This window comes from Podarcis cretensis, assembly GCF_951804945.1.
Source record: "Podarcis cretensis genome assembly, chromosome: Z".
Taxonomy (NCBI): Eukaryota; Metazoa; Chordata; class Lepidosauria; order Squamata; family Lacertidae; genus Podarcis; species Podarcis cretensis.
Window position 1 is genome coordinate 17,275,555 of NC_137184.1, and position 271,542 is coordinate 17,547,096.

Below are 271,542 nucleotides of genomic sequence, written 5' to 3' on the forward strand. Positions count from 1 at the left end.
GATGGACTATATGGAACTGGCGGAAATCACTGGCAGAATCTGAGAACAGGGAGAAGAGTCGGTGGAAGAAGATTGGAAGAAATTTAAAGTTTATCTACAGAAACATTGTAAAATTAAGGAATGTTAGAAGGATGTTGGAATGAAGTAATGTGGTTTTAGCAGAAATGATATAAAGGATTAAGTAAAAATGGATTGTTAATTGGTGAAAGAACAGAATGTAAAATTATAGTATATTATATAAATCATTAGGATAAAAATAAAGATGGAAAGGATTTGCTGAAATATCTAATTGAATACAAAAAAGGGAGATGTGAGGAGATCAAGGAAATAAGCAAAAGAAAGAAAGTTATGTAAAGGATTGATTTGGTTTTTTTTAATTATCTGTCTCTTTTTTCGTGTGTTTTTTCTTTGTTCTTGTATTGTTCTGTATTTTTATTTTTATTTTTTTGTCTGTTTAAATATGTTCTTTATTTTTTCTTTTTGTAACCTTTAAAATCTCAATAAAAAACTATTGAAAAAAAAAGAGAGATTATTCTTATTCTTATTCCTAATTTAAATGCCACCCACCTGACTGGGTTGCCCCAGCCACTCTGGGTGGCTCCCAAGAGAAAATAGTAAAAAGAGAACAATCATATGACGGTGTAGCCAATATGGCTGGAAAGTAGAATGGTGTTCAACAAAAAAAATCTGGAAAGAAACAAGTTTGCAAAATTTATTCCATGCGCTAGACATTCTCTAAATCTAATTGGATGAACTGCAGTTGACTCCTGCATGGATACAGTGATATTTTTTTGCCACAATAAATGAGACTGAGATGACATGTAACAATATACATGCCTTTGATGGAAGAAAGACTGGATATAAACTAAATGGGGTTGGAGTTAAGATATTAAGCTTATGGTTGCCAGTTGTTGTGGTGGTGCAGGTTTTGCCTGACATTCAATGAGTAAAGTTTTTTTATGGCCTTATCTCTGTGCCAGGAAGAAGAGGCTTCACTCAGGGCTGCACTTGCTTTAATTCGGGCCTGGCTACAATCTTACGCTCGGGTTGTATATCCAGGCCTGGACCTGAATTGTTCCTTCCGCACGCTGACCACCTTGCAAGTAGGAAAGTGCTAAATAAGAGCCTCTGCTCCATTGTCCACAGTGTGGTTGACCCACAAGGTGGTGGCTGCTAAGTTATAGCCACCTCCTCCCCAAAGCTGATGCTCAATGCATCAGTGGAATAAATCTCTCCAAGCCTTGCGGGTCTCTTTGGAGATGGATGATCACAAACATCTACTTCCAGGCTCAGAAAACACAGCAGTTCTTCAGAGTGAATTGCTACCGTGAGCTTGGCATAAATAAATAAAGAGAGCTGAAGGAAGGTGGGAGATTTGTGGGTGGAAACACAGACGCAGTGATGCTTCTTAATGCTGGTTGTTCAAAGCCAAGGGAGGGCAGAGTGCTCTTACGCTCGAATTCTACTTGTGGGCTTCCCATAAGAGGCATCTGGGTGGCCACCATGAATGAGGATGCAGCACGAGATGGACCTTTGGCTCTCCTTATGTTCTTTCTCCATCATCAGAAGCAAAATGTCTCTGAATGCCAATTTGCCGGAAATCACAATTAGGGAGTGCCATATGCACTCAAGATCTGCTTGTGGGCTTTGCTTTGGGGCACCTGTGAGAAGAGGATGCAGGAGGAGATGGGCCTTTGGCTGGGCTCTTCTTAAATTCTGGATGCTGCCTTTTGTAGTTTCCATTGCTAGCTCCATTTCCTGCTCATGGCTTTCAAAGAGGCATCTGGTTGGCCACTGGTGAGATCAGGATGCTGGAATAGACTGGTTATTGGTCTGATCCAACAGGCTCCTTCTGATGTTCTTAGGCAGTATATAAGTGTGGGTGTGCTTGCACTACACACACACACATGCGTGCACATGCAGACACACAGCATCTTTGGCCTCGTGGTTTTCCTTGCTTCCTGTGAGTGAAGTCATCTGCAGGAAGTTACTTAGCAACCCTAGAAAAATGTTTTGAAAGTTCTAATTTTTCAGCACAGTCACCCCCAACCCACAAGTGCCCCCTCCTCACAAATGAAAGGGGAGAGAGAGAGAGAGAGAGAGAGAGAGAGAGAGAGGGAAGCTGGAGCAAGTTCCAGTAATCACCTTCTTGGCGAGCCAGAAGCTGGTGATCTCATGCAGCAGATCATTATTTTATGTGAATTGGGCTTTTTAGCTGTAAAGAGACAGCAGTTCTCTCTCCTTCCCTCCCCATTCCCCTCTTTTTTTAGCGGCAATTTGCTTATGGCTCCAAAAGGATAATTAAATGCGGTCTCCACACAAATAACTATGGCAACAAACGGGTAATTAGATTGTTTCCAGCACTTTGTAACGGAGATGGCAAAAGGAGATGTTTTGGATCAGCGCAAATTGCAGCGCATAGTTGCCATAGCACCACCTCCAGTTGCACACAGGCATTGAACCAAATGTCTGATTGTCTGAGTATTAATCCTTCTGAACCCTAAAGAAGGAGCTTAGCTTTCAGCCACTCAGTGCTTGGGTGTCTGCTTGTGAAGTGTGAGTTGCCTGTCTCTTTTTAGATTTTTAAAAAATTGTTCTTTAAATTTCTCCGAATACCTCCCAAAATTTCTAAATTGAGGGGGGTTGGATTAGATGACCCTCGGCATCCTTTCCAACTATACAATTCTGTGATGATTCTGCATTATGAAGCCCTGTGTATACACACCTAAACTTACAGCTATAGTAAAGGTAAACTGGACCATTAGGTCCAGTTGCGGATGACTCTGGGGTTGTGGCGCTCATCTCGCTTTACTGGCTGAGGGAGCCGACGTACAGATTCCAAGTCATGTGGCCAGCATGACTAAGCCGCTTCTGGCAAACCAGAGCAGTGCATGGAAACACCGTTTCCCTTCCCGCCAGAGTGGTACCTATTTATCTAATTGCATTCTGACGCGCTTTTGAACTGCTAGGTTGGCAGGAGCAGGGACCGAGCAACGGGAGCTCACCCCATTGTGGGGATTCGAACCGCCGACCTACTGATCGGCAAGTCCTAGGCTCTGTGGTTTAACCCACATACATCTGCAAAACACGTTCTTATCAAGCGATCCACAAATTAGAACAAACCTTTGAAACTGGTTTTTGGTTTTCTAGAGGTTTTGCAAAGGTATTAAAGTGGTGCTTTTAAGGGGCATGTGATGTGGATGGGTACATAATGCACAGGCCTCAGAATGGACAGGCTGCAACTAGCTGGCTGGCTTCTCCTCCTCTGGCTTCTCCTTCCAGCCATAATGTGATGCTGAAGTTACAGCAGGATGAACTTCTGCCTTGTTACTTTTTCCAAGCTGGTTGGGCTTGGCAAGGACTTCTCTGAGACTGGGTTCCTTTTGGGCTTGGGGTGATGGTGTTCCTATGAGCAGGTGTGTAAACAGCCACCCTTCTGGTCATCTGTATTTTTATTGTTTGCAGCGGAGCCATGTCAATGGTGAGACCTTGATATACTGTGTATCTGCTCTAATTTGTGGTGTTTATTCTGCAGCTTTCTATTGCCTTTATTGATGTATTATAGTGCTTTATTGTACCTTTGTAGTTGTGCTATTACAGCCTTCTTTTGTATTAATATTCTGTTAATGGCTTTGTAGGGCCTTTGGGCCAAGTAGTGGTGCATACACTACCCAACCATAGGAATAACTAGCTAAGCAGTTGCATCATTGATGTTTGCAGAATATATTCTTAGCACTGGTGTTCAGAGGTATGCGTGCATGCATACATGTGTGGACACACACACACACATCCCTGAAAAAACTCTATGTTTTATCAGCATAAGTCTGCCTACCCCTCCATGCTGTGACTTCAGGTAAATCAGGTAAATCCCTCCACGCATGACAGTGATGTGTGAATGCCAAAATTAGGGGTCGTAAGAAAGCATAGTTTCCCTTTCCACCCTGTATTAGTCACATGCAGAACTGTCTCCATTCTGCTGCAGTTCGACTTTAGCAAAGAAAGCTATGTTAATCATCTCACTGTCCACTGTGATGAAATTTCTTCATATATGCAATTAAACCAGGTGCCACATAACACTCCCTCTGCATTTATAAAAAAATTATTTATTTTAGTTCCACTTTTGGAACTCCCTGCCTATTGACCTCAGTTAGGTGCTTTCGTTATACTCTTTTTGGTGCCTGCTAAGAACATTTCTGTTAAGACAAAGCCTCTCCAGCTATGTAGAGTGTGGACATGTGTTTTAAACTGCTTGTAAGCTTATAATTGGTTTTATTTCTTTTTTTTTATTGGTATGTTTTGAATAGTTGTTTTTAACTGTTGGGTTGTTTTACTGGTACAGTGGTACCTCGGGTTATATACGCTTCAGGTTACAGACGCTGCAGGTTACAGACTCCGTTAACCCAAAAATAGTACCCCATTAGCTAAAGTGGTGCTTCAGGTTAAGAACAGTTTCAGGTTAAGAACGGACCTCCAGAATGAATTAAGTTCTTAACCCGAGGTACCACTGTAATGTGATTATTTGTAACAAAACCTTAAAGTGTTTTTACAAAATAGAATCACTCAAGTGGCATCTAAATCTTGTCAAACAAACAAACAAAGTTGTTCTACCCCCTTCCCAGTCACTAAAAAGCAAAGGGTGGGGGGATATTTTATTTTTGTTTGATTTATTTATTGCTTTGGCTCCAAGGAGCTCAAGGTGGCACACCCAGTTCTTTTCTGCTTTAATCTCCACAACAACCCAGTGAGGTAGGATAGGCTGAGAGGCAGTAATGGGGCCCCAAGGCCACACCCAGTGAGCTTCATTGCTGAATAGGGGAATCGAATCTTGGTCTTCCAGGTCTCAGCCCAACTTCCAAACGAATACACCATACTGGCTCTTTTTCTAATCAATTATGCCTCGTTTGCAGACCGAAAGCAAAAACAGTTGTGAATCCTGATTGTATTCATTGGATTGATTTCTATTCCAGACATGGGGGCAGCTAAGGGAACACCAGTGAGTTCTGCTCCTGTTTTCTATCTTTGTCAGAATCCTCTGACATTCATACCTGGGATTCTGTGAGAGTTTAGGAAATGGCCATAGCATTCAGCTTCCCAGCTTTGTGCACAGATTTCTGTGAATGTCCCTAGCATTCCTGGCTATGCAGACATGCTGGGAAGTTTGCTGAAATCACAGAAGCTGGAGTAGATCAGCAGCAGTTGGTTCGGGGCCCTGCCGACACAGTGACTACCAAGACCAGTACTCGAGGTTTTCGAAAGTTTGAAAATGGTGTGATGAGCTATGCAAAGTAGAGAGGTACGTGCAGATCTATTCAGCACACATGACTGAGGAAGCCCTGACTGGTTAAAGTTGGTTGAAGAGTGTTTTCAGTGTGTAGTGTGGCTGTGACCCAGGTACACACACCTAGCCCAGCAGAGGGGGTGCATGCTTGCCAGAGCAGCCACAGAAATGCCAGCCTTTTCTTTCTGCTGTGTTCCCCCAGCTTTTTCACTGCTTTCTTTCCTTCCAAAGTTTTGGAAGTTCTTCAGCTGGTAACGCTTAATGCTGACTGCTTCCAATTCCACCCCCCTCCGCACTCCGTTCCTGCTGACTGGAGGCGGGGGGAACCTTCCCAATACCATACAATGGCAGACGGGCCTCTGAGCCACGTGGATTGCCCTTAATCAGAACCAGCCTCCGTCTCTCCAGCTCCCAGTGCTTCCTTGACCTCTCCCTGACCTCCCTGCTCTTCAAACTGGGTTCAAAGAGGCAGTATTGAACCCTGACTCTGTTTTGCTCTCTCCAGGACTTCAGCCCTCATTTGCTAAAACTGACAACCTGGGAAAGCGGTGATTAATTTATAGCGTTGGGGGCGGGGCAGTTCCCCATGCTGCAAAAGGACCACATCTTTGGAAGAAGTGCCTGCGTGTCTGTCAGAGCTGCCTCTAGGTCCCAGCTCACAGAGGACCAACGCTAGGCTGTAGTAATGTACAAAAGTCTTTACTGAAGTTCAGTTTCCATTTCAAAGCCACAGCGTGCAGCCCTACGTCTTAAACCCTAGATCGGCGAAGTCCCGTCTGAGTCTCCTCCCCTATGACACCAGTTTAAGATCCTAGCCCTGCTCCACCTTTTACGCTGCTCTCTCCTCCTCTGGGTCCTCCTGCCCGCTGGGGCATTGCCCTTTCTGGACTCTTCCGACGCTGAGTCGCTTAGCTCCTCCCCCTCCCTCCGGCGGGCTTTAGGACCCGGTTCCCAATCCTCATTCTCTGCTGTCCCGCGCTCCTGTACATTTGAACTTGCCTCTCGCGCCAGCCCAGTGACCTTTCTCCTAACCGTTACACTACTTCGGTCACTGCTTCCCTCTTCCAGGACACTGGCCGGATCTGACCTCTCCTCCGTTGTCCGACTTTCTGATGGAGGCGTGGTCAGCCCTGCCTTATCTTCTCTCCCTGGTGGGGAATGCACTGGCCCCGATCCTTGGGACTCTTCCCCCCCACTCTTCTCTGGTGGGGAAGCTGGTCCTGATTTCCAGCTACTGCTCTGGGAGTCCCTGCTGCCCCCTTGCCCCTGGGGCATTCCCCTTGGGAACCCCCTACCCCTGGCCACTGGCGCCCCCTTCTGTGAATCTTCCGATTCGCTGGAGAGGCTCATGGAATCCCTCGGTCCACTGTCCTCTTCTCCTACGCTCCCCTCGGATTCTTCCCCTTCGCTCTCCATCTCCTCTCTTCCCTGTGCCTCTGCTCCTGAGCCCCTGACAGTGTCCATACCCTCCAAGTGTCCTGATTTTTCAAGGACAGTCCTGGAGTTATGAAAGCCATCCTGGCTTCTGATTTGATCTCAGAAGGTCCCTATTTTCCCAACCAGTGGTGCTGCCACCAAGCATGGGGAGGAGGGTGAGCTGGCGTTTATCCCTAAAGACGGCGGTAGTGGTGGCGGCTGCTGCAAAGGTGCATCCTGTTGGCTCTCCATGGCTGCCACTGCCAGCCTCTTCCCTTGGGCGACGAGGAGGAGAGGCTGTGGCTGCCAAGGTCACATGGCTTTGAGGGGCAGGCTGCCCTGGTTGGGAAGAAAGGGGGGAGCAGAGCTTAGGGAGTTTGGGTTTTCTCTCTCTTTTTTTTTTTTTAAAAAAAATGCTTTTGTATCTATGTCTAATCTTGCCCCTTTCTTTTTTTTATATGCAAAATTTTTAAATTTACTCATTTCATTTAGATTCTTTGATAGATTTTACATACATATGTAATAATATTGCAGATAATTTCCCACTTTCTTAGAAAGCACAAGGCAACACCGGACACTGTAGATGATTTAGCATGAATTACTTCTTTTTATCAACAGATCACAAAGCATCAACACAAACTATAAGATTCACCATGAGATATAAAGTTAGTTATGAGACAGTGGTTTATGCAGATTGCTGCCTCTTATCCAAGCATCTCTCAATATCATCAAGAACTTGGACAGCTGCCTTTGGGATTCGTGTTCCAGGGCCAAATATATTGGAAACACCAGAGTCATACAGGAAGTCATAATCCTGGGGAGGATGATGCCTCCACACATGACGAGAATGTCTGGACGGCCAAGGGCATGCAACTCTTTGAGGAGTTCAGGAACAAGCGTTTTGTGGCCAGCAGCCAACGTGCTCACACCCACGCAATGCACATCCGCATCTACTGACCGCTGGGCTACTTCACAGGGTGTTGACGGCATCTTCCAACTTGGGAATCTGTAAAATCATCCCAGTACAACCTATTCTGATAGTTACCTCTGGTGCGAACAGGAAATTGAAACAATAGGTAACCCCCCCTTTAAATCCATATCAACAAAAAGAAAAGAACTCATTTGAAACTCACCTACAGGTGGTACCTAACACCAAGAAAACTAGCGCTAATATGCCCAGGAACCTCACAAAAATGCTGGAGAGGGTGCACCTCCACAGGCACATACCTCCACATGTGGTGGGAGTGCCCCAAAATCCAACTATTCTGGACAACAGCCATATGAGAAATATGTAAAATAAGCAAGTCGGCGGTTCGAATCCCTGCGGCGGGGTGTGCTCCCGCTGCTCGGTCCCAGCGCCTGCCAACCTAGCAGTTCGAAAGCACCTCCGGGTGCAAGTAGATAAATAGGGACCGCTTACCAGCGGGAAGGTAAACGGCGTTTCCGTGTGCAGCTCTGGCTCGCCAGAGCAGCGATGTCACGCTGGCCACGTGACCCGGAAGTGTCTCCGGACAGCGCTGGCCCCTGGCCTCTTAAGTGAGATGGGCGCACAACCCCAGAGTCTGTCAAGACTGGCCTGTACGGGCAGGGGTACCTTTACCTTTTTTATTAGACATCACCCCAGAATTGGCCCTACTAAACATCTTCCAAGACAACAATGCCCATTTACACCACAAAGAACTCATAACCCACCTACTTTCAGCAGCCAGAAACACCATAACCAGACACTGGAGAGACCTGTCAGGAGTAAGCATGGACCAATGGTACCAAATAGTATGGGAAACAGCCCTACTAGAAAAATTAACCAATAAACTGAAACTGACACAGGGACAAACAGAAGAAGATGCCTTTACCCCGGTATGGCTCCCCTTTATCACATACACAGCCCAACAAGACAATGAAAATAATCCACCAACAACATACAAATCAATATGGCTAACCTGATCCAAACACCCACCCACCCCACTCACACACAAAAACAAAGATCACCACAGCCAATCACAAACAAGCAACCACACCCTGGGCCAACCCCAACCTCTCTCACCACCAAAGGAACACAAGTGAATAGCACAAGCAACGCTGACACCATATATTATTTTTGTATTTTATATTTTTGTACACAGCTTTGAAGACCTCAGGCTTTTAAGCAATTTATAAATTTGTAAAATCAATTTTGAAAAATCTTGCCCCTTTCTAAGATTTATTTACTGGTGCATGTTTTTCTTTTTGTACATTTACCATTGTATGACACTGTTGACTCATGTGAAGCTTGTGGTCTACTAAGATGCCCAAATCCTTTCCAGCTAATGCCCAGCTCCTGTAAGCAAGCCAGGTGTCCCCCATCTTATCTTCGTACAGCTGGTTCTTCCTGCCTAAGTGTAGAACCTGACATTTGTCCCTACTGAAATTCATTTTGTTAGTTTGGGCCCAGTTCTCCAATCTGTTATGGTAATCTAGAATCCCGTTTATGTCTTCAGCGGTATTGGCTGCTCCTCCTAGTTGGGAGCCATTTGCAAATCAGATGAATATACTGTACCTTCAATTCTTTCATTCAAGTTGTCCATAAGGATGCTGAGCAGCTACAGGCCCAGGACAGAACCTCGCAGCACTTCTATTGTCACTTTCCCCCAGAATGATGAGGAACCATTTAGTGAGCACTCCTTGGGTTTGGTCAGTCAACCAGCTACAAATTTACCTTACAGTTACCTCAATAAAGCCAATGTTTTACTAGTTTCTCCACAAGAAGAGGCAAACTTTGTCAAAAACGTTACTGAAATCAAGATACACTACATCCACAGCATTCCTTTGATCCACTGAGCTTGTAACTTTATGGGGGGGGGGGAAGAAATGAGATTCGTCCAGCTTAACTCGGCTTTGATAAAACCCTGCAGAGTTTTAGTCATCGCAGCATGCTTTTCTAAGTGCTCACAGACTGACTTTTTAAGTTTTCTAGGACCTGTCCTGGTATAAATGTCAAGCTCACAGGTTGGTATTCCCAGGTATTCTCCCCTACCCTTTTGAAGATTCATTTGAAGTAACTAGGTGTTCCCTTAGCACCTCTTTTTCTATCTTGGGCTGCAGCTCCCTCCTTGCATTGTTTATTTTGTTATCACCAGGTTGGGCACTACTTTCATTTTGGGCGAAGACAGAGGCAAAGTTCAGCAGTTCTGCCTTCTCTCTGCCACCCAATAGCATTTCTGCATCTTCTCCACACAGAGGACTCACCACTTGCTTGTTCTTCCTCTTGCTTCTAACGCAGCCATTATTTTTAATCTCTCTTGCAAGCTTCAGCTTCTTCTGAGCTTTGGCCCTCCTGACCTTCTCTCTGCAACTGTTGGCTACTCTTGTATACTCCTCCTTTGTGATTCCCACTTTCTTCCATTTCTTGCCACGTCCTTCTTAAATCTCATCTCATCTGTAAGCCCTTTATGCAACCACACCAGTTTCTTTAGAAGCTTCCCACTTTCTGTTGGCATTGTCTGTCTTTGTTTATTCAGTATTTCACATTTAAGAAACTCCCACCCATCTTGGACTCCATTCTCTTTGAGTATTTCTGACCATGGGTATTTCTGACGCAGGGGCATCTTACCCATAGAGGCTAGTGGCACGGGGCGCCAGGGCGCCAAGTTCTGGAGGGCACCAGGGAAGAGGCAGAGGGTGGATGCAGCACCTCCTGGCATCAGCTCGCCACCCTTGCCCGCCTCCGCCATGCCGCGCCGAAGTAGCGCTGCGCCCGGAGCCTCCGTCTGCCATGGTCACTGTGGCATGAAGTGTCCAGCTGAGCCGGGAGGCACCGCGTCCAGCCTCTGCCTCTTCCCTGCTGGAGGAGCTGCCCTCCAGCCACTGCCCGCCTCCTCCAGCCCCGCCGGCAGCACCGTCCTCCCTAAAAAACTCTGGGAAAGGGGGGGCGCCGCTGGAGGGAGCTTTGCACCACGGCACCGGATATGCTTAAGATGGCCCTGATCACACCCAGTAGCTCCTTAAGCTTTTTGAAATTGGCCCTCTTAAAGTCCAGAGTGCATGTCTCGCTACACTCAGCTTTCCCTTGACTCTGGCAGGGGAAAAACATATCTCTACAGGCTTCCTCCATGCCATGCAGAATTTTATAAAGTTTTATCATGTCACCTCTTACAGTATGCACCTTTTCTCTACAACTTTTCCTCATAGGGGATTTGCTGCTGGATCATTTTGGGGTATTGTTTTTTGGGTTTTGTGTTATGGAGGTATTTTGTCACTATTGGGAAAGTGGCAGTTTTCTGAGCATCATCAATTGTTTTCCTTCTGTGAAATAGGTACTTTGTAGTGTTTGTGGCATGGGACGTGGGTGGTGCTGTGGGTTAAACCACAGAGCCTAGGACTTGCCAATCAGAAGGTCGGTGGTTCGAATCCCCATGACGGGGTGAGCTCCCGTTGCTCGGTCCCTGCTCCTGCCAACCTAGCAGTTCGAAAGCACATCAAAGGGCAAATAGATAAATAGGTACCACTCCAGTTGGAAGGTAAACGGTGTTTCCGTGCGCTGCTCTGGTTCGCCAGAAGCAGCTTAGTCATGCTGGCCACATGACCTGGAAGCTGTACGCCGGCTCCCTCGGCCAATAAAGTGAGATGAGCGCTGCAACCCCAGAGTCGGTCACGACTGGACCTAATGGTCAGGGGTCCCTTTACCTTTTAGTGCTTGTAGCAGCTTCTGCGATTCCCAAATGTGTGCCCTTTCGGGCCCACATAAGCCCAAGATCCCTTCTATAAATCAGTTGCCCCTGCTCAACTTGGAACAGGCCAATGTGCCATAGCTGGAAGTATCTGAGGCCAGCAACAATAACCCTATTTCTTCTTCTGATTAATCGGTGGGTGGTAGGCCATGGGCGGCAGGACAAATATCCAAGGTTTGTGCAGCAAAGCTGTCACTGCTGGTTGCATTGGGTTTATCTGAAGAAGAAGAAAGGAATGGTAGCTAGTTCCTTTGTGATTTCCTGGCTTTTCAATTCCATCTCAAGGCTAGCTTTCATTCCAAGAGCTACCAGGCTGCCTTTCTGCCAAGTGGGTCATGTGATTTTGTTTCATTGTGTTCCCTCCTGAAGCGATCAGGAATTTGGAAGGTGTGTTTTGCTGGAGGCTTCAGAAGGAGACCTCTTGCGAGGTCAGGGACAGCTCTTCACAAGATTTGAAAGAAAACCTTGTCCTTCCATCCTCCCACTCACCTGCTCTAGCATCTCTCTTTTCTGATTAACTTGCTTTTTCCTAGAAACTGGTAGTGCTGATTTACCTCTCTCTGACCTCTTCCACACTCACCTTTGCTGTGCACTTTCTGGGAACAGGTCCGAGCTTTCCAATTTAGAGAAGTTTTTGTTCGTCCCGGTGCTCTCCCCAGGAAAACCTGTGGTTTGCCTCTGAATCAAAGCAAGCAATAATCTGTGGAAAACCTGGTTGCCAGTGGCTGCAATTCAGCGGTAAAACACAGGAGTGCCAGGACAAAAAAAACCACACAAAACCCTGCTCAGGCATAGACCTGTGCCTGGAAATGTAACACAAAACGAAGTGTGGATAAGCCCCCGCTCACTCCCTCAATCCATAAGAATATAAGGAGAACCTGATGGATCAGACCAGTGGCCCATCTCCTAATATTCAGCTTCGTGGGATGTCCACAAATTCTAGGATGATGAGGGATGGAGAAAGACGTTTCTCTGTCTGTTTTTTCCATTCCATGCATAATTTTATAATCTTCTGTTGTGTTGCCGCTTATTCACCTTTCCTCTAAACATTATTATTATTATTATTATTATTATTATTATTATTATTTATTAAATTTATATACTACTGATTATCATGAGGACCTATGGGCAGTTGGCAACATAGAACATAAGAATAAAATTTAATAGTAATGAAACAAAGCAATAAATGAGAAAATAAATAAACAAACTGAGCCTCAATAGTTGACGCTACAGCCTTCCTTCGTAGGGGAGTCTGAAGATTTATATGATCTGAAGGGAAACCATAGGGGAGTCCCTCCACCCCCATCATCATTTGGGTTGTCCCTTTCTGAATTCTCACCCCCCCAGGCACCCCACTCACACCCTCTCCTTTCCCGTTTCCTCACCCTCCCGAGCCCCAGCTAGGCGCTGTGGGTCTCATAATGACGAAACACCCCCCCCCAAAAAAAAAAACGTTTGTGACTGAAGAGTTCCCCTGGTCCAGCCTGCCACCTCTTCTCTCATCACCCTCTCCTGTGCTGGATCTGTGTGAGACTGAAATCTGTTTTTTAATAGAAAAAAGAAATACCCACAATGGCAGCCATTTGCTTTAGGCCTTCATTTTTCACTCCCTGCAAGGTCACGGGCCTGTATTGTCTCTGTCTAATGGGATGCTATTAAGGCCTGGCCCGTAATGTGCAAGCCACATCACATTCTGCCATGTGAGATCAAACCCCGGGCAAGTTTCCAATTTCCTCCTGTCCGCCTGCAGTGATCTTATCAAAACCTGAGTGATCTCTCTATAAAGAAATCAAACTGGAAGGCGTTCTGTGGCCGGCTTTCCTTCGAGGCAGATGGATGGAGGAGCACTGGGTGGCTGCTAACGGCCTCCTCTGTCCTCCCCCACCCAGATTTCACTTTCCCACTGGGAAAGGTCAAAATGGCGATTGCCACAGGGGGTGCTGGAGAGGCCACTGCTCACTCAGAAACATATGCTGCTTTCCACCCCTGGCTCCTCCATCACACCTATCCAAAGTTCCATCTCCATTCAAGCGCTGGCGAAGCTTTCACTGTTCAGCATTTCATTTCCTGGGGGAAAGCCCATGGTGGCCATTTTTACCATGGAAATGGGTCAACCTCACATCTGTTCATTGTGTGGTGAAGCCTGACCCTCCCTTAAAAGAAACAGGAACCCCAAAGAGGTTGTAAAAGATGCAGCCTCAGGACAGCCAGTGTGGTATTAGTGGTTAGAGAGCGGGACCAGGATCTGAGAGATCAGGGTCCAAAGTGACACCCATCGGGTGACCTTGGCCCAGTTACAATCTCTCAGCATAACCAGCCTCACAGGGCTGGTGTAAGGACAACAGGGAGAGAGAACCTCGTGTACCACCTTGAACTCCTTGGAAGAAAACTGTACTGTAAGAGTGTGTGTGTGTGTGTGTGTGTGTGTGTTGTAGCTCTACTCAGTAGAGCCCACAGAAGCCAATAGTTACGGCTAACTTCTGTTCATTTTGCACTGAGCAGAACTTGGAAACAACCTTATATAGTGGTACCTTGGGTTACAGATGCTTCAGGTTACAGACGCTTCAGGTTGCAGACTCCGCTAACCCAGAAATAGTACCTTGGGTTAAGAACTTTGCAAGCTGAAGTGGGGTTGATCAAGTGTGGGGAAAAGGATGGTTGGGAAAAGGGTAGGAGGAGTTTGGGCATGGAATGAGCTGGGGTGGCTGCTCCCAGTATTTGTTTTAGAACTGCACTGGAAAAGTTACTGCAAAAGAGACACTTCTGTAAAGGCATAGGGAAGTGTGGTGTAGTGGTTAGAGTGCCGGACTTGGGTTATTTTGAGGGGAAGGTTGTGCATCTAGAGGCAGACATCTGTGTAGAAAGGCTGTAGTTCAAAGGGTAGAACAGATGCTTTGGATGTAGAAGGTGCCAGGTCCATTCCCCAGTGGTATCTCCCACAGGGCTGGGAGAGACTCCCTGTCTGAGACCCTGGGGAGCCACTGCCAGTCAGCGTGGACATTACTGAGCTAAATGGACCAGTGATTGACTCAGTAGAAGGCAAGTTCCCATGTCCCTATTTAATATCTGTCCTTTGTTCCAAACCATGAAGACTGGAGTCCTTTATTTTGAGGGGAAGGGCTGTAGTTCAGTAGTAGGGCACCTCCAGCACATGCAGAATGTGCCAGGTTCAAACCCTGGCAACATCTCCTGGCAGTGCTGGGAATGTCCCCTGCCTGAAACCCTGGAAATACACTGCCAATCAGTGTTGAAAATACTGAGCTAGACGGACCAATTGCCTGACTCGGTATATGTGTAGTCAGACCAATCGCCTGACTCAGTATAAGGCAGCTTTTTATGTGTAGAAAAATAGTACAGGAGACACTAAGCAAAGGTTGTCTTTGCTTTCTGGAGTTCGTACACTTCTTTCAACAGGATTTCTAAAGTATTAGAAACTACTGAATTGTCCTAAATCTCCTTCATTAACTGGGGGAAAAAAGCTAGATGAGAGTTTCTTTTAGCTATCACTGGCTATTTTGCTGCTCTCATATCTACCGGGCAACATTTTTAACGTGGAAACAAAGCCTGATGTGAATTAAGTGTATCCGGTTTCTTTCATGTTGCCCTCTGGACAGTTGCAAATCTGGTTCTGATTTGGAGACTGCTTTGGTTGGAATAGAAGTTGTTTCGGGGGTCAATCCTGCCAGATCATTCACACAGATGATGTAATTTTCTGCACATTTTAACAAGTGCCGGCTGAAAATATCTCACACATTCCCCCCTCCCCCTGCCAATCATTCTCTATAAATTAATGAGAAAAGAAATTGTACTCAAAAATGATGGGTGTAAATCTTGGGCTATGGCATTGTTGCTGTAAGGACAAGTAAGATCACATGCAAACCCTATCCCTAACCCTCATCCACTTCAGTCTGTAGTACTGGCACTCTTACAGGTTCCATATAATCCTTTTTCCACTCTTGCAAGAAAGTAATTATTCAGTGTGACAGCATCTACACTTTGGAACTCCCTGCCTATTGATACGAGGCAGGCGCCTTCGCTGTACCATTTTCCATGCCTTCGAAAAACTTTTTGATTAGCAAAGCTGAACCACCCATGTCATTTTATTATGTACAGTTGATTTTCAGATCTCTTGGTTTCATTTATATTTTGATATAAATTTGAAGAATTTTATTTAAAAAATCAAAATACAGATAACACCCACACCCACACAGAGTACTTGGTAAGACTCCCCTGCTCAGCGCCTCAGCGTCCTGCCACTCACCACCTGGCCCAGGGGGCCTGATGGGCTCTATAAAGGACTGCTGCTGCCGCTGCTGCTGCTGGGCAGAGAGGGCTCCATTTTGTTTTGTTTTGTTTTTGTTTTTTTTGTTTAGATTGCTTTTATTTTTTACCTATGTCATTTTAAACTGTGATATTAATGCTGTATTCTTAGTTTTTGATTTTGATTTATGTGGAAATTGTGTGTATTTTTTTGATGTGGTTTATTTATTGTTTATGACTTTTGTAATTATGTAAATCTTGTTATGCTGTAAGCCACCTTGAGCATTGTTTTTTTAACTGTGGAAAGGCGGCATACAAATAAAAAATGATGATTATGATGATAATACGGTTGTGTCAAGTGCTGGTCTTACTCAGAGTAGACCTGTTGAAGTTAACAGACATGGCTAACTTGCACCCATTAATTTAAAGTACGGTCATACCTCGAGTTGACTCTGCTTCGGGTTGAGCGTGTTCGAGTTGCACTCCGCGGCAGCCTGGAAGTAATGGAGCACTTTACCTCCGGGTTTCGCCACTCGTGCATGTGCAGACACTCAAAATGACGTCACGCGCATGCACGGAAGTGGTGAAACACGACCCGCACATGCACCGTCGCGCCATCGCATCTTGCGTTCTGTTTGGGATGCGAACGGGGCTCCGGAATGGATCCCCGTTCGCATCCCGAGGTACCACTATAGATTTACTCTGAGTAAAAGTTAGTTGAATGCAACCTATTACTATTTTTAATAAATGTTTTATACTAATTTTCGTAAACCACTTAGAGATTTGTTTGATCAAGCAGTGTATACATCTTGCTAAATAATAATAATATAACATTTGCAGTGAATATTTTAGATCATTTTATGCAGAACACTTACATATTTATCTGTTGAATCAGGTGGTTTTATGTGTCTTGCTGATTAATAATAATAATAATAATGCCAGAATGCATTGAGACAAGTGAGCTCTATGCGAATGGAAGAATCACTGGCGCGATGTCTGTGATGTATCATCGCCTGTGCTCTCTTGAGCACCAGAATCTCCCCTTGACAGTTCTCAGCAGCTCCCAGGCATTTGCCTCCGTGTGAAATTTCAACATTTGGATTTGCATTTGGCTGCTCCTGCCAAAGTCTCCCAGTGGTTTAAGAATGGCTTGAAACTAAGCCACATATCACTCCATCCTTTTGCTCCCTCCCTCCCTGTGTATGTATATATAATATAGTTGCTGCCTCCTACCGTCGACAGGAGCTGCAGGATGGATTCATTTTGACGTGTGGCTTTGAATCCTGCTAGCTCCCATCTTAGCCAGCTGTTCCAGGATCCCCACTACCACCACTCTGTACTCTGTTACTGAACCAAACTGGAGTGGAGACTGGGTGGGGGAGGAGGAAGAGGAGGTTAGGATGGCAACAGCCTCATTCGCTGGCTCTTGTGCTGTGCTCTTCTGAATGGTCCAGAGTCTCATATTTCAAAAAGCTGATGGAGAAAGACTCCAGCCAAAACTACTTCTCAAGGGCGGGCTGGAATGGGCCTCACTCGTCTCCAGGGATCATTATTCATGTTTTTATTGGAAGTACAGAAGGAAAAGGTTTCTCTCTTCTTCTTCTTTTTTGGATGGGGAAGGGGTGTTGGTGGAGAGCGATCAGGCGATTGGGGTGGAGAGGGGAGTAGTTGGGCAGTGGAGGGCAAAGATGTCTGGGTAAGACGGATGGGGAGAATTTGTTCCAGAGGGGGTGTCAGATAGCGATGGGCAAATCTGTACATTTCAGTTTCTCAGTTTCTCATTTTTCCAATCTTAAGTTTTGTTCTCCACTTTCCCACATCAGTTTTCCATTTTTGAAAAAAAATAAAAAGCCTCCTGAACATTCGCTGGTGTTTTAGTGCAAATTTCCCCTCATCTGCACATTTTTTGGTACTATATTGCTTAATATACAGATTTTGTTGCTGTTGTTGCAAAGCATGATCTTTATATTTTCCTAATAATACATTGTTGGGTGTCATTGCAGGACTAAGATGACCCTTAGGGTCCTTTCCAAGTATACAATTAAACGTCCAAGATTTTCACTAACATAGGCATTTGTTATGCATGCTTTGCCTTAGCATATGCATTTTTGTACACGTAGTTTTGGCATTGCAAAATTCAGGGAAGTGCAAATTCTGAAGGAGGGCTGTTTTCAATTTGCATTGTGTTTTGGAAGGTGTAGATTTGGTAGACTTGTTTTTAAACACCAACTGAATAGAATGCATCAATCACCCCCAGCTTCAGGTGTGGCCTCAGAGTTGATTAGGGTTGCCATATTTCAAAAAGTGAAAATCCGGACACAAAAGTATTCAGAAGCATCGCTGTCTCTAACTGTGGAGGCAAAGCATACACGTCGTGGCTCCCTCCTCCTCCATGAATTTGTTGAAGTCTCTTTTAAAGCCAACCAAATTAGTGGCCATCATTATCTCCTGTGGGATCAAGTTCAAATACTTGCCCTGAATCTTTGAACATCCTGTTTCACTGGATGCTTCTTAGTCCCTTTTAAAGCCATCTAAGTTGGTGGTCATCGCTGCCTCCTCCATAGTTTGTCATACATATAGGACAATATCTTCCACAATCTCTTCTTTCTGTTGTTCAGCTGCTGTTCCTTTTAAGGGAGAGTTGGGCTCCACTTTCCCACTGCAGAGGAACTCCAGGCCATTTCCTCCATGAGCAGGGCTTGGATGGCACATTGGATCATGCAGACGCCAAGCAAAGGGGTACGAGAGTCTTCTTGGAAACATAAGGGATTTCAGCAGATTTCCCCCCACCCCACCCACATTCTGTTTTCCCTGCCTGAAGCCGTTTTAGCTCACGCACGATGCTCTGTCACAACAATGCTACCATCTTGCACGGATGGGTGCCTAATTGCAGCTCAGGAAAAAGAGAGAGAGAGAGAGAGAGATTGTGCAGAAGGACTCTCATTTGGGAGTTGGGATTTCAGGAGTAGGGATTCCTGAAGTGTTTTGGGGTTCACATCTGCCTGCAAAGTTACACTGGATCCCCAACAGTCCCTGGGCAGAACCTCAACTCTGTGTGGTTTTGGGAACCCACTGCCTCTCAGCCTGGCAGACCTCAAAAGATTGTTGTGATGACAACAAAATTGAAACCATCCCATGCATTGCTGATTGTTGTTGTTTAGTCGTTTAGTCGTGTCAGACTCTTCGTGACCCCATGGACCAGAGCACGCCAGGCACTCCTGTCTTCCACTGCCCCCCTCAGTTTGGTCAAACTCATGCTGGTAGCTTCGACAACACTGTCCAGCCATCTCGTCCTCTGTCGTCCCCTTCTCCATCTTTCCCAACATCAGGGTCTTCTCCAGGGAGTCTTCTCTTCTCATGAGGTGGCCAAAGTACTGGAGCCTCAGCTTCACAATCTGTCCTTCCAGTGAGCACTCAGGGCTGATTTCCTTCAGAATGGACAGATTTGATCTTCTTGCAGTCCATGGAACTCTCAAGAGCCTCCTCCAGCACCATAATTCAAAAGCATCAATTCTTCGGCGATCAGCCTTCTTTATGGTACAGCTCTCACTGGTAAAAAGAACATAGTAAAGAAGGATGGTGCCGCAGAAACTGGCCTGTCCTTCTGGCCTTGATACCCCTCACCCCCCCAATATATTTTTATTGGTGTTTTGTGCAAAGGATTGGGCAAATTCATAGAGGAGAAGGTTACCAATGGGTGCTGGCCACAATGGCTATGCTCTGCCTCCACAGTTGCTTCTGGATGCCAGCTGCTGGAAGCTGAAGGAGGGGAGAGCTGCTGCGGTGCTCAGGTCCTGCATGCTGGCTTCCCATTGGAGCATCTAGTTGGATGCTGGGACAACAAGGTGCTGGACCAGAAGAGCTCTAGGATGCAGGCTGTTCTGATGTTCTGATGTGCAAAATCAACAAACTGGTACAGAAGCAGTGAATAGGGAGAAACAGAGGTAGAAGTAAACTGTGTAGAATGAATTATTATACACATTTTGTTACAATCCAATCCAATTGACAACCACATTGCTGAGAGACATAAAGGCATCAGTTTTATCTCCTTTGCTCGATATGTAATCTCTCAACAGATGAGCGTGAGTAACCGGGGGTGTGATTGTATCACTTAATTTATTTACGTAATGGACAAAGGGAAGCCAGGTGCTACCAAGTCAATCACATTTAATATGCCCTTATCTGTATTGTGTTAAATACTCAGGGAGCGCTGTATCCCAAACCTTTTCCATCTATCCCCATTGGATAGACCCTTAGGGAGCTACAGTTCCCAGTTCTCTGTGAAGAGGGATTTATCGTTGAATTAGTCTGGAAACTGTAGCTCTGGGAGGGGAATAGAGGGGGGTCTCCTGACAATTCTCAGCAACTCTACACCAGCGTGGTGTAGTGGTTAAGAACGGTGGACTTGTAATCTGGTGAACGGGGTCTGCTTCCCTGCTCCTCCACATGCAGCTGCTGTGTGACCTTGGGCTGGTCAAACGTCTCTGAAGACCCTTGTCAGCCTGAGGGCAACATTCCTTTACGGGCAACCCTCCATGGGCCGCATGGTAGTGGTGGGCGGGACCAGAGGAAAATCTGGGCGGAGCAACAAATGTAAATGCTACGGCCTAGGACCCTCGTACCTACGGGACCACCTCTCCTGGTATGTCCCACAGAGGAATTTACGGTCTTCAAACAAATACATCTTGAAAGTCCCAGGCCACAGAGAGGTTAGGCTGGCGTCAACTAGAGCCAGGGCTTTTTCGGCTGTGGCTCTGATCTGGTGGAATGCTCTGTCACAAGAGACTAGGGCCCTGCAAGACAGAGCTGTTTCACCAGGCCTTTGGCCAAGGCACAGCCTGACTCCCTCCTTTGGCAATCTTCACAGAACTCCAGCCCAATGGTTGCCATCAATTTGATTTGAATTAATTTTATAATGAAATGATTTTAGAATGTTGTATTATTTTATTGTTGTTAGCTGCTCTGAGCCCGGCTTCGGCTGGGGAGGGCAGGATATAAATAAAATTTATTATTATTATTATTATTATTATTATTATTATTATTATTATTATTTATAGTAAGCTAGTTTCTGCACAATTTGACACACACCTCTCTCCATCCTCCATTCAGGCAAGCACAGGCTTGATCAGAGTTCAAGGGGACACAACCCAGGCAGGCAGAAATGCTCAAGCTGAGTATGGAGCAGGGTAAGGGAGGTTTGTGGCATGGAAAGGGGTAGTGGCCTGGGGAGAATCCCGAGCGCCAGGCAGAAAAGCTCAGCAGGGCTGCATTTGGCCCTCAGCCCTGATAATCTGCAGCCCTACATTTTCCCAAGGGGCAAAGTTGGTGGCTTTTAGGCCACCCTAAAGTGGGCAACTTCACCCTCCCCCCCTCTTCCGCCCACCTCAGCTGGCAGCTTCTCTCATCTGCCTGAGCTGTGTTCCACCTGCTCCCAGCTCGTTGCATAGGAAGCCGCTATTGATCACCAGTGTGGTTGATGGTTAATTAAATTGGACAGCTCTGCCATTCGGTGGTGAAGAGGAGGAGGGAAGGACCCGCTCCTTTTGCGTACATGTGTGCACAGCCAGGTCCTGCTGAGTTGGGCGTAATCCTTGCCAAGAGGAACCACTGTGAACAAGACTGGTTCCCTGCTGGAAACGGAGAGTTAGAATCAATCCCATCCTTCCCTCCCTTCGGTGGGGCAGGATGTTGTAAGCTCTGGCGGCGAGGAAGGCAGCCTCTGGCCTCCTGCCTGGACACATCACACGCTGGGATCCAAAGTCAAACTCTTTCTCATCTGCTCCTCTCTTTCTTGCACATCCAGCTCTCCTTCCTCCCTCCCACCTCTCTTTCTACCCCACAAACTTATTGATTGATAAAAATATTTTATATGTACTGTTAATTCATAATAAATGAATGAATGAATGCCAGGCCTGGCATCTTCCAAGACAACAATGCCCATTTAGACCACAAAGAACTCATAACCCACCTACTTTCAGCAGCCAGAAACACCATAACCAGACACTGGAGAGACCTGTCAGGAGTAAGCATGGACCAATGGTACCAAATAGTATGGGAAACAGCCCTACTAGAAAAATTAACCAATAGACTGAAACTGACACGGGGACAAACAGAAGAAGACGCCTTCACCCTGGGATGGCTCCCTTTTATCACATACACAGCCCAACAAGACAATGACAATAATCCACCAACAGCATACAAATCAATATGGCTAACCTCATCCAAAACACCCACCCACCCACCCCACTCACACATTAAAACAAAGATCACCACAGCCAATCGCAGACAAACAACCACACCCTGGGCCAACCCCAACCTCTCTCACCACCAAAGGAACACAAGTGAACAGCACAAGCGACACTGACACCAAACCCTACATACATTAAGCATAACAGAAACATCGCCACCCGACCCCCCACCCCCACCCATCTTCCCTCCCTCCACCCCCCCTTTTTTTTCTCCCTCCCCCTAATGTCTCAACAAATGAAACGGATTTGTAAAAATGTTACATGGAAAAAGTATGAGAGACATTACACTTACTTCTGTAAAACAAGAAAATCTTTAATAATAATAAAACGGAAAATGGAAAACAAGGAAGAACTGTGCAAAGAGATTGAAATGGCAGAGCGTGCTGGCAGCGGGAGGTGGAGGTCAGCCCCCCACAGAGTCCCCTAGGGTTGGCGCCCCTGCTATGCATTCATGATGTAATGCTTCAAAGTGAGGAATTCCCTTCTGTCTGCGATAGAACCGCTGACCGAGGGCTCAGAATGCTTGCTTGTTTTCTGCCTCTCAGCCACCTTCAGCCTGGTTAACATCTTGAGTGTCTATGCTCTCAGTTTGTGCTCTGACATACAAACTAAGGACCAGTTCTATGAGGAACTAGGCCAGGCTGCCAGGAGCGTCGCAGACTGTGAAGACCTATTTTTCTTGCTGAGATATTTCAATGCCAGAGTTGGGAACGAACATCAACCATGGGACAATGTGCTCTCCCACGTCCCAGGCTTTGTGCATTGCAGAGATGTCTGCAAACACGACATGAAGGCTGGCAGCAACAACCCCGCTGTGTGGGAATCCCTTGGAGACGACCGCAGTGCCTGGAGACACACAGTCAGGTTGTGTATCCATAGCGGCGACCAGAGAAGGAATGACAGCTGGGAGGAGCACAGAGAGAAGAAACACCATGGTGCACCTGTAACATCATCAACCTTCATCAACCCCAGATGCAACAAAACATGTCTCTCCTGTATTGGTCTCTACAACCACATCAGGTGCTATAACCTGCCAGCAGTTTGACTTCACCTCCAAAGGCACACTCCTCCATTGTCTCCCAAGACAAATGGATGCCACCAACAAGTGGCAATCCAGGTGTGTCCCCCCAAAAAACCCCCTTCTCTACCCACTTTCTCCATGCTTTGCTTTTTTAAAAAATAAACCTCTGTCATCACCGCATGGGACCAGCAGCAATTAGCCTTAAGAACCTGTGACCAATTTACTTATGGGATTACTTTACCCCATATTCACCCGCTTTTATCAGTGGTGTGGCACTGTTATGGGTGCCACATAATGCCCATTATGGAAGAAATCAATCTTATAGTGTGGCAGCATGTACACTTTGATGCCAATTGACATCAAGCTGGTGCTTTCATTGTACACTATTTGGCACCTGCTAAAACATGTTTTGGTTTAGGCAAAGCTACCCAGATGTTTAGAAACTTGTTGCAAGTTCCGATTGGTTTTTGCTTTATTCTTATTTTAACTTTTTGAAAGTTTAAAATTATTGTTGTTAATTCTTCTTAGTGATACTTTTATTGTTTTATCGTTTTTGTGAACCCTTTTGAGGGTTCCCCCCTCATTGTTATTATTTTTTTTACAATCAAGCAGTGTATGAATTTTATGAAAGAAAGAAATTACGGCGTAGACTTCTGGTGGGTGCCAGCTGGGCTTCTGTAAAATGCAAGGGACGCACCTAACACTTAACCAAGGAGTGGGCTCATGACAAGACCATCTCCTTGAGCCATTCCTGTTCAGTGTGTCCACACACTTGGTAGTTTTCCCAAAAGCCAGTTAAAGTGTGCTGTCTGCCAGTCTTTATCCCTCTCTGGATTATGAAATGTAACCTGCCTTCATCTCACCCCCCCCTCCACCCAGACGCTGTGGCTGCCACCACAGTATACCTGTACTGGACTTCCTGTACTTTGCATCTGAGCACCAACTCACTTCGAAGCCAGACTGCTCTTTGCCCGCTGACAATGCAATGCTGGACTTTCTCCTCCCAGCCACCCTCTCCCAGGGGGACCCTGGATGCTAATGCAATGCAAGGCAGAGAAGAGCAGCTTTGCTATGGCTTGTTGAAACACTTGGTTTTTTTTTTTGGAGAGTGGGACACATAAAATCCACAAGGCCTCCAGCCCAGCTGGAGTTTCACCTGGGACCAGGTACCCAGCTGGGACCAGGAAGAATGTAAGAAGAGCACTGTTGGATCAGATCAAAGGCCCATCTTGTCCAAAAACATCTGGAAGGTGGCCACATAGAAATGCTCTGATACCTTTTGCTTGGGGATTTAGGCTTGAAAAGGGGGTTCTTTCCCCTAAAAGGAGGACTGGACAAATTAATGGAAGAGAAGGCTTTTCTAACAACAGCAACAACAAAGTTGTTAGAAAAATTGGAAAAAAATTAGAAAAAAAAGAAAAAAGTTACAAAAACAATATCTCAGCTCATCCCCTCTAGGGAAGCTATTGATGGCTATTAGCCATGAGGTTCTGCCTCCATGGTTGGAGGCAGCAGTGCTTCTGAAACCCCATTGCTGGAAACCAAACAGGAGGACAGAACGTTCTTGTGCTTGAATACTGCTTGCAGGTGTCCCATTGGGGTGTCTGGCTGGCCAATGGGAAGACAGGATGCTGCACTAGATGGGCCACTGGCCTGCTCCAGCTGGCTTTCATTATGTTCAGCTATTGGCAGAGGAGCCCCCAATGGTAGTTCTGCCACCCTCAGAAGTTTGTAGATTTGTTGGGCGGTGATGGCCCAGGAGAGACATTCTTGTTAAGTATAATTGTTTAATTGCCCTGAAATGGAGAATGCCTGTATGTATATTGCTGAAGGTTTCACACTGGAAAATTTCATTGGAATTGTACACTAAAAAAATAGCTCTCGGTCTGCTGGCAGAATTATAGCAAAGAGGCAGCCAGACTGACCACTCTTGGGAGGGAATTTCCTCAATCTGAGAGCAGCCATCGAAAAAGTCCTCTCTCCTGTCACCACCAACCATGCTTCTGATGTTGATGGGACCTCCACCATCATCTCCTCCTCCTCCTCCTCCTCCTCCTCCTCCTCCTCCTCCTCCTCCTCCTCTTCTTCTTCTTCTTCTTCTTCTTCTTCTTCTTCTTCTTCTTCTTCTTCTTCTTCTTCTTCTTCTCCTCCTCCTCCTCCTCCTCCTCCTCTTCCTCCTCCTCCTCTTCATATAAGCCCTTTGAGCAGAACTACACTCTGCCCTTGGCTTTGGTCCCAAACACATTGTTTTGTGTCGGGGAGAAAACAACTGCCTTGCTCTTTTTATTTGTCTTCTTATATGTGGACAGCATTTTGTAGGGGTATTGTTTTAAATTATTTTGAAGAGCTGAGAAATCATATTGTTAGTGGTAGGAAAAGGCATTTGAGCAGCAGCAGCAGCAGCAGCACAGAAATCCCCATAAGAGCAAGCAGATTGTATTTAGTGAAACAAAGCAACAAAGATGTTGGAATTCATTTATATCTGCTTTTGTAGCTCTCCAAAAACTGAATTCTGGCAGGATCCCCAAAGCGACAGGGAGTTGTGTTTGTCTAACAGCCATGAACAGCACAGAGTGTATCCAAAACTTCCCTTTCACAAACTGGGTATTAAATAGGCCTGTTGAACTGATTCAATATTTGTGTTGATCCACTATCTGCCTTTTAACCAATTAATCTGATAAACTTTGCATATCACCAGATCTATGATACAGGCCAGGGGGCCTTTTTGAGTTACCAAGAGTAAGAAATCACTTTGCAAATTAAATAAGCAGAACCTAATGCTAATTGTTGGATGAAAATGTAATTTTAATGGTTTATTTTTGTTGTTGTTGTTTCCAATCACAGTTAGCATACCAGATGAGAGAAAGATTGAGTAACAGAAAGAGGAAGGAGGTGTCAAAGAGCAAAAAAGAGTGGGAGGATGTGTGTGTGAGAGAGATTGCACTATGCAATCTATGTAAGTAGGGTTGCCATATTTCAAAAAGTGAAAATCAAGTCAGAAAATGTGTTGAGCTTTTTAAAGTTTCTGCCCAGATCTCGGGGAGTGGGGGGTGGGAATGAAGCTACAGTGGTACCTTGGGTTAAGTAGTTAATTCGTTCCGGAGATCTGTTCTTAACCTGAAACTGTTCTTAACCTGAAGCACCACTTTAGCTAATGGGGCCTCCTGCTGCTGCCGCGCCACTGGAACATGATTTCTGTTCTCGTCCTGAAGCAAAGTTCTTAACATGAAGCACTATTTCTGGGTTAGCGGAGTCTGTAACCTGAAGCGTATGTAACCTGAGGTACCACTGTATTTTAAAGGGAAATTGCCAGTATTGTAGAGTTATAAATGTCATCTAGGTTCAGGAATCACAGCTAGCACTTTTTATTCGTGGAAAAGCCTTGTTGCACACCTGTCCTGCTAACACAGGTTGTCTGTGCTCCCTCAGCAGCGAGTGGAAGAGACACTTAAAAAATATAATTGTCCTTTAAATGTAATATAGATCATTCCTCCTAGTCTCTGTTGTCTGGTGCATAATTACTTTATGGTGCTATAAAATATATATTGCATTCCCTGGCAACACTTATAGCACAAAGTAAGGTTGCCAGTGCTTCTTGGGAGTCAGATGTGGAAGGATCATAGCTCAGTGGTAGAGCATCTGGTTTCGCACACAAGAAGTTCCAGGTTGAGTCCCCAGCAGCATCTCCAAGCAGGGCTGGAAATGTCTCTTGCCTGCAACTGTCTAGAGCAGCTGCCAGCCAGACTAGACGATGCTGAGATAGATGGAATCTAATGGTCTGATTCAGTAGGTTGCAGCTTCCTTCTTAAATCAGAACCACGAGGATGGGAATCTTACTTTCTTTCTTAGAGGAAGGGTGGAGCATCTGTTTTGCATAAGAAAGCCCCAGGTTCAATCCCCAAAGGCATCTGTGAGAGACTCCCCACCTTAAACCTTGGAGAGCCTCTGAAAGTCAGTGGGTAGACAACACAGAGATAGGTGGGCTAATGGTCTACTTCAATACAATGCCTCTTCCTATGTTCCTGTTTAAATCAAAACCACAACCTATTTATTTTTAGAGGAAGGGACATAGTTGGACAAATGGTCTGTATAAGACAGCTTGTACGATGAGCCTATGTAGCATTTCAAAGCAAGGTGGTGGTGGTGGGGTAGAATAAAATAATGCCTTGATGCAATGCAATTATTCAGCTAAATCTGTATTGAAATGTGTAAAGGGCTTTGGCTGTGCTAGTGATGGTGAAGTCTCTGGCCGTGATTGACCGAGCTGCCCTCATGTGACAGAAATATTGTGAGCTGACATTAACAATAAGTGCAATCTTCCTAATTTAAACATATATATCAATATAAGCAATCCTTGTGTCCAAACAAATATCCTAACGGAATTGACAATTGTAAGATACATTTCGTTTTACTATCGGTTTGAATGCCTGGACAGCTCATATTAATATAGATGTTTAATCATGATTGATGGATTGTCCTTATCCTTAATGTCAGCTGATAATATTTCTGCATTCAGACCATGGAGTAATGAAGGACGGGTGTTTATCCTTCCAACCATAAGGAATTTTGAGTTCATCGCCCATTGGTTCAATGTCCCCACATCTCAGGAACACAAATTAAAAGTGCGCAAAGATATGCAGATATTGAGGATTTTCCCCAAACACAGAGAATCTGTATATGATTTCTGACCAGAAAGAGCCACAGGATGTGCCCACATCATATGACAACCCCCCTCCCGGGAGGAATTATCAGCATTACATCGCTGGCGTCTAACTGGCCAATTCCTTCCTATACAAAAACCCCTCTTCTCTTGGTGGTGATCTGGGATACTTTTTTCCTGTCATCTTATTGACCCTCGTTCTAATTGGAGCTCCAAAGACACTCAGCAGCGCCAGGCCCCCCCAAGATGCATCTTCAGCAAAGAGAGTCATAAAGGCAGCCCTGGGATGGGAAAATCAATCCTTTAAAGTGGAAATCAATAGCTATAACTAATATTAATAGTGATTATCCTGTCTCTATTGCACTTTGCAGCTGGGAATGAATTGTTTTCAAGGATTTAGTGGTTGCTGAACTTTGCAATGCAACACAGAGCTGGAGATTTAGCACAGAGAGAAATCTGCTTCTGTCTGAAGCAGCATGGGGCACCAATTATAAGAATGTAAGAATAGCCTGCTGGATCAGGCCAAAGGGGACCCATCTAACTCAGCATTCTGTTTTCACAGTGGCCAAACCGATTGCCCACTGAGAAGCCCACATGCAGGACCTGAGTGCAACAGCAGCTCTTCCTACATGTGATTGCCCAGATTGTCCGGAGCTTTGGGCTGGGTTGTCATCAATATGCTGATGACACCCAGCTTTATCTGTTGATGGACGGCCACCCTGACTTGGCCCCGGACACACTGACCAGATGCTTGGAAGCTGTGGCTGGATGGCTGCGTGGGAGCCAGTTGAAGTTTAATCCTTCGAAGACAGAGATCCTCTGGCTGGGTCGGGATGACATGGGGTTGGGGGGCCAACTCCCATCTCTTGCGGGGGCTCAATTAGTGTCAGCGCCTTCTGTCAAGAGCCTGAATGTAACCTTTGATGCCTCCCTTTCCATGGAGATGCATGTTGCAGCCACAGCAAAGGTGGCATTTTTCCATCTCCGCTGTATTAAGCAGTTGGTCCCTTACCTTTGTCGCCCTGATCTGGTCACAGTGATCCATGCGATGGTCACCTCCAGGCTTGACTACTGTAATTCACTCTACGCGGGGCTGCCCTTGAAGCTGACCCAGAAACTCCAGAGGGTGCAGAATGCCACAGCAAGGCTCCTTACAGGGTCCTCGCCATGGGATCACATTCATCCAGTGTTTTACCAGCCGCATTGGCTCCTGGTGGAGTACAGGGTCAGGTTTAAGGTGCTGGTTTTGACCTTTAAAGCCCTATGCGGCCTAGGACCCACATACCTACGGGACCGCCTCTCTTGGTATGCCCTGCGGAGGACCTTAAGGTCCATAAATAACAACACTCTAGAGGTCCCGGGCCCTAAGGAAGTCAGATTAGCCTCAACCAGGGCCAGGGCCTTTTCAACACTGGCTCCAGCCTGGTCGAACGCTCTGTCTCATGAGACCAGGGCCCTGCGGGGTCTGATTTCTTTCCGCGGGGCCTGCGGAAAGAAGAGCTGTTCCACCTGGCCTTTGGTTTGGACTTAGTCTGACCCTTATGTTTCCCTTCCTTTATGTGATCTATGGGCTACTTTTAAAATGAGGTTGCATTTTAAATTGCATTTTAACTTATATTTTAAATTGTTTTGGTTTTTTTGTCATCCCCCCATTATGTTTTTACTGTAATTTTTACTGGTGTTAGCTGCCCTGAGCCTGGCTCTGGCCGGGGAGGGCGGAGTATAAATACAATTTATTATTATTATTATTATTATTATTATTATTATTATTATTATTATAACAGGTAGCTGCCCCAGAATGTGTCAGACCATTGCATCTATCTAGCTGAATATTGTCTACACTGACGGGCAGTAGCTCTCCAAGGCTTTGGAGAAAGAAGTTCCCAGATGCTACTGGGAACTGAACCTTCCAAAATATGTGCTCTGCCACTGAGCTACATCCCTTCCTCTAAAAATAAAGTAAGTCTTCATGATTTTGGTTTAAATAGGAGCAAGAACTGCCTTGTAAAAACAAACAAACAAAAAACTCCAGACCACACAGCTCAGTATTGTCTGTTCCTCAACCTCAGATGCCCTCCAGATGTTTTGAGACTACAATTCCCATCATCCCTGACCACTGGTCCTGCTAGCTAGGGATCATGGGAGTTGTAGGCCAAAAAACATATGGAGGGCCGAGGTTGAGGAAGCCTGGTCTACACTGAATGGCAGGACTTTCCATTGTTTCAGACAGGGAGTCTCTCTCATGCCCACCTGGAGATGCCATTGGGGATTGAAGCTGGAACCTTCTGCATGCAAAACAGATGCTCCAGTGCTGAGCCAGGACCATTTCCCCTTGATCAAACAAGTAGATTGATCAGGCCAAAGGTTAAGAAAATGAAGGTATTTAATTTCCCTTTGTTTGTTTATTGTTTGAGAGCAAGTTACTGGCCCAAGGTCCCCCAGTGAGTTTCATAGCTGAGGAGGGGATTCAAACTCTGGTCTCTCCCAGATCCTAGTCTAACCACTACACAACACTGTCTTGTAACATGCATTCTTGTTGTATGATTGCATTTGAAAGCCAGCTTACTGAATATTTTAAAAGAAGAGGCATGTAGGCAGTAGCCAGTGAAATCTGAGTGAGACGGGGTCCAGATCTTGTAGCATGGCCGTCTCACCACAGCAGTGCAGCACTGGACTCCAAGGCATCTCTCCCGGCCTGCCTTCAGCCAGCCAGCCAAGATGGTTCTTGCCTTTCCCTCCAGGTACTCCAAGCCTCATGCTAAAGACGCCGATTCATCCTCTGATATCATGCCAGTTACCCTGGCAGCCTTCCCCTCTGTGTCCTGTGGCCAGAGCCACCCCATTTGTTTCTTTAAATAGCTCTTCCTGTGTTTTGCCAGGTTAATGACTCCGGGTGGCTCCTCTGCCAGGGGTTTCCCTGATCACAGAAAAAAACACCTGGTTTGACCTGTATTGTATCACTTTGCCAAATCTAGCATCTAGTCCCCTCAAACTTTATGAGGAATATAGGAAGCCGCCTTATACTGAATCAGATCCTTGATCTAGCCAGATCAGCTTTGTCCACACTGACTGGCAGCAGCTCTCCAGGGTTTCAAGCAGGGGTCACTCCAAGCCCTACCTGGAGATGCCGTTGAAGACTGAGCCCGGAGCTCTCTTTGCGCAAAACAGGCACCCTTCCACAGAGCCACAGCTGTTCTGCACCTGAAGGAACCCAATGCCAGACAAATACAAATTTTATTGGGAAATTCTGGACTAGCAGATTGTAGAAGAGAGAATCAGCAATTTCTTCACGGGTCTGCCAGAGCTGGATATATATATTTTCCCCTTCACCGGGACTCTCTGTCCAATAGAAAACAGTGTGCCCAAATGATGGTCTCTGGTGGCAACCAGTTGCTGCAATGTAAATGGCACGCTGCCTTCCAGTACCAGACAGATTGCTCTCAGGCTTTCTTCTGAAATGGAATATAGTTGCAATCATCCATAGTGAGGGATTTTTTTCCATAGTGAGGGATTCAGAAGGAGAGAGAACTGTTGGCCACAAGCCTCCCAGCAGAATACAAAGGGACCTTCTTTTAAGCCGTCTGGGCTGGAACTGAAATTGCACACAGAGAAAGAAAGAGAGAACACTTTGCTAATCGGCTGACATCCCATCCCACCCCAGACTGGCCAGGGTTGCAGTGTTTATGGGGCTGAGTTCCAGGCTATTGTGGGCAGCCCTATGTCAAAACTAAGTTGTGGGCAACCCTATGTCCTCTGTGATATTCCTGCGGAGAAGCTGGTAAAATGTGGACTGTTAGGTGGATTTGTAGCTGGTTGACTGACCAAACTCAAAGAGTGCTCACTAATGGTTCCTTGTCATTCTGAGAAAAAGTTGCAAGTGGGGTGCCACAGGGTTCTGTTGTGGGCCTGTAGTTGTTCAACATCTTTATGGACAGCTTTGATGAAGTAAATGAGGGGATGCTCATTAAATTTGCAGTTGACACCAAACTGGGATGGGTATCCAATACCTCTGAAGATACAACTTCAAGATTACCACAACAGGAAGGAAAACTGGGCCCAAACTAACAAAATGAATTTCAATAGGGGCAAATGTCAGGTTCTATGCTTAGGCAGGAATAACCAGCTGTAGAAATATAAGATGGGGGACACCTGACTTGCCAGTTGTTGTTGTTGTTTAGTTGTTTAGTCATTTAGTTGTGTCTGACTCTTCGTGACCCCATGGACCAGAGCACGCCAGGCACTCCTGTCTTCCACTGCCTCCCACAGTTTGGTCAAACTCATGCTGGTAGCTTCGAGAACACTGTCCAACCATCTCATCTTCTGTCATCCCCTTCTCCTTGTGCCCTCCATCTTTCCCAACATCAGGGTCTTTCCCAGGGAGTCTTCTCTTCTCATGAGGTGGCCAAAGTATTGGCGCCTCAGCTTCAAGATCTGTCCTTCCAGTGAGCACTCAGGGCTGATTTCCTTCAGAATGGATAGGTTTGATCTTCTTGCAGTCCATGGGACTCTCAAGACTCTCCTCCAGCACCATAATTCAAAAGTATCAATTCTTCGGCGATCAGCCTTCTTTATGGTCCAGCTCTCACTTCCATACATCACCACTGGGAAAACCATAGCTTTAACTATACGGACCTTTGTTGGCAAGGTAATGTCTCTGCTTTTTAGGATGCTGTCTAGGACTTGCCAGTAGTACATGTGAAAAGGATCTGGAGGTCTTAGTGGACCACAAGCTTCACTTGAGTCAACAGTGTGATGCAGCAGCAAAAAAAGAGCTAATGCTATTCTGGGCTGCATCAAAGAAGTATTGTGTCCAGATCAAGGGAAGTCATAGTACCACTCTATTGTGACTTGGTCAGACCACACCTGGAGTCTTGTGTCCAGATCTGGGTGCCACAATTCAAGAAGGATATTGACAAGCTAGAACATGTACAGAGGAAGGTGAACAAGATGATCAAGGGTCTTGAAACCAAGCCTTATGAGGAACAGTTGAGGGAGCTGAGTGTATTTAGCCTGGAATGGAGGAGACTGAGAGGAGTTATGATAGCAATTTTCATATATCTAAAGTGCTGTCCCACGAAAAATGGAACAAGTTTGTTTTCTCTTGCTCTGGAGGGTAGGACCCAACCCAGTGGCTTCAAGCTATAAGAAAGTAGATTCTGACTAAATATCAGGAAAAACTTTCTGTTTGACAGTGGAACAGACTCGCTTGGAAGGTGGTGGGTTCTCCTTCCTTGCAGGTGTTTAAGCAGAGGTTGGGTGGCCATCTGGCATAGATGCTTTAGCTGTGATTCCTGCGTTGCAGGGGGTTGGACTAGATGACCCACAGGGTCCCTTCCAACTCTAAAATTCTATGAGTTTATGAAAACTGTTCCTCAAATTTCTCAAAAGTGTGTTCTCTGCCTGTGAGAAAAGCTCCAGGGTAAAAAAAAGAGTGTTCTTCAGAATCTTTTAATGGTGGAAAAATTGTCCAGGCTGAGGGAATTGGAAAGATGGAATCATAGAACTGTAGAGATGGAAAGGGACCCTAGGGCCATCTAGGCCAACCCCTTGCAATGCAGGAATTACAGCTAATTGTCCTAGATCTGCCAACTTTTTAACAGAATTGTGGCACCCTATTGGTTATTCAGGTAGTACCTGACTCTCCAAGTGCCGGAGGATTCTGGGCCTGCCTTGAATGTCTGATGTGGAACCCCCTGACCTTTTCCTCCTGGTCTAGGGAATCCAGTGTGAGTCTTGCAGTGCTTGACTCCTCTTGACAGAAAGAGGCATAATTGGCTCACCGAGCCTTCCCTAAATGTATTACAAAACACAGTGTATTAAGAATTTCACGGAGGTAAACAAGTGCATCTAATTTTCTCTGTCAATGGTTGGCAGCAATGCATTTTCCCCAATGATTGCTAAAAGTCAAGGCTCTCCACACCCCTCCCTGACCTATGATCAGTGTGGGCGCTGTGGATTTTTTTTTCCAGCCAGAGGCCAGCTTAATGGTTAACTTTGTTGCCCTCACTTTCTGACGTCTTGATATCTTTTGATTTTTACACAAACCTGGCCAAAGAAGCATGAATGCAGATGTTGATTGTGTGTGTGTGTGTGTGTGTGAGAGAGAGAGAGAGAGAGAGAGAGAGAGACAGAGAGAGAGAGAGAGAGAGAGAGAGAGAAGGGGGGACACACTGAGCAACTGGCCAGTGAGAAGGGCCAGGGAATAGGAATTAACTCTGGTCAGTGCAAGGGACAGTTGGGGAATATTCTCAATGAGGACTTGAGACTTGATTGCCATTTTCCCAGGTCCAAAAGACAAGACCATGGTGCTGCTGCAAAGCCAAGTCTATAAATACCTCTAATTAGACTGATAACACAAGCCCCACCCCCCTCCGACTTTACGCTGTAAATCTCCCTTGCCAATTAGGCTGAGAGGGCCATAAACGAGAATTTACGACCCAGCCACAAAGTAATCCCTGTCAGAAGCTTGGCTTGGTTGCCTTCCATGATAGAGTCACTTTTAAAAATTATTATCCTCATCACCATCTACACACCTTGTCCATCAGGAGGAGATTTAGGAAAGGCTGCCAAAAGGAACTTGGCAAACTTGGATTGGCTTGCAGCAGGATGTTGGAGGCAGTAGGGGAGATAAATCTGTGCATTAAGAACATGACAACCCCTGCTGGATCAGACCAAAGGCCCGTCTAGTCATACGAAACATCAGAAATAACCACTGATCTTAGAATGGACAAGCATGAAGGAAGCAATTTCAGAGTGAGGTGGCAGAGTGAAACGGCTTACAAGTATTGAAGGCATTCAATGCAATTTATTTGGATGTGAACAGAGGCAAAAGTTTGCAGATGTAAAGTCACTCCAAGTTGGTTTATTTCATAGCCTACCACTGCTGTTCTAGAGGGTCCCTGTGCTTATTCTGACTACATTATAGCTCTAATTTGAATGGTCCCTATCTGTGTTTCTGGCATTTCACTTTCCTCTGACCCCACTGCACACAACTCCCCTTCCACTGCCATGCATGTGTATACACACTCTCACTCACACCATGTACCGTATTTTTCGCTGTATAAGACGCACCAGACCATAAGACGCACCTAGTTTTTGGAGGAGGAAAACAAGAAAAAAAATATTCTGAATCCCAGAAACCAGAACAGCAAGAGGGATCACTGCGCAGCGAAAGCAGCAATCCCTATTGTTGTTCTGGCTTCTAGGATAGCTGTGCAGCCTGCATTCGCTCCATAAGATGCACACACATTCCCACTTACTTTTTAGGAGGGAAAAAGTGCGTCTTATAGAGCGAAAAATACAGTATATGGTAAAGTAAGACTCTAGATCAGCACAACTTGGGCTGAAATAACAAGTGTGTGATCATCTTAGGAGCCACAAGACTCTCTTGGTTTTGTTGTCCTTGTTTTGCTGTAAACAACCAGCAAGCAGAATTCTCCTCGGGACAGCCAATTCCAGTGGTGTAGCATCGGTTGCTGGCAGCCGGGGCAGACGGCCAAGCTCGCGCTGAGCAGTGGTGGCGGCGGCGAGGTGCAGACATCTTACTCATATGTAAGGATGTTGGAGAATTCTGATGAAAATGGAAACAGAAATGGGAATTATTGATGCTAACTTATTTGTCCCATGTTTGGAAAATCAATCCAGCAAATATGATTAGTAATTGATTTTATTTTCTCTCTCAGTTTGCAATGTGTTTCCTTTGCATTGAAATGAAAGGGGCAGAATACGGTAATGACAATGTAATTGATGCAACTTACATATGGTGTGTTAACTGTATAACTGAAAGACAGAATTCCCTCATAGGAACCTGCTAAGGTTTTTAGATCTTCGAGGGAGACCCTTCTCTCAGTCCCACCACCCTTAGAGGCACGCTTGGTGGGGTCATGAGAGAGGGTCTTTTCAGTGGTTGCTCCCACAACTTTAGAACTCCCTCCCTGGAGCGACCACACTGGTTCCCTCCTTTTCATCCTTCTGCTGGCAGGCGAAGGCTGTTTTATTCCTACCGGCCTTTGGGAACTGTTTTTGAAGGAAAGGGCTTTTAATGGTGCTGGGCTGTTTTAGGACCCGAATTTTAATAGATTTGCTTTTTATATTGTTTTAATTCTGTGAGAGTTTAATTACTTTTAATGATTGCCTTTTATATGCTTTTAGCTTTTTGTATTGATTTGTGTAAGCTGCCTTGAGTCCCATTCTAGAGAGAAAGGTGGAGAATAAACCAACCAACCAACTTAATGTAATGACAATGTAAATTACATAACTTACATAAGTTTTGTGATTTTGCCATAGCAGACAGCGAGGCCAATGATGCAGCTTTTGGTGGAAGATGAATTGTGGCAGAATGGAAACAGTGCTGCTTGTGTCACAAATGTGGTGGAATAGAAAACAACACCATCTTACATCATAAGTAATAAAATCTCGCCAGAAATCCAAAGAGGAAATTTTTAGGAATTCAATGATAAATGCAGATCTTGCTCTCAGTTTTGCCATTATGCTGCCTTTCCTTCTTCCAATGCCACACATGAATGAGAAGCATTTGGGAGATATGTGGAAGTCCCACAACACTGAGGACCTTTACAAAGCACTGTTGTCAGCCCAGCCCAAGTCATCTGGAAGACACTGACTTCACCTTTTGACTTCCTCACCTCCTAAACTCCGCACCCTGACCTGGCTGCCTTGGTAATATGATTTGTATAGATTGTTTGATTTCATCCTTGTATTCCCAGACAATTCATAATCTCCTGGGGAAGATGGGCAGATAATGGGCTTTCCCTGAGCAGACGTAGTCCCAAAGTGCAAGGGGAACTGGGATAAATTTATCCCTGAAAAAAATGTCTCATTTCAAGTTGTTCTCTATGAAGGACAACAGTAAATATCCTCCCAGCGTTCCCTAGATTTGGGAAATCTGGGAAATACTGGTACTTGATATTCAGGAAATTGCCCTTGGCTTCCAAAGAATTTGTGGAGGGAGTAAAATATTGATACAGTAATAGCTAACAGCAGGCATGCTGCAATTTATTAGTTTTGTAAGACAACTTTTTTCTCCTGAACTGAATTAACAACAATTAACTAGACACATGGGATCCACTTTCAGCTTGCCATTCTGCAGGTGCTACCCCCCCCCCTTTTAAAAATGTGCGTTCCTAGGTCTAATGACCACAAACCAGAAGGGAAATTCGGTGCTTTGTAACACAGCTCTCCCTGTTTGTTTACATGGGGAAATAACCAGCAAATTAACCACCTTCTTTCAACCTTCTCCAATAAGATTGTGTTTGTTTTTGCTGTCCTCTACTTCATCAAAGAAAAGGCTTCAGAAAAGCATTGTCATTTCTTCTCCAGTGTTTTCATGATTAGCTATTAGGACAAGCAGGCCTGCTTTGCAAGCTCTGAGCTGGCTCAATCAAATCTTAAGCACCCTTGCAAGCACTCCTCTCCTCCAAGAAAGCATAAATAGGACAGGCTCAATGTTTGCAAACATTTGGTGGGAAAGTAAGATAAATGTCGTGTGTGTGTATGTATTTGTAGGTCATGGGAAGAAGCCCATACCTATTTGCCATGTTCAGGTGCTGTTGGGTACAAATGTCCTCTTTGGAGGCACGGCACCCTCTGGAACAACTGGCACATCTGGAATATGTCAAGTGCCTCAACAGGCTACTGACACTACAGGTGGAATAAGCCTGCAAAGTGCCTTCTTCTTGGTCATGGTTCACCTCCTAGCAGGAGAGGCAGGGGTGGAAGAGGGCACCATTCCTCCCTTGCAGTGAAACTTGACCCCACAGTAGCTCACAAGGCTTGAACAGGTCTGGTGCAGTTGGGGAGGGGGAGCTTTCGAATGAGTGGCTTTTTATCTGCCATCCCTTAGGGAGCTTGAGCTCAGCAACCAATGAAATTATATCTGTTGTTTTAAGCAGTGGAGAAAACTTCCCCTGATCTTTATTGAGATTTATGGCTTCCCTCGAGCTTAATTGTCTCTGGGAGCTTTGGATGTTCTTAACGGGCAACGTAAGTGGTGCTAAGAAGGATGGTGAAGGCTCAAAAGGACTGGCCCTCCCCCATCTCCCTCTTGCTTAATCCAAGAGCCTGGCTTTAAACTTGGTGCTTGAAAAACTCAGTCTGGCAACCAAGCCCTATGAGGAACATTTGAGGGACATGGAAGGTGAAGCAAGCTTGTTTTTTGCTTCCCCAGAGGAGAGGACTCCAATGAATGGGTCCAAATGACAAGAAAGAAGATTTCAACTTAACATTAGAAAGAACTTTCTGACAGTAAGAGCCACTGGAGGATAGTGGACTCTCTGTGGAGGTTTTTAAGCAGAGATTGGATAGAGATCTGCCAGAGATCCTTTGACTGTAATTCCTGCATTGCTGGGGGGTGGGGGGTGGGACTAGATGACACTTGGGAATCCCACCCTACTCTACAATCCTAATTTTCCCCCCAATGAAAGTTGTTTGGAGACCCTTTGGACAATTAAAAGGTAATTACAGCCATACCTCGGGTTGAAGTTGCTTCAGGTTGAGTGCTTTCGGGTTGCACTCCATGGCGACCCGGAAGTAACAGAACATGTTACTTCCAGGTTTTGCCACTCACGCATGCGCAGACGGTCAAAATGACGTCACGTGGAAGCGGCGAATGATGACCCGCGCACGCGCAGATGCGAGTTGCGTTCGCTTCAGGATGCAAATGGGGCTCTGGAACGGATCCCGTTCGTATCCAGAGGTACCACTGTAATATGTTTGATCAGCCCGTCCAAGAACCAACCAACCAACCAACCAACCAACCAATTATTCTACAATGGCTTCCCAATGTTATGGCACTATTGACACCTGAAGGGGCACATTCATTCATTCATTCAGTCTGTCTGTCTGTCTGTCTGTCTGTCTGTCTGTCTGTCTGTCTGTCAGCATTCATTCATTCATTCATTCATTCATTCATTCATTCACTCACTGTATTTATATTGCACCTTTGTTCTCCAAATTACTTAAGGTAACACACATGGTTCTCAGCGTACCCACAACCACCCTGTGAGGTAGGTTAGGCCAAGAGGCAGTGATTGGCCCAAGGTCATCCAGTGAGCTTCATGATCAGGTGGGGATTTGAACCCTGGTCTCCCAGTTCTTAGTACAACACTCAAACCACTACATGACATTGGCTCTCCAACTAGTGCAGCAAATGTGGGGTGACACTGCCTCCCACTTGGCCTCAAACATTTGCAGTATAAGAAGTTCTCAGATTTCAGCAGGAAGGTATGGGGCATACCCCAGTTGCAAACAAAGCAGTCTGTCTGGTCTGAAACTTTTCCAGGCGCAATTAGTCTTTGGAAGAGGCATCACGTGTAACTGCCCTGATCCCATCACAAGCACAAATCATCATCATAAATGCGCAATAAAAAGGATGCCTGGAGGAGGTGCTATGGTCAATATCTCTCATTTCAGTTTCCCCATTGTTTAAAAAATGCTTTGGCTCTAACTGTGCCCGAGGTGCTAGAGAGGCAGAAGGTTTCCATCTGCCTCGGCCCTGAACTGCAATGACTCAGGCTCTGCTGGACGAAACAGCCTGGAGAAATATCTTCTCATCACCGTCGTTAAAGCAAATTGAATTTGTCCAGGAAAAAGCTACTAAATGCATTTTGCGGCAACCGGAGAAACAGACTCTTGTCTGCCCAGTTTTCCTTTGGGCTTGGAGGTGCGAAAGAAGGTTAGGGTCATGCTGGTCATTGCCTTACATTGCATTTGCATCCCCCCTTTAATGCAAAATAAAAACCCCAAATATATATTAAGAACACAAACTTAGGAAGCTTAAGAAAAATTATGAGTGGCAAAAACACGTCCTCTCATGTTGCAGAGGGTTGGACTAGATGACACTTGGGGTCCCATCCAGCTCTATCCTTCTATGATTCTATGACCTCAGAAGGTGGTGGACTCTCCTTCCTTGGATGTTTTAAAGCAGATATTGGATGACCATCTGCCACATACTCTTTAGCTGTGATTCCTGCATTGCAGGGAGTTGGACAACACACTAGATGATCCTTGGGAGTCCCTTTTAACTCCATGATTCTATGATTCTCTCACCTTTAGCTCTGCCAACATTTCCCCCACTGGAGCATGTGGGAACATTCCTTCGCTGCCAAGTGCCAAAATAGCTCTTGAGCTCCTGCAGCGTCTTTGCGGAGGACCCAGCGTGAGGCAACATGTTGCCGCAATTAACAAGCAGCTGGCGTTGGCAGTGGTCCTTGGTTTGCAGCTGCACCTCTGAGCCTGTTTTCCAATGTTGTTTTGACAAGACAGTTTTTTTGGGGGTGGTGGTGGTGGGGGGGATGGCATCGGGGAATTTCGCTGCCCCTGGGATTGCCCCGACTTGCACAAAACAATTCGCTCTAGCATTCAGGAGGCCAGGTGCAACGAGGGTTTCATAATTAAATCAAGCACCTTGTATTCAGGCCTCTGGAATTTGCAGGTTTGCCTTGTGGGGAAAGACAGTTAGGACCCAAAAAGGCTTTACCATGAGGGGCTAGGCTGGGCCTGCATAGCTTATGGCCCACTGGGCCAAACCTGACTGCCCTGTCAAGTATTCTCTCTCTCTATCTCTCTCACACAAACAAACTCACACATGTTCCACCAACAAAACCTCCAAAATTCTTAGGGTTGGGGTTAGCTATATGTGGCTAAGCTACAGTTCCGGTAGCCACATCCCAAAATGGATCTTGTGGAGTTAGAAAAAGCTTAAGAAAGGGCAGAGCTATTTTTCTAGAAAAAGAGGTGCCAGAACTCACCATGAACGCCTCCCTCATTCTCTTAGAATGACATTGGCGCCCACCTGAGTGGTGCCGGAACTGAGTTCTGGGGAGTTCCACCTGGGGGAAAAAGTCCTGGGAAAGGTCATCTCAAATGACTGAGCATCCCATTCTCAGAGTAGCCAAGTGGGTGCCCTAATGGGAAGCCCCAAAGGAGGACCCAAGTGGAACAACAGCCCTCCCCACTTGTGATTCCCAACAACAGTAATTCAGAGACAGGCTGCTTTCAGTGATGGAGGGAGTGTATTTATTTATTTAATAACAGGTAAAGGTAAAGGAAAAGGACCCCTGGATGGTTAAGTCCAGTCAAAGGCGACTATGGGGTTGTGGCGCTCATCTCACTTTTGGGCTGAGGGAGCCTGTGTTTGTCCACAGACAGCTTTCTTGGTCATGTGGCAAGCATGACTAAACTGCTTCTGGCAGAACATGACACTGTGATGGGTGCCAGAGCGCATGGAAATGCAGTTTACCTTCCCACCACAGTGGCACCTATATATCTGCTTGTACAGGTATGCTTTCAAATTGCTAGGTGGGCAGGAACTGGGACAGAGCAATGGGAGCCCACCCTGTCGCGGGGATTTGAACCGCCGACCTTCCGATCGGCAAACTCAAGAGGCTCAGCGCCACCCGTGTCACTAAATAACATTTATACACTGTTTGGTTGTAAAATAACAACAAGAACCTCGAAATGATTTACAAGGAGAATAAAACAATAATATTATCAGTAAAAATTGTTAAAAACAATGTTTTAAAACTTTTTTAAAAAAACCAACATCAATGAAATAAAAACAGATTAAAACACACAGCGCCATTCTACACATCTGGGTAGGTTTGCCTAAACAAAAATGTTTTTACAGGTGCTTGTAGGCGCTGCCACACTAAAATATTGTTTCTTTTTCAAATATGGAATGAGTATTATATGGCACCTGGAACAGTGCCAGTTCCACAGATCAATATCCTTCTGGAGTTGTGGTGCCCAGAACTGGACACAGGACTCCAGGTGGGATCTGACCAAGGCAGAATAGAGTTTTAATTTAGAAATTATAATGAGAGAGAGTGGTGAGGGGGAGAGAGAAGGAGGGGGATATAAAATATTTGGAAAACAGCAGCTTTGTATACTCTTGCTGAGATTGAATTTGTGGTTATAATCTCCCCAGTGCTTAGATATCCCAGTCAGTGGTGAATGAAAAGAATCTCCCACTCCCACAATCTCCCACTCCCACAGTTTCGTTTATTTCAGATGTACCCAAATCAACGTTGTGTGTGTGTGTGTGTGTATGTGTGGCGCAACCGCAAGCCAAGAAAATATGTTAGAAAATTGACTTCAAAAGTTCCTTTTCAGCTTCTTGTAACCCCCTTAGCCTTTTCTCTTTCTTTCATAAAGAAAAGTGAGCACCATCTGGCAATCCAGGAGGTATTTAACCTTAACTCTGGTTTAATGTCACATTGGGATAACTTGATTCTCTTTTGCCTGAGATCACCTGCCTTTAAGGAAGGCTTTGTTACCGAGAGTCAACCAGCCGATGCGACATTAGACCTTTAAAGGGGCAGGGAAAAAGATGGAAGGAAAATGACTTCGCTCAAGTCTGCCCCCCCACTCCCCCCCCCCGGTGCCCATGCATAGTGAGCCCTCCATTCCCAGCAACCAGAATCTTTATCTTGCATATTTACTCTGTAGGCTTTCTGATCTGCTGAGTGGGCTTATGTCTTCTCTCTGCAAACACCGACCACATCTTGTTGAGGACAGATTAAAAAGAAGGACTTATTCACACAGCACAAAGTTAAACTACGGAACTCCCTGCCACAGGAGGCAGTGATGGCCATCAACTTGGATGGCTTTGCAAGAGGATTGGACAAATTCATGGAGGAGGCGAGGGTTATGGGTAGCCACTAGCCATGATGGTGATGTCCTGCCTTCACAGTGGGAGGCAGCAACGCTTCTGAATGCTAGTTGGTAGAAGCCTCAATAAGGGAGAGGGTTCTTTTGCTTGAGTCTTGCTTGCGAGTTTGTCACATGCATCTAATTAGCCCTTGTGAGAACAGGATACAGTGGTACCTGGGGTTACAGACACTTCAGGTTACATATGCTTCAGGTTACAGACTCCGCTAACCCAGAAATAGTGCTTCAGGTTAAGAACTTTGCTTCAGGATGAGAACAGAAATTGTGCTCCGGCGGCGTGGCAGGAGGCCCCATTAGCTAAAGTGGTGCTTCAGGTTAAGAGCAGTTTCAGGTTAAGAATGGGCCTCTGGAACGAATTAAGTTCTTAACCTGAGGTACCACTGTACTGGGCTAGATGGGTCATTGGCCTGAGCCAGCAAAGCTCTTCTTATGGTCTGATGGTTAGTGCAAATAGAAAATAGGTATAAAAGGAGAATTCCCAGGATGCTAAGATCTAGGTTTGGGGCAAGTACGCTTTGGAGAACCCCAACAGAGGTTTAAAATCACAAAGTGTGGAAACATATGCTGTTAGACCTCTGAAATATGCCCTTTGGAGTGAATTCCAAGAGTTCCCTTTTTCCCTTAGCATAGAAAAAGACTCCACATTTGCTGAGTTAAAAATGCTTTACTTAAAAACTCTTCTACGGCCAGGTTTATGTGTTTTTTCCCCATACAACATTCAGAAAAATTGCACAGGCAGTTAAACTTGGCTTTGTTCCAAAGTGGTAAAGGAATTCAAAATTATTGGTAAAGGAATTCAAAAGTGGCTTGTGAGAGCCATGTAGTCCCAGCTGGAGCAACCAGCTTAGCCCTCCTAACATGTTGAGCTTCTCAGGTAGACTAAAGGTAGAAAAAAAGGCTACCTATTTCCTCCCAAGGTAAGGGGAAATGGGCATAGTTAAGCCTGGCAGATCAGCTTATTCTGTGGTATTAACTTGCTCATGTATTACTTAGACCAGGCATAGGCAAACCTGGCCCTCCAGGACCAGTGGTCAGGGATGATGGGAGTTGTAGTCCCAATACATCTGGGGGGCTGAGTTTGCCTATGCCTGACTTAGACTTAAGCATGTTGGTTATATGAGGCTGGTTAACCCACACTTATGATTAGATGGGCTATGGGCATGTTCCAGTAAGCTCATCTTAATTTCTTAATGAGCCAACATCTATACTAAGGAGAGATGAGTTCTGATTTGAATCTGTGATTTCTGTTCATTTATCACCCACCATGGGATGTCTGGGAAGCAGCAGGGGTTATTTGGTAGAGGAGAATACTTTGCATATGCTCAGAGGTGTGTTTGCCTCATATGAAGATGGGAGAAAAAGTTCTTGGAGAAAGACATGCTTTGGGAGTTAAATGCCCAAGTATTAAACAGGTGTTTAATTTAAGCTGAGCTTTGGGATTTCTCTTCACCCATTGTTTCTCCAATTGTTCTACAAGAAGGTGGCAAATGTCAGAGAGCTGTCTAACAGTTTCTCTCTTTTCCTCCCCCCTCCTTGTTTCCACAGGTCTCCCTTAAGCCACCAGCTCAGTGTAAGAGAACATCAGTATGTGTGTGGGAGGGTGGGGGGGGGTAGTTTTCTGCAGAATGAAAAGGTCAAGAAAGCTACCAAGGTGAGCTGTGTTCTCCACACTGAAGCCAGATGTCTGCAGCAGCTCAGAGTCTCTACACCACTTCAGAAAGTACAAGGATCACCTGGCAATAAAGAGCTACAGAGGAGAGGGCTAATAACTTACATTATGTAATGCATAATTTTAACCCACTCCTTTAAAAACAGCTGCACTGGCTCCATAATAATCTGCCTGCTGAATCCGGCTGATGATCCTCCTGTTCCAGTATCCTCTCCTGACAGTGGCTACCCAGTTGCCCCAAGTGGGGAGCCCACAAGCAGGACCTGTGGAACAGTATTGTCCAATTGTTGTTCCCCATTATCTGCCATTTAGAGGTAAACTGCCTCTGGGCATGGAGGTTCTGCTTTCACAATAGACCTCTGCAAGAAGAGCCCTACTGGATCAGACCAAAGGAGGTCCATTTGGTCCAGCATCCTGTTCACACAGTGGCCAACCAGATCCCCCAACGGGAAGCCTGCAAACAGGACCTGAGCACAAGGAGAGCACCTCACTTCTCCTGTAGCACCCAGCAACTGGTATTCAGAGGCATTGCTTCCTCCAGCCATGAAGGCAGAGCACAGCCATTGTGGCTAGCAGCCCTTGATAGCCCTCAACATGAATTGGTTTAATCTGCTTTCTAAGCAGTCCACTTTGGTGGCCACCATTGCCCTCTTCGGGAGTGAGTGCCACAGTTTGACTGTGCGCTGCTTGAAGAAGGACTTTCTTTTATCTGCCCTGAATCTTCCAACCTTCAACTTCATTGGACGTCCATGAGTTCTAGTGTAATTATGAGAGTGGGAGGAAAACTTATCCTCTGTCTTCTTTCTTTAGGTGGACAAGATGTGAGTTCTAGTGCTAGTGGATTCACACAAGGAACAAGATCCATCTCCTCCTTATAGCTGGACTCTACAGCTGAAGATTCCTGCTCTGGGGGCTGATGGGCTGGAGGCTTCTTCTCAGGAGTCTTGGCCTGCCCTTCTGGTCCAGGTGCCCTCTATCACACAATCTGAACATCGCTGGCACAGGACCTCCTCCTCTTTTTTCATATGCAAAGGAGAGCTTCACTGATGGGAGTTGCAACTCAGTTTGGCATCAGTTGCTCAGAACAGCAGGTGGTGGTTTAATTTCAAGGTGCAAGAAGACTTCAGGGAGAAGCATTGGATGGTAGCTTTGCCCTGCTTTTCAAGGAACTGTTTGCATGAGAGAGAGAGGGAGAGTAGAGACCCAAATGGCTTCATCTTTCAGCGCATCAGTGAAGAGAATCAGATTTGCGGAGGGGTGGGGAGCAGAGATATCAGCATCCATAGGAGAGAGGATGCATTTTCCTGTAATCCACGGGTGATGTTTGTGGCTCAAGGGCTGCATTCCGTTCCGGGCAGCTTTCCAAGGGCTGCATGCCAGTGGTGGGCGGGGCTAGCGGCAAAAGTGGGCGGAGCAACAAATGTGAATTTTTCACTTTGGTGTAGTAGGCTCTGTTCTCCATCCAAGTAACTAAGAGTCATACTCAGAGCTCAAGAACACACCTCGGCCAAGAAAAAAAAACCCCAGGAGGGGTAAGAACATAAGAACAGCTTGCTAGATCAGGCCAGTGGCTCATCTAGTGCAGGCAACATTGCGTTAGATACAGTGGTACCTCAGGTTACAGACACTTCAGGTTACATACGCTCCAGGTTACAGACTCTGCTAACCCAGAAATATTACCTCGGGTTAAGAACTTTCTTCAGGATGAGAACAGAAATCGCATGACGGCGGCACGGCAGCAGCGGGAGGCCCCATTAGCTAAAGTGGTGCTTCAGGTTAAGAACAGTTTCAGGTTAAGAACGGACCTCTGGAACAAATTAAGTACGTAACCAGAGGCACCACTGTACACCAGAAAGCGACTTCTTCTGTCCCTTTTTCATTCAGCTCTATGAGGACTAGAATCTTACTTTAATTTTAGGGGAAGGGCAGCAGCCATCATTGCATGGGTCCCAGGTTCAAAACCTAGCTGCATCAGATAGAGCTGTCCAATAATGTTAAGAGCTGCTGCCCGTTCGTGTTGGCAATGCTAGGCTGGATGGACACTTGGTACAAGGCAGCACCTCACGTTCTTCTGTCGACATGCAGCCACCTAGAGGGGTGGGATCCTGCATTGTGGAGAGGGGAGGGTTGAACTTGATGACCTTTGGGGTTCCTTTTAACTCTACAGTCCTATGATTCCAAGTACAGCATGAATAAATTAAATATTCTTTGGGCTGGGAATTACGGCAGTTTTCCAGGAACAAGTTGCATCAGACTTCTGCTGCTGGCAAACAGCAACTCCCTTCTCCTGACGGCATGGCTGGCTGATGCCCTCTGGCTGGGTTGTCCTGTCGCAACATCCGCTTCAAGAAAGCCCTCTTCAAGAAGCTTCTCCCAAGATCAGGTTGGCACATTGTACAAGGTTTCTGTAGCCAAGCTCAGGGGCATAGGAAGGGGGGGGGGCGGTCTGCCCCAGGTGCCGTCATGGAGGGGTGTGTGTGACAAATTATCAAGGAACAGTTACTGCCCTACTAGGGCGGTTCATAAAAAGCTTTTTCGAAAATGCCTGCTCCAAAGGTCTTATCTTACTACACTAGGGATTATATAGCTATATATGAAATTTCATGCATATCAGTTAATATCTTGACCCTCCTCCACGAAAATAGCTGTTTACTTGGCCGTTTTCCTATGTGGTGAAGGCTGAAATTTCAATTCAGTGGAGCAGGGTCAAGATATTAACTGGCATGTTTTTTGTTTTGGTAAACCACTTTGCAGGTTTTTTTTAAATAAATAAATATAAATAAAACAACACAAGCCAAAACACAATCCATCCTGCAGATTTAAGTATCCGTCCACAGTCACCTACTTGTTATCGGAGGCCCAGAATCTATATTCCTTTGTAAGAAAATATGAAATAAAGTAAAACCATATTTGCAGGCAAAAAATAAAATAAAAAATCAGTGGGGGGGGGGGGGAGTTGTTGACAAGAAATTTTCCATACCAGGTACCACCTGACCTTCCTACGCCTCTGACCATGCTGTTGTCTCCTGGAAGCTAACAGCCCTACCTGTGTTTAGCAGGACGGGAAGAAATAGCTTATGAAGGAATCGGTTCTATCACCATGGATAAACCTCTCCAAGTAGCTCTCCTGGGTAACAGCTTGTTGAGGAAGGGGAGTTGAGTGATCTGAAGTGTTTACTTTCCAGAGCATTAGCGGCAGGCTTGGGAGAGCTGGATTGTGGGAGATCATTGTTCTTTTATCATCAAAATTAAGTGTAGGGGAGAAATTAAGAACATAAAAGCCTGCTGCACCAGGTCAATGGCCCATCACCTGCTCTCATAGTGCTTTTTATAGCATGCCTGTGCAAGCAGGACCTGAGCGCAACAACAACAGCCTCCCTTCCTCCCTTCCTCTTGTTGAGAGGCATACTGCTTCCAACAGTGGAAATGGAACATAGGCATTGTGGATAATGGCCACCAGTCTTCCAGCATTCAGTTTCATTCAGTTCCACCAGCATATTCAAACAGTTGGACGATGCCTCTGTATTGAAACCTCCGCATCCAACCCCCATTTAATAACCTTCAGCAAAGGAGAGTTGAAACACAGCGAACCCTCCTTGGAGGTCTTCAAGCAGAGGTTGGCTGGTCATATGCCAGGGATTCTTTAGCTATGATTCTTGCATTGTGGGGGGTTGGACCAGATGATCCTTAGCATCCCTTTTCAGTCTATGTTTGGGGCTATATGAATACCTGTCACTCAGAGGCAATGGTGGTAGGGTGGTCACTTTCCTGTCCCCCTTGTGAATTTCCTGGAAGCGTCTGACTAGGAGAAGCAGAAGGCTGGACAAGAGTTAGACTCTTGGTCTGATCTAACACGTTCTCATGTTTTTGTTTTAAATCTGAATGCCATTTTATATTCATCCTACTTTTCTATATAAAAAGGCACCCAACAGTCCAATAAGGACATTCATCCAAGCATTTAAAACCTCAATAAGAAAGCGATGCAAGCAAATGCTCCTTTAGGAAAGGTGGAACCATCCCACTTAGTGGAGATCCAGCTGGCAGAGATCAAGACCCCCCCCCCCCCGAAAAAAAAGATCTCTTCCAAGAGCAGCAACAGGGCTGGCTATAGTGTTTGCCTCTCATCCCAGCCTAGGGATTCAATTTCAGGGCATGGGCTTTGCAAACCCCCCTGTTAAATTTTAACTCCTTTCACATGGGCTGCCGTGAACTTTGCCTGACATCCAGAGGCATGCGACCCTGCCGTGTTTCATCAAGTTGCACTCCTGATCTCTGCAAACAGAGGATGGTGCCCATGGCCTCAGTGCAGTTCTCCTGTGAGTGGCTGGATATTGTGGTGTCCCATGGGTTTCCATAGTTAATATATGCTTCCTCCTCCGCCACCAATTTAAGTTGGAAGTAACTGCACAATTAGAGTAACAGAATTGTAGAGTTGGAAGGGACCCCAAGGGTCATGTAGCGCAATACCTTGCAATGCAGGAATCTCAGCTAAAGAATTCCTGATAGATGGCCATCCAACCTCTGCTAAAAAACCTCCATGGAAGGACAGTCCACTACAAGGATGTCCATTCACTGTTGAACAGCTCTTATCCTCAGAAAGTAGTTCCTAACATTGAGTTGGATATTTGAAGATGCCTGCCATAGTATCTTCTTTTCCAACATACCCAGTTCCCTCCACTGTTCCTCATAATGCTTGGTTTTCAGATTCTTGGTCATCTTGGTCATCCTCCTCTGCCCATGTTTCAGCTTGTCAATAATCCTTCTTAACTGTGGTGCCCAGAATTGGACCAGGACTCCAGGTGTGGTCTGACCAAGGCAGAATAGAACTGTACTTTGACATCCCTTTATCTGGACACTATACTTCTGTTGATGCACCCTAGCTTTTTTGATGCTACATGACACAGCAATTAGGACAGAAAGGTTTGTGTTCCTAGGATAGCTCAGTCAGTAGAGCAGAAGACTCTTAATCTTAGGGTTGTGAGTTTGAGCCCCACATTGAGCAAAAAGATTCCTGCATTGCAAGGGGTTGGACTAGATGACCCTCGTGGTCACTTCCAACTCTACAATTCTATGAAGAGTGGAAAGAGCAAGAAGTAACCGCCCTCAGAAAGGGATAACTCTGCACAATGTGCCTCTGTATGAGTCGGTGTTCAGGGCATGCCTCCTGAGATGCTACATGACACAGCAATTAGAACCTCCTCTGAGGTAAAGGAATTCTGTAAAATCCCTTAATCAGGGTGATCTGAGTGGTGCCATCAATGGGGTGGAGATGTATGGCAAAATCCCACCCCCACACAGGTCTTGACTGGCAGGGAGGCCTGGGCAGCAACTAATGCAGAGAAACCACATGCAACCACCTTCAATGGCAAGGAATTCTCTTGTCCCCTGCACAGCATTCAAGTGGAACAGAATTACCCAGCTGAAACTGTTTGGAATAAGGCAAGCCCAGAGCATAGGCAGCTTCCCTATACCGAGTCAGAGCCTTGGTCAGTCTAGTTTGGGATTACCTACACTGACTGGCAGCAGCTCTCCAGTGCTTCATACAGGGAATCTTTCCTAGCTCTACCTGGAGATGCCATTGAGGGTGGAACTTAGGAGTTTCTGAGCTGCAGACCTTCCCCATGCAGCTAAAACGGTTCCCTGTAAAGCCAAGTATGATCAGTTTCAGAGATCAATTGATTCCTCCCCTCAAACCCCTCCCAGGTGTAAAGAAAATATATATTTTCCTGATCAATTTCTGTTTAAGGGTAAGAATAAGTTTTTAAGGGCCCCTCATCCCTTCCCCACTCAAAAACCTCGTTGTCTTAAACCTTTTCTTTTTATTAAAAAAATAAGTGTCAATTTATTGGAAATAAATTGTTTTGTTCAGAATTCTGAGAACCACAGACCTAATTAAGGCATTCTGAATAACATCTTCGTATCTGAAGAAGTGTGCATACACACGAAAGATTATACCCAGAACAAACTTGGTTGGTCTCTAAGGTGCTACTGGACAATTTATTTATTTATTTATTTATTTATTTATTTATTCCAAATAATATTTATTCAAGTTTTAAAAGGTTACAAAAAGGAACACAGAATAGAAAAACAAAACACATCCAAGAAAAAAAATAAAAATAAGAGAAATAAAAAAGCAAAAACAGCTAAAAAGAAAAAAATACAATCAAAAAACAACAAAAGAACAAGTTAAAACAATATAACTCCCTTTCTTAACTTATCTCCTTGACCTCCTCACACCTCCCCTCTTTGTATTCTAATTCAAATAGATATTTCAGCAAATCCTTCATCTTTATTTTTATCTTTATAACTTATCTTAATATACTGTAATTTTCCATTCTCATTCGCCTATTAACCATCCACTTTTACTTTATTTAATCTTATTTAATCTTATTTCTCCTTAAAACTTATATATCTGAAATTATTCTCTTAGGACGATTCTCCTAGGGTCACAAAGATTCCATTCCACGATTTTCCCATCTCTCATTAAAAGAAAAAAAAAATTTTTTTTAATATCACTTTAAATTCCCAATTTTTCTTTCACCATCTCCCCTCCCCAGTCTCGGCCCCTGCCAACAGTTCTCCAAAGGTCCATCAACCCGGAGATCTTTATTTATTTATTTCGACTGCATTCAGACCAACACGACTACCTACCTGAATCTTGAATAACATTTGTGAGCCTTTAGTGCATTCATCCTGTCAGATAGTACTTAACATACTGTGCACTCCATGATAATCATTCAAAGTAATTATCCTTTGGGCTTGCAAAAGCAATTTTTTGCCAACCCAGAACTGTATGATTGAAAAGGACACTATGAGGCATGGTCCTATGAGAAGCTCATTGTGGACATGATGGAATTGTTAGAAAGGCATTGCCATCCCACCTCAGAGGTTGTGAATGGGGGACAGTGGGGGGGGGGGTCTTCTTGTTGTCTTGGGCCCAAGATGTGGTATATTTGTTGAGTGTCAGGCTAAGACCTGGGACACCATGGTTCAGTTCCCCCAGTCAGCCATGAAGCTTTCACTGGGTGACCTTAGGCCAGTTGCTATATCCCTTGGCCTAACCTACTGTTGTGTGGAAAGCCACGGATAGCTTTGTTGTTGTTGTTTAGTCGTTTAGTCGTGTCCGACTCTTTGTGACCCCCTGGACCAGAGCACGCCAGGCACTCCTGTCTTCCACTGCCTCCCGCCGTTTGGTCAAACTCATGCTGGTAGCTTCGAGAACACTATCCAACCATCTCATCCCCTGTCGTCCCCTTCTCCTTGTGCCCTCCATCTTTCCCAACATCAGGGTCTTTCCCAGGTAGTCTTCTCTTCTCATGGATAGCTTTACTCTCCTCCAATCCTCTTTTCAAGACATCAATGGGCTTATCCACTCTTATCTTTTGCCCAGCTCTTTCCAGGAGCTGGTCCATGCCGTAAAGCTCTATGTCTGAGTGCTGCTTTTGTTTTTGCTCCTTTGCCTGCTTTCCCTGTGAAAACCTGCTCTTTAAAGCTGAAGCACAACAAATGGCAATTCGGGTTTTGTGTGGATTGCCCTTTGCTCCGATACAGCATTAAAGAGCAGGTTTTCGCTGTGTGAAGAAGCACTTCACGAATCTTCCAGCATTTAGCTTCATTAGATGTCCAGTGTTATGAAATTGAGAGAGACTTTTTTCTGTCCAATTTCTCCATTACATGCCTAATTTAATAAACTTCTATCATGTCACTTCTTAGACATAAGAACATGAGAAGAGTCCTGCTGGATCAAGCCAATGGGAATGTGTTGCAAAAATTAAGTATGCTTTGCTTTTCAGGGACAAAAAGAAAAGAAAAAGGAAAAAGGAAAAAAAGAAATGGGTCTGGATCACATGTTGACAACGCAGGAAAAACAAATAGTCTCCACTGATTCTGGAATAAATGTTGTGTATACATAGCCTCCAATCAGGTGAAAAGGCCAACTCTGAAGCAATATTGGGGGGGGGGGAAATTTCCTAATAGCTGTTCGACCATGGAATGGACTCCCTCGGAAAGTGGTGGACCTTCCTTCTCTGGAGGTTTTTCATGTTTGGGATTCTTTAATTGTGATTCCTGCATTGCAGTTGGTCGGACTAGATTCTATTATCTGTGCCTCGGAATTTTCATAATAGTAATTTGCTCATAAGCAGGGGAAATGGCCGCAAAGGACAAGGAGGAATTTTGCAGGCCCACCAAGCAGCGCTGAGAGCAGCGAACAGATGCAACTCATCACACTAATCAGCTTTTCCTTCCCAGAGAGGTTGCTCTATTGAGAAAGAGATGTGGGGAGGGATCACTCTGGTCTCTCATGGCAACCCTGAGATGGGGATGAGAGAGTAGTGATGGGGGTTGGGGTTGGGAGAGAAACTGGGCTTTGATTTAATTTTTCCCCATGTGCCTTTCACAGGACTCGAATGAGCAAACAAAAGCCCCCTGGGAAAAGGGGTTGCTCATTTTTCTATTCCCCCTACCAACTCCTTTTCTTTCTCATTTTTTAAAAGAAGAGGGGAAAAATAGGGTTAGAGCAAGATGGATGGTCCTCCTGGCCAATAGGAGGAAGAACTCAGCCATCCCGGCTGTTAGCCCATTAGAGGACATTGATGATGGATGGCCCTAAACGGGGATGATCACCAGCCTCAGAAAGATGCATTCTTTTGTCAGACTTAAATCTGCAGCCTGGATTTGTCCCCAAACTAAAGCTGGTTTTCCTCAGAGTAGGACAAATTCAAGGGCTGACTTAAATCCATTGATTTCAATGGGGCAGCTTTAAGTAGGGCTGACATCAGGTTGCATTCAAGCAAGTTTTACTCAAAGTAGACCCATTGGGATTAACAGGCTGAAATTACTACTGTTTGTGGATGTTTCAGTGTGTCCCTTCTGAACAGGACCAGCACTGAAGGCGACTCACTGGATGCAATGAATACTACTATATTTTTTATTTATATGCACTATTTGTATCATGCTTTTTATATTATTGTACTTGTTTTAAAGAAATAAGGCTTGCTTCCAATACATTTGTTGTTTAAACTGTTTTTTTTATTATCTTATGTGTAAATTGCCTTGAGACAGTGGTTTGAAAGACAATAAATTAATTGTAGCAACAACAACAACAACAGCAACAACAACACAACCCCTTGCATTCTAATTTTTTGTTTCTGGGGTATGCTAGCTTCCCTTCCCCCACTCAACCATTCTAGATATTATTTATTTTGCTTCCTTTCATTTAATTTACATCCCACTGTCTTTTCCAAGGAAATCAAGAGGACGTACGTTGTTTCCCCGCTCCTCTCATTTAATCCCCACAACAACCCTGTGATGTAGGTTAGGCTGAGAGGCAGTGACTGGCCCCCAAGGTCACAACCAGTGAGCTTCATGTGGCCCAGCTGCAGGGATTTGAACCCTGGTCTCTCTCAGGTCCTACGAGTCTGACACTCTACCCACTACACCACCCTGGATTTCCCAGTGGTTGATGTTTTGAGGATGATCTCAACTGTCCTTGTAATAGGGGAGACTGACCTCTTATGACTGCTGCGTCAAGTGCTTGGGACGCCGCTGAAATTTGCGCAACGAAACAGCATATAGGCATGCGCACTGTTGTTCAGGGCTGGATTTCCTCTTTCATTTTATTGAAAGAGAGGTTAGGCTGGCCTCAACTAGAGCCAGGGCTTTTTCGGCTGCGGCTCCAACCTGGTGGAACACTCTGTCACAAGAGACTAGGGCCCTGCGGGACTTGACATCTTTCCGCAGGGCCTGCAAGACAGAGCTGTTCCGCCAGGCCTTTGGTCAGGGCGCAGCCTGACTCCCTCCTTTGGCAAGCTTTACAAAACTTTAGTTTATGGTTGCCATCAATTTTGATTTTAATTAATTTTTATAATGTTTTTATAATGTTGCACTACTTCAGTGTTGTTAGCCGCCCTGAGCCCGGTTTCGGCTGGGGAGGGCGGGATATAAATAAAATTTATTATTATTATTATTATTATTATTATTATTATTATTATTATTGCATGTCACATTTTAAAAACTTACTAGTACTGTGATGTGTGTGTGTGTTTTGGGGGGTCAATCCTACAGCGCCTGCACCACCTCTGAACAGATTCACCCATATGGCTCTGAAACAGTGTTGGCCACTCCATTCCCCACTGAAAAGCTCCCCTCTGGATGAGGCTCCCTGATGAGCTGGGCACGCCTGGGGTTTTTTTTGGTGACGGGGGTGGGGTGGGGTCTCTATTCTCCTTCTTCCCCCATCAACCCGTTGACCTGCCTTTGACCTGTGAGTGCTTCTGTAATGGCATTGACTTCTATCCATAATGTAGCAGGGGCAAGAAGGAAGAAAAATGGTGGTGTGTGTGTGTGGAAATTAAAGAGGGAGGGCGCTGCTGTGTCCCCTGCCAAAGGGGGATTTGAACAGGCCCACCATCCTTAACAACTTGGGACCCACAATATTGCTTTACCCCATACATGCCTGCTTGACCTCTTCAATTGGCAGAACTGGCACTACTGGTGTCACATAAAACCTGTTCCACATTTGTAAGAAATAAGTCTGCACTCTTTTCACTTCCCACAAAGCACCTCAAAGTGATTTGCAATCTAATTGCATACAGTATTTGTTTTGGGGGTTTTTTGGGGGGGGGCAGTTTTGGTACTACTTAACTATAACCACCTCTAGAGACGGTATGCAAGAAAATCAATATAAGATGAACATAAAAAATGGGTTAAAATAATAAAGATTTGAATTAAGTTAAAATGCCTGCAGGGTGACCACGCTGGGTCTAGTGGGGCTTCCTCCCAGGTAAGCACGCGTGGCATTGCAGCCTTAATTGTTAAAGCAGATTGGACCTACTCATCTCCTACCTTATTACCTGGCATGTACTCATGATATCCTGCAGTGCCAGCTTATCACCATTCTATTTCCCCTCTGACAACAAGAGACTTCAAGTCTAGGGCCTACCCTACTTCTCACAATATTGGGATTCCCAATCTACTGAGAGCCAGTGTGGTGCAGTGGTTAAGAGCAGTAGACTCGTAATCTGGTGAACTGGGTTCGCGTCTCCGCTCCTCCACATGCAGCTGCTGGGTGACCTTGGGCTAGTCACACTTCTCTGAAGTCTCTCAGCCCCACTCACCTCACAGAGTGTTTGTTGTGGGGGAGGAAGGGAAAGGAGAATGTTAGCCGCTTTGAGACTCCTTCGGGTAGTGATAAAGCAGAATATTAAATCCAAACTCTTCTTCTACTGTGGCGATCACACAGGGTTCCCAGACGTTTCACCGTCTATTGATCCCTGTGCCACCACTTTATTTCTCGTTGCCATCACCCAGGCCCTATCTGGTACAATACTGAGTCCAGTCAGGGTTAAGTTGGAACATAACTTCTGTTTATTTATTGGCGCTGTGGGTAAAAGCCTCAGCGCCTAGGGCTTGCCGATCGAAAGGTCGGCGGTTCGAATCCCCGTGGCGGGGTGCGCTCCCGCTGCTCGGTCCCAGCGCCTGCCAACCTAGCAGTTCGAAAGCACCCCCGGGTGCAAGTAGATAAATAGGGACCGCTTACTAACGGGAAGGTAAACGGCGTTTCCGTGTGCGGCTCTGGCTCGCCAGAGCAGCAATGTCACGCTGGCCACGTGACCCGGAAGTGTCTCCGGACAGCGCTGGCCCCCGGCCTCTTGAGTGAGATGGGCGCACAACCCCAGAGTCTGTCAAGACTGGCCCGTACGGGTAGGGGTACCTTTACCTTTACCTAACAAGTGTGTGGTTTCATAAACGGTATCAGTCAATTACAATCATGGGGTGCCTATCAAGACCTACAACTTCCGCAACCTGCTCTCACTCACTAAACCACCTCTCAGATATTTACTTGTCTTCCTAGCTCCTAACTGTTCCTGACTCAGCTCATTTCGCTACACTAACTCAACCTACCCACAGACTCTATCCCAATTCACTCCCACTCCAACCAACCACCCAACTCCCAGCGAACAACTCCTTTGCCTCTCCCAGAACTGGTTTTATAGTCCCTCTGACTCCACCCCCCTGGGTTCTGATTCTGTTTAACTATTTCACCTCCAGCACTCTCATATGTTCACGTCACATCCACGAGCTCCATTTTCAAGTCGTCCCCCCCTCCCCAAAGTCATTAAGACTTTGGCCTTGATCAGTCCCTCCATCGTAAAAGACCCAATCTAAATTGAAAATCAAAACCATTTGGGACTGAGTAGAGGCTTGGAGCCACATCTAAACTTTTAAAATTCATCATTTCACCAGCTGAGACTTTGATAGCACAACCACCCTCCCCACTCCAAGAGAATCTCCAAAGCCAAATGATATTTTACATACAGTGTGAATGTGGTAAAAGATGTGGAACACAGTCAGCTCACAGGAACAGGCAGATGGAGGTGGTGGAAGAGAAAATTCACTGCTCTCTTTAAATAGATGCAGGCTTTCACAGCACCCAGACATGTTTTCCTGAAAACTGGGTGCGTTGTGATGAGACTTTGCTGGATTGCATCAAATCTGGTCATTACAAAAATCAGGAAACTCTCTTCTTTTGTTTTCCTTTGGTGTCCTCTGCTCTGGTGCACTATTGGCCACCAAGGATCTATCTCTTTCTCTCTTTCTCTCTCTTTCAGGAAGGTGATGGATGGTTGGTGAAGGACCCTGAGTGAGAAGCAAGGAAGGGAAGACCTCCCATCATGAGACACCTGGAAAAGAAAGGGAAGTCCCAGGTGAGAGGACTCTGTGCTTTCATTTCTCTTTCTCTCTCAGTTTTCATTTTTGTCCAGATTAGTTTCTTTTATTTTCTTGTATCATGAAAAAGCTTTAATAAAACCTTATTTTTAAAAAAGAAAGGAAATAAGCAAACAAGGAAAAGAGGCATAGTGACGGTTTATTTGTTAGTTGCTTATTGCATTTATATCCTACTTTTTCCTCCCAGGAGGTTAAGGTGGCATACACGATTCTCCCCTTCCTCATTCAATCCCCACAAGAAAAAGTCTCAGAGTGGCTCCACAATATGAAATTAATTTATTTCATAAAATTTATGCACCGCTTGATTGTAAAAACAAAAAGATTCAAAGCAATATATAAAAAGATAATAAAATTGTCAGTAAGAAGAACCAACAACAATACTTTTCATTGCTATTCTTAGCAGTCTCCTACTATTGATGGTTTTATTATAAACCTTTGTAATACTTCTGTTGTTGTTTTTAAAGTTTGCTACACACTGTTTAGAGATGCTTTATATTTTAAGTGGTGTAAAAATGATCTTAAATGAGTAAATAAAACTTTTCTCTCTCCTCTCTGCTGGAAAGGATATGATTTCAGACACAGGTGTGTGTGCATGTGTGTATGTCTGGGGTTCCTGTTTAGGGGGAGGGAAAAATTAATATCCCATTTTTATTATTATTAATGGCAAGCGTATCTTGAGAGACTGTCTATTAAGCCTCAGAAAGCAGGTATCTCAGAAAACCTCCACCTGCATTGATGCTGAAATTCAATCCAACTGCAGGACACTTGAATGTGTGTAGAATTTCTCTTCCTGAGAACTGTGGCTTTTGCTGTTTCTTTTTAATGCAAGTTTCTCTCTCTTAAAATGGAGAACGTGTGCATGAAAGTGTGCCTATGCATTGGGGGGGGGCAAAGTGTGGCGAAACTTCTGCAGCTCCTTGTCCCCTCCCATTAGCAGCTTAGCTCACAGGTAGCCCAGGTGGTACCCACCAGTTGTGGTTAGACCATGACACCATCCATGGTTGTTGGTTGAAATCAGAGCAGGTGTCTGGATTTTCTGTTCTGGCATCAGGGACTCAGGTTCCTTGCTCTACTTGTGTCAGGTGAGAAAGTCCAGTTACCTGTTTGTTCAAGAAGGGTTCTACTCTACAACATCCAGAGGGGCACAGGTTGCCTACCCTTAGGACCCAACCCTTAATATTATTGACATAGGTTGATGATAAAAATGTAACAAAAGTACCTAAGAAGAGCCTGCTGGATCAGGCCCAAGGGATCGATCTAATCCAGTGTCCTCACAGTGGCCAAAAAGATGCCCCAATGTGAAACCAGCAAGTAGAACCCAAGCATCAGAGTCCTCTCCTCTCCTGTGGTTTCCAGCAACTGATATTTAGAAGTTCTGCTGCCTCAAATTATAGAGGAAGAACACAGACATTATGGCCAGTAGCCCTCATTGGCCCTCTTCTCCTCCATGAATGTGTGTACTCCTCTTTTATAGCCATCTAGGTTGGTGGCCACCACTTGCCTCCTGAGGAAGGGAGTTCCATAGTTCAACTCTGTGCTGCATTTTACATGTCCTGCATCTTCTAGCATTCTACCGATTTCATTATTAAATAACGATTACAAAATATTTGCATTTGTTATGGCAAATAGAATGAAAAAAATCTTAAAAGAATTTATTCACCATGACCAAGCTGGATTCATTCCAGGCAGACAAATCAAAGATAATATTAGAAATGTATTGAACATTATAGAGTTATCTGGAAGTGAGAAATGAGAAAAAGCAGCATTAATGTTCATAGATGCAGAGAAAGCATTTGATAAATTTTCTTGGAGCTTCATTGAAAAAGGTGATGGAGGAGATGGGATTTGGAGAAAATTTTAATAGGGGAATGCAAGCTGTTTACTCAGATCAAAATGCAAAAATAAATCGGGTGATAACAGATAAATTTAGTATACAAAAAGAAACGAGAGTCAGAGAAAAACTTTTCTCTATCTACTTCCTCACCTTTTCTCCAAACTAAGAAGCCCCCCAATGCTGCAATCTTTCCTCATAGGGGAGTCACTTCAACCCCCCCCCATTCATTTGGGTTGCTCTTTTCTGAACGGATACAACCCTGATTTCCCATTTCCATTCTCTTTTGTGCTGGCCCTCGTCTCCTCTGCCTACTGTCTCCTGTCACAGAAAGCAAGAGAACTGTTTCCAGGGAACCTTCCAGGGAGGGGGTCAGAGTCAATCAACGTTTGCAAAATGAAAAAAGACAAGTAAGCGGCAGCATGATAGAGGTTAATAAAGCTATCCCCAGCATAGAGAGAGTGGATAGAGAAAAGTTTTCCTCCCTTTCTCAAAACACCTAGAACTTGGAAGATTCATGACGGATGAAAGAAAGCCTTCCTTCATAGTTAAAACTATGGAACTTGCTCCCACGGGAGGCAGTGATGGCCACCAACCTAGATGGCTTTAAAAGAGGATTGGACCAACTCATGGAGAAGGAAAGGGCTACTGATGGATGCTAGCTATGCTCTGCCTCCACTGTAAGTAGTACAGTGGCAATAATATGAATACCATTTGCTGGAAACTGCTGGAGGGGACCGTACTCTTATGCTCTGGTTTTGCTTGAGGGTTTCCCAGAGGCATCTGCACAGCCACTGTGAGAACAGGATACTGGACTAGATGGGCCTGGTCCAACACAGCTCTTGTTATGTTCTTATGCAAGAGCTGCTCTGGTAATGGGGTGTGCGTGTGCGTGAGTGAGTGCATGAGTATGCATCACTGCCAACTTTTGAAAATGCAACAGAGGACTTACTCCCCGCTCCCCCATCCTCTTCTGGAAATTCCTGCTCCTTGACCACAGTGTTTGACCCAGCCAAGTAAAGGAAGTACATGACAGGATCTTGAGCATAACCAGACAGGATATTTTCAGATTCATTTTATGTTCTTGAACATATGCTAAAACAAACAAACAAAAAAATTATTAATCTGGCAACATTTTAAGGCTAAAGCAGGCTAAAGCTGCCATGACTATCTCCATGGATCCAGCATCTGCTTAGCTTATTGGGAAATGGTACTACAGCTCTCACTAGGCCTATTTGTCCTGAACTATGTTTTGCAAGGCTCATCTTAATTTGATTGCAAAGGTGGTGACTTCTTCAGAGCTGGGCTTATTCTAGGTTTGGGGTTGTTGTTGTTGTTTCCCCCTCCCCCCCAGCTTATCTGAATGGCTGAGGAGGCTCGCATTTAATCAAGATTTCAACATGGAACACTGGGAAGAAATTGTCATGACTTATTGCAAAGAATTATGGGAAATCAGAAAGCTGGTGTAAACTATTTATCTCATTTATTTCAACCATTTGTATACTGTACTGCTTAGTTAAAGCAGACCAATTCTGCATTGCAAAGATGTCTGCAGACAAGACATGAAGGCTGGCAACATCAACCTGTAGAGAATCCCTTGCAGACAAACGAAAGGGTCTGGAGCAGGGGTCGGCAACCTTTTTCAGTTGTGGGCCGGTCCACAATCCCTCAGACCATGTGGTGGGCCGGACTATATTTTGAAAAAAAATAATGAACGAATTCCTATGCCCCACGAATAACCCAGAGATGCATTTTAAATAAAACCACACATTCTACTCATGTAAAAACACACTGATTCCTGGACCGTTAACGAGCCGGAATGAGAAGGTGATTGGGCTGCAACCGGCCCTCGGGCCTTAGATTGCCTACCCCTGGTCTGGAGCATGGGTCGGCAAACTAAGGCCCGCGGGCCGGATCAGGCCCAATTGCCTTCTAGATCCGGCCCGTGGATGGTCCGGGAATCGCCGTGTGGATCACAAGCGGTTGGATCACCAATGCGCACATTCTTTTCCTCTCACACATGGCGGCACTTTTCTCCTCAGCGATGGAACAATCTTGTCCTATATTGGGCGCTGTTGACAGTGGGAGTCAGCTTGCGGGTTGGCGGATGGCTCTGTCTCCTCCTCCACGGTGCCTCTCCATCCGTGGCTCCTCTGCCAGGGCTGCTGCTTCTGTCTTCTGCCGGCCAACGCAGCCTCTTACCCTGCCATGGCGCCTGGCTGAAGAAGCCCAACTGCAGGTATTGGTACGACAACTGGGACAGGTAAAGCGAAGCATCTTCAGGCCTCTTTGCGGGCGGGTGAAGATCATTCATTCCCCCCCCCCCAATATAGTCTGGCCCCCCACAAGGTCTGAAGGACAGTGGACCGGCTCCCTGCTGAAAACGTTTGCTGACCCCTGGTCAGTGGCGGAGCTTCATGCTCCAGCACTGGGGGGCAGAAAGCAGGTGGGGGCATGGCTGGTGCACACCCTGAGGGCGTGGTGCACTGCCTGTGGGGGCAGGGCACCCAGCACGGGTGGGGGGACAGCCGCGATGGCACCTCACTGGGATCATGCTGCCAGAGGCGGTGCACTCCCCCCGCACTCCTCTTCCTGTGCCAGTGCCCCTGGTCTGGAGGCAGACAGTCAGGTCATGTATCCATAGCAATGACGGGAGGAAAAATGACCACTGGGAGGAGCGCAAAGAGAAGAAGTGCCCTGGTGCATGTACAGCTGCACAACTGGATGCCTTCATCTGCCCCAGCTGTAACAGCTCTCCCACATCAGTCACTACAGCCACAGCCGGTGCTGCAACCTTTCAACAACTTGACCTCACCCCCAAAGGCACACGCCTCCTTCGTCTCCCAAGACGGATGCCAGCGAAGTCAAAGCAGACTCTTAAGTGGTGTGCAAGTGACAGTAAGGCTAAAAATGGCTTAAAACTATAAAGTAAGAGTTCACTTAAAAAGTCTGCTGGAATAAAGTTTTCAGTGAGTTCTGCAGGGAGGGAGGGCTACCATCCAAAGCTCCTGGCTCCTGGTGGGTATACATGGTGTAGCTGAGCCGTGGAGAAGGGAACTAACTCCTCTCAAGAGCTCCATGAAAAGGCAGGGATTAAAGGTATAACTTCCTAAGGTTATACAATAAACTTATAACTATTCAATACAAATGTATTTTGTAAATAAAGTTTATTAAACAGGTGCTGCTAAAAAAAAGATAACGAGCAGTGAATGGGGAACTGGGATCTCTCTAGATATTGTTCAAGATGGTAATAACTTTATTTTTTAATGTTTTTAAATGGTGATGAAGGACATCGGCAAGTTTCTTTACACTGTTTCTGTAAACTGCAGGTAGAAGTACTAACCACAGAGAAATTCAAGCAAAATGCTTTTAATGGGGATACTCTATAGACCACTGATATGGTGCCCTCCAAAGGATTTGGACTACAATTCCCATCAGTTGGAACTGATGGGACTTGTAGTCCAGAGCATCTGGACGGCACCATATTAGTGAAGAGGGATCTATAGAAAAAAAAAATGCTAGATAACTTGTTTAGGGAAGTTTTTAACGACTGATGTTTTAATGTATTTTTAATCTTCTGTTGGAAGCCGCCCAGAGTGGCTGGGGAAACCCAGCCAGATAGGTGGGGTAAATATAATAAATAATAATAATGATAATGATGATAATTTTATTATTATTATTATTATTATTATTATTATTATTATTATTAGATGCATTGCAACCATCCATGCAAATCTCCATGGGTTGCCTTTCAGCTGGATCTACTATCTTCTGTGCCTGTACATGGACAAATAATTTGGCATGGTCTCTCTTGAAGCAGAAGCACCTTGCATTTTCAGTGTGCCTGAATGCTTGGCCTTGGAACAGAAAAAACAACTCCTTGTAGGGGTTCTTCCCATGCATCTTCTCCAGAGGGACCCTGGGGCCAGGAGATGGCCTGGGCCAAAAGGCAGAAAGGTGGAGCAGATCCCCAGTGTGCCAGTGAGGGAGAAGATGTGATCCTGAAATTGTGCCTGTAAGTGGCTGCAGAGGCTTTTTTTGGGGACTGGGGTGTGGGCTTGAAGTTTCTGACCCACAACCAGAGAGGCTGAACCTGTGAGTTTAGCACTGAATGGGCTGTTAAATTTGCTTGAACTGAGGACTGTGTGAAGATCCCATGAACAAGGAAATTTGTCTAGCTGTGTGATTTACTTAAGAAGAAGAACTATTTTCTATTACTGGGGAATGATCAGGAGCTCACCAAGTTAGTGGCTAAATATCTCTATTTGGTTTTTTGTGGTGGAAATACACTGCAGACGCCTGATCTCCTTGGAGACCTAGAGATGTGATGATAGACTGCTCTGCCTCCTTTCTTTTAGCAAATGTTTTGTGCCACTGGGGAAGTGGTAATTCTGTATTGAGTTGTTTTGGATGTATGTATGTGATGCCAATAAAAGGCCTGATATATATATAAGATGAAGAACTGGGTGGAAAGCCCATACAGGCTATTGCAGAGGGGCTCATTTCTGTTCTTGGGACTGTGAACTGATTTGCAAAGAGATTCTTTTCTGCAAATTAGCAATGGTCCTGGAATGTTGTTAATTCCTGTCCCCCCCCCCCCCGTGTTTTTGATGGTGGGAACTGGGAAATGCATTTCATTAGAATCACTCGGTAATCTTTGTTCATTGGAAAGCTGTCTTTGAAATATAGACACTTTTTTTGGGAGGGGGATATATTTTTATTGATACTTACCCAAAGATTTACAAAAGTTCATACTCAATACAAAGTATCTTTTTATAATACACCAGGATAAAAGAAATATTTCTAAAATCTAATCCAAAAAAGAACAGGAGCAAAACAAAAAGGAAAAAGAAAGCAAAAGAAAAGAAAAGAAAAAAGAGAAAATAAAATGGAATAAGATAAAAACATGTTCCTCCATCCTTCACCTAAATATAGTATTAATCACTCTTTAACATCTAACTATTCTATTTTCTATAAGCCAATATTTTCCCATCTTTAAATCCAGATATTACACATTCATTTCATTTTCTCTTTCACGCAAAAAGTCCATAATTGTTTTTGAAATGTAGAATTGACTGCAGTGTGTACCCAGAAGGAGAGAGGCGACCAGGAGGATTCCTGAGAAATGAGAAATTGCTTGGTTGGGTTAAACAGTGTCACTGTTTTTGATTATGTGTTTTAATGCCTTTTCTAACTCTTCTGTTGTGGTTTTATTGAGAGGTTTATCACACATCTGAGGTCAGATGTGATTTTCTAGGGTGGATATTGTTACGTGTTTGCAGGGGCCAACGATCCCCTAAAATTCCTGGGTGCCAGCTTCCCCCCTTAATTTCTGAAATTACCAAATGTGCGGTTTGAAGTCAAGTCAGCCTGCTCAGGAGCTGAGCTTGAAGAGGTGCGGTCCAAGAATAAAGATAGCAGAGTCATTACCCTGACAAAAGGTGATACATTCAGCATCAGACAAGAAAGGGGGAAGCTGCCAGGATTACAGGGGGGGCATGATGTCACCACAGGAAAATGTGCCTTTTGCAGAAGGCATGTGAAATGGAGGTTGCCAGGGCGATGGGGCAGGGGATGCTGAAAGTGAAAGGGAAGGAGCTATATTCTGCAAAGACTGCTGGGAAGAAGATGGAGGAATAAGGCAATTCTCCATGTGGAAGAGGCAGCAAGCAAGACTGGCTGCTGGTTTGGACCTAAGCTAGCTGAAGCTATGAGAGGAGCAATGAGGGACAACCTTGGAGCATAATGTTCTGCACCCCCTCCATTGAAGGCTAAATGTTGTTGTTGTTTCAATTTATATACTGCCCTTTATCAAAAGATATCAATAATAAAAATGTAATAAAAAGCATACTGACGGACTGCATCAGTCATCATAGGTAGTGCTTTGTCCTGGATCATAGGCAAGTCAATCAGAAAATTGCAGGTTTTTGTAAAGCTCAACAATTTTGGGGATGTCCTGATTTTTACTTTTTGAAAAATATCAAAACCCTATCATAGTAACAGTCATCTCCTCCGCACTTTTACAGACCAAAGATTATTTAATAGCCACAAGCCTGGTAAAGAGGAATGTTTTTGTCTGGTGCCTGGCCCTAAAGACATGTAATGATGGCGCCAGGCAAGCCCCTCTAGGGAAAGCATTCCACAATTGTGGAGCCACTACAGAAAAGGTCTGTTATCTTGTTGCCATGCTCCAAACCTCTTTGGGCTGGAGGACATAGAGAAGGGCCTCAGATGGTTTATAGGTGTAAAATAAACCATTTTTCTTAAGGACGCTAGTCTCCACTGTGCCTTGATTTCCCAATGGAAACATAATCCCACATGGGCACCTAGAACCCTCTGGCTTCTATTGCTCAGCAAAGATTGGGGGTGGCATGTAGACTCTCCTCCATTCACTCTGATTGGCTCTAGCCAGCACAAAGGGTGAGAAGAGTCTGTGGCTAAATATCTCCCCCTTCATGCTAAGTGGGTGGCTATATTGGAAACAGGGACCATGCTGCAGAAATAGTAATGTGTCTTGGAACCCCAGCCCCTGACATCTATACCTCTATGTCCTCCTCACCAACCCAAGTTCTCAGGAGGCTCAGTCTGTAGCATTGATGCTCCCATTGAAGAAAAGGTGATCTCAGTTCATCTCTCTCTCTCTCTCTCTCTCTCTCTCTCTCTCTCTCTGTGTGTGTGTGTGTGTGTGTGGTGACAGGCAGAACTTGTTTTTTTTTTTAATATAGTGATGAAGCGCAAGGAAGGTTATCTGAGGAATCGTGACTCACAAACCTTTCTGCCGTGTGACTCCAATATGTTGACAAGCAATTGCAGGAGAGAATGAATTTACTTTGGTTACTAGGAAGGCTGCAGGAGGCGGAACATAGATGCAGTGAGCTTTGGGAAGGAAGCCCTGGCAACCACAAGGGTTGTATATAATGCCAGCCATTCCCAGAGTAGACCCGATGAAGTCAATAGGCATGATTACCATAGTGTCATTCCTTTCTGAGGAAGAACTGAGTGGAACTTAGTTGGATTCAAGCCCACTTTTCTACATCATGCTCAAATTTTGGGGGCAAAATGGTAGAATCATAGAAGCACATAACTGCAGGGTGGGGGAGTACTCTCAAGGCTCATCTAGTCCTCCCCCTTAAGATGCAGGAATCATGGCTGAAGAATCTCCTACAGATAGCCATCCAACCTCTGTTTATAAACCCTGAAGAAAGGAGAGACCTCCATCTCCTGAGCTTGTAGAATCATAGAACAATAGAGTTGCAGAGTTGGAAGGCCCCCTGCAATGTTAAAGAATCCCTGACCAACAGCCACCCAACCTCTGTTTCAAAACCTCCAAAGAAGGTGAGCTCTTCACCTTCCATGGTAGTCCAACCCATTGTCGAATGGCTCTTGGTTTCAGAAAGTTATTCCTAATGTTTAGTTGGAAACTTTTTTTCTTTTCATTTGAGTCCATTGGTTTGGGTCCTACCCTCCAAGCTGGCTCCATCTTCCATGCTATAGCTTTTCAGATATTTGAAGACATCTATAATACCACTTAGGGACGCAGGTGGCGCTGTGGGTTAAAGCCTCAGCGCCTAGGGCTTGCTGATCAAAAGGTCGGCGGTTCGAATCCCTGCGGCGGGGTGCGCTCCCGCTGCTCGGTCCCAGCGCCTGCCAACCTAGCAGTTCGAAAGCACCTCCGGGTGCAAGTAGATAAATAGGGACCACTTACCAGCGGGAAGGTAAACGGCGTTTCCGTGTGCGGCTCTGGCTCACCAGAGCAGCGATGTCACGCTGGCCACGTGACCCGGAAGTGTCTCCGGACAGCGCTGGCCCCTGGCCTCTTAAGTGAGATGGGCGCACAACCCCAGAGTCTGTCAAGACTGGCCCATACGGGCAGGGGTACCTTTACCTTTACCTTTATAATACCACTTCTCAGTCTTTTCTTCACCAAGCTAAATATCCCCAACTCCCTCAACCACTCCCATTTACAGACCCTCCACCATCTCAGTCTGCACATGTTCCAGTCAACTTCCTTCTTAAATCGTGGCATCCAGAACTGGAAACATGACTCCAGGTGTGGTCTGACCAGGGCACAATGGAGTGGTACTATGACTTCCCTTGATCTGGACACTAGACTTCTTTGATGCAGCCCAGAATAGCATTAGCTTTTTTTTTTTGCTGCTGCTGCTGCATCACACTGTTGACTCAAGTGAAGCTTGTGGTCCACTAAGACCTCCAGATCCTTTTCACATGTTCCTGCTGTCAAGGTGGGTGTCCCCCATCTTATATTTGTGCAACTGGTTATTCCTGCCTAAATGAAGAACCTAATATTTGTCCTTATTGAATAGAGAGTGTGAAGGTTCCCCAGGTTGCCATTCCCAGGCCCAAATGGAGAGAATAGTTTCCATGTGGCTTGATCAGTGGATTTACTGTCAGAAGAGCTAGCAAAGTAATTAATTACACTCCAGGTACAAGATCTACTACCGTCAAGTTAGAATGCTATTAATTATTATTAACTAGGATTTGTACAACACACACCTGGCATGCAAAGTGCTTCATGTGCTTTATATCAATGATGTGGTACTCAACACCTGTGAGCCACAGTAGTACCAGTGTTCAGAGTCAGGGAACAAAATATGGGAGTACGGCAAGGGTAAGCACAGACATGCGCCCCCCCCAGGCATTCAGGATCATCTGGCTGTCTACCAAGACTGGAGTGACTTTCTGGATGTTGGTGGGCTCCTAGTTCCTGTCAGCCCCAGCAGCCACCATGACCAGTGGTCAAGCATGTTAAGGAACAGGCGTCGTAAGTCCAGCAACGTTCAGAAGGCCCCAGGCTGCAAAAAGCTAGAATGGACAGAAACTTGGTCAGATCTCCTTGCCTGTGGAAAGGGTTTAGGCTAGAGTTCTCCGGGACAGGCAGCAGTGGCGTAGCGTGGGGGGTGCTGGGGGGCCAGCCACACCGGGCGCAACATCTGGGGGTTAGGGTTAGGAGTAGGGTTAAGGGCGCAAATCCACGGGTTAGGGGGCGCAAATCCACGGGTTAGGGGGCGCAAATTACTTGCCTTGCTCCAGGTGCTGACAACCCACGCTACGTCACTGACAGGCAGGGTTGCATTTAGGCAAATTTTAGACACTGAACTTTATTATTGCTATTTTATCATTACTAAAAGGATTACTGTTATTTCATTTTAGAAGTGATCTTTATACCATACTTTTTAAATTGTTCTGACCGTTGAAGTTTTTACTATGAAATTGATTCAGTATCTTAAAGGAAGTGATTCATATTGTTGTTAGTTGGCTTCCATTTGTCTTGGGAGACAATGGAAGAGTGTGCCTTCGGAGGTGAAGTCAAGCTGTTAGAGAGTTACTGTGCCTGCTGTGGCTGTAGAGACCGATACGGGACAGACATGTTTTATTGCAGCTGGGGCAGATGAAGGTGTTCGGTTTCACTGCTTCAGGTGCACTATGGCGTTTCTTATCTCTGCACTCCTCTCAGCAGTCATTCCTCCCCTGGTCACTGCTGTGGATACACAACCTGACTGTCTTTCTCCAGGTCCTTTGGCCATTCCCACATGGCAGGATTCATGTTGCCAGCATTCATGTCTCATTTGCAGACATCTTTATAATGCAGAGTTGGTCTGCCAACAAGCCTAGTGCCTGAGGCCAGCTCCCTGTAAAGCACCGTAATAAAAATAAAACAAGATTATTTCACAGTTAAAGACAGTTTAAAACAGCCATCAACCCATTAAAGCATTAAAACTGGTGCACTTTTCCCCACACCTCCAGATACACAACCAGCTTGTCTCATTCTTTGTGCAAGGGTTCCTCAGGCAGCACCTTGTTCAGGGCGATGTCTGGTTGGCTGGGGAGGTTGAACTGGGCCATAGCTGTCAACTTTTCCCTTTTTTTAAGGGATAAGGGAATTGATAGCTATGAACTGGGCCCTTCAGTAGAAAGTGGGCAAGCCCTTGTCCTCCTCCTCTTTGAGCTTGAAGAGGCCCTTCAGGCCCCAGGTGTCGAGCATGGGACACAGACTGTCAGCAAAGATGGACCTGTCCGTCTCCCTTTTCCAAGTCCCAGCCTCCACACCTGCAACAAAAGCCAAGACTGTTCTCAGTGTTGTGACTAATCTTCCTGGTGGGAACCTGCATTCAGATGGTACCTCTCTTGCTATACTTAGTTCCAATTTTGTTTTAATGAGCTCTTTTAATGCCTCACATTGTTCAGCAAATTGTTGTTGTTGTACAGCAAATTCCTTCCTCAAACTCCCTTCTCCCTCTCACAGGGGAGGCGCCGTGTTATCTCCAGCCTGTTCAAATCTCAGTTCAGTTGTCTCCTGCTTTTTTAAATGGTTTGTAAGATCTCCGTTTTTGCTTTGTGAAGGGCCCACGGACATCTCCTTATCTCCTCTACTAATTTGAGAGCTAGTAGCAAGTCAGAAATTCCTCTCACAGCCAGATTTTACAGGCTGCTAGCCAGCTCTCCAGGATTAAGCAGCTACCTTCAGTAGCAAAACAATGTTAGCCACCCTAGATGTCACTGAGGCATTAATGCAAATGGGTGTAAGTTGTCCACAACTTGCTTCCATAAAGCAGCATGCTCAAAACACAGGCCTGGTAGACCTCATCTTGGTATGGACATTAGCATCACATTCTCCAATACCCTTTTGGAGAGGTGAGCCATTGCCATAGCTTCCTTGCCAATACACTTGTCCAGCTCAGCATCAGTGAAAAGCTTGGTGGTTATGGTAGAGCCCAGGTAGACAAAACCATCCATTACTTCAAGCAGGTGGTCACCAGTGTTGATGCATGGAGTGCTGGCAACATCCTGATCCAAGATGTTGGTCTTTGCCAAGCTGATTGTGAGGCCAAATGGCTAATGACCTGGGCAAAATGGCTAATGACTGTAGAGCTTCCTTGGAGTGCACTGTCAAGTCTGTGTCATCTGCAAAAAACGTCTCTCAGATAAGGACCCATCACATTTTTATCTTGGCATGGAGACATGCCAGGTTCAACAGACCTTTATTGCTCCTTGAATGGAAGCACATACCATTTTCAGTCAGAGTGAAGGCATAGGTGAGCAACAGGAGAGAAGAATGTGCCAAAGAGAGTTGGGGCAAGAACACAGCCCTATTTCCCACCTCTCTTTATAGGGAAGGCATCTGAGGATGAGACTTCATATTGGATGGTGTAGCGCTTGTTTTTGTGGAAGGACACAATCATATTGTGGAGCTAAGGTGGGCACCCTATCTTACTGAACAGTGTGAAGAGTCTTTTTCAGCTGATGAGGTCAAAACCCTTGCCAGGTTTAAGAAGATGATGAACAACAGGCATCTCTGCTATCAGCATTTCTTCTGTAGTTGGTGCAGGGACAAAATCATGTTGACTGTTGACCTCTGAGCTCTAAAGCTGCATTGACAGAATAGACCCTGTCAGTGAGTGACCGTAATCTGTTGAGAATTACATGAGCAAAGGCTTTCCCTACAGTATGTAGCAGGGAGATTCCACAGTAGTTGTTACAGTCATGGCTGTCACTTGTGGCCCCTTCCAACTCTTGTGGAGATGTGTCATGAGGGAGGAATTGAGGCCAGCTTTCAGCACTTCAGTTAGGATTCCGTCCTGTCCTGGGGCTTTACCACATGCCTGAGAGTTGATGACATTCTTCAGCTCATCAAGGGAGGGAGGGGCTTCCAGCTCTTCCAAGAGAGGCAGTCTGGATGCTGTCAACCGCTGTGTCAACGACCATGTTTTCCCATCAGTACAGTTCTTGATAGTGCTCTGTCCATCACTTCATCTGCTTGCTGTGGTCTGTGGTGATCTTTCCAGACCAGATTTTTGGAGGTGGTGTTTTTCTGAGTGTTGGTCCAAAAGCTTTCTTTATGCCTGGACAATGGTACCTTGGGTTACAGATGCTTCAGGTTACAGACTCCACTAACCCAGAAATAGTACCTCGGTTAAGAACTTTGCTTCAGGATGAGAACAGAAATTGCGTGGCGGAGGCGCAGTGGCAGTGGGAGGCCCCATTAGCTAAAGTGGTGCTTCAGGTTAAGAACAGTTTCAGGTTAACAATGGACCTCCAGAAAGAATTAAGGTCTTAACCCGAGGTACCACTGTATACATTTTGTGCGCAACACAGGTGTGAGCAGTGAGTTGGATGCTCTGACACAGCTTTAGCAGGGTGCCAGCTCCTGGGGGCCGAGCCCTTTTGGGACCTCTCAATATTTTTGGGGTTGGGGCCAGCTCTCTCCCAATGTCCCAAAAGCATGGAGGTGAAGAGCTCCAGCGGCCACTTCCTTCTCCTCCCCGTGCCGCTGCACAGGGGAAGAACGGTTGAAGCAGCTTCCCACCTGGTGGCAGCGCCAGGAGAAGGCAATGAGCCACTGGTCATTGAAGCTGCGCAACCACCAAGTTTGGCTCTACCCCTGGCTCCTTCTGATGTCCTGCCATCACACACGCAATGTCCCTCCCTCCCCATCGCCCTTGTAAGCCAGCACCTCTGGCCAGTAGTCATTGACACATTGCCTGGCAATCTGCTGGGCACTAATCCTTTACTTTCTCAGTGCAGCAAGTGTCTTTTCACAGGGTGTTTGCTTGTAGTTCACAAGAGTCTCATGCTTTGCAGTGATAACAGGCTCCATGTCCTTCATGTCGGCCTCCAACCAGTCAAGGATCTGTTGTTCTCTTTTGCCAAAGAAGGACATGGCTGTGTTGAAGGCTGGCTCTTTGATGTGGTTCCCCCTTGTTTTGACAATATCTCTGAGGCAGTTCAGTAGAGCTTGTTCAATGGAATCAGAGAAGTACTCACAAATTTCAGGTATGACTGTTCTGGCAGTGTTGATTTGAGGCCGCACTTTCTGCTTTGTGCTATGGGCCCCCTGTGGCTGGATAAGGATTTTGTTCATCACCAGAGTGTGATCTGTGTAGCAATCAACACTGTGGTAGCTCCATGCAACATAAACGAAGTTCAGTGCCAATTCCCTGGTTACAATCAAGTCTAGCTGATGCCAGTGACCCTGGATGTCTCCAGGACATTCAGTGTTTTGTCTTGGTAGAGAAGATAATGTTCATGCCGCAGAGGCTGTGATACAAACACTGCTCAAGCAGCCTTTGTTCTTGTTCATGCTGCCAATACCAAAGTGACTTATGCAGTTGCCCCATTTGTGATGATCGCCCCCAACTCTGGCATTGAAATCTCCCAGCAGGAATAGGTGTTCATAGCCTGGGACCCTCTTGACAGCCTGGTCTAGTTCCTTGTAGAACTGGTCCTTGGTTTGTATGTCAGAGCACACAGTGGAAACATAGACACTCAATATGTTAACCAGATTGGAGGTGGTTGAGACGCAGGGGGAAAGCAAGCATTCTCAGTTAGCAGTTCTATCAAATACAGCAGGAAGTTCCTCACTGAGAAGCTATGAATACATAGGTCTTCTGGATGCCCTCCTTGCCAGAAGAGGATGTGGTCCTTTCTCCAAGGCAGCCATTCAAAGTGAGTCTGGTCTCCTGTAAAGTGACAATGTCAATGTTGAGTGTTTTCAGCTCATGGTCAATGATGGCCTTCTTCCTTGAGTTGCTGACCTGCAGCATGGACAACTAGGGCACATGGTCCTGACACTCTAGCTTTCTGGGCACAAGAGGGTTTGTTTCTTTTCTTCTTTTACCTGGTGCAGTGGTTTGGTCCACTTGTCAAGTGATACTGTAAGCTCTAAGCATTCATTGTAGCAGGTGGACGGTGGCGGATCAGCACCTTATTGACCGGGGGCTGCCTGGCTTAAAGTGGACAATAGCTGACCAGTGAGACATAATGATCTCTTCCACCAATTAAGGCAACCCATAGTGTTCATACCTTATGCCATTCAGGTTGAGATTATAATTCGTAACTGCTGCCTCCCCCACCATAGGTACTGCCCCTCCCCTAACACCCCATACACCCCCAAAAGTGGATCAGATAAATATTAGTAGCACCAGCAGCAGTAATACTAGTATTAATCTTTTGATTAGATTTTGTAACTACACAGCAGGTTAAAACAATCTAAAGATAGAATATCAAAAACAGAGTACAATTCTACAGTGTTGGGTAGGTCTCCAAATACATTTCTTAGGTGTCATAGGCTTTTGAGATGGCAATGTCTATCACTTTCCTCCTTTCAAAATGGGGCAAGCCAACCCTGCTGCATTATGTTCTTTTTCTGCTGAGCAGAGCCATAGATGGTGTTTGAGTCCCAAAGTCATGCCCTGAGTGTAACAGGCTCATTTTCTCCATGTCAGGAGTGGTTGCTATTCTTTAAACTGTGGGGAGCTTTCTAGGTCATATGTAATTCAGCCACAACCTGGGGTGTATGAGGGCAGGGGGAACACATCATGCTCCTTCTGGGGTAGTTTGTCCACCTTTGGACCCCACCCTGCACTCAGCTCTCACCTGTGGCTCCTAGAAGCTATTGGCATGTGACAGCAGCCACACCCTGGGAAATGAATTCAACTGGCCAGCTAAGCCAGGTGAGGGGAGCCGATGGGTCTCAAAATCTGAGCTAGGGACCTGTTTACCCCCTGCATGCAAAGATAGGGTCCAGTGGATTGAGGAGTTGAGACTGATTCGGTGTCTAATGATCAAGAAGATGGTTTCTGCATGTGCTGGAGAGGGAAGTGAGGGGCAGAAGGAGCTCCTCAATCTGGGAAGGTTGGAGGTTTAACCTAGAAGGAAAATTCTGGCCTTAAACCTCTGCTGCCTTGTGGCTATGCTCATTAGGGGCAAAGGCTTTGGGAGTAAATCCTGAGGAATAATCTCTATCCACTGCATTGTGGGACATCTTTGGGAGAGGAAAAGGCAAAGGAGTAAACCCTGGCACCTTGTATGCCTCCGTCCAGCAACTCCTGCGGCCAAGTTGGTGCCAAATGTATTGCTCCGCTTTGCTTTGGATTGAGAGGGGAGTCTTGTCATCTGATCAGCCCAGGACCTCTATGCACACTGTCCAGGCTTACACCCCAGAGAGGTCACTTCGATGCTGAAAATGCAGCAACAATAATGCGAGAAGCAGCAGTTACAGCCACAGCAGGCACTGTAACCTTCCAGCAGTTTGACTTCACCCCCAAAGGTGCACTCCTCCATTGTCTCATGGGACGGACAGATGCCAAACCAACCCTAATTCAGAGGATTAGAACCTTACTTCATTTTTAAGGCTTATCACTTGATGGTGGAGCCTTTGGACAACACAGAAAAGGTCCCAGGTCGAATTCCTGATGACATCTCCTGGTGGGGCTGAGGGAAGAGACAGTGGTGGAGAATTCCCCTCAGTGCCTGGGGCAGGTGCACATGTGCCAGGGCAAGCACAGCACACCATGGACACCAGGCATGCCGCTGGAGTGACCCTGGTTCTCTGGCTGGCTTGCTTTGAGGGGCACATTCATAGCGCCCTGCAAACCCAGAGTTGCTTTGTGAGACTCGCGGGGGTGGCACTGGGTTTGCAGGGAGCTGGGGTGTCCATCTTGGGCACCCTCCAGCTGGAGGGCAGCTGGGAGGGAAATGGTGGTTCAGGAACCCTGTGAGCCCAGCCCCAAGCTGCTTTTGCAAGCAGCGCTGGGCTCTTCGGGTACCTGGGCTGCTGCATCCTTCTCAGGCACCCTCTCAGCTGGAGGGTGGCTGAGAAGGAAGATGCCCTGTGACCCTCAAAAAAGAAAAAAGAAAAAAAAGCTGTGCCCAGGGCAGCCCCCAGCCCCCCCACTACACCTCTGGGAAAGACTCTCACCTTGAACCCTGGATAGCCATTGTTACTAGTCAGTGAAGACAGTACTGAGGTGGTTGATCAACGATTTGACTCTGTAGAAGGCAGCTTCCACCGTTTCTATCTATGGCAGCCCTTCATCCAGAACGATGAGGACTAGAATCTTAGGATAAGGGCCATATAGCTCTCAGTTGGTGGGCTTAAGCTTTGCATGCAGGATGAGGCAGCATCCTATGTCCCTAGCAGGGGTGACAACTTGAATAAAATATTGAGGTGGGTGTGTGGGAGGTAAGCCCCGCCACGCATAATCGATCACAGGACATGGCAGGCAACACACCATTTGACTCGCAATGCCCACCAACTTTGGGGTCCCATAAGCCCCTCAAGTATTTTATGTGGGGGACAAAGGGACCCTGGCTGTAGGAGTTGGTTCCTAAGGTCCCTAGGAAATCTCCCGCTCCGAAACTCCCCCTCCCTAAAATCCCAGCTGCGCGCGCCCTGAGACCCGGACAATGCCCCGTCGCTGCTAGACCTGTCGGCCGTCAGTTTACCCCTTGGCGGGGTCCCTTTTGCAATTTCAGCTGCGGGCGGTGGAAGGGGAGAAGCAGCAAAGCGAGTGAGCGAGTGAGTGAGACAGAAACAGAGCGGGGCACGCGCGGGCGCGCACACACACCCGAGTACTTTAGTTATATTGTTGGGTGAGTTTGCAACAACTCGCTCCGTCTCGGCTTCGCGCGGACCCCGTGGGAGCGGAATTTTGACTCGCCTCTCGCTGGGACTTTCTTGGCGGCGTTTTCCTATCCAGACCTAGAGACAGTCACATTCATCTTTTTTATTTTTCTTCCAAGTGTGGGGTGGAGTAGAGGAGGAGCAGGAAAGAGAGGGGCGAAAGGGGGGAGACCCCCCCAATCAACAAATCAATCTCCAAACAGCCAACCTTTGCACAAGTAATTCTTGCGGAGAGGGGGCAAAAAAAATCACTTAAATCTGCCTCCTAAAAAAACCCCCAAACCCTTCTTCCGGCTTTGATTTTTTTTTTGGTCCTGTGAGGTTTCTTCTTCTTTCTTTGCTCCCCTTCCTTTTTTAATTAAAAAGAAAAAAGAAATTCCTCCACCGATCGCTCTCCCACAAATCGCGTTTGGCATGAGTTAAACCAGAAACGATGGACACCAAGCATTTTCTTCCATTGGGTGAGTTTTATTGGCTGATTTTCCTCGGCTTCTAATTTTTTTTAAAAAAAAAAGAAAGCGGGGCGGCGTGGTGGTGGTGGGGAGCTGGAGAGGGGCCGCTTCGGGAAAAAAATGCAAAGCTATATTGTAATATCTCTATGTTGCCAGTGTTAAACACACACACACACACACACACACACACACACACACAATATTGAGTGTCGTGGAAAGGGATCTGGGAAATGGGGTGTGTTGTGGGGGAGGTAAAATGTCTTTATTACGCAGCCGATCTTTTGATCACAGAGAAGGTCCGAGCTCTCCGCTCTCTCTCTAGGGGGGAGGGGAAAGGGGGTGGCCAGGAGCGAAAACCCCTTTGATAACATTTCAAAGAAGCGGCCTTGTCAATTTCACAAGGCTCCCTCGTCGTTTTCACTCTCCCGGTGCAAATCATGGGGAAATCAGGGCAGGCCACGGCGATCTGTTGTGTTGCTTTTGTGTTGCATTTGATTTTTCTTTTAAATGCTTTTTAAAAAAAGTGATCTCTGCAAATTTGCATGGAGCGCCTTGGGACAGTCCAAGGAAGAGCCCATGCATTCCCACCCCCCAAAAAAAAACCCTACTGTTAATTGCTGGGGGGAGGGAATGGGTTTGTTGTTGTTGTTTGAGGGGAAGACACCGTTTCTGGGATCGGGACTGGCTGCGTTTCCTTTTTCGCCTTTGGAAGTTGGCAGTGGGTTGAGCGATTGAACGTGGGGCGGAGTGGAGGGGGAGGGAGAGAGATCCGAAAGAGGCTTTCAAAATCGAGAGGAAAAAGGCCTGATCTTGCAACTGTTGCAAAACTCCGGCGGTGATCCCACCACGGTGTGGGAAAGTTTCTCTTCAAAAGAAAAATAGCAGAAAAGTGATCCAGTTAACTTCCCAGTCCAGCTCTGCGTTTTGACTTTTGAGTTCTGAATAGAATAAGCAGCTCCTTGTGATTTTAGGGGGCGGGCTTTTTAAGCAGGAAAAACTGTATTGGTTAACAGTTTCTACTTCTGGATTTTAGGGGGATTTGTATTTTTTTTATCCCGCCCCCCTTGGGGAAGGCAAGTCCTGAATCCTAGCATCTTTCTGGAACTGGAGCTTTCTGGAGCTTTAAAGAACACACCTATTGCTCTTCCCTCACCCCCATAATATTTCTTCCCTCCTTTAATTTTTATTTCTCTTTAAATCTATTTTCAATGCATCTTCTCCTCCCAAAAATCTCTCCAAAAGCACAATGCATTTGGTAGAACTATTTACAAAGTCTGTGAGGGTTACAGCCAGCCTTGATCTAGGAGCCTGGTCTTGACAGAAATATTGGGTGATGAGGGGATTCCCCGACACCACTCCCACCCCCAGTCTTACACCTCCTTCTCCTCCTCCTTTCCTTTCCTTTCAAATTAATTTCCACCTGTGATTTTTTTCTTCTTCCTTATTTATGACAAGAGTTTCAATCACTTTTCAGCCCTGTTCTGACTTGCTAGTCTTTGCCACTGTCTGGATTTCTCCCTCTCTCTCTCCCCCCCCCCTCTCCTGGTTGATGCTCACGGCTGAACATGATAAAAGTTCTGAGAAGCAGGTTCAGTGTGGCCTCTTTCTGTGGTTTGCCTCATGATGTGCTGCACTTGGAGATAGCTGGGGTCGGGGGCTGCATTTGCACCCGTCTCTTAATAATCTCTTAACCACCAGGGTTGGTGCCACTGGAAAGGGCAAATTGATGGCTACTAGTCACAGTGCTATGCTCTGACTGACAGCAACACTTCTGAATACCAGTTGCTGTAAACTGCAGGAGGGGAGAGGGCGCCTGCTTTGGGGCTTCCCATTCAGGTACCTGGTTGGCCATGGTAAGAACAGGGTGTTGGACTAGATGGACCACTGACCTGAATGAGCAAGTTTGCCTTATGTTTTTTAGTGTTGCCTTGGGTTTGATTCCTTCCATTCACAAACTTTGTAGTGAACTAGTCCCAAAATTGTGCATTCGTGACAAAGGTTGTATTCATCATATCCCCCCCATGATCTGATCTTATTTTTATTCACTCTGCCCTGTTTCTTTGGTCCTTTGCATCTTTAATCGATTTGCAATGTGCCCTGAGATGGTAAGATGAAAGAGTGAGAGATGATAATGCCTAATAAATAAAGAATAAAATGTGTGAACTGTGTGGATAAAACCCTCCTTCTACAGCCTCCAAGGAATTTGCTTTCCTTTTGCATATAGAATGTCCAACGTTCAGTTGCCAATTGCATCTCCAGGTAGGTTCTGAGAAGGTCCCCTGACTGAAAAGGCAGAGACCCATTTCTACCACTCAGCACAGACAGCGTTGAGCTCAGTGGACCAATGGGCAAACTCAAGCATGAGGACTGGGCTATTAGTTTGGAGGAAGAGCATAACTCAGTGGCTGAGCACCTGCTTTGCATGCAGAATGTCCCAGGTTCAATCCTCACCTGCATTTCCAGGTAGGGCTGCAAATATCCCCTGCCTGAAACCCTGGAGAGCCGCTGTCAGTGTAGATTGTACTGAGCTAGAAAGTCCAGTAGTCTGATTCAGGATAAGGCAGCTCTCTACATTCCTGTTCAACTGAACCCTTTATCCAGAATGATGAGGACTAGAATAATTACTTTATTATTTTGGGAATTGTTGCTTTGCATGCAGAAGGGTCCCAGGTTCATTCTGTGACATCTCCAGGACAGGGGAGGTAGAGACCCTCTGCTTGAACTCCTGGCGAGCTGCTACCAGTCAGCTACCAGGGGTCTGACTCAGTAGAAAGTGGCTATGCTCACTGACAGTAGGGTTCACACACACACATATGAGCCCCCAAATGGTTCAGTTGGTTGGAGCTTGGTGTTGATCATGCCAGGGTTGCAGGTTTGATTCCTGTATGGGACAGCTGCATGTTCCTGCATTCCAGGGGGGTGGACTGGATGACCCTCAGGGTCCCTTCCCACTCTTCTATAATTCTGTGTTGAGATTTCTGCATTGCAGGGGGTTGAACTAGATGATCCTCAGGGTCTCTTCCAACTCTAAGATTCTTTGAACCTATGAAACAGCAAGCACAATATTCCCCTTTAGGTACCTGCAAATTTTTAGAATTTGATGCAGAGGGCTTGAGTCTATGAAAACTTATGTCATAATAAATGCATTGGTCTTGAAGGCAGGGAGTGAGGAACAGGAATCCTGGGAGGCTGAAGTGGCCCTCCAGCATGCTCTACGTGGCCCTCAGGGCATCCCCCAAGCCACATTCTCTTCCTAGACCACACCCCTCTCTTTTGTCTGGCTGCAGATGTGTTCTTGATCTGTGATGATGCCTTTTGCTTTGCCTGGACAGAGGATGGAGGAGGCGTGTGGGTGTTGAAACTAGTCTACTGCACAAAGATAAAATTCACATCTGCTCCTCTGCTCACCTTTTCCTCTAGCATTGCCCACAACTGGCTCATGGCCTCTGGAAGGTTGCTAAGAAAGTTGTGGAAGCAAACTTAAAAACCTTACCATCCAAAGGCAGAAGACTGTGGTCATTTCTCTGTCTGTATGGCCCCCTCAGACTGATTTCCCAACCACGCCCAATTACAGTGCTATCTTCTGGCTTTTATTTATTTTTTACTCCCAAGACTCCTAACTCCCAAGTTTTTGGAAGGCAACTGAGTCATGTGTTGTGAGTATGATGGAATAATTCTCTCTTTTGTGCTGCTACTGCGGTGTGTGTGTGTGTGTGTGTGTGTGTGTAGAAGAGGTGCCTCAAGATAACCCATGAAGAGCTCAAAAGGATGGCATCCATTCTTCCTGGATTTTTGGTATTCCTCCACCCTGAAAGTGAGAGTGTGGTTAAGGCACACAGTGAAACCCCATCTAGACTTCATTTTTTTGACTTGCTGTGAGTCAGGGTTTGCCTTCAGCCAAGCCATTGGGCATGGATGTGCCTCAAGTTTGTGGCTTTGCCTCCACAGTCTGCTTCTGAATACCAGTTGCTGGAAGCAGCAGGGCAGGAGAGTGTTATTGTGCTCAGGTTCTGCTTGAAGGCTTTGCATTGGAGCATCTGGTTGGCCAACCTCAGAACAAGATGCTGGACTGTGATGAGACCTCTTTAGCCTGATCCAGCAGCCGGTCTCTTAAGGAGACCGGCTCTGATAGCAGAACCATGCCCAAGGGTTTCCTGTCCAGCTACTGGAAAGGATATGTTGTTGCACTCAGGTCCTGATTGAGGGTTTCCCATTAGGGCATCCAGTTGGGTGCTGTGAGAATAAGATGCTGGACTAGATGGACTTGATCCTGCAAGCTCTTCTTATCATCTTATGACTAGATGGTCCAATGGTTTGATCCTGAAGTTGATCACCCTGCTTTACCAAGTGGCCTGAAGGTTGTCTATGGAGGGATGTGGACCTTGGGCTTTGCAAAATGAGAGGACTGTCCTTGTCCTCCTGAAAGCTGGTTTTGAACTAGGGACAAAGGTCTGGTTTCTGCACCACCAGCACCCCGCTCCCCATTTCTGCGTAGGCAATCTTGCAATTTCATAATGAAATGTTAAAATATTGTTTTCACAGGGGAGAATTGCCCTTGGGACTATTTTGTTCAAAACTCAGCAATTGCTAAGAAGAACTAGAAGAAAAAGGAAAAAAAAAAAGATTAAATCCCCCTTTATATGTCAACAGCATAGGTTAAACATGTTTCTTCATGTTTGCTTTGCTCTTCAAAACCAGATAGTGCTGCCTAGCCCTGCAGTGCTGGGGCCTCCAGTATCTTAGAAGCCACCTTTTGTGCCTTTGCATGTGTGACTGCAAGTTAGCAGCCCCCTCTCCACAGATACACACCTCTAAGCATTCTGGAAGGAACTGGGTTATATTGCCCCCCTCCCCCTAAAATGTTTACTGTGAGAACATCTCTGGCCAAACGTGTGGTCCAGGCCTTTCATAGTTAAACGTTTTCCTCTCTTTGTTGTAGTGCAAAATCTCATGGACACCCAGCAAAGCTGTATGTTGGAATATCCAGGGAGGGATAAAAAATATTTTATTTGTTTGTTAAAATTTATACACCACCACTTGATTGTAAAAAAAAAAAAAAGCAAAGCAAAACCTCAAAGCAGTTTTACAAAAAAAAGATAAAACAGTAAAATTATCAATATGAAAAGTTAACACAATAATTTAAAACATTCCAGAAGTTAAATTAGAACTCATATCAACTTTGTAAACATCTGGACAGACTTGTCTAAAGAATAATGCTTTTATTAGGCACTGAAGAGAGTACAGTGGTACCTTGTGTTACATACGCTTCAGGTTACAGACTCCGCTAACTTGGAAGTAGTACCTCGGGTTAAGAACTTTGCTTCAGGGTGAGAACAGAAATTGTGCGGTGGCAGCGGGAGGCCCCATTAGCTAAAGTGGTGCTTCAGGTTAAGAACGGACCTCCGGAAAGAATGATGTACGTAACCAGAGGTACCACTGTATAGTGAAGGAACTTGCTTGATCTCAATAGACAGGGAGTCCTATGGGGGGGGGGGGGATTGCCACCATCAGCCCTAAAGGAAATTCAGTCCAAAAGAAAGTCCTTCTTCATGCAGTGCAAACTATGAAATTTATTCCCACAGGAGGCAGAGATGGCCACAAACTTTGATGGCTTTAAAAGAGGATTTAGAGTCAAATTCACAGAGGAGAGGGCTATCTGCGGCTGCTAGCCACAATGGCTGTGCTCTGCCTCCGCAGTTGGAGCCAGCAATTATTCTGAATGCCGGTTGCTGGAAACCACAGGAGGGGAGAGGGCTGCTCTTGTGCTCAGGTCCTGCTTATGGGCTTCCTATAATGGGCATCTGGTTGGCCAATGTGAGAACAGGATGCTGGAGTAGGTGGGCCACTGGCCTGATTCAGCCGAGAGCTTCTTTACCGTTTCAGACACCATGTGCAATTCCTAATATTCAGGGATATCGGAGTGAATGGGTCCCAGAGTTTTGCATTGCTGGCTGGGAGCCCTGGGCAACCTTTCATACTTTTTATTCTTTAGCAAACTGCCTTTTATCAAGAGCTAAGAGGCAGTCCAGGATTTTAGGTATCTATTACTGTTGTTGTTCTTGGCAATGGGCAATGCCGTTTCCATGCCAGGTCTTGGAGAGAGAAAATCCCAAGTCAAAGCAGAATCAGCACATTGACATGGAGATGGGGATCTCTGCTCCATTGTGGTCAAACATCAAATTTCTGGGCCGCTGTAGGATTCTGCTTTGTGTGTGTATGTGTGTGAGGGACCAGAGGTGTTTTCTCTAATTATAACAACTACAGTGGTACATTTAGATGTGAACGGGATCTGTTCTGGAGCCCCGTTCACATCCAGAAGCGAACGCAACCCGGCGATTCGCCATTTCTGCACATGCGCGTGACGTCATTTTGAGCGTCTGCGCATGCACAAGCGGCGAAACCCGGAAGTAACACGCTCCATTACTTCTGGGTTGCCGCAGCATGCAACCCGAAAATACTTATCCAGAAGCTACTTCAACCCGAGGTATGACTGTACTACTACTATTACTACTACAATGCTTTTAAGTAAGGATGACATCAAGTATCTTTTGGGACTGATATGGGATCACTATCTCAAAGACGATGGCAAACTCCTTAGGGCAGTACCCAACTAGCGCATTCCACAGGTGCAAGCAGTTCCTCTCTTTTTTCTTTTAGTGCAGTTATATCCCACCATTTCCTCCAAGGAGCTCAAGGTGGGCTACTTGATTTTCTTCCTCCTCATTTAATCCCCACACCAACCCTGTGAGGTAGTTCAGGCTGAGAGACAGGGACTTGGACACACCTGGGGTGCTTCATGGCCAGATTGGAATGTAGCACCTTTTTCTCCCAGATTCTCATTTAATCCCCACAACAACTGCATGTGGCAAGTCACCCTGAGAGGCAGGAACTGACTCCCAAGTTTCATGGCTGAGTGCTGGATTTGAACCCATGTCTCTTAGGTCCAGCAATCTAACCACTACAGCATGCTGGCACTTTATGCAATATTACGGATACATTTTTAAAACATTGCTCAGCATATCAATAATATTTTTCTATTTTTAAAAGATACTCTTCTGCATTCCTCAGGAGAAGCTTGTGTTCTTTCTTTCCTTTCCTGTTCAAGGGACAGAAGGGGTTTGTGTGAGAACAGGGGTTGGGGGCCGTAGAAGAAGTGGTACCTTAAACATGATCAGAAGTACCGAGTTGTACTCAAAAATAAATAGACAACTCCAAAATAAAATCATATATAACAAAACCATGTCTCATGTTTTCATTTACACTGATCTCCTCTCCGATACCTTTACTTGATATTTCTTGCTGCTTTCTGCTTTCCTTACAGAATCTTTATAAAAAAATTAAATCTCTTAAATCCTATACCAATCTTTAACAATTTCATTTAATCCCTTCACCTCCCTCCCCCATTGTCCAGTATTTCCCTCCACCTGTGTGTGATCTTCTTTATTTACTATTATTTTTGTTACTGTTATTCACTTTATTTGTTATTCCATCCTTAATATATTATTATCCTATCTCCTTGCGCCTTTTAAACTTTTGCATATTAATTTTTAAGCTCCAGGACAGAGTTGATTTTCAATCATAAGGAGGGGTGATGCGGAGCATCTGTGACCGTCTGGATGTTGCCCATCATCCATCATCACGGTTTGGGGTTGCTGATGGTAGTTGGCCCACCAGCAACTGGAGAGTCACAGGCTCCCCTTCCTTTTATTTATTTCATAAAATTTATACACCACTTGATTGTAACTCCCCCCGCCAAATGAACCAATAAGAAAAAATAAACAGCAATAATGTAAGGCGTTGAAAAATTCACATAAGAATAGACTATAAACCGATTAAAACTCCACACCGACATTCTAAACATCTGGGGCAGCTTGTTTAAACGAAAATGTTTTTAGCAGGTGCTGAAAAAAGTGCAGTGAAGGCGCCTGCCAAGTAGCAGTGGGCAGGGAGCGCCAAAATGTTGGGGCTGCTAAACTAAAGGATTGAGTTCCTACAAATGCAGAACCAACAAAATTTTGGTGTCCTTTTAGGAACTGAAATGGATCAAATGCTGCTGTTGGCTTCCTTCAAAGGAGAAACGTGGCTTGGTTTTTTTTTTGGGGGGGGGCGGGTCTTCAAGCCCAGTCCACTTAACTACTTTTATGGCAGCTGAGGAAAGTTTTCTTTTGTCCATCTTCCCTGTTCTGTTTAGAGGTCAGGTTTTATTTCTGGGGAGTCTTGAATTTGGACCTCCTGTGAACTATGGTGACCCACCCCCCTTGGTCTTCATGGGACTGCAGACGGTCACCCCATCCCCCAAATGAAAGGGGCAGCCCTGATCTTGGGGGCCCATAAAGTGGGTAATGGCTTTCCCAGCTGTTTCTCTGCCCTTAAAAAAAAAAAAGGTTTATGGTGTTTCCCTCCCCACAATGGTGCTGCTTTTTCAGATGCTTTTATGGATGTGGGCGGGGGAGTGAGCAGGTTGATGGGGTGCAGGATGTGAAGAGAGGGAAAGAGCAAAATAACAGCCCCCTCCTACAGACTTCAAGGCATCTGCAGGGGTGTTTATCCAAGAGCCAGACTTGGGTTTGGGTGTGAAAGTCGGGTGACACATCATTGAGAAGATGACCAGAATGGAGTCACATTCAAAGCAGGGCTAGATTGAAGCAGGCTTTGCAGGTCAAGTCCAAAGATGTAGATGCTAGTCCACATTATTATTTTCTTTTTTAAAAATTGAGTCTTCCTCCATGTACATGTTCTGTTCCTGCAGGAAATTCCAGGCTGGTTTCCTGACTTAGGGGATGCTGAACAAATTTGGCTTTCTTGGCATTTCAACACAAGCCTGCATGATTTGCTCTTCCTCAAACAATAGGTGGAGTGAAATGTTGCTATCCTGCAAAATTTACACTTCTCCAGAGTTGTGATGCAGTTCTTTGGTTAGAAATAATGGAGAAAACTGTGCAGGTAGATACAGTGGTGCCCCGCAAGACGAATGCCTCGCAAGACGAAAAACCTGCTAGACGAAAGGGTTTTCCGTTTTTCGAGGCACTTCGCAAGACGAATTTCTCTATGGGCTTGCTTCGCAAGATGAAAACGTCTTGGGAGTCTTGCGATTTTTTTCGCTCCCCCCCTTTTTCTAAGCCGCTAATAGCCGCTTTGCCACTTTGCCGCTAATAGCCGCTAATAGCGCTAATCCGCTAAGCCGCTAATAGGGTTGCTTTGCAAGACGAAAAAACCGCAAGATGAAGAGACTTGTGGAACGGATTCTTTTCGTCTTGCGAGGCACCACTGTATGTGTGTGTTAGGGAAAGTAGTCAAAAGAATGTATTACATTAGGGGAAATCGCCTGCATATTTAATTGTACTTATTTATTGAATTCATGTATCACTTTTCTCTCTCACTCTGAGAAGCTCAACGTGGTTCTCCGCACTCTTTGTTTAATCCCCACAACAACTTTGTGAGTAGGCTAAGTTGGGAACTTGATAAATACAGTAGATAGATAGATAGAAATATAAAAGTCTGATGTCCAGATCAAGGGAAGTAAAAGTACCACTTTATTCTGCCTTGGACAGAACCCAGCTGGAGTCCTAGGCGCAGTTCTGGGCACAATAGTTTAAGAAGGAGATTGACAAACTGGAATTTGTGCAGAGGAAGGTGACCAAGATGATTAATAGTCTGGAAACCAAGCCTTATGAGGAACAGTTGAAGTAGCTGGGTATGTTTAGCCTGGAAAAGAGGAGACTGAGAGGAGATAGGATAGCCATCAAATATCTAAAAGGCTGTCACATGGAAGATGGAGCAAGATTGCTTTCTCCTGCTCCGGATGGTAAGACTCACCCAAACCAGTGGATTTAATTTTTTTTTTTATTATATAATATTTATTAAAAAATTTTAAAACAATAAAAAGCATACATAATAACATAGTCTTTTCCAATATCCACATTTCATTCTCATCCTAGGACTTCCTCACACCTCTTGTTCCTGCATTCTAAACTCATAAATTTTGCTGGCAAATTATTAAGATGATTCCATTCATATAATATAATTTCCCAAGATTAAATCTCAAATTTTGGAATTTAAAATCACTCTTTTAGAGATTTAATTATAAAATACTATTTAACCAAAATTTATCTTTTCTTCCAATTACACTTAAATTTGTATTCTTTATAACTAATTTGTTGAAGCCATATTATTACTAATCTTACATCTTTCTTAACATTCATACAATTTACAATATTTTTGTAGATAATCCTTAAATTTCTTCCAGTCCTCCTCCACCAGTTCTTCTCCCAGGTCTCGAATTCTGCCAGTCATCTCCGCCAGTTCCATATAGTCCATCAGTTGCATCTGCCATTCTTCCAGTGTGGGCAAATCTTGGGTTTTCCAGCATTTAGCGATAAGTATCCTTGCTGCTGTCGTAGCATACATAAAAAAGTTCGATCCTTCTTTTGCACACTCTGGCCGACAATGCCTAAGAGAAAGGCCTCTGGTTTCTTAGGGAAGGTATACTTAAATACCTTTTTCAACTCATTATATATCATTTCCCAGAAAACCTTCACCCTAGGGCAAGTCCACCAGAGGTGAAAGAAAGTTCCTTCAGCTTCTTTACACTTCCAACATTTATTGTCAGATAAATGGTATATCTTTGCAAGCTTGACTGGAGTCATGTACCACCTATATATCATTTTCATAATATTTTCTTTCAAGGCATTACATGCCGTAAATCTCAAACCTGTGGTCCATAACTTTTCCCAGTCAGCAAACATAATATTATACCCTATGTCCTGTGCCCATTTTATCATCGCTGATTTGACTGTTTCATCCTGTGTATTCCATTTTAACAGCAGGTTATACATTCTTGAAAGTATCTTAGAGCTGGGTTCTAACAGTTCAGTTTCTAACTTTGATTTTTCCACCTGGAATCCTATCTTTTTGTCCAACTTAAAAACTTCTTTAATCTGAGCATAATGTAACCAATCTCGCACTTTATCCTTTATTTTCTCCATATTCTGCAACCTCCAATTGTCTCCATCTTTTTCTATTATTTCCCAATATTTCGGCCATTTGGCCTCCATGTTGAGTCTTTTCGGGGCCTTAGCCTCCATTGGTGATAACCACCTTGGGGTCTTGTTTTCCAATAAATCTTTATATTTCGACCAGACATTAAACACTGCTTTTCTGACAACATGATTCTTGAAAGCCTTATGTATTTTAACCTTGTCATACCACAAATATGCATGCCAACCAAAAGCATTGTTAAATCCTTCCAAATCCAAAACATCAGTGTTTTCAAGAAGTAGCCTATCCTTCAACCAGCAGAAAGCTGCTGATTCATAGTACAACTTTAAGTCTGGCAGGGCAAAGCCCCCTCTTTCTTTAGCATCGGTTAATATCTTAAACTTGATTCTGGGCTTTTTGCCCTGCCAGACAAATTTAGAAATATCTCTCTGCCACCTCCCAAAACACTCCATTTTATCCACAATCTGCAAAGTTTGAAACAAAAACAGCATTTTTGGCAATACATTCATCTTAACAGCAGCAATACGTCCTGACAAGGAAAGTTTCAATCTTGACCAAACATCTAGATCCCTTTTGATTTCAGACCAACATTTTTCATAATTATCTTTATATAAGTTCCTGTTCTTCGCTGTTATGTTTACCCCTAGATATCTTACTTTTTTGACCACATTTAAATCTGTCTCTTTCTGAAACCTTTCTGATTCTAAAGAAGTCAAGTTTTTTTCTAGAACCTTGGTTTTTTGCTTATTAAGTTTAAATCCCGCCACTCGACCAAACTCATAAATCAGCTGCAGAACCCTTTTGGTACTAGGCTCTGGCTCCTGTAAGGTCAATACTAGGTCATCTGCAAATGCTTTAAGTTTATACTCTTTCGCTCCGACCTGAATACCTTCCACCAACCGGTCTCCTCTAATCATGTTCAAACCAGTGGATTTAAATTACAAGAATGGAGATTCCTTCTAAACCTTAGGAAGAACTTTATGACAGTAAGAACTCTTTTTTATTAATATTTTTTAAATTAAACTTTCAATTTTACTTCCCCAAAAGCATTTTGCAAATTTTAAAACATCCAACCACTTCCCCTCTTTTATTTCTATGGGTCATTTTATATATCATACATCCCTGCATATTTTACGATAACCATTTAAATAAATTTTCCACTTTTACATCCATCAAAAATTATGTACTCTGTTGCATTTATCTTAATCCTGTCTGCTTTTTCAGCTGTATACAGTTATTTTCCATATATTCAATACATGTTTTCCAGTCTTCTTTAAATGTACGTTCTTCTTGCTCTCTTATTCTATGTGTTAAATCTGCAGGTTGTTCATATTCCTGACAGTAAGAACTTTTTGGCAGGGGAAGGCAGTGGACTTCCCTTTGCTGGAGGTTTTTAAATAGGGATTTGAAAGCCATCAAGTCAGAGATTTTGTGGCTTTGATTCCTGCATTTCGAGGAGTTAGACTAAATGACTCTTCCAATTCTACAGTTATAAGATTCTGTAGACAGGCACATAAAACACTTTCGCTTTGCTGAAAAGGAAGATGAAATTATTTAAAAACATTAAGCCCCTTCCCCTTCTGCCTGGATTATCAAATTAAGGATATATGTGTGTGTGTTATGGGACGCGGGTGGCGCTGTGGGTAAAACCTCAGTGCCTAGGACTTGCCGATGGTATGGTCGGCGGTTCAAATCCCCATGGCGGGGTGAGCTCCAGTCATTCGGTCCCAGCTCCTGCCCACCTAGCAGTTCGAAAGCACTCTTAAGTGCAAGTAGATAAATAGGGACCGCTTTATAGTGGGAAGGTAAATGGCGTTTCCGTGTGCTGCGCTGGTGCAGGCTCACTAGAGCAGCTTTGTCACGTTGGCCACGTGACCTGGAAGTGTCTGCGGATGGCGCCGGCTCACGGCCTCTAGAGCGAGATGAGCATGCAACCCCAGAGTCGGACACGACTGGCCCGTACGGGCAGGGGTACCTATACCTTTACCTTTATGTGTGTGTTATATGTATATGTGCTAAATATGTACATATAACACACAAATTTTAGCTTTGGCAAAAAGGAGGAGACAATTATTTAAAAACAAAAGCCGTTCCTCAGCTCTTCCAATGGGTGCTAAGCTTGGCCTCTCCCGCATTTGCTGTGCGCCTGCTTCCAGTCTGGCTCGCAGACGGTCAAACAGTCCCCCAGAGTTATAAAGCAATTGTTTGGCTTCGTAGCAGAATAAGCCTGAAATGGTGCAGAAAGGAAGGAATGGAGCAAAAATTGGGGGAAGGCCAATTAGAGTGCAAGGAATGACATCTCTCTTTCTCTTCTATTCTGCTGGAGAAAACTTTGGAGCTGGGCCAGGGTTTTGCATTCTTTCTGCCTTCTCCCTCCTCCACCACCCCAAAAAGCACCACTGGATAAGGTGAATGTGTTGACACTTGCCATGTGGGCGAGGAGCTCAGAGCTGTTGACGCCTTTGCTTCCACCTTCCACACCGAGCTACATTTCCTTAGTTCTCTTTTATCACCAGGGTTCGTTGTCTGTCTCTCTCTTTCAGTCAATCATTTGCGTTGCTTACCCTTTGCAACTTTATTTCCTCCTCCACAGGGCTGGACACTGGGATCTGGGGGATCGGCTTGTGCAAGGGGGTGGGGGCAGAAAAGCAAGGCTGAAGTGGGGGCCCCTTGAGTGTGTGTTCTCTCTCTCTCTCTCTCTCTCTCTCTCTCTCTCTCTCTCTCATTGGTCATGTCAGTGCTGCATCCTAGCACTTTAGACAGCAGACTTTAGACCCTACCAGTTGCTGGAAACTGAAGTAGGGAAGAGTTGCTCATGTTTTCGGATCCTGCTTGCAGGGCATTTGGGTGGCTACTGTGAGGACAAGATGCTGAGTAGATGGGCCCTCTTAGGCCTGATCCAGCAAACAGATGTGAAATGTGGAGATTGTAAAAATGAGAAAGCAAAATGGACAGATTTTTGCATCCCTAGTCCAGAACAGGTATCATCAACCTTTTCAGACCAAGGACCCACTTTTTAATCAATTTCTTATTTTATTTTTTTACCATATATTTGCATGCTTGGCTTGGCCGATTTGGTTTGTAACCATGGTTCAAAATTAGCTGGGTACCAGTTTCATTTTGCATCTGAAGATTCTCTATTTGAGAGTACTGTACCTCAAAAAGTCTTTTTTTGGTGACTGACTGAGAATCAAGGTTCTGCTCCCCCAAGGCTTGATGAACTCTCCAGAGGTGCCTATTGCAACTGCTGCCGCCAGAGGTGCTTCTCCTCCCTCTGGTTGCTCAGGCTGCATAGTGGAGTATATTCCACTGCGGGACATGGGGCAGCTGCCATGACTCCACATTGGCGTCCTCTGCTGGTGACGTGGGCAGCACACTGAGGAAGTCCCAAACTGGTGGCAGGCGGCATGTGGAGAGGCTGCCCTGAGCAGGGGGGTTAGTGCCTGGCTCTTTTTATAAGGATTTGAAAAAATGAAGAAGCATACTGACATGGAAACATGTGGAATTGAATTTAAGACTGGAAGATTGAGAAACAGAAATGGGAAGGTTTTTGCATCCCTAGGCAAGAGTAACGTGGTGGGTTTGTATGTTGTGGTCAGGTGAAAAGTGATAATGTCTCCTATTTATCTCCATGATTTCCTAACTAATGATTTCCCCTTCGCTGTCAAAACTCTTCATTGTATAAGCTCCTCATGGGCAGGGAGCTCTTCCTCTTCTTCTTTTGCTCTGAAGCAACCTGTACATGGATTGGATTTTGCAAAAAAATATTATGTAGCTTTCCATGGGCAAAGCCTGTTCTTGCAAACTCTCATGTTTTTGCCATGCACTGAACTTGCAAAATACACTGCCCACTTTCACAGGTGAGGGACTGAAGCCTGGAGATAGCAATGGGCAGTGGAGGGGCTTGACCTGAATCTATGGTGATAAAGTTCTACAGCTTCTTCTTCTTTTGGCCAGGGCATAGCTGTCAATGTTTCCCTTTTTTAAAGGGAAATTCCCTTATTCCGAATAGGATTCCTCGCAAGAAGAGGGAAAAGTTGACAGCTATGGGCCAGGTGTATGTGTGCATGTGTCAGCATTGCCAGATTAATTATCAGAAAGCAAAAATATTCTCTTTTCAGTGTTCTGGATCCAGGGGGTTTAGAAGAAAAAATAAGTTTGGGCTTTATAAAGGAGCTTGGTTACAAGCCTTTAGATTTTTCCGACTTCTTCCAGCAAACACGAGGACTATCACCTTAACTTCTTCAAAAAAAACAAAAAAAAAACAAAAAAAAACACACAAAACAAAACAAAAAAAACACAAGGAACTGATGGGGTGAGGGCATGGGAGGCACATTTCTCTTGACCTTTCCACAGAACCAAAGTTGATGTCCTTCAACTTCCAAAAGCAGTATGAGCTCACCCTGTGGGCCCTCCCTATTGTTTGCAGATAAATGCCAGCTGTCTCCAAATACCAATTCTGAGGAAGGGGCCTGTTTTGAGAATGAGCCTGTGTCTTGTTAGTCCCAGCTATTATACGAGGTTTTCTCTCATTGAACTGCTGGAAGTCTATTTGAGGCGAGAAATTTAGAGCCGGCCTTTGGACAGTAAGTGCCAACCTAATGGGCCAATATATTAACATAACTATCTCCTTTCCAATGGAGCAAGAGCTATAAGATCCTCCAGCTGTTTCTATTTGCTATTTATTGGTATGCACTGAGAGATAGCTGGAGAGGGTTTATTGACTCACTATTTATGTTTCACCTGCTTTTGGATGAAAGTGAGGTCCTGAATCCTGTCTCTCTGCTCATATACACAACAGGACTGAAGCTGCAAGCTTCAGTTGGTAGGCATAGGAGCCAACTCAAAGGGGCTGTGGTAGCTTCGGCCCCCACAATAAAATATTTGAGGGCGCCTGGCCCCCACAAAGTTGATGGGCATTCCCATTCAATGGTGTGTGTGCACTGCATCATGTGATCGCTTATGCAGGGCGGAGCTTAGCTGGGCCTCCACAATATTTTATTCAAGTTGGCACCCCTGTTGGTAGGTGTCTGTTGACCTTATACTAGGGGAGGTTTAACCCCCATCTAGTGATGAAGGAGTCATTCCATTTTTCTTTTACATTTTTCATAATAAGCTAACTACCGTATTTTTCGCTCTATAGGATGCACTTTTTCCCCTCCAAAAATTAAGGGGAAATGTGTGTGCGTCCTATGGAGCAAATGCAGGCTCCTTGGCTTCAGCAATAGCAATGCGAAGCCTCCGAAGCACAGAGGGAGCGCTCACTCCACGCTCCGGAGGCTTCACGTTGCTTTCGCTGAAGCCTGGAGAGCGAGAGGGGTTGGTGCGCACCGACCTCTCTCGCTCTCCAGGCTTCAGGGATAGCCGCCTGAAGCCTTCGAAGCGCAGCGCGAGTTCCCGCTGGGCTCCGCAGGCTTCAGGTTCCTTTCGCTGAAGCCAGGAGAGTCTTGCTGTCCCGGCTTCAGTGAAAGGAACCCGAAGCCTGCGGAGCACAGTGGGAACTCACGCTGCGCTCCGAAGGCTTGAGGGATAGCCGCTGCGCTCCTCAGGCTTCGGGTTCCTTTTGCTGAAGCCGGGAGAGCAAGACTCTCCTGGCTTCAGCAGAGAGGGAGATCTGTGCATTGCCCCTTCAGCCAAGCGGGAGGAGAAATGGAAGGGGCTTCGTTTCTCCTGCCGCTTCGCTAAAGGGGCGCTGAGCAGAGAGGGGTAGATTTATTTTTTCTTGTTCTACCCCTCTAAAACAAGGTGTGTCCTATGGTCCGGTGCATCCTATAGAGCGAAAAATATGGTAATTTGCTTATGGCAAACCAAAATGCAGCTATCCTTTCGAAAAATCACTCTTCTCTGAATTTTGCTGTGGGGTTCTCGAAACCAACTGATACGTAGAAAAATGCATATATTAGGAGGAATTTAAATAATGCATTTAAATAAGCTTATGGATCATAGAATAATAGAATTGTAGAGTTGGAAGGTACCCCAGGGGTCATCTAGTCCAACCCCTTGCAATGCAGGAATCTCAGCAGGAGAATCCCTGACAGGTTGCCATTCAAACCCTTCTTAAAAACGTCCAGTGAAGGAGAGTCAAGCACCTTTTGAGGTAATCTCTTACTCTGTTGAACAATTTTTAGTGTCAGAAAGCTCTTCCTAATACTATTAAATACTATTTACTATATACCTAATACTATTTAATACTATTAAAATAAGGCTGCATTTTAAATTATATTTTAACCTGTATTTTAAATAGGTTTATTATTTTATTTTATTTTTTGATTATAATTTTACTGGTGTTAGCCGCCCTGAGTCCGGCTCTGGCCAGGGAGGGCGGGGTATAAATAAAAAATTATTATTATTATTATTATTATTATTATTATTATTATTATTATTTAGATGGAATCTCCTTTCAATGAACCATAGAACTATTCAGTAGAAAGGGACTCCAAGGGCCCCCTAGTCCAAGAATCCCTGACAGGTTGCCATCTGACCCCTGTTTAAAAGCCTCCAATGTAGGAGGAAGTAACGTTCCACTGTCAAACAGCTCTTGCTGTCAAAAAGTTCTTCCTAAGACCTAGTCAGGCTCCACTTAAACTTATGCTCCTCTGTTAAGTTCCATATTCAGCATCTTGGGATTGCAAAACAATATTTTATGATTTTATGTGTGTTGGAAGCCACCCATGTGGGCTGGTTATAAATAATAATTTTTTTATTATTATTAACCCCATAAGATTTGCAATGATATTCAGATAAGGCATCTCTTTTGCTGTCCTCCCATCCACTGCCACAATCCTGCTGTCAGTGTATACAGTATGGTACGGAATTCTAATATGGGAAGCTTATTATGGAGCCAATTGTTTAATTAAGATTGTTTTTGATTCTCTGGTTTGATTTGTCTGCTTTGGACAGATGCCCAATTCTGCTTTTGAATTACTGTGTCATCAACAGATTTATCTGTATAACTCAGCTTATGTGTGTTTTATAAAAGGCTTTGCTTCCTCCAGCTTGGAAGCTGAAAAAGTATCTTCTTCCCCATTTCACTTTACATGTTGACTGGTGTGCAAGGGGATTTTGGGGCCCTCAAAGCACATAAACACCATGTACCAGAGGTGCCAGGTTGCTCACAAGATTGAGGGGCCCCAGGATGCGTCACTTATGTGTGACGTCACACATGTCTCCTGACACAGCATAGGCCTCTGTGATGTTGCAGTCTCTGGAGGAGACAGAGCGCTCTCATGAAGTTGGGCACTGAAGCTGTGACATGCAATTACATGCACCCAACATGCACGGAGGGATGCAGGTGGCGCTGTGGGTTAAACCACAGAGCCTAGGACTTGCCAATCAGAAGGTCGGCGGTTCGAATCCCTGCAACGGGGTGAGCTCCTGTTGCTCAGTTCCAGCTCCTGCCAACCTAGCAGTTTGAAAGCATGTCAAAGTGCAAGTAGATAAATAGGTACCGCTCCAGCGGGAAGGTAAACGGTGTTTCTGTGCGCTGCTCTGGTTCGCCAGAAGCGGCTCAGTCATGCTGGCCACATGACCCAGAAGCTGTACGCCGGCTCCCTCGGCCAAAAAAGCGAGATGAGCACTGCAACCCCCGAGTCGGCCATGACTGGACCTAATGGTCAGGGGTCCCCTTTACCTTTAACATGCACAGAGCGCCCTCAACATTAAAGGGTTCTGGCCCCCTTCAAACAAATATTGAGGGGGCCAAAGGCACCTCGGTTCCCTAGATTCGGAACGCCTGTCATGTACTATTTATGTACACTGATGTGCCCTCATCACACGTGGCTTAGAGTTGGTGAGCCACAGGGCTTGTCTGGGGACTTCTAGGTGAACTCACTTTCAGGAAAAGGTTGCCTGCCTGCTGTTGCTTTCAAGGAGGAAACCAGTTCCTGAGAAACCCACATCTCTTGCCCATTTCTTTGCAGATTACTCATACTGCTCCTTTGCCAGCCATGCAGCAGAAAGTTTCTATTGCACTGGTGGCGAAATTAGTCTTCACTTCTGAGATACTGGAAGTTGTGTAGACCGCAGTCTCTGGCAGGATGGTGTTTGCTCTTTCTGCATATAAGATTCATATGTGCTGCCGGCTGGGTGCTACCTACAGAGAAGGACTGTGGGTCAGTGGTAGAGCACCTGCTTTGCATGCAGAAGGTTCCAAGTTCTTATTTCTTCAGAACCATGAAGACTAGGAACTTATTGTATTTTGCGGGGAAGAGCCACAGCTTAATGGCAGAGCGTCTGATTTGTATGCAGGAGGTCCCAGATTCAATCATCTAGCAGAGCTTGGAGGGCTGGTGCCAGTCAGTACAGACCCAACTATGTGTAAAACACCTTTTTTGTTCTTCCATCCCTCCTCTCTTGGAGGCAGTACACTTCTGGACAGCGGGTGTGGAAATTGTAGGTGGGAAGAGTCACTGTTACATTTGGGTCCTGCTTGTGGGCTCCCCATTGCGGCATTTGGTTGGCCACTATGAAAGGAGGGTGCTGGACTAGATAGATCTTTGGTCTGATCCAGCAGGACTCTTCATCTGGAGGTCTACTGTGAAAGCAGAACTTTCATGCCCAGGGGTAGTCTGGCTTTGAATTTCAGTTGCTGGAAATTGCAAGGTGGAAGTGCTGCTATTGCATCAGGTCCTGCTCAGGGGGTTTTATTGGGGCATCTGGACAGCTACCAGGAAGCTTGGGGTGCCTTTTTTTATCCCACCTGCATAATTTGATGGTTCAACCCGGGTGACCTGCCCAGGCCTTGTGCAATGCAAACGCTTCTAATATCAGCATGGCTTTGATGGGCAGGGTAAGTTTCTTCCCTCCAGCCTGTCTGTGTGCAGAGGCTTCCCCCTCCCTGATCCTTTGGCTGTGTGGAGTTCCTGGAAATGTCGCCTTCCCTTGCTCAATCCGCTTCTTAGCTGGAGCTGTGGGTTGGCTGACTTCTGGAGCACAGCTGTTCAGTTTTTGCTGGCATTATGCAGTGAGGGCTCTCCATCCTATTCCCGCTGACTATTTTCTTTTCTAAAAATCGTTCATATTTTATTTTATTTACTTATTTATTTATTACAATTTATATACCACTTATTTAAGAAAAACCATTCAAAGCAGTTTACAAACAATATAAAACAATAAAATTATCAGTAACAACAGACATTAGTGAAAACAACAAAGATGTATTATATCAGGCAAAAACGCTTTACAAAGAATGTGCATATTAGGAGAAATTGCTTTGCAAAAGTGTGTTTATTACACAAAATCATCTTGAAAAACAGCATCCTGAAAAGCATTGCTTGAATTTATTTATTTATTTATTTAATAAATGCAGGGCAGTCAGACCAGGATCAGTGTAATATGTTCAGAGTGTCTTGCCCCAGTGAACAACTTGGCAACTGAATTTTGCACTACTTGAACTTCCTGAACCTTCTTCAGAGGCAGCACCACATATAGCGTGTTATAGCAAACTAACCTAGAGGTTACCAGAGCATTGGCAACAGAAGTTAGGCTATCCCTGTCCAGATAAGGGCACAGCTGGGCCACCAGCCAAAGCTGATGGAAGGCACTCTGTGCCGCTGAGGCCACCTGAGCCTCAAATGTCAGCAATGGATCGTGGAGTACCCCCAAGCTGCATACCGGCTCCTTCAGAGGGAATGTAACCCCATCAAGAGCAGGCAGCCTCCCCGCCATTCAGTCTAGGGAACTGCCCACTAAGAGTGCCTCTGTGTTATCTGGATTGAGCTCCAGTTTGTTGGCTCTCATCCAGTCCATTACCAAGGCAAGACGACTGTCCGGCACATCCACTGCCTCACCTGCAGGTGCCAAGGAAAGGTAGAGTTGTGTGTCATCAGCATATTGCTGACAACGTTCTCCAAACCTCTGGAAAACCGCACTCAGTAGGTTCATGTAGATGTTAAAGAGCATCTAGGGGATAAAATCAAACCCTGGGAAACAGGGTTCAAAATTCCCAAGGTGCCAGGCACGTTTTGCAACTGGCACGGGTCCAATTGTGACCACATGGAGATCTCTGGATGCCAGGTTGGCAACTGACATCCCCATCTGCCTTGCCCCTCTAGCTTTCTTAAACAGGTGAGCAAAAGAGTTTACTCTAACCACTATACCGCACTGGCTTCCTAGATTACTTCTGCTATGGGGCAGCTAAATAAATCAAGTATGTAAATAAATATGGGGAAAGCAAAATGGCACTTAGAAAAGGATCTGAAATATTTTTCTTGAAGCTTGAATTTGTTTTATTTGACGTTTTAACATGTTGTAAAGCACTTTGAGATTTTTTCTTTCAAATATACAGAAATTTTTAATAATAATAATAATAATAATAATAATAATATCCATTGCCTAAATAATGATGTCTAGAAATTCTGTTGTGACAACATAAACGTAGTTTTAAAAGTGTCATTTTGTGACCAACCTATATATCTGGGAAACCCTACACTAAGAGCCCTGTGGGGCCAAAGCTCTCTAGAAACAACCACCCAAGTAGGACCAGAACCACTGCAAAGTAGTGCCACCCACTCCTAATTCAAATAGCCACTCCAGAAGGATCACTTGAACAATGATATTGAAAGCCGCTAAGAGGTCAAGGAGAATTAACAGTGACATATCCCCCGTGTCTCTGTTTTGACAGAGGGCAACTTCTGCTCTGAAAAGGGTACAGTAAAGGCACCTGCCTGCTACCAATAGGCAGGGAGTTCCACTGAAGGTGCTGCTCCACTAAAATATCAAGTTCTCACAAAAGCAGATTGGATATTATGTGCCACATGAAACAGTGCCAGTTCAGGGGTTGGCTGGCCACTTGAAACAGGTTGGTGGCTCTTATCCAAGCTACAGCTGTGGGTTCAACACCTCTGATTTAAACCCCTCACAAAAGAAGGGGTCAAGTCTTTCTACCCTTCTCTAGTAGAGACCATAACTTCCTGCTAATTTGTTCCTCTACTTTTTTCTCCTTCCTGCTTCCTATGAACTCCTTGATCCTTCCCATACATTGCAGGGACTTATCTGCTCATTAACAATTATCCTCCCTCTCTGAAAGGGATAATGACCATCTGTAAGTGCAGGGACCTCATTATAGCAGAGCTAATGAAGTCTTTAAGAGCCCGGCCTCCATGGGGGGGAGGGAGAGTGGGAAAAGGCGTCCTCTTGGACCACGTCCCATGGCTGCAGAGTTCCATGATCTAAACAGCAGAGCACAGGCAGATTCCAGTCCCTGTTTTGGGAGAGCAGAGGATGTCTTAAGCAGGATGTTCAGCTGGTCCTCCCCACCCCACCCAGTGAGTACCACTAGCTGCCATGATTTCAGAGAGTGAAATAGCTTTATTTAGGCAAGTAAAAGGCAACGTGATAGAAGTTTCGAAAAATATTCATGGCATGGAGAAAGCAGAGGGAGAAAAGTTTTCTCTCTCTTTCTTGTAACACTAGAACTCGTAGATGTCCAATGTTGGTAGATTCCAGACAGATAAAAGGAAGTGCTTCTTCATGCAGAGTTAAACTATGGAACTCCATCCCACAGGAGGCAGTGGGGACCACTAACCTAGATTGCTTTGAAAGAGGATTGGACAAATTCATGGCGGAGGAGAGGACTACTTGCCCTGATGGCTATGCTCTTGTCTCCACAGCCATAAGCAGCGATGCCTCTGAATACCAGTTGCTGGAAAACTGCAGGAGGGGAAAGGACTCTTGTGGTCGAATCCTGCTTGCAGTTTTCCAGTAAGGGCATCTCTATGGGCACCTTGAGAACCGGACGCTAGACCAGAAGTGTCACTGGCCTGATCTAGCTGCCTCTTCTTATGTTCTTATGCTCTTAGGTTAGTGTGTGTAGTCAACAGGTGAGGTGGTGTGTAATATTCTGTGCTTGAAATAATAAAAAAGCAAAAATCTTCTGGGCCTTGAAAAGCTAATTTCACAATGTATAGACGTTTTTCAGCCTGAGTACTGTGTTTCCTTCTGGGTAACCCACCAGGGGCCACATGGCAGTGGTGGGCAGGAACAGAGGCAACAGTAGGCAGAGCAATGGGTACCAGTTATTCAAACGTAGTGTAGACCAGCATCATCAGAGCTCAAGAACACACTGCAGTCAAAACACTCAAGGAAGGTGTAAAGCAGTGAGGGGTGTGGTATAAAAACAGGGGTGTGGCCTGGTTATGCCTGGGGAGCTACATTCAGCTCTGGACCTGAGATTGCCTACCCCAGGTGTATGTTACTGATACGTGAAAAGACATACTTTCCTATTTGCTATATTTGCCAGCTGCTGTACCAGCTGTAATCGGTTTGACAGCTGCAGCCATTCTTGGACTGGGATACCTGGTCATGCATTGGTTACATAAAGACTGGATTACTGCAGTGTGCTGATTGTGGGGCTTCACTTGACCTGGAAGCTGCAAGTTAGGGCAGAATGCTGCAATAGGATTGCTGATAGGCAATGCAACACTTGTGTTGAGAGATGGTTGCTGATTTCCTACTGAGTTCAATATATATATATAAAACCCTTAACAACTTGGGTCCAGTTTACCTGTGAGATTGCCTTACCCTGTATATGATCACATGACTGCTCCTATTGATGGAACTGGCACTGTTACAGGTGTCACATAATACCTGTTGCACGTTTATAAAGAATAAGTATTTTAGTGTGGCAGCACCTGCACTTTGGAACTCCCTGCCTATTGACACCAGACAGGCACAACGACTATGTTCTTTCCAATGTACCCTTCAACGTACGCTTTTCAGCACTTGCCTAATCAGATGTTTAGAAAGTTGATGTGAGTTTTAATCTGTTTTTAACCTATTGCCATTTTAACTTTTCAAAAATACTGTTGTAATTTTTTATGTTTCATCTTTTTTGTAAACCACTTTGAAGGTTTACAAAATTCTACAACCAAGTACAGTCACACCCATAGCTGTCAACCTTCCCTTTTTTTGCGGGAAATCCCCTTATTCCAGTGCCGCTTCCCGCTGCTTCCCGCTGCTATCTCGGATTGTTAGGTATCCCGTAGACTGTCCATGGGACTGCTGAGGCTGCTGATCCCTTATTTTCGAGGCTGCTGATCCCTTATTTTCAAATCTGAAAGTTGACAGCTATGGTCATACCTCGGACTGAAGTTGCTTCAGGTTGAGCGTTTTCAGGTTGCGCTCCACAGCGACCCAGAAGTAACAGAATGTGTTACTTCCAGGTTTTGCTGCTTGCGCATGCGCAGACGGTCAAAATGACTTCACGCGCATGCGCAGAAGCGACGAATCGCAACCTGCGCACATGCAGACGTGGGTTGCATTCGCTTCAGGATGCGAATGGGACTCCGGAACAGATCCCGTTCGTATCCAGCGGTACCACTGTAAATAAATCAGGAAATAAACAAAGATTCATCAGTTGCAATTTTCGCACTACGGTGTCTCAATACTAGGAAGTCGCCTTCCACAGAATTAGGCCATCGGGCCATCTAGAGTGAATCATATTTTCAGCTCTTACCTGTGCCCACCCAGGCTCTTCCTTGTCACCCAGAGTTCTTGAAATCGTAGAATTGTAGAGCTGGAAGGCACCCCAAGGGTTGTCTCGTCCAACCTCACATAAACAGGAATCACAGCGATAGCGCTCTGAAAATGGATTGAACCATGGAGGGAAAGAAATTGGGAGGTGGAAACTGCTCTGCTCCAAAAGAAGGCTACATTGGCATTAAGCAGCCTGTAAGCAAATAATGAATGAAAAGGGGCTCACCAAACCCTACTTTTTGTGGTACTGTCTTTTCTCGGCGCTCCTTAGGCTGAAAGCATCCTATGTTGTTTTTCCTTTGCAAAATCAATTGAGAGCTTTTCTGAAGTTCCGTCTCCCCATCCCTTGCTGCCACCGCCCCCTCCAGGGACCAGGAAATTAGGTCACAGCTCTTGCAGAAGAAAGGCAAAGATGGTGATAGGATACCTGTAATTAGTAAGGCACAACAGAGATTCCTGAAGGTGCCTGTTGCCTAAGCAGAGAGCAGGAACCTTGTTGATGACTCCATCTCCAGGAAGCCATAAATTCTTTGCCGCTGAGTACATTAGTGGAAAATGATTTGATGGTGTAGCGGCATATGAGTTCCTCTGCAGCAGGAGAAAATTAGCACCCCTGCCAGTATTGCTCCTTTTGAAATTATACAATACTATACTGTACTATACTATACTATACTATACTATACTATACTATACTATACTATACTATACTATACTATACTATACTATACTGGCCGCCTCAGGATACTTGAGAGTTGGGAAAGATTCAGGAAAGTACAACCAAAATGATCAAGGGGTAGAGTGATCATGGTCTGGGGTGAACAAACACTGATGGGAGAATGTGTTCTATTGTTGTATTTAAAGAAGCAAGTTTCCAGACCCTAAGGTTGTGAATATGGGTTTGAAAGCAGATAGGAAGCACTTGCTGCAATATCAGATAAGTGACTTGCCCATTCGGAAATGTTTGGGATTTTTTAGTTTAGAGAACAGGCGAGGAAGAGGTGACATAACATTAAGTTTATAAAGTTCTGCATGGCAAGGAGAAAGTGGACAGAGAATAGCTTGTCTCCGTCTCATAACACTGGATCTGGTGGTCATCCAGTGAAGCTGAATGGTGGCAGATTCAGGACAGATAAAATAAAGTTCTCCTTCATGCAGCACAAACTGTGGAACTCACTCCTGCAAAAGGCAGCGAGGTCCACCAGTTTGGAAGGCTTGAGGACTGGAGAAATTCGTGGAGGACAAGACCATAGGTGGCTACCAGGCATGGCAGCTCTGCCCTGCCTCCGTGGTCAGAGAAAGTAATGCTTCTGAATGCCAGTTGCTGGAAACTGAGGGAGCAGAGAGGGCTCTTGTGCTCAGGTCCTGTACCCTGGTTTCCCTCAAGCATCTGATTGACCACTGTGAGAACAGGAGGCAGGACTAGATGTGCCATTGGCCAGATCCAGCTGCTAGGCCCTTAAGTTTTTATATACTCTTCTGGAAACTGAAGCCGCACCTGAACTTTTGAGGCTCTCTTTCAGTGAGTCTCTTGCCTTCGGAGTTTCCCTACAGGTTTTCAAGAAGAAGAGCGCTAGTGGATCAGACCAATGGCCTCTCCAGTCCAGCATCTGGTTCTCACTGTGGCCACCCAGATGCTTATGAACATAAGAAAGAAAGAAAGAAAGAAAGAAAGAAAGGCAGTTGAGATTCTCATTCAGCCAAGTTCCTTGCGTAATACCACATTAGGCATTCCTGCAGAACCGCAACATACACATTGTGCTGAATCGCTGCTACTCTTACCAAGGTAGCACTGAGTCTCTTTCACCATTCCTGTCCAGGGTGAAGGGTCCTGGATGTGTGGCTGCATGTGAAAGAGATTTGCAGGTTTTGCTCCAGGTTAGGATCTCCCTGGGTGCCAGGCCAGAAAAAGGTGAGCTAAAGACATACAATGGTACCTCTGGTTGCGAACAGGATCCGTTCAGGAGCCCCGTTCGCAAACCGAAAGGAATGCAACCCGCCTCAGCGCACGCGTGGGCCGCGATTTGCTGCTTCTGCGCATGCACATGACATCATTTTGCACGCCTGCGCATGCGCAAGTGGTGAAACCCAGAAGTAACCCTTTCTGGTATTTCCGGGTCACCGCGGGACGCAACCTGAAAAGACGTAACCTGAAGCTAACATAACAAGAGGTATGACTGTACTGACATATCTGCCAGGGATTATTTAGCTGTGATATTTGCATTGCCGTGGGTTGGACTAGATTGCTTTTGGGTCCCTTCCAACTCTACAATTCTATGATTCTGTGATGAACCTCTAAGGAAACAACAGCTTTATCATCATCATCATCATCATCATCATCTTAAAAAATCAATTGTCGTGGAAAGGGGCAGGCAGAGTGGAAAGTATTTTAAATGACCTATAAATAGCCTGCAGTAGCAACTCTAGCCTCGCCACAACACATCAGAAATAGACAGCTTGTTGCTAAAGTCAGAGACATGCAATCTTAGTGGCATGGTTTGGGTGTGGACATAGGACTAAGAACTGGAGGGTGGTTGGGAATGGGAATCCCCAGGACAACCGGAATTATCACAAAGCTCTCTTGTCTGTTTATCAGGGCCTGAAAATATCTTTGCAGGCCTTAATTTTTTTTTTTTGTGGTGATGGGGAGGTGTCTTTCTGACTCCCACCCTGCTTTGTCAAAGCCATTCCACACATCCTCAGATGAGCAAAGCAGTGTTTGTTACCATCATCAAAACAGTGGCTGACATAGCGGCAGACCTGAGGTTTATTTATTTTATTTGTTTCTTACATTTATACTCCATCTTTTCCTTCAAGGTGCTGAAGGTGGCAGGTATGGTTCATTCTCTGCTCTCCATTTAGTCCTCACAAGAACCCTGTAAGTGGGGTCAGGCTGAAATGCTGCCGGATCGTCGCAAAACCAGTGTATGGTTTGCAAATTTGCAAACATGACAAATAAGTGAACAGAATTCTCTCACGTTAACTATAATAATAACCCATAAATCCTGATTAAAATATACTTTACTAATTTTACCCTCCATATTAGTATTTTTTCTAGTTGTTTACTGCACTTATTACTGCAGTGTGTTATACATAGGGCTGCCTCTGAAGGGTTTTGGAAACTTCAGCTAGTACAAAATTCGGCGGCCAGGTTGCTCACTGGAACAAGATGGTTTGAACATATTACACTGATCATGGCCCGACTGCTCTGGCTACCAATTAGTTTTTTTGCCCAGTTCAAAGTGCTGGTTTGACCTATAAAGCCTTAAAAGGCTCAGGACTGCAATACCTCAAGGACTGCCTTTCTCCAAATGAACCTACTCACACCCTGACATCACCATCTGAGGCCCTTCTTTGTGTGCCTCCTTCACAAGAGGTCCAGAGGGTGGCAACATGAAAAAGGGCCTTTTCTGCAGTGGCCCCCTGTTTGTGGAATGCTCTCCCCAGGGTGTTTTGCCTGGTGCCTTCATTATACACCTGTAGGCGCCAGGCAAAAAAGTTCCTCTTTAACCAGGCCTTGGTTGATTGACACCCAATGCCCTTTTAAATTGTCTTGGGGGCTCTTTTTCTTTTGATTGTGTGTTTCATGTTTTGTATGCTGTGTTTTTATGTTGTGAACTGCCCTGAGATCTACGGGTGTAGGTTGGTATACAAATTTAATAATAATAATAATAATAATAATAATAATAATAATAATAATAATAATGATGCACCTTTTTCTCCAAAAAGCTCAAGGTGGTATACATGGTTCTGCCTATACTCATTTAATACCCACAAGAACCCTGTGAAGTAGGTTGGACTGAGAGGCAGCAACTGGCTGAAGATCACCCAGCGAGCTTCATGTCTGAGTGGAGATTCAAACCCTGGTCTCTCCCAGGCCCAAATCCAACACTACTAACCTTCACACCACACTGCCCAGTGAGGTTTATGGATTTGAACCTGGGTCCCCCAGGCCTTAGACAGACTACAACGCCCGGCTTTAATTCATGGTTGGCTACAGGGCTCTCTCCACTGAAGTGGCGCTGTACGTCCTTGCCAGAGGTTATGGCCTTGCCATTGTCCACCCACCCAACCAGACACGTTCTGGGCTCCATTGACAAACAAGCTGTCACAGTTCACAAGGGAGTCACTTGTCTGGGAAGTTGCGCCGTTGCATTCCAAGGTGCTGAAGTGCTGAGGAACAAGCTGTCCAAAAACAGATAAATCTTTGAGCCCTGCTGATGTGTGTCACTGGGAGCAGAGCTAGAGAGATGATGCTGGGGTGGAGAATATCTCAAAGGAGAGGAGAGCCAGGATCCCAAGGGAAGAGGGTGGAGGAAAGGTCTTCCTAAATTTCCCCCTTGCAATGACTTTCTTTATGTCCTCCCTTGAAAAACGGGTGCTTTTATTTGACCTTCAGACAAAGAATCCCTTTGTAAACACACACGCCAGGTTTTATTTTGAGTCCTCAAGTCTAAAAGGTGATGTAATGCTCATTTAAGTTTCCTTGCCCCCATTTATTTACTTATTTTTAAAATAATACCAATATAGAGATGTTGTTTGAATTTGGGGACATATAATTGTGGCACACACGTATACACCAACTTTCGTTCTACTAGCACGGTGCCAAACTGGAAGTTTTGCTTTGCAGCGAATATTGACAGAGTCAGTGAAGTTTAACATTTTTGTGTGTGAACAGGGCGGGTTCCTCCTCAGGCAAAATTTCTCAGGGATTTCCAAGGAAGCACCACTTATTTATAATGCTGTTGTTGTTACTTTTATTTATATCCTGCCTTTTCTCTAGACCTGGACTCAAGTCGGACTGCACAAAACAACACAGATAAAATACAAAAAAAGCTAAAAATATAGAAAAGATCATTTTTAAAAAGTAAGTTCTTACAGAATTAAAACAACATAAAAAACAAATCTATTAAAATGCAGATAATGAAAACAGTGCAGCACTGTTAAAAAGTTCTTTCCTTAAAAAGCAGTCCGTTCACAAAGGACTGTCGGGACACAACAGCCCTGCCAAATGGCATGAAGCGCTGGAGCGCGATTTTGGCAGGATTGGGACAAGTGGGGCAGGGAATAGGGAAGAAATTAGATTCAGTTTGAATTTGATGGTGAATATATCAGAATTCCACTTTCTGAAACAAAATGCCAACCAAACAATCCAAGAACCAGAAAGCAGCTATCCTTCAAAATTTGGACGTTTCTGAATTTTGCAATGCTCTTCTCCAACGAATGTCTTTAAAATACATCTCTATAGAAAAGTGTGCATAAAAGTGTATATATTCATGAGGTTTATGATCTTGCAAACAAATATGGACGATCTCTTGTTGGTGGAAACACAGATTGTTTCATCCATCCTACTTCTCTTGCAAAATCCAGGCTGGTGTGTGTGTAAAATCTTACTTTCACAACAGCCTTGCAAGGCATGGATTATGTATTTCATAAAATTTATACACTGCTCAGTTAAAAAAAGAACCCCCTCAAAGCACTTTATGAACTGAGTAAAAAAACCCAACAACCCCAGAAAAGTATGCATTTGAAAACAACTATTTTAAATGTTACAAAATATTTAAGATCAGCATTAAACTAAAAACAAATAAAAACACGTCAGCATTCTACATACCTGGGTATATGTATAAACAAAAGTGGTTTTAGCAGTTATTGGAAAGAACACAGTCATGGTGCCTGTCTGATTTCAGTAGGCAGGGAGTTTTCACATTAAAAGATTGATTTCTCACATTATGTGACACCTATAACAGTGCAAATCAAATTTGATTCTGCAAATCAAAGTAATTGAGCGGGCACATATGGGAGTAAGGCAATCTCACTGGTAAACTGGGCTTTATTTACTAATGGTAACAATTTGAACTTGGCCCGGTAGCAAATTAGCAACCAGTGCAGATCTCTGAGCACAGCTGTTATATGCTGCCAGCGTCTAATTCCTATAAGCAATCGTGCTGCAGCATTCTGCACTAACTGCCGCTTCTGCACCAAGCACAAGGGAAGCCCCACAGAGAGCGCATTGCAGTAATCCAGCCTTGAAGTAACTAATATATAAACTACCAATGAAGGAGAGAAGCCAGGGTTGGGTTTTTTTTGCACCCAACTCTGTCCCCTCCCCTCCTTCTATTGAACTTGTTTGGGCAGGAATACTAACTCTGGTTTCTCGGTTATGCATCTGCCAGTTTCCCAATTTCCTGCAACTCAACAAGGAAGTGTTTCTCGTGTGTGTGTGTGTGTGTGTGTGTGTGTGTGTGTGTGTTAGAGAGGACCACCCAGCATCAGGCTACTTCTTTTGTTCCAGTCTTTTCCAACCGTCTAAATAAAGAAAATGTGCTGTAGGATTACTTCGTATTTTGGAGACGCTGCATCATTTTGGGAGGATGTTTTCTTTATTGCATTCCCCCCCCCGCCTGCAACTCCCTCCCCCCCAGAAAACCTTGCAATAAAAACAGACCAGCTTTTCGAAAAAGGAGTTAAAATCTGCTGAGTGGAGGCAAGAAGGGAAAAGATCTCTTCTTCTTCCTCTCTCTCTCTCTCTTTCTTCATTTGTTGTGTGGATTAGCCAAGAATCCTTCTTGAATTCCTAAGCAGGGAGGATCCTGTGAGGGCAGACAGAGCACACTTCCCAGTCTTCAGGAGTGTGTTCATTTGCAGCAGCTCAAGCCAAACAGTTGCTTAAGACATCTTGGGAGCAGCCTCTGCTATGAAGTGGGAAGGGCTGTAGCTCAGTGTCAGAGTACCTGCTTGGCATGCAGAAGGCCTCAGGTTCCATCCCTAGGTAGGGCTGGGAAAGAGTCCCCAGTAAAAAATTCTAGAGAGCCACTGCCAGTGAGTGCACTGAGCTAAATAGAGCTATGGCCTGACTTCCAACTAACGTAGCTTTCAAATTTAAGTCAGCCCTTTCTTCAAAACAATGAGGCCGAGAATCTTATTTTCTAGAAGTAGTTAAGCAGCAGAGCATCTTCTTTGCTTGCAAGTCTCAGGTTCAATCCCCAATGCTATGGTGATTGAACTAGGATTTGTTTCACCCGGGTCAAAGACCCAGTTTGGCACACACCCCATGTACATTTGCTTATGCACACACACAGGCTGAAACCCTGTAGCCACGACTCTGCCCATGGCATCTCCTGCTAGGGCTGGAAAAGAGACCTGGAGAGCCACTACCAGTCAGTGTGGGCAGTATTGAGCTAGATGGACCAAAGGTCCGACTCTGTATAAGGCAGCTTCTGATGTGGACCATGGGATCCCTTGAAATGCCCCACAGAATGTGGGGACTCCTGGGCTGTGTGCAGGAGCCTCTTGGCTTTACCACTGACTTGGCCCTCTTAAGTCATTTTCTCTCCTTTGGGACAAGCTCAGTGGAAAGTTTGTTTTGGCTGACTTTGGACCAGTATTTACACGGCCCAGCCAGCATTTACAAGGAAGATGGGAAATGGGCACAGTTCACACAGGGAATCATTTAGGGTGCAATGGGAAACATCCACTTTGCCCTGTAGGCTTTTAGCTTGGCAAAGTTTTTCACCTTTTGAATAAAAAAATAAATAAGAAAAGCTTACTAGATCACATTGGCCAATCAGATGCTAGTTGTAGGAAACCTTCAAGCAGGATTCAAGCACAAGAGCCTTCCTGTGTTTTCCAGCAACTGGGATTCATAAGCATTGCTGCCTCCAGCTGTGGATGCAGAGCAGAGCCATTGTGGATAGTAGCAGTGGAGGAGCATGACTCCATGCCACCCAGGGTGGGGTGTGCGTGTGCGCGCCTGTGCATGTACCCACGCAGGGGGCGGGGCAAGCGGCAGAGGACAAATGGAGCCCAACACACCTGCCCAAGCGGCATGGTTGTTGTGCCTTTCTCAAACCACCCTCCTCAGATCCTAGCCTTGCAAAGCTGCTCGGGGAGGGCAGTGTGGGAACATGGCAACTGTGGGTCTGAGCCACTCCCGGGCACTGGCAGGGCAGTCTTGGCAATGCAGGAGGCAGGTGGGATGTGTGGGCATCCTCCTGGCAACATCCGAGGGGCCCCTGTGTCAGTGGAGGCTAAGCAAACAGATGGGTCTCTTCTCAGTGCGCATTCTGCAGCAAGGCTGGTGGCATGGACTCCAGATAATGCTCTGATCTGGCTGCTGTCCTGCCCTGTCGCCTTTGGCAGAGGCTGGCTGGCCAGGGCAGAAGCAGCTGCCACTCAGCAGAGAACCAGGCAAGGCTAGCTTCTAATTTGTCTAATCAGTGGTACCTGATAGGAAATGGGCACAGCCAGTGCAGAGAATCATTCAGAGATGCAACAGGTAGCCTCTCCTTTGCCTCACGAGTTTTGGGCTCTTGGAAGATTTTAATATTGGAATGCATGCCACAACATACTAGGAGTCCTCTTCTCCTGGTTTGGGGATGGCTGCTCTACCAGTTGGACTGCAGCCTGGGCAACCGTCCCCACCCACTCTCCATTGTGGTGCTGACACCTGCCTCGTGGCTTTAAAGCTGGGGGGGGGGAGCACTCTGCTTCCCTGCTCTCAAAGCAGAGCCAGTGAGAGCTCAGCTTACTTAACCTTGCAAGGGACTAATTAATTCATTGGCAAAGTGCTCCCAGGGCAAAAGCACTAATTAATTGGCATTATTTATTAATGCACCAGTTAGGCCTTTGACCTTCAGGGCTTCTGTTTCTGTTTCCCTATATGGCTGGCAAAAGCACTTTCACAACAGCCCCAGTTTCGTGATGGTTGACTGCTGTGGCCACGGTCCATGGCGTGTTCCGCTTCAGCCTCACAACAAGCCTGTGAGGTAGGAAGCTGCCTTATCCCGAGTCAGACCCATTGGCCCTTTCCCTAAGATTCTAGCCCTCATTGTTCTGGATAAAGGGCTGGATTAAATAGGAACACCGTCAGCTGTCTTCTACCGAGTCAAACCATTGATCTACTAGCTCAGTTGTACCCACTCTAGCTGGCAGCAGCTCTCTTGAATTTCAGACAGGAGTGTTTTCCTCCAGCCGTACCTGGAGGTGCCACTGGGGACTAAACCTAGGACCTTCTGCATGCAAAACAGGTGCTTCACCACTGAGTCCCAGCCCCTGATCCTAAACATAAAGCAAGATTCTAGTCCTCATGCTTCTCAATAAAGAACTGCATTGAACTGTAACATAGGAAGCTGCCTCACATGAATCTGCCCATTGGTCCATCCAGCTCAGTTTTGTCTACACTGACTGGCAGCAGTGGCTCCCCAGGGTCCCTTTGGTATCAAGGTGTTGAGGGTGGCTTCCCCGTCTCTCCCTTGAAAAGCACATAGAGCTGAAGAAGGAGGCATTTGTGTGTTCCAAAGTTCAGATTAATTCTGTTCCAGGGTAAAAAAAAAACCCAGTATGGATGTTTACGGAGCCTTTTTCACTTTTCCCTGGGTCTCAGCCACGCTGGTTATCGACTGCAAAAGAAACTCTGGTGCTCCACTGCACAGACTCTCCAAACATTGCCACAGCAAGGCATCTGGCTGCACGACTTTCATTGGAGGGTGCAGAGAAGTAGGGGGCTTGGATGAGACTGATGGTGCACAGTGCTCCTCGGTCTCCTTCAAGCTAACATCATGGAGTGTTTGCTTTTTTGTGCAGGAGGTCACAAGTTCATTCCCCAGTAGCTTCCCCAGGTCGGGCTGGGAAAAGACTCATATCTGGTACCCTGAAGAACTGTAGTAGAATCATAGAATTGTACAGATGGAAGAGACTCTGAGGATCATCTAGTCCAGGCAGGGCCTTCTTACCCATTGGCCCTAGGGGTGAGGGGCACCTGGCTGCCAGGCTCTCAGGGGCACCAGCCTGAGAGTCCAGGGCTCAAGAGTTGAGTCCGAGGAAGAGCCCGCCCATCGGTCGGAGCGCCATGACGGGCTCTTCTGCGGGCAGCTCCTTGCCGCGAATTCAGGGGCAACTGAGCCAGTGAGACACTGAGGCAGCCAGCCAGCTCCGCCCTCTGCGCGCCTGGGACTGGGCAACGGGGGGGGGGGGGCGCCAGGCAGATCTTTGCACCCCGGCACCGCATATGCTTAAGATAGCCCTGAGTCCATGCCTGTGAGTCTAGTCCAGCCCTCTGTAATGCAGGAACATGCAGCTGTGCCATACAGGATTGAACCTGCAACCTTGGCATTCTCAGCACCAAACTCTAACCAACTGAGCTATCCTAAGTTGCTATTGCCAGTCAGTGTAGACAGACAAATAGTCTAGGATTTGGTATGAGGAAGTTTCCTAATATAAGTAAATAGCTCAGATAAATCAGTTGTGATTCTTGCATTTCAGGGGATTGGACCAGATGAACTTTCAGGTGCCTTCCAAGACTATGATTCTGTGATTTCATTGAATAATGTTTCACCATCTCTCCGAATTGCTGAGGGTGTGAGATATTGTAGATGTCGCACACCCAGGCCTGGGGTTTTCCTGAGCTTCTCTGGCAGATGGCTAGAAGCAATTGAGATTTGTTAATCTCCCCGCCCCCCCAACCATCTCTCCCACCCCCCACAAATCTGATCATGTAGTGGATTTGGCTCCAGTTGGTAGATGTCTCCCTTGTGGATGTCTGGTTGCCTCTTTCCTGAACCTCAGATGCTGATGAAGCTGCATTGACTTTCTATTTGCAAACAGCAAATTGCAGAGAAGTGGAGGGAGGGGTGCCCTTTTGAGCCTAGTGACCCAGGCTGAAAAAGGCTCATCCCAACTTCCTTCCTGCAGTGGATTCCTTCCTTCTGTTTTCACCACAAAGCTCTGGCTGCTTCCTTATGCTGAATCATGTGGGGGTGTGGGGGGAGTTGAGTAAAGAGGAGGGTGGGGAGGAAGCTGGATGCCGCACATGGCCCCCTCCTTGCCACATGACTGCAATGTGGTGACTGGAATCCCTGGGAAATGCTGATTCGACATTGACATTTCAGGCTCAGCCTCAGCCTCTTTTCATCTCTCCAGTGACATAACAACATAAGAAGAGCCTTCTGGATCAGGCCACTGGCCCACCCAGTCCAGCATCCTCTTCTCGCAGTGGCCAACCGAATGACCCTGTGGGAAACCCACAAGCAGGATCTGAGCACAAGAGCCCTCTCCCCTCCTGGGTTTTCTTGCAACTGGTATTTAGAAGCATTTGTGCCTTCAGCTGTGGCAGCAGAGCATCCTGGCTAGAAGCCTTCAATAACCCTCTCCTCTACAGTGGTACCTCAGGTTAAATACTTAATTCATTCTGGAGGTCTGTTCTTAACCTGAAACTGTTCTTAACCTGAAGCACCACTTTAGCTAATGGGGCCCCCCGCTGCCGCCGTGCCGCCAACACACGATTTCTGTTCTCATCCTGAAGCAAAGTTCTTCAGGTACTATTTCTGGGTTAGCAGAGTCTATAACCTGAAGCGTATGTAACCTGAAGCATATGTAACCCGAGGTACCACTGTATTTGTCTAATCCTCTATTAAAGCCATCCAAGTTGGTGGCCATCACTGCCTCCTGCAAAGCAAGACCCATAGTTTAACTCCGTGCTGTGCGATGACAGACTTCCTTTTATTTGTCCCGAGTCTTCCAAAATTCACCTTCACAGGATGTCCACCAGTTCTAGTGTTACACGTGTGTGTGTGTGTGTGTGTGTGTGTGTGAGAGAGAGAGAGAGAGAGAAAGCTTTTCCCTATCTGCTTTCTCCATGTCTTGCATGATTTTATGAACTTCTATCGTGTTGTCTCTTGTTCACCTTTTCTGTATGGAAGTAGGTGTTGAGCAGTTCTGCCATCTCTCTCACCCAATAGCATTTCTCCATCTTCTCCACACAGAGGACTTATACTTGCTTGCTCTTCCTCTTGCTTCGTACATAGCCAAAGAAACCTTTTTTATATTTGACCTCTCTTGCAAGCCTGAGTTCATTCTCCTCGCAACTGTTGGCTACTCCTGTATACTCTTCTTTTGTGATTTCCCATTTCTTATACAGTGGTACCTCTGGTTACAAACGCTTCAGGTAACGAGCTCTGCTAACCCGGAAGTAGTACCTCGAGTTACCAACTTTGCCCCAGGATGAGAACAGAAATTGTGGTGCGGCGGCAGTAGGAGGCCCCATTAGCAAAAGCCTCAGGATAAGAAAAGATTCAGTTTAAGAATGGACCTCCGGAGCGAATTAAGTTCAGAGCCAGAAGTACCATTGTACATGCCCTTAACTGCTTCTTATGAAGCCACTTCAGTGTTTCTTTAGATGCCTCCCACTTTCTTTCTTGTTGCAGTTGTCTGCACTTGTCCTTTCAGTATTTCTACTTTAAGAAACTCTCATCCACCTTGGCCTCCCTTCTCTTTGTGTTTTCTGACCGTGGGATTTTGCCTAGTAGCTCCTTAAGCTTTTTGAAATTGGCCCTCTTAAAACCCAGATGCGGAAAGCCTGTTTTCCCGACACTCCATTTCTTTTGTGTTGATCTAATGAGCCAGCTATTACAGTGCTTTAATTTTTCAACTGGCTTGAGCTTCTGGTGTTTCTCCGCCCCCCCTCTTCCAGAGCCCCCCTTCACCCTTCTTTTTCCAGCCTGTGCTACATTACAGTGGTACCTCGGGTTACAGATGCTTCAGGTTACAGGCTCCGCTAACCCATAAATAGTACCTCGGGTTAAGAACTTTGCTTCAGGATGAGAACAGAAATTGTGCGGCAGCGGCGCAGTGGTGGTGGGAGGCCCCATTAGCTAAAGTGGTGTCTCAGGTTAAGAACGAACCTCCAGAACGAATTAAGTTCTTAACCTGAGGTACCACTGTACTGCACTTCAGAGAGAAGAGGAGTTCTCTGCCTTACTATGCTTTGAGCACAGTGCTAACAGGCGAATGACCAGCAAGCAACGTCCAGAAAGGGGACAGAGGAGGGATTTCTCTTCTCCTCTCTGTGAGTTTCAATTTCCTTCTAACTAATCTTTGTGGTTAAGAGGAAGCAGCCCAGGTGGGCAATTCTGTGCCAATAAAGACCTGGAGATTTGGACATTGTGCTGGTATTTATTGTCCTGGTTGCTGAGTTGACATAATGTCAATAGGGAATAATCTGGGGGAGCAGCATTTTTGGAGAGAATTTGGCACCTCGAACATGTTGCTGAGGATTGCTAAAATCATAGCACTGTAGGGTTCGGAGGGACCCAAGGGTCATCTAGTCCAACCTCTTGAAGTGCAGGAATCACAGATAAAGAATCCCTGACATATGGCCAGCCAACCTCTGCTTAAAAGCTTCTGACAAAGGAGATATAATTGTGTTTATATTACCTGTTTATGATTATAGGAAGCTGCATTATACAGAGTCAGAAGATTGGTCAATCTAGCTCATATTATCAGCACTGACTGGCAGCATCACTCCAGGGGATATTTTCAGTCATACCCAGAGATTCCAGGGAATGAACTTGGAACCTTCTGCGTGCAAAGCAGATGTGTCACTAATGAGCTAGGGCCCCTCTCAGAAGCAGAGGGAGAGGCTTTGTGCCACGACACTATTGGTCCATCTAGCTCAGTATTGTCAACACTGAATGGAAGCAGTTCTCCAGGGTTTCTGGCATGGGATCACTTGAGATGCCAGTGGTAGAATCTGGAGCCTTTTGCCTGCAAAACAGATGCTCTACCACAGGGATGTGAATTCACCCAAAGAACTGAAAAAACCTGCCCTGTACTAAGTCAGGTCATTGCTTGTCTAACTCAGTGTTGTCTACACTGACTGGCAGCAGCTCTCCAGGGTTTCACCTCACAGGGCTACTTGGAGACATTGCTAGCAATTGAGTCTGGGACCTTCCACATGCAAAGCAAATGCCCTGTTCTGTTTTGCTTCAAAATATTCTGCCTTTGCTCAGACCCCACCTGGAATAATGAGTCCAGTTCTGGGCGCCACAATTTAAGAAGGATATTGACAAGTTGGAATGTATGCAGAGATGATTAAGGGTCTGGAAACCAAGCCTTATGAGAAACGGTTGAAGGAGTTGGATATGTTCACCTGCATAAGAAGAAACTGAGAGGGGATATGATAGCCATCTGAAGGGATTGCTGCTCCAGAAGGTGGTAGGAACTAATCCAGTAGATTCAAACGACATGGAAGGAGATTCTTACTAAACCCTAGGAACAGTTTTCTGACAAAAGAGCTGTTTGAAAGTGGAACAGAGACTCCTTTGGAAGGTGGTTTGCACTGCTTTTCATTGGAGGCTTTTAAGCAGATGTTGGATGGCCATATACCTAGGATTTTTAGCTGTAATTCCTGACTTGCAGGGGGTTGGAGAAGGGGGTCCCTTCCAACTCTACAGCTATATGATTCTCTGAAAAGGAAGGGGTGGAATCTTTCATATTTATATGTGCTGGGATTCCCATGCCCTCTCCCCATTCCACTGAGTGGCTGATCTGTTTATCCAAGCAAGCTGCTCCCCAAGCAGACCCACTTAAATGAATGTCCACAAGCAAGTCATGCCAGTTGATTTCAATGGGTCTGCTCTGAGTAGGACTGAACATTGGCAATGATCCCATGTGCTGAACCATGCACTCCCCCCATCTCTTATTGATGCATAGTGTATGAGGCAGGGGAGCAGTAGCATGGGGTTGGATAATTAAGGTTGAAACAGCCTGTACCAGGTGGTTCTCATTCATTACTAGATCTGGGTCAGCCACCAGAGAAGAAAAACTAATAAAATAGGGGAGCTTGAGAAACATTTCGGGCTTTAAAGTAGCTCGTGAACGAGAAGCAGGCAGAAGGTTGCCAATCAGAACTGAGTTTATAACGTGTGTTTTTCCTCTCTGTTTTCTCTATTTGCACCCCTGGCTAGGAGTGGAACAATTTCATTGGCATTTCAAGGCCCTGGTCACTTGGCGTTTCCTTCAAAGGGAGCTGTTTGCAAATTTCTAACCAAATCTGGGCATGTTGTAGAGTTGGAAGGCACCTCCAGGGGTTATCTAGCCTAACCCACTGCAGTGCAGCAATCTGTTTTCTGATTCTGGGCTAGAGGAGCAAGGGCAGCAGTTGCAGACCTCAGAAAACTCTGAGGTGGATGTGAAAAGTACAGTGTACAGAACAATTCCTGCCACTTGCTAGAGGAGGAAGAGGAGGAAGTCTAAATAAGAGACTTCTTATTGAGAGGGATAGAGGCAACAATGGGCAAAAGTAACAGGACGTTCTGGGAGATGTGCTGTCTTCCAGGTGCAAAGATTCACGATGTGAACAGAGAGGTTGCAAAAACTTACAAAGCCCACTGACCCCAACCCCTTCCTTCAAAATTCATGGGGGTTCCAAAAGATACTTTCAGACACAGCCTTTGTCATACAGCCAAGGACTATGAGACTCTGGGCAGGAAGCTGAAGGGCCTTGGGGCACTGTTGGTTTTTTATATCCCTCCTTCCTGCTGAAGGTCATGGCCCAGGAAGGAGGAAAATACTGGAAGTAAACCACTGGGTGTGCAGATGCTGTTTTCAGGAAAGGTTTGGCTTCCTGGGCCATAGTCTCTGCTTCCTTAAGGAAGGAATTCTGGCAAGAGATGGGCTGCATCTCACAGCGGTTAGCAAGAATGTGTTTGCTAAGAGTCTCATGAAGCTGATCAGAAGAGCTTTAAACTAGATCCTGAGGAGGAGGGAGACAACACTCCAGATGACAGCGGAACTCAGATCACAGGATTTTGTGGGGGTAATAACTTCATTGATGCACAGGAAACTGAGGCACCAGAATATGCTACATTGCTAGGAACTACAAGGAGGAAGCAGATGGAGGGTTTCAGTAGTCTCTATACTAATGTATAGAGTATGGGAAAGAAGCAAGAGGAATTGGAGCTCATAATACAGGATGGCAAATGTGACCTCATAGGCATTACTGAAACATGGCTGAATGAGATTCATTACTGGAATGTAGGAATTGAGGGGTATAACCTGTTCAAAATGAATAGACCAAACAGGAAGAGAGGGTGAATAGCATTATAGATAAAGGATGAGTACACTTGTGAACTTGTGTGGTGTAATGGTTAGAGTATTGGACTAGGACCTGGGAGAGCAGTGTTTGAATCCTCATTCAGCAATGAAGCTCACTGGGTGACTTTGCGCCAGTTGCCTACTCTTACCTAACCTACCTCACAGGGTGAAATGGGGAAGAGGAGAATCAGGTTCACCACCTTAAACTCATTGGAGGAAAAAGGTGGTATATAAATTTAATATATAAATATAAGAGATCCATGACCTGGAGCATGGAAGGCAGATTGAAAGTATATGGGTAAAAATTGTGGGAGAGAGAAACAATAGTGACCTTACTCTCTGTGTCTTCTATAGACCACCAAGTGGATAATGCATTCCTAGAGCAGATTACAATACATTCAAAAAGGAGAAATATTGAAAAGAGGTGTGGGAACTCCTAGCTACTTCAAATGAATTCAGATCTCCAGGGCCAGATGAGCTGCACCCAGGGGTACTAAAGGAGCTTGTGGATGTAATCTCAGTCTATAACCTTTGAGAATCCTTAGAGACTTCTTGGTGAGGTCACTGTGGACTGGAGGCAGGCAAGTTTTGTTCCTATCTTCAAAAGGGGGGGGGGGAGGAGACAAGAAAGGAGATTCCGATGAAACATCAGGAAGGACTTTCAGATGGCAAGAGCTGTTCAACAGTGGAACAGACTCCCACAAGAGGTGGTGGGCCCTCCTTCATTGGAGGTTTTTAAGCAGAGGTTGGATAGCCATCTGTCATGGATGCTTTAGTTGAGATTCCTGCATTGCAGGGGGTTGAACTAGATGATCTAGGCATCTGGATGTACAATGTGAAATCAGGATATGGATTTCCTTGAGCTCTGATCATGCTTCTTGCTTGCCTGGATGGGGGATGGAGACGGCTATGTGAGCAAAGACCACCCACATTTGCCTTTGGTCCCTGGCAAGCAACCCCTGGTGAGCTGCCCAGGAGTGAATGCAGCCCTAGGGCCAAGAAAACACTCCCTCCAACCCTAAGATACATAGGTTTATAATACAAATTTCCATGTGCTTGGAAGAGTTTGCTTTCAAGCAGAATTTCCCAAGACCGTCTTTCCAAACCCAGCGTCGACTCTTCCTCATCAGATCTGTTTCCACCCAAGCTGCGTGGCATCAGCCGGCATTCTCCTTAGACCGTGAATAAATTGATGTTGGATTTTGTAGCGTACGCAGCAAGGAAAGGATAATCTCATGTGTGATGGAGATGATGGGAGCCAAGTCTTTCAAGGTTGTAAACCAACCGTGCTTTTGTGAACTGTGTCAGCCCTGTCTTCGCATCTAAACAAAATCCTGGATTGACTATGCTTTTAAGGCTCAAGGACGGATCTAATGGAGAACATGGGCAGCTTGATAGGAACCAGCCTGGAAATCTATAAGTGGGAGGGTGGAAGTTAACTCATTAACCTAATTAGGAACATAGGAAGTTGCCTTGTATGATATCAGACCATTTGTCCATCTAGCTCAGTATTGTCTGCCTGGATTGGCAGGGTTTCAGAGGCTGAGCTGTGCCCTTCAAAATAAAGGTTCTAGTCCTCATCGTTGTAAATAAAAGCATGATTTAAATAAGGAGCTGTCATGCTGAGTCAGGGCATTGGTCCATCTAGCTCAGTGTTATCTGGCAGCAGCTCTCCAAGGGTTCGGACAGGGTTTTCTCCTAGCTCTATTGATGCAATTTTTCATATGGATATATCATTTTTTTAAAAAGCTCTGCCTGATTACTGGAGAGCACTTTTGGGGAAATACGGTGGTTCTGCATACAGCCCCCAGAGGAATCTGAATGGCTGGGGGCAAAGCATGACATTTATGGACACCCCCTCCAAAGTAATTTACAGGGTGACAACTCTACTTATCTGTTGATGCTTCTTTCCATGAGCTTTAGCTTGATGCCAGTTGCTCCCCCGACTTCTCTGCACCCTCAAATGAGAGTCATGCAGCCAGATGCCTTGCTGTGGCGATGTTTGGAGAGTCTGTGTAGTGGAGCGCTGGAGTTTCTTTTGCAGTCGATAACCAGCGTGGCTGAGACCCAGTTCTGTCGTGAGCAATGAAGAAGACAGCCTTTCCTCCTCAGTTATTTTTAATGTGTTCAGCATTCATGGGCTCTTCTAAATAATGACAATAGGAGAGGAAGAGGCTGCCATAAGAGAATAAGACAAGCCTGCTGGACCAGGCCAGTGGCCCATCTAGCCTAGTACACTGTTCTTACAGTGACTGTCCAGTTGGCCATTATAGGAAGCCCACAAGCCAGGATCAAAGCACAAGACCAGTCCCCAAACCTGTGGTTTTCAGTACTTGGAATTCAGAAGCATTATTGCTCCTCCTACTAACCTTTCCTCTAAACTAAACTGCTCTTAACTTTCTCCGATGTTTGAAAAACCGCCTTGCCTGGAACCTGCTGCAGAGGAGCCTCCTTCTGCAAGAGCTCACCACCATCTCAGGTCAAGGCAGGCAGCAACCTGGGAAAGAGTCATCTTTAGTGGTGGTGCCCCGGTTACTGATTTGCTTTCCCAAGAAAGGCCTGCTTGGCTCCTTCCTTGCTGAAGACTTCTGGGATTTCTATCACTGATAGCAGAGCTACTTAAGTAACATAGGCAGAGTCCAGAGAGAAAAGCAACAGATAATGAATGACTGAGGGAAACAGAACAAAAACAGCATATAAAGTGAGGCAACAGGAACAGATAGGTTTCTCTTTCTTAGGATAGGCCTCATTCACAGCAGAAACTGCAGGATCCCACCACCATCTCAGGTAAGGCTGAATACTACCAGGGAAACAGTTTCTTCACTGGTGGTGTGTCAGTAAGAGATTGCTCTCCCAAGAGAGGCCTGCTTGGCTTCTTCTTCACTTAAGACTTCTGGGGCTTATATCAGGGATGGCCAATCCAGAGTCCTCTGGTTGCGTGTTGCATGTGTGTTTGTGCATCTCTTCACAGCGTGAAAAAAGCACTAGATATGAATGGACAAATCTGTCAGGTTCACATCCTCATATTTCCAGACTTTAAGTACCACTCTCAATATTTCTGCTGCAATTTGCCATTTACCACTCAAAAATTTGGCAGTGTTTTGCCCACAGTGTTAGCAGAGCGCCCCTTTTCTCTAAACTCAAAAGTGCCAGACTCTGCATCCTTTTCCTCAAAGTTGCCCTTTTCAGACCCTTTCCCTAAGGTAAAGGTAAAGGGACCCCTGACCATTAGGTCCAGTCGTGACCGACTCTGGGGTTGCAGTGCTCATCTTGCTTTATTGGCCGAGGGAGCCGGCGTACAGCTTCTGGGTCATGTGGCCAGCATGACTAAGCTGCTTCTGGCGAACCAGAGTAGCGCACGGAAACGCCGTTTACCTTCCCACCTAGTTATCTACTTGCACTTTGACGTACTTTCGAACTGCTAGGTTGGCAGGAGCAGGGACCGAGGAACAGGAACTCACCCTGTCGCAGGGATTCGAACCGCCAACCTTCTGATCGGCAAGCCCTAGGCTCTGTGGTTTAACCCACAGCGCCACCCGCATCCCTTTCCCTACTTCCTTGTTATTCCTTTTAGAGGTGTGGTGACTTTTCACAGTATATAGTTATCCCGTAGATTTGTAGAAAGGTGTTCTAGAATCCTAGAATTGTAGTGCTGTGTAGTCCATTCTCCTGCAGTTTTATTCTCAGTTCCTTTTCCTGAGCTTCCTCCTGGTTAGGAAATCTCCTCTACGTCCTATTAAATTTTTTCTCCATTAATGTCTCAACTTCAGCTGTGCATTGCTCTGTCATTTTTATGAGAGCTTTGCAGTATTTATGCAAGGGGGGGGGGGATAAACTCTGTGGGCTGCTCTCGTGCGTTCAGGAGGCCCCCCTCCCCCACTTCCCATCCGTTTCCTCTTCTATCTCCTGTTTAATTTTTTATCTTCTTTTCCTCTCCTCCCCCACCCTAGATCGGGAAGGAAACTAGAAGCTTGGCTCTCTTGCCAGATGGCCTGAATGAAGTCTTTGCCTCTGTAATATTTCACCAGGAAGAAATTGCAGCCCATTAACTTGGATGGGTTTTGAAAGAGAATTGGAGAAGTTCGTGGGGTAAAAGGCTGTGTCGGTGGCTACTAGCCACAATGGCTGTGCTGTGTGTCCGTGGTCAGAGGCAGCGATTCTTCTGAATACCAGCTGCTGGAAACTGCAGGTGGGGGGAAGAGAGTGTTCTTGCATTCGGATCCTGCTATAGCAGGCTTCCCATAAACATCTGGCTGGCCACTGTGAGAATAGGATGCTGGATTAAATGGGCCTCTGGCCTGATCCAGGAGGGCTCTTCTTATGACGCCCATTGTAGTAAGCAGGTTTGAAACCTAATTCTGTGGGTACAGGAGTGTATCCCATTGAGCTGAATTAGTTGCATTCCTACCAATGATTAGCATGATTCTATGAATGAGTTTTGTTCCTAACAATGTGTTGTTCCTTTATGCCTGTGACAGCAACGTCAAATTCATTTGGTCCTAGAAGCAGCCCACCCTGATTTCCTGGAATTGCAAGTGGGAAGAATGTTCTTGGTGCCCCAGAAGCATCTGGTTGGCCGCTGGGAGGACAGGATTTTGGACTAGATGGGCCATTGGCCTGATCAAGCAGCGTTCTTCTGATGCTCTTGTTCCTCTTGGAAAGGGCTTTCCAGGTTTCAGCTTTCCCCACCTCTTTATTACTGTGACTTGTGAAATGGCACGTGCCAAAACTCCCTTTCTAACACTATTTTTAAAGGGAATATGTGGGTCAATTACCCTTTGTAGAATTAGGCAAGTAGTGTCAAAGACTGTGAATCTGTGGTTTGCAGGCAGAAAGTCTGGTGTCCAATCCATGGTATCTCCAGGCAGGACTGGGAACGTATTCCATCTGAAAACCAGAAGAGCTGCTGCCAGTCAGTGCCAGTAATACTGAGCTAAATAGTCCAATGATCTTGATGTGGCAGAGGACAGCTACCAGTGTTTCTAGTTAATTCTTTCCTCTGTTCAGAACTATGAGGACTGGAATCTTATGCCTGAAACCCTGGAGAGCCACTGCTGCTAGTCAGTGTATGCAATACTGAACTAAATAGACCCATGATCTGATTAAGCAGAAGGCTGCCTCCTAGATTCTATCCTTTTTCCAGATCAGTAGTTTCCAAAGTGGGAGGTACTCCCCCCTTGAGGACAGTGGGATTACATAGGGGTAATCTAAGAGGCAAGGGGTAGGCAGGGGGTCTTGGGAGGTCCTGCTAAATGACTTCCAACCAGATATTGGGAGGGTGTTATACCTTCACCAGGCAGACCCATCATTTTACTGAACAGTGAAGGCATCAATAAATGTGGCATCTAAGACTTTTGCTAAATGATTATCAGACTTTGAAAAGCTGGTACCACTGGATCAAGTCCATCAGTTTTGTTGAATTCATTCAGCTAAATAGTTTAATTGGATTTTGAACACATGTGCTATTTATTGATACTGTTTTGAATTTTGTTGTGTTACGATCTTAGGAGGTAGGTCCTGCAAATCTCTTTTCTGAATAATGTTTTTTGTAGGGTAGAGGGGGGCTGGGAATGAGTTTCTGGAGTCAAGGGAGGGGCGCGCGGTCCAAACAAGTTTTTTTTTTGGGGGGGGGGGCTGCTCTAGATGGAGACATGGTCTTGCAGCTCTTTCTCCACCAAGAAACTGTTCCTGATAACATCGTGCATCCATACAATGTTCTTCCCAGTGCAAGCCCAAACCCTTTCCAGATCTTTCAAGTTTCACATTTACCTCTATGTTCCCCCCGAAGGCACAGGGCAGAAAACAACCTTTCAGAAACAAGTCACAACTAGTGAAATGGCAAGTTTAGAAGATATCACATTACACTGTATTTTGCTTCTTCCTTTTCTGTTGTTCATCTAAGGAGAAGGGGAGATTAATCACCTATTCAGCATCCCTCAGTTGAGATTGACTGGCTCTATGTAAGAGCAATTATCCGGGGGGGGGGGAGGGGGGAAGAAAGCAGGAAAAAGCTTCTCAAAAATATATGTAGAACACTAGAACTGCGTTGGTGCAAGGATTTTAAAAGGAAATTAAATCTTATTTGGGGGGCAAGCGGTGATCACTTTCTGGGAGACAATATGGGTGAGGGGAAGAAGTTGTTATAATCGATCCTTGTAGAGTATTTATGCAAAGCAGGCCCTGAGTTACAGGCCTTCCAAGGAACATAAAGTAAGATTCTAATCCTCTGAACAAGGGGCTGAATTAAATAGGACTGTAGGAAGCTGCCTTCTCTGGGGTAGCTCAGCAGGGCCGGCCCTCCCCTGAGGCAGACTGAGGCAGCCACCTTGGGCGGCGGAATCCCGCGGGGCAACTGCTTCCAGAGAGATCTTGCAGAACTCTCATGTGACCCTGGGAAGCGAGGCTTGTGGAGTGGAGAGGCACCTTTTCATTTTGCCTCAGGGATGAGGCGCTCCTTTAGCTCAGCACTGTCTACACTGGCTGGCAGCAGCAGCTCTCCACAGTTTTAAGCAGGGGGCTGTTGCCAGCAACTGAGCCTGGGCTCTTCTGCATGCAAGGCAGATGCTCTGCTGCTGAGTTGCAGGCCTTTCTTGGTGTGAATGTGCTCCTGAATGCACGAGCCCTCACAAGTGTGTGCCTGTAGCTTCAGGTAAGCACAGTGGAGCCATCCACCTCAAGAAACATTATCTCGTTCTTTTTGTGCTCGCCTATCAATATCCCATGAGCGTATTAAACATTTAAACCCAAATGAACTCTGCTGTTGTTGAGGTATGGCCGCCTGCACGTAGAGGGGGGGTGGGTGGGTGACGAGCTCAGTTTCAGTTTAAGTATATGCCCCCCTTTATAATGCAGCTATGTCAATTGGAAAAATGACACTGGTATTTAAAATGCTGTTCCGTAGTCCTCTTTAATTAAGGAAACCGCATAATACCAATCTGCTCTCATTAATGAATTTTTAACAGTCAAAAGGAGCCATGAGTGACATCCAGTAAGTTGTGGACTTGTTGGTGTGTTTTGGGCAGCATTTGAATGATTTAGACTCCGTCAGATGTCAGAATGAAAAAAAACTGTCTTTAGGGTCACTTTCTTTTATTTTTTATCTATCTTTTACTTTGTTTTGCAAGATTCATATGCAACTCTGTTGTACTGAAACCTCTAAGCTATTTACAAGTCTAAAAATATGAAAGAAAAAAAACGATGTCAACTCATGTTAATGATAAGAGCAATTCCCTGTTAAGAACAGCATGCTGGACTGGATGGGCCCCCTTTGGTCTGATCCAGCAGCCAAGCTCCCTTATGTTCATTGGAGGACCTGGTCTTATATCAAGTCAGGCTATTGGGTCCATCTACTTAGAACCTCTCCATTAGCAGGACGTCTACCCAAGATTTCTAGCATGTGCATATAAAATTGTAAGAAGAGCCTGCTGGATCAGACCAGTTCACCATCTAGCCAGCATCCTGTTCTCACAGGTGCCTGTTGAGGAGAACCTGAACACAACAGTAGCGCTCTCCCTGATTAAATATTCAATTCACAAAAACATCAATTTGCAGTTAGAGCATTAAGAATGTGAGAAGAGCATGCCAAAGGCCCATCTAGTCCCAACAGCCTGTTCCCCCAGTGGCCAACCAGATGCCCCCAATGGAAAGTGCCTAGGCAGGATCCAAGCACAAGAGCCCTTTCCTCTCCTGTGCCTTCCAGTGACTGGCATTCAGAAGCATTGCCACCTCCAACCGTGCAGCCAGAGCATAGCCATCAAGGCTAGCAGCCATCAACAGCCTTCCCCTCCTCTCCATGAATTTGTCTAAACCTCTTTTAAAGGATCCTGCAGGAGTGAGTTCCATTGTTTAATTCTGCAGTGCATGAAGAAGGACTTCCTTTTATCTGTCCTGAATCTTCTGACATTCAAGTTTCTCCAGATGTTCATAGGTTATAGTGCTATCAGAAAGGGAGAAGAACTTTTCTCTGTTAAGATCCTGGACCACATGTTTAGCCAGAGAGGTTCTCAGAGTAAATGTGTTAGCTGGGGTGGCCACAAAACCTGGATCCACTGCTCACCTTAGACCTCCACGTGACCTTAGACCCCTAACCCTCTTTTAAAGCTGTTCCCATTGGTTCCCATTGCTATGCCCCATGGCAGCCAGTTCCGCTGTTTAACAATATGCTGTGTGAAGAAGGACTTCCTTTTCTCCACCCTGAATCTCCCTGCTGTCCAGCTTCGTTTGAAATCCTTTGTGAAGCTGGTGGAGCTCAAAGGAGAGAAAAGGGGGCCTAAACTGAGCTCTGTGCAAGGCAGTGAGTGGTAGGAAGCTGCTAACTTGGCAACTAAGCCGGAGATACAATTACTCGAGCTGAAGTAATTATGTCGACGTATCCTGCGGTAACCCTATCTCCTAACTAGGGCTTAGTGGCAGACGGGGCCAGCAGGAACGGCGCGTCGGAGAACCTTAACGAAATGGCACATGGAGCACTTGCAGACCATGGGATTTGGAGCTGCTCCTAGAATCGTAGAATTGTAAAGTTGGAAGGACCCCCAAGGGCCAGCTAGTCCAGCCCCCTTCAATGCAGCAATCACAGCTAAGGAATCCCTGGCAGGTGGCCATCCAACCTCTGTTTAAGAACCCCCAACAAAGGATTTCCTACCACCTTCCCAGGGAGTCTGTTCCACGGTCACTTCCTTACTGTCAGAAAGTTCTGGCTGTGTTCTACTGCTGGAGGCAGTGTGCATCTGAACACCAGTTGCTAGGAATCCCAGGTGGCGAGAATGCTGCTGAGCTCAGGTCCTGCTTGGAGACTTCCCATTGGGGCATCTGGTTGGCCACTGTGAGGGCAGGATCCTAGCCTTGATGGACCACTGGGCAACTACTGGTGCTTTCAGGCAAGTGGGCATGCTCTTAACTATGGCCATGGCAAGATCTCATCTCATTGTTAATAATATTTATTTATATATTGCATTTACATCCTGCCTTTCCTGCAAGGAGCTCCAACATTTACACCACCCTGTCTTGGACGGATGCTGTTTGCCTTGGCTGCTCAGCTGTTCCATGTTAGAGGCTGTGCCAATCAATTGGCGCTTTTCTGCCCCCACTCCCCACCTGCTTTTCCTCAGAGCAAATAAATGTGATTAACCGGCTAATTAGGATATATTTTCTGCTTGGGCCCCTCCTCCCTTTCCTCCTTCCTTAGAGAGGAGGGTGGCTGTCTGCAAATAGCTAGCTCAGAACCATCTCTCCTAATAGAGCTGTCACAACAGACCCTAGATGCATCCAACACAGCTGTGTTGCAATTTCCTAGTAGGCATGCTCTGTGGGGAATGAAGATAAGTAGCAATGCCCAGTTGTGGGGATCCCCCATTCTTTTTCTTTTTAAATGATGTATGGGATAAATAATTTGGTCAGGTCAAACTTAGGAGCATAGGAACATGCAAGATCACATTATGCGTCCACTCAGCCACATCAATCAGCTGAACTGTCACTGTTGAAGGTACCATCACATCAGACCTATTCCGCATTTTTTAGAACTCGAATATTTTAGCACAACTGTACCTATACACTTTGGAACTCCCCTCCTAGTGACATCAGTAGTATTTGAAATTCCCTGGGTGCCAGGCACGTGTTGGGACTGCAAATGGTCCACTTGTGACCAGATGGAGATGCCCTGTTGTTGGCTTGGCGGCTGACATCTCCACCACCTGTCTGTTGTGGAGAATGTCAAGAGTCTTCACATGCGCCATGCTCCTTGCTGTTTCTCACCTCCCTCCTTGGGGAAGGGATGCGCAAGCACTCATTCTCCCCCTCTTCCACTCCCTCTTAACTCCATAGCAGCGCAAGGGCATATCTCTCTGCACTTGAATCCTTGCTTGTGAGTCACACATGCAGCCCCCTCTCCAGTGTGCACAGGAAGGAAGCCCCCCCATGCTCCAACAACAAAGCTCACCTCCCCAGGTAGCCATGTGGAGGGTCACGCAGCAGGACTCCTTTCCCAGCCAGAGCGAATATGTGCCTGGTGTGAGAGGAGAGACAGTGGCCCAGACCTTGCCCCCCACCCCCCATTGCCAGAGCTGCCACCAGTTTCCCAGGGGCAGCTGTGGGTGAGCTCGGTTCCTGCACATGTGGCCAGGGCACGGTTGGTTGTGGCTGCACACAGCAAGCAGCAGGAGGGGACAATGTGCAAGTGTTTAAAGGCTGGTGGAGGTGATGCCTCCAGAACTGGGAAGGCGAGTCAGCTGAAGATTGAGGCAAGCGCAGGCAGCAGCAGGAGGAGATGGTGGCACTCAGTTCAGAGTTGTTTCCAGGTGCATTGGAGGAACAACGCCAGGAGGGGAGCTTCCTGGCTTCTGCTGCAGGTTTGGCTCAGTTTCCCCTCCCTCTGGCTTATTTAATTTTAGGCAGTGCTGGATTAAACCCTGTGGAGGCCCTTAGACAGTCGAAACCGTGGGGGCTTCCCTCATGCGCATGCTCTAGTGGGAAAACATTGAACTAAGAAAGTTTGATTGTAATTTTCTTTCAATATCAAATCAATATTATATTGATCTTTTGCCTTGAAGCCCCCAAAGGCATGGCCTATTCTACCTATTTGGTAATTCGAAACTGATTTTTTTTCATGTGGGTGCCACCCCACACACCCTTTCCCTTCCTCTTCCCAATTCTCTGAGGCCTTCTCTCCCTCCTTCCTCTTGCCCAGCCACTCCCAGCTGGCCTGAAAACTTGGCTGCAGCTGCAGGGAGTGACGGGGTGGGTGGGCATGGCTTCCCCAAGGAAGGAGAGTGGGAGCCATGCAGGCACATGGGGGGACACATCCCAGACCTGGGACCTTGAAAGTGAGGGGGCAGTGGGGGTGGGCAAGGCCAGGGAAGTGGCTATGCAGTGGTGACAGCAAGGCAGGTGCACAGCAGTGGCTCCTCTCCCTCTCCCAGAGCAAGAAAGGCAATGAAGTAAGTTTCTCACAGACACTTCTCTCCTTCTCAGTCCCATGAGCAGAGAAGTCCTTGCAGCTTTCCCTGTAGCTAAAGAACTGGGCAGCCTGCTTCGGACCTATTGACTCTGAAGGAAACTCTGCCGACTTTCAGCTGGGTTGGCTCAGTGTGCAAAGGATGGCTTGTCAGCAACATCCTTCCTTCCAGCTTTGTGTGTGTGGCCCTGTTCCCCCAGTCCACACTTGGCTGCACGAGGGGGACCTGGGTGCAGATGACGCGGGAGAGAAGCATTTCACAAAGCAGCTTGGAGGCTTTTGTGAGCAAGTCAGGTGTCATCTTTGTCTGTTTTAGCCTTGGGTTAGGCTCAGTAGTCGTCCCATTTTCGTATTTGGATTTGTGGGTGGCAAGTGATGAAAATGCCATCTTGTATGGGTATGTGAAAAATAAAAGATATTTCCCCCCCTCATCACCATCATCGTCCATAGCTAATACTATGTGTGTGTTTTTCCTTCTTGCATACTGGGACAAGTGAATTGTTGCAAGAGTAAGCTACAGTCAAGCAACGTAGCTGAGATAATAGAATCGTAGAATTGTAGCGTTGGAAGGGACTCTGAGGGTCATCTAGTGAACACGCTAGTGAATAGATATTCTGCTGTGGCTACTGTAAGCCAGGTTTAAGGTGTGATTTGGTTTATATAGCTTGAGTTTCTAACATCTAACTGGACATCAGGGAGACGACTTCACTTTTTTTTAATGGCCTGCTAAAAACATTCTAAAAACATCAATGCAAGTTTAAATCTGTTTTTAGTCTTCTGTTATTTGGAAATCGTAATTCTTTTTGGTAACTTTTATTGTTTTATCTGTTTTGCAAACCGCTTTGAGGTTTTTGTTTTTAAAACTGGCATGCAGCGATAGACTGCCTCTGGGCATAGGGGTACCATTCTCAGCTATCACAATTGAATCAGACCAAAAGCCCATGGTGCACGCAAGAAAGCTTTGGTTATTAAGCCCAGTGTGCTGCTGAGCCTAGGTCAGGGGGAAAGCCAGGATCACACCTATTAACTAGCACCACATGGGGGGCAATGAAATGCATCTCTTAATCCTCTCCTGTTCTTTTCCTAGCCTCCCCAGCGCCCTCAGATCCATCAGCCATTCTGCAACGCCGCTGGCAAGCCTTGGCTCAGCAAACAGTCCATCAGGAGAGTGAGTTATCCTCACCCTGTGCCCTCCTTGCCATTATGTCTGGAAATATTAACACCACAAATCATGCCACCACGTGGCTTTTTTTTGTACTTAGTGTATAAGCCCTTTCTGACGTTGCCAAGAGAGAGAAAGGCAATCTTCTTCCTTCACAAGGGATCCTGCCCTGTGGCTTAGGGGTGGAGTCAGGCCCAGAGTTAGTCCAAATCAGAGCAGATTGATTGAAAACAAAGGACATGACCAACTTCAATCTGTTGATTCCAGTGGGTCTACTTTGAGCATTTCTTAGCTGGTTGTCAACCTTTAGGCTGCTTGGCTAGCTCTGAGATGCAGAGAGTTCCCCATACAGAAGACAGAGGTGTTTGTTTGGGGTGGGGGATTAAAGGGGGGAGAATCTGACAATTTTGACTTTTCTTCATTTTGCATTTTTCTGTTTTCCATATTTCCTTATCATTTTTTTTTAAATCCTCATGAAAATCCACCAGCGATTTAGTGCAAATGTTTCTTAATAGATCCATGTTTATGTGCCATTTTGCCTTAAATACACCTCATTGCAAACCAGTTTCCCCCTAACATAATGTGATTTTTGCATGCTATTTTCCAACAAATATATACATTTTAATGGACCACAGTACGTGGATCTTGCATGTTTCTTGACTGGAGAATTCATTGCAAAATTCAGAGGGGAGTGTATTCTGAAGGAAGGCTGGGCTTGGTTTTGCAAATTCTTTCCAAAAGCACCTTTTAAGACTTCTGGAAAGAGAATTGCAGATGAATGAAGCACCAGCAAAAGCCAGTGTGCCAAAAGAAACTGTAGGTTCCTGAGTTTTCCTCCATCCTTCTGAGCTTGAACCTTGAACTTTTTTTGAAAGCGGAATATCCTGAGCTTTGGTTCCATTTGCTGGGCCTGAAATGACAATGGTTTCCGATTTTCACATAGGGATTAATTAATTCAGCCACCCGGAGATGATTCTTTTCATCTCCAAATTGGTGGTGTGGTAAATGGGCGCTGGGCTTAGTTTTCATGATTTTAAGCTCTGATTGAATTGTCACAGAGGGTATACTTTTTGCATTTTGTTGCCCTCTAACCACACCTTCCACAAATCCTATGTACCAATCAACTGGGGCTAACCCTCCTGCATCCAGCAAACTGGCTGATGAAAACTATAGCTGTCATAAAGTCAATCATAAGCTCCTGCAATAACTATTTTGTAGTCAAAACAATAATGCAAATTTCTTTTTCTATAGTTGCTAGCTAGCAGCTGATTGGTGGCCTGTATACCAGATATATTTATTTATTATTCTAACACACACACACACACACACACACTCTCCCTCCCTCTTTTTCTCCCTCTCCCCCCCTTTTGTGTGTATGTGTTTTATTTTATTTTTTTAAATAATATTTATTAGCAGTTTAAATATTACAAAAGAATAGAAAAAGAATTAAACAATACAATACAATACAAAAACAAAAACAAAAACACCACACATCCCAAACCCTAAAACATTGAATCATCCGAACAAAACAAAAACAATTAAAAACACATCCATTAATTTCGATATCATAACTTTCGTTCACTTGTTTCAGCGACCCTTTTTGTATTCCACTTCAATTAACTATTTCAGCAATTCCTTTCCATCTTCCTCTGTTTTCTGTCCTGTAATTTATCTTAACATATTCTAACCTTGTTTTCCCCCCCTTTAATACATTTACAATCTATCTGTACCTAATTCCTTATAACATTTCTGCTAAAGCCATATAACTTCATTCCATCATTTTTCTAACATTCATTAATTTTACAATACTTCTGTAAATAATCTTTAAATTTTTTCCAATCTTCTTCCACCGACTCTTCTCCCTAGTCTCGGATTCTGCCAGTCATTTCCGCCAGTTTCATATAATCCATCAACTTCATCTGCCATTCTTCCCGGGTGGGTAAATCTTGTGTCTTCCAATACTTCGCGATGAATATTCTTGCTGCTGTTGTAGCATACATAAAGAAAGTTCTGTTCTTCTTTGGCACCAATTGGCCGATCATGCCCAGGAGAAAGGCCTCTGGTTTCTTCAGAAAGGTATATTTGAATACCTTTTTCATTTCATTATAAATCATCTCCCAGAATGTCTTAATCCTTGGGCATGTCCACCAAAGGTGAAAGAATGTACCTTCAATCTCATTACATTTCCAACATTTATTTTCAGGCAATTGTAAATTTTTGCAAGCTTGACTGGTGTCATGTACCACCTATAAGTCATTTTCATTAAATTCTCTCTTAGGGCATTACATGCTGTAAATTTCATACCTGTGGTCCATAACTGTTCCCAGTCAGCCATCATAATGTTATTTTCAACATCTTGTGCCCATTTAATCATAGCAGATATCAACGTTTCATCCTGAGTGTTCCATTTCAACAGCAAGTTATACATTCTTGACAAATGTGTGTATGTGTTTTAAGCAGGGAGCAATAAAAACTGGAAGGGGGACTGAGATTCCTAGATGACCCTTGGGGTCCCTTCCAAATCTCATAGTCTATGATTCTATGAAATCATGGAGAGCTGATGCCAGTCAGTGTAGACAATACTGAGGTAGGTGAAATTGAGTTAGAGGAGTATTGAACCAGAAAATATTTGGAGAATGGAGAATATTTAAGGATTATATAAGATCATAGTGTACCAATCACACCATATCAGCAGAACTTGAGTGATACTTGTAAACACAACAAATACCGTTTGTGGAGTAGACGGGAACAATATTAAAGAATATAAAAATGTGTGGGCAGAACAACAAAAGTATAAACAGCACAATAAGAATGATTGGAAGACTCGTTTTGTTAGAAGTCTTTTTAAAGTGTTTATTTAAGTATTAATTAGGAAGATTAATTTTTTATGTACGTAAATTTGCTTTTTCTTTCTTTTTTCTGTATTTTCTTCTTTTCTTTTTTTCTTGTTTTTTCATTAATTTGCTTTTTTAGTATGAGATTGTAAATTCTTTGCAAATTCTTTGTATAAGTACCGTATGTAATTTAAATTAGTAAAGATTATTAAAAAAAATAAAGAAAAGAAATTGGGAGCGGTGGTGGTCGACCTTGTCGTTCACCTCAGGCAACAAAAAGTTTTGGACCAGCTTTGCATCTGAGTTCTGAGAAGCCAACAGTACTGGTGATCAGGGACATGAAGAAAAGGGGTAACCATGGGAACAAGGCTGATGTTCTGAGGTAAAACACAATTTCTTCATTTTTGAAAGCTATTGCACAGAAGAATGCCTCTTGAATCCTCCCCAGGAAAGGTTGTTGTTGTGTGTGTTTTGTATACTTGCAGAGCAAAGTATGCGTACATACTCCTCTCTAGGGTTCCTGAGGTAATTTAGACATATTTCAAATAAGTGAAAAATAAAAACCAGCAAATATGGATAAATAGATAGTTAAAGAAAAAATTAAGAAGGCCACAGCCTATTCAACAAAAAGGAGCATGGGAACAAGGTAAATGACCTTATATCCTGAAATGTGAAAACTTCTTACTGAAGAAAAGTCCATCTAGCATCTAGCACAGTAATGTTGACAGTGACAGGGGTATATTGGCCTTCCTTAACTGGAGATGTAGCTGGGGATTGAAGCCCCGTCCTCCACATTAAAGACAGCTGTTCTGCCACTAAGCCACTGCCCTTCCCCTAAAAATAAAGTGAGATTCTAGTCCTCATTGCTTTAGCAAGGGGCTGGATTGAACCTGGAAACTTCCGTACACCAAACAGATGCTCAAATGCTGAGCTAAGGTCTCTCTCCTGCCCCAGATCTCTCTGATCTGATATTCCTTCTCCTTTGTCTGTTAGGAAGAGCTTTGCTGCATTCAGCCATAAACACATTAGCATGAGGCCAATGGACTATCTAGGCCAGTCTCCTGTGCTTACAGTGGCCACCCAGAAGCCCATTATGGGAAACCCACAAGCAGGATTTAAACACAACGGCAACTCCCCCCGCGACATGGTTTCCAGCAACTGGTATTGAAAAGCAGCCACGGAGGCAATGCATAGTCGTTGTGGCTAGTAGCCATTGATACCCCCTCTCCCATGAATTTGTCCAATCCTCTTTTAAAGCTGTCCAAGATGGTGGCCATTACTGTCTCCTGTGGAAAGGAGTTCCATAGTTTACAATGCAGGAAGAAGGAACTTTTTATCTTGTCTCAAATCATCCGACATTCAGCTTCATATGATGTCCACAAATTCCAGTCTTACGAGGGTGGGGCATTTTTCTCCATCCACTTTCTCCATGCTATGCATCATTTTATAACCTTTAGCCCTTGCTTTGCAGTACGAAGGTTATATCCTAAGCAGTTCCTGCCCTCCACCGTCCCATCAGGCTTTTGCCATCTCTTTCTGGAGGACACAAAAGCCTTGGGACACGCAGGCCTCAGCTGGTTAGGCTCCAGCCCTGCCACAGCCTTGTTGCTGTGGGAACTGCAATGAGGTCGTTTAGCTGAATAATGCACACAGAACTTGTGATTATGGGTGGTGATGAGGTGACCGTAGCAGATCATAACGGCGAAAAAGAGAATGGAGACTTCCTGGGTTGGTTGGTTGGTTTTTCTCAGGTAGTTTCACTGTTGTTTTTAAAAGGCAGAACTTGCAGCTTTGCTAGACTTCTGGCAGAATTTTAGAGCTGGAAGGCACCCTGAGGAATCACAGCTAATCACTGTTGCTCAACATTTGCCAGGTTTTCACTTGTGGACAATGTTTAATTAAATAATCTTTATAAATTCCCCATTCTTTTTTATACCTTTGGCTATCTCCTAATTGTCTCTTGTCAGTTTTGCTAATTCGAGATATTCAAACAATTTCTCCTGCCATTCCTCTTTTGATGGTATCATTTCGCCTTTCCATTTTTTGGCGACTGGTATTCTCGCTGCTGTTGCAGCGTATAAGAATATTATTCTTTTTTCCTTAGGCAGGAAAAAATGGCGGAGAAGGAGATTTTAAGTAAACCCTAGGAAGAACTTTCTGATGGCAAGAGCTGTTCAACAGCAGAATGAACAACCTAGGAAGGTGGTGGACTCTCCTTCACTGGAGATTTTTAAGCAGAGGTTGGATGGCCACCTGTCAGGGATGCTTTAGCTGGGATTTCTGCATTGTAAGTGGTTGAGCTAGATGATCCTTGGGTTCCTTTCCAGCTCTACAGTTCTTTGTTTCTTTCTGGTTGGCCACAGTGATAACAGGGTGCTGGACTAGATGAGCCCCCCTTTGGCCTATTCTACCAGGCCTCTTCTTATATTCTTAAGTGATTGCATGTCTATACACTCATAACAAATTTACCTTTGAATCGGTGCTTGATCTACCCACTTGGGGAAGACGGCTGCCTCTGGTACAAAGGACATTCAGTATCCTTCTGCCTTCCATGTGTTCTGCTGGTCTTCCCTGGTTGAACTGGCCTCTGGCTCTCATTTTGCCTGATTTCCAAGCCATTCCCAGCTTCCTCAGCAGCGAACAGAGCTCCACTCCTGTCTTCCCACGGCACTACATCTGGAAGATGCTACTTCCCTGGGCAAAGATGGAGGGCATGTCTCCCTCTTGGCGCCACCTCCACCCTCTGGGAGAGATTAGCATGGTAGCGAAAGGAGGACCCCCCTTTCTCTATATGATTTTGTGTAAGGTTGGCCCTTCAGTCAGAACTCTGAGGATGATAAACTTTGACTTTAATTTTAGGGGAAGGGTGTAAACATAGGATCATAGGAATAGCCTGCTGGATCAGGCCAGTGGCCCATCTAGTCCAACATCTTGCTCTCACAGTTGCCACTCAGATGCCCATGATGGGAAGCCTACCAGCAGGACTTGAGCACAAAAGAACTCTCACCTCCTGCAGTTTCCAGCAACTAGGATTCAGAAGTGTGACTGCCTTTGGCTGTGGATTTTAATGGAACACCTAGCATTTTGTTGATTAAATCTACCATTGCCACCTGGAGGCTTCAGGATGAGACAGTGGCTCTCTGTTCAAGCAAATGGACCTAGGAGTTAAATTGTTTTCCTTGATGCGTGAGAGTAGTACACCCTGTCCTGCCAAGGGGAGCAGAGTCCAGCCGTTCTTGTGAGTTTGCTTCCTTCCCTTGACGATCCCAGGAAGTCCAAAGTTCACACACACAGTGGACACCCTTGCAGGATTTCCAACAATCTGTCATTCTCTTCCTTGTCTGGAAGGTGAGAAGGGTGTTGCCACTGATGCAAAGTTTTCAGGTGCTTCCTTCTGAATGTCCTGTGCAGGATTGGGGACTGCCTCTGCTCCAGATAAACAGGATCTTTCCTGTAAATGTTTGGCTTCTTTTTTCTTTTTCCCCCTAAAGTGCAAATTCCTATTCCTTGTGAAGGAAAATCAAGAATCTTATGAAATCACTGGGCACCAGACATTAAAAGTACACGTTTCTCTCCAAAGAATCATGGGAACTGTAGTCTAAGAATGCTGGGAACTGTAGCTATGTGAGGGTTGAACTATAATTCTCAGGATTCTTTAGGGGAAGCCATGTGCTTTCAAGGTACAGCTGATGTTCTTTGGAGCTGCTCATAGCTGATCTGTGATATGTTAACTCTTCTCAAGAAGAGGTTGGCCCACAGTCATTTTGGTGCACGATGGAGAAAAACCCACATTGCACCTCCTACTCGGAAACAATTCTTTCAGTCAGAGTTGCTCCCACATAAGTGTCCTTGGTAGGGATGGAGAAGGTGTTTTGGCCCGAGGGCCGCATTCTCTTTGTGGAAACTTTCTGGGGGCCAATCTGCAGAACTCACTCCCCAAGGAGGCAGTGATGGGCCACCAACTTTAAAAGAGGATTGAACAAATTGGTGGAGGAGAAGGCTAACAATAAGTACTAGGTCAGAGTCAGTAACGCTTCTGAATGCTAGTTGCTGGAAGCCACGAGGGGAGATGGCCTTGTGCCTGTGGGCTCCCCATGTGGTTGGCCGCTGAGAACAGGATGCTGGACAAGATGGAGCCACTTTGTCCTAGTCATCCAGGGCTCGTCCTTTGTTCTTATGTACAACACTTGCAGTATTGAGGCCTAAGTGCCCTTCCCAGATCAGCAACTTCGTGTTGTGCTGCTTGGCTCTTGGGATACCATGAACAAAATCAGGCTATGCATATGTGTGTATGTGAGAGAGAGAGAGAGGGAGGAGGAGGAGGAAGAGGGAGGACACGTTTGACGTGAACCCGATACCAAGGGTTGATGCAGGAGGAAGTGATCATGGTATCAGGGAAATAAAACCCATCGAGGGATAATAGGATCCAGCTGGGGAAGGAGTGTCTTTTACCAGTTGTGACAGGTGATGTCTTTTCCCTACCTGGATGTTTGGTTTCATGTGGCTCAACTGAAGACTCCAGCGCTAGTTGGTGGAGGTCCACCATGGTGTTCTGTGGTCTCTTTCCACAGCTGATGACATTGCCTCTGGGATGTCTTTCAAAGCCATTTTAAGTGGAAGATGAAAAGTCCCATTTTAATAGCTATGTAGGGATCTTGACTGGTAAAGCTACTGGGAATCAAGGAGGGGAAAGAGGTTAGTATCCCACTATCCACCAGAGAGATCTCCTAGGGCAGAAGTTCCACAAAACTTGTTACAGGTCTTTGAATGCCAAGATTCAAGATAACCACTGAGGAAATCAGATGTGTGGTCCTGGAAGCCATCTTCCTAAGAATTTTGTTTCCAGAACTCCTTTTGCTGAGAATCCTCCTTCCAGAATTCCCCTAGAACCTGAAATTTTGTACACATTTCTTGGCTTCAGAACTGCATCCTAAAACTTGGAAAGGTGTGAATTTCTCTCCCTGCCCCCCCACCTTTGCCCAGGTAGATTCACAGGAGAATGAAGGAGTGTATTAGGATGAATAGATTTGCAGACAGGTGTGCATAAGTTATTACACCCTTAAATACTTCTGAAACCTGCAGGCATATGTACCATTTGTCATTCAGAGTTCATCTGTGGAGAAGAGGGCATTTTTGTTGGGGAAAAACCGGAAAAAATTGTTGCACTCTGGAAACATGTGATTGAGGTTTGGCATCAGATGCTAAATTTGGATTAAGTGCTGGCCATTGACAACGATGGCTGAGGGGCTGATGATTCCAACGTTGTAGTGCATTGTTAAACTTCAGAACTCACTCCCACAGGAGGCGGTGGTAGCTACGAAACAATACGGCTTTAAAAGAGGATAAGAAAGTGAGGGAGGCAGCGGCTATTGATGATACTAGATGATCTGACTCAATATAACACAGCTTCTGATATTAATAATAATATGTTCCTATTTCATAAAATCATAGAATTGTCGAGTTGGAGGGGACCCCGAGGATCATCTAGTCTAACCCCCTGCAATGCAGAAATATGGAGATCGAACCTACCACCTTAGCATTATCAGCACTACACTCTAACCAACTGAGCTGTTCATGTTCTCCCTTTATTCAGAATCACAAGGACTAGAATCTTGACCTATGCTTAGGTGAAGCTTCACAGCTCAATGGTAGAGCACCTGCTTTGGATGCAGAAGGTCCTGGGTTCAATCCCCAGCATTTGCAGGTAGGGCTGGGAATGCCCCCTGATTGAAAACCCAGAGAGCTTCTACCAGTCAGTGCTGGCAATACTGAGGTAGATGGATCTGATTCATCAGAAGGGCAGCTTCCTACAAGCCTGTTCAATTTGTCCTATTCTTCAGAACCACAAGGACTAGAATCTTTATGCTTAGGGGAAGGGTTGTAATTTGAGTATGTCTCTCCCATGCTTGCTGCCCGTCCAGGGATCACTGTGGCTTAATATCCAAAGTGTCCATTTGCTCAGAGGGTACGAAAAGAAAGTTATTGAGACAGAGGAGAAGAGAAAATAAAATTACAGTCTAATCCTGTAGATGACTCAAGGGTTTTTTGTTTTCTTTTTTAATGTGGATGACTCAGTGTCTCCTCAGCTAAAAGAGCTTGGTGTACTATGAAAAATAGACATTCTCTTTGTTTTTCTTTCTCATTAGCTGCACATATCTCTGTATACCAGGGAGCAAGTTGCAAACAATGGATGTTCTTTTAGCCGTCTTGTCACTGTTGCTTGTACAGAACCACTGAAGAACTTCTTCTTCTTCTTCTTCTTCTTCTTCTTCTTCTTCTTCTTCTTCTTCGCCGATCACTCGTAGCTGAGTAAGATTGTCTTCCATAAACACGGTTTTCATAATGTGTCCGTAAGTGACTGTGGAGGACAATTCTGGATCCACACGTCCTTCCACAGTGGGGACATTGGTTTTCAGGTGGGAGTTGATCACGGTGTGGATTTGCCAAGCGTGCCTTCCTCTTAGCACGTCCTGCTAATTGCATCCTGAATTCGAGTGTCTTCAAAGCCCATGACACCTTTGGTAAAGGCTGTTCTCCAATTGCAGCGCCTGCAGGCAAGTGTTTCCTAATTGTTGGTGTTTATACTATACCACAGAGTCTAAACCACAGGTCTAAACCACAGAGCCTAGGCCTTGCCAATCGGAAGGTTGGCAGTTCGAATCCCCGCAACGGGGTGAGCTCCTGTTGCTCGGTCCCTGCTCCTGCCCACCTAGCAGTTCAGAAGCACGTCAAGTGCAAGTAGATAAATAGGTACCACTCTGGCGGGAAGGTAAACATTGTTTCCGTGCGCTGCTCTGATTCGCCAGAAGCGGCTTAGTCATCCTGGCCACATGACCTGGAAGCTGTCTGCGGACAAACACCAGCTCCCTCAACCTATAGAGCGAGATGAGCGTGCAACCCCAGAGTTGTCTGCAACTGGACCTAACGGCCAGGGGTACCTTTACCTTTACCTTTATACTACATTTTTTAAAAATTGCCTTGAGAGAGTTTTTAAACCTCTTTTGTTGACCACATCACATTTGATGATGGTGATGTCAGCTTCCATGGACTTGGCACCCTCTGGAAAGGAATCTTTCCTTCCAGGTCTCCTCCAGGAGTCCTTAATAAGAGAACATTATTGTTTCATGTGTTAAAAACCTTTTATAAAATTGATTAACACAAACAAACAAACCATACCCACATAAGACGAGTCTGCTGGGTCAGACCAGCAGCCCATCTAGTGCAGCAGCATCCTCCCACAGTGGAGAACCAGATGCCTCAGAGGGAAACCACAAGCAGGATTTGAGCACGAGAGCAGTGCTTGCCCCACTCCGTGGTTTCCAGCAACTACTATTCAGAAGCATTTCTGCCTCGGAACTGGGAAGGCAGAGCGTAGCCACTGGGGCTAGTAGTCACCTTAGCTCTCTCCTCCATGAATTTGTCCAAATCCTTTCTCAAAGCTATCCAAGTTGATAGCCATCCTTCCCTTGAGTGAGTTCCATAGTTTAGCTCTGCGTTGCAGAGCAGGGCTCTCCTTTGCTTTTACCATGCTTTTATTGGGAATGAATTGTGCCCCATCCTTTGAAACACAGGCATGTGGGGTCGGAAGGGGGGATACTGACATTTAAACCTGCACAGTCAAGTCCCACCCCCCTGCCACTCTTATGCAGCACTGCAGCTCTGACCCAAATTGGGCTTTTGGTGATAGAATGCCCATTGTCTATTTGGTCCATTAGCGATTGTAGGAAGGGGGGGGGGGGACACACAGGAGGACAAAGGACTTCTGTGTTTTTTTCCTGCACACCAAGATCCTCCGCCGAGGAGACACTGAGTCATTGGCATTAAAAGCCAGACTTCTTATGTACGCTGTTGGGGTCTGAACTGGCAGAGGCTGAACAGGGATAAATGGATGGAGATGTCAACCTGGTGTGTGGCAAGAGAGAACATTTATATCCTAGGGATTGTTAGGAAAGGAATTGAAAATGAAACTCCTGCTATCCTTATGCCATTACACACATCTACGGTGTGACCACAGTTAGATTACTGTGCACAGTTACGGTCGGCTTGCCTCAAAAAGGATATTGTAGAGTTGGAACAGCTTCAGAAAAGGGCCACCCATATGTACCAATCTTGGTGTGTATTTTATGGTTGGTGTAAACTGAAAAGCAGGTAAATTGCTTTTAAGCCTACGTAGAAGTAAAACACATAAAACAGATACGCTCCTTGGAATACTGTGTCCCCTTCTGGGCACCACAATTTAAGAAGGAAGGATATTGACAAGCTGGAACTTGTGCAGAGGAGGAGGGCGGCCAAGATGATGAAGGGTCTGGAAACCAAGCCTTATGAGGAATGGTTGAAGGAGATGGGATGCTTACCTTGGAAAAGAGGAGACTGAGAGGTGATAGGATAGCCATCTTCAAATATCTAAAGGGTTGTTGCATGGAAGATGGAGCAAGATTGTTTTCCCCTGCTCTGGAGAGTAGGACTCAAATTAATGGCTTCAAATTATAAGAAAGGAGATTTTGGCTAAACATCAGGAAGATGTTTCTGTCTTTCTGACAGTAAGAGCTGTTTGACAGTGGAATGGACTCCCCTCGGGAGGTTGTGGGCTCTCCTTCACTGGAAGTTTTTAAGCAGAGGTTGGATGGCCACCTGTCAGGGATGTTTTAGTTGAGATCCCTGCACTGCAGGGGGTTGGACTGGATGACCCTTGGGTACCTTCCAGCTGTACGATTCCGTGATTCTATGATTGTTTATATAGCAAATAACATTAACTGCCGAGCCAACTATTCCTTGAATATATAAAATAAAAAACTCTTTAAAACTAGAACAAACTGTGGAGCACAAGGATGAACAGCCTTGTTGTCATCTTCACCCCGGGAATTGCAAGTGGGGAGAGTTGCAGTTGCCCACAGGTCCTGCTTCTGGGCTTTCCATTGAAGTATCCGGTTGGCCACTGTGAAAACTGGATGCTGGACCAGGTGATCCAGCAACCAGGCTTTTCTCATGTTCTTGGAAGTACAAGGTGGCTGGAGATTTTGGGTCCCTCGCTTCCTTTCACCCCTTATTGAACCATGCCCTGGCAGTTCACCAGCCATCGCTGCTCAGCTGGATTTGGCACAGTGGGTCACAAGAGGTGCAGCCCGTCCCCCCTCCCTCATGGAATAAGAACAAAAGAACATAATAAGAGCCAAATAGATTAGGCTAATAGCACACCTAGTGCAGCATCCTGGTTCCACAGTGGCCAACCAGATGCAAGCAGGACCTGAGCACAATAGCAGCTGTACCCTCTAGATTTGCTAGTACAAGTGAGAAAAGTGGGGGGGGGGGGAGAGTACTGGAGGGGACAGGTGAGGGAGAAAAGGTGGCGCCCATTGCATTAATAATGGAATCCCTGACATCCAGATTAGATTAGTAAAAGCGAGAGAGCATGCACTATTCTCATCTTTTACCCAGCATGCAACTTTAATGGCAAGATAATGAGGCAGAGTATTTATTTGTAAAAGATCTGGAGATATCACAGCTCAGTGGAGTCTCTGAAGAGTGATAAAGTTGCAAGGTGCTCGCCTGCCACCATGACACCAGTCAGCTGAAACCTAAGATCTCCCTTTCACTGTTTATGGGTGGCTTTCTTTGCTCCCCCAAAATGTGTAGCCAGAGTTTTGTTCAGCAAACTTTTTGTTCAGCCAAAGACATTCCACATGAACGACGGCCTCTTTCATTCTGCATTCTTTCAATGCCAGCGCAGCAAAAACTTGATTTGAGTAGAACGTTAATGGAATACAACATACTCATCACAAATAGTGATAAATAAATGGAGAGTGTTAGCTTTCTAGCTTTGGTGGGGGGGGGTACTTAAAAAAAGAAATAAAAAACCACAATGCACAAGAGAACTACAAATTGATTTAGCACTGCCTCTCATGAAAGTTCTCCTGCATTGCCGGGGTTTTTTTACTAGATGACCCTTAGGGTCCCTTGCAACTTTACAATTCTATTATTATTATGATCTTGGAAGGTGATGGCCTTTCTTAGGAGATTTTTAAAAGAGAGGTTGGATGTCCATCTGTCAGGGATTCTTTTTCTGTGCTTCTTGCATTGCAGGGGGCTGGACTAGATGACTCCTGGGGTCCCAACCTTACAATTCTATAATTCTACGGCCCATTGAATTCCTGTTGAGCAGATAAGGGTTAGCAAATGCTTTGCCCCTTCAGCTGCCAAAAAGATCCTTACCTGCTGGGTGCTGCCATTAAAACCCCCATCCCCCCCCCCCCCCCCGTTATTAATTGCAAGCTCTTTTTTGGAGTGTTGTAGTGTTTTATCCCAGCAATAAGGCTATCCCAAGCAAGTGTCCTCCTCACGTGACATGATTCAGCTTGCCTTGCAGTCTCGCTGGCAGATGAATCTCTATTGGGTGATATTTTTTCCTCTCCAAGCTGGTGATGACGGTGTGACGACCTTGATGAGATAATGCGTTGTTATTTTTGAACCATCAAAAGATTAGCGCTATTGGGCTCTAGCAAGCAGGCTTATCGGGTGGGGTTTATCCCAGCTCAGAGCCTTGGCTCAAAAGGTGTGTTTATGCTCTGGGCACAGGACATTCTAGGAAAATAACGCGAAGGATGAAGTTGTGCCTGATATGTTTTGAGGCAAATGTGATTAGACAGCAGATAAGATGAGCCACTCCAGAGATGGGCCCTTGTCATAGCCTTTTCCTTGACACAGTGGCATTGATGAGGGCTTCCTCAGCACAAAGTCACTCTCCTCTCCTGGGGTTCCCAGCAGCTGGTAAACAGAAGCATTACTCCCTCCAACTACGGAGGCAGAGCATAGCCATCAGGGCTAATAGCCATTAATTACAGTCATACCTCGGGTTAAATACACTTCGAGTTGAGCACGTTCGAGTTGTGCTCCTCGGCAACCCGGAAGTAACGGAGTGCGTTACTTCCGGGTTTTGCCACTTGACATCGCTTGACATCACTTCCTGGTTTTGCTCAAAATGACATCACGCGCATGCGCAGAAGCGGTGAAAAACGACACGCACATGCGCGCAGACGTGCCGTCACTAGTTACGTTTACCTCTAGATGTGAACGGGTCTCCGGAATGGATCCCATTCGTATCTAGAGGTACCACTGTAGTTCCATCTTTTTAATGCCATTCAGGTTGGTGGCCATCAGTGCCTCTGGTGGGAGTGAGTTCCATGGTTAACTTTGGGACTTTCGCTCATCCTTCCTGAATCTTCCAACATTCGGCTGCATCCTCTTTTAAAGCAACCCAAGTTAGTGGCCAAATTCCGTTCAAGGAACAGAACTTCCCTGGCCCCTCCCTTCTTCATGCCCCCGCCCCCCCAAATCTGCTCTGGGAGTTTGGAGGAACCCACGTGTCTGGTTGGCTTTGGTGAGAAGAGGATGCTGGAGCAGACGGGCCATTGGCTTGATCCAGCAGGGCTCCTCTTATGTTCCTTGGGGTGCAACGAATGCATGGGATGATTGTCTTAGGTCTAATCAACCTTTTCTCGTGGAGACCTCCAATTCCCTTGGATGTGAGTAGTTAGCGAGGGAAGAGACGAGGGGAGGGAGTGTGCTTTGCCCATATTGGCCTCCCATTTCCCCTTTTCATGCCCTGTCATCTCCTCCCGCCTGGCTGGCAGCTGTTGTCTGGGAACGGTGGCTGGCATCTGACCCAGGAAATGCAGCCTTGGACAGCAGCCAAGTCGTCCACTTGATTCAAATACAGCTGGAACTGATCTGATTGAGAGAACGAATTGAGGCGGAGAGCGCCTGTTATCTAAGGCAGGATGGGGGTTCCTCTGCCTACTCCCTTCCTCCACTAGGCTTGTAGCTACACTACGAACTTCATTTATTTTGATTTATTAGGGAAAGCCTCTTCCCTGGGGGCTGTTAATTACAGTCTGCTGCATATGGAGTCTGGATTGTGCAAGATGGAGCGATAGTTCTGCTCCACCATTGGCTGCCAGGGTCCATGCCCAGGGTGCCCAAGGCTAGACCAGGGTGCCCAGCGTTGATTATCAACATACAATAAGTGTGCTAACCCTAACAGCTTGCTGGATACCTGAATTCAAAAGGCACTGAGACATTTTCTTATGTCTTAAAAGAAGAGCTGTAGTTCAGTGGTTTGAGCATTGGTTTGTAAGAATAATGTCCCAGCTTCAGTCTCCATTTGTAGGGCTGGGGAAAAACCGGTGCGGGAATCTCTGGACAAATCATTCCTTTGTTAAGAATCATGAGGTCTGGAATCTTACTTGATATTTTAGGGGAAGGGCTGCAACTCAGCAGTAGAACCAGGCTGCTCACCGGGTCAAGATGTTTTGAGCAAGTGCTGGTTTTGACCTGCAAATCCTTAAATGGTTCAGGACCGCAATCCCTCAAGGACCTCCTCTCTCCATCTGAACCAACCCAGGCCTTGGGACCATCTTCTGAGGCCCTTCTTAATGTGCCTCAGAGGGTGGCAACACGAGAACGGGCCCTTTCTGCAGTATCTCCCTGTTTGTGGAATGCACTCCCCAGGGAGGCCCACCGGGCCTCTTTGCTACATATCTTTAGATGCCAGGCAAAAAGGTTCCTCTTCAATAGGCTGATTAACATCCTATATGCTTTTAAATGTGCTTGCAGGGGGGATTATTGTTTTGCTTTTTGCTTTTCATCTTTTATCATGTATGTTGTGTTTTTATCTTGTATGTATGGGATCATCAGACAAAGGGCAGTATACAAATTTAATAAAAAATAATAATAGTTATAACACCTGCCTTGCATGTAGAAGGTCCCAGGTTCAGTTCCCAGTGGCATATCCAGGTAGGAGAAAGCTCTGCCTGAAACATTTGAGAGCTGCTGCCTGTCAGAGTAGACAGTGCTGAGCTAGATGGACCCCATTGTCTGACCCTGTATAATGCTGCTTCCAGTGTAAGCATTAGGTCTCAAGTGGGTGGGCTGTAACTCAGTGGTGGAGTTTCAGCCCATTCTTCAGAATGATGAGGATTAGAAACATACTCTTATGTTAAGGGATATTGCTCAGCAGTAGAGCACATGCTTTACATTCAGAGGACCCTGGGTTCAGTCTTTGGCAATATCTAGGAAGGAAGCCTTACGAGGAACAGTTAAGAGTTGAGGATGTTCAGCCTGGAGCAGAGGAGACTGAAAGGTGATATAATAGCCGTATTCAATTATCTGAAGGGCTGCCATGTAGAAGATGTAACAAGGTTGCTTTCTGCTGCTCCAGAAGAGAGGACCCAAAGCAAAGGATTCAAATTCCAGGAAAGGAGATTCCAACTAACATCAGGAAGAACTTTCTGTTCAACAGTGGAGCAGACTTTTTGGAAGGCCATCTGTCAGGGACGCTTTGTTAGGTTGGCAGCTCTTATCTTCATGCACTTCCTTCTTATCGTAATATTGAGTGCCTTTTCCTCCCGTGCTTTGCCTGTGCCAAAAAAATCCAAACTCTGTCACATGCACACACAAAAGAGGCATGTTTTATTATATAGACATCAGCTGCCAAAACCGTTTCCCCTTTTCCATCACTCAGATGACAGCTTGCTTCTCACTGCTTCAGCTTCAAACTCCCCACCGCTTTCCAGGTCCTGTGTTGCTTTGCTCATTCACTGTTTTGTGCAAGCCACTGCTTACTGTGAAATCCAACCCAGTGAACTGTGGCTTGCGCTTGGCCTCCGAGCCAGAATTTGAAACTGTGGTTTGACCCAACCAAATCTGATTTGACTCTTTGCACCAGCACAAAATTCCTTCTCCTGTAGGGCTGGTTCTGTGTTCACCTATTTTAGGCAAGCCTCTGGGGCCATGACCAGAGTGAGTTGGGCCACCTCATACTCACACAGGTGCACACAGGTACAGGGGCAAGGCACAGAGGGCCAACAGAACCCACCACACCAGGCCAGCCCTCACAGCCAGCGCTGTTGGGCACATGTGCATGGGGCGTGTCAAGTTCACAGAGCCTGCATGCCAGGTACAGGCCTGGCCACTGGAACCAAGTGGGGCTGCACTGTGCCCCTGGCTGCCTGTACAGGGAGGAGCCCAGCCAGCTGATGCAGACTTTGGTGGGCAAACCTCTCTCCCTGCCCCCGACACTAGCCCCAGTCAGCGAGGGTCCAGTGATGTGGCGGGGAGCCCAGGCCGGGCTCTGGAGCCCAGAGACCCCTAGTGGCAGGCAGGGCGGGACAAGGATCCCTGTGGGGGGGCACCTAACTTGAGACCCTTAATACCTGGTGCTCTGGCCTCTTCATGCTACTTCCCTGCACAGATATGCAGCATGCCCTGTCCTCAGTTAACCCACACCGGCTCTGACCAAGGCAGAATAGAGTAGTACTATTACTTCTCTTGATCAGGACATGATAGTTTTGTTGATTTAGCCTAGAATAGTACAGTGGTACCTTGGGTTAAGTACTTAATTCATTCTGGAGGTCTGTTCTTAACCTGAAACTGTTCTTAACCTGAAGCACCACTTTAACTAATGGGGCCTCCCGCTGCCGCTGCACCACCGCCACACGATTTCTGTTCTCATCCTGAAGCAAAGTTCTTAACCTGAAGCACTATTTCTGGGTTAGCGGAGTCTGTAACCTGAAGCGTATGTAATCTGAAGCGTATGTAACCTGAGGTACCACTGTACTAGGGTTTTGTTTTTGTTTTTCGTTTGCTGCTGCTGCTGCTGCTTCATCATCACTACGTTGACTCATGTTCAGCTTGTGGTCTACAAAGACCCCAAGATCCTTTTCATATGTGCTATTGGCAAGTCAGGGGTCCCCCTGTATTACAAATGCATTACATTTGTTCAGCTCATTCTTCCTGCCTAGCATTCCTTGCATTTGTTCCTATGCAATTTCATTTTGTTAGTTTGGGCCCAGTTCTCCCGTCTGTTAAAGTCATATTGAATCCCAATTAATTTAAAGTAGCTAGGTGTCTCCTTGCCTCCTCTTGGGCTGCAGCTCCCTCCTGGCATGGTTTATTCTGTTATCAGCAAGTTGGGCAATGCTTTCCTTTTGGGTGAAGACAAAGTAGGTGTTGACTAGTTCGGTCTTCTCTCAGTCACCCAAGAGCATTTCTCTGTCTTCTCCATGCAGAGGACCTGCCATTTGTTTGTTCTTCCTCCTGCTTCAAACATAGCCAAAGAAATCTTTTTTATTCTTTTTAACCTCTCTTGCAAGTCTGAATTGGCCCTCCTGACCTTCTCCCTGCAACTACTGTTGGCTACTCGTGTATGTTGTTGTTGTTTAGTCGTTTAGTCGTGTCCGACTCTTTGTGACCCCATGGACCAGAGCACGCCAGGCACTCCTGTCTTCCACTGCCTCCCGCAGTTTGGTCAAGCTCATGCTGGTAGCTTCGAGAACACTGTCCAACCATCTCGTCCTCTGTCGTCCCCTTCTCCTTGTGCCCTCCATCTTTCCCAACATCAGGGTCTTTTCCAGAGAGTCTTCTCTTCTCATGAGGTGGCCAAAGTACTGGAGCCTCAGCTTCACGATCTGTCCTTCCAGTGAGCACTCAGGGCTGATTTCCTTCAGAATGGATAGCTTTGATCTTCTTGCAGTCCATGGGACTCCCAAGAGTCTCCTCCAGCACCATAATTCAAAAGCATCAATTCTTTTTTTTTTTTTTAAATTGATATTTATTAAGTTTCACAAAATATAGCAAACTTCAAAACAACAAATAACAAACATCAGAAATACAAACAATATCAAAAAACATAAAAAACAAAAACATACAAAAGATTCAACATAATAATAGCAGAAACATTAAAAGAAAACTCTGGTTCATTCTAATAGTCTTCAAAACCTTATTTTCCTTACTTCCTCCCGCCTCCCTTCTTGTATTCCACTTTAAAAGTTTTTTCAGCAAGCTCGTTCAAAATCGTTTTATCCTTTATCTTTCCCTTTATACTCTTCCTTATCCTAATCACTGGAACCCCATCATTTCATTTACACTGCCCTTAGCACTCATAGATTTTACAATGATTTTGTAGATAAACTTTGAACTTCTTCCAGTCTTCTTCCACCAACTCTTCTCCTTGATCTTGGATTCTGCCGGTCATTTCTGCCAATTCCATATAGTCTATTACTTGTGTCTGCCATTCTTCCAAGGTGGGTAGATCTTGTGTCTTCCAGTGTTTTGCGATGAGTATTCTTGCTGCTGCGGTAGCATACATAAAAAAGGTTCTATCCTTCTTTAACACCAATTGGCCGACCATGCCCAGGAGAAAGGCCTCTGGTTTCTTTAGGAAAGTGTATTTAAATACCTTTTTCATTTCGTTATAAATCATCTCCCAGAAAGCCTTGATCCTTGGGCACGTCCACCAAAGGTGAAAGAATGTACCTTCAACCTCTTTACATTTCCAAAATTTATTATCGGGCAAATGATAAATTTTTGCAAGCTTGACTGGGGTCATGTACCACCTATACATCATTTTCATAATATTCTCTCTTAAGGCATTACATGCCGTAAATTTCAAACCGGTGGTCCACAACCGTTCCCAGTCAGCGAACATAATGTTATGACCAATATCTTGTGCCCATTTTATCATAGCAGATTTGACCGTTTCATCCTCGGTATTCCATTTCAGCAGCAAGTTATACATTCTCGACAATACCTTAACTCTGGGTTCTAGTAATTCTGTTTCCAACTTCGATTTTTCCACCTGGAAGCCATTTTTCCTGTCCAAATTATAGGCCTCTCTTATTTGAAAGTAATGTAACCAGTCACGCACCTTATCTTTAAGTTTCTCATAACTCTGCAGTTTCCATTTATCTCCCTCCTGCTCCAAAATTTCACAATATTTTGGCCATTTAGATTCCATATTAAGTTTTTTTAAGGCCTTAGCCTCCATTGGAGAGAGCCACCTTGGGGTTTTATTCTCCAAAAGATCTTTATATCTGACCCAGACATTAAACAGCGCTTTCCTGACAATATGGTTTTTGAACGACCTTTGTACTTTATCCTTACCATACCACAAATATGCATGCCATCCAAAAGCATTATCGTACCCTTCTAGATCGAGAATGTCTGTGTTCTCAAGAAGTAGCCATTCCTTCAGCCAGCAAAAAGCTGCCGCCTCATAATATAGTTTAAAGTCCGGCAGGGCAAACCCCCCTCTCTCCTTCACATCAGTAAGAATTTTGTATTTAATTCTGGGCTTTTTGCCCTGCCAGACAAATCTAGAAATTTCTTTTTGCCACTTCTTGAAACAATCCATCTTGTCAATTATCTGTAACGATTGGAACAGAAACAATAGTCTTGGCAATACATTCATTTTAATAACTGCTATTCTACCCAATAAGGATAATTTTAAATTTGTCCATGTTTCAAGATCTTTTTTCACTTCAGACCAACATTTTTCATAGTTATCCTTAAATAAATTAACATTCTTTGAAGTCATGTTCACCCCTAGGTATTTTGTTTTTTTCACCACCGTTAAACCTGTTTCTCTCTGAAACCTATCCTTCTCCATTTGTGTTAAGTTCTTCTCTAAAACCATAGTTTTTGATTTGTTGAGTTTAAACCCTGCCACTTGACCAAACTCTTGTATTAATTCCAAAGCTCTTCTAGTACTAGGGATTGGCTCCTGTAATGTCAAAACTAGGTCATCTGCATAGGCTTTTAATTTATAATGTTTCACTCCGACCTGTATACCCTGAATCTGTTGGTCCCTTCCAAAAGCATCAATTCTTGGGCAATCAGCCTTCTTTATGGTACAGCTCTCACTTCCATACATCACTATACTCGTGTATACTCTTCCTTATTTATTGCATTCACATCCCACTCCCCCCCCCACAAAGTTGCTGAAAGTGGCGTACATGGTTTTATCCCCCCTCATTCAATCTCTGCAACAGGCCTTTGAGGTAGATCAAGCTAAGAGGCAATGACTGTCCTCAAAGTCACCCAGTGAGCTTCATTGCTGAGTGGAAATTTCGTCCCTGGCCTCCCAGGTCCTAGTCTGACCACTTACACCATACTGGCTCTCTATAAAACTTAAAAAAAATATATTACTTATTTCTCCTTGCAGAAAATAGTGCGGCTTACAACGTATACTTATAAACAGGACATCATTTATTCATACACACACACACACACACACAGCATCAATCAATAAAAAAGGGCTTCAAGCTGCATATTTCCTGGGGCTGCAACAAAAATTTAGGCAATTCTAACACCTAGTAGGTAGAGAAGGGTTTGCAATGAAAGGGGGAGGGGGCTTCTCAGAGCAACCCCTGCATTTATTACCTGACTTGCGATGGGAGAGATGGTGGCATAAAAGGCTCGTGCTTCTGACTCTTGGACAACTAGCGTAGCTGTTGAGACTTGCCCTCCCAACTGGGATGGAGCTGTGTGTGAGAGAATCGAGACACTTGGAGAAACTGGTTCAGCAACACTCAGATCTTAGGGGTAGAATGAATTTTGCAGTGTGTGTGTATGTGAATGGGAAGCCTGGCCAGACCTGAAGAGAAGTGACGCAACCCCCTTGAGGCCCCGGATTCCTCCAGCTGGTGCCAAGACCTGAGATTCCGGTTCCAGAGCCTTGCTGCACTGCTCTTCCTGGGGGAGAGGGTGTGGGTGAAGAAGAGTTCTTCTCCATCATGACACCTAGAAGTAGGGGGCCTACCATGAAGCTGAATGTTGGAAGATTTGGGACAGCTAAAAGGAAGGGCTTCTTCACACAGTTCCTGGTTAAACTATGGAACTCCCCTCCTGCAGGAGGTGGCAGTGGTCACCAATCTAGATGGCTTTGAATGAATTAGACAAATTCAAGGAGGAGAAGAGGGCTGTTGGTGGCTGCTGGCCATGATGGCTATGCTCTGCCTAAACAGTGAGAGGCAGCAATGCTTCTGCATAATACCTGTTGCTGGAAGCCATGGAAGGAGACAGTGTCCTTGTGCTCTGCTTCTGCTTGCAGGGTTCCCACAGGCAATCTGGTTATGAGAACAGCATGCTGTTCTACATGTCCCCCTTTGGCCTGATGCTGCAGGCTCTTAGGTTTTTTATGACCAGCCAGTAGAACCACCCATCTTATTTTGGGGTGCAAGCACAGCAAAGTGCATGCTTTAGTCTGCTTGGCATGGAAGGAAGAGAGGCAGTGCTGCACAGTGGTTAGAGAGCGGTGGAGTTCTTGTGGTTTTGCTGCTCTCTAAACCCCTTTGCGCCCACAGCGTGTCCCAGGCTTCCACTTCCCTTTGTCTGCTATCCTGCTTAGGCGGAAATATTTCAGCTATGTCTGTGGCATGCCAGGAATGGCTTAGAATCACAATGGGGCTGAGTCTCCCCATGTGGTCTGCTTGGGGACCTGGCATTCTTTGGGAAATTCGAAGCAGATTCAGTGGCATGAAAAGAGAGAGAGGTGCAGGATCCTTTTCATTGCTGCAGTGGAAGTGGGGCTGAAGTTCTAGCCCTAGTCAGACATTTCTCTTCATGCAACTGAGAACATAGGAAGGGCTTGCTGGATCAGGCCAATGGCTCATCTGCCCCAGCATCCTGTTCTTTCAGTGCCCAACGAAATGCCCTAATGGGAAAACCCACTGATTTGATAACATAAAAAGAGCACTGCAGAACCAGGTCAATTGCCATGAAGCCCAGCCAGATGCACTGAGATTTCTGGGCCTCATACTTATTTTGTCACTTTGGTCAGAACCATGAGGACTAGACCCTTACTTGACTTTTAAGGACTATTGTTTAGCCTTCTTCAGCCCAGGGGCAATTCTCCTTGCCTGAAATCCTCAAAGGGCCTCTGCCAGTCAGTGTAGACCAGTGGTGGCCAAACTTGGCCCTCCAGCTGTTTTGGGACTACAGTTCCCATCATCCCTGACCACTGATCCTGTTAGCTAGGGATGATGGGAGTTGTAGTTCCAAAACAGCTGGAGGGCCAAGTTTGGCCACCACTGCTGTAGACAATACACTTGGTATAAGGCTGCTTCCTACACTCTTATGTGCATATTAGAAGAAATTAACAGAGTCCCATAGCATTTAAGCTCTTGTCTCAGCCACGTTTATAGACAATGAGTTACATTATGCCTGCATTGCAAGGGGTTGGACTAGATGATCCTTGGGATCCCTTCCAACTCTACAAATATATATTTCAATTGCTGATTTTACATTTTTACCAGTGGTTATCTGATTGTAGCATTCTCTTACTTCTTTGTGAGCATTCTATATAACTGTTAGAAACATCATAATGATGTTATTTGGCTCCCCTGACCTGGGACCTGGTTTTCGGAACGTCCCTTCTGATGAGCACATGAACCAGCCCTCTTTCAGCCTCAATGTGTTGTTCCAGGACAGCTTTGAAATGGTAAAAATCACCCTTCACTGGCAAACACCATGAAAGGGCACCTCTGTTATGGCTTTATTAAGAACAGCTTTTCTGAGTTAAGCAAGAGAAGTTGCACACAGTGCTTCAAAGGAGCTGGCTGAACCTTGAGTCTGCGCTTTTTTAATGCTTGGAAGGAAGAAGACAATGCAGAAGGTTTGGTTGGGCTTTTCCCAAAGCTGTGGCTGTTTACGGGCTTTGGTGGAAGCCAGTTGCCAAGAGGGAAATAATTTGGGCAGCTTTGCAAGGAGAAGAGAGACAGTGGATTGCTTCTGAGGAAATGTCTTTGCAAAGTTCTAATCGGGGTGCTCGGCTCTCTCCAGAGCACTGTAGATTTTCTTATTGTTGTTATACTTTGTGCACATTTTTCTCAAGGCTTGCGAAGGGCTGCAGCTCAGCAGTAAAACATCTCCTTTGCATGCAGAAGACCCCCAGGTTCCTATTTATTCAGAACCATGAGGTCTAGGATCTTGTTTTATTTTCAGTGGAAGAGCCATAGCTCTGTGGTTAAGAGCATCTGCTCAGCAGGCAGAAGCTCCCAGGTTTTATCCTCAGTCTCTCTAGATTGGGGTGGGGAAAGGCTCCCTGCCCAGAGCTCTGGAGAACTTCTGCCAGTCTGTGTAGACAATATGGAGCTAGATAAATGATCTGATTTAGTATGAGAAAGCTTCCTGTGCTCCTGTTTAATTCAGTCTGTTCCTCAGAATGATGAGGACTAGAATATTGCATTATGTTTAGGAGAAGGGATGTAGGTCAGTGGGAGAGCACATTTTGCATTCAGGAGGTCCCAGGTTAAATTGTTGGCAGCATCCCAGTAAGCCCCTTTCACATGTGGACCAATTGCCTGTATAGGTGTGATGCAATGAGATGATTGCAGCCCTTTATCAAAGGTTCTTGCATCTTGGAGCAGGGATTCCAGTAAGTAGTTTTGTTTTGTTTTGTTTTTGCAGACATGTGTGTGCGTGCGTGTGTATCCAATGGCAGCTTTGGCGTTTTGGGTGAGTGACATAAATCATGTGCATGATGTATGAACAACGCCTTTGCTCACTTTCCAAGGTGGTTCCACTCTGGGAAAGAGAAAAGGACCCAAGGAATGAAGGGCAGCAAATCAGCAAAGGAGTTTCCTGCACATTAGAACCCTATAAATCACCCACCAGTCCTGCGAGAGCAGCAGCTGTGGATCACATAGTGCCCCCAGCAAATTAATATTATCCCAGTCATTTCCTTCCCCACCCCAGTCTCTGCCACCATGTCTTTTAAAAGCACAGGCATCTCTTGTAAGTGTGAAGATGAGCTTGACTCTGGTACAAGAAACAAACGTCTAGTGTCACCATCAATTTGCCATAGCACTGCTATGTTGAGACTTTAGGGCAGATATCCAGGGGCCCCTTGGCAGAAGGAGCAGCAGGGTTGATTTCTACTGCCTTTTGGAGCAAGTGTAATGATATATCTTAACATTTGAAGAAAGGGACATAGGGAAGATGTAAGACTACAGTTGTAAGACGAGCATTGGGGACGGTTCAGAGAAGGGCAACCAGCATGCTAAAGGGGATGGGGTGACTCTTCTATGAGGAAAGTGTGCAGAATTCGAGGCTTTCTAGAAAAGGCAAGTAGGAGGGGATATAGATGCTTATAAAGTTAGGCATGGTATGGAGAAAGAGGAGAAAGAAAAGTTTTTTCACCTCTCTCATAACATTAGAACTCGAGGGCCTTCCATGAAGTTGAGCATTCGAAGATTCAGGGCAAAAAATAAGAAGGACTTGTACACACAGCACATAGTTAAACCATGGAACTCTTTCCCACTGGAGGCAGTGATGGCCACCAACATGGATTGCCTTACAAAAGGATTGGACAAATTCGTGAAAGAGAGGGCTATCCATGGCTACTAGCCGTGATGGTTGTGCTTTGCCTCTACAGCCAGAGGCATTGATGCTTCTGAATACCAGTTGCTGGAAACTGCAGAAGGGAAGATGGTCCAGTTTCTCAAAACCCCAAGTGGGGGAGAGTTGCTATTTCACCCAGGTCTTGCTTGTGGACTTCCCTTGGGGGCAGGGATCAGGTCAGCCACTGTGAGAACAGGAAGCTGGACTAGACAGGCCTGTTCTTATCCTCAGTACTCAGTGCTCTCTCTCTCTCACCCACACTCTCACTTGCTGCAGCAAAAAAAAATAATAATGTTGCATCACCCAGGTTGTATTTTTTAACCAAAATGGACAGTAAATTGCATGTCTGGTTGAGATCTCTGAACCCAGTGACTCTGTGCAACAGACATAGATGGCTGGATAGGCTGCTATTGCACAACCACGGACCGAAGGTTGTTATTGTTTGTTTTTAATTATACCTGCCACCCAAATAGTGTGAAATCACCTGTTCAGCCTCATGGGCAGATGGCAGATTGCCCGCACACTTTGGCAGACTGCCACTTTTGGTCACCGGATGTCTATACACATGCAGCTTGGGGAATTGTGAAAAGGCAGTGGGCATGAGTGGGAGAGTGGATGCATTTGGAAACTGAGGCTTCTTCTGGGTGGCTTCAGGGAGATTACCAGCCCTGATGCAAGTCTCTGATTTCCACACCACATTGGCTCTTGGAGGTTTCAGCTGTTAGTGTAGTGGCAAATTCGGAAGTACAGAGTCTGTCTCTTCATGATAGTTGTAGCCATGCTCCCTTCTAAGATTTTAAGACCTTTTAAGATTATACAAATAGTCTTACACTCTATTATTATTATTGATAATAATAAGAAGGGATGCATTCCAACGATCAGTGCAAATCTCCACGTGTTGCCTTTTAAGTAGATCTACTACTGATTTTAGAATGAACTGATTTTAGAATGCTGTATTATTTTACTGTTGTTAGCAGCTCTGAGCCCAGCTTCGGCTGGGAAGGGCGGGATATAAATAAAAATTATTATCATTATCATTATCATTATTATTTTCTGCACACACAAACATGGACAAATTATTTGGAGTGCTTCAATATTTTTTACAGATTTCCTGAGATATATATATATATTTATATCTCTAATGCAGCCTTTATCAGCCTTGCGTCCACAGATGCTCTTGAACAGCAACTTCCATCATCCCTGACCGTTGGCCATACTGGCTAGGAATGATGGGAATGGTAGTCCAATATCTAGGGATCCCAGGTTGAGAAAGGCTGAGAAAGAGACCTCTACACCATGCTGTGTCCACCTAACATCAGCTGCAAAACCTCTTTTTGGCTAGGAGTGCCCAGTCCTTCCAGTTTGCCATTGTGCTGCCCTGAACAAAGCAGGTGTGCAGAATGGGTGCATTTTGTGGGGAGGGGGCAATCAGAATCTCTGCAGCAAGGAAAGAGTTAACTTGGGGCTGTGTTGGGCTGGGAGTTGAAGGAAGTTGGGGTCAGGGAATGTGACCCTGGAAAATGTGTGTGAGCGTGTGTGTGTGCGTGTGCACGTGTTGCCTCAGGACCACCAAGCGCGACTCATTGATGGAAGAACTTTTTGCTTGTTCCCAATTAGGCTCTGGGCCAGTTAAGGAATGTAGACCCAAAAAAGATGGGTGTTGAAACAAACCATCTTTCGTTTCCATTGTGGGGTGGGGGGTGGGGAAGTTCACAATCTAACTAGGCCTCCTAACATTTCCAAAACCACTTCCCTTCTGGGGGCTGGGGAGAGGGAGGGAAGAAGGCAAAATAGACAATTTAATTGGAGGAGTGGAAAAAACCATAAAGTTTGTTGCATTGCATTGTATAAATCCCAAGATAGGTTGTTGCATGCATGTAATCCTAAAGATCTGTGTACCTTCCATAAGACAAGTCTTAATATATGATGACACTAGGTTCTCAGCAGAAACATGGAACCTCCAGCTATTTATGGACTACAGTTCTCATAATTTCCCACCACACTTGAAACTATGGATGTCCAATGAAAGTTTAAAAGAAGAAGAAGTTCTTCTTCATGCCAAACATGGTTAAACTATGGAACTCGCTTCCACAGGAGGCAGTGATGGCCACTGTCTTGGATGGCTTTAAAAGAGGATTGAGAATATCCATGTAGAAAGCTATTGGTGGCCACTAGCAATGATGGTCATACTCTCCCTCCATGGTCAGAGGCAGTAACACTTAATTGTAGTTGCTGGAAACTGCGGGAAGGGAGAGAGCTCTTGTGCTTGGATCCTGCTTGTAGTCTTCCCATAATGGGCATCTGGTTGGCCACTGTGTGAAGAGGAGGCTGGATGAGATGCGCCCCCCTTTGGCCTGATCCAGCAGGTTCTACGCTCTTGTCAGGGAGGCTGAGCGCTCTTGTGTGAGCAGGAGGAGTGAAATCCAGCCTTGTGTCTTTAAAAGGAACTCCCCTGTTGTGTACACAGAGGGAGCCAAGCTCTGCTCCCAGCCATTTGGCAGACACATATCTTCTTTCCCTTATCAGGCTGGGCCTCTTCCTGTGGCACTTAGACAGGCAGTTCTCAGGCTGTTTCCCCCTCACCCCACCCCAGCTACTGCCATGCCCCCCTCCCCCAAGATACCCATCCGTAACATGTAAATATCAGCTAGGTAAAGCCTGTTTGCCCACTGGAGGGCGGAATGCATGCCCCTCTGCTCCAGCTGAACAACTTCTGTTGAGAAGATAGCATTAGCTCTGTGACAGAGCAATGGCAAGCCCAGTCTCTGGGCAAATAACTTTTATGGAACTCCCTCCTGCAGGTGGCAGTGATGGTCACCAACCCAAAGGAGAATAAGGCTATCAATGGCTACTCATATCTGGAAGCAGTAATGCTTCTGAATTCCAGTTGCTGGGAACTGAACAATGGGAGAGTGCTTCTGTGCTTGCAGGTTTCCCATTGAAGTATCTGCTCTGCCACTGTGAGAACAGGAGGCTGGACTAGATGGGCACTGACCTAGCAGGCTCTTCTTATATTTCTTAACTTCTGTGCTCGCATCAGATGTGGTGCATGCTTTCATGTTGGTTCTAGGTTAGGAATGGGGGGTGGGGTGGGGAAGAAGTTTGATTTAGTTTTCATTTGAAGATTGGCCTTCCCAGTTTGCGCTTTACAAAAATGTATGTGAGCTGAAAAACCCAGCGATTCACACTTCTCTGAATTTTGCAATGCCGTTTTCCAGCCAACATGCATTACAAAGAGGGAGAGAAAGAGGGAAGGAGGACACCATAGACCCAGAGGACAGAGTGTGTCTATCCACTTCCATTTTGCATTTGCATATTTTTGCCTGTCTCTTGGGTGTTTTAAATTTGTTTATGTGGGGTTTTTGTTTTGCTAAGGCTGTCAGTATCTGCCTGAATAGGGCGAATGATAAATTTAACATCACGAATGTCAGGAAAGAGAACCAATTCTCTTTGTTCTTCTCCTTATATTTTCTTACTGCTCTTAAGAAATACACATCAACAGCCCCAAACACCTCCAACTCACTCTCTGCTTTTCAGCCAAAGCTCCCCTCCCCACACGTAGTCCATTACATCATTTCCAACTTGCCTAGAGCCCATTAAACTGCAGTTGAATGTAATTAAAAGGCCGTAACAATCCCGGACAACCTGTCGGCCTGCCTGTCGTGACAGGTTTTCCTTGTTAATTCGTATCAGCCCCCAAGGATGAAGTGTGATACTGGCGTCTCATGGTTGCAGAGCCCCCCCGGAAGAACAACCAATATGGGTCGGGCTTGAGCCATCCCAGTGCATGCTGGGAGTCAGGCAGCAACACAGTCACCACTGAAAACCTGAGAGGCTGCTTGTTGCAACCACGGAAACCCCAGATTCTCCACTGCAGGCTAGACATCCGACGAAGCTGAATGTTGGAAAATTCATGCAGCATATAGTTTAACTGTGGAACTCTCTCCCACAGGAGGCATTGATGGCCACCAACCTAAATGGTGTTGAAAGTTTGGAGTAATAAATGAAGGGAAAGGCTACCGATGGCTACTAGCCCTAATGGCTGTGTCCTGCCTCCAGGGTCAGAGGCAGCCATGCTTCTGAATACCAGTTGCTGGCAACCACAGGAGGGGAGAGGGCTCTTGGGCTCAGGTCCTGCTTTTGGGCTTCCCATTGGGGCGTCTGGTTGGCCACTGTGAGAACAGGATGATGGACTAGATAAGCCATTGGCCTGATCTTAGTCTTTAGAGACTAAGCCCTCAATTATGGATTGAAAAAATTCATGAAGGATCTGGCCACATTCACAGCATATGTGATGGGGTGTGTGGCATAGGACTGCATTCTCCTGCCTGGGCCCTAAGACCATTGGGAGATGCCTTTCTCTCAGTCCTGCCACCCTCACAAGCACACTTGCTGGGTACATAGAAGTTGGGAGAGGGCCTTCTCAGTGGCTGCTCCAAGACTCTGGAAACTTCCTTGCTGGGGAGGAACCTGGACTCCTCCTTATTGTTGTTCTCCCAGCAGGTGAAGACTGTTTTATTCTGACAGGCCTTGGGGAAGTAGGGTTTGTACCTTTCCATTTGTGTTTTCCAGTGGTAAAGTTGCCACGGCTTCGCACAACACAGTCATGTTTGGGCGACTTGGAACAGGATCTAAAGTCTGGAGCATGTTGATTTTTAAAACCCTTAAGTATCTGTAGAGGTGAGAATGCAGTGGCAATGAGACCCATTTTTTGAGGTTTGTGTGTGAAAGTGTTTTGAGCTCCTTGGAAATGCCTTAATACCTGAGGAAGTCTGCTAATTTCTCCTTACATCAAAAGAGATGGGGAGGACAGAAGAAACTGCGTGTAAATATATGTCTGATAATCTGAGCCAAATGCTCTTTAGCATCTCTAATGTTTTCTTTGCTCATGCTATCCTAAGTCCGTCATGTTAGATTGCATGTGTGTCATTCCCAAATTTTTAGTAGCTGAAGTATATTCCACTCCCCCTGCACACCAATGAAAAGCCACACAGTTCTGAATATTTCTCCCGTGTTTTTGTTTTAACCATTCTCCATCAGTTAGTGGGGAAAGAACTTGTGTTTAAAGATGATCAAGGGGAAAAGAAAATTTCAGTGCAGGGTTTTTGATGCGCTTTATTTTTGAGGGTGCTGAGGGTGGCAATGTTTTGAGAGTATTTGCTCTTTCATTCAACACATCGCCATCTCACCAACTATCTGCACTCTGCAGCCTCCCTGACTTTCTACACTTTCAACAAAGCCCAGGGGGAAGACACCACAAGGCTACCTCCTCCTACAGGTCCCCCCCCCAAATAAATAAATAAATCAGGAAGGGCAGGTACCTGGGGATGCTGTGGAGTGTGCTGGAGTTATGTTTAAGGAAAGGAAAAAGCCATTTCACTCATGGTCTGCATTCTCCAGGAGTGGGGGGGGGGGGTGCATGTTCCACCCATGGCCATCTCATAGTGGTGACATGCCCTGGGAATGTGGCAGAAAAACTGAAGTCTCTTTTCCAAGGGAAACATAGTTTTGAGAAATTTAAAGAACAGATTTCAGCACAGCGCTCATTAGAGCTGCAGGCTTCGCTCCAACAGCTGAGGAAAGGTTTACCTTTTCAGATGACGAAAGGACACCTTTCTGAAAGGACGGACCTATCTCAAAACAGTGTCTGCATGAATTACTGTACTTAGCATGACTTAGAGGAGGCAAGCACAACGTAGTGACTCATGCAGAGACTTGGCCAACAACTTTCTCTAAGCAGGTGGCTGCTCTTCAGTGTCTTTCCATAAAGAGCATGCAAATGATCCAATTATATCCCATTTGGACACAGGTTGGAAGAAGGCAGAAACAGATCAGGGAATCATGCAGAGATGTGGCAGGGAACAACCTATGGGGTGGGTGGATGAATTAAGCTCCCAAGATCTTACTTAATTTATTTCTGCCTCCTGGCACAGAGAAGTTACTGAGTTAGAAGAATGAAGGTATTGCCTGGACCTTGCCAGGTGAGGAGGATGGATCCCTTCTGAAGTGTAGGTGGGTTCAGGCATGACCCAAGATGGAGATTCAGCTCAAAAAGGATTTGTTGGAACATCAGGAACAAGAAGAACAAGAATGACAAACAGGGGCACTTGTCCCAGTATATATACCGCAAGCTGGCCCAGGCAAAACACACACACCGCCTGTGATAGGTCACCTTAATGCTACAATAAGCGAATCAGAACACTGGCCCTATCTCAGCAGGGATTGGCTGCCTGCCAGGTACTAGCAATGTCATTGGAGGGTTTTAGAATTCCCTCTGACTTTTATTATTCAGATGAAGCTCCTGAGCTCTAGGCGGCCTTTAGGCCTAGGCCTGAATTGCATGCATACAGTCTGCTTTTGCCTTCCACCCACTGTAACCACTCAGCAAATTTTGAATAGATTTAGCTCAGATTTTTAAGCATAATGGAAATATACCAAAGTTTAGAAATGCATAAAGATCACTTAACGTGGAAGGAAATAGATGCAATTTACAGGGAGAATGATATGCTCTGCTAATGTGTTTCTCTGGTGTCAAAACCAGTAAACTCATATTTGCTTTTAAAAGCATTTTGGAGAGTTGTCTTTGCAGAGGTTGCACTGGCAGGTTCGATCATAGAATTTTATAAAATTGTGTATGGAATAGAGAAGGTGGATAGTTCCCCCCCTCCCTCTCATGAGGCTATAAATCCTGGGCATCCAATGAAGCTGAATGTTGGTAAATCCAGGACAGAAAGTCATTTATTCATGCGGTGCATAAACTATGGAACTTTCTCCTGCAGGAGGCAGTGATTATCACCACCCTAGATGGCTTTAAAAGAGGACTGGACAAATTCATGGAGGGCTAGGCTATCAATGGCTATTAACCACAGTGCTATGCTCTTCCTCCAGAGTCAGAAGCAGCAAAATACCAGTTTCTGGAAACTTCAGGAAGGGAGAGTGTTCTTGCACTCAGGTCCAAATTGCAGGTTTCCCAGAATGGGTACCTGGTTGGCCGATGTGAGAACAGGATGCGGGACTAAATGGGCAATGGGTCTGATCCAGCAGGCCCTCCTTATGATTGTGTGTAGCTTCAGTTCGTTCAAGGTGGTTTAGCCAATGGTCTGCGTTGGTCTGAGGCAGCATCCTTGGTTCTTAACCTGTGATCACTCCGAGGGCTAAGGGATTCGCTTCCCAAACTCTGGTGCCCCAGAGCATCTTTTACAGAGGAGGTGCATGCTGGTGGTTCTTTCTAATTATTTTCAAGCTTCACAAAGTGGCAGCATCTACATCTTTTAAATAAATGATTTCCCATGTCATGTCCTGTCAAGCCTGGATTGGCAGCATAATGTACCCTTGGGGAAGACTGACAACCTCTCTTGCCCAGCCCCCCACCCCACCCCCTGGAATAAAACCCTTCATGTGCTTCTGTTTTTATTTTTGGTAAGCTGCCCTTGAAATTTACTCGCTTGAAGGGTGGGTTCGACATTTCAGTAAATCAACAAATAAATAATGTATGCATATGCTTGTCACATTCATTTAAAAGACAACAACTTTGGGTGTACATTGGTGGGTACATTGAAAGCATGGGTGTAGAGTCTTTTTCAGCCCAAGGGAATGTTCCCTAAACAGCCGCTGCCTGTCAGTATAGAGAATGCTGAGGTAGATGGACCAATGGTCTGGCTTGGGCTATAGCAGCTTCCTGTGTTCCTGTTCAATTTGGCCTCCTATTCAGAACCACAAGGACTAGAACCTGAATTGATTTACAGGGGGCTGCAGAGCATCAGCTTTGCATTCAGAAGGTCCCAGGTTCAGTCCTCAGCAGCATCAGTCCAGGTAGGGCTGGGAACCCCTGCCAGCCTGGATAGCTCAGTTGGTTAGAGAGTGTTGCTGAGAATGCCAAGGTTGCAGGTTCAATCCCCTTAAGGGACAGCTGCATATTCCTGCATTACAGGGTGGTTGGACTAGACAGTGTCCCTTCCAATTCTATGATTCTGTCTGAAACCCCGGAGAGCTGCTGGTGCAAGTCAGCATAGACAATACTGAGCAAGATGTTCTGGTGGTCTGACTCAGTGTAAGGTAGCTTCCTTTGTTCCTGTTTAATTCAAGCCTTTGTTCAGGGTTATGAGGACTAGAATCTTACTTTGTTTTTAGGAGAAGGGCCATAGCAAACTGGGTAGAGAACTTACTATGCTTCTTGTAACTCATTAGATTAAATGAAATAAATAAATTTAGGTGGAAGTGTGTGTGTTTTTTTTTATTTTGTAAACTGCTTTGAAGTTTTATACAATCAAGTGGTACATAATTTTTATGAAGTAAATAAATACACAAATAAATCTATTCACTTAATTTCTTGCTTGTCTGTTAGTGCTTTCAGTATTTTCCCCAGAAAGGGGTGTGTGGTGTGTTTGTAAATGAATGAAACACAGTAGTGTAGAGTTCGACAGGACCCTGCGAGTCATCTCTTCCAACTCCCTGCAGTGAAATAATAGCTGTATACTTTCTTCTTTTTTAGAGAGAGAGATTTGGCCTATTTAGTACGGATATGCAATACATCCCCTGGTCTCTTTTTCAACTGACAGTGTATATTTCCCCCTTTTTCTCTTCACAGATTTCTCCAGCCCAGTCAATTCCACCTCCTTAAGCTCTCCGAACAGCAGAGGAGGGCCTATGGCTGCACCTTCTCTCCATCCGTCGATGAGCACTGGCATTGGTGGGGCTTTGGGGTCCCCTGGCCAGCTCCACTCACCCATCAGCACCCTCAACTCACCCATCAACGGCATGGGGCCACCGTTCTCAGTCATCAGCTCCCCAATGGGGGCTCACCCCATGTCTGGACCCCCCACCCCTGGCCTTGGATTTGGAACCAGCAGCCCTCAGGTGAGTCACCTGGTGGTGGGGACTCTGGGAAGCAGGTGGCAGCCAATGTGATGGTGGGGATTGGTAGATTCAGGACAGCGGAAGGGAAGCAAGGGCTCTGTCTGAGTGGCAGAGCACCATCCTATGTTCCACTTAATTCAGTCCTTTATTCAGAGCCATGAGGACCAGAATCTTACTTGTATTTTTATTCAGAGCCACAAGGATCAGAATCTTACTTGTATTTTTAAGGAAAGGGACAGAGCTTAGTGGCAGAGTACCTGCTTTCTTTCTGAAGACTCCAGGTTAAATCCTTTCTGTCTCCTGGTAGAACTGAGGAATGCCCACTTCCTGAAACCCTGGAGAGCTGCTGCCCGTCAGTGTCAACCATACTGAGCTAGCTAGCTGTATTCCTAAGCAAACATAACACGTAGGAATTTGCCACGGTGGTGACTGGTGACAAGACGTCTCTCCCGTATTGGTCTCTGCAGCCACATCAGGTGCTGTAACCTTCCAGCAATTTAACTTCACTCAAAGGGCGCACTTCTCCATTGTCTCCCAAGACAGTTGGGTACCAACCAGACAGATTCATGAAGGACAAGTCTTGTCAGTGGCTACAAGTCATGCTGGCTGTATACTCACTTCAATATCAGAGGTGCTAATGCTTCTGAATACAAGAAGAGTCCTGCTGGATCAGGCCAGTGGCCCATCTAGTCCAGCCTCCTGCTCTCACAGTGGCCAACCAGATGCCTGCATGGGAAGTCTGCAAGCATAGGCACCAACTATAAGGGGCCCAGGTCCCTTCTCCCCATCTCATAAAATATTATGGAGAATGTTGAGAACAATCATTTGCAGAGGAGGCCGAATGTGGAGCTGTGGTGCAGCTTCCATGGCTGGTGGCTCCTCCTCCTGCCATGTCTGCTGCTGCCATGTTCAGCCCCTTTGCTCACCACTGCGTCATGCACGTCATGTGCGTGTCATCGCCGCCGCCGCCACCCCACAATCTTCTGCTCAAATTGGAGCCTCAATCCGCAAGCAAGGCCTAAGCCCTACAGCAACTCTCCTGCGGTTTGCAGCAAGTGGTGTCCAGAAGCATTGCTGCCTCCAACTGTGGAGGCAGATCACAGCCATCATAGCTGCTAGCTATCAGTAGGCCCCCCCTCCTCCATGTATTTGTCCATCTTCTGTTAAAGCCGTCCAAGTGGTTGGTCATTGCTGCCTCCTGCGGCAGCAAGTTTTTCAGTTTAGCTCCAGTTTTCTCTGGCTGGATGTCAGAGTGTCTTTCAAGCCCAGGTTCTTATTTCCTCCTGTGCAGCAGCAGCAGCAGCAGCCGCAGCAGTTTGTTTTCCTTCTTGAGAGAGAGAGAGACTGGGTGGCCAGTGTGTGTGTGTGTGTGTGTGTGTGTGTGTGAGAGAGAGAGAGAGAGAGAGAGAGAGAGAGAGAGAGAGGATGGAAGATTACCTCAAAAAAAGCCTTCCCACGACAAGGAGATAAGCCCTGTGGATAAAAATAGTACAAGCTTGACGAAGACTGACACCTGTTGCTGGCTTGGCTTGGCTGGCTCTGCATTGCACATGCATGCAGTGGGGAGGGGGGACTGGTGCAGAGGGGGGCAAGGAAAGAAGGGCTGATCAGGAAATTTGCCACCACCTGCTGGTCACTGTTGTTGTTGTGTTATTTATTCCAGCTCCCCTCCAGGAGATTATCTATCTATCTATCTATCATCTATCTCTATCTATCTCTATCTATCTCTATCTATCTATATCTATTTATCTATCATCTATCTATCTATCTATCATCTATCTATCTATCTCTATCATCTATCTATCTATCTATCTATCTATCTATCTATCTATCTATCTATCTATCATCTATCTATCTATCATCTATCTTTCTCTATCTATCTAGCTAGCTAGCTAGCTAGCTAGCTAGCTAGCTAGCTAGCTATCTAACTGGGGTTAAGAAAGAGTTGGAAGACTCCTCCAAGAGACAGCCTGCTCATCTCTGGGTGGATCTTGTGATGCTCAGCCCCCTGGATGTGCTCAGACCTCCTTTGAAGGGCTGTAGCTCAGTAGTGGAGCATCTGCTCCTCATCCAGAAGGTCCCAGATTCAATCCCTGGCAGCATCTCCAGGAAGGCCCCTTGCCTGAAACCCTGGACAGATACTGCCAGTCAGTGTAGACAATACTGAGCTAGATGGACCAGTAATATTGACTCCATTTATGGCAGCTTCTTACCTTCCTATTTAAACCAGCTCCTTATTTAGAACCATGAGGACTTGAATCTTGATGTGTTTTTAGAGGGGAGTGCCAAAAGAATCTGCTTTGCATTCAGAAGGTCCCAGCTTCAGTACCCAACAGCATTTCCAGGTAAGGCTAGGAGAGAAAAATCCCTGCAAGAAACCCTGGAGAGCAGCTGCTGCCAACCAGTGTGAGCAACACTGAGCTAGGTGGATGAACTGAAGGGTCTGATTTGGTAGAAGGCAGCTCCTTCTCTGCCCCCCTTTCCACCCGTCTTCCTGACTTTCACTCCACATCTCCCGGAGGAGAGCTGCCTTGCGCTTCTGTCTATTTTTAGAGGTGGTCATGCGATGCAGAAGACCGGAAATAAACAGAAGGGGGGGGGGAGAGATAGAGGGGGAGGAGGGAGGAAAAAGCTTGTCAGAGGATGCTCTCATGGAGAGCCCCTCCAGTTCCTGCTGGCTCAGAAGGAGGAGCTCTCATTTACTCATGGCCCGTCTTAAGTGGTTTTCCTGGAGGAGATGCTTAAGATGCTCACGCCCTAATGACTCCTGCAATCTGTCTCTCTCCTTCCAGCATCTTTCCTTTCCATTGTAATGCTGTTAAGAGGTTTTGTTTATGGGGGAAAGGGAGGCATTTCAGGCCCAGAGGATCTGCTTTGTGTGCAAAATGTCCCAGGTTTCGTGCACCTGTTTCACTTCAGCACAGGCTTAGGAGCACATGGATTTAACTTTAATTTTTTTGTAGGAAGGACTTAGAGAACCTACAGATGTCTTGGGTTCTGTGTTCCAGTTAACTCATCCCGGTCTTTTGAGGACTAGAATCTTTCTTTAATTTTATGGGAATAAGGACTTAGCTTAGTGGCCGAGCAGCTGGTTTGCATGCAGGGGGTTCCAGGTTCTGTTCCTGGCATCCTCAGGTAACACTGGGGAAGGAAGAATCCCCTATCTGAGAGCTGCTGCCAGCCAGTGTAGACAGTGCTGAGCCAGATGGACCATTGCAATGGTCTTGACTAGATAGAAGGCAGCTTCCTAGGTTCCTATTTATTGCAGCCTAGAATTATGAGGACTAGAATCTTTTATTGTTACAGAAAGGACGTAGCTTAGTGATATCTGTGCCACAGACACACAAAAAGGAAGATAGGAGAGGAAAGGAAGAAGATACGATGCCATCTGTGCAAAGAAGACACTTGCATCCTTTGCTTCCCCTCTGCACCTCCCCTCCAGAATCCTGCTCAGCACTGCCCCCCCCCGCCCCATGAAGCTAGGGAATTAATGAAGTGTGTGCCCCCACCTTCAAGCAGAGGTGGCACTGATGGAAGGTGTTGAGCATCAGATGGCAGGTGCCACTTGCAATCAGGTTATGCTCTGTCAGCGCTGAAGACCTAGCAGAGCAGAAGGACAGTTGGAGGATGTCTGGTTGTGGGCTGAGTCAAAGCCATCAGGGTTTGCTTCCTTCCTCTCTGTCTCCTCCCTCTCTCCACAAGACTGTCTTTTGCAATGCCCACAGTGGCATCTTTCAGGGACCCTGCTTTGTTTGGCATAAGGGGCTTGTGAAAATGACCAGTGCTGCAAGCCTCTCTCCCTCTCTTCCTCCCTCTTTAAGAAAATAGTGGCTGACCATATGCCTCAATGGCAGGACCCAAGTACAAGAGTCCTCTCCCCTCCTAGGTTTCCAGCAACAGGGATTCAGAAGCATGACTGCCTTTGACTATGGAGGAAGAACATAGTCATCAGGGCTAATAACCATTGATATTCTTCTCCTCCATGAATCTCCACCACTGCCTGCACCGTTGTGTGGCGGAGTTCCATAGTTTAACTCTGCACAATGTGTAAAAGTTTCTCTTATCTATCCTGAATCTCCCAACTTTCAGCTACATTACACGAGCTGAAAAAGCAAGAAAAGCTTCTTCCCATCTACTTTCTCCATGCCACACATAATTTTATAAAATTCTATCATGCCACCTCTTACTTGCCTTTTCTGTAAACTGAAAAGTCCCAAATGCTTCAGCCTTTCCTCATAGGAGAGCCATTTTGCTTGCCATTCTCTGAACCTTTCCCAACTCTACTACAATATCTCTGGCTCTGCCTGACACGGTCATGCGACCCCTAGGAAGTTACCAACAAGGGATCACGGACACCCCCTTTACAAGCAGCTTCAGGCTGGTGAGTGAGTGCGTTGCCGTAACTTCAGCTTGGATTTGGACTCCAAGGCTTCCTGGTTCCTTCTGAGGCTGTGATGTGCAGAGCAGGTGGCGGCTGCTGCTCCTCTCTTTTAATATTTAGCCCCCTCCCCTTTCTGTTGCTGCTGCTCCTGGACTGCCAGGCTGTTCTGGGCTCAGCCTGTGGAGATTGCCTGTCATCCCTTAGGCCATTCTGACAAGGACTTGGCGGGGGCCTGAGCCAAGGGAGGTGGCTGATGCTTGGATGCATTTAACTTTGTGGATGTCTTTCCTCTTAAAGGCAACAGTAGGGAATTTTTTAGACAAGTGTTTGTCCTTCGGTGTGTGTGTGTATAAAAAATATGTTGAAAGCTTCCTTAAACTGCATCAGACTGTGGGTCCATCTAGGTTCAGTATTGTCTGCGTTGACATGCGGTGGCTATCCAGGATTTCAGTGGCCCTTCCTCCGGAATAAATTAAGATTCTAGCCCTCATGGTTCTAAAGTTCTAGTTTAAATAAGGAGTGGTCTTATGCTGAGTCAGGCCACTGGTCCATCTAGTACAGGGGTCAGCAACCTAAGGCTCATGGGCCACAAGCAGCCCACAGGGGTCATTTAACCGGCCCACACGCCGCCCCTGAACTGAGCCGGCCACTTGGTGAGTCGCCACGCGCTGCGCTAAACCAGCGCAGCGAGGGGACTTGCTTCCATGGCGCCGGAAAACGTGTCTGTGCATGCGCAGATGTTGAAAATCACATCTGCACAGATGCTGGAAATCACACACGCGTGCGATCCAGCCCACAGAGGGATCTCCGCTGGAGTAAACCTTGCCAGCCCCAATCTAGTAGCTCAGTATTTCCTGCATGGACTGGCAGCAATGGCTCTCCAGGGGTACAGGCAAGGGACCTTCCCAGCCCAAACTGGGCATGCCAGGGATTGAACCAGGAGCTACCTGCAAACATCTGCTTAAGAAATTAAGTAGAGCCTGGCTGCTGGATCAAGCCAGTGGTGCATCTGGTCCAGCATCCTGCTCTCACAGTGGTCCACCAGGTGCCCCAGCTGAGGGAAGCATGCAAGGAGGACTGGCTCCCTCCTTGTCGTCCTCCACCAGCAGGTGAATGTTGTTGTTTTTTGGGAGGTTTTTGGAACTGACTTTTTTTTAAAAAAAAAGGAAAGGGCTTTTAATAGTTCTGTGCTGTTTCTATTAGTTGTATTTAATAGATCCTTTTAAATATTGTTTTAACTCTGTTACGGTTTAATTATTTTCTAATTATTAACTTTTAGCTTTTTGTATTTCATTTGTGTTGTTTTAATTTGTGAAAGCCACCTGGTCTGGAGAAAAGACAGGATATTGATACTGTTGATAACAACAACAGTTGTGTCCTTATCCACAAACAATGATAAATCCCCCTCATAACTTTTAAAATCAAAATCACCCAGCGCAGGGACAAAAGTTAAGATCTACCTGTGAAGAGAGGAGTTTGCATTCTTTTTTTCTGTTTTTATTTTTGTTTAGATTAGTTAGGTTATTTTATTGCCATGTATTAGATTATATGTACAGTTACAGAAAGGTAGCCGTGTTGGTCTGCCATAGTCAAAACAAAATAAAAAAATTCCTTCCAGTAGCACCTTAAAGACCAACTAAGTTAGTTCTTGGTATGAGCTTTCGTGTGCATGCACAAATTTTTTTATTTAGATTATATGAAAAGTCTTAATAAAAATCTTACTAAAACAATAATAATAATAAATCACCCAGCACACACACAAAAATAGGGGGTGATGTTCAGGTAAATTTACTCCAAACATTACTAACTTTTATTAGGACGTAGAAAAGAAAGTACTTCTTTGCACGGCGCATGTTTAAACTATGGAACTTGCTCGCATAGGAGGCACCAACTTGGATGGCTTTAAAAGATGCATTAAAAGATTAGACAAACTCACAGAGGAGAGGGCTAATGAGGGCTACTAGCCAGGATGCTATGCTCTGCTGCTGCAGTTGGAGACAGCAATGCTTCCGAATATCACTTTCTGGAAGCCACAGGAGGGTTGAGGGTTCTTGGGCTTGGGTTCTGCTTGCTATAGTTTCTCTGGTTGACCACTGTGAGAACAGGATGCTGAAGTACATGGGCCATTGGTCTGATCCAGCAGGGCACCTTCTTATGTTCTTAACCTAGTCATGCTCAGGAGGCTTTATTCTCAGTCAAAACCTCCCACACACTTTTTTGGGAAGGAAGGTTGGATCTGGCTTGATTGCTTGCAAAAAGCAGAGTGAAGAAATTCATCCACTGTCCCTCATCAGATGCTCTTTGGAGCGCTTGAGCACAGAAGAGGAAGGACTTCTTGGCGCCAGGGTGGGAGAGGGGAAGACCCCAGGATGTGTCGTGGTTTTGGGGCCAGCCACTGAAAGAGGAACCTTGGGAGGTTCCCGTTCCTGGGAGCTGAGTTGCCCGTGGCTTGAGGTTTCTTGCTGACACATGCGGAGCATCGCCTTTGCTGTGTACAGCCTGGGTGGACAGGTGATGGGAAAAAAGTGGTTGGGCACTCAGACTCTGAAGCCGTGATGCACAAAGTCCCCAAGTGAAAGCTTCTGAACAGTTTCGGTTTTTCATTCGCTGCCAGGCAGTGTTGCCCAGTGGTCAGGAAACTGTGGTCCAACCACACTTGGAGGCCACCAACTTTTCTATCCCTGCTGCTCCAGAAGGGAGGACCCAAACCAATGGATTCCAATTGTGAGGAAGGAATTTCCAACTAAAACCTTAGAAAGAACTTTCTGCAAGTAAGAGCTGCTTAATAATGGTATGGAGTCCCTTGGAAGGTGGTGGACTCACCTTCGTTGGAGGATTTTTTTCAAGGATCCGTTAGCTGTGATTCCTGCATTGCAAAGGGTTGGATTAGATGACCCTTACAACTCTGGAATTATATGATCCTATACTGGTTGTTGTCAGGATAAAATGGAGAGGGGCAACTCCATGCTTTGAGCTCCTTTGAGGAATGGTGAAATAGAAATGAAGTAAAATAATAATAACAATTAAACAGGAAAGGTCTATGTGAATGCTAGCTGAATCTTTTTCTTCCACGCTGAGATAAATAACATACTTGTGACTTTAGCAAGGCTAACCCCTACTCCTTGCTCTTCCTCTGAGCTGGTGATCACCAGGCAGTTTGCAAAGAAGCAACTGGGTTTCCCTTCCCCCATGGAAAGAAAAAAAAACACACGCCCACATATTCCTTGCCAAAATAAAGAGAGGAAACAAGGCAGCCAACTTGCAACAGGAAATTTTTTTTGCACCAGGCGGGTTCAGTCCTCAGGCGGAGACAGGACTGGGCGGAGAGAGAAACAGAAAGTGCTGATCTCAGAAGTTTAGAAAGGGGGGAAGCCCAGTGTGGCTGGGATGGCTTCCAGAAAAGCCACACATCTTCTTTAGGGGCACCACTGCAGGATCTCAATGTGTGACTCCGCGGTGGGGGCAGATAGATATTTGATATACGTGCATGCCGAATTCGGCAGAGATTTTATTGGCTTCGTGATAAAGGCGAACCTATGCAATCCACACTTCCCTAAACAAAACCTAAGAATGCAAGAAGAGTCCTGCTGGATGAGCCCAAAGGGAGCCCATCTAGTCCAGCATCCTGTTCTCACAGTGGCCAACCAGATGCCCCATATGGGAAACCCACAAGCAGGACCTGAGAACAAAGAGCCCTTCCCCCCTTCTGGGGTTTCCAGCAACTGGAGACTCTCCTGCTGCTGCTGTGGCTGTTGAAGGGGGCTGTCATCTTCCCCCACCCAGAGACTCCTCCTGTTGCCGCTGTGGTTGTTGGGGGGCTGCTGTCTCCCCCACTTGGAGGACTGCTGCTGCTGTGGCTGCTACAGAAGCAAAGAGGACTGCAGAGAGTACTGCAGGGGCCAGGACCCTGGGCAGGCAGAAGAAGTGGGAACAGCTGCTGCCCCAGGTGGGCGTGGTCCAACTGCTGGGGCAGCATTATAAAGTCTGCCTGCCCTGAATTCCATCTACCTGGCCCTGCAATGCCAGGTCAATGGTTCACAAGACCACTGCCATCCATGACTTGATCATGGATGGAGGACTTGACCTGGCATGTGTAACAGAGACTTGGTTGGATGAAGCAGATGGGCCTGTCCTTGCCACTGCTTGTCCACCAGGTTTCTCTTATGCACAACAACCTAGGTCATGTGGGCGGGGAGGAGGGGTTGCAGTGATTTTTAGAAAGTCATTAGCTTGCACCAAGCATCCTATTGGGAAGACCCAATTTCTAAGTGTATGTTCTGGACGTTGGGCAGTATAGGATTCCATTTTGTGTACCGACCTCCCAGCTGCACCAAGGATTCCCTGCCCAAGCTGCTTCAGGTCGTGGCGGATGTTCACCTAGAGACACCTAGTTTGGTTGTCCTAGGGGATTTTAATATCCACGCCAACACGACCTTACAAGGGGCCGCTTGGGACTTCATGGAAAGCATGGCCTCCATGGGGCTGTCCCTGAATAAGTTTGGCCCAACACATAGTCGCGGATAGGCTTTAGACTTGGTGTTCACCTCTATGGATGTTGGTGATCCAACACTAAGCAAAAGCGAAACAAAAGAAGTCCCATGGTCCGATTACTTCCTGGTGCAACTGGACTTCTCCACAACCCTTCCCCTCTGCAGGGAGGTGGGACCGATTCAGATGCTCTACCAACTGAGCTGAGAGGTCGAGAATTAGCAGTCAGTGTAAGCTGCAGTGAGCTAGATCAACTCTCAGTTTGACTCAGGATAATGCAGCTTCTTGCATTCCTGTTTGAATCAGCCCTTTATTCAGAACTAGTTTGGAGTATTGTACTTATTGGAACATTTGGATAGATGTGGTTTCAGATCTATCTTCGGCATAGAGTACATTCTGAGAGTGACCTAGGGGCTCCAGGTTTCTTAGTCTTTTTAAATGTCAAGGTTGTGCTCTCACAGCTGTTATCCTGGGATTGCAGTTCGAAAGCACGTCAAAGTGCAAGTAGATAAATAGGTACCACTCCAGCGGGAAGGTAAACGGCATTTCCGTGCGCTGCTCTGGTTTGCCAGAAGCAGCTTAGTCATGCTGGCCACATGACTCGGAAGCTGTACGCTGGCTCCCTCGGCCAATAAAGTGAGATGAGCACTGCAACCCCAGTCGGTCACGACTGGACCTAATGGTCAGGGGTCCCTTTACGTTTACCTTACACATATGGTATGCCTTTGTGCTACACAGTTAGTTGAAGAGCAGTCCGCTGTTTTGAAGTGCATTGCCTACATGTCGCTATGCATAGTTCTCTCGCTTGATGCCTCCTGTTTCCTTTTTTTCTCTTTCAGCTCAATTCTCCAATGAACCCTGTCAGCAGCACAGAAGATATCAAGCCTCCGTTGGGAATCAACGGGGTCCTCAAAGTTCCAGTGCACCCATCATCTGCCATGGCCTCCTTCACCAAGCACATATGTGCCATTTGTGGAGACAGATCTTCAGGTAGCACCAATGTTTTCAAACACCCTCCAGGGGGAGGCAGGATATGTGGGGCAGCAATGAGTGTTAGCTTGGGAGTTGCTCTATGCTAAGAAAGATCAGAACTAATTTACACCGAATTAGGGATTAATTTGTACTTATTTGTTTCACAAAATTTATACACTGCTTGATTGCAGTATGCAAAAAGATGAAACTATAAAATTGTCCCTAAGCAGAATTGATAATCATTTAAGAAATTTGAAAGGTTGAAATAACAATTATAAATAAATAATTATAAATATATAATATATAAATTATAAATAACAAACTCAAATGGGATTTTAGCAAGCCCCGAAAAGAGTACTGTTAAGGCCCCAGCCTTCACTTAAGAGGCAAAGGGTTAAAAGTTTAGGTGCTGTCACACACACAAAAATCCATTTCTTACAACGTGGAATAGGTGATCTTGTAGGTAAACTGGCCCAAAATTCTTAAGGGCTTTTTAAACACTAATTGTATCACTTTAGCTTATCTTTCTTCCCCGCCTCTGAATAAATTTGAAACAAGCCAAGCTTCTAGTCTTGCCATGGTAATGGACTGGGTGAGAGCCAACAAACGGAAGCTCAATCCTGATAAGACAGAGGCACTGTTAGGGGGCGGTTTCCTGGACCGGATGGCTGGGAGGTTGCCTGCTTTTAATGGGGTTACTCCCTTTGAAGGAGCGGGCATGTAGCTTGTGGGTACTGCTGGATCTTTTGCTGTCGCTTGAGGCTCAAGTAGCCTAAGTGGTACAGAATGCCTTCCATCAGCTTCAGCTGGTGGCCCAGCTGTGGCCATATGCTATGTTAACCTCCAGGTTAGACTAATGCAATGTGTTATACATGGGGCTGCCTCTGAAAATGGTTTGGAAACTTCAGCTAGTGCAGACTTCAGTAGCCAGGTTGCTCACTGGGGCAAGATGGCTTGAACATATTATGCCAATCCTGGCTGACTGCAATGGTTGCCAATTAGTTTCTGGGCCCAATTCAAAGTACTGGGTTTGACTTATAAATCCTTAAATGGCTCAATACTTCAAGGACTGCCTCTCCCCATATGAACCAACCCAGACTCTGTAATCACTACTACTTTGTGTGTCTCCTCCATGAGAGGTGGCAGCCTGAGAACCGGCCTTTTCTGTGGTGTCTCCCCATTTGTGGGATGCTCCCCCAGGGAGGCTCACCTTCGTTGCCTATATTAAGGTGCCAGGCAAAAACATTCCTCTTCTCCCAGGCCTTTGGATAATTAAACAATCTATGGCTTTTTAACCTGTGGGGGGCTATTGTTTTTGCTTGTTGTTATGTGGCAGGTGGCGCTGTGGGTTAAAGCCTCAGCGCCTAGGGCTTGCCGATCAAAAGGTCGGCGGTTTGAATCCCTGCGGCGGGGTGCGCTCCCGCTGCTCGGTCCCAGCGCCTGCCAACCTAGCAGTTCGAAAGCACCTCCGGGTGCAAGTAGATAAATAGGGACCGCTTACCAGCGGGAAGGTAAACGGCGTTTCCGTGTGCGGCTCTGGCTTGCCAGAGCAGCGATGTCACGCTGGCCACGTGACCCGGAAGTGTCTCCGGACAGCGCTGGCCCCTGGCCTCTTAAGTGAGATGGGCGCACAACCCCAGAGTCTGTCAAGACTGGCCCGTACGGGCAGGGGTACCTTTACCTTTACCTTTATGTTATGTATTTCTGTGTTTTTATACTGTAAAGCATCCTGTGATCCTTGGTTGAAGGGTGGTATATAAATTTAATAGATAAAAATATTCTCTAACCTTCCTGCAATCAATGACATACCTGAATCCTATACCCCTCCTGAGCCTGGAAAAGCCCATAGAGCTAAAAGAGAAAATGGGATAGAGCGGCACTCTTCCAACTTCCTGCTTCAGCTCCATGGGTTTTTTAACTATGCGCACGACCTCATGACCAAGTTAGCCTCATTATCACCGTATTGTTGCTCTTTCTCTGTCCCCGTACCCAGGTAAACATTATGGGGTGTACAGCTGTGAGGGCTGCAAAGGCTTCTTCAAGAGGACAGTGAGGAAGGACCTGACATACACCTGCCGGGACAATAAGGACTGCTTAATCGACAAGCGGCAGCGGAACCGGTGTCAGTACTGCCGGTACCAAAAGTGTCTTGCGATGGGCATGAAGCGGGAAGGTAAGGCGAGAAGGCGGCTCAAGACTTTGTGAGATCCAAAATTAGGTGGCAGGGTTCTGGGTTGAACCGCTTACGGCAATGCTAGAACACAGAGGAAGCCAAATATCCAGAGATGCGTGACATGCGAAAGGAATCACTTCTTCATGCAGTGCATAGTGAAAACTATGGTGTTTGCTCCTACAATACGCAGTGAGGACTAGCGACATTTGGATGGCTTTAAAAGAGGATTTGATGAATTTATGTTGGATAAGGTGACCAGTGGCCACTAGCCATGGTGGCAATGCTTTACCTCCACAGTTGAAGGCACTAATACTTCTGAATGCCAATGGCTGGAAAACACACTGTGGGGAGAGGGCTGTTGTAATGCAGGACATTTGGCTTGGTGGGCATTTGATATGGAAGGGGTCTTAGGTTCTCATGTGTTTGTAAGTTGGAGTGTAGTTGTCATTTAAAAAAATGTTATCCCATATATTAATCTTGGATGGCCTTAAATGTGAATCTAATTATCCTGGAGGGCTTTAAAATAGGATTGGACAAATTCATGGAGGGGAATACTATAGCAGGCTACTAGCCGTGATTGTCCATGGTTTGAGGCAGCAATACTTCTGAATCCCAGTTGCTGGAAGCCACAGGGTGGCAGAAAGCGCTTGTATTTGCGTCCTGCTTGTGGGTGGGTTGCCCATCAGGGCATCTGGTTGGTGACTGTGATGTCTTATGTTCTTAATCCCCCTGCTTTGAAATACTATATTAGGGAGAAAGGTTAGAAAAAACTCCGCAGCAGAATGGGGTTGCAACTTGGGAGTTTTTCTGTAACTTACCAGTGTCTCATTTTCCATTGGCTTAAGCTACCCTGCAAGGTAGTTTCAGTTGTCAAGTGAGCCAGGACCAGTGTTAGGAGAAACTCAGATATATAAGCTAATCACCGTGTGGAATCTTAAACCTAGGATATGATCGCCATGGAATGTGTAGATGCCATTTTTCTTGAATAGGCTTTCTCTTCTTTTTCTTCCTACTACTACTGCCACTACTACTACCATTACTAATATTACTACTACTTTCATTTCTATTGTTACTTCCATTTCTATACTGCTTTACATTTTAAAGGAAAAAATTGTCAAAGCGGTTTGCAACACATTAAAACATGGATAGAACAATCCAGAATAAAACTAACCCAAGCTTCAATGAAAATATTTCAGATCCTTCTCTAAGTGACATTTTTGCTTTCCCCGTATTTAGGTCTGCTTAATTTATATAGCTGCCCCATAGCAGAAGTACTCTAGGAAGCCTGTGTGGTGTATTGGTTAGAGTGTTGGACCAAGACCTGGCAGATCAGGGTTCAAATCCCCACTCAGTTATGAAACTCACTGGGTGATCTGAGGCCAATTGCAGCCTCTTAACCTACCTAACATGCTTGTTGTAGGGATTAAATGAGGAGGGAGTGAGTCTTGTACTTTTTAGAGAAAAAAGTGAGATGTAAATGCAATAAATAAGCTCTTGCGCTTACCCACTTAAGAAAGCTGGAGGGGTCAGCCAGATGGAGACATCGGTCACCAACCCGGCAACCAGAGATCTGCCCATGGCCATGACTGGATCCGCGCCAGTTGCAAAATGTGCCTGGCACCTGGGGAGTTTCTAACACTGGCCAGGACCGTGTCCATCTTAGGCTTGGGATGTGAAGGACAGAGCAGGATAGGGGTACCCTTGCAGAGCTTTGGGGGGTGATGCTCTCAGCTTTGCTTCACTCCCCCCCCCCCCCGCCGCCTTAGCTAAATACAGGCACTCAAAGAACTGTTTCCCCACCTTCCTGCACATCCTGTGTTTCTGCCCTGCCTGCAAGAGGCAAGCTCTCCCGAGCATCCTTCTCTGCATTGCCCTAAGCACCAAGCGAAGCTGTCGTGCTTGATCTGTGGAGTTATTCAAGGACTTGCACGTGCAGCTGCTGGAAATGTCAAACTCTTCTCTCAGGAAGGTGATGGACAGAAGGGTGTTTGGAAGGAAGTGTGGAGGGCCCCAGAAAACAAAACAAGAATATATATGATGGGAGGGTGATGTCAGGTCTTAGGTGGCAAGTCAAATGTGGAACAAGGTTGGCTGTAAGCAGAGCCTTGCCTGGGCCAGACTTAAGAGCCTGCCTAACACAGCATCCTTATCCCTTCAGTTGCCAATCAGAATGCAAGAAGCTGCTTTGTATCGAACCCGATCATTGGTTCATCTAGAACAGTGCTGCCTACACTGACTGGCAGTGGCTCTCCTGGATTTCAGGCAGGGAGTCTCTTTCCCATCCCTACCTGGAGATGCTGCTGGGAATTGATTCTGGGACCATCTGCATGCAAAGCAGATGTTCTTAACCACTGAGCCATGATGCTTCCATTCTATGTCTGCAAAGACTTTATGATCTGGTTTTCAGAGGTTCCATCGGGTGGAGAACATCAGGCCTGAGGACCAGACATGGCCTTGTGGCCCTCTCTTTTCTGGCCCTTGGGACTCTCCAAGCCACACACCCTCACTGGCCTTCTGCTGCCCCCTTCTGGGGTGCCTTTGGTGGCTGAAATGTGTCCTTGTGTCAGGAGTATGCCCATTGTTTGCCTGGAAGGAGAAAGATGTACCGTATTTGTTGCTCTATAAGACACACCCAACCATAAGACGCACCTAGTTTTTAGAGGAGGGAAACAAGAAAAAAATATTCTGAATCTGCGCAGCGCCTCTCCAGCAAAGCGGGAGGAGAAACGGAAGGTGCTTTGTTTCTCCTCCTGCTTCGCTGAAGGGGCGCTGCGCAGCTTTCCCTCTCTGCGCAGCGCCTTTCCAGCGAAGTGAAGTCAGAACAGCAAGAGGGATCGCTATGTAGCAAAAGCAGCGATCCCACTTGCTGTTCTGGTTTCGCCGCGCGAAGCCTCTTCAGGGCAGGGGGAGTGTTCCTCCTGTTGCCCTGTAGAGGCTTCGCACAGCTATCCCAGAAGTCAGAACAGCAAGAGGGATTGCTAATTTCGCTGCACAGAGATCCCTCTTGCTGCTCTGGCTTCAGCAATAGCCGCGCAGCCTGCATTCGCTCCATAAGATGCACACATATTTCCCCTTACTTTTTAGGAGGGGAAAAGTGCATCTTATAGAGCGGAAAATATGGTATGTAAAATGTTGGGGTGGCGAGGGATAAAAGCTTTTGGCTTTTGCATTGCCATAATTTAGAGTTAACGTCAGAATTGCAGGTGAAAAAGTGAGGAAAAGATGCTTGGTGTTTATAAAATTATGCATGGCGTGGAGGAAGCTTTTCTCCCTCTCTCAGTGTCCAAAGAAAGTGAATGTTTGAAGATTCCAGGGAAATAAATGAACGTACTTGGTTAAACTCCGGAACTGCCACAGGAGGCATTGATGGCTACCAACTTGGATGGCTTTAAAAGAGGCTTAGATTAGATGGGGCATTGGCCTGATCCAGTAGGCACTTCTTGTGTTTTCATGTGCCACTGCTAGGAGGGGTTGTCATGTGGAGCAAAAACAGGATTTATGTTTGGGCTTGTTCTTAAGCCTGTGGGGTAAATGCTTAATTCCTCCCTCCCCCCACCCCCCCACCCCAATAGTGATGCTTCAGTCTGTGTGGGAGACATGCGGTTGCTCAGTAAGTATGTTCAGAGTGGGGAAGCGGGTGTTTGTGAGTGAAGTGCAGTCTGCTTATGCTCAGAAGCACTGTCTTTATTCAGCTGTTGTTGTTTTTGTCTAAGGAATGTTCTGGAATTCGCTGACAGATAAATGAGTGCAGGCATTCAAGCTTCAAAGATGTTGGTAAACAAGCCTAGGATCATTTGATGAAGGGCAGTACTATATGTGGATTTCTTAAATAAACAAGTAAATGAAAATGCCACTGCATCCTGAAAATTGTATACCTGCAATTGCAAAATACATGTACACTTCTGATATTCTTAATGCTGCAGTCATGTATTTACTTAAGAGCAAATCCTATCACATGAAGCAGTTGCTTACTTTGCAGGAAGCACACACAGGGTTATGGCATGAACATTTCGCAGAGAAATGTAGAAATGCATGCAGTCTGGAGCAAAAGAAGCAGAGTGAGCTGGTGGGCAGATTCATCCCGATGTGAGAAACTCGGATGGCTTTGCCCCACAGTCCTGAAATCGTCCCGTTTCCCTGGGTTTTTTTACGGATTGGTTGCACAGAACTAGAATTACGGTAGCCTCTTTCCCCTGTTTATCCTGGAATGACTCTCTCTTGGATTTGTGCTCTTGGAAGGAGGTGGTTGCACAATGACCCATCCCTGAGTCATCTTGCCATTGTTGCTCGCTGGCCTTTAGCAAATGAGTTGGATGCAGGCACAGGGCTGTCCATGGCAGGCAGGCTGGTTTCAGAGGCAGCTGGTCTGGCATCTTGGGTGGAGAGAGGGAGGGAAGAGAAAGGGGCTAAGTGAGCTGACAGCAACCCATGCCAATCTGGTGCCTTCCAGGCACTCTGGACTGTAACTCCCATCAGCTTCAGCCATCTCAACAGTACAACATGAGGGCCATGGTGAACAATTGTGCGTCCATTGTCCACAGCATTATATGATGCCGCTCGCTCTGGCTAGTGGGTTGTGTAGTCCATAATATCCAGTAGGGTGCTGTGTTGGGGAGAGACCCATTGCTGGGCCAGAAAAATATGGTTTTCTGTTACACACACACACACTTACGTATATGGGGCACTGCTGTGTGAAGTGCTTTCCCTCCTCTGTTCAGTCTAGGTGCTTCCTTGCACGCCTGCCTGCCCACTGCTTATCATGCTGCTACCTTTTGGTGACAATGTGAACTGCAGAGCATGACGACATCCTTCCATTTTTATGTATATAGGGAGATAGATCAATATAGATTTAATGTCTGCATTGTTTCATTCCTTCTACTCCTCCACTCATGACACACTCTTGTGCATTTTTCATATATAACACATCCTCTTATATGTTTGCGATGCATGCCGTCTGACTCAGAAAGAAAGCCTTTTGGAGTGGGGATTTTCTCCCTGAAATAAAATATGCACAGAATTTCTAGTTTTAGGGAGGAGGGTCCGGGGCTCAGAGCTCATTACAGGCACGTGCTTGGCATATTGCAGGATCTGCCTGAGATTCCTCATGTGGTGGGGGATGGGTATAGTACGATTTTTTATTATTGTATTTATTTTATTTATTTATAACATGCAACCCCCACTGTTTAACCAAAAAAGGCTCCCAGGGTGACTTGCCAAGCTCAGTTTTAAGCATCCAATTTAAAAAGACACAGCATGCAAAGAAAAATGGAATGGGAGGGAAGAGGAAAATGCAAGCTGAAGTGGAAACTCTTAAAGTTGCAGTTCTTTAAAGTCACATCTGAAGTCTATGGTGATTCTGGCTGTCCTTTCACGCACGCACGCACGCGCACGCACGCACGCGCGCACACACACACACACACACACACACACCAGATCCCTAGAAGCAAAGCAGGTGACAACATGTAGGCTAGGAGGACAACTTGCCACACATTTTGTTTATTTATTGCACCTACATCCCAGTTTTTCCTTCAGTGAGCTTAAGGTGACCTACATGGTTCTGCCCTTCCTCATATAATCCCCACAACAGCCCTGTGAAGTAGGTCAGGCTGAGAGACAGGGACTAGACCAAGGCCACTCAATGAGTTGATGAGATTAGCAGTGGGGTCTCCCAGGCCCCAGTCAGATGCTCTAACCAGTACACCACACTTGTAGAAGAAGAAGAAGAAGAGTTTGGATTTTATATCCCGCCTTTCACTCCCTTTAAGGAGTCTCAAAGCGGCTAACAATTTCCTTTCCCTTCCTCCCCCACAACAAACACTCTGTGAGGTGAGTGGGGCTGAGAGACTTCACAGAAGTGTGACTGGCCCAAGGTCACCCAGCAGCTGCATGTGGAGGAGCGGAGACGCGAACCCGGTTCCCCAGATTACGAGGCTACCACTCTTAACCACTACACCACACTTGTACCTTTAATAATGATGACTACCACTCAGTTTTTAAGCATTTCTGTTGGTAAAACATACTGAGGCAAAGATTGTCATTAGTGCATATGGTTGATCTTTTGCAACTGGTTGATCTCAGGATCCCCCAAACCCCACGGAGGGAGTTCCTGTCAACTCCTTGAGCTTTTGTAGAAAGGGCGTGTGTCCTGATTCTGCCCAGCAAAGATTCTGGAAGAGGGGGGAGAGGGAATGATGCCATAGCAAAGAGGCCTCTGGACCTCAAGCACCATGACCAGGCGGTGTCTACCTACCTACTCTGAGCTCAATAAGATTATTTGCAGTACATAGCAGCCTTCCCTTTGACACCATTGGAAAGTGGCTTGTCTGTTCTAGAAAGCTGTCCATAGGGACAGAGAATTCAGAGGGAAAATAACAGAGGCTTCTAAACAGCCACACTCCTGGGCTGAGTAAAAACTCATTCTAGGCATTGTATTTTTATGTTGTGAACCGCCCTGTGAATTTTGAATGAAGGGCGGCACACAAATTAAACAAACAAATAAAATAAACCCTTTGCAAGCTGGATAAACATTGTCAGACCCTGACCCCTGTTTTTCTTTTCTTTTCTGTTTTTAATGGATCATTTTTGACAGGTGAAGTGCCATGCTTTGTGGATGGCGCTTTCGGAAAATAATAATAATCCAGAATAATACTTTGGATAGTTATAATGTCAAACAGCAGCAGCAAGAGCAGGATCATTTACTACCGCGATGTTTCATTTCAAAATTTTTACTCTATTACAGGGATGGAGCACCATCCATCCCGGCCCACAAGACTCCCTGGAAGGCAGGAAGAACAAGGTATTATTCCCATTTCAATATTTCTAGACCAGCTGTTAAGCAGCAAAAGAGAATGTTTATATATCTGGAGGTGTAAAGATGAAACAAGCCCAGAGCTAAACCAGTTCTTTCTTCCTGGTTCCGCCAGGCCAGATTCTCCCCCCCCCCCCATGGAACTTTTCCCCTTTCCAGTTTTGGAAGCCTGATTAGCTTCAGATGCATAGAATCATAGAATTGTAGTGATGGAAGGGACCTCCAGGGTCATCTAGTCCAACCCCCTGCAATGCAGGAATCTCAACTAAAGCATACACAACAGTTGGCCACCCAGCCTCTGCTTAAAAACTGCTTCCACCTCCTGCAGGAGACCGTTCCACTGTCAAACAGTTCTTACTGCTTAGTCAGAATCTTCTTTCTTGCAACTTGAATCCATTGGTTGGGTTCTCCCTTCTGGAGCATTAGAAAACAATCTCCATCCTCCATGTGACAGCCCTTTTAGATATTAGAAGATGGCTATTGTATTACCTCTCGGATACAATTTTTGTTTTGTTTTGTTTGTTTAAAGTAAATGAATTCAGATTAAATGCCTCCCAATTGGACCAAGAAATCCTGACCTACCAGAGGTGGCCCAGAGGGAATCTGGAATTGTAGCGTTTAACTGATAAGTACAGAGTATTAGGGTGAGAGGCAGGGTACATGGGAATCCCTTCAAAGAGGAGGTGTCCCCTCTGATTTTGGAGGAAGGGTTATTTAAAAAGGTAAAGGGACCCCTGACCATTAGGTCCAGTTGTGGCTGACTCTGGGGTTGCGGCGCTCATCTCGCTTTATTGGCCGAGGGAGCCGGCGTACAGCTTCCGGGTCATGTGGCCAGCATGACTAAGCCGCTTCTGGTGAACCAGAGCAGCGCACGGAAATGCCGTTTACCTTCCCGCCGGAGCAGTACCTATTTATCTATTTGCACTTTGACGTGCTTTCAAACTGCTAGGTTGGCAGGAGCAGGGACCGAGCAATAGGAGCTCACCCCGTCACAGGGATTTGAACCGCCGACCTTCTGATCGGCAAGTCAAGGGTTATTTACTTGTTCATAATTAAATAATAATAATCCGTAACACACTTCAGCCAAAAAAAATTTAAAAATTAAAAAGTGGCTTACAAATCACTACAGACGAACGAAGCAGACCTCCAGCACCAGGACTGCAATCTGAAAAGATATGGCACAAAAGGAAAACATGGAGTGGGAGGAGGAAATAAGCAAGCTCTGTCACAAGTCCTTTACCCCTCTTTTCCTGCATTATTTCACTGTGCATTTGCGGCGTTGAAAAGAATTTGCAAAGCAACGCGTGCATACAGTGGTACCTCGCAAGACGAATGCCTCGCAAGACGAAAAATGTGCAAGACGAAAGAGTTTTCCATTTTTTGAGTCGTTCCGCAAGACGAATTTCCCTATGGGCTTGCTTCGCAAGACGAAACATCTTGCAAGTTCTTGCAAGTTTTTTTCCTTTTTCTTAAAGCCGCTAAGCCGGTAATAGCTGCTAAGCCGCTAATAGCCGTGCTTCGCAAGACGAAAAAACCGCAAGACGAAGAGACTCGCGGAACGGATTAATTTCGTCTTGCGAGGCACCACTGTATTTTTGTCCCATCATGCAAGCATACGCAAAAGAACTTTGTAGGGTAATCTTACTGCTTGGTGGTACATCCCTGTCATTTTTTATTTATTTATTTTATTTTTTTTGCTGCTTATGAGTGCCGCCTTAATTAAAGGGCTATGTGCAGATCATATGCATTGCCTGGAGGGTGCTGATGTAGTGCCATCACTGTGCCTTCGCGAAGCTTCGAACTACTGTTGTCCCCAACTATTGGTGGCAATGATAAGTAGCCGCTGATTGCTGTATCCTCCATGAATTTGCCTTTCAGCACCATCCGGATTGGATGGCCATCCTTTATGCCATATGTTAGCAGATACCATAGTTTATAATTCCTCGCTGCATGAAGAAGGACTTTCCTTTACTCTGTCTTGAGTCTTCCAACATTCAGCCTCACTGGATGCCTAGGAGTTATGGGAGAGGGAGAATAAAAAAAATTCTCTCTAGCCACTTTCTCGACACCAAGGATTCTTTGGACTGCTGTCATCCCTGACTCTTGGAGGTAATGATGGGTGGATACAGTGGGTGGTGGTAGTTATAATATGGAAAGGTGCCTCCGAAGGAAAGCCCTCTGGTGGAAGGGCTCTGGCGATTGGAAATCCTGGAAGCATTTTTCTATACGTAGAAGCCCAGCTCTGGTTGGGAAGGAGTGACACACAGGAGTCAGGAACATCTGGGGGCAGTGCCATTGCAGAGAGAGCTTTGAGGGGTGAAAGGCAAGTTTCTTTTGTAACTCTGAAGGGTCAATGCTGTTCCTCCACACCTCCCCACTTTCCAGGTTTTGCACGCAGCATTTGAAGAAAAAAGAAGCAGATTGCTTACTTATTTCCTAAAATTTATACTTCTTTGATTGCAGCAGCAGCAACAACAACCCTCAACATGGTTCACAAGAAGAATAAAACAATCAAATGATTAGTGGGGGAGAGAATTGAATAGTTTTTTTTAAAAAAACTAGCAATAGACTAAAACACAGCCATATATCTGGACGCACCTGTCTAAATCAGAATGTTTTTAGCAGGTGCTGGAAAGAATCCAGTGAAGGCACCTGCCTGAGGTCAAGAATCAGGGAGTTTCAAAGTGCATTGGTGCTGCCACACTAAAATATCAAGTTCTTAAAGATGCAGAATGTGTATTCTGCAGTGCCTGTTAGTGCAAGTTCCACCAGTTGCATTGTTCCAGTCTGGTGTCCTAAGACCTATCTAAAATTTTATTTATTTACTGAATTTATAACCCACCTTTTCGTCCAAGGAGCTCCAGGGTGGTGCACCTGGTTCTTCCCCTTTCCTCAGTTAATCCTCACAACAACCCTGTGAGGTAGGAGAGGCGGAGAGGCAGTAAATGGCCCAACGTCACACAGTGAGTATTTTGGCCAAGCGGGGATTTGAACCCTGGTCTCTCCCAGGTCCTAGCCTGACACTGTAACCACTGTACCACCCTGGTTCTCCAGTTTGCATATGGTAGAAAGGAAGAATCATATATTGATAAAATGCATATGGTGTTAAGCAAGCGGGCAAATATTGGCATAATTTCCTTTGAAGGTCTGGGGGCATGGAAGGGACTACCTAGAGTGGGTTTCCCCAGTGTGGTGCCTTCAATATACAGTTGGGACCTCAACCCCCATCACCCTTCACATGTTGAGCATGAGGGGAGTCCAACAACATATGAAAGGCATCACGTTGGAGAAAATTTTCCTAGAGCTTAGGCCTCATGGTCTTAACAAGCTGGAGGACTTCCCGAACCCATCTCACTTCTGTCAGCGATTGTGCTGCAATTGGTGCAGAATTCTCCAGTGCAATTGCTAGTAGCAATTGCTGACAGGAGTGAGACCCTGTCAGCATATAACACCTGTTTTCAGAGATCTGCACTGGTTGTCGATTTGCTACTGGGCCAACTTCAAGGTGTTACTTTTAGTAGATGAAGTCCGTGGCAACTTGGGATCAGTATAACTGCAAGATCGCAGAACTGGCACTGTTACAGGTTTCAAATGAGACCCATTCCACATTTGTAATAACTCCATATTTTAGTGTGGCGGCAGTTATACTCTGGAACTCCCTGCCTCTTGACTCCACCAGCCAGGCAATCTTTGTTGTATTCAGGGCCTGCTAAAAACATTTTCTTTTAGGCAAGCCTACCTAGATAATTGGAAAATTGATGCCAGTTTTAATCTGTTCTTAGTTTATTGTTGTTTTAATTCTTCAAAAGTCTTAAAATGCCATAGTGGTTGACAGTTTTATTGTTTTGTAAACCGCTTTGAGGGATTTTTGATATTTTTTTTAAGTGCATAAATTTTATGACATGAATAAATAATAAAGGAACGAACAAATGCTTTTCTTGCTGGACTCCACCCACTGATCCATTTTCCTCCATATTTTTTCCTTCTTTTCTGCCTTTGTTGGCTCCAACCCCCTCCCCGCAGCTGTCCAAGAGGAGAGGCAGCGTGGGAAGGACCGCAATGAGAATGAGGTTGAATCCACGAGCAGCGCTAATGAGGACATGCCTGTGGAGAAGATTCTAGAAGCCGAACTTGCCGTTGAGCCAAAGACAGAGACATACATTGAGGCGAACATGGGCTTGAACCCCAATTCGGTAAGGAAAAGCACACCCCCATTGCTCTTTCCTTCTAGGCAAACTTTTTAAAAATGCAGTTAAGTCACCTTAAATCTGGTGTGGGGAATCTTTGGCCCTCCAGATGCTCATAGAATTGTAGAGTTGGCATGGACCCAAAGGGTCATGTATTCCAACCCCACTGCAATGGACCAATCACTGTTGATCTACAGCTCCCATCAGGCCCCAGCAAGCATGGCTGATGGCTAGGGATGGTGGGAGTTGTGCTTCTGGAATATCTGGAGGGCCACAAATGCTCCGACAGATACCAAGACTAGAAGATGGTTCCACCAGCATCCGTTGGTCATGATATATACAAAGCCAGACTAAGAACATAAGCAGAGACTGCTGGATCAGGCAAAAGGGGGCCCATCTAGTCCAGCATCTTGTTCGCGCAGTGGCCAGCCAGATGCCTGTGGGAAACCAGCAAGCAGGATTTGAGTGCAAGAACAGCTCTTCCCCCTCCTATAGTTTCTATCAACTGGTATTCAGAAACATTGCTACCGTGGAGGCAGAGCACAGCCAACATGGCCAGAAGCCATTGAGAACCCTACCAGCCTCTATGGTCACCAGACACCTCAAACATCCCATTTGCAGCCCTTGTGAACCTTGATGAGTTGGGGTTCCTAATCCCCTGGAAAGTCTCTGAATGAAAAGAGAGCCCACACAGTTCATGTTTCCTTGAAAGGAGATGAGGAAAGCCGGTCTTTGGTTACCCCCAGCACCTGGGAGGCAGCAGTTATCAAGATTAAAAATACTTAGGGGAGGGGATGTAATGATCATCACTGCAAGCTTGTGGAGAGGGGTCTGGGGAGGCAAAATAAATAGCTGCTTCTGGTCCCAGCCTGCTTTTAGCAAATTGAATATGGCTTCCTGCATAATTCAGCATGTGTGGTCACAGTCTACGAAGATGCAGGCAGCATCTGTAAGTGGAGGTAGGAGACTCCTTGAAAGGTACCTAGAAGCGCCTCCTGTTGCAGATCAGTGCTTGTGCGCGAGGAAGATCAAATGCCTGGGTGGGGGAGAAATATCCCTTCCTTCCACCACCACCACCAGGATTACCACAACTGGGGGGGGGGGAATAGGGAGGGTTTTGAGGAGCAAAGAATGGAACACATGAATATAGTTATATGACATATGTTACCTAACAACCCCCACCAGCTCCCAAAACAGGTATCAGGTTGTCCATTGATATGAATGATTCTTCCAGCTTACCAGTGCCAGGATGCTGGTGTTTTTTGAACGGCCGCTGACAAATATTTAATTATCACTTTGCTTTTATTGTCTTTATTTTATTTATTGCACTTACATCCCAACTTTTTCCACAAGGAGCTCAAGGTGAGATGTACACATTTCTCCCCATTTAATCCCCACAACAGCCCTATGAGGTGGGTTAGGCTGAGAGGCAGCAGCTGCCCCCGAGGTCACACGCTGTGAGCTTCACCGCCAAAGGGGGGTTTGAACTTCACCAAGCTATCAAATGTCCAGCATATAATGTCCCCGGGGGCAGTACAAAACAAACTGTTTTGTACTGTTTGTTTTTAATCCACTACAGATGGTCATTTCCAGGAAAGAAATAGATATAGTCCAAGCCACAATGTTTAGGACAGCCATTTTCATTTTGCATTGGAAAGTTTAAGAGGGAGAAAACTGATTTATTTATTTTTTATGTAAGGTGGAAAAGTGGGGATATGGAGTGTCCTTGAACTTCTTGAAGGTCTTTGCCCACCTTCGCATCTGACCACAGTGCAGGTCATGCAAACCTCTCCATTCAGTTTGTGTCGCCTGTTGCTTGTGGGCCTCCCTGGACACCCTGCCCCCGTCCTCACCAGGAGATCCCGAGCCTTGGATTCCTTTGGTTTATACATAGCCCCAGATGGGATCCTGGCTACTGAAAGATGATTCTTGTAACAGAAACCACCCCACCCCCCCTTTGGCAGGCATTTGCAAAGGAGAGTTTTGGGTCACTGCATTCCTTCTGGGTGTGGCCCCAGAGTTCCTTTTCCAGAGGGATCATTTGCCAGGGGTGTCCTTTCACCTTGTCTGCATCATTCCCGCTTCATGGAAGGGGGTGGGGAGGAGAAAGGCTGTAGCCAAGTGGCAGAGCACTTGCTTGGCATGCAGAAGGCCCCTATTTCAATCTCTGGCATCTCCAGGTAGGGCTGGAAGGAAAAACCCTGTACTTTAAACCCTGGAGAGCTTCTGCCAGTTAACAATACTGAGCTAGACGGTTTGGGGTTTCAGGCAGGCCCAGTCCTGATTGAAGATGCCAGGGACTGAACCTAGGAACATAAGAAGCTTCCAAATAATAAAATGGTCCATCTAGCAGAGTGTTGCCAACACTGACTGGCAGCAGCTGTCTAGGATATCAACCAAGGGAGCTCTTGAGAGTTTCTGATAGGGAAATATTCCTTGCCCTAATCAGAGATGCCAGCAGGTATCAAGCTTGACACTTTCTGCACCCAAGGCAGATGCTCTAACCACTGAGCTGCAGCCCTTACCACAGTCTGCCCTTCTTTTCCATTCCTTTGTCCCATTCTTGATGCCTCACAACTTCTCTGTTCTTTGCAGCCCAATGACCCGGTCACCAACATCTGCCAAGCGGCAGACAAGCAACTTTTTACATTGGTGGAATGGGCCAAAAGGATCCCACACTTCTCAGAACTGCCGCTAGATGACCAAGTGATCTTGCTCAGGGCTGGTGAGTACAAGGCACCCTCGATGGGGAGGGGGTGGTGCAGAAGGAGCAGGGCAACCTATTGCTTTAAATAAATGGTTCTGAAAGTGGGCAATAGAGCCCCCTCGTGGGATGCTAAGAGGCAAGTGGGTGGCAGGGGTGTGGGGTGTTGTGATGATTTAAGACCCCCGCTAATTGACTTTCAACCATGTGGAAGAATTGAAGCCTGTTTCAGATTATGTAAAGAAATACTACAGGTGTTATGACTTCGTGAGCAGGATTTGAATTATGAGCAATAGAAGGAATTAGAGATTATTGTATTGTTGGTATAAGAGAGAGAATATAGGGTGCAGCAAGGGGGAGAAATTTTAAAAAGCACCATGGAAAACGGGGTGGGAATTCAACAAAAGAAAAGAAAAAAATATTATGCATCGGAGTGCATGTGTGATTTTTTTTTGGAAATTTAATAAAATGTAACTGTTTTAAAAATGACTTTCAACCAGATATTGGGGAGGTGGTATCCCATTATCAGTATCAGGCCCACCTTTCACATTAAGACTTTACCACCAATGGTGAAGGAGTTACTAAATGTGGCATCTAAGACTTTTGCTAAATGACTGTCAGACTTTGAAAAGCTGGTACCACTGGATCAAGTCAGTCAGTTTCGTTGCATTCATTCAGCTAAATAGTTTTAACTGGATTTTGAACAAATTTGCAACTGGTTAATACTGTTTTGAATTTTGTTGTGTTATAATCCTGCAAACTGCTCTTCTGAATAATGCTTTTTGCAGGGTAAAGTTTTTGCAGGGAAATGAGTTTCTGGATCCAAGGTACCAGTGGCCTGAAAAAGTTTGGGAACCACTGCTCTAAAGCCACCAGTGTTGTGTCTTGCAGGTCATTTGTAAGATTCATGGTGCATTTTCTGCCTTTGTTTTCTAATAAAATTCCATCCTGCCTGCAGCTCAAGTACCTCAAGGTGGCTAATGCATCAACATGTTTGCTTCCTTATTGCCCCATCCTTCAGCAAAAGGTGCCAGGGTGGATTACAGCATTTAAAACAATATAAAAAAAAATACAGAAAAAATTATTTATAAAAGTTAAAGAAAGGCTCCAGCAGATTGAGCAGACGAGACCAATAGTGAGTCCAACAGTCAAGAAGGTGGTTTCTGCATGTGCTCTAGAGCAGTGTTTCCCAACCTTTGGTCTCTAGCTGTTTTTGGACTACACTTCCCATCATCCCTAACCACTGGTCTTGCTCGCTAAGTATGATGGGAGTTGTAGTCCAAAAACAGCTGGAGACCCAAGGTTGGGAAACACTGCTAGAGGGAAGTGAGTGGCAGATGGGGCTTCCCAACCTGGGAAGGGAGCCCATGTAGGAGAGAAGGAAAACTCTGATCCTAAACCTCCACTGCCTTGTGGAGCACTTTCAGGAAATGTAAACCCCTACACAAGTCTGGAGTGGAGTCCCTAAGGCGGTTGTATTGCACCTTGTACGCCTCCTTCTGGCAACTCCTGCAGCCAAGTTGGTGCCAAATTTATTGCTCTGCTTTCCTTTGAACCACATCCGTGAGAGTGGGGTCATGTCATGTGGGCAGCCCAGGACCTCCATACACACTGCCCAGGCTTGTGCCCCAGAGAGGCCACTTTGGTGCTGCTAATGCAGCAGTTTGGCTTCACCCCTGGAGGCACACTCCCTTGTCTCTTGACCTAACCCTACCATGCTGACATCTCATAAAATATCAGCAGTATGTATGCAATGAAACACTATTTAAAAACATTACTAATAAAATATTATTAGGACTGGCTAATCAGGCTCCTGGCCAAGAATCCCGGGAACTGTAGTTTGTGAAGGTTGCTGAGTTGTTAAAAGACCCCCTTCACTTCCCAGAGCTACAGTTCCCAGAGTTCCCTGCAAAGAGGGATGGGTTGTTAAGCCGCTCTGGGAATTGTAGCTCCAGGAAGAAGAACAGGGACAAACTGCATCTCCCAGAATTATTTCGGGGGGAAGCCATGACTGTTTGAAGCAGTATCATAATGCTTTAAAAGATATCAATATCTAAAATATATTTAAAAGAATCAGTTGTAGAGGGCCAACTAGTCTAACCCCCTGCATCGCAGGATTTACAGCTAAAGAATTTCTGAGAGATTGCCAGCATGTGCTTTGAAAAGTGTCCCAATTACCCTTGGAGCACCATTCCATCTGTTTGGGTCTACTCTCAGGAGGGCTAACGTTGCATATGATCCCGTGTTGTGTAACATGCATCTCTATACAGCGGATGCTCAGGTTGTGAATGTGATCTGTGCGGGATGCACGTTTGCAACCCCCAGCGTCCACAACCCGCAGCGGCGCATCTGCACACGCACAGGTTGCGATTCAGCGCTTCTGCACATGCGCAAAGCACGATTTAGCGCTTCTGTGCATGCGCAACCGCCGAAACCCGGAAGGAACCCGGGTGAAAAAACGCAACCTGAAGTGTCTGTAACCCGAGGTATGACTGTATACACAGAGCAGCAGGACAAACACAGTTCAGGGAGTTCGGCCTATTTAGCGTGGGGAAGAGGAGAATGAGAGGAGATATGATAGCCGTCTTCAAATATCTAAAAGGCTGTCACATGGAAAACGGAGCAAGCTTGTTTTCAGCTGCTCCAAAGGGCAGAACTCGAACCAATGGATTCAAATTGCAAGAAAGGAGATTCCGACTAAACATCAGGAAGAACTTTCTGACAGTAAGAGCTGTTAGACTCTGGAATGGACTCCCTTGGAAGGTGGTGGGCTGTCCTTCATTGGTGGTTTTTAAGCAGAGTCTGGGTGGTCATCTGCCCTGAATGCTTTAGTTGAAATTCTTGCATTGCAGGGAAATGGACTACATGACCCTTGGGATCATTTCCAACCCTATGAGTCTGATTTTTCCTGGTCCAGAATCCCTTGCAACACAGAGACTCCCTAACCTTTAGTGGCCACCCAGCTTGTCGAGAAGGGAAGCATTTCATTACGGACTTGCTTGATCACCAGAGGGGGAGTGGGGGTGGTGTACCACTGGAGGCAAAATGCTGACTTGGCGAGCTGGCGTGAGCTTGTCCGTTGCACCCAAGTGGAACCTGCCAGTGTCTTTATCAGGAAAGGCCTCAGCTGACCCCCTCAAAGTCTTTCAAACAAATGGCTTTATGTATTATTGAGTGGCCTGCGGAGAGCACCTGCCCATGAAATATTGAAGTGTTAAAACCTAGCTAAAAGAGGTGGCTGGTGTCACGTGTGCCTCTAGCACGAACGGAATTCAGTATGGCTCATGGCTTCAGGGGGCACCCCCTGTGATAGCTGCATGGAGGGCAAAGCCCTGATCTAGGCCCCATTCATGCCATACATTTGAAGCACTAAGATACATGTAATTTGCAACTTACGCTCATTTAACTTGTGTGCATTCAGCTTTACTCACCTGGCAAAAAATTAAAAAGTAATAATAATAGAAAAGGGGCACCCGATGTGTTTTGATTACACAGTGGAACCTCGGGTTGTGGATGTAATCCGTGATGGAGGCACGTCCACAACCCACAGCGTTCGCATCCTGAAGCGCCACATCTGCGCAGGTGCAATTTGGCGCTTCTGCACATGCGCAAAACATGATTTAGTGCTTCTGCGCATGCGCGAGTGGCGAAACCCGGAAGTAACCTGTTCCAGTACTTCTGGGTTTCTCACGGTCCGCAACCTGAAAACACGTAACCTGAAGCGTCCGCAACATGAGGTATGACTGTATGTGATTTTGGTGTTACATGCCTGTTCCACTTCCAACAGGTGGATAGGGCTCTGTTAATAACTCTCATTACTCTTAAGAAACTGCAGCTTCCAGAAATTTTAGGGGGAAGCCATTTAAAGTAGTATCAAAGTTCTTTAAATGTATGGTATTGATGTAGCCTTAAAAGCACAATGGGACAATAACTAGTGAGGTTTTGAGAAATAATTATTCTTCCCGGTCAGCATCTATTTGTTTTCCAGAAATCAGTAGGATAGCATTAATTCATCCATAAGACTCAAGAGAAGTTTTGCTAAAAATTTTATTGTTTTAAATTCTCCTGTAAAACCATCTCATCCTGGAGCCATATTGCAGGTGTTGGGAATCTTTTACCCTTCAGATATCTCAATGCCCATCATCATCCCTGGTCACGCTTGCTAGGCCTAATGGGATTTGTAGTTCAGCAAAAGTTCCACACACCTGTCGCATTTAATGTTAGTCATAGTCAGAGCAGTTCCACTGAAATTAATGGACAAGGCTATCTTGGGCCCATGGATTTCAGTGGTCTGCTCTGATTAGAACTAACGCCTCATAGTTTTTAAGTTGTCTGGTGGACTCTCCTTCTTCAGAGGTCTTTAAGCAGAGGTTGGATGGCCACCTGTTAGGGATTCTTTATTTGGGATTCCTGCACTACAGCAGGTTGGACCCTTGGGGATCCCTTCCAACTCTGCAACTCTGTTATTCTAAGCATCACCACTTTACTCAGATTGTTTCTCTAAAAAGGGGCCGAAAGGTTTTTGGACAAAGTTTTATCTCGTGATTTGTTCTAGTAGACTTCACAGCCCCCTCTCCATTTATTTCACTGCAGGCTGGAATGAGTTGCTCATTGCCTCCTTCTCACACCGGTCCATAGCTGTGAAAGATGGGATCCTCCTTGCCACAGGACTCCACGTCCATCGGAACAGTGCTCACAGTGCAGGCGTGGGTGCCATCTTTGACAGGTGAGAGAAAACTGTTTGGAGATCAGGAAGGGTGAGGATTCGGGGCCATGGGGGGTGGAGAAGGTGAATAAGGGATTGCAGCTTCAGTTTTGATTACTTCACTCTTCTTCTTTTCTCTGCCCACCCTCAAATTGAACCAATTGCTCTTCAAACCAAAACCAAGCTAGGGTTTCTGGCTTGTATCCAGATTAGTGTTAAGTCCTGTGTTCTGTTAGAGCAAGGATTTCTGCTAGTGCAATAGAAATTCTAAGTCTGTTCTGGGGTTCTCCCAACCTTCCAGAGCAGAACTGGGTGAGGGGAGGTGCATGCAGGGAGAGGAGTGGGAGGGAAAGTTCTGTTGTGCAGGTGCCAATCTTAACTGAACAAGGTTGTTGGGTGATGTGCTGTGTTTAAGACGAATATTATTTTAAGAAAAATTGTATGCCACTTCCTCAACAGGAAGCCTCTAAGCAGTTTGCAAAAGGACAGAATTTGAAGGATTTGTAAACCACTACCATTTGAAAATATTATACAAAGAAAGGAAACCTTGAGTCCGTCTTTAAAACTAGCATGAACAATAGCCAACAATGTAACCCTGAAGATGCCTGGCTGACTGGGGAAAATAAAGGAGGCACCTGAAAGAACATATTGTTGGCCCCATCCTAATTTCCAAGGGGAACATTTTCCAAAGTGACACCACACTGAAAGCTCTGCCTTGAGTGCTCACTGAATTTGGGGTGTGTGGCACCCATAAGAGGGTCTCCTGCTTGATGACCTAAGTGTTTGAGCAGGTTGATCTGAATAAACAGCAGGCTTGAAAATAAAAGCGTTTCAAGTCATGCCATTGACCGCTGAAAGGGAGAATCTGAAGAGACTAGTCAAAGGAAGGCTGAGCTAGACTTGGCTTAAAATGCCAAAATTTCAAGGGGGTTGCTGAAAGCAAATAGATGAACACATGCTCAGAAGTGACTGTATTATTATTATTATTTATTATTTGCAGAGTATTGACAGAACTCGTATCAAAAATGAGAGATATGCAGATGGATAAAACAGAACTGGGGTGTCTCCGAGCCATTGTCCTCTTCAACCCTGGTAGGTTCGGTTGTCCTTGCAGGATAGGGGACCCCTTTTCAATTGAGGTTTCCACTCTGAGTTAGAGGGAGGCTTCGTTTTCATGGGCCACAGGCCGCCCGACTTATCTCAGGGTTGAGGGGTGGGGGAATCCAGAGCAGGGCCTCTGAAGCCAGATCTAAGTGAACAGACTAGCTCCTAGGAGAGAGCAAGAAGGAATACCCTGGGACCAGGTGCCACAAACCATTGGGGATGCTGACCCCCAAGAAGGGGTGATGGCTCAAGCAAGGAGAGTCAGCACGGTGTAGTGGTTAGAGTATTGGACTAGATCCTGGGAGACCAGGGTTTGAATCCCCACTCAGCCATGAAGCTTCCTGGGTGACCTTGGGCCAGTCATGCACTCTCAGCCTACCCTAAATCATAGGGTTGTTGTGTGGATAACGTGGGGAGGAGGAGAACTATGTATGCCACCTTGGGCTTCTTAGAGGAAAGATGGGATATAAATGTAATAACATTACCAAAAAATTAAAAAGGAGTAGCTAGCTATTCCTGGTTCCTCAGGCAGAGGCCACGGTCATGGTCATCACCTCGGAAGGAGACGAAAGGGTGAGTTGAGGGCTACGGATAGTGTTCCTGGAGCTGGGCCAAATATCCAGGTTGCCATAGCAAGGTTCCAGAGCAAGCAGCTGAGTTTTACAGCAGGGTGAGGTGGTTGTTGATTGGCGGGGGGAATCCACCTGCTGAGTGCTTCCCTGACCAGCGAAATCCTTTGCAATCATGGGGGTTTCCAGCTGTGCAGATCTCTCCTCTGGGCTCTCCTGAGCCCCCAAGGAATCTGTGGACCAGCCATGAGAGTTCTGGTATCAGAAGTCTCCCCTCAGGGCTCCAGGAACAGGGAGGCTGCTCTGGAGGGGAACCAAATCTGAGTTTAAGAATGCTGATTTGGTTCCTCTCTTGACTGCAGTCTGGACACACTGCTTGCTCACTCCTCAGGAAAGGCACTTGAATAAAGGAGAGACAAGATATATTGGTAACACTTTATTGAGGGGGAAACCAGGGTTTCTTTCCAGCACATCTCAGGTGGGCACCATTGCCATTATAAGAGAGCAAAGGAGGCATTCCTGGTGAGTTCCGTCACCTCTTTTTCTGGAAAAACAGCTCTGTGGAAAACTAACAAAAAGTACTGTATCATTTCAGGAGAAAGGAACAGAGAGGTTTTGTCTTTCTTAGTTCAGTCCTTGTACCTGACAGGGAGATGTTCAACCAAACATACAGAGGAAAAACTCCCTCAGAACTACGCAGGCAATCAGGGTACACTGTGCCCAGCCTGGTTGCTAAGCAACACCGCCTCCCATCCCCAGTGGCTATGATAATTATGATTATAATTTTTATAATTTGAATACTGCCCGTCATCTAAAGACCACAGGGCGGTTCACAACATATCTGATTTTAACATGAGCAAAGTTAAGGCTTCAGTTGCAAACTGAATGATCCCTGCTGTTGCACTTCCATCAGTGCAGAGCAGGCCAAGTAAAGAAATGTTGACTTGCCGAGGGAAAAATGTTGGTGTTACGACCATCTTTGGAATGTCACCAACATGTTGCTCCTCAGGCCCTCTTAAGCCTCCTGTGGCAAAATAGGTCAGTATGATTGGCTGTTAACAGTAGGTTGGTGGTTCAAGCCCACCCAGGGGTTGCTGTGATCAGGATTCCTGCAGGGGGTTGGATTAGATGATCTTTAGGGGTCCCTCCTGACTCCATGATTCTTTGATTCCTGTGAGGGATTTAGGCTCAGTGGGGCACTTCCTTTCAAGACCAGAACACTCACTGGGTTAATCAGACTCCCAAACCTGTATGTATTCATAGTAATTAGATTTGTTATGATATCCTCTGAGTGGAGCGGTGCTGCAGGAAATATGCTTTAGGAATAACTTAATCCTCTCAAGCCTGTTTCTGCTTTCCTCCTCCCACTCCCCCTACACAACCTCGAGTTTCAGATTACGACTCTGTCCCTGAAATGGATGGTATATCTACTTTCCAAAGCCTGTTAAGAACCGAGTTGGTCTTCAGAGCTGAATTCACCTGCTGATTACAAAAAGAAAGTGTCTCCCTTAAAACATGTCCTCAGGAAAGCCTTTCCCCAGCTTTAAAATATCCCCTCACTCCTTGAGATGTGCATGCCTCCAGTCCTCAAGATATGCCTTTCCTCAGCTTTAAATTGTGTGTTCTTCTAGTCCTCTGCCTTTGCCCAGATTTCAAGGCCTTTCATCTGTCCCACTGCAGACTCAAAAGGGCTTTCCAATCCTGCTGAAGTTGAGGCCCTGCGTGAGAAAGTGTATGCGTCACTTGAGGCCTACTGTAAACAGAAATACCCTGACCAGCCCGGGAGGTGAGTCTTTGAATCTGTGCCTGTCTGAAATCCTGAAGAGCAGTTGTCACTCAGTGTGGACAATAGATGGACCCCTGATATGATTCCGTATAAGGCAGATCCGTAGGTTCCTATTTAATTCAGTCTGTTCTTCACAATCATGAGGGCTAGTACCTTAGTTTATGTTCAAGGGAAGGGTGATAGCTCAATGAGAAGAAAACATGCTTTGCATTTGGATAGTTTCAGGTTCAGTCATTTCCAGGTAGGGTTGTGAAAGACTCCCTGCCTGAAACCCTGGAGATCCACTGCTGCAAGTCAGTGTGGACAATATTGAGCTAGATGGGTCAGCATAAGACACATTCCTCTGGCACAGCAGTAGACATGTGGTCCTAGGCAGCTTTCCTCTTCCAAACTGAAATCCACCTCCCATCCCTGGGCTTCTTTTATCCCTGCTGTCCTCCGAGTCAGCTCTTTCATGGTTAAAATGCTCCTTGAACATCCATCATCTGGTTTAGTTTAAAAGCGAAACTTTCTAGGTTTTCCTCTGGGGGAGGAAGAGAGTGGCAGGGTTTGATTTGTATTTTCCTGGCTTCCATCTCGGAGGCCTACTTTGCCAACTCAGCATTCGGAGGGGAGGGGGCGGGGGGGCGGAATGCAAGCACAAATTCAGGCCTCCCCTCCACTGTTTTCTCTCTCCCCCCCCCATTAGTGACTTTGGTTCTGACACACATTGGAAGCCCCAGATTTTGCAAGCGGGGGCTACCAATGGAAAAGAAGTGGGGGGGGGGGCTCCCATAAATATTTGTTATGTGGAGCTGGTGGTCACAAGTTCAATCCCTTAAGTCAGAATGACATCCCCTCCAACATTTTTCTGATGAAAATAGGGAAGTCCTATTCCATAAAAATAATAATGTTATTTTTTATACCCCACCCATCTGACTGGATTGCCCCAGCCACTTTGGGTAGCTTCCAACACATATAAAAGCATAATAAAACATTAAGCATTAAAATAAACTTCCAGGTGTCTTCTAAAGGTTGCATAGTTACTTACCTCCTTGACATGCGGACCGCATAACCCCATGTCCTCCAAGATTTCTCCAATGAAAATAGGAGTGCCCTAAGGAAAAAGTGGACGTTCCGGAATCAAACCGGGATGTCTTCTGTAAATCCAGGACTGTCCCTGGGAAACAGGGGCACTTGGAGGGTCTGGAACCATAAGAACTAGAATTTACTTTATTTTCAGGGGAAGTGGCTGTAGCTCAGGGGTAGAGAATCTGCTTCGCATGCAGAAGATCCCAGCTGGGAAGACCCTGGGCCAGAAGCCCTTGAGAGCCACTGCCAGGCAGTGTCAACATTCACATGGCTGTGTTGCTGTGATTGCCTCTTCCCATGCCCTTAATTGCCATCTGTCTTTCTATTACGTTTCTAGGTTCGCCAAGCTTTTGCTCCGCCTCCCTGCCCTCCGGTCCATTGGCCTCAAATGCCTGGAGCACCTCTTCTTCTTCAAGCTAATAGGGGACACTCCCATCGACACCTTCCTGATGGAGATGCTGGAGGCTCCCCACCAAATGACTTAAGAAGGCAGACGGGGTTGGTCCCATTTCTTCTCCTGCCCGGCGGGCTCGCCGATGCCACCACCACCACGCCTCCCCTTCTACTGCCAACGTGTGCCCCCGTTTCTCCCTGGCATGTGCGAGAGGCAGCCTACCATCTTCCTTCTGTGACACCGTTGACTCAGCCCTTCAGCCGTTTCTCACGCTCTCTCTGTGCATCTCGGGGATCTGACAATAGCCGTTTGCTGTCCCTCTCACAGGTGCAGAGGGGAAAATGGCTGTTGTTGTTTATTTTGAATGTGCGAAAACGCACCCCGCCCCCACCGCTGTTCACTTTCCTCCTCCACCACCACCACTGTTTCCACAGGCCTAGGTGGATTTCATAGCAAGCTGTAAATCTGAGCCCACCCCCTGCCTCGCACAAACTTATCTGCCTCACGTGTGTGGTTTTGGTTGTCAGCTCCCCCAACACACAAACACACACACACTTGTTGCCGTGTGTGTGAATTTAATTTGCTTCGTTGCAGACGGACATTTTGGAGAATGGAAGCCTTTGCAGGGATTGGAGTCCCTTCCAACCCCACGAATCCTATTATTTGTTGTTTTACCTGCCTCCAAGCTGCAACGAAAAAAAGCAAAAAATTGCTCTCTTAGCATCTCAAAAGGGAAATGGGGTCCAGGTTTTCTAGCACTGGGCTGGGTGGGCTTTGCACCAGTGACTCAGGTGGGAAGACATGGTCTAAGAATTAAGGAACAGGGTGCCCACCTTGTGCATGTGCTCAGCCCAGCGGTTTGTAAGCAGCACCAGAACCAAGGTCACAAGTACTTTCACATAAAACCCCACTTCTCATCACCACACCTTTCCGGTGTCCTAATTCAGAAGGGGTGATACTTTCAGTTCTTAAGACCTCCAGGTGTCAAAAACTCTTGTCAGTTTGCTGCAAATTTGGTGGATATATTTTTTTTTAAGAGAGCAAGTTTCTAGTCCTTACAGTTTCAAATCCAGTTGCCTGTCTGCGGATCCTGAGCTACCTTTTGCCTGACCTTGTTCTGAAGCCATCTGTAAATTGTGTGGGAAGGGTTATGGATTTGGGCTGTACAGCACAGGTCACTCTTGTTCTGCGCATGGCGTGTGTGTGTGTGTGGCCATTTTCTTTGCTTTTCGTCCAAAGATGACTTTCTCTTGGTAACTGAGTGAGCCGCTCAAACTGCAAAACCAGCCGAAATGCACAAAGGCTGCTTTAAAGCTGTGGCAGTCAATGCTGCAAGTCCTCTAAGCACTTTCCCCTTGTCTGTTTTCAGTGGGATTCCCCCACCCAATTCCCTTAAAAAACAACACACACCTCTGTTAATATCAGCACTCTCTGTTGCCGCTTTTTAAAACTGGCCTTGAAAACCCTGGCAGGCAGGCAGGCAGACACCGAACCCTAGGTGGGCAGTTTTAATAACAACACCAAGTCCTTAGGGTTTCAAACACCTGCTTGGAATTGTGTCTCAGGGAACGGGATGCTGGACTAGATTTCCAGCAATTTTGTAGGGGGAAGTGGCAATTACTAGCAAGTTTGGTCCAGGCCAAGAGTGAAGTGTGTAGATGGCTCAGACCCAGGAGGTTCCCTGAGATGCTTATTTGCATATATATACGCCTTGCATGTTCTATAAATATTCTTCAACACTCAGCAGGCCCTGTTGCCAGTTTAAGCTGGCCCTTAAATAGATGCCTTCTGATATCACTGCATCCTGATTATTCTTTTCCTCTTCTTCACCAAATCCTTTCTCATTCTCTTTCCCTGCTTTCCTTTACGCCCTTGGCACCCATTTCCCCATCCATCCTTCCACGCTCCCAAGAGTCTGCCCTAGGATTTCAGGTGACATATTTGTAAAACCACCACTCCCCCCCCCCCCGCCGAAAAATGTGGCTGATTGCAGCAGGCAAGATGGGAGGGGAGAGGATCCTTGGAAATGCCACCCAACCAATTTCCCCTCTGGAAACCCTTTGCCAACAAAACACTCATTCCAGAGGGTATCAAATAGAAAAAAGATGTGTTCCTTGGAACACAACATCATTCAGTTCCCTTGAGGTCTTGGTAGCTGACTGCCTTCCTTTCCTGCTCTGTCTTGAGAGCTCAGTCATTGAGCCAGAGCAACATCCTTTATCACCTGCCCTCTGCTTTGCGGCAGCTGAATTTCAGGGTCTGAAGAATCCAATGTCCAAACTCTTTGAGAGCAAAATAAGAAAAAGAGGGCCACTTTATTTGGAGTTCTAAGCCTTCAACATACATTTGAGTTTTATTTTGGCTCAGGGTATTTGTGAGAATCTTTCCACTGCATCCGGTTTGGTCTTTGCTATTCACTGGAGTGTATTAGGGTCTGCCTTCCCTGATCCAGCTCTGTTTGTGAGTACCAATGGTGAATATTGTGCCAGAATGATGTGGATTCGTGCATACCCTTCCAGTTTTAAAAGCACTGGGATCCATAGGGCAGTTTCTGATTCTTCAAGCAATCTGCACCAGAAGGCCACTTGCATCTTACAGTTTGGGGCCACCACCTGCATTTTCAATCATGGCAGAGGTCATGCCCAAAGCCCTGCAGAGGTTGACCCCTGCAGCCTTGAATCAATGGACTTTAGTGTGCTTGTTCACACATTACCTGCATTCAGCATACAAGCTGTATGAGTGTCCCTGTGTGAAAGAGTGCGTAGTTTGTTGGTCTGTTCAGCTCAACTGCTGCATAAACATACTGTACACTCACTGAACTCTGCATGTGAATAATGTTACCAGTATATTGCTCTATGCAGAGCCATATCCAGCCAGTGAGATCTATCAGCACCAGGGTTTCTGCTCAGGTAACAAGACTTCACCCCCACTCTCCCCAGATGCGCTTCAGGAGGTAGGGGGGACCCCCTAAAACAGATTTAGTGGCACAAAGGGGGGAGGAGAGTGGGAAAAGCCCCATTACACGGGTGAAAATTCTTGACCAATGGGACAGGTTACTCGGAGCAACTTTGGAAACAGCCCAGAGATTGTGCACTTGTAGAACATTATGTGCAGACATCCCTGATGACTCCTTTGTTTGCATTTGCCTTCACTGTTTGGGGCTTTTATGAGGTTCTCCTAGCATAATAACAGGACCCTACAGGTGACCCACCTTTCTCACCTGTGTCATTTCGTATTTAGCTGGGGATTTTGCCACATGTCAAAGTCATCTGTAAGGAGTCAGAAATCATTGCCAGTGAGGTAATGCTTGGTTTCTAAAGGAAAATGTTATAATGGAAGATAATAATAAAGAGCCTTTGGAGACATTAATCAGATGGCATCCACTGATGCCCAGGTCAACACTGTACTTTTCACTCCCAGCTGAATGGGGAGGGGTGAGGTTCACTTATCCAGAAGCATCCATCTTTAAAGTAGACCGTGCCTTCCTTGAAGGGATGGGCTACTGGTGTGAAGTAGATGGTTCCAAGCATCAGAGGGAACGGTTTCATTAAGCATCACTGTGTCCCATAGACTTCTGGAGTATCAGACTTGCAGAAGACGGCCAGGGGTCGTCTTCTCTAGCTAAGTTCTACCCAGCATAGGCCCATTATTTTCAGTGGGTCAGCCCTGAGTTGGCCTCTGATTGCATACATCCCTGCCCTCCTAGAGCAGTGGTTCCTAAACTTGGGGGGGGGGGTGTCTGCCCCCTGGATTCCATTAACTCATCCCCAGTGAGTAAAGCATTATTCAGAATAGCGGTTTGCACAACTCACTAAGTCAGGTAATAAAAGACTAAAATTCAAAACAACAGCAATTGGTTGCAGATTTATTAAATATATATGCAAAAGTGAATATATGCTCTGATCTAATTTGGCATCTCAATTACACACACACCCAGCAAAGAATATTGCATGAGAAATATTTTCTACACATTCTTACTAATGAAAACTTTAAGGGTGAAGGAGATATATACCATAAAATATTTATATATAACGACTTACCAAACATGCACAAACCTTCACCTGCTACAGGTAACTGATTTATAAGTAAAGAAATAGCTATTGCCAATAACTGTGACAACTCAGAATCATAGATACAAACAAAACACGACCAAAGGAAATAGCTTTGAAAGCTATAAGAGCAGAAAGTTTTAAATGCGAAGTGAAGAAGGGGTTTCATGCCCTTGGCTCTTAGCATCCTAGGGAATCTCACAGCAAACGAGGGTGGGGTCAATACCACCCACGTTTGGAACTGCTGATCCAGAGCATGTGAAAAAAAGCAAAGTCTTCTACACGTTTCTTCTGACACAAAACTCCATGCTGTGAAAGGTAGTGGATCTCCCCTTCATTGGAGATTTTTAAACAAGAGGTTGGATGGCCACCTGTCTGGGGTTATTTAAGATGGGGTTTCCTGCATAATAGGGGGTTGAAGCAGTTGACTCTTGGGCAGGCTTCCTCAGCCTCGGCCTGCCAGATGTTTTTGGCCTACAACTCCCACAATCCCTAGCAAGCAGGACCAGTGGTCAGGGATGCTGGAAATTGTAGTCTCAAAACATCTGTAGGGCCAAGGTTGAGGAAGCCTGCTCTTTGCAAATTCTGTGTAACCTGTTATGGGATATACTCCTGCTTAATAAAGCCCCTTTCCTCATTCCGTCTGCTGGGATCCTTCACTTTGCAGTTCCGGGGGGAGCCCAAAGTCGCCCTGAACTTATTCTGGTATAGCCACAAACAGAGGGTCTAATATTTCCCTCTGGCTGTGTTCGGTCAGGGCACCTGAGGACACCCCATTTCCCCAGGACTGGGGGAAAGGCTGGTGACGTCCCCACGTCTAGAACAAGATTGCATGAATCCTTTTTTTTTTTTTAAGTTGATACATGTGTGTGTTTATGCACGTGTGTTGTGTAGATATATACACTGTATAAATACCCCCCATTCAAATATACATATGTTATACCCACTTCTTAGTGTTACCAATGTGTCCTCAGATCTATCTCTCTTTTTTTAATGAAACTTTATTGTATTTTCTTCAAGTTTTTAAAGAAAATTTGCTTTGTGGGAGCAAGTGGGATTTTACGTGGGAACCTCCCATCCTTCCCTGCCCCGTTCCTGCTGCCACACAACTTGGTGGTCACTAATACTGGATCTTTGAAAAGGGAAGAAAAACATTGCATCTATTTTAAGATGTTTTTAAAAAAAAAAATGAGGGGGGAGGTCACTAGGGGAGGTCAGCAGCAGCAGCAGCAGCAGGTGTGTTGAACAATAGCTCAATAAGTTCCCATCAGTTAGGGACAATGATGCCTTCGCTAAGGAGTGCATAACTTTTTTTTTTTAAAAAAAGAAAAGTTTAGAAAGGATTACAGGGAAAAAAACAAAAACATGAAAACGTTGAAAAAGAGTGAGAGAAGGTGAGCGGAATATCTAAAGCGTCAATAAAGCTAAATATCTATTTTTGTACAGATGTAACTTTATCCCTTGCATATTCCTAGATTATTTGGGGGATTTGTTTTCTTTTTCTGGGGAGCGGGGTGGGGCGGGTGGGGAGGCGGTGTGTATTTCTCTCTCGCTCTGCTTTTATAGAATTTGCTCTACGCCTCTTGATTGAACCAGCCACCAACACAGCCCTGTATGGAGGAAAGAGAAAGGGCCTTGTTGAAATGGGCTCCGTCCAAAATCTCTTCTCCCTCCCACGCCCAATTTGGAACAAGTGAATTTTGATATAAGAAAAAGTCTCTAACCCTCCCTGCACCTTGCTACTCTGGGGGGGCGGGCGGGCGGGGGGAAGCAAAATACAAAACATGGCCTTTCGTTGCAACCCCTCCAACCCTCTCCCCACCCTCTCCCCACTCCAAAAGCATTATCCTGCAGGTCTGCTCTACTGTGAAATCACTACCGTGTATTATTGTTCACTAAAAAAATAAAATGAATTTTTAAAAAAATCTGCTGGAAATGCCAGTATTTTGAACAAATGTATTAGAAATGTTTAAGAAAAAGTAAAAGAAAATATATGACCATTTAAAAATATAATACTGTTCTCTTTCTCTTTATTCTGCAGTGGGTATTTGTGTAGTCCCTTTGCTGCAATACCTTCCACTGTAGTTTGCCTTTTGGCTCCTGGGCTTCTCCGAGTGCATTTCAGTGCCATTTCAGAATGACATTCCATTGAAGAATAGCTCTGGTTCCTGTGTTGGACTAGATGATCCTTGGGGCATAGCTGTCAACGTTTCCCTTTTCTTGCGAGGAATCCTATTCAGAATAAGGGAATTTCCCTTAAAAAAAGGCAGACGTTGACAGCTATGCCTTGGGGTCTTTGCCAGCTCTACAGTTCTATGTATCCAAGTCTAAGAGCATTGGAGTTTCCTGTGCAATGTTCCCACCTGGTTTGGCTCCTGGGCTGCTCAGATCACATTTCAGTTACATTTTATTGCCTTTATAGCTCACATTTTTCTCCAAGGAGCTCCACCTCCCAATTTAATCCCCACAACAACCCTGAGAGGTAGGTTAAGCAGAGAGAAACATTGGTTATCTCCCAAGGTCATGCAGTGAGCTTCAGGGCCATGTGTGTGGGGTGGGATTTGAACCCTGGTCTCTCCCAGGTCCTAATCTGGCACTCTAACCACTGTGCCACACTATTTCCTGGCAAGGCACAACAGAGGACCAGTGACATGCTTTGTGGCTGGGGCAGAAAATGCAGCAGGGTGAAAGTTCAGAAGTCCTGTGAAGAAGCTGAGTGCCCTCTCTGTCTGTGGCACAGTGACCATCCTGGAACTGTCTCCTAGTTCTTTTGGCATGCTGAGGATAGGACAGAATGTTATTTTAATTTCATCTCCTCTTCTGGTGTCAGGTTTTTGTGTTCCCCAAGCAAGAACATTGCGACACCACGGGCGGGATGGTGGTAAGAAATGCTGTTGCCAAGAGTGATGCCATGTATTGCAAACTGAAGCAGGGAAAACTTCTCTGCACATTTTTTCATGAACAACACGTTTAAAATGAAGGAACAAACAAACAAACAAAAACCCTGCTACTAGTTATAAGCAGTAGACAAATGAAACAGACAATAATGTGTAGCATTTATAGAGGAAGTCTTCGTCCCTGTCTCTTAACACTACAACTCATGAGCGTACAATGAAATTGACAGATAAAAGAAAGCCATTCACACAGCAAATAGTTTATTAATAGCCCAGAGGAGACAAGAGATGAAATATGATAGCCATCTTCAAATATCTAAAGTGCTGTCACATGGAAGATGGAGCAAGCTTCTTTTCTCCTGCTCCATAGGCTAGGAACCAAACCAATGGCATATAATAATAATAATAATAATAATAATAATAATAATAATAATAATAATAATTTGTTTATACTCTGCCCATCTGGCTGGGTTGCCCCAGCTACTCTGGGCGGCTTCCAACATGCATAAAAATAAAATATCAAACATTAAGTTACAAGAAAGGAAATTCCAACTACCGGTAAATCAGGAAGAACTTTCTGATGCTAAGAGCTGACAGTGGAAAGATTTTTTTAAAAAAATCCTTCCAGTAGCACCTTAAGAGACCAACTAAGTTAGTTCTTGGTATGAGCTTTCGTGTGCATGCACACTTCTTCAGATACACTGAAAGAGAAGTCACCAGACCCTTATATATACAGTGGTACCTCAGGTTAAGAACTTAATTAGTTCCAGAGGTCCTTTCTTAACCTGAAACTGTTCTTAACCTGAGGTACCACTTTAGCTAATTGGGCCTCCCATTGCCACCGCGCCACCACCGCGCAATTTCTGTACTGATCCTGAAGCAAAGTTCTTAACCCGAGATACTATTTCTGGGTTGGCAGAGTCTGTAACCTGAAGTGTCTGTAACCCGAGGTACCACTGTAGTGAGAGGGTGGGTAGGGGTACTACTCAGAAAGGTGGTGGGAATGGGTGGTTGGCTGATAGGTGTGGTAAACCTGTTGATGATCAATTGGTAAGAACAATTGCAGTTGTTAACAGTCATCAACAGGTTTACCACACCTATCAGCCAATCACCCATTCCCACCATCCTTCTGAGTAGTACCCCTACTCACCCTCTCACTATATATAAGGGTCTGGTGACTTCTGTTTCAGTGTATCTGAAGACATGTGCATGCACACGAAAGCTCATACCAAGAACTAACTTAGTTGGTCTCTAAGGTGCTACTGGAAGGAATTTTTTTATTTTTTATTTTTTAGTATTTTATTCTTTGTTTCAACTATGGCAGACCAACACGGCTACCTCCCTGTAACTAGAACAGTGGAAAGATGATAGACTCTCCTTCCTTGGAGGTTTTAAAGCAAAGCTTGGATGACCAACTGTAATGCATGCATGATATAGTTGAGATTCCGGCATTGCAGGGGGTTGGACTAGATGACCCTCCAAGGTCCTTTCCAATGATTCTATGACCCATCTAGTCCAGCATTCTCTTCTCATAGTAGCTAACTGGATACCCATTATGGTAAGCGGGATTAGGGCACAAGAAGAGGGCATGCTGAATTTTTCATTTTTTGAATTCCCAAAGTGATGGGTGTTAAAAGGTTGAAGCTTAACTTGGAAAATCAAAAGATATTTTGATTAAATTAATATAATTAGTTTTTCCTTGGTAAATAGGTACATAAAAGATATTGACTTCTTAACATTTTTTGTGGAAATTCCAATAATTTTAGTCTTATTAATATTTTTTGTCTAGAAAGAAATGCATGGAAAATTGCATAAAAAATTAAACTACAAAACTTAACAAGCTTTTTAACACCCTCAGTTGCAAGTGTAAACCATTTTCTCTGCTTTGAATTTGGTTGCCCTGCCATAGCTGTCAACTTACAGATTTGAAAATAAGGGACCAGCAGCCTTGAAAATAAGGGATCAGCAGCCAAAATAAGGGATTTTAGTCAACCAGCTGAAATACAAAGTTAAAAGGGACCAGATAATTTGGGAGAGTAGCGCCGGTTTTTAGCCCTTCGCTTCCAGAGGTTGCTGCTCAGACACCAGCTGATGAAACACTGCAATTAAATAACTACAAGCAGCAACCACTTTTCACGCAAAACTAAGTCCAAGCTACAAAGATGCTGCTGCAGTTCTGTATCTTTTCTCTCGTGCTCCATCTGCAGCTCTCAGTTCCATCAGGCGGGGCGGGAGGAAGAGGGGGGGGGGAATAGCGCCCGAAGTAAACCCACAGATCAGACCATCTATGCTAGTTTACCACTACAAATCTATGGGAGAAGCGCTTGCGGTCCTTCCTCCGCTTTCCCCCTCTATGGTTAGCCCTTGGAACACCTGCCCGCGCCTCCACCTCCTCCTCCTCTCTCTGAACTGCTTTCTCTATGGTTGCCCTCGCTCTCCTCTCAAGGATCCTCAGCAATTCCTAGGCCGCGCCAGGCTGCCCATCTTATCCGGGTCCTTCGGCGGCGCAGCCGCAGTAAGACCTAGCAGGAGTGGCAGCGGCGGCGACAGGCAGAGGGGAGGCCCCAGGCAGAGACACTCAGTTCGGCGGCCGCGAGGAGGATGGCAGCAGAAGGGCCCAAGGCTCCCGCCAGTCCTGGCAGGGAGGGGCTCCCGGGGGCCGAGGCTGGTGAGAGGGGGCGGGCCGGGCAGCCAAGCAACACAGTTGGAGCCTCTCTCCTCTCTGGCCGGCAGGGAGGGAGGGAGAGGAGCTCCTGGGAAATTTAAGGGACATCATCAATAAGGGACAGCAGCAGGACACGACACTGGGATAAGGGAGTTTCCCACCAAATAAGGGACGGTTGACAGCTATGTGCCCTGCAGATGCTGGTTGCAAAAAAGGAAACTCCCATTAACTCCAGGTGCCCTAAGGATATGAAGATCTCAGTGAAGGAACTTTCATTCATTAAAGTCAGAGAGAAAAGACCTGGTTCTGTTTGACCATCAGATTGACTTGAGCATAGCAGGCGAGTCAAAAAGCAAAAGTGGCAAGAAGATAAGAGAAAGCTTGCTGAATATAAGCAGAGAAGAAAACAGGATGCTTCAATAGCACCGTATGAAATAGTTTTCTCTGCTGATGAAAATGAAGAACAAATAGCTCAAATGCCCAAGATGAAAATGATGGAAGTTATGAACCAACATTAAGAAAACCAAGTATGTCTTCCACTTCTAATAAAAATACAGAGTGCAACTCATTAGAAATACATAATGTCGCTATGCACTGCACCAGATATAATATTGGATGGGTTGTACACATGGGAGAAACCTGAGGGCTACATCAGAGACCAAGAAGCAAGTCTCTAAACTTAATTTCAGTAGGGTTCTGCAATTAGGCAGGAAGAACCAGCGACACAAATATAAGATGGGGAACACCTGACTTGTCAGTAGTACACGTGAAAGGGATCAAGGCATCTTAGACCACAAGCTTCACGTGAGTCAACAGTGTGATGCAGCAAAAAAAGAGTTAGTGCTATTCTAGGCTGCATCAACAGAAGTTTAGTGCCCCCCCCCCGAGTCCACCCCACCCCACCCCAAAGAGAAGTCATAGTACCACTCTATTCTGCCTCTAGACGGTGGAGTTACACAAAACAAATGAAATACCATGAAAATCCCTGAAACGAGAAGTAATTGACTAGAAATATTATCTTATAGAAATAAACTAAATAATAAAAATCAAAAAGTTTAAGGACAAAATTAGAAAAACCTAGAATTGAACAAAGCCTTAACGGGATGCCAGCTACAAACCTTGTTTCACTGAACTATTCAGTTTCCTCAGAAGGAAATAGAGACATAAACCTTAAATGACCAAATTCAAAGAAAGTGGGTAAAACTCCCCAAATTTCTGAAGTATTATAATCCTAGCTTGACCTAGGTGAAACAAAGCGTAGTAATAAAGGATTGAGGACTCAAAGGTACAGTTTCTAAAACTGAGTTTACAAAAAAAGGTTTGAAAACCTAAATGGCAAGTTTTAGACACAGCCCAGCTTGAAGAAAGCCAAGCACAGTAATAAAGAGTTGAGGACTCAGCTGTGAAAATTTTAGTATTGCCTTTACAAAAAGGTTTAAAAAACCTAAATGACACAAATTCAAAGAAAGGAATACAAGATAAGCTGCTTTAGATTTTAAACAAACTCAAAAACAGGGCTGAAATGCTCCCCTGAGTTTGCAAAAAAGGTTTGAAAACCTAAATGGTTGGTATTTGTGGTTTTTTTTCTTTTTTCTTGTTGTATCAATAAAAATCTTTTTAAAAAAATAAAAATGGCAAGTTTTAGACACACCCTTCTGATATGAAATGCTCTGTGGTAGAGCGGGTTAGGGTTAGGCCGGGCAGGAGACACCCAAAAAATGGGGGCTTGAGGAGGGTCAGTTGTGGGGGGAGTGAGAAATGTCCCTGTTTTTGTCCAAGGAATGTTGGAGGGTCTGGGTCTGGAAACCAAGCCTTATGAGGAATAGTTGATGGAATTGGGTATATCTAACCTAGAGAAGTGGAGACTGAGGGGAGATCTGATAGCTATCTTCAAATATCTCAAGGCCTGTTGCATGGAAGATGGAGGAATACTGTATTCTCCTGCTCTGGAGGACTCAAACCAAAGGATCCAAGTTACAAGGGAGATTCCAAGTAAACCTCAGGAAGATGATGGTAAGAGCAGTTCGACAGTGGAATAGACACCCACGAGAGGGGGCAGACTCTCCTTCCTTGGAGGTTTTTAAGCAGAGGTTGGACAGCCATCTGTCACAGGGGCTTGGACTCATAGGATCCCTTTGAATTCCACAATTACATTACTTTTCGAATTCCCAAACGCCACCACCTTTCTTCAAGATCAGGATTGGGATCATAAATTGTCTCTGTGTGTGGGTTGTGTATGTGTGCAGCAACTCTGCACCAGTTGCTATTTGACTCAATAGGAAATCTCCCACAATGTTTTTAGTATCAGGAGGTCTTGGATGTTTGCCTCTCAAACATTAGTAGTTTCTTAGGCCACCAGGAAACGTTCTTCCGATTGATATATTGCACTGCCATCTGGTGGTCAGTTTTGAGAACTGCGGCTTAAGGTAAGGGCGATGACTTGTCAAAACGCTGAGACTACTGTTTGCCTATTTATATTTTTTAAGAGTCAAAATTAGTGCTTGTGCACGAAGAGGAAGAGGAGTGAGATGCTGCCCTTTTGAAAACAATCTGCTTCTCTGCCCGCTCTTTTTAAGATCTATTCCTGTTTCTTGACATAGTGGCAATATCGATCTAAATAGTTAAATACTGTATCAGGTAAAACGAAATATCAGCTAAAGCATTCGCTACCACCTTCCTGCTTTGCCCTGCTATTGCTTTCCTCTGAAGGGAGAGGAGAGATGCAAGACCATCCCACTGGTGACCTCTGGGTGAGGTTAAAAGTTGGAGAAATAATTTGTTTATCTGCTAATTAGTGGGTGGAAGCATTCTTTGCCTATTATTTGAGTATTTTTTTGTTGTTTGTTGTTTATAGGGCAGGTATGTTTTGTTCTTTCAACTTTACATAAGTGTTATGTTAGACAATATATTGATGTATGATCTCCCCCCCCCCATGGTATTATGTATTTTGTGTGTGTGTGTTACTTTTATGTCACTTGGAGACCTTTGGATGGCAAGTGACTAATAAGTTTAATAAATGTACATAAATGGAATTGTAGGTCACCCTTGGTATATAGATCAATCAACATCAACCAGCCCAGGTTATTTAACTGCAAATATTTCATTAGGTTATATTTCAGTATAACTGGCATTGGGTCTTGTCTTAGAATGGCTGGACTTTCCTTCCTTCCTCAGAAAGAATCGCCTGCATGATCCCAAACAATCTAGGGAGACTGTACAGAATGGGTTAGGGACACAATCCCTGGGGAAAGGGGAGATGAATATTCAGCAAATAAATAAAATAAACACCATAGCAGACCAGCTGCCCCTGGTGCTTTCCAGATGAGGCAGATTTCCAGCTGCCATCATCCTTTAACAGAGGATAAGGCCCTCAGGGCAGTGGCAGAGCTTCATGCTCTGGCACCGGGGGTCGGAGAGCAGGCGGGGGCGGGGCTGGCACGCTTCTTGAGGGCGTGGCATGCCACTTGCAGGGGCGGGGTGCCCAGCATGGGCGGGCGGGCAGCCACAATGGCACCCCAATGGGATCACGCTGCCGGGGGTGGTGCACTCCCCCCGCACCCCTCTTCCTCTGCCAGTGCCCCAATGGCTGCTAGTCACAATGTCTAGGTTCTTCTTCCACTGTGGAGGCAGGATACCCCTGAATGACGGTTGCCAGGAATTACACGTGGGGAGAGTATTGCTGTAGGGCTCACATCCTTCTTGAGGGTTTCCCGTTGGATGAACCCGGAGAGAAGAGAGAGAAATCTGTTCAAAGCTAATATGAAAATAATGTTTTGTGCCACCCCAATCTCTGACTGGTGCAAGATTCCACAGATTCTAGGCGTTTAACCCAGAGTTTGGTTTCCTTGGAACGAGTGGCAGTGGACTGTGGTATCTTTGGGATATATGGTTTATTTGCACCTATGTACAACCTGAGCCCACGATGGAGGGGTCCACAGCATTAACACCCCAGGAGGTCTTGCTTCTCCAATATTCACAGCCTTAGAGACAAGCAGAAATCAAGTATGGCTCTCCCATTTCCAGCTTATGCCTGCTTCTAGCCCAGCTCACATGCACACCTCAACTTTGCCCTGGTCCATCTCACTACCAGCCAGGTGAGGGAAGGGGCACCACCCATTTGCGTAGTATGGGTTAGGCCTGGGTGATGTATCAATACAGTGGTACCTCGGGATGGGAATGGGATCCGTTCTGGAGCCCCGTTCGCATCCTGAAGTGAACGCAACCCGCGTCTGCGTGTCTGTGGGTCGCGTTTTGCCGCTTCCGCGCATGCGCATGACGTCATTTTGACTGTCTGCACATGCACCCATGACAAAACCCGGAAGTAACACGCTCCATTACTTCCAGGTCGCCGCGGAGCACAACCCAAAAATACTTAACTTGAAGCACATTTATCCTGAGGTATGACTGTACATCGCCCAGGATTGGTTTGAGGGCCAGAGTGCAATGGTGCCTTCACTTGGTGGTATATTGCGGGTGAAACTGCCACTCCTGAGTCAGGACAGAGCAGCGGCAGTTTCACCTGCAATATACTTCCGGGTAGGTGCCATTACACCCTGGCCCTCAGACCAAGAGAGGAATGATTTGTGAAGTGCCGAGGCCGATGGAGCTCACTTGTTCCAGGGTGCGCTAGGCTCTGGTGACAAAAGGACCCCTCTGCCGCCAAGTGCCCAGCACACTGAGGGACAAATGAACTCCATTTGGCCCAGGCCCACAAGGTGCTGAGGTGAAACTGCTGCCGCTCCCGCTGATGGAGCTGAGCCCTAGATTTGAAGCAGTAGTTATTCCAGATTGAGCAATTTGAAGCCGTAGTTATTCCAGATTGAGCAATTTGAAGCAGTAGATATTCCAGATTGAGCAACTACCCCCCCCCAACTTTCTTCCCACTGAGATTGTTTTCCTCAGCTTGACTGTGAGGCACTTCTGAGGGGAACTGGCCCTTTCCTTTGCTCCTTCTATCCTCAGCAGTCCCCACTCTGTCTTCCCGCCCACAGCCATGGCTGCACTGCCTCTATAGGGCCCTGACCTTGCCCTCCCCCTGTCACCCTTCAGAGGCAGCCATGCAGCTGGGCTGAGACACCAGGCAGGCAGAGCAATGGCTCCCTCAGCTGGTGGGGCAGAGAGACAGGCAGGCAGCGGAAGATGGCAGTGGCAGGCAGGACTGAGGCGGCAGAGCCTCTTTGCTTTGATTTCCACCACCTCCCCTATCTCAAGAGCAAGTGGCAGGGAGGCAGAGGCTGTGGCTGAGCTCGCGCCCCTTCCCTCAGCTTTCCTGCTTCTGCTCTGTTTCTCCCAGCGGCACTCGGGGAAGATGGCCAGGGTCGAGGCAGTGGGGCTGTGTACTTGGGGGCCATGTTCCCCCTTCCCCTGCCATGCTATGCCTCTGCAACCCATACTTTGGCGGCATGATGCCCCCCGGTCTGGCAAATTCAACAATGGGATCCTCCATTAGATTTTAATTCTTTCCAGAGCCAGGAATTAGAAGGGACTCAGGCCTCATACAGCCTATCCCAGGGGTCAGCAAACTTTTTCAGCAGGAGGCCAGTCCACTGTCCCTCAGACCTTGTGGGGGGTCGGACTATATTTGGGGGGGGGGGAAATGAATGAATTTCTATGCCCTACAAATAACCCAGAGATGCATTTTAAATAAAAGCACACATTCTTCTCTTGTAAAAACACCAGGCAGGCCCCACAAATAACTCAGAGATGCATTTTTAAAAGGACACATTCTACTCATGTAAAAACACACTAATTTCTGGACTGTCCGCGGGCCAGATTTAGAAGGCGATTGGGCCGGATCTGGCCCCTGGGCCTTAGTTTGCTTACCCATGGCCTATCCTCACCCTCAAACCCTCAACAATAGTTAAACAGAGGATTGCCTGCTACTAAGCACTTTGACGAATGGGGGACGAAGTGGGGAAACTAGTCCAGCTCTATTAATGTCTTGGAGGAGGAGGAGGAAGGAGGGCAGCACAAAGGCCCCATCCATTTGCAAAAAGGGAGACTGAATTCTTTCTCCATATCCCCCACCCCCCCAAGCACCTTGACATCACTTTCAGACCCACAGCTGTCCAAGGTTGGCTGTGGATTCCCAGTGTAAACATGTGCAGCTGCTTTAAAACTCACTTTCTTTCTTTCTTTTTTAGAAAGAAAGGGAAGACAGATGAAAACAAGGGTCCACTTAGTTCACATACAAGGAAAGAGAACAGATGCTTATTTGTGCATTTGTTTTATTTTTTAAAAAATTTCTACTGCCCTTCATTTGTAGATCTCAGGATGGTTCACAACATAAAAATCCTAGACGCTTTGAAACTCCCTCCTATTGCATATGCTGAATATGCTGAATATGCTGAAGTAGACAGTCTCTCTTAAAAGATTAAAGATGTCAAAGCAGGAGTTCATTTCAAACTGGGAACCTTTAAGGAATTATCTAAAGAATAATTGTTGCAATTTGAATTCGGTAGCAGCCTTTGAGTAATCTCTGTGAATAATTTAAATTAAAAGAGGAAAAACAGGAATATATAGGTATGAATATTATTATTTTATTAGTAATGTATAGGTGAGGCAATAGGTTTATTAGAATGGAAAAAACTGGGAAAGGACCGGAAGTCAAGTGTTTGCATCAAATGTATTGTAGGAAGACCTATATTCTTTTGTTGGTTTTTATTTTGAAAAAAAATGATTTACGTAAAACAAGGAAAATATGTCTTTGATGTACAGATGCAAGTATGGATAATAAAGCATAATAAAAAAGAAAAAGAAAAAAAACTTTCTCCTATTGGCTGTACTCTTTTGGTGCCTCCTGAAAACATGTTTCGTTTAGGAAGCCTATCCAGACATGTAGAATGTTTTGACATGCATTTTAACCCCCCACCCTTTTTTAGCTTATTGTTGATTTTTTTAAAAAAAGTTGTTTTTTAGCTATGCTTCCTGATAATTTCTTACTTTATTCTTTTTTGTAAACTGTTTTGAGGTCTTTTGGTTTCTTTACAGTCAAGAGGTATATAAACTTTAAGGTTTGTTTTTTTAAAAAATACTAATAATGATAATATAAAATGCAGGCGGGGAATCGGGCACTTGAAATGCAAGGTTTTTACAATGATATGCCACCCGACCACTAGATGGAGGCATTGCACTGCAAAACATTTTTGCAGCCCATTCTTCCCTTCCCCCACTTTAATCGCATGGTGCCTCTCTTCAGTAAAGGCTGTTGGTCTGGAAAGTCGTCTAGGACCCTCCCCTCCCTCGTCTCCGCCCACCCCCAAATGTCTTTCTCCTCCAAGGTTTCTGCATGTTTTACCCTCTGGAATGTTCGCTTTTGTTCCAATTCCGCACGGATGTTCGAAACGTTTTCCAATCCGAACAGTGTCCAAGAAGTTATTTATCCACCTCTCCCTAGCCCTCCTGTCATTTTTTAAACAAGCTAAACAGAATGTGATGTCCTCTCTCCCCCTCCACCCGGCTCCCCCGCAAAAAAAAAATAAAAAATCCCATTGCACACATATCGTATTGGCAGTCAAGAAGTTTTAAATGTCATAGGATTATGAAGGGCGGCTGAAGAACAGCTGGCGGAGACATCAGAGGTCTTCCAGAGCATGACCACACCATTTCTCCAATAGCTGGAGTGCCCTTTTCTTTTCTGAATGAAAACCGGGTTTGCAGGGTGAGGGTGGGCAATGCGAATGTGCTACCCTGTCTACCCCCAAGCTCATGTTTAATGTAGAAGGAGAAAACACCCATCTCGCCTGCACAAGAGCCCCAGATCTCCGTACTTGTTCCGAGTGGGAAAAGGCCTGTCCAGAACTATGGGTGGCTCAGCCTAATCTTGGTTCCTGTGTTTCTCACTTTTCCAGACTTAAGGCTCATCCACACTGACTCAAAATCTGGCTTGTGGTGCTTCTGAATCCCAGTTGGCGGGAACCAAGGGAAGAGAGAGTGCTTTTGTGTTCAGATCCTGCTTGTGGGTTTCCCATAAGGGGCATCTGTTTTGCCACTGTGAGAACAGGATGCTAGGCTAGAGGGCTAACTGGTCTGATCCAGCAGGCTTAATGGGCCATGGGCCTGACCCAGCAGACTCTTCTTAATGATGATATTGTTGATGTCGATGTTGATGATTTTGTTATTTCCACCCCTCCCACCTGGCTGGGTTGCCCCAGCCAATCTGGGCAGCTTCCAGCACATATAAAAACACAGTAAAATGTCAACCACTAAAAACCTCCCTGAACAGTGCTGCCTTCAAATGTCTTCTAAAACTCAAATAGTTGTTGATCTGTTTGACATCTGAAGGGCGGGCGCCACTACCGAGAAGGCCTTCTGCCTGGTTCCCTGTAACTTTGCTTCTCACAGTGAGGGAACTGCCAGAAGGCCCTCGGAGCTGGACCTCAGTGTCCGGGCAGAACGATGGGGGTGGAGACGCTCCTTTAGGCATACTGGGCCAAGGCCATTTAGGGCTTTGAAGGTCAGCACCAACACTTTGAATTGTGCTTGGAAACATACTGGGAGTTAGTGTAGATTCTTTAGGACCAATGTAATACGGTCCTCGGACACGGGTGGCGCTGTGGGTTAAACCACAGAGCCTAGGGCTTGCTGATCAGAAGGTTGGCGGTTCAAATCCCTGCGATGGGGTCAGCTCCCGTTGCTCGGTCCCTGCTCCTGCCAACCTAGCAGTTCGAAAGCACGTAAAAGTGCAAGTAGATAAATAGGTACCACTCCGGCAGGAAGGGAAACGGTGTTTCCATGCGCTGCTCTGGTTTGCCAGAAGTGGCTTAGTCATGCTGGCCACATGACCCAGAAGCTGTACACCGGCTTCCTCGGCCAATAAAGCGAGATGAGCGCCGCAACCCCACGACTGGACCTAATGGTCAGGGTCCCTTTACCTTTTTAATATGGTCCTGGCAGCTGCTCCCAGTCACTAGTCTGGCAGCTGAATTGTGGATTAAATTCTTATGAATTCATGATGAATTTAAATTCTTATGAATTCATGATGAATTTAAATTCTTATGAATTCATGATGAATTTAAATCCTTATGAATTCATGATGAATTTAAATCCTTATGAATTCATGATGAATTTAAATCCTTATGAATTCATGATGAATTTAAATCCTTATGAATTCATGACGAATTTAAATCCTTATTAATTTATGATATCTTATGATGAGGTGCTCCAGAGCTCTTGTTACATTCTTAGATCTGTGGTCCTGCTTGTAGGTTTCCCTTAGGGGCAACTGCTTGGCCAGTGTGATAAAAGGAGACTGGACTACATGGCCCCCTTGCAGAGGTGTATCCAGGAGGGCAGGACGCACTTGGCACCATACTGCGGGGGCGGCACTTACTGCAGGGCCTTCAGCGCGCTCAAGCCACACATCTCTCCTGGGAGTGACGAGGTGGCTCAGGCACCTGCAGGCTCCACGCTGCCTGAAACAGCAATGTGGGGCTTGTATCTGCCCTCCGCCTCCCCCTCAGCTGCCCCAGGCGCCCAAGTGGCTAGTTACGCCTCTGCCCCCTTGGTCCAATCCAGCAAGCTCTCCCAGAGTTCTTATGCACTTTGGACATGCTGGTTGATGCTGATGATGGGATATGGAGCCGAACAACATCTGGAAGGCCACCGGTATAGCTCTCATTAAAACTTCGTTCTTAATACCCCACTGTTTGAGGTCCACAGCTTGCTGGAACGTGGTCAGTCTTGACTGCAAGGTCCAGAAAATGAAACAACTAGGAGATGTTCCTGGAGGATCCAGGAATCTCCTTCTCTACCTCAGAGCTGCCCTCCCTAGTGCATCCAACCAGATGTTAGTGTCATCAGCCAGCGGCCAGCGACCCATTCCAGAGCCTGCCTCTGCCTGACAGCCCAGCTGTTTCTAGAATTCTCTGTGCCTGGGGGCTGAACTTCCAAACCCTGCAGAACTCATTCCATTCCACTCAGCCGATATTTCAAAGCGTGCAAATTAGGTTTGTGCATGAAACCGGGAAAGAGGGCCAAATGGAGTCTGAAATAGGATGAGATTTACGATGTTTGGGTTCCACGAATCACACGGGCAATGCTCGCCGAGAGGTCAACCTTGTATGCAATCCTTTCCCATCAATTACATGTTTGGCTGGCTGTCCTGGGAGCTCAGTGTGTACACCCCCCTCCTCCCATTTACAGCTGCAGTGCACTAGGAAAATGTGCTTGTTGCAGTTATGTTTTATTTATTTATTTATTCATCGCTAGGAGTTCAAGGTGGCATGTGTGGTTCTCTTTCTCTCTGTGTTTATCCTCACAGCAACCCTGTGAAGTAGGCTAGGCCAAAAAATAGAGACTGGCCTCAAAGTCACACCCAGCAAGCTTCATGACTGAGCAGGGCTTTGAACCCAGACCCTTGTTCTGAAAAGGTTTCCATCACCCTTTCTCAGGAATAAAAATAAAATTGCTGTCTTTTTTAGCTGGGAGAGAGAAGGGCGGGGGGGGGGGCGGAGAGGAAGCAGAGCCCAAACTTGAGCTGACTGACCTCCCTGTGCCCCGGTGTGGGAGTGACTGAAACGGCACAGGTCATAAAATTTGCAGACAGAAAAGCCTGCATCTTATGCACATTTACTCAGGAGTAAGCCTCATGGAATGCTTACATCTGCGTAAGCATGGATCAGATCTGTCTGCAAATAAGATTATCATTCCCTTGCTGCATTTGGAGACCACGTCTGCGAAAGCAAGGAAGAAAGCAACCCACATCTGGGTTCCTCTTCCATGCCTTGATTCACATGTGCTAGAAACCAACTCTTTAAAAATACACCCCGCCCCCATCAACCCTTCATACTTTCCCACTGACATCATCTGGCAGGACAGGAATCTACCACTAACTGGTAAACCCTCAAAGGCATAATTGCAGTTGTTTTAAGAAAGTGGGAGGCATTCAGCTCTCTCTCTCCCCCCCTTTCAAATCTCCCTTCTGATTCCTGCTTGGTTTCCAGATGTTTCCTGCAACAGCTATTGTCATGGGGACAGAGCAGAGAAGGGAGGAAGAGGACCACTACTGCAGTGCATGCTGGGAAGGGTGGTATGCTAGTGGTGAACTTGCATCCATGCTCGCTCAGTGGTATGTTTGTTGATGGGGTGTCCAGTGCTAATTGGGGGGGGGGGGATGGGACGCTAGGTTTAAAAGGCAAGCAGAACCTCTCAGTAACAAAACTCTCCATCCTCCTGTTAAAGGCAGTGAGAGGCACATTACAGACCCGCCATCGATTGGGCTGGCTTTGCCACGCGCCAAAATAAATGGTGTCATTTTCTCTCCTATTATGAGAGGCTGTAAAAAGCCCATTTTGGGAGGCCCCTGTGCATGCATGCCTGTGGAATGACCGATGGCGTTGAGGGTTTCTGCAGGAAAGATGACTGGTGTTGAGAGTAAATCTTGCGGAACAGTTCCTGAGATCAGGGGAAAGGAGCACTTGTACTTATTTTTATTAATAAGTAAAGTGATTATTGGACCTCGGTAATGGCCCATTTTGTCTTCCCGGTGACAAATCAGGGGTACTTAGCAGGCCTTGAGATAGCATTGGCTTCGATGTGGTACTAGGGGTTTCAGTTCCAGGAAAACAAGTGAATTCATTTCTACTCAGTGTAAGAATTTAGAAGAGCCCTGCTATATCCATCTGCTGGCCCATCTAGTCCAGCATCCTCTTCTCACAGTGGCTGACGAGATGCCGAAATGGGAAGAAGCCCACAAGCAGGACCAGTGCAGAAGAGCAACACAGCCCTCCTCTAGTTTCCAGCAACTGCAGTGCTGGTGCCAGGCTGCTTTGTGCCCTAGGCAAGGATAGCTAGTTGCACCCCCACCACACACATGGTTTTCCATGCTAGATTCCAAAGTGGGTACTGGCAAATGGATGCCAAAGATAAGGGAAGAACCGATTTCACAGCAGTACTGGGGCAGTTCGGAGTCATGACTTGCGAAATGCCCCCGCCATGTTTCAGATACTCGTGGAGGGAGAGAGTGCCCCGTCAGCCTGCTTGTTATACAGTGGTACCTCTGGTTGCGAACAGGATCCATTCCGGAACCCCGTTTGCAACATGAGCAGAACACAACCCACGTCTGCGCATCTGCGTGTGCACGGGTCACGATTCGCTGCTTCTGCACATGTGCATGATGTCATTTTGAGCATCTGCACATGTACGAGCGGCAAAACCCAGAAGTAGCCCTTTCTGGTATTTCCGGGTCACAACCTGAAAACACTCAACCTGAAGCAAACGTAATATGAGGTATGGCTGTACAGTGGTACCTCAGGTTACAGACGATTCAGGTTACAGATGCTTCAGGTTACAGACTCCGCTAACCCAGAAATAGTGCTTCAGGTTAAGAACTTTGCTTCAGGATGAGAACAGAAATCGTGCTCCGACAGCGTGGCGGCAACGGGAGGCCCCATTAGCTAAAGTGGTGCTTCAGGTTAAAAACAGTTTCAGGTTAAGAACGGACCTCCAGGGAGACAAATGGAGGTTGCAGAGCATGGAGAAATTAAAGAATACGGTGCAAGATTGGTTACACTACGCTCAAATTCAAGAGGTTTTTATATTGGATAAAAAGATAGGATTCCAGGTGGAGAAGTCGAAATTAGAGACAGAACTGTTGGAACCAAAGACTAAGGTACTTTCGAGAATGTATAACTTGCTGCTTAAATGGAACACACAGGATGAGACTGTTAAATCAGCCATGATAAAATGGGCTCAGGATATTGGGTATAACATTATGTTTGAGGACTGGGAAAGGTTATGGACCACTGGAATAAAATTCACGGCATGTAATGCCTTGAAGGAGAATATTATGAAAATGATATATAGGTGGTACATGACCCCAGTCAAGCTTGCAAAAATATATCACCTGTCTGATAATAAATGTTGGAAATGTAGAGAGGCTGAGGGGACATTCTTTCACCTCTGGTGGACATGCCCAAAAGTGAGGGTCTTCTGGGAAATGATCTATAATGAACTAAAAAAGGTATTTAAATATACCTTTGTTAAGAAACCGGAGGCCTTCCTCTTGGGCATTGTCAGCCAGAAAGTGTCAAAGAAGGACAGAAGTTTCTTTATGTATGCGACAACAGCAGCAAGAATACTTATTGCAAAGTATTGGAAGACACAAGACTTGCCCACACTGGAAGAGTGGCAGACGCAATTGATGGATTATATGGAATTGGCTGAAATGACTGGCAGAATCCGAGACTTGGGAGAAGAAACAACGGAAGAGGACTGGAAGAAGTTTAAGGACTATTTACAAAAACAATATAAGTTGTATGAATGTTAAGTATCTGCACAATTTAGAAAATCTCAGTTCCAGCAAATAGATTTTGTAAAATAGAAAATTAAGTTATAAGTAAGAAAAGGTCGAAATTTAAGGCAACAATATGTTTAAATTTAAGGTATGAGTAAATGATAAAAATTATCTTAAATTTAGAAGTATAATATTTGGAAAGTACAAAATAAGGTATGAAACAAGGTAATAATTTGCTGATATTTTTAATATAAATAATGCAGGGTAAAGGAGATGTGAGGAAGTCCAGTTAGTTATATATAAAAAAATTGTATTGAATGGTTGGTTTTTTTCTTTTTCTTTTTTCTTTTTTATTTCCTTTTTTCTATATGGTTTTTTGGTGTATTTGTTCTGGCTTTTTTGTGTACTATTTTTTTGGTGAAGGGATCTTGTATGTATATTGTGTACTATGAAAATTTAATAAAATATTTTTTTTAAAAAAAAAAAAAGAACGGACCTCCAGGACGAATTAAGTATGTAACCAGAGGTACCACTGTACTTAGATGACATCCTCCTACACACGAGACATTTGTCCAAGAGCAAGCGTTCTGTGACTCCAACCACAAGCAGCCATATGTGGTCCTCTGGAAAACAAATGAGGTGGCATACCAGATCCAGCCGGGCCCCAGGCACAAGCCCAAAATCATTCATGTGGGTAACTGCCACAACCATCAGTGGAAGCCAGGTCCTAGGGGCCTAGGAGAAAAGTGTTGCAGGCCACACCTGGACAAAGTGGCTCCACCGCTGTAGCTAAAGTAGCCAAGGACAGGTAAGCAGAGCTAGAGGAGGGTGGCTCCATGACACAGTTTGCTGGGAGATCCCAGAGGCACAGGAATGCACTTCAGAGACCCAGTCTCTGAATTTGCTGTGAACGGAGAACTCTGTGAAACCCTAGTTGGCCTAAGGATTGCACTGTCCCTGTTGGGAAGCGCTGATGCCTCTGACATGGAGGGCAGAGCACAGCCATCCTGGCTAGTATGACACTTACCATATTGGCCTGAATATAAGCTTCACCTTTTTTCCCCCAAATTCCGACCGTGAAAAGTTAAAGTGTGGCTTAAATTTGCGATCTCACACGAACTGGCTTTTACGATATCGCTGCTGAAACAGACATACGGTAAAATGGAATGGGTGTGAGTGCCTGCGGAATTTTAAGGGAGCGGCTTATATTTGGTTATTGCCTTTCTCTCTCTCTCCCCCCCCCCCCCAATTTTAAAGGTGCTGCTTATATTCGGGTGCGGCTTATATTTGGGCCAATACGGTAGCCAAAAGGCTGAGAAGCGACATCATCCTAGCTAGTAGCCATTGATAGCTTTTTCCTCCCTGAATTTGCCTAATCTTCTTTTAAAGCTTTTTAAAGTTGGTGACCATCACTGCCTCCACACATGATGGGAGAGTGGTGCTCTTGTGGATTTCCCATTGGGGCATCTGATTTCAGGAGTGGCACCTCTTGCATTCTGTTCTGCCCAGTTCACTATGTCAGATTTAAGTGGTGCCCCCTAGACTCAGCTCCCAGTATGGCAGAACTGGACACACTGCCCTAAATCCACCGTGGCTGGTTGGCATTGTAAGAACAGGAGGCTGGACTAGGCAGGCTCCCTGCTGAAACCCACAGTAATGGCAGAAGAAGAAGAAAGTATCTGACCTTGAGGAGCTTATAATGTTAATTGCGGCCATAAGCCAGCCAGCAAAAGGAGTGGAATTGGAAAAGCAAAGTTAACGAAGGAGGAAATGGAACAACTGCATCTCCCTCCGTTATCATTAAACCAGTTGTTATTACAGCTCTCCTCTTGTTACTCAGGTAGCCACTAGGTGGCAGCGCAGCAAGCCCCTTCATGCAGGGGTTTATGTGAGTGATGTTGTATGTGTAACTCCCAAACTGTATACTGGGGTGTTCTGCCCTCACACCAGGAACCTGCCTGTGGCCCAGGAGAAATCAATCCCTTAAATGACAAGATGTTTTGCCAAAGGGGTGGTTCTCATATCCACCTCCCATTCCACTTTATGCAAAAACCCAGGAGCCAAAGGACTTCTCTGCACACACAAACACACTGCAAGGAATTTCAGAACTTTCAGAAATTAGGTGTGATTCCTGCATTGCAGGGAGTTGGACTAGATGAGCCATTGGCCCTTAGGTAAAGGTAAAGGGACCCCTGACCATTAGGTCCAGTCATGGCCGACTCTGGGGTTGCGGCGCTCATCTCGGTTTATTGGCCGAGGGAGCCGGCATACAGCTTCCAGGTCATGTGGCCAGCATGACAGAGCCGCTTCTGCCGAACCAGAGCAGCGCATGGAAACGCTGTTTACCTTTCCGCTGGAGTGGTACCTATTTATCTACTTGCACTTTGACGTGCTTTCGAACTGCTAGTTTGCCAGGAGCAAGGACTGAGCAACGAGAGCTCACCCCGTCGCAGGGATTTGAACCGCCAACCTTCTGATTGGCAAGCCCTAGACTCTGGTTTAGACAGCTCTGCAATTCTTTGATTCTACCATCTCACTGAAATGCACTGGGCTGCCTTCAGCTTGCAGTATTTTAGGGCTTTGAAAAAAGGTGAGGAAGCGGACACACCATAGAAGTGCATAAAATCATGCATGGTGGAGAGAAGCCTGCTAAAACCATCTTTCTCCGCCTAATGGTCCTGGTAACTTCTGTATCAACCTGTCAAACCTTAACCCTGCCTGACGCACATCTGGCTGACTTCCTTACATAAGAACATAACAAATGCCTGCAAGGTCAGGCCAAAGGGGCCCCGTCTAGTGCAGAATCCTGTTCTCGCAGTGGCCAACCAGATGCCTCAACCTAGCTCAGGACCTGAGTGCAGCAGCAACTCTCCATGGTATTCCCCACTGGCGGGTATCTTAGGGGTAGACTGCCCCTGAGCATGGAGATCTGCTGCCATAGTAGGGCCTCCACATGGACAGCCTTGCTGGATCAGGTCAAAGGGGACCCATCTAGTCCAGCATTCTCCTTTCCTGCCATTTCCAGCAACTGCTATTCAAAAGCATTGCTGCCTCTGATCGTGCAAGCGGAACATGGGCATCTTGGCTAGCAGCCATTGATAGCCCTTATACTCTCCACGAACATGCCCAATCCTCTTGTAGAGCCATCCAAATTGGTGGCCCCCACTGTCTCCTGTGTCAGGGAGTTCCACAGTCTAACTCTGTGTTGCATGAAGGAGGGCTCTCTTTTCTCTGCCCTGAATCTTCCAGCATTTATCTTCCTTGGATGTCCCCCATTTCTAGTTTTATGAGTGAGAGAGAGAAAAAAAAACCATTTCTCTATCCACTTTCTCCATGCCATGCATAATTTTATAAACTTCCTAGGAAGAAGGAGAGAGAGGGAGAGGGAGGGAGAACAGCAGTACAACTGCCTCTGTAGAAATTTGACTCACAGATGGTCCAAAGACCAGCTGTGGCTTCACAGGACAGTCAATTTCTGGGACAAGGAGCAGGTCAGTAACTCCTTCCAGCTTTTTCTCCCGATTGCCTCTCTACAACCCTCGGAGGCATTCCAGAATCTCCACCCTCGGAGCGACGTGGCAGCCAATGCGATGAGGTCATCTGCAGAACGTATATAAAGTTTTCTGAAGTTTTCTCTCGCAGTCCCCATCACCATGTTGTGCAATGGAGAAGGCCTGCATTTCAAAACAAAGAAGCAAACAAACAGGTCCCTAGAGTCTCATTTCGCTGGTCAGGCTGGTTTTTTTTAAAAAATATTATTATTTTAAAGTATCTAGGCAGAATATTGCACTCATCACCTTTTATTGGAAAGATGCCCCCCCCCCAGTGAAAGTGACTTCATATCAGTTAGGGATGAAGGAGAAAAATGATCTGGTATACAATTTAATGTGAATCTACATAATTCGCGCTTCCTGAACTTTCTGAATACCAGTTGCCTGAAGTCATAAGAAGGGAGAGTGGTTCTGTTGAGCTTGGGCCCTACTCCTTAGCATCTGTTTTCAGGGGCATAGTGTGGAGGTGCTGGGGGGGGGGTCATAACCTTGGATGCACAATTTTTGACTGGGTGCAAACCAGGTGCCCCCATGCAGATGACTTGAATGGCACTGCCTTTTGCTCCTCTTCACCTGCCAAGGGCTGTGTCAGCTGGCCAGGCTCCCCCCGTGTAAGCAGGCAGATGGTTCAGTGTGGTCCCAATTTGCTCTGGTGAGCATGGAGATGCTCTGGGGGCATCAGCAGTGAGGGCTGGGTTGGCGTCCCACCACCTGGTGCTCCCTCCCTTGCCCAAACCACTGACAACCAACACTTCTGGACTATAAGGCCCCCTTCAGCCAGACTCCTAGAATCATGGAATTGTAGAGTTGGAAGGGACCCCAAGAGTCTTCTAGTCCGACCCGTGCAAGGCAGGAATCACAGTATCCATGACACATGGCCATCCAACCTCAGCAAAAAAAGAACCTCCAAGGAAGGAGAGTCCACCACCTCCTGAAAAGAGACCGTTCTACTGACAAACAGCTCTTGCTGAAAGTTCTTCCTGATATGTTCTTACAGAACCTCCCAATTCCAGTCTATCTAGCTTTCTTGGGGTATTTGGCCACTGTGAGAACAGGATGCTGGACTATGTGGGCTATTGGCCTGATCCAGCAACGATCTCCTTATGTTGTTCATCCACTGTCAGACTCAGTATGAACACCTCTGGACACCATTTGTGAGGATTTGCAGTTGGAGAGAGTCTTGCTGTTGCTCTCAGATTCTGCTTGTGGGCTTTCCATTCGGATCTGGCTGGGCACTGTGAGAATGGGATGCTGAATTGATGGGCCTTTGGCTGATCCAGCAGGGCTCTTATGTTCTACATCTGCTGTTGGATGCAGTATACCTCTGAATACCAATTGCCGACAGCGGCAGACTTTGGGCTCTCAGATTTCAGCGGCGCCCTGTGGGATGCTAAAATTCAGGTCACTCCATTCTACAGCATTGTTGTGGCTCCCCCTGCAGCACAGCTGAAGTGGTCACACTACCCTAAAAGCACCTCTGCTGGTGAGCATCTTTGATGGACAGAGTTGCTGTTGCACTCAGGTCCTGCTTGGGGGGTTTCTCATCAAGGCATCTGTGAGTTGGTCTTCACTGCAGGCAGCAAATCAATCAGTGGTTGTGAGGCAAGAGTCAACCCTCCTGAGTCCTAAAGTCTTAACTTTGTAGGGGTTTGCATTTTGAGATTGAAACGTGACTGGAATTTATCTCACACCAAGTGGGAAATGACGCTAGGCTAGTCTTGAGGTTTGGGTCAAGAATCCAGTCTCTGGCAGATTGTCCTGGATCAGGATACCATGGGATGTCATTTTAATTTTTAATTATTCAGTGCATTTATGTTCCAGCTTTCTCCCCAGGAAGCTTGAGGTTGCACGCATGGTTCTCCTCCTCCTCATTCAGCCCCCACAACAACCCGGTGAGGTGGGTTAGGCTGAGAGGCAATGACTGGCCCAAGGTCACCCAGTGAGCTTCATGGCTAAGGGGTGATTTGAACCCTAGTCCCCCCAGGTTCAGCACTCTAACCACTGTGCCACACTGGCTTAGGCACAGACGCATCTTGCACATGACCATTCCGTTCCTAGCCAAGAGTGAGTGTGATACCCGGAGATCAGGGATAGATAACTGGTTTCTCTCCATTTCTCATTTTATGCAAGGTGCAGAGAAAACAGATAAAGAGGTGTTTTTCTCCCTCTTATAAGACTGGACCTCCAATGAAGCTGAATGTTGGAAGATAGAAGGAAAGAGGAAAGAAAGTGCTTTGCACAATGCAGAATTAAACTATGAAACTCGCTCTCACGAGAGACTAGGGACGGTCATTGAAATATACTCGGAGTCGAGAGTGGATTTCATGCTCTTTATTCAGCTCATAGTGGTGAGGAGGAATGGAAGTTCCCCCACAATATCTGCTCCATATACATTATTTACACTGCACGTGATTGGCTAATTCCGGGATTCTCCTGTAGGCCTATTGTTCTAGGACCAATCATACTGCTGCATTCTGAATCCTATTGTTCTAGGACCAATCATACTGCTGCATTCTGGATCCTATTCAACTCAGTTTATAGCAGTCACCAACTTAGACAACTTTAAGAGAGGATTGGAGAAATTCATGGAGGATAAGGCCATTGAGGGCTGCTAGCCAGGGTGGCTTTGTTCTGCCTCCACCGTCTAAGGCAGCAATGCTTCTGAATGCCAGTTGCTGTGAGCTGCAAATGAGAGAGCACTCTTGCACTTAGGTTCTGCTTGCAGCTTTCCCAGAGGCTTCTGGTTAGCCACTGAGAAAATAAGAAAAGTCCTGCTGGATCAGGCCAATGCCCCATCTAGCACAGCATCCTGTTCTCATAGTGGCCGGGTACCAAGACATACAGGATGCATCCCTCTGCTGAATCTCGGGTCTCTTGGTTGGATTATTTGAAGAAAGGACAACTGTAAAAAACATTCACCTCTGCTGCAAACATCTCATTGGAAATTGCAAAATACCTGGCATCGCAGAAAAGGAGCCCAAGGCCCTCGGAAGCACAGCTGCAGCTCTTGAGCAGAGACAGCTGACTTAGCATTTCTTGCTCAGCTGGCAGAAGGGCTGGTGGCTCAGAGGAAGGCTATACTGAAGCAGACACGCCCTTTGCTTTCTCGGGAGTTTCCTTCGCTTGGAGAATGAAGTTCTTGGGTGACCTTGGGCCGGCTGCTGCCTCTCAGCCTAGCCCTACTTTATAGGGTCATTGTGGGGATTAAATGATGAGGGGGAGAAACTCCTTGGAGGAAATAAGATGGAATAGAAATGCAATAAATAAATGCAAAGAAATAGTCTGTAGCATCCCTTCCATCTGGCTGCCTCCATGCAGGAGGCGAGAAGCAGGGTTCATTTCCACCAGCTTTGCCAAAAGACCAGTTCCATCAGGGGCCTCCTACCCCATGAACCATTTCTATGCCAGTTGGTCGTTATGAGAACTACTACTCCTTCCTCCTTTCTTCCTTGTGTGCTGTGTCATTTAAATTGTAAGCCTGCAAGGGCTCATTCCATCAGTTTTGCTGAAAGACCATCTCTGTCAGGCACCTCCTGCCCCTAAACTGTTTCTATATCAACTGGTCATTATAAGAACTACTACGCGGGTGGCGCTGTGGTCTAAACCACAGAGCCTAGGGCTTGCCAATCAGAAGGTTGTTGGTTCGAATCCCCACGACGGGGTGAGCTCCTGTTGCTCAGTCCCTGCTCTGCCAACCTAGCAGTTTGAAAGCACGCAGTGCAAGTAGATAAATAGATACCTCTCCGGCGGGAAGGTAAACGGTGTTTCTGTGCGCTGCTCTGGTTCACCAGAAGCGGCTTGGTCATGCTGGCTACATGACCCAGAAGCTGTCTGCAGACAAACGCCGGCTCCCTCAGCCCATAAAACGAGATGAGCGCCGCAACCCCAGAGTCATCCGTGACTGGACTTAATGGTCAGGGGTCCCTTTACTTTTACTGAAGAATAAGTGTCTGAGTTTGCTTTATACCTCTTCCCTCCCTGTCCCTTCTTCTTTGTGTGTGGTGTCTTTCAGAATGTAAGTGTTTTTCAGAATGTAAGCACTTTGGATGGAAGAAATTCTGATGAGACTGAGCTGAAATTTCCCCGAAACCTGAGGACCAATGAGGAGGGTTACCAACAAGATCGGCAAAGAGAGACTGACAAGGACTTAAAGGCCTCAGATGTGAGGAACCCAGGCTAAAAACTGTTGTTATGGATGGGGGGACATTTGGAAGGGACAGAAACCGGGGCTGGGGGGGGGGAAGGAGAATTTGTTTTTAAATCTTTATGACTTTTGTGTTTGATTATTATGACCTATTTTTAAGATTAAAGGGAAATTCGTGGAAGGAACTCGAGACGACCTTAGGAAAGGCTTTAATGTTTTATAAGAAAATTGGATAAGTAAAATCTGGCTAAGTAAATGGTTTTTTTAAAAAAAAAACAAAAACATATATATATAGATATAGTAATAATACGCAATGGATGAGAGATTTGAATTTGCTGAGTTAATGTAACTGAACTAGGATGTATGAAGGGGGGATGGGGGGAGGTCAAGAACTGGGGTTAGGAAAGTAAGGTTATGAAATTTTTATACGTGTTGTCTTTGTCTTTGTGTGTGTATGTTTGTCTTTATAAAATGTGAAAATTTAATAAAAATATTAAAGAAAAAAAAAAAGCAGAATGTAAGTGTGCAGGCAAGGACTGTCTCATTTCAGTTTATCTCAGGTAAAATGCTCCCAGTAGCCTTTCCGGCTGTAGAGTGTGTTGCAAAATGCTCTCAGACAAATGAAATAAGCATTGGTCACTGTATTTGCCTCTTGCAAATTTCATTTACGTTTCCTGTTGTTCCATGGCAGGGTGATGTTTGAAGGCTAGATAATAAGGCCATTAATTCTTGTCACTCACGGTGCTAGTTATTTCATGGAACATGACAGGGAAACGTTGATTCCTCCACCGGAGTAATTACTGTACCACTTCAAAGGCATTGCCCTGAGAGAGGAGCAGCCACAGAGCAGATGGAGGACATCGTGTCCAGGAGGGCTGAGGTGCACCTTTCATTCCCAATGGCCAAAGGTGGCAGCCTCTCGACTAATATCTTCTCCATTGCTAAGATGGGCATTTGGCCTGAGTACCTACTTTGCACACAGAAGGTCCCATGTGCAAACACCAATGGCATCTCCAGGTAGGGCTGTGAAAGTCTCTCTGTCTGTAATCCTAGATAGCCAGTGAGTGCAGACAATTCTGAACTTAGATGGGCTTGGGGTAAGGTAAGGCATCTCCCCGTGTTCCAGTGTTCATCTGCCAGCCTGACTGGGACTGATGGGTGTTAGGGTCCCTCAATAGCTCAGTTGGTTAGAGTGTGATGCTGATAACGCCAAGGTTGCAGGTTTGATCCCTGTATGGGGCAGGTGCATATTCCTGCACTGCAGGAAGAAGAAGAAGAAAGAAGAAAGAAGAAGAAGAATTTTATTATTTATACCCTGCCCATCTGGCTGGGTTTCCCTAGCCACTCTGGACAGCTTACAGAATATATAAAACATAATAAAACTTCCCAATATGGGGAATATAACAATAGCGTTATTATTAAAAGCAATTGAAACATAAAAAAAAAAAATTAAATCAACAATAAACTCAAAGCACATCAGCATTCTAAATATCCAGGTAAAAATGTTTTTTTTTAAGCAGGCACCAAAAAGAGTACAGCGAAGGCACCTGCCTGATGTCATTAGGCAGGGAGTTCCAGAGTGTAAGCACCACCGTACTAAAATATAGATGTCATACAGCTGTGGAATGGGCATTATGGGGCACCTGTAACAGGATCAGTTCCACAGTACTTCCTCCTCCTTTCTCCTCCTCATGCCCTCAGTAATTGCAGGTGGTCATTATGTTCCTATGTTAAATTGAAGAGGTTCACTCAAATGAGGATGCCTGAAAATTCTCACCTTAGTTGGCCAGCTAAGGCTCTCCCCACCACCACCACCCCCTGACTGGCAAGGACTCAGGTTACAAATCTATGTTTGTCTATCTCCTAATCCTCACTTAATGGGCTGATTCTCCCAGAATAAGGACTGCTTTATTGTAGCTGTCAGGCGAGGGCTCCATTAGGAATGTCAGCAGAACTGATACTGGTAAGATGGTAAAACATCACAGTCTGATGCCAAGGTTTCCTGGTGTGAAGTGTCCTTACTTCCAAATAGCACAGCTTTAGAAGTGTGCTGGTGGGTTAGTCTTTCAGCCATTTGGGTCCCTTCCGCTGTATTCTGGGGACGGAGTAAGGGATGGTAAGTAGGTGTGAAAATGACTGATGTCAGGAATACAAACAGCTAGACCACAACCTTCACATGAGCCAACAGTGTGATGCAGCGTCAAAGAAAGGCTAATGCAATTCTAGGCTGCACCAGCAGAAGTCTAGTGTCCAGATGAAGGGAAGTTATAGTACTGGCCTTGGTCAGACCACACCTGGAGTATTGTGTCCAATTATGGGCACCCTGATTTAAGGAGATTGAGAAGCTGGAAGGATGATCAAGGGTCTGAAAACCAAGCCTTATGGTTCAGGGCATTGGGGATGTTTTAACCTGAATATGTGAAGACACAGGGCTCATCCAAACTTCCTTTTGCACAGGTCTTCATTTTAAAGCTCTGTGACTCAGTGATGTGTCCCCCCCCCCAAGTCCTGGTGCTTTCCTCAAGAAAACCAGAAAACTAGAGCAAACAGAAAGCCTGATTGCTGTTTGCTCAGATTCAATACTAAAACATGCTTTTTCCCAGGGAAAGCACCAGGACGGGGGTGGGACCACTCAGATAGTCAAAAACGGAGCTTTAAAGTGTGGAACTGTGCCTGGAAAATGCAACACAAAAGGAAGTCTGGATGAGCCTTAAGGCATGATAGGATAGCAATCTTTTAATATCTGAAAGGCATATGGGAGATGGAGCAATCTTGTTTTCTGCTGCTCCAGAAGGTAGGAACTGTTCCAATGGATTCAAATGGCAAGGAAGGAGATTCTGACCAAACTTAAAAAATAACTTTCTGATGGCAAGAGGTGTTTGACAGTGGAATAGACTCTCTCAGAAGGTGATGGACTCTCCTGTGTTGTAAGTTTTGAAACAGAAATTGGATGACCATCAGTCAGGGATTCTTCAGCTGAGATTACTGTATTGCAGGATGTTGGAACAGATGACCTGGGGGCGCGGGGGGGGGGGGCGTGTTCCCTTCCATCTCTATGATTCTACGATTTTATGGCCCCAGGATGCCTTGATCCCATCAAAAGCTTAATAAATGGACTGGATTAGTCAATGGCTGTGATGAGGAACAAGTTTTATGATTATTCTTTCTTTTTTAAGCTGGTGAGTCATCCCCGATTGAATTAGGGCCACTCTGAAGCACCAGACCAGGCCCTGGGTTGGGTTGATGTGTATGTATGTGTGTGCATGCACAGCCCTGCATTGTAAATCTATCTCCATTGTGCTCAGTTCAGCCCAGGACACTATAGAAGATGCTATAGGGCAGGTTTGCAGATGGTGATTCTGGCACTGCAGGTCCCTTCCAACCCTGCAATTCATTACAACCACCATACAGACACATTTTGCCACATCCCAATCAAAGGATCCCCCACCTGTAAATGCTCCCATGAGAACTCATCCATGAGAACTGCATTTTCGAAGAGGATTTACTCCTTGCCCCATGGGACATCCTGGAGACGTCTATGTAATTCTTCCTTATGTTCATTTTTTGGAGGAGGGGGATCTGTGCATAGAAATAAAAGTCTGAATTTGGCTTTGAAGAGGCTTTAATGAGCAGGGAAATTCAGGTCTCTAGGCATCCCCTTTTAATGCTTGCAGAATACTAATATTGACAGGAAAGAGCAAGGCTGTAGAATGGCGAAGCGAGAAGTCTCCATCTGTGCTCAGTCTGGGGAAGAACTCTAGCTCAGTTGTACCACTCTTTCATCACAGGTTTTGGGGACTCAGGTCTCAGGAGGTTGATAGTTTAAGGAGGAGTGAGATTGTCAATCTGCACAGGCCACAGACTTATTGGTGGGAATGAGTGGAATTGCAGTGATTAAGGTGCTTCTGCAGAACGGCAGAAGTGGAAGCCCTTGGTGGATATAATGAGCAGCCTTTCAGATACTGTTGGACTACAAGTCCCACCATTCCTGACTATTGGCCATGTTGATAGGGGCTGATTGAAATTAATAACATAAGAAGAGCCTGGCTGCTGAATCAGAGCAAAGGCCTACCTGGTCCAGCATCCTAGTCCAACAGTGGCCAAACAGATGTTCCAGTGTGAAGCTCACATGCAGGACCTAAGAGCAACAGCACTCTACACACCTGCAATTCCTATCAACTACCGTATTTTTCGCTCTATAACACGCACCCGACCATAACACGCACATAGTTTTTAGAGGAGGAAAATCCGTAGGCATGCCACCTGTAGGCATTTCCTCCATAACACGCACAGACATTTCCCCTTACTTTCTAGGAGGAAAAAAGTGAGTGTTATGGTGCAAAAAATACGGTAGTTTTCTGACAGTGGAGGTAGAACATAGCTATTGTGGCCAGTAGCTGCTGATATCCTTCTCACCCAACAACATCTGGAGGGCATCACATTGGTTCTTCCTGGTGTACCCCACCTAAGACAAACGGGACACTTAAGCATCAGTTTTATGAATTTTGCTTCATAACAGAATGTGGACATGCGATGGAACAGACTTAGAAAGAAAGTTAGGGGAGAGATGCCATTGGGGATTGAACCTTCGGACCTTCTGCATCAAGAGCAGATGATCTCATATGCTAAGGTCTACCAAAGAGTCTTTGCTCCAGGGACAACATGAGGAAAGTTGAGGAGCTCAAGAAGTGCTTCAACAAAGATGAGTGAGGAAAGGCATTTAGAAGATTAAGGACAGAAAAAAGGAAGCCCTTCACATGGCACATAGTTAAACTATGGAACTCCCTCCCACAGGAGAAGGTGATCCCCACCAACTTGGATGCCTTTAAAAGAGGATTGGACACATACATCAAGGACAAGGCTGTCAATGGCTACTAGCCACAATGGCTATGTTCTGCCTTCACAGTTGCAGACAGTGGGGGGGGGGGTTTCCAGCTGGAACTCACAAGAACTCATTTCCAGGTCCTCTCAGGTGGGTGCCATTGCCATTATAAGAGAACAAGGGAGGCATTCATGGTGAGTCTGGCACCTCTTATTCTAGAAAAATAGCACTGGGAGGCAGTAATGCTTTTGACTGCCAGTTGCTGGAAACCACAGGAGGGAAGACCTGCTTGTGGGTTTCTCAGAGGCAACAGTTCAGTCACTGTGAGAACAGGATGCTGGGCTCGATGGACCGTTGGCCTGATCCAGCAGGGCTCTTCTTATGCTTGCCCTCCACTCTCAAAGGCAGCATGCCTCTGGATAATACTAGTTGCTATGAATCATAGGTGGAGAGAATTGCTGTTGCACATTGCTGCTTGCAGGTTTCCCACTGGTGCAGCTGGCTGAGAAAAGAATGCTGGACTTATGTTCTTAGAGCAATGGTCCTGCTTGCTGGTTTCCCTTTAGGGATCAGGCTGGCCACTATGAGAACAGGATGCTGGACTAGATTGGCCTGATCAAGCATCAGGCTTTTGTTACCGGTATGTTCTTACTCTCTAAAATCTTTATGGGCATCTATCAAGTGTCTAAATAGGGCCATGGGTCCAGCCATGAGAATATCACACCCTCAGCCTTAGAAAGCAAGAGATACCAGATGTTTTCCTCAGCAGTTTCTGGGTTTGCGACGTCTGTGTCGCTTCCCTTCTGTTCTTTGGGCACCACTGCATCTTTGTTCAGGGATGGCGTGGGCTCCCCTTTGTCGTCTCCATGCATTTGAGAAGCATTGCAATTATATTCATAAAAAAATGAAACAAAAAATGTGACCCCCAAGGTGCTTGGTCAAATGCCACCTGGTATGACAACATCTGGGCAGCTGTGCTATGAAACTGCCAGCTCTGTGCTCCTTGTCCAAGAAAACCCGAAAAGCATTTTTACAAACTGATTTTTACACACTTCTGCCAACCATGACCTCAACTCGACTTCCTAGACTGCTGGTGAGTTGAGGCTAGGCGGATTTTATCTGGATTTTTTTTTTTATCTCAATACTACACAATGCAATGCTTCTGGCTCCAAGGAGGAATCCCAGATTCTGAATAGAATTAGGGGTTGCATCCAATGTTGTAGCTGACTTATCGAAACAAAGCGGATGGCTAATTTAAGTCCATTCATTTCAGTGGGTGTACCCTGAGTGGAACCTAATTGAAGACAACACTATGATACTTATAGCACAAATTCACCATTGAGCTAGGGCCTTTCCCTCCAAAATGAAGATTCCAGACCTCATGGTTTTTCATTAAAGGCTGGTGTAGAAAGCTGCCAGATACCATGTCAGAGGATTGTCCTATCTAGCTTAGTGGGTTGCAGCCATTAGTTGAAACTGATAGACAGGATGAATTAAGCTGCATTGGTTTCTTTGAGTCTACTCTGAGTAGGCAAAGGTATGTCTAAGGTGCCTCTGAGCTACACCCAGCACACACTGCTTCAGGCTAGTCTGAAAAAATGGGGGATGGTGGGGAAGGATGGATCCTGATGGCTCAAGAGGGACAAGTCCCTGGATGACCTCATCACTGCAACATCTGGAAGTGTTTAGCAAAACTGGAGCTGTGATTACATAGGCTGCCCCTGAAGTCACACACACGCGCACACACATGCACAAACAAAAGAATCCCAGGGCTTTTAATGCCTTTTCTCTCATTTATTTGTGATTGCAAGCTCAGGGTTTGTGAGTGAGAGAGCAGGAACTTTTGCAAACAATTCAAGGGTGCGATTCCAGACTTTGCAAGGACGAACAGGGTCACCCTTGTGGTCATGCATTGGGTTCATGTTCACCTGCCCGCCCCGAACTTCCCTGAAAGCAATGTCCAAAGGTTAAGAACATAAGACATAAGCCCTTCTGGATCAGGCCTATCTAGTCCAGCCTCCTCTTCTCACAGTGGCTAACTAGATGCCCCAAGGGGAAGCCCCCAAGCAGGACCTGAGAGCAACTGCAAAGCTCTCCTCTCCTGTGGTTTCTGGAAAGTGGCATTCAGAGGCATATGGAAATACAGTACAACATAACCGTTGTGCCTTGTAGCATTCTGGAAACTGTAGTTTGTTCAGGGTGCTGAGAGTTGTTAGGCGATCTATTTTCCGTTCATAGAGCTGCAATTCCCTAAATTCCTTCTGAAGAGGGATTAATTAAAATCATATGATTTTAGAGCCAGGGGAACCCCAAGGGTCATCTAGCCCAACCCCCCTGAGAACTCTGTTGGCGGAACAGGGGCCTCCTAACAACTCTCAGCAGCCTCAACAAGCTCCTGTTTAAAATGGTGTCATAGTGCTTTAAATACATGGTGCCGATGTGGCCTCAGAATTAGGAGAAGGAGGTGCCATTAATAAGGGGCTGGATACCCAGGGCAATCCTCAGAGCAAGGGAAGCACAGAGCGTTGGAAAGGACGGCAAAGATTCCCCTGGCAGGAAAGGCGAACCCTGGACAAAATTGGAGTGCTTTAATGGTGGGACAGGACAGCACTATCTGACGCGGATTTTCCATCCTCTCTGCTGCGCCCCCAACCTGATCCCAATTAGATAAACGCCTGCCAGCAGTCACTTATGACTCATTCACAAAAAAGAGGGGGGGGGATGTAAGTACAGAGGCTGGAGAAAGCTGCACATTTTCAGGACAGAAAGAGCCCACAGCTGTTGTTTCAAGAAGGCCGGGGTGCCTTTGCTGAGGTCACTTTGCAACCAGCAGTAGCTCCTGAATTTAATACATTCTGGAAAGGGTCAAAAATATTTCTCATTTTTTATATATTTTTTCTTCTTGGTGGGATCCTTGGAATATTCTGCATATTATTTTTTTAAAAAAAAAAGAGAGAGGGGGGAAAACACACATCTAAATTGGCAGCAAAGTTTCCGTATGAAACAATTTTTCCAGCATCCCAGTAGCGAAAATGTGTGGTTAGGGATAACTAGCTTAGGCTTTTAAAAAACGTGTCATGTGTTTTCTCCAGATCAGCAGAATCCTTGGCCTCATTTTACCACTTACGGGACTGAAATGAAAAGGAACCAGGAAGCAGACTTGGGGAGGGGTGTGTGTGCGTATGTCTGCCTCCATCTTCTGGGCTAGAATTTTGAGCCCAGGTTAGTATCCCCCTCCCCTTAAATGTTATGAGGAAGGGGCATAACTCAGAGTCAGAGCACATGTATTTGGTTTATAGATTTGGAAGGGACAACCAACCCTCCGCAGTGTAGGAATATCACATGCACACACACAAACACACACGGTGCTGGTTGGCCACTGTGAGAACAGGACGCTGGACCAGATGGGCCATTGGCCTGATCCAGCAGGGCTCTTCTTAATGTTCTCTCCTATCAGCCCCAACCAACATGGCTGATATTCGAGGCTGATGGGAGTTGTAGTTGAACAACATCTAGAAGGCATCACAGGTTCCCCAACTGTGCCCTACATGTGAGCCTCAAAAAGCGGCATCAGCAGCAGGATCCTTCACACTCCCAGGAGGAGCAAGAGGTTGTCCTGACGCCTCTTCCTGTCTCCTCCCCTCCACCCTTGGACAGGCTGCCACAGCCAAGCCATAGAAGGAGAAGGAGATAGAGGGGAAAGTTGAGCTGTGCTCATCGACTCTTCTGGAGAGCTTCCCAAGAAACTGGGAGGCTCCAAAGCCAGGCTGACCTTTCGCTAGTGTGGCCTGTTCCTCTCGATCTTCTCCCACACATTCTTTTCTTCCCCTTTTCCATGATGGGTAAGGTGTCTGCACAGAGACGTTTGACTTTTGTCCGATTGGGATGTAGCTTCCTCTGTTGCACCTCCCACTTTTGTCTCTGGCCCCACCTATGCGGCCCCTGAAAGGTTCAAGACAGATGTTCTATCACTGAGCTATGGTCCTTCCTCATACAAAATGAAGTACCACTGGTCCATCTAGCTTAGTGTTGTCTACCCTTGCTGGTTGCAGTGGCTCTCCAGGATTTCATGCCCTGCATTATTTCTCCAATGAAAATAGGGATGTCCTATTCCATTATCAGGATGCGGGTGGTGCTGTGGGTTAACCCACAGAGCCTAGGACTTGCCAATCAGAAGGTCGGCGGTTCGAATCCCTGCGACGGGGTGAGCTCCTGTTGCTCAGTCCCAGCTCCTGCCAACCTAGCAGTTTGAAAGCATGTCAAAGTGCAAGTAGATAAATAGGTACTGCTCCGGCGGGAAGGTAAACAACGTTTTCGTGTGCTGCTTTGATTCGCCAGAAGCAGCTTAGTCATGCTGGCCACATGACCCGGAAGCTGTACTCCAGCTCCCTTGGCCAATAAAGCGAGATGAGCGCCACAACCCCAGAGTCATCCGTGACTGGACCTAATGGTCAGGGGTCCCTATACCTTTATTACATTATCATCATCATCAATAATCATCATAATTTTTATTCTTTATGCCGTGCTCGCCTGAGTGGGTTGCCCCAGGCACTCTGGGCAGCTTTTAACATATATAAAAACACAATAAAACATTAAACATTTTAAAAACTTCCTATACAGGGCTGCTTTCAAATGTGTTCTAAAGGTTGTATGGTTCCTTATCACCTTGTCTCATAGGTCACATAACTCCAAACCCTTCAATATTTCTCCAATGTAAACAGGGAAAGTGGGACATTCCAGATCAAATCAGAAACCAGGACGACTTCTGTAAATCCAGGACTGTTCCTGGAAAATAGAAACACTTGTAGGGTCTGGGATTTCAGGCAGAAGTCTCTCCCAGCCCTTTCTGGAGAAGCCAGCGGGGATTGAACCTGTGGCCTTCTGCTTACAAGGCAGATGCTCTTCCACTGAGATACGGCTCGTCTGGGACAGAATGATCCTTTATTTCCAGAAGGCATGAAAGTTTCCCAGCAGGGAAATTTAAGAGGTAGTGGTCTTTTATAATGGAAGCAGCACAGTTTGGCACGGGTCGGTATTTCTCTTCTCATAGCCTCGAGTGCCAACAATCCCATTGTAGTGGAAGGAATCTCCACCTCCTCACATGCAGGAGCTGCTGAAATCGCTTCCTGCCTCATTCACTCTTCACATCAGCCTATAACTCTCTGAGGTTCATTTCCAGACAGGGTAGTCATCCTGTCCCAGAGAGGATGACGAGACCCGGGTCTTTACGGCAGAGATTGCTCAGGAAGCCTAAGGAGAGGAACGCGGCCCCAAATATTCAAAACTTAAATCATAGCCCACAAATATAGCTTCTTTTTTTATGGCAGAAGCCATTCCTTTAGTTACTCTTTCCCACCCACCCCCATTTATCGAAATACGTTCAGCATTCTTTTTCCTTACACCAAAGTGGTTTTCTCAATCTCTGACTCAACCTTAGTCCTGTTCTGTGATTACTTATTTTATTTTTAGAATAACATAATTGGAGTGTTGGAAAGGACCCCCAAAAGTCATCTATCCAACTTCTTCTTGAAAACCTCCAATGAAAGAGAGTCCACCACCTTCCTTTAAAGCACAAGAAGGACTGATCTTCTTTAAAATTCAGCAGAAACACACCCACTACTAGCCCACTGCTAAACCAAGGCCAGGAACATGGGCGTAGTCAGGATTTTTTGTGGGGAGGGCAGGATTTGGTGGGGGGGGCAGGACTTTTGTTAGGGGGGCAGAAGCGATGTGATTGGTCAGTTTGTTAAGTGTTTCTATTGTTTTACTTGATCTAAAGGGGGACAGCTTCTCCCCGCCCCTCCTTGACTATGCCCATGGTCAGGAGGCGCTTTGCACCCCAATCAGTGGCGGAGCTTCATACTCCAGCACCAAGGGGCGGAGAGCAGGCAGGGGCAGGGCTGGCACGTGTCCTGGGGGCTGGGGTGCCACACACAGGGGCAAGGGCACCCAGCGTGGGCGGGAGGGCAGCCACAATGGCACCCTACCAGGATCATGCTGCCGGGGGCGGTGCGCTCCCCCTGCACTCCTCTTCCTCCGCCAGTGACCTCAGTGGTTTTTTCCCTTCTGGGTAACCTTCCAGGGGCCGTAATCCAGTGGTGGGAGGGGTAGAAGCAAAAGTGGCTGGAGCAGGATTTGTTTGATTTACTTTTGTACCATAGAATCATAGAACTGTAGAGCTGGAAGGAACCCCTAGGGGTCATCCAGTCCAACCCCCTGTAATGCAGGAGTCACAGCTAAAGCATCCCTGGCAGAGGGCCACCCAACCTCTGCTGAAAAACCTCCAGGGAAGGAGAGTCTTCCCAGGTAGCCCATTCCACTGTTGAACAGCTCTTACACTCAGAAAGTTCTTTCTAATGAATAATAATAATAATCTCATTGGGGATGAAATGAAGTTCTCTGGCTGCCCTGCATTGCAGGGCTTTGGACTAGATGACCCTTGGGATCCCTTCCAGCTCCACAATTCCATGATTCTATGATACTTCCTACATCTAATAAGAAACACATGAGGCCTCTGGGAACAACATGTACCTGCAGGATGAGGCAGGAACGAGTGTCTTGCATGTATTCAGTCTGGGAAGAGAAGTGGATGAGCTCCATTGCCAGAGCTGCACTAAGTAATGTTGCATTTCAAACTAAGGGCTGGGGCTTTCCTGTAACCTCCTCGCCTAGCTCCTAGGACAAGGATAGCCAGAGTTGGGGGTGAGCTGAGCTGGAATCAGACTGGAAGCTGGAAACACAGAGTCCTGCTTGCTCTGTGCTGGATCGAAAGCTGTTACTAATGAAGAAGCAAGATCTGTTGGGGGTGTTAATGCTGTGAGACACATACACACACCCTTATGCTCAGGTTATATAGATGTGTAAAAATGAAATCATCTATGCTGAAAACACTACATCCTCCACTGACTTCTGTTCCAAGGAGTACAAAGTCTAGATGGGTGTCTGGAACCCCTGGAGTCCCTCACCTCTTGGAGATTGGGGTCACATGTAACTACACACACACACACACACAGGCAGAAAGTGTGTCTTCACACACATACACACACAGGTAGAAAGTGTGCTGCATTGCACATATTCAGTGGTTATGCATGCATTAGGTTTATTGTGCCTCACTCCCACCTTGACAGTATGTGAATGTTGGGAGATCAATCCAATATATAAACAATAGAATCATAGAGTTATAGAGTTGGAAGGGATCATGGGGGTCATCTAGTTCACCCCCCTGCAATGCAGGAATCTCAGCTAAAGCATCCATGACAGATGACCATCCAACCTCTACTTAAAAACCCCTAAGGAAGGAGAGTCCACAACCTCATGAGGGAGTCTGTTCCACTGTTGAACAGCTCTTAGTTAGAAAGTTCTTCCGGGGGTTTAGTCGGAATCTCCTCTCTTGTAACTTGAAGCCTCTCTTGTAACTTGAGTCCGACCCTCCAGAGCAGGAGTCACTTGAAACCTTCAGATGAGGAGTCACTGGAAGCTGAAGGACCATGCTGCCATATGAGGAACGGTCACAGCCCAGTCCTTAGAGCACATCCTTTCTTGGCACACAAAACGTCCCAGATTCAATCAAGGCTCTAGTCTAGGATCAGCCCAAGCTGAAAGAGAAGCTAGGAGCAAGGAAGGAGAAGCAAGCCAGAAATGTGGACTGAAGAGTAAAGAGTGAAAGACAAACCAGGAAGTAGCCTAGACAGAATTCTATGATTCTGTTAATTCTAGATCAAAGAATAATGAAGACTGTAGACACACACTAGAGATCACCGAGCAGCATGCCTCAGCCACAGGGCTCCTCAGCCTTGATCAGAGGAGAATCAGGCATTACACCAAGCCCTGGGTCAGGCTCCACCAGGGACCCAAGACCCCAGATCCTGTAACAAGGCCAAGGAAGGGCTGCACCCAAGAAGAGTTTCTCCTCTTGTATTGATGCTGGACAGGTCCTAAGCCCTAGGAAAAGATGGCAGCACCTTAAACGCCGGGTGGAAACCCCGCCTCCCCAAAGAAGTGCCAGATTACAGGAAAGCTCTCCTTGGGTTATACTGTGATCTCAAGGAGAGCTCTGGAAAGGAGGGCATTGACAGGCATCAGCTGATGTTGAGGTGTGGTTCCAGCAGCTCCAGGTGAAAGCACCCTGTGGCTGAGCTGGAAGAACATATGCCCCCTGGAGTAGTGCAACAACATCTGTGTACCAGCTGCATGTGCTACCTATGCCAGACCTGACCCCAAAGTGCCCTGGCCCTGCCTCTTGCCCGACCCTTGTTGTGGACCTTACTTGCTTGACTCTGAATTTTGTTCTAGTTCTTGCACGCATGGCTGTGGCTGCTGGCAAGTCCCTTTGTTACTCCAGTGCCCAGTGAGTAAGGCATTAAGACTTCATTGAAGCAGAATGCCATTTATACTCCTACCTTGCTCAGAAAGATTTAATGGTCATCTTGGGCGAGCAGAAGGCCATTCCAGAAGCATCTTCCTCACTGAAAAGGCAGCCTCCTGCAATTCAGAGACTCACCTCATGGGACAGCTGTGTCTTAGCCAGCAGTTCCCGGCCACATGTATGTATGTATGTATGTATGTATGTATGTATGCATGGACATAACTATTTTCAGACTGTAGAGCCGGAAAAGTACAGAAAGGGCTACTAAAATAAATAAAGGTGGACTGGGAGCTTTTAAATTTAGACAAAAGATGAGGTTGGCAGGTTGAGTTTGTGGGGGGCTGAATCCAGGGGCAAATGTGTATATAATTACGCATAGAGTGGCAAAAGAATCAAGAATGAGCAGAATGAAACATTCTGCCCCCCTCTTGCAGGCAGAAAGTCCCAGGTTCATCTCCAGATAACTCTGGGGAAGCTGCTGCCAGTCAGTGTAGACAATCTGGAGCTAGATGGGCCCCGTAGACTGAATCAGTGTAAAGCAACTTCCTGTGTACTGGTTCTATTGGCTCAGGGGCAGAGTGGTCTAAGTGTTAGTCAGCTCCTTAGGTTCCTATTTAATTCATTATTTTTTAGCATGACGATCTAGAACAGGTATAGGCAAACTCCGGCCCTCCAGATGTTTGGGACTACAACTCCCACCATCCCTGACAACTGGACCTGTTAGCTAGGGATGATGGGAATTGTAGTCCCAAACATCTGGAGGGCCAGAGTTTGCCTATGCCTGATCTAGAACCTTACTTTATGTTTAGGGGAAGGGGTGGCTTAATGGGTAGAGCACATGTTTTGCATGCAGAAGGCCCCACGTTCAATTCCCAGTGGCATCTCCATGTAAGGCTGGGAGAGGCTTCCTGCCTGAAACCCTGTAGAGCTGCTGCCAGTTAGTGCAGACAGTGCTGAGCTATATGGACCAGGGGTCTGACTCTGTGCAAGGCAGCTACCTGTTTTCCTATTTATTTCCTGTTTTTCCCTATAGGATTTAGAGGAGGTGGGAGGGGAGAGTTGAGGTTCTGAGTTAAGGAGAGAGGAGGAGAATCCTTTTAGGGAAATGCGACGTTGGGATGGAGAATCTTCCTCCTCCCAAATGCACGAGCCACATTCTCGAAGTGGCTCCATGCTGTATGCCATCCCTAGCAGGCAGGGAGAGAGAGAACAATCTTTGTGTGCAGAGGGAAGGACGAGGGGAGCAGGCGGGGGGGGGGGGCGGTTTGAGGCCGGGGCCTAAAGCAACCCAACAAAAGTTTGAGGCAATGTGAGCAGCCTCCATCTGTTTCCACTCAGGCCTATCCTTGGAGGCAGAGTGATGTAACTCTCCCTAACCCCACCGTTCCTCTGGCACAGCCGAGCCCCTCACAACTCCAACTGCAGGCTCCTTCTGCTAATAAGCTGGGACGGGGGGGGCGGGGGGGGGCGGACCTGTTTCATTCTCTTCCTAACAGGCCAGACTTTCACCTTGAGGTCCTCCCCATACCCTCGCCTTGACTCGTTTCACACCACAAGGAGTGCAGATGTTAATGAGCATGCAGCTGGCAATGCAATACCTGGCGATGGGGAAACGGGGAAGGCCTGGTTGGAGGGGGGTATTGTCCCCAACCCATTCCGCCAGGCCCCTTTCCAGAAACGACTCCCCCCCCCCTTCCTTAGAAAAGCAACCTGATCTCCATACAAGAAATCCTTAGGAAACCGTGTTCCGGCTGTGATGGAGTTAAATTTATTATGGCTGTTCTTTTCTTTTCTTTTTCCCCCTCTACGTTCCATCAAGAATGTTTTACCACAGCGCTCTCTCCACACAGTCACCAACCTCCAAGTGGACCATGTTAACAGCAGCATTACACAGCCTGTCAAGGAGCATGTGTTTCTTGTAAGATGATTTCTGGGCCCGCGAACCTTGGTAGGAAATTGTTTATCTCTCCCCCGCCCGCCCGCCCTTCCTCCTCATTTCCTCACTGTACTTCCACTGCCTTTCCCATCCACAGCCGAACGGGGATGTCCAATGTGGACGCTCAGGCAGATGTTGTTTGTTCTTGCCTTCCACTCAAGGAAACCTTGCTCCCAGAATGAAGGCTGAGGCAGACGTGCCTCTTGGAAAAGGGGCGAGGGTTGCTCGACTTCTCGAAGTATTTGAACTTTTATCCATGGAGAACAGATTCTGACCCAGGGCCAAAATATTTCTGCTGCTTCCAAGCCATACGATTCGAGGCAAGTTTTTTTTGGGGGGTGGGGGTGGAATTGAGAGTCCTGGTCAGGCAAAACATCTGGAAGGATTTGGGAAGAGGGTGGCTAGTGTTCAGTTATAAGACAATCAGTGACATTTCTCCAAGGGGGTGGGTCAGAAAGCAGCGGCATACCTACGCTCCCTTGCTCCCATGGCAAGGAGCAGGATCAGCATAATAGCCACATTAGAAACCACCATGTTTTACGTGACCCAAGTACTTGAACTGACCGGAGCAAGGGCAAGTCAAGGGGAGTGAGGGCTGGGCTGGTTTGCGGTGAGCTCCTTTTGCCCTCTGCACCCCGCTCCCCTGGCATGCGCATATGCGCCCCGGGCCTGCTTAAAGCACATTCTGCTGCTGTACACTGTACACATCAGTGGATGGAGAACAGTTGGGAACCACCCACCCGCTAGAGAAATCATCAGAACAGCAAATAATTGATAGTGATACCAAAGTTGGGTGCCTCCTTCTCTCTCTGCCGAGCATTGGCAAGATTCCATGGGGTTTCCAACACTCACCCAGGGTTTGTGTTTCCTTTGGAGAATTGAGACATGGCGGAAACTGTCGTAGCTTTAAGAAATAAGGTTTATTCATCAGTTTACACTTTCAGTCTGCATAGAGGGAATCCAGATCTTACAGCATGGTCATCTCAGGAGGGGCATGTTCCCTTGTCCCTCACAGCAATGCAGCCCTGAAGTCCAAGGCATCTCTCCCAGCCAGCCTTCAGCCAGCCTGCCCAATATGGATCCCAGTCTTTCTTCTTCCTCCTCCTCCTTATTCCCAGCACACCTTGCTAAAAACTCTCTATTCCTGTCAACTCACACCAAGTTACCCTCGCAACCTTCCACACCTCAGGGCACCTCAGGGCAACTGGGCAGACATTGCCTATGGCACTCAGTGGCCCTGTATTGTTTCTTAATAGCCCTAACTTGCCCAGGTCTTTTGCATAAGCTAGCTCTAGAATTCCTCTGCAGCTTATTTTCCCGCCTTCACATCCCAAATAATCAAAATCCTACCATTTATTAATTTCTAGGGTTTAGGGGGCCCCCACCCCAAATATATAACAACAGGAAGTTTTAAGGGAAGTCAAACAACTGTGGATGAGTTTCTATATATTTCACCGTTTTGTTTGCACCTCACTCATATTCAGGGAAACTGAGGACAACCTCACACGACGATTTTTGAGATTAAAAAAATCATAGCAAATGCTCTATTCAAAACATAAGGAGAACTCTGCTACATTTGGCCAATGATCCATCTCACAGTGACCAACCTGGTGCCCCAGCTGGGAGAAGCCACCAAGCAGAACCTGAGTACAAGAGCCTTCTTCTCTTCTGTGGTTTTCAGCTACTGGTATTCATTGCCGTCTACAACTGTAGAGGCAGAGTAAGGCCATAATGTCTAGTAGCCATTCATAACCGTATCCTGCTCCATGAATTTGTGCAATCCACTTTTAAACCCATCCGAGTTGGTGGCCATTTTTGCCTCCTGTGGGAGTGAGTTCCACAGTTTAACCATATGCTTTCTTCCCTTCTGAATCTCCCAGCATTCAGCTTCATAGAATGTCCATGAGTTCTGGTGTTAGGAGAGAGGGAGGTAACCACTTCTCTACTCACTTTCTCCATGCCATGCATAATTTTATAAACTCCTATCATGCCAACGATTACTCACCTTTTCTTTGTTTTTAAAAAGTCCCAGACGTAGCAATTTCAGATTGATGCTCTTCCTCCTATAAGCCCTTTGTTATTGTTCAGGAAGCCATTGTCCCCTTCCCCCACCTTCATATAAATAAACCACCCCAAATTTCCTATATTTTCCAAGCCAGCTCTTCACTTTCATTTTGTTGATGGGATAGAATGTTTAGTGTTCTGTTAATGCATCTCTCCCATTTATCACTGAGGTTCTTCTTCATTTCCCCCCACCCTCTCATTGGGTCTGTTCTCTGCTGGGACACGGTTGAGGCTCAGAGCCAATGGGGTGATGAGCCAGAGTTGCATTCGTTCCACCAAGAGGTCCCCTGCTCCCTCCGTAGAACATTTTTGCCTCTGAAGTCCAAGGAAAAGAAAATCCCTTTAGGGAATAAACTTTCCTCAAGTATTGCTGAGTCAAAACAGATCTATACATCTATTGCAAACATCTCAGTCATGAGAGCATATGAGCAGAGGGTGGGACATTTTTAGTCCTGGTGGAGCACATTCCATCATGGGGAGGTTTGCAGGGGTCAAGGCACAGTGGTGGGCATGACCAGAGGCAAAAGTAGTAGGGGCAGTATTTGTTTGTTTGTTTGTTTGTTTGTTTTACTTCATAACAGTTATACACTAAAGGTAAAGGACCCCTGACAGTTACCGGTAAGTCCAGTCACAAATGACTCTGGGGTTGCAGCGCTCATCTCGCTTTACTGGCCGAGGGAGCCGACGTTTGTCCGCAGACAGTTTTTCCGGGTCATGTGGCCAGCTTGACTAAGCCACTTCTGGCGAAACCAGAGCAGCGCATGGAAACGCTGTTTACCTTCCCGCCGAAGCGGTACCTGTTCATCTACTTGCACTTTGACATGCTTTCGAACTGCTAGGTTGGCAGGAGCTGGGACCGGGCAATGGGAGCTCACCCCGTAGTGGGGATTTGAATTACTGACCCTCCGATCGGCAAGCCCTAGGCTCAGTGGTTTAGACCACAGCGCCACCCGCAAAAAGGCAGAACTCTAGAAGTAATTCACAAAAAAGATGAAAACAATAAAATATCAATAAGAAAAAATAACAATTTAAGTTTTTGATAATAATAATAATAATAATAATAATAATAATACATTATTACCCCGCCCATCTGGCTGGGTTTCCCCAGCCACTCTGGGTGACTCCCAACAGAACATTAAAAACACAATAAAAGATCAAACATTAAAAACTTCCCTAAACAAGGCTGCTATCTGATGTCTTCTAAAAGTCAGGTACTGTAGTTGTTTATTTCCTTGATATCTGATGGGAGCCAATACCAAGAAGGCCCTCTGCCTGGTTCCCTGCGACCTCACTTATCACAGTGAGGGAACCACCAGAAGGCTCTCGGAAAAGTAAAAATAGCAGTGGACTAAAACAGATTAAAACTCTCATCAACTTTCAAACAACCTGATAGGCTTGCCTAAACAAGAATAGAAAGAGTACAGCAAAGGGGAATGCTTGGTGTCACCAGGCAGGGAGTTCCAAAGTGCATGTGCTATCACAGTAAAAGATTGAGTTCTTATAATTGCAGAGTGGGCATTATGTGGCAGCTGTGAAAGGGCCAGTTCTGCCAACCAAAGCAGTCAATTGGAAGCCACGGGAGAGCAGAGTCTTGCTTGTGGGCTTCTTCCCAATGGGGCACCTGGTTGGCCACTGTGAGAACAAGATGCTGGACCACTGACCAGATCCAGCAGCCAGACATTCTTATGTGAAGACGGAGGTCATTCCCCTCCCCCTCCCTGCTGTCTATAATGAGAGAAGGGTTTTCCCCCCCTGCCAGAGTTCTGCAGGCAGAAGCAGAGAGCAGCTGGTGGGCTCTGGTGCGCAGATGGGAGTGCAGATGACTGCGCTCCAATCTCAACTTTGAAACACTTCCAGCTTTCATCGGATGATTCCACTCAGGGCTTGGCTCAGCTGACGAGAAGGGATGGCCAAGGAAGCTGTCTGCAAAAAAAAAGAAAAAAAAAAGAGGGTAAGCAATTGGAGTATGTGCAGCCCTTGTTCAGTTCCCTAATGCTGCTCTGAGTGTGTGGGGGTCATCATATAATAGAGCCGGAAGGGTCCCCAGGGGTCATCTAGTCCAAACCCCTGCAAGGCAGGAATCACATGGGGAGCATGTGCAGCCCTCTTATGCAAACAAGTCTGGCTTGGCATCCACCTTTTCTCTCTCTTAAGACCTTTTCTGCTCATTTTGTGTAAGTGCCCATAAAACAGACTCTCTCTCTTTTTTGGGGGGGGGGAGCAGGGGGCAGAGTTTCTCATGTTGCTTTACAGCAGGGCCGGCTCCCAAGAGAGCTACTCCATTGCAAAACAAAGCAAGAGGTTTTATCCCAGAACCCCATTCAGGCCTGCTGGGCATGGAGACACGACTCTGAAGCCACCGAACAAACTCACGAGTTTCTGGTCCTGCAGCGAGTGGAGCTGCGAAAAGGAGAAACGGAAAATGTCAGAATGTGGTTTGTTATTACATGCTGCCGAAGCCCTTCTTCCAGTCTCTAAAAGTTTTGGGAGGCTTGTAATGTTCTGCTCAAGGATGAGCCAGAAATTTTAAATGCCAAATTCTTCTGGGGCTTAGAGGAAAATCCCAGCTGGAGAAGAATAAGAACACAAGAAGAGTCCTGCCGCTGGATCAGACCACTGGCCCATCTAGTTCAGCATCCTCTTCTCACAGCAGTCAGCCAGATGCCCCCAAGGGAAACCCACATGCAGGATCTGAGCACCAGAGCACTCTGGCCTCATGTGGTTTCCAGCAAAGGGGACTGAGAAGCAACTGCTGACTCTGGCTGTGGAGGGAGAGAATTGCCATCATGGCTTGTAGCCATCAATAAGCCTCTCCTCCTCCATGGATTTGTCTAAGCCTCTTTTAAAGCCATCCAAGCTGTTGGCCATCACTGCCTCCTGTGGGAACAAGTTTCATGGTTTAATCTCTCCTAATTATTCCCACTAGTGTACAAATATCCATTGAATAAACAATTCTAGTTGATTATTATTACTGTTGTGGTTGTTCTTATATTTATGATAGCCTGTTTTCCCACTCCAGATCGGGACTGAAGGCAGCTTACAGAAATTAAAACAATACGGATAAAATACAAAAAGCTAAAAGCACATAAAAGAAAATTGTTTTAAAAAAGCAACTAAAGCAAATTTATTAAAATGCATATGGTAAAAATAGCACTGTTTAAAAGCCCTTTCTTTTAAAAGTAGTCATTCCCTCAAAAGCCTGTTGGGAAAAGAAAGTCTTTACATGCCAATGGAATGACGAGGAGGAAGCCAGTCTGGCTTCTCTAGGGAGGGAGTTCTAAAATCTGGGAGCAGCCACCAAGAAGACCCTTTCCTGCACCCCTTGCCCCCAGCTTGCCTGTGAAGATGGTGGGACTGAAAGAAGGGCCTTGCCTGAAGATCTCAAAACCCTGGCAGGTTAGAAGATGATTTGATTTAACCGATATCCTAGCCTTTCTATCAAAGGAACCCAGGGTGGCATTTTTATTCAGTCCCTAGGGTAGGGGTCAATCCCATGCCTTACACCTCTATTTCCATCCCTCCTCGCACTTTTCCCTTTCAGCTGGAGAGCTGGGACAATGGGAAGATGTGTTGAAGGGGAGGGAGGGAGGGAGATCTCATTCTCCCCTTATTCACTGGTATCTGGAGACAAGGCCCAAGTAGCCCCTGAGAAATGTAACTTTCAACGAAAGACATGCTGGAATGTAAATGACCAGGGGGATGAAATAGTCTCCGTCCACATTCCACTCCACCCCACCCTGTGCCGTCTCAACAGCTTAGAGCACTTAGCATTTTGGAACGGTGATGAAAGGTTATACATGATCATCTCCCATTTCTCCTTTGCCTTTATAAACAAGGGGTACCCTTTGATCCCATCTGGATGGTGGAGACTCTCGCCACAGGGCTGTCTTTATACATACGTATGGTGCATTTTAAATGACCGGTCTTCCGAGGACAGTCCAGGCAGGAGGCAGAAGCCGCTCAATGCAAATTTAAGAACATAAGAAGAGCCTGCTGCTCGATCAGGCCAGTGGCCCATCTAATCCAGCATCGTGTTCTCACAGTGGCCAACCAGATGGCTGCATGGAAAGCCTGCAAGGAGAATCCAAGCACAAAAACACTCTCCTCCATGTATTTGTCCACCTTCTTTTAAAGTCATCCAAGTTTGTGGCCATCAGTGCCTCCTGTAGGGCTGAGTTCCATAGTGTGATTATGTGCTGTGTGAGTAAGTCACATCCCCTCCAACTGTCCTGATTTTCCAGGACAGTCCGGGAATTATGAAAGCCGTCTTGGCTTCTGATTTCATCCCGGAATGTCCCTATTTCATTCGCCAGCACTGCAGCCACTGAGCTCAGGGAGAAGCATGAGCCCAGCGCTTGTCCCGAGCAGCAGTGGCAGCTGTGGCTGTAAGAGAACATTCCGTAGCCTCTGCATGGCTGCCGCTGCTGACCTTCTCTCTCTGGCAGCTCATAGCAGCTGCTGGAGAGCGGGCAAGGAGAAGGGGCCACCACTGCCAAGGCCCAGCCCCATGTGACATGACAGTTCTGAGGGGCAGGCAGAGAGCAGGCTTGCCCTAGAGAGGAAGAAAGGGGGAACAGAACACAGCGCAAAGAAGTCTTGATTTTGATTTTGATTTTTTAAAAATGCTTTGTGCATCCACGTCTAATGTTGCCCATCTCTAAAATTTATTCATTGGTGTGGTTTTCTCTTTTTGTAAATCTACCAAAGGATAAAATAAAATTAAGGGGTTTTTTTCCGGTTGGTGGAGGGTGTGTGTTCTGCATCCCATTGGTGTTGTCATTCACCCTTCTTCTGATAGGAAATGCTCTGTTGGGGGAGGGGACAAAAATGGGGGATCGAGGAAGGTCTTTTGGGGCAGGGGAATGAGAAATGTCCCTATTTTCATCTGAGGAATGTTGGAGGTATGATAAGTTCTTTCTTTTATCTGTCCTTCAGCCTCCAACATTCAGCTTCATTGGAGGTCCATGAGTTCTAGTGTTATGACAGAGGTGGAAAAAAACCTTTCTCTGTCCGTTTTCTTCATTCCATGCTCTGAGGCGGGTAGAGAAGGGGAGAGAAGGGCTCTTTCCAGTTTTTGGACCCCAGGTCATTCAGGGCTAAGTCAACATCAATGCCTTCTACTAGGGCCAGAAGAACATAGGTGGACAGCACAAATCTGAGACCTCAGTCTGCATCCTTTGGCTAACTGTTGTCTTCAAGGAGAGCCGCATGTAGAAAGCATTGCAGTAGTCAATATGCAAAGGCATTTGTGTCCAATCTGCACATTAAAAATGTAAACTAGATAAAAAATACACTCTATCCCTGCTCAATTAGTTTCAGTTCGAAAGGTGGTGAAAAAACACAGAAGGAGCCAATAAGTCTCCTCCAAAGCGCTCAAAATAGTGGTTTTTGAAAAAGATGGTTTGAGCCTGAAAGGAGTATTTATCAGCTCGTAGATTATGCTTCTTAATTGCACTCATTTATTAAAACAAGCTTGATTGTCAAGGAAACCCCGATGCTTCCCAATGGGAAACAGAGCCTGGAATGTGGTTATTCTTCCCCCATGCCCCACCCCACAATATTATGCCTTATGGGAAAAGTGCCTGTTTGCATTACCAGGACAGTGAGTGAGATGGTTCATTTCCTTGAAAAATCCCACAGTCATCTCATGGTGGATAGAGCAAAGCTTAGATCAAGGGTTCCCAAAGTGGGCAGCGGGATTACCAAGGGAGTTTCTAAAAAGTCAGGGGGCAGCAGGGGGGCACTGGAGGTGCAAATGACTATCAGACTTTGAAAAGTTCATCTTTTTAAAAATCAGTTAAACAAAATCAGTTTGATTGAATTTTGAATAAATGCATAGCCTCCAATGAGGCTATTTCATTTCTCCAATGAAAACACCCTATTTGATCTCACTGCACACAGAGACATCGTACATATACACACATATATCGGTCGCCTTGAGCCGATGGCAACCTCACAGCCTAACTTACCTCACAGGATTGTTGCAAAGAAAAAATGTGCGAGGGGAAGGATCGTGTACAACATGAAACATAATGTTAGCTTCACACTGCCTTGAGTGAAAAGGCTGGACGACAACAACAACAACAACAACAACTGTGAGAATGATCAGGAACATACCAGAGAGTAAATCCTAGTGAACTCAATGGGACTTAGTTCTGAGTAAAACTGCTTAGGACTGCAATTTTAAGACTGCACAGTTTACCCAGTTACCTGGCAGTTGAATACAGTAGGACTTACTTTCCAGCGCATGGTGAAAGGCTCCATTTACAATAAAGGAATAAACACTCCACGCGTTTCCTAAAAAATATCAGGCTGCAGAAGCATTGCAGTTAAAGAATTTAAAGCATTGGTAACATTTCCTTCAAAATTATAGGAAGGGCTTCATATGGCAGCTTCACCATTTCCTTCATTTGGTGCAGGAATTTTATTTTCAGTATAAACAGGAGTCCGTTTTTGCCCCTACACACACTGCTTTTAATTGTTCTCTAACACGGGGAGGGGAGGAAAAAGGAAAACCTGGACATTGTGGAATAAATCAGAAACTGGGACGTCTTCTGTAATTTCGGGAATGTCCCTGGAAAACAGGGATACTTGGAGGTATGTAAATGTGCAATTAATTAACACTGTTTTCAGTTTTATTGTGTGGGACATGTAAAATGCAAAATGCTATTATGAGTGTTAGACACACACACACACACACACACACACAGACGGCAGGGGACAATGGGAATGAGTAGGAGACTAGGGGGTACAGGCCTGTAAAGGTTTGGCAATCGCTGGCTTAGATCATAAGCAACAAGAATCTGATGTGGGACTGCCTTTAGGCGATGAAGCAGAGCTCTGGAAAATGCCACATCAGAAATAGTCTGGCATATTAAATAAATGTGCAAAGAAAGAAAGAGTCTGGCTACCAGCATGGGGGTGTGGGTGGGACATCTAGTTGACCATGGAAATGTGGGGGTGGGGTAAAGCAGTTTGGTGGGTCTGCATTTTTCCCCAGTGAAGTTTCAGAGGAAAGAAAAAGACCACTTGCAGAGCCTGTGGTCAGTCCTTTTCCCATAAAGAAAAGGCTTGAGTATTCTGCCAGCCTCGCCTTTTAGTCAGGGATGTGGAGGGGTGGCCAGCCAGGGGATCCTGTGTGAGTCAGTAAAAATATGGTCTTCTGCAAAAACCGTCCTTGACACAGAAAAGAAATTTTTGCTTCTTCTGAGAGTGGCTGAATTTGCCCCATCTTAGTTTATCTGATCTTTAGTTCAACACATGCTGGCTATTTATTATTATTTTTTACGTCCTTATGAAAAATTTTCAAATTGTTCGGTCCACCCCCAAGAGAGACAGTGTGGTTAGAGTGCCAGAGTAAAACCTGGGACAACCAAGCACAATTTCCCCCCACTTAGCCTTGAAGCTCACTGGGTGACCATGGGTCACAGTCGCTGCCTTGAGCACCTAGGAGAGGAAAAAAAATACACAATATCAATGCAACAATAAAATAAATAAAAATAATATACATATTTTAATGAGTATTTCCATAACAGACATATTTTTGCAAGCTATTCTGCCTAATATAGGGCACTTTTATTCAGGCTGCACTTAATAAATGCATTCTTGTGAACGTTGTTTAGTCAGAGAACTGCATTGCAAAATCTGAATACGTGTGAATTCTGAAGGAAGGCTGTATTTCAGTCATCATGTCGTTGTTTTTCCAGAGAGCATGAAATCGATAAAAGCCAACTTTAAATATAAAATGAATTTAATTTCTCCCCCATCCCTATTTGTGAGTAGAACCTCATCGAATGCTACCCATATATACATATTGGGTTGTACACAGTGCTAGCTCTACGTAAAGCAGACCAACTGAAATCAATGGCCCTAAGTTAGTCATGCCCATTTATTTCTGCCTTGGTCCTCAGGAAGTGTGGGGGGGGGCTCTCCTTTGTTGGAGGTGTTCAAGCAGAGGTTGGATGGCCATCTGTCAGGGATTCTTCAGCTGCGATTCTTGCATTGCAGGGGGTTGGACTGGATGACCCTTGGGGTCCCTTCCAACTGTGATTCTAGCCTTAAGTGGTGGTGGATGAGCTTCTTTCCATGGCGTAATGGGTCAGTATATCTGGCTTCTGTTAACTAGTGTGTGGGTCAGCTTCAAAGCTCATAATCCATCCTTTAGAAAACATCTTCCCTTACCTAGGCCAGGGTTGGGAAAAGTGGACCACCCCCTGACCTTCTTGGCCTACAACGCCCCATCATCACGCTTTGCTGTTGGCCTTGATGGCTGGGGCTGGCAGAAGGTTGGGCTCTGATAACATCTGGATGGCATCCACATTTGCTGCTGTTCCAAGGTGTGTGTCTGAACCCACATGTGTATACTCATGTAGACTAGGACCTTTTGCTAGAGTTATAACATGTGTTCATTGTGAACAGGTGTTTGCCCTTAACCTTATGACACAAGAGGTTGACACATAAGAGGAATTTTAAAAGGTTTGTCTATTACATGAAAGTGACAAGAGCATCTGGATGCTCCTTCAGACAGCAAAGTTACAGTATAGGCAGGCAGCAAAACACACACACTCAATACCTAGATTCTAAAGAGCAAAGGAAGGATCCCTATAATAGAATCAAAGAGTGGGAAGGGACCCTAGTTCAACCCCCTGGAATGCAGGACTATGCCGCTGCCACTCATGGGGATTAAACCTGCAACCTTTGCATTATCAGCACCAAGCTCTAACCAAATAAGCTATTCAGCTGACTGAAAGCCTAGAGAGAGTGAACAAGACAATTTTGCCACAAAGCCACACTTATATGTAAAGCAAAAAAGGGAGGGAGGGAGGGCAGTATACCTGTCTTGAAGTGAAGTGGTGCCAGTCTGGTCCTTGAGAGTGCAGAGTGAAAAAGAAGTTCATGTTGGAGCTGTGAGAGCTAACCAACCGTTGAAATCTGGGTTTTAAATACTATTCACAGCCAATGTTAGGTCACGGAGAAGGGAGGGGGTCTTTGGGATGAGTGATTTGTCACCTCTATTTCTACTGCCTGTTCCTAAAGTTTCTTGACTATTGTTTTGTTTACCTTCCTTGGTTTGGTAGCAGAAAGAATGCTGGTGAGAAATGACTATCTGGTTATCTTAGCCTTTCCCCCAAGTTTAACTCGGGTGGATTCTATTGTGTATATGGAAATTCATTCTTTTTACAGGAGATGTTAATTAAATTTTATGGGCAACAGGTTACTGTGCTGATCTTTACGTAAAGTCTTAGGAGATCAGGTAACCTTCTAGAACATGTTCAGGATAAAGACTTGCACCAGGGTCTAGAAATTTAATTGAGGAGTATATTTTATATCAAGCTATGCCAACTATGCTGACACCATGATCTACACCTATAAACTGTAGGAAAAGTTCAGGTTGGCATTCACCATTACAGTACCCTGGATCAAAATGATGAGCTGGATTCTCTACCTCCCTATCTGCTTTGAATTCTGAATCAATTTCACTCTGTATAAGTGACAGTCAGCCTGCTGTCAAGCAAATTAATGCACAGCCCTCAGGTTTTTGACACTGAGACAAATGCTTTATAGCAGCTATGTAGAATGTAAAATCCTCCCTCCAAACATGCAAAATCCCTTCCAAAAGATCTCAGCGCACACACACACACACACACACACACACAGGCAGGGTAACATGTTGTTACAAGACCATCCGACTAAGGTAATTTAGTCTAACTTAGTCTTAGTCTAAGGCACATCGACAAGTAAGTCTCAGTATAAATAAAAATTGTTGTCTTCCTTTGGACGGCAGTTTTGGAAGCTCTGCCTTTTGTGGGATGATCCCCTGCAAACTTACATGAGAGGAAGCCCTGCTGAATAAAAACGTCAGAAGAACTTGCTGCATCAGGCCATAGGTGTTGCATCTAATCCAGCTTCCTGTCCTCACAGTGGCCAACTGGATGCCTATTATGAGAAGCTCACAAACAGGATCCGAGCACAAAAGCCCTCTCCCTTCTTGTGGTTTCCAGAAACTGGGGTTCGGAATCATAGTCATAGAACTGTAGAGTTGGAAGGGACCCTGAGGATCATTCTAGTCCAACCTCCCTTCGATGCAGGAATATGCAGCTGTCTCATAAGGGGTTTGAACCTGCAACCTTGGCATTATCAGCACCATGCCCTAACTAACTTGAGCTATCAGCACTGCTGCCTCTGCATAGCCAACATTGGCTAGTAGTCATTGAGAGCCCTCTCCTCCCTGAACGCAATGTCCAAGGGTTTGACTCAGTATAAGGCAGCTTTCCATGTTCCTATTTAATTCTGCCCATGCCCATTTATTCAGAACCATGAGGACTGGAATCTTGGGCCTTCTTTTAGAGGAAAGGCTGCAGCTCAGTGTTAGAGCATCTGCTTTGGATGCAGGAGGTCCTGGCTTCAGCCCCTAGTGGCATCTCCTGGCAGGACTGGGAATGTCCCCTACCTGAAACCCCAGAGACCTGCTGCTGCCAATCAGTGTTGACAATAGTGAGCTGGATGCACCATTGGGTCTAATTCAAGAGAAGGCAGCTTCAGCCACTCTTATGCATACAAATATTAAGCGGCATATTGAGTGTTTAGGTTCTGTTTTCAATATGAGCAGCTAGGAGACTTCAGCAACCCAGACACACTTCCTATAAGTGCTGTTGATGACTTGATCTCCATACCATTCTGCAGCCCACCCCCTCCCCTTCCTGCTTAACTCCAATATTAACCTCTGACCCCTCCTGATCCAGGATCCAGGGCTGCTCCAAAGCATCTTCTTGGCCTCTTGGCTGCCGTTTATCATGTGGCTGATGACATGGGACATATGGAGCTGTTCATTACCATATTGTACGTTTCTTGAAAGAAAGCCTTCTGGTACATTCCATCAGGCCGAGTCATATGGTGGAACGGGGCCAACTCTGCAATGCTTCCCCGAACATCAGAGTCCTTTCCTCCTCCCCTTTTCTCCCTCCTTGACTTCCACCTCTCCTAGCCTGGCCTTGGGACTCTTCTCTTACAAGGCCTCCCTTGCAATTGATGTTGAAAGCAGCGGCTGTGAAAAGGGCAGATTCCACACTAGGGATCATTAGGAAAAGGAACTGAAAATAAGACTGATGATATCACAGTGCCTGGAAACCACAGGAGGGGAGAATGCTCTGATGTTTGAATCCTGCTCATGAGCTTCCCTTTGGGGCATCTGATTGGCCACTGTAAGAACAGGATGCTAGGCTAAATGGCCTCCCTCTGGCCTGATCCTGCAGGGCTCTTCTTACGTTTTACCTTCACTGTCAGAGGGAGTATGCCTCTGAATAACTGTTGCTCGAAATCGCAAGAGAGTTACTTTTGCAGTCAGGTCTTGCTTTGAGGATTTCCCACTGAGGCATCAGTTTGGCCACTGTGAAGACAGGATGCTCAGCCTCATCCAGCAAGGTTCTTCTCGTGTACTTATCACATATTTTTGGCACAGGACAGGCAACTCCCCATTTACGTGGGGGTTTGTTCCAAGGCATCTCACGTGTCAGCAGGACGTGCATAAGCCTGCCCTGTTCCGCCCCCCACCCCCTTGTGGTGCCCAAAAAGGCACATACATCAACAATTGTGCACATGCTGATCCCATGGAAATGGGGAGTTGCCTGTACTATTTTATACCAGCTGCAGATTGTGAGCCCATGCCACCTCTTACAGCTCAGGAGAACATAAAGTGGAACACAAGCTCTCTGCTGGATCCTGTATGACACACAGAGTTCCCCATTTTCCAGGGACGTCCCAGATTTACAGAAGCCATCCGAGTTTCCGATTTCCGAGTTTCCATCTGAAGGCAGCCCTATATAGGGAAGTCTTTTAATGTTTAATGTTTTTTAATGTTTTTATATGTTGGAAGCCACTCAGAGTAGCAACCCAGTTAGATGGGTGCGGAATAAATAGTAACATTATTATTATTATTGAATAGGGTGTCCCAATTTCATCAGAGAAATGTTGGAGGGTATGACAGAGCAAACTTCTTATGACACAAAGTTACTGCAGTCTTTTTAGCATTAATGTCAGATGCCCACAGAAAGAAGGTGACCTCTTCAGAGTTTCTGTCCAGATGCTCATCATCATTATCCCTTGGGATTATGAATCCTGCAGCCGGCTTTCCTGGAGAGCACCTTTGCTGTGTGGCTTCATCTCCTTAGCAAACACATTTTTGGACCGTGAGTCAAGTTTCATGGAGGTTTCTTAATCACACCACAAGCACCCTTGATTTATGTGTACTTTCCACCAGAAGACGTTGTTTAGCAATGTGGGAAAGGGCACTTGGAAACAGTTAGTAAGAGCCTGAAGTAGAGACTCTTTGTAACGAGGGATAGGTAGCAGAAATACAATTGATTAGGTCCTTTCCAAGTTGGGCCATCTGCTCTTTTTTTGCAGTGTGGGGACATACACGGTATTTCCTGACATCTCCAGCTGGCAAACATTTTTGCAATTAGATGCATGTAGAAGAGTATTTTTTAGCCACTTTGAGAACAGGATGCTAAACTAGATGGGCCATTGGCCTGATCCAGCACTGCTCTCCATTTTATTGTTGTTTTTATTTAACAATTTTCTATACTGCCCATCATCTGAGGATCACAGGGCAATGTACAATATGAAAACATAAAAAAATTATATGATAGTAACAATACCAGTACCTCGCCCTACAGACAGTTTAAAATTCCATAGATTGTTTAATTGGCCAAAGGCCTGGAAGAAGAGGATTTCTTTTCGCTGGTGCCTAAAGATACATAAAGAAGGCACTAGGTGAGCCTCCCTGTGGAAAGCATTCCACAAATGGGGAGCCACTGCAGAAAAGGCCCGTTCTCATGTTGCCACCCTCTGGGCCTCTTGTGGAAAAGGGCCTCAAGATGATGATCATAGGGTCCATGTTGGTTAACATGGAGAGAGGTGGCCCTTGAGGTATTGCGGACCTGAGCCATTTAAGACTTTGTAGGTCAAAACCAGCACTTTGAATTGGGTTCGGAAATTAATTGGCAGCCAGTGCAGTTGGGCCAGAATTGACACTATATGCTCAAACCACCTTGTCCCAGTGATCAACCTGGCTGCTGAATTTTGTACCAGTGGGCATTTCTGAACTGTCTTCAGAGGAAGCCCCATGTATAACATGTTGCAGTAATCTAACCTAGAGTTTACCAGAGCTTAGATGACAAAGGTTAGGCTGTCCCTGTCCAGATATCCAAAGAATCCTCAAGCTACAATTCTCAGAGTTTCCTGAGAAGTGGGCTTGATTGTTAAAGCTGCTCTGTGAGGGGAATGGGAGGGGGTGTCTTCTAACAACTCTCAGATCCCATGATTCTTTGGGGGAAGCCATGACTGTTTAAAGTGGTGTGATATTGCTTTAAATGAATAGTGCAGGTGGGGCCTATTACTAGCATTGAATACCAACCGTGGTCCCCAAACAGATTCATTTACAGGAGGGACGTTGTGATTGCACCTATTTAGTGAATTGAATTGAACATACTGTACACTTGAAATGACAATACTGTACTGAAATTATATTTGCAGAGATGAGTCTGAATATGTAACAGATTCAGGAGGAAGAGCCTGGCTGCTGGATCATATCAAAGGCCTATCTAGCCCAGCATCCAATTGCCAAAAGTGGCCAACCAGATGTCTGTGGAATGCATTAAGGAAACCCCTCAAATCTCCCATTCATGGCTCTCTGCATCAGAGGCATGCTCGTGATTCTCAACAACTGGTATTCAGAGGCCTGCTTCCTCTGATCCTGAAGGTAGCATATAGAACATGAGAGCCCTGCAGATTAGATCAAAGGCCCATCTGCTTCAGCATCCTGTTCTCACAGTGGCCAACCAGATGCCTATATTGGAAACCAAAAAGCAGGACATGCATACAGTTCTCTCCCTACATGTGATTCCCAACAGCTGGCACTGAGAAGGATGGTCCATCAAATCTTGGAGGCAATACACAGCCTTCAGGACTACGAGCCATTGAGAACATAAAAAAAGAAGGCTGGATCAGGCCAATGGCCCATGTAGTCCAGCATCCAGATCTCATAGTGGCCACAATTGGAAGCCCTCAATCAGGACCTGAGCACAAGAATACTCTCTCTTTCTGTGGTCTCCAGCAACTGGTAGTCATGGAGGCTGAATATACTCATCGTGTTTAGTAGCCATTAATAGCCTTTTCCTCTATTAATTTGTTCGACTGATTTTTAAAGCCATCGGAATCAGTGTCCGCCATTCCATCCAGCAGGAGTGAGTTCCATAGTTCAATGTTCCTCTTATCTGTTCCAAATCTTCTAACATTCAGCTTAGATCTGTATAAGGGCACAATGACACTGGCATTTTATTTCCAGTTCCTTCCATGGTGATCCCTAGGGTTGGTTTGCCTTTTTCATGACCAACAAACTGGGCCAACATCTTTATTGAGCTTTCTAATATGACACCAAGAACTCACCCTGGTCTGATCTTCTTCTTTGGCGATCATTTGTGGCTGAGTAAGATTCCCTTCCATGAACATGGTTTTAACAGTCAGTTTGTAAGTGACCGTGGAGGTCAATTCTGGATCCACACGTCCTTCTGCAGTGGGGACATAGGTTTCCAGGCGGGAGTTGATGACAGTGAGGATTTGCTGAATGTGCCTTCCTCTCATCCCTTTCATCCTGCGTTTGAGCATCTTCAAAGTCCATGACACCTTTGGTAAAGGCTGTTCTCCAGTTGGAGCGCTCACAGGCTAGTGTTTCTCAGTTGTTGGTGTTTATAATTTTTTAAAGATTTGCCTGGAGAGAGTCTTTAAACCTCTTTTGTTGACCACCAGCATTACGCTTTCCACTTTTAAGTTTGGAATAGAGTAGTTGCTTTGGAAGACTAATCAGGCATCCACACAACATGACCAGTTGCATGCATGACCAGTTGATGTTGAAGAATCGTTCCTTCGACACTGGTGATCTTTGCTTCTTCCAGTACACTGACATTATTTCACCTGTCTTCCCAAGTGATGTGTACAAATTTTCAGAGACACCGTTGATAGAATCTTTCAAGGAGTTGGAGATGGCATTTATAAGTGGTCCATGTTCAGACCCCAGGAGTATGTACATGCAATGAAGATTTTTTTTTGCCCCAACATGCATAACTCTTTACACTTGTTGACACTGAATTGCACTTTCCATTTTACCACCTATTCACTCAGTTTGGAGAGTTCTTTCTTTCTTTCTTTCTTTCTTTCTTTCTTTCTTTCTTTTAACCAGAACTGCACACAGCCTTCTGGGAGTCAAAGGCTCCTGGAATATCAACAAGACGTCATCCTCAAATGCATTTGTTTCAGCACTTCAGCTGAAATATAAAGGATGCTTCGAAGCTGGAAATGATTCAGGAGGAAGCAACTAGGGTAATAATAATAAAAAAGGTTATAATCACATGTGGAGACAGTTGAAAGGGAGGGAGCTCTTAAACTCTGAGGAAATATTAAGAGGGGTCTATCCTGACAGTTTTCAGATTTTTCAAAGGATGTCAAAGGGGAGAGGGGATGGTTCTTCCCTCCGCTGTTCACCTGATGCTAGGAAGTAGAATCATACAATTGTAGAGTTGGAAGGGACTTGAGTGTCATCTAGTCCAACCCCAGGTGAGCTCCCCCATTGGTCTGGAGGAATGCTGCTGGTAGTACACTTCCCTTGTGTGCCCTCTTTAACAGGCCAGCTGCAGCCAGATGCAACTGAAATTTTTATCACTTTTTATTTATTTTATTTGCTTATTTATTAAAACACAACCCGTTTTTATGTCATACATACATGCATTTGGGATTTTTGATAAAGAAAAAAAAGAACTTAAACTTTTAGTGTGGCAGCACCTACACTTTGGAACTCCCTGCCTCTTGACATCAGGCAGCTGTCTTCAATGTACTCTTTTTGACATCTGCTGGAAACCTTTTTGCTTAGCGAAGCTGACTCAGATGTTTAGCATGCTGATGCGAATTTTAGTTCATTTTTAGCTCTTTGTTACATTAACTTTGTGAAAGGTTCAAATTATTGTTCTTCATTTTTCCCATAGATATTTAAAAAATATTTTTGTAAACTGATTTGAGGGCTTGTTTTACAATCAAGCAGTATATGAATTTAATGAAATAAAATAAAAAATACAAGTTTTTCATTTTTAAGCAAAAATAAAGGAGTCTGTCATTTATCAAATGTATTAAATAATGTTTTTAAATGACTGAACTTTCAGTTAAACATAGTGGGTTTCTTTCACATTTAGACGTAGTTGAAAATCATCTACATGCAATTCCCTGCCTCCTGTTTTACACTGATTTGATTCAGAATTGAGCCCCTCCAAATCCCCCCTCAATTTATCCATTTGCACCAAACTAAATTGGGGAGAGGGGTCACTTTGGTGACTCTTAGGGGGAGGGACTGTCCAAACTGTCCCAGCAGTTTTGCTTAACCTCAAAACCAGCTGCCACAGCAGTGTGGAACATCTGGGCTGGGACCTGACTGAGTGGCCCTCCAGAGCCTTCTTTCTGGCTCTTGACATTCTCCCCAGGTCTTGCTCAAAAACTAAGACACACCAAAAATGCAAATAACATTTTAAACTCTCTTAATCTGCTGACTCACTTCCTATACTTTGTGATCTCATATTTTAAATATCCTCAGAACAGCAGGGACTAGAAACTTGCTTGAAAGATGGGATGATTATTCCCATGACTGCACACAGGAGACATATTCGTGGCAACCCTGGGCAAGATTCCCTTTAAGGACTCTGGTGGGGGCAGGGAGAGCTGAATCTACATCCTCCAGACACCACATCCTGAGTCAATCAAAACAAAAAATTAAAATCCTGGGCACATCTGGAGCCCTGGCCTTGATGCTCTGCTAACTGAGTAGCAGGAAAAGGAAATTGCTTTGGGAGCGACTGATGATGCAACCGTGGGTTAGAAAGGGTGGGGTGGAGCAGGTCAGAAGGGAGAGGTTGAATGCCAATACCAAGCGGGAAAGAACAAAGAGAAGCTGTCCCAGAATGATGTTGTCTATCATCCAGAGAGGGAAGGGTTTTAAACAGCTGGCATCATGCAGAGAGCATCTCTTTGCCTGAGCCAGAACTAAACAAGGGGCAAGTCCCAGACCTGCTGCCCTTGTGGATGATATAATCATAGAATTGTAGAGTTAGAAGGGAGCCCAAGAGTCATCTAGTCAAACCCCCTACAGTGCAGGAATCATAGTTTTAAAATTGCCAACAGATGGCCATCCAACCTCTGTTTAGAAACCTCCAGTGAAAGAGACTCCATCACCTTCCAAGGGAGCCAGTTCCACTGTTAAATTCTTCCTAAAGGCAGTGACTCTCAAAGGCTGTGGCGTGTCACACTGGTGTGCCAAGAGAGGATGGCAAGCGTGGTAGGAAGATTCAAGGACAATCAAAGAAACATTTTGGTACACTGAAATGTTTGTTTGTTTGTTTAGCAGAATATGGCTAGATATCGTTTCCAAATCAAGCACTGCTAGTTGCTTATTTTTGTTTTTCATTGTATTTCTTATCAATAAAAAAATGTGGTGTGGTGCAAGCAAATTTTTATTCTGAAATGTGGCACAGAGGAAAAAAAGCTTTTGAACCACTGTCCTAAGGTATAGTCAGAATCTCTTTTCTTGTCATTTGAATCCACTAGTTAATCTCAGGGTTATGGGATCGAACTCCCACTTTGTGCAAAAGATCCCAGCAATGCAGTGGGTTGGACTAGTTGACCCTCGTTGGGCCCTTCCAACTGTACAAGTCTATGAAAAGGGTCCTTCAAACAGCAGGAAACAAGTTTGCTCCATATTCCATGTAACTAGGCTCAGAATAAGTCCTATAGGGTATCCTAATGCATATGCATGATAAATATAAATAAATATTTAAGGGACAAAACAAGCATGGCGTAGGAGATGCATTTGGCAAATTAATTTCTTTATTTCAAAATGTATTTAAGGACTACCTTCCTGCCAACAGGGGCCCTGAAGGAATATAATGCAATATAAAAGTAGTCAGAGGACATTCTCAGTCCTACCTGGAGATGCCAATAGGGGGCTGAACCTGGGACCTTCTGCATGAAAAGCAGGTGCTCTAAAACAGAGCTATGATGGCTCTTCCCAGCAACATAGGTAGTTCTCAAGTAATTGGTACAATTAGCTCAATATTGCTTGCACTGACCGGCAGTGGCTCTCCAGGGTTTCAGATGGGGATGTTCTCAACCCTACCTGGAGATGTGGGGAAGATGATGATATTTACTTATTTATGCCCCACTTTTTCCCCTGACCGGACTCAAGGTGGCTTACAGATGAAAACAAGAACTGCTAAACACATAGAAGGATCAGTCATTAAAATATAATTAAACATGGGTAGAATTAAAACTATGTACATATATAGAATCTGTTTAAAAACATACTGTTGTGAGTTGCAGGGCAGGGGAGTGGGGAGGAGGATGTACCCTGTATGAGAGACCTTTCCAACCCCTGGAACCAGCAAGTGTTAAAATATGAGCCAGGTTAGTGTTGAGGCAATCGCCTGGTTATGAGCCATTAAGAGAACAAAGGAAAGGTGATTTTGTGCAAGATGACAAATGGGTGGGGCTTCTCGCTCAACTTGGAGATATTTAGAAGGACAAAGCCTGAATTTAGAGCTGAGTTGCAGTGATGTGACCTAGAAATAAAGCAGCAAGCTGGAGAGCCAGAGAGCAATGTTTGATGTCTGTTTGGATCTAAGACTGCAGCTATGGGAGAAACAAGACCTGCTTGGCATGTTAATGTTGCGAACCCCTCCATCATAGGCTAAACCGTAAATCATAAAGACACCACAGTCTCTTCTGTGCCTCATTCCAAAAGCAAAAACAAGCCCTGGGTAAGCACCTGCAGCACCTGGAGTGGATTGAACCTGGGACCTTCTGCATGTAAAGCAGATGCTCTATCACTGAGCTGCAGCCACTGATTTCCCAGAACACTGTGCCTCTTATTGAAATCAGCTGCTTTTAGGCTGACCAACAACATTGGAAACCTGTGATCTTCCATATCACACAATGGTTTAGGCACAACATGATTGACGGAACAGCAAACAACATGGATTTATTTTTGTTGTTGCTTGTTTTTGACATTTCCTTTCTTTCTGTATGACAACTGTGATTCGATTTCAAAGCACACCTTGGGAGCCAAGATGCCTCTTCCTAGAAAGCCAGAGACAGAGAGGACTCTCATGATGGCAACACCTGGGATTTAAGCATGCAGGAGAGGCTTCCAGGAGAATGCAAAACGCATGGAGCAGGTCTTGCCTGCTTCTCCAAATTGAGGCCATGCTGTGAGTATGCAAGAGTGCTTTTAATTTGTACATATCCCAAAAACAGCAGAAAGGGAGGGAGGAAGGCAGGCAGGCAGGCAGGGAGAGAGTATGATCCTTTAGGGGAAAGCAGTGTCAAATCTCACTTCCTTTTCTAGATAGTTTTAGGAATCTTTGCTCCCCTGCTCTCAGTTGCCTTCATTTGGTCATTCCCTCACTGTGGGGTTACAGGGAACCAGGCAAAGGGGCCTTCTTGGTAGTTTCGACCGCCCTGTAGGTGCCCTCCTGTCAGATGTCAAGGAAATAAACAACTATTTGGCTTTTACAAGCCATTTGAAGGCAGCCCTGTATAGGGAAATTTTTAAATTTTGGTCTTTTAAATATTTTTTGGGGAGCCTGGGGCTGCCAGAGTGACTGGGGCAACCTACTCAGAGCGAATAATAATAATAATGATAATAATGATAATAATGATAATAATAATAATAATAATAATCATCATCATCATCATCATCATCCATTGAAATCATCCTGTAACTCAATCTGATAGGCCATTTAGTACCTGTCCCACCATCATGTTTGCTGTGTGATCCCTGATTTGCTGAAATCACCCCATGGTGTCATGGACTGGCTGCATGCAGATAAGTGGTGGGAGGCACCAGCAAGGGAAACCCCAAGGGAACCCCCAGGGGAAGAATGCTCGGAGCCTGAGGGCTGATGGTGGGATGACAATGAGTGGAGAAGAGGAGGCAGACTGGGAGGATGAGATATTGGAAGCTGAGGAGGTGACAGGATTTAGTGAGCAGGAAGAGGCTGTGGCAGAGAGCAATCCAGAGGAAGGAGGGCAAGGGAGCCAGGAGACAGAGGTGGGGCAGGCTGCTGAAGAAGCCAGGGCGTCTCTTCCTCCTGCTGCAACCTGGTCCCCTCCCTGCTGTTCTCCCAGAACACGCAGAGAAATGAAGAGGGTGGAGCAACAAGAGGCAAGAAGACAAAGCCTTGGGTTGCTGGGGGAAGAGCTTTAGACATCGTGGGAAGGTGGAATATTCAGTCCTCACAACTGCCTCATCGGGGCAAGACCTACTGGGAAGAGTTGCTGCTATCACTAGGCTTGCAACATTTTGGTTTCTTAAGAGTTTCTCAAACACTGCTTTTGGATACAGTATTCCGTATATGTCTGGGAAATTCCGGATGTATGGCAACCCCAGTTTTCTATGAATAAAGAGTTAACTTCACTGACACTGGGTGTTTTAATGCTGACCTGCTCCTGACTCCAGCTCCCGACACATGGCCACATTCACACAGCATTACGATACTACTGTCAACAGTCATGGCTTCTGCCAAATAATGCAGGGATCTATAGTTTGCTAAGGTTATTGAGAGTAGTTAGGAGCCCCCTTCTATCCCCCATGTCCTCCCAGAGCTATAGTTCACAGAGTTTCCTGGAAGAGGAATTGACTGTTTAACCACTCTGGGAATTGTAGTTCTGGGAGGGAAAAAGGGCCCCCCTAACAACTCTCAGCACTCTTAACAAACTGCACTTCCCAGGATACTTTGCGGGAAGCCATGACTTCAAAGTGGGGCTTTAAATGCATGGTGTGGCTATGGCCTAAGATCCTGCTATTTCAGTTTGCTGCCAAAGATACCTGTGGCTGTTGGAGGGAGGTTGTTTTGGTGGGATATTACAGTCATACACAACTATACACAACTGCTACTTAGTGCATGAAGGGGTTAAAGACCACAAAGTTGTATTGCTAGATACAGTCAGTTCGGTCATGCCCCCACAGATTTATTCTGTTTTCAATGGCATAATGTATTCATCTGGATTTTTTAATGTGTTGTCAAAGTGACTAACAAGCAATAATAATAATAATAATAATAATAATAATAATAATAATAATATCATATAGGACTTTTTTTAAGATCAGAAAGTACAGCAGAGCAACTCCCCTATGAAGAAAGATTACAACTTTTGGGGCTTCTTAGTTTAGAGAAAAGGCAAGTAAGAAGCAATATTATAGAAGATAAAATAGATAAAATAAGATAAAATGATGGATGGTGTAGAAAGAATAGATAACATCAGAACCTGTGGTCGTCTGGTGAAGCTGAATGCTAGAAGATTCAGGACAGAGAAAAGAAAGGACTTGTTCACACAGGCACAGAGTTAAACTATGGAACTCACTCCCACAAGATGCAGTAATAACCACCAACATGGGTAGCTTTAAAAGAAGATAGGACAAAATCATGGAAGAGAAGGCTATCCATGCTACAGGACACAATGGTTCTGCTCTGCCTTCACAGCTGGAGGCAGCAATGCTTCTGAATGCCAGTTGCTAGAAGCCATGGGAGATGAGAGGGCTCTTGTGCTCAGGTCCTGCTTTTGGGCTTCCCATTGGGGGCTTCTGGTTGGCCACTGTGAGAACAGGTTGCTGGCCTAGATGAGCCATTGGCCTGATCCAGCCAGGCTCTTCTGTTGGAAGAAATGTTTAATGCATAGAATCACGAGAGAGAGAGAGAGAGAGAGAGAAATGGGAGCCTTCTTCAAACAGGTGAATAAAACTTTCCAGACAGCAGCAGCTACAAAAGATTTCCTCCACCCAGTCTCTAGCAATGAGGAATGGGGGCACCGTCTCAGACGCTTCTGCATCAGGAACCCGTAAGTGATTCATGAGTCACGAAAGCTTATGCCCTCTGGTTATGGAAATTGGAAAGTGACCTCCCGACACCTAGGGGGAGAGGGAGAAGTTCTTGATACAGGAGCGTTCACCTCAGGCTCCTGCTGCCGCCTGCTCCACCCTCCACTTTGCAACCAGAGCATCCTGTCAAAATGAATCAGAATCACCTAAGACATGCAGAACTACATGATGTCCTTTTCGGAATTGCCCTGGCATGTTTGCCTATGGAACATCTGTTCCTGCATACCGAGTGCCTTATTGTTTGTGTTCGCTGCCATTAGCTCAGGTGGAATTAAAGACTCCCCATCTTCTTTACAGCTGGTCCCATCTTAAGGTTGTTCTCATTCTCAGAAGACAGCAGGACGATAAGGTTCTCTTTGCTCGGGGATCTGCCTCTTAGTGACTTTTGGGTCCAGCCCTACCTGAGGAACATAAGCACATAAGAAGAGCCCCATGGGATCAAGTCAATGTGCCTTCTGGTCAAGCATCCTGGCCTCTCACAGTGATTCCTGGCAAATGGTATTCAGAGGTGTTCTGACTCCAGCAGTGAAGGTAAAACATAAGAACAGCCCTGCTAGATCAGGCTGGTGGCCCATAAAGTCCAGCTCCCTGTTTTCACCATGGCTAACAAGATGCCCCAATGGGAATCTTGCAAGCAGGTCCTGAGCAAGAGAGCCCTCTCCCTTCACACAGTTCCCAGCAACTGGTATTCAGAAACATTGCTGCCCCTGATTGTGGAGGCGGAGCATAGCCATTGATAGCCTCACCCTCCTCTGTGAATTCCTCCAAAATCCTCTTTTAAAGCCTTTGGAAAGTTGATGACTTTCCAAAGGAGGCACCTGGTTGGCCACTATGAGAACAGGATCCTGGACTAGATGGGCCCCCTTTGGCCTGATCCAGCACCCAGGCTCTTTCTATGTTCTTACGCCACCTCCTGGGACTGGCCCCCTGGCCCCTGAGGTCATGCTCTGGAGCTGCATTCTTTGCTGAGAAAAGGGTTGGGCTTGATGCCTTTCCAGCCCTGCTTCTGACGCTGCACTGATTACATTACTTTGTTGCACGATGTTCAGGGTGAGGGAAGGGGGTTTGCAATGGCGCCTTCCAGCAGATGCAGAAACCTTGCTAAATTACATCCTGATTGTAATCCCCTCCTGCAGATGCTCATCACCTTCCTTTTCGCCCCACAAAGCAGGCCGACAGGACTTTCGACAGACAGCATCCAATGAGAGCACGTCGGCAGTTATGGGGAGTGATTATGTTTCTCCGACGTGTGTTTTCAAATGAAGCAGATGCTGGATCCTCCCTGCTTGCCAACATCTCTCTGTTTTTAACTGCTCCTCGGGGAGCCTTCCCTTCCCTTATTACCTTTGAAAGTAGGAGTGTGGCGTCAGTGTTCAAGGAGAGAGAGAGAGACTGCCTGTTTCCATCCCTCTCCCCTTCTCTCGTCAGTCCTGCACAGTCTTCTCCATTCCTTACTATAGAGCCACATTTCAGTGGCAGTGATATCTACTTTATACAAGGTTCAATCCCAGCAGCATCTCCGGGTTAGGTTGGGAATAATCCCTGTCTGAAACCCTGGAGAATTGCTGCTAGACAGTGTAGACAATACTGAACTAGGTAGATCAGTGTTATGACTCAGTACAGTGGAACCTCAGATTACATATGCTTCAGGTTACATATGCTTCAGATTACAGACTCCGCTAACCCAGAAATCGTACCTCAGGTTAAGAACTTTGCTTCAGGATGAGAACAGAAATTGTGCTCCGGTAGCACAGCGGCAGCAGGAGGCCCCATTAGCTAAAGTGGTGCTTCAGGTTAAGAACAGTTTCAGGTTAAGAACGGACCTCCGGAACGAATTACTGTAAGTACTTAACCCGAGGTACCACTGTATAAGGCAGCTCCCTGTATTCTTATTTAATTCAGCCCTTTATTCAAAACAGGACTAGAATCTTAAGGCTTCTTGGGGAGAAGGGCCGTAGACCAATAGCAGATCACTTGATTTGCAAGCAGAGTGGGATAACCAGCCTCATATAACCTACATCAGGGTGATCCAAGGGCCACATGCAGCCCCCTAGGCCTTTTTTGGAGGCCCTCAGCAACATTTGATGCCCTCCCCTGCAGCCCTTGCCCTGCCTTTCCAAAACCAGGTGAGCGAGGTGCTGAGCTTTGGGAGGGCAGTGTGCAGGCTCCCTGTTCGCAAGCGAAGAGGCCATAGAGTCAGAGGATATATCTGAACAGAAGAACAAGCAAAACAGCTTGAGGTATCCCCACCTCCTTGGGAGTTCCAACATCACAGGAGATCTCAATGGCAGCTACTCTCTTGCATTACAATTTTATTTATTAAAAATTTATACACTGCTTGTTTTTGTTTTTGTTTTAAGTAAAAAAGCACTGTAGTATATATGGAAGAGACTTAATATTTGACTGGTAGAATAGTTATTTTTTACTGTATTGCTTGATCTACTTCAATAAAAACAGTTGAGAACAACTATTTTAAAACATTCCAAAAAATAAAATGAAAATGAAAACAGCAACAAACTAAAAACAGATTAAAGCACACATCAACATTCTGCATGTCTGGGCAGGCTTGTCTAAACAAAAATGTTTTTAGCAGGCATCAAAGAAAGTACAGCGAAGGTGCCTGCCTGTTGTCACCAGGCAGCGAGTTCCAAAGTGCCATCATAGTATGGTGGCTAAGGTGCCACCATAGTAAAAGATTAAATTCTTACAGATGCATTATGTAGCAGCTGTGAAAGGGCCAGTTCTGCGGACTGAAGCAGTTGAGTGAGAGTATATGGGGCAAGGTGATCTCACAGGTAAACTAGTCCCAAGTTGTTAAGGGCTTTATAAATTACCGGTAATAGCAACACAGTCTTCAGACTCTGAGGACTCCAGCTCAGAGGACATAGCAGACCCCATACCTTTCAACATTTTTGCATTGAAAATAGGGATGTCCTATTCAATAATAATAGTCTATATAAATACATAGTAAAACATTAAACATTTTAAAAAAATGTTTCCCTATACAGGGCTGCTTTTCAATGGCTTGGGGGGTCAGATAACTCCACATTCTCCAACATTTCTCCGATGAAAATAGTGACATCCTACCATACCCTCCAACATTTCTCCAATGAAAAATAGGGATGCGCTAAGGAAAAGCGGGGTAATTCCAGGGTCAAATCAGAAACCAGGATGGCTTCTTTAAATCCAGAACTGTCCCTGTAAAATAGGGACACTCAGAGGGTTTGGCAGCCTCCCCCAATCAGTCTTGCCTGACCTCTAGCCTAGGCTCCAATACTGATCCGCCATGCTTCTTTACATTCGGGATTCTGCCTTCTTTTGATCTAGGCATAACCCTCAGCTGTGCCTCACTTTGCTTTGATGGAACCTGACCTATGCTTGGACTGTCTCTACTTCTTGGATTTGGAGCTATGGCTATTGTGTTATGTGATCTGGTCTTTCTGTGCCTGCAGCAAGTGGACACTTGAGCTGTTAGGAAGATATAGCTTTCTGAGGCTAAGAGCTGTTCAACAGTGGAACAGACTCCCTAGGAAGATGGTGGATTATCCTTCCTTGGAGGCTTTTAAGCAGAGGTAGAAGGGCCAACTGTCAGGGGTTCCTTAGCTGTGAGTCCTGCATTACAGGGTGCTGAGGTAGATGGCCCATGGGGCCCCTTCCAACAGTTCCATGGTTCTATGAAACAGCCCCTGTTTCCATCCAGCGACCTTTCTGTATTTGTTTTTTGCTTCCTCTTTTGCCCAGGTCTCCTTTCCACTCTTATTTATTCATTTGTTGCATTTTTCTGAGCTGCCCCATAACCAGTGTTACATGGTCATCTCCACCACTTTCCAAAGAGGGGAAAAATGTTCCTCAACTTGGCATCTCTTGTGGAAAATGTTAGACATCTGATCAGAATCAACACACGCTTTTCGGAGGAGAGTGTCTGCCAGCTGGTCGAGGCCAAGCAGAGACAATTAAAACAGCTTTTTGTAATGTACAATCTCCACCACCTCCCTCCCGAAAATATTAAAGGACCAAAAAAAAAAAGTGTTTTCCAATAAGGCCAAACAGCTGCTCCTTGTGAGTCGAGGACCTGAAAATTTTATTATCATTATTTTATTTGTTAACTTTATATATTAATTTATCACACACACATACACATGCACGCGCGCGTGCACACACACACACACACACACACTTCATCTGAGGATCCCAGGGTGACTTACAGTTAAAAAACTCAAAAATACATAACATAATACCTGAAGGAGCGACTCCACCCCCATCGTTCAGCCTGGACACTGAGATCCAGTGCCGAGGGCCTTCTGGCGGTTCCCTCATTGTGAGAAGTGAGGCCACAGGGAACCAGACAGAGGGCCTTCTTGGTAGTGGCGCCCGCCCTGTGGAACACCCTCCCTTCAGATGTGAAGGAAATAAGCAGCTATCCTATCTTTAAAAGACATCTGAAGGCAGCCCTGTTTAGGGAAGTTTTTAAATATTTAATGCTGTATTGTTTTTAACACTTGATTGGGAGCTGCCCAGAGTGGCTGGGGAAACTCAGCCAGATGGGCGGGGTATAAATAATAAATTATTATTATTATTATTATTATTATTATTATTATTATTATTTAAAAAAACCCTAAGCAGATCAATGAGAAATAACATCATGGAGAGGCTGTGTGGTGGAGCAGAAGGATTTGATGAGGGAGGATGTCCATACTCATGGGCAGCGCAACTGCTGGGCATGCAGAAGTTTCCCAATGGCATTTCCAGGTAGGGCAGAGAGAGACCCCAGCCTGAGACCTTGTGGAGCCACTCCTGCCTGTCAACATAGAACATTG

General features: G+C 45.7%; 1 protein-coding gene and 1 long non-coding RNA gene across 8 annotated transcripts; both read left to right on the top strand.

Moving 5' to 3' along the window:
• Positions 1–46,223: 46,223 nt before the first annotated feature.
• Positions 46,224–60,518, top strand: LOC307207552. Its single transcript, XR_013834712.1, has 3 exons — positions 46,224–46,326; positions 56,555–56,650; positions 59,858–60,518. It is a non-coding gene; the product is annotated as an uncharacterized lncRNA (long non-coding RNA).
• Positions 60,519–74,805: 14,287 nt separating this feature from the next.
• Positions 74,806–203,096, top strand: RXRA (retinoid X receptor alpha). 7 transcript variants are annotated; one of them, XM_079961360.1, is made up of 13 exons: positions 74,808–75,387; positions 127,755–127,835; positions 151,904–151,951; positions 161,424–161,692; positions 171,401–171,551; positions 173,527–173,706; positions 180,446–180,502; positions 184,538–184,707; positions 187,297–187,426; positions 191,999–192,131; positions 193,111–193,202; positions 195,464–195,569; positions 196,978–203,096. In XM_079961360.1, the coding sequence occupies exons 1-13, from the start codon at positions 75,360–75,362 to the stop codon at positions 197,123–197,125; spliced, it is 1,593 nt and encodes a 530-aa protein (XP_079817486.1). In that variant the 5' UTR covers positions 74,808–75,359; the 3' UTR covers positions 197,126–203,096. The 7 variants fall into 7 exon arrangements, 6 of the variants coding, with proteins under 6 accessions (XP_079817486.1, XP_079817487.1, XP_079817489.1 ...); XR_013834680.1 differs by lacking the exon at positions 193,111–193,202 and having other exon boundaries at positions 74,806–75,387; positions 196,978–197,117; XM_079961361.1 differs by lacking the exon at positions 151,904–151,951.
• The last annotated feature ends 68,446 nt before the right edge of the window (positions 203,097–271,542 follow it).

Coding starts and splice junctions, on each gene's coding strand:
- RXRA (XM_079961360.1), top strand. CDS start 75,360: ATGGACACCAAGCATTTTCTTCCATTGG. Junction 193,203..195,463: donor CATTGTCCTCTTCAACCCTG/GTAGGTTCGGTT, acceptor GTCCCACTGCAG/ACTCAAAAGGGCTTTCCAAT. Junction 195,570..196,977: donor TACCCTGACCAGCCCGGGAG/GTGAGTCTTTGA, acceptor TTACGTTTCTAG/GTTCGCCAAGCTTTTGCTCC.